Source organism: Bactrocera neohumeralis, chromosome 4, assembly GCF_024586455.1.
Source record: "Bactrocera neohumeralis isolate Rockhampton chromosome 4, APGP_CSIRO_Bneo_wtdbg2-racon-allhic-juicebox.fasta_v2, whole genome shotgun sequence".
In the NCBI taxonomy this organism is placed as follows: domain Eukaryota; kingdom Metazoa; phylum Arthropoda; class Insecta; order Diptera; family Tephritidae; genus Bactrocera; species Bactrocera neohumeralis.
Genome location: NC_065921.1, coordinates 37,685,395 through 37,973,752, shown reverse-complemented (window position 1 = coordinate 37,973,752; position 288,358 = coordinate 37,685,395). Strand labels below are relative to the sequence as shown.

The 288,358-nt window shown below is 37.7% G+C and overlaps 2 protein-coding genes across 7 annotated transcripts; one reads left to right on the top strand and one right to left on the bottom strand.

Moving 5' to 3' along the window:
* Positions 1-8,463: 8,463 nt before the first annotated feature.
* On the bottom strand, positions 8,464-9,349 carry LOC126756021 (ficolin-1-like). Its single transcript, XM_050468810.1, has 2 exons — positions 8,691-9,349; positions 8,464-8,617 (listed from the first exon to the last, which is right to left on the bottom strand). The coding sequence occupies exons 1-2, from the start codon at positions 9,347-9,349 to the stop codon at positions 8,464-8,466; spliced, it is 813 nt and encodes a 270-aa protein (XP_050324767.1).
* Positions 9,350-54,901: 45,552 nt separating this feature from the next.
* LOC126755326 (uncharacterized) lies at positions 54,902-172,306 on the top strand. Of its 6 annotated transcripts, none has more exons than XM_050467818.1 (8): positions 54,902-55,061; positions 75,190-75,911; positions 93,195-93,499; positions 96,963-97,035; positions 101,466-102,637; positions 127,917-128,556; positions 158,773-159,170; positions 166,226-172,306. In XM_050467818.1, the coding sequence occupies exons 2-7, from the start codon at positions 75,824-75,826 to the stop codon at positions 158,937-158,939; spliced, it is 2,445 nt and encodes an 814-aa protein (XP_050323775.1). In that variant the 5' UTR covers positions 54,902-55,061; positions 75,190-75,823; the 3' UTR covers positions 158,940-159,170; positions 166,226-172,306. The 6 variants fall into 6 exon arrangements, with proteins under 6 accessions (XP_050323775.1, XP_050323769.1, XP_050323771.1 ...); XM_050467812.1 differs by having other exon boundaries at positions 75,101-75,911; XM_050467814.1 differs by having other exon boundaries at positions 54,902-55,068; positions 75,107-75,911.
* Positions 172,307-288,358: the final 116,052 nt, after the last annotated feature.

Here is a 288,358-nt window from a genome sequence, read left to right as displayed (position 1 = left end):
TAATATTCATTATAAATTATGCTGTCGTCAGAAAATATGCAACAACTGCAGAAGGCAGTGCCTATGTTGTGTTAGTAAGAATTTTTAATTGAAATTTGGTGGGGAAACCCATTCGTTGAAATTTGTTTTTTCTAGATAATCATACCAATCAGTCAGAGACATCTGTGCAAAATCTCACACCAAAATAATCATTAGTGTTTAGTATACGCTTGACTCTGTGAAGTATGTATGTAAAGAACTTTTGTCAATTTTTACGATGAGTGAAAGATCATTTGGATTTAAGAAAAGTGAAAGCACGATTTGTTCGAAAATCACTAAATATTTTCGAAAACCCGGGTAGCGTTAATGTCTGTAAAACATTGCTTTCCGACTGCTGGAATGATCACGAAATGTTTTATTATTGGTGATGAGTCTGGGATCTATGCTTACGACACGGAAATAGACGAAAAAACCACGTCACCAGGTTGAAAATCAAGGTTGTGTGGACAGTTTTCTTCGCTTATCGTTCATCGTTTGTTGTGCACTCCCAATTCCTTCCGACCGGCCAAACGTGAAAGAGGCCGGAGTTATTCGCCGTGAACTCATGGTTTCTGCAGCGCGATAATGTACCGTCGCATACTGCGTTGATTCTTCCAGAAATTATTCGCCAAATTTCAAGCAATATCGTGACGCAACCACCGTATTCGCGAGTTTTTTCTCCGTGTGACTTCTGACTTTTCTGCAAACTCAAGCGACCGCTTCGTGGAACTGCTACGCGCATTGAAAGCTCTACCGGACATTGACTTTTACAAATGTTTAGAGGGTTGGAAAAACCGTTGGCATAAGTGTATTAGGGCCAAGGAAGATCACTTTGTTGGGGACGGCATATGTAGGCTTTAATTTAATTTAAATTTTGACAAAAATCTTAAAATTGTTTGTTTTGCTTGTTTTGCCGTAAAAGTAGTACGAACGTTGTATAATAAATACTTATCCAAAAGGGAGGGACTTCTGGAGTAGCGAATATTCGATGTAGTTTCCCTTTTAGAAGGGCAACATGCCGGTTTCTGTCCCGTAAATAATACTTTCAGAGTAGGTCCAGGTGTTCTCAGAGGCATTCAATTTCACTTAAGTATATATGTTATATTGGGAAAATGGGTAATGTCGGTTGACAATCATGCCCGATTTCCGCATATCACAACTTAAAATTTTATCTGAATTTTTTCATTCACACTACAAGGTCTGTCGTAAAAGAAACAGGACTGTTAAAAAAAAAACAAAAAAAATTTATATATTTCAAAAGTTATATTTTTTTTATTGAAAGTAGCTTTCTTGTGCTTCGATACAGCGTTTAGCCCGGTCAATTAGCATTTCAAATGAGTGTTTAAGGTCATTTATCGGAATGCTCATGAGAATATCGGTCATCGCCTTTTGGATAGCTGAAATGTCCTGAAACCAGTGTCCTTTCATGGGCAAATGAAGTTTTCCAAATAGGTAAAAATCACAGGGTGCCAGATCAGGTGAATAGGGTGAGTGATAAATGGTTAATATGGAGTTTTTTGTCAAAAAATCAGTGCAACAGGCGCCAGGACCCTGCCTCACGGTATTGAGGTCGAGCCCGACGAATGCGTGACAGAAGACGCTTTATAACACCAAGGTAAAACACAGCATTAATCGTTTGGCCAAGTGGGACGAATTCTTGGTTTAAAATACCCTCGAAATCGAAAAAAAAAAATCAGCATTGTCTTTATTTTTGACTTCTGAAGACGACCGACTTCTGATCGTCACAGAGATCCTCACGACCTTCTTGGAATCGCTTAAACTACTCATGCACATTACTACGGGATAGGCACTGATCACCATAAACTTTTTTCATCATTTGAAATGTTTCAGTAAACGTTTTCCCAAGTTTAAAACAAAATTTAATATTTGCTCTTTGTTCAAAATACATTTTACGACCGATGACCAAAAGCTGCTGTCACTTTTTGATTGATAACATCGATTGTAGTTATCCAATTGTCTTAAAATGTTTACGAAATGTCAACAAGGGATCAAACTTTTTATTTCATATACCCACCAATAGGTGGCGCCACCAGAAACAGTTATATTTAAAAAGTTCTGCTTCTTCTGCGACAGACCTTGTATATACAGATAATATCTGACTTAAACTTTGTACAAATAGGGTCTTTGGAGCAATGCATCTACTGTATAAAAATTGTCGAAATAGAATAGAATAGAAATAGAATAGAGTTAAAACGTCCTATAGCCGCATATATCTCATATCGAAATTCAAAGGACGTTCCAAAGTAAACAGGACTTAAAAAAAACAGAACCAATGGTTTTTTTCGCCAAAATCAATTTATTTTATTTAAAATAGTCTCCTTCTGCTTCAATACAGCTTTTTGCTAAGTTTTAGCTCGTTGGCCGGTATGGTAGCCAGTATGCCGGTGCAAGCCTTTTGAATGGCCTCTAGGTCTGCATAACGCTTTCCTTTCATGGGCAAATGCATTGTTCCGAAAAGGAAGAAGTCAGGAGGAATACGGGTTAAAGGTTAAAATGTGATTTTTGGTCAAATAATCGGTCACAATGGCGTCTTCGAATATTGGATAGTGTTCAATTTTTGGTCGTCAGTCAATTTGTGCGGAACAAACCAAATGTTCGGTCAAAATGCGATAAAGCGATGTTTTGGAGATGTTCAATTTCATTTCCGTGAATTTCAATAATGATTTATTCTGATTTTTGATGAATTCACGCACAGTTCTGATGGAATTTCTGGTGATCACGGATTTCGATTGGCCCACATGTTGATCGTCATTTATGTCCTCGCGATCACTTTGAAAACATAGAAACCACTCGTGCACTCTTTTACGGAATAGACAATCAACAATCATCGCCATAAACTTGTTTCATCAATTGAAACGTTTCGATAAAAGTTTTACCAATTTTAAAACAAAATTTAATATCGGCTATTTGTTCGAAGCTCATTTTCGCACCGATAACACATACATACTGGCACTTAAAACGCAATGACTTCACTGCCAATGTCGTCATGAAATGTCGTGAAATTCTCACTGGACAATCGATAAAGATAGCAGATTCTAACGCACAGTCGACGTATGTATAGATGGCGCCACCAGGGGGCGCTAGATTCAAAAAGTCCTGTTCACTTTAGAACACGCCTTGTACAGATTCACTTTAAACTATACATAGTATATGTTAGCCAATATTAATAATATATATACATACATATGTATAATTTTGCTTTGGTCAACCAAAAGTTCAAAATTAATATTCTATACGGTTTTGGTGAACGACGGCAAAAGTGCTATTGGAAAAAGTGACGCAAAATTGGATCGACAGAGTTTTCAAAAGATGTCAAAAATTATTTTCAACTTCAAATGCAATAAATGTCGCGAACTAATACCTCTAAAGTATTGCCCATTTTATTAATAATTCTGTGTTTTATTGCTCCTAAAAGCACCCTATCTTTCGTTACTTACGACCCTTTTAGTCAAACTTTCACTGATAGCAATTGATTAAAAATTTGTTGCTTATTGACAATTTGTTAAATAAACAACGTTCACACACACACTGGCATACTCATACTCATACATAGGTAGATAAAGATTTTGTTAAATTTAGGCAAAGCTTGTTTACTTATGGGCTGCCCTCTTGATTCAATAAGCAAATCGTAAAGTCCCACATGTCAATAAGCGTTTGACAGTTGACGTACATATGAGCCATTCAAATTTTTATGGAATAATTTGCAATAATATTTCTTTTATGTTTTTTCTCGCGACTTTCATTGAACGCTCACCTGCCTCCGCTTATGACTTTAAGCAGCTATAAAAAATAATAGGTCTTGGGAGTTTATATCGCACGTCGGTATCCAAACAGCTGCCGCAAAATATAAAACTGTCGACACAGATATGTTGGCGGCTTTATTTAAGGGTGAGCCAAAAAGATTTGCATTTAAATATTGCGTAAAATAAATATTTTCCTTAAAAAGATTAGAACTTTTGTAGTGTTTGGGATGAAATTCTTAATCTTCTAAAATATAAAATTGTCTTAAATATCAACCTCAGCCCTTTTTTAATTAAAAATTTCGTTTATTTAAAAGCAGCGGCTCATTTACTAAAAAATATCAATATTCACTCTCTCTCTTGAATTGGCACTAGAAATCAAATTTCATACAAATTTCTTTCCAGAACTCGAGGGTTCTCTAACTCGAATTTTTTATATCGAATGTCTACTTAGGTATATTTATCAATAAAAAATGTTATATTTTTTGCTTTAAAAATAATTTAAACGCTACATATTGAGTTCTGTCTGGCCGTTTTTTTTTTCAATTGCTTGCTAAATATCAGCACTCGTTGACAGTAAAATGTAGAATCAATTGTTCGACCAGACTGGAGCAGCTCATAGTACATGATTCCTTTCCAATCCCACCAAACACTCAGCATAACCTTTCGAGTCGTCAATCCTGGCTTTGCGACCATTTGTTGAGCTTCACCACGCTTGGACCATGACCTTTTTCGCACATTATTGTCGTATTTGTTCCACTTTTCGCCTCCTGTTACCATTCGCTTCAGAAATGGTTCGATTTTATTTCGTTTCAACAAAGAATCGCAGATGTTAATTCGGTCAATTAAATTTCACAGACAATTCATTTGGTATCCAAACTTGGCTTGCGTGGCATTCTTCCATTTTTTATTCAAAAATTTCAAAATATAGCGGATTTATTCATTATTTTCACTTATTTCTGAACAGTTGTAATGTTTTTTCAACTCACCTTTCCAACACTATATGGCATGACACAATGTGATTGGTAGCACTGGAGATATACGACAGGAACAACTTCTATTGACAAAATACGAAACGACTTTTTCGACTATCCAATATTTTTGTTTTTGTAACTTTTCAAAAAGATTAAATGTTTACCGTCACCTTTTAAAATTATCAAATAAATATTATGCCCTGAAGTGGAGTTGCTTTTAAACTATAAATATAAAGGGCTTGCTTTTGGCTCACCCTGCTGTGTATACTAACATATGGTAAAACTTAATATAATTATGTACGCAAGTACATATATACAATACCATTGTGTACTGATGAAGCAGATAAAAAAAGTGATTTAGAGCCGTTTCCGCAGCGAAGAGGAAATTAGGTTTTCAATGGAATCACTTTACCGTTTTTATAGACTTGTTTAGGTAGGAAGCACTCTTCGGAAATGTAGCGGAAAATTTTAAAGAATTTGTGTGAATCGGAACTTATTTTGGAAAACTTCTTAAGATGAAAGAAGTTTCTTAGGAAACAGACTGGCGAAATTTCAAAACCATTAAGTAATCTCACGAAAGCTGTCCGTATAGCCCTTAATTTCTAAAGGAGGTACATGCGAAAATCATAAATTTTTACATTTGTTAAAAAAAAATAATTGTTGCTTTACATACAAAAATGAGTTTAGGCAATTACAACTGTCAACAGTATGTTTTCGGTTCCTTATAACTTATTACTTTATAAGACTATATGAAATCTCTAATTGTAAAAAATTTCTAACTGTTATAGGCAAAAAGAGTAAAACTTTGTTTAAAATTTTAAAATTCTTTTTTTATTCCTTAAAATATATGAAAAGTTTAAAATCTAAGCGGACAGTCCCGCTTCGATTTAAAACTTGGAAACATCAAGTGTGTTATTCGCCTATTACCATTCAAAAAGCTCAGACGAGTCATCGTAAATTTGATCCAATGCATCGACCATCTGAGATGCAGGCGAGCCTAACATTCAAATATAAAGATTTTCAAAAAATTGGCGCTGCCCCGCCCTCTACTTTTTTTAATGTACATATCTCCTAAACCATTTAAGCTACAATAACCAAATACGCTCAGGACAAATTCTTTAGCACCCCTATTGACATTGTAAAAATGGTTGAAATTCGAAGTTAATCCCATCCACTGCCCATATAACCTCACTGTTGAACACTGCTAAAAGTCCGTAAAATAAATAACTAAGTAAGCCTCACAGATGCTACGAGAAGTTTTTGAGGCAGCCGGTATAAAAATTGGACAATGGACGTGGCACAGCCCACTTTTTGGTGAAATCACATATCTCGGGACGCGACTGACCGCTTTCGGCGAAAATAGCGAACTCGGACTACAGCCACGCCAACTTATAATGCCTTTAACGCATGCCTCCTTATAATAAACAATTGTCCAAATCCAACCAAAACTGTTCAAGCCCCTAGGTATATCGGTCAATCTGTGAGGTGTATTATGGAAATTCCGAGAGAATTGTTTATGGCTGTACGAAATTAGCGCGAAAATCAATTTATCGACATTTCTTTTTTTAGGTTGGAATGACTGTCAGTCACATCGAAGTAATTGTTAGGCTTTAGTATAGCTTGTCTTTCTGAAGTACATCAAATGAATTCAGCAATTTTGACAAATTACTCAAAGAGCGTTGAGAACGCGTACACGACGAACCACCTTAATGACGGCCATCAGCATCAACTGATGATCAACTCGTCAATATAGTAAAGGAATTGGGGCTTGGGAATCGACAATTCACAGTCAGAGATATTACTGCCACCGTTGAAATATCGAAAGGATCCGTGAAAAATATTTTGAAAGATTGGCATTAGAAAAATGAGAGCACGTTTTGGTTCCAAAAACAGTCGCGTTAACATCTGTGAAACGATGCCTTTTTACTACTAGAATATTATGAAACGTGCTATTACTGGCGATGAGTCTTAGATCCATGCTTACCACCCGGGAGCAGACGATCAATCGGTTGAATATCATGGCAAAGGTGATCCAAAGTCGAAAAAAACACGTCAAAAAAGGTCAAGTTTCAAGGTTATGTTGACAGAAAAGTCTTGCGGTATTTTCGCTAGTTGGCGCTGAAAGCGCGTAGTTCTAGTTTTATTCGTCGCATCGGGTCATGCTATACCTTTTTGGAAAGCTCATTTCACGCGCTAACACTTGCTTGATTGATTGTCGTTTTAAGTCGTTCGTGAGTTATAGCGTCGCAAACATGGAGCAAAATAAAGAGAAAATACGGCATATTTTATAGTACTACTAGGATAAAGGCAAAAATGCATCTCAAGCCGCCAACAAAATTTGTGCAGTTTATGGACCCGATACAGTTCCATTTCCACCGCACAACGATGGTTTCAACGTTTTCGTTCTGGTGTAGAGGTGGTCGAAGATGCGCCACTCTCCGGAAGGCCTGTCGTCGAAAATTGCGATAAAATCGCTGAATTGGTCGAAAGAGACCGGCATAGTACCAGCCGTAGCATCGGTCAAGAGCTGGACATGAGTCATCAAACCGTTATAAACCATTTGAAGAAGCTTGGAGTCACTAAGAAGCTCGATGTATGGGTGCCACACGAATTGACGCAAAAAAACATCTTTGACCGTATCGACGCATGCGAATCGCTTCTGAATCGCAACAAAATCGACCCGTTTTTGAAGCGTATGGTGACTGGCGATGAAAAGTGGATCACTTACGATAACGTAAGGCGCAAACGGTCGTGGTCGAAAAGCGGTGAAGCGGCCCAGACGGTGGCCAAGCCTGGACTGCCAACAACTGGACCGCTTGAAGGCAGCACTCATGCAGAAGAGGCCATCTTTGATCAACAGAGGCCGAATTGTTTTCCATCAGGACAACGCCAGGCCACACACATTTTTAGTGACGCGCCAGAAGCTCCGGGAGCTCGGATGGGAGGTTCTTTTGCATCCACCGTATAGTCCGGATCTCGCACCAAGTGATTACCACCTGTTTCTGTCCATGGCGAACGCGCTTGGTAGTCTGAAGTTCGCCGCAAGAGAGTCCTGTGAAAATTGGCTCTCCGAGTTTTTTGCCAATAGGGAAGCGAGCTTCTATGAGAGGGGCATTATGAAGTTGGCATCTCGTTGGGAACGCGTCATCAAACAAAACGGCGTATATTTGACTTGAATCGCATTATTGCAACCAATTTTATGAACAATTGAAAATTCAATAAAAATACCGCAAGCCTTTTTTGACAACCGAATATTACAAAGGCGACATATTTGTTGTTTACTTGTTTGAATTGAATGGGCTTTGAAACTATTTTACAGATTTAAAAACAAGTTCAACGTTCAGAATACACCACTTCCGGCGAACATATTGTCACCGACAGTTTGCAAGTGAGAGACATTCGTTCGTTGACGAGCAAGCATAACGGTCCCTAGCTCCAAGAACAACTACAATTTATTTAATCCGAATCATTTCACTTTATTTGACATTTTGCTTTGTATTTTTATTATTATTCGTTTATATTCTATTATAATGTTTACTTATCTAAATATACTAGTAGTTGGGTTGACTTCGTGCTGACGAACAGACCTGCAGCTTGCCGTCATTGTTTGGTTTGGGTTTGGAATGTTGCGGTGATGTAATCCGGGTGCTTGCATCTTATGTCTTCCTAAAGGCTTTGTCACCACGCCATTATTACATATTATTCCAAGTTTAGTTCACCAATTCATTACCGATACGCAGATCTTTCGGTCTAATTGCCATATGCACATATTTCAGAGAATAGTTGAATCCATGCCAATTCGACCAAACTATACCTTCAGCATAAGTATCAAAGTAGCCATTATGGTAGAGTCCATTTAAGTTGCTGTAAGTTGAGAGAAACGCCAGCCAAATTTTTATTTTTATATGTGCTTGTATTAGTAAATATGTAAATTCACCTTTTGTGGCAACCATTCTTTCCATACCACCAAGCGCCTTTATATAAGTCTGCGCAATTGACACCACGCTCGCTATTATTCTGATCGAATGTGCTGAACTTAGCGCCACCGTGTGGCTCAGTTAAGGCGTCACCTGCTGTGCCCGAATATGTGCCTAAAATATTCAATGCATATTTTTGGCTTTCATCGGCAATGGCAATACTGTCGTACATGGCATGCTTCTCCACACCGTCGAAATCCTTCAACTCGATCCATAATTCGTGCAACTGTGATTCCGTTATGGCATGTAATTTATCGAGACCAATAAAGAAATTCGTATTTAAGTTGCCAAAGCCGTTCTTGTACTCTTTCCAGCCACGATAAAAGTCTATAGATTTATCTTGTCGTCGTTGTATTAGCGTCCAGGCTTCTCCACCCAATGGATCCAGCAAACAGTTAACATAGAACTCTTTAACAGCACCTTGTGGCAGTGGCAATCCAATTTTATATATTCCACTTTTAGCTTTGCTCCCCGCCAAATGAACTGCTTCATTGCAGTTCGACGGTAAATATTTCTTACACAGGTCATCGTTTCCCGCAATGCTTGCTGTACTGGCACCGAGACCACAGTAAATTAGCAGCAAAGCTAAAAGCAACGAAAACCATTGTTGTCTGCACATCTTCGCGAATTTACTTTACAAAATAACCTTCCTGAGACATTCAGCTGTGCTATTTATACGATTTCACTTCGTGAGATTGGTACCCAGAGCAAATGTCTTTAGAAGAAGGGTGTATTCGTATAATACGCAAACTTTGTTTGAGTAGCAGTAACTAAGCTTAGGGATATGAAATAGCAACTGTAATAAAGGTTTTGATTGTTGTAGAAATTCCAAAAATTAACATATAATTTACGGGTTCGATATGACATAGCTTTATGTATTCTCCACAGTCATTTTAAATAAATAGAAATTGGACATTATCACATGGTAGATAATAATGGTTATCATAAAGAACTATATTTATGATATACCGACACCATTAAACAACATAAATAACACTTTTGAAATGGTTCAGTTTCATTAAATACCTTCTTTGATAATGAGACAGAGCTGAGCTCACTTGGCACCGTTTGTGTTGGTGAACGGTAAAATTAGTGGGGTACATTTGGTTAGTCGCGAACAAGTATGGATGTGTAGATGGCGATTGGAGCTCTTCATTGGAAATTGGTTTTTGATTTTTTGACGTTTTGGTTTTTCTAAGATTTTTTGAGAGGAGCTGCTGCTTAGGATAATGTGTGAAGCGGAATTTGTAGGTACTGAAAAAAGTTCAGTATGTTTATCAGCAGAGGACATGTAGACCTCAATGTGTGGGTCAAATTCTGAGGACCACAGGAGTCATCTTGTTATCGTGAGAAGAACAGTTTTCTAAACTAATCCTGTTGACTGCACTTGAGAAGACCCTATAAAATATATATGTCCGGCAAATCTATATATGCACGATCTGATAATTTGCACACGTCCTTTTTTATCACGATGCTGCTCGTTTGTCAGATCCGCCGATTTCGGATAAATTTAGCTTGGCTTGCCATACATACATACAAACTGATCGATATAACTAAGGCATCGCAAGATCGCGTCAGACATGAAATTATGTAAAAGAGAAAAGAGAAATTAGGATTAAGCTTTACATTAGATGGTTGAGTGTAATGGAATGAAATACAGTGGGTAGTTCTGTATGTAGCGTTTTACTTTATTGTAAGAACATAAAGCCATATAAAGAAATAGAGCATGCAACTTATGAAGTTGAGACGACTGTTTCAATGTGTCACCAGAGATAAGAATTAACATGTTTCACGCACGAAAAATAAGAGGAATCGATAAGTAACAGTGTGTGACAATTTTCTTCTTCTTAATTGGCGTAGACACCGCTTACGCGATTATAGCCGAGTTAACAACAGCGCGCCAGTCGTTTCTTCTTTTCGCTACGTGGCGCCAATTGGATATTCCAAGCGAAGCCAGGTCCTTCCAACGGAGTGGAGGTCTTCCTCTTCTTCTACTTCCCCCGGCGGGTACTGCGTCGAATGCTTTCAGAGCTGGAGTGTTAAGTCTTTCTCAGAACTTTTCTCTCTCTCTCTTTGTTGTCATCGTCCAAGCCTCTGCACCATACAGCAGGACGGGAATTATGAGCGACTTATAGAGTTTGGCTTTTGTTCGTCGAGAGAGGACTTTACTTTTCAATTGCCTACTCAGTCCGAAGTAGCACTGTTGACAAAAGTTATCCTGCGTTGGATTTCCAGGCCGACATTGCTGGTGGTGTTAATACTGGTTCCTAAATAGACGAAATTATCTACAACTTCAAAGTTATGACTGTCAACAGTGACGTGAGAGCCAAGTCGCGAGTGCGACGACTGTTTGTTTGATGAGAGGAGATATTTCGTCTTGCCCTCGTTCACTGCCAGACAAATTTTCTGTGCTTCCTTGTACAGCCTGGAGAAAGCAGATCTAACGGCGCGGGTGTTGATGCCGATTATATCAATATAATCGGCATACGCCAGCAACTGTACACTCTTATAGAAGATAGAAGAGAAGGTACCACTCTATTTAGTTCTGCAGCTCGAATTATTTTCTCCAGAAGCAGGTTGAAGAAGTCGCACGATATGGAGTCGCCTTGTCTGAAACCAGCTTTGAAATCGACAAAGAGGTGGTGTGTGTCGATTCTCCTTTCACGGGTCTTTTCCAAGATTTGGCGCATGGTGACTATCTGGTCGGTTGTTGATTTGCCAGGTCTAAAGCCACACTGATAAGGTCAATCAGTTTGTTGACGGTGGGCTTTAATCTTTCACACAATACGCTCGATAGAACCTTATATGTGGCTAATCCCACGGTAGTTGGCGCAGATTGTGGGGTCTCCATTTTTATGGATTGGGCATAGCACACTTAAATCCCAATCGTTGGGCATGCTTTCGTCCGACCATATTTTACAAAGAAGCTGATGCATGCTCCTCATCAGTTCTTCGCCGCCGTGTTTGAATAGCTCGGCCGAAGGATGGAGTCTTGTGTAGAAGTTCACGCAAGTGAGGAAAGTTCTCTGATCGCCATTCACTTGGGAGTGGCCAGAAACGATTCTTTTACACATGGTTCAAGCAGCTCACAACTTCCGGTCTTTGACCAAGTATCCTCTGGCCTAAAATCATCCGTTCGAAGGCGAGCTAAAGTGAAAGTCGAAACATCCCCTCATGTTGTGCGCTGTGTTTGGGACCCGCCACGTAAAAAAACACTCCCAATGAAAAGGAACAATAAGCCTCGGAAGTGTGACAATTTTACGAGAGCGTAAATAATCCCGAACATTTTATGAAAGTACTCTCACACATATGAGTTCGCTTAAATATATTTTATCGCCCTATGTTTTGGAGTTTACAATAAAGTGGCAGGAAAGGTTTTTAGAAAGATTTAAAGTAATTGAGAGTTGAGTATATATTGTTTATACTTATGTTTTTAATGAAAATTGTATGCTAATTTGGAAAAATTGTAACTGAAAAAGTAGGATGTGATAAGTTCGGATGTAGCAGAATACTCTCGCAACTTGCAAGGATCAAGGCCGAGCCTTCCTTGTGTTTGTTGATGTGCGTTTTTTGATGCACCTCGGAGTGAACGCACGTCTAAAACACTGAAGACGTGTCTTCCGTCTATCACAACATGATCGATCGATGGTTGGTGGCCGAAAAAATCCAGGTAGCTAAATGAATTTTTCTATCCTGGAAAATAACCATATTTCGGTCTTCGGCGAAGTCGCTCAACCCATTTGATGTTGATTCATTATGGAGGCTAAATTTGCCGATAATTGTGCTAAATATACCTTCTTTGTCCACCCTGTTGCCAAAGCACCATTTTGGCTTCGTGGCGGGGGCAGTGCTCACAGGTGCGCTCCAAGCGCTCATAGAAGACATTTATGGTCACATCGTCTTTCTGTTCCGTCGGGGCGAGGGCGCAAATCAGCGATTTGTTGAAGAACTGCGCATTGTGGCTAAACGTTCATCCACCGGAGTGAATGACAGTTCTCGATGGCGGAGTCTCTCTCCCACATCAAATTTTCTTTCCTTTATATGGCCACTGTAGTAAATGCCACAGGGACCTACTCGTCTCAGTCCTTGTCCCGTCCGGTGATGTCAGCCTTTATTTTCACGAGGACACCTTCCCAATTAAGGGATAGGATATTCCAGGTGCATGCTCTCAAATCGTAATTCTTACTTCGTGTGCATCAAAAGAGGGGTTTCTCTTCCGAGGCTTTTTCTCCTTTTGCGAGCGTTTGGCGGGCCCCAAACCCAGCGCAGAACCCAGTGGAGGGGTTGTTTCGCCTTCTCACTTTAGCTCGTCTTCAAACGGATGTTCTTTGGCTACCCAGAGGATACTTAGTCAAAGACTGCAAGTCGTGAGCTGCTTGAGCCCTATGTAGAAGAATCGTTTCTGGCCACTCCCAAGTGAATGTCAATCAGAGAACTTTCCTCACTTGCGTGAACTTCTACATATGACTCCATCCTCCAAATATTGTTAATATTAAATTAGTCCCTAACGTTTCTTTCTGAGGGTTACAAACTTCCTGAAAACTAAATATATCTTTGTTTAGGGTAAAAAAATATCCCGAAAATATTCGACATTTATTATTCGATGAAATCGTGATGGATGACTGTTTGGAGCACACTGTTCAAAACCAGATGACCGTGAGCATGACTTGGGCTATTCACCTCTATGAGAGCACCGCTTAAGCATATGCACATAAATTCCTATATCCGTATATAGTGGATCGATTTATAGAGAGCCAAAAACCGGAAAAACACGTATGCGAGAGATGTTCTACGGATCATTCTGATAACTTTGCCTCAGAGATTATGGATCTAAAACCGGTTTCGAACTGGCGACTTTTAAGGCGAAGTTTTTTTTAATAAGTATATGCATTTTGACATTCTGTTGACCAATATTTCGGTAAAATGGCATCCCTATGCAATGGAGTCCACCATTTTCGGAACCTTTGTCCTTGAGCAATTATAATACGACCACTTTTAGACTGGCGATGTTACTATTTATGCAAGGTTTTTCCACGATATATTCATTGGCGCTTGAGTTTTATACTGAAAATGATTATATGGGGAGTGGGCGGGATTATCATCAGGTTTCGAAAGGATTTGTACTGGCCAAGTTATTGCTGAAATAAATTAATAGAATTTGGTGGAAATATTTATTAAACCTACTAGTGGGCGGGGACACACCTATCCTGATCATTTATATATGTACACTAAATCTATCTCGATTAGATTGAGGTAATACGCACAACCGTTTTGTGAAAAAACTATTATACTCATGCGAGCTAAATATATTTGTACAAGGAAAAAATAAATTATATTGGAGACCAACAGGTGTGTTGGTACATCAACAACAACTTTTTAGGCCTTGTCTTTGCTTGACCTAACTTTCATGGAAAATGGCGGCCTTGGTGTACATCTTTTTACGAAAATGTAGCGCTGGCAGATTTTCAAAAATATTTCCATTAATATATTTGTTACTGTAGTGGATAATGCGTCCTGCCAGAGACGCCGTTACATCCTCAGAAAGTCGCTTTTTGCTGTGCTCTATGGGCAGAGGGTATGATTGATCCATATTTCTTCAAAAATTAAGCAGGCCATAATGTTCCAGTTAATGGGGATGATTATTATAGCCAAGATTAATGACTTTTCTTCTTCTTGTTTAAATCGAAACATATTGATATGAGCGACATTTGTTTCCAACAAAACGTCGTTATATGCCATACAACCAGGAAACAACCAATTTATTTATTAAGTCTCTTAGTAACTCGCGTCGTGGGCCAGAGGATTGGCTTCTAAGATCGTGCGATTTAACACCGCTGGACCATTATTTAATATCCCTCTGTCAAGAAAGTATCGGTAGTTTATAAATAAAACGAAAATTTTTAAGACAACATCCAAATTTATTTTTTCGCCTTCAAAGTAACATCCATTTGAAGCGATGCACATGTGCCAACGCTTCTTCCAATCGTCAAAACATTTTTTATGGGCACTTTCCCGGATGGTCTTCAGCTCTCGCGTGAAATTTGTTCGGCACATTTTAGCTAACAAACGAAAATCATATGTCTGAAACAAGTCAGAAAGCGCTAAATTCGGGTGCAACCGAACATTTTATACTCTTATAACTTGCAAGAATCAACGCGAGGGAAATACCTTATTATTTAAATGGTCAATGAGAGGATCGGAAACTAAGCAACCATTCCCGAATTCGAGGCGATTGCTGTTGACCAACAATCAACACTGGCGCCAACTAGTCTTGATCCAACTTTTTTTCCTGTCTCAACAAATATGGATGTTGAATCAGAGGTGATGTTTGTCATGCCAACTGCAAGAGAGCCAAGTTCGTCGAAAAAAAAATTAATCCCAAAAGGTACGATATACCTCATTTCGCTATGGCGTGCGATAGGTTTGGAATCGGTAATATGGTTGCTTCTTTTTTGGCCACATCGCTTTTGGTTAAAGAATCACATTTAGTGGTTCTTAAAGAGCCTGCGAGCAGATTGTTGGGCTACGTAAAAGTCGACGCCGAGGACGCTAAAACAAAACAGAGGCAATTGTGCGAGTTCCCTATAGAAAAAAATATGTCCTTTGAGAGACTGATTGGAATTTGCTGTGATGGAGAAGCAACAAACACAAGTTCTGAAAATGGAATTCGAAGATTCGAAGTCAAGTTAAATAGACCATTGCACTGGTTTGTTTGTTTATTACACTTTAATGAACTTCCACTTCTTCACTTGTTCTCCGCATTGGAAAAGTCCACTACAAGCGGGCCGCGCACAGCTAGTGGGATAATAACAAAGCAAATCGAAACATGCGAGCAGATGGCTGTAAGCAAACAATTGTTTTAAAGAGCCTCACATTTATATTTTGATCTGAGCTAAATAAATAAAATCTTTCTGTAGGCTGTACCCGACTTTGAGGCGATTTCGTTGGGAGATATGCCTCCACCCATTCATGAAAAAACGCTCTCGACTGACGTTCAGTACTTGTATCGAATGGCAAATGTAGTTTGTGATGGTTTCTGCCTCGAAAATTTAGCCAGTATGAAACCGGGACAAATTGTGCACTCTCGATGGCAAACAAAGGCAAGCAGACTCTTACGTTTATACGTGATTAACTAGTTGTCATCATCACATCAGCGAATTTAAAAACCTTGGCAACTTACATAATGAAAGTTTACGTTCCGATGTACTTTAACATTAAGTTCTATAACTCAGTTGTATACGGCAGTCTCGTGTTTTTTTAAATTTATACAGTCCACGCGATATTTACCACCAACGCTGCGAGAAATTGTTAACACTGTAATCCAAAATAGTTCATATTTCGCTCATCCTGAAAATGTATGTTCGCGGAAGAGTCATAAAAAAGATACTACATTATCGTGATAAAGTTTGTGATCCGACTAATCAAAGGGTTTATAATAAAAAGCACACAATAAATTTTGAATGCTCAGACAACTTTGATCTGCTTGACCTAGATGATGACAGTGTTTTGTCTGAGCCTCCATTCTCAGCAAACATTCCATACGAACACTTGTTGCAGTTTATTGAATCTGTTGATCCGCCGCTTCCTGACCTAGGGATTTCATGTCATACCCAAGCAACTAAGCGTTGTGTACAGCTTCTGACAACAGTTTCCCGACGCGCTATTGCAAAGAATAGAGACGATATCATGGCCGTAACTATAGAAAGTCGTACTACAACGCCACGCATGGAATCCAAAAAAGACTTTAAAACCTAAAAAAACTAAAACTAGAAAAGATTCCCAGTCATCAGCAAAAAAAACCATTGTCTGTAACTTGCACCACAAAAACATTTATTTTTTTTGAAAACTTAACTACAATCATAAAATTTTATTTTAGATCCACGGTATTTTCCACAATTTTAGAATTTTTTAAAAAAATATGGGAATATCTGTATGCTGCATACATAGAAGCACAAACTTTCGTTATAATCGAAGAAACCAAGCACAATTTTCCGGATCGCTTCTTATGAAAGTATAGGTTTTTGAGTACAATTTAATAAGTGTGACCTCAAAATCTAAAGTCGCTCTGCGTGAACTGGAAATTAATTTTAGACCCATGGTTTCTTGGCAAAACTTTCTTAGAATTTTCTGTAGGCGTGGTTGTAGTCTGATTCCGTCAATTTTGACACTCTGACATAAAAATGTTAATGGAATGACACACACCGTAAATTTGGTTGAAATCGGTCGGGCGGGTCGCGAGACATTTGATTTCACCTAAAATTGGGCGGTGCCGCGCCCATGGTCTAATTCTCACATCTGCTCCCATAAAGCCTTCTCATAGCATTTCGGAAGTAAGACTTATGCCCGGTTTCACAGTCCATACTTATGTTGTACTTAAGATAAAACAGGAAAATATTGTTTTACAGTTCATACTTATGTAATGCTTAAGTACTGAAAAGGGGAGACTTAAGCAGTGCTTAAATAACAGCTGATTTTTGTTTTGAATTTGCTTTGAATTTTCAGCGACATCTTTCGTAGCATAGGGCAAGTGTCCGTTCGTTTGCACTCAATAACAGCTTATACTTTTCCTTCAGTTCCCATAGGTGCTCCGACTCGCTAGTGATGAAATTTGTGGTTCTTTTGTTGTTTTCATCAATTTTTGATATAATTTTCTTCGCAAATTTATGTATTGTCTGTTATAATTTAAATATTTCAAACATATTTTTATGAATGTCATTTGTAAAACATATGTTGCCCATAACGTTGCCATATATCATAATAAAATTTTATAGAAATTGAGCATTGACAGTGAAACGCAAACGACCACTCAGTTTGCAACAATACTTAGCTAAGATTTTATTTAGGCACAACTTAAGTATGGACTGTGAAACCGGGCATTAATGTCTCTGGCGTAATTAGTTATGCATTTAGCGCGCTTTTAATAGTTTTAACAGTATCGTTATATGGGGAGTGAGCGGGTTATCTTCCGATTTCATTTTCATACTGTGAGTAATAGTTCTTATAATATTTGCGCTAGGTAAGTTTGGTTGTTGTAGCTTTAGTGGTTTAGAATCTATGTGCATTAATCTTATTAGAGTGCGGGGAGTGCTTGTTTAAAATGTTTTGCCCACAGCTGCGCGTTGCTACTGTGATCCCCTCTGCTAAATAACCGTTCTGTATCCTAATTTTGTCTTTAGTTATGATATTTTATAGGTTTTCGATTAATGGCGTTTTGTAGGGGTGGCAATGATCCGTTTACGACCATCTACGAACTCGTATTAAGAAACCTTTATACTACTTAAGTTACGGACAGACGGAAGGCCAGACAGAAGGACAGTCAAACGGATGTGAGTTTTTTCGTCATTAGTTTCACATCCCCCTATCACTATCTCGCTTTGGTTTAAGTGATACGTACAACCATTAGGTGAACAAACCTATTATACTTTGTAGACACTGGTTGCAAGACCACTTATATTGCAAGTTAGGTGGTTCGCTATCATCAATTCTATACCATATTCACCCTATGATCCCAGTTAATTTTATATTGGAATACTGGTAGCTGAGGACAATATCCTGTCTCAAGGGATTGAGGACTGGAAATTTGCGAATGTAAATTTTCACCATTCACCACGTAAGCTCTGCGTTTTATCAAGTTTTCGTTTTACCAAGTTTGAGAAGGTGAGATCTGAGGAGAAAGTTCTTTTATTGTGCTCATATACTATATTATTTATATTATTATTTTTTGCTGAATAATAAATAGGTCGGAGAAGAAACCAGCATTCGCATAAATTCTCATTAATCCTTAGTCAGGTTTCGAGCAAATAATGAGCTATCAAAGAAATGTATATGCCAAGGATCTAGTGAGTACACGTGTCAGGATATTAAACGTTTATATTTTTTATCTTGTGGGTGTTTTTTGTGTTGACCACCACTAAATGGAGCAACAAGCTGAACACACCTGCTTATTGGGGTCTCAAAAGTGTGTTAACAAAAATAATTAAAAATTAAATCTGAAAAAACAATAACAGCAAACGTCCGAACGCAATAAAACTGTCAACATTGTTGTGCGGCCAGCCAACGATTAAGATTCGTAATTAAGATTGCGCATCTAATGCCTAATTCAACAATCCAGCGAACATGGTGCCAACAACGCTTCACACGCCACGCTGCCTCTGCGCATCCTTGTAACAGCTGATGGGGATGACAACTTTGCCGCTCGAAAAATGCCTACAAATGGCAGCCGTCATTAAGTCTGGCAACACAAACACCGCGCAGATTAGTGAAGCGGGAACTGCTGTGTGAGCGCAGCGGCGGAACTTGTTTAAATACGGCTCAAGCGCTCAGATACAAATCTTATGCGGCACGCAGAAATAAAGCGAACGAGAAATCAAATAAACTTCAAGCGCTGGAAAGTGACAATGGCCATTAGTGGCCCACTTCCGTGCCGAGAACGCCGCGCAGGAGGCAAATAAACGACGGCGTTTCCACGCGCTTTGTTGGTGTTTGTGTAATGCCATTGTGCGAATATGTTTTGGCGTGTGCCGCATTATGTTTTCTGGCTTAAAATGTGCGATTAACGCCTTTTATTGTCAAACGGTGGCAACCTCCGGCAAATGAGCGGCAAGTGGCGGTATGCGGGCACATGGCCAGTGGGTGTAGCACCGCTGATGCAAATAAATCAGCAAACCACACATATTTTAGCTGCAGTAATAGTGGAAGCGCCACAGAGTGAACACGCTTTGCAACGCCTGGCAAATTTTTCGCAGCTCCCCAGCGGCAGCGCTCAGGCCAAGAGCCAAATTGGGAGTGTTTAGAGTGTTTGGCCTGGGCGCGATGGAGGCGTGCGGTTTCAGCGACAAGCATGAAATTATTTCCGGTGACCTGGGCACTTGTTAGCGACATTTCGTTGCACCCCTTTTGGCACAGTTTTCACTACTTTTTTATCAACGAGAATGGAAATTTCGGTTGCTGTGAAAACGTTTGTTTTAAAGTTTAAGTGAGTGTTTAACAGAAATATACAGAAATTCACGGCGCCTTTAACGAAACTTTAGAAATAAAACACAAATAATAATTTTATGTTAAGACCAAGAATCTAGCTTCATTGTAAAGATACGGGTTTGCCTATAGGTTTGTAAAATGAAGTTTTGCATGTGACAACTGCGACTGAATTTCAGTTTAGAGGCCGTATTTAAGACATTTACACGTAATGCAGCAATTGGGGCGGTATAGCAGCAATAACGCGTCGCAGATTCTCTTCCAAGGCGTCATTCGTCTCGGGCTTAGCCGCGTAGATAAACTAATTTCCATAACCCAACAAAAATAGTCCAGAGGTGTTAATTCGCACGATCTCGGAAGCCACGATACAGACCCATGACACGAGGTAATGCGCTCATGAAAAGTTTCCTTCAATACCTGTAGATTGATTGTTTTATTGGCTGCATGGCATGTAGCGTCGTCATTTTGAACCAGAGGTCATGCGTGTCAACATCCTCCAATTTAGGCATGTAAAATTACCTGGCTCTATAGAATCCATATTGATTTTAACATTAAGGCCTATTTAATTTATGAAGAAATATGTACACATGAATCCCGCTACCCATAGAGCCCATTAAAAAGTGACTCTTTGAGGATGAAATAGGCGTCTTAAGAATAGCTTTTGGATTATCATCAATTGAAAAGCGACAATTTTGTTTATAAAAGTATCCATTCAACCAAGAGTTCGAAAAATTTTTATAAAAACCGATTTCCATCTCGTTGTGTGACTTCAGAGTTCAAAAAATTTGTATAAGAACCGATTGCCATCTCGTTGTGTGATTACTCACCAAACTTGCGACGCATTTGATAGCCCTTCAATTTTTGCACGAGAAGGATTTTGTAAGCCCGTAAACTAAGATACTTTCGCAAAATCTTCCATAAAGTGAATGGATGGTCCAATCTTGAATCGGAAATCAACTTTTGTTACAAAGACACTTAAACGTCGCCTTCAACTTCCTAGCTTTAATTCATTCATTAATTTAATTCTATCAAAGTTTAATATTCTATTAAAACTGTGAAAAGCTTTTCTCTGTCCCTTTGTTTATTAAACGCCACAGAAAAGGCTCTCTTAAGTATTATTAATGTAAATAGGCATATTTTTAAAGGAAATTGTTTTTATATTTTTTTTTTTTTTTTTTAAATTTTTATTTTTTTTTTTGTCGATTGCTGTTTTGTTTTGGGCTCATACGCATAGATCCATGATTCGTCACCTGCGACGATCTTATAAACGTCTTTTGAAGCACCGCGATCGTATTTTTTCAGCATTTCTTTACACCAATCCACACGAGCCTTTTTTTGAGCGATTGTCAAATTGTGCGGGATCCAACGAGAACAAACCTTTTTTACGGCCAGGTGTTCATGCAATATCGAATGTATGCTGGTGGGAGAAATGTATAGGCATGCCTCTATCTGAAGGTATGTTACATGACGGTCTTGCATTATCAGTTCACGTACGGCATCGATGTTTTCTGGCACAACGGCTGTTTTTGGACGACCTTCACGGAATTCGTCTTTGAGCGAGCGTCGGCCACGATTGAATTCGTTGTACCAGTTTTTCACAGTGCTATAGGATGGTGCTTCATAGCCATACAAAGATTTTAGTTCATCGATGCTCTTTTGTCGTGATAATCCACGTCGAAAGTTGTGAAAAATGATCGCACGAAAATGTTCACGAGTTAATTCCATTTTTTGGCTGAGATGAATTTTTTAATTCCTGTAAATAAAACAATTCACGATTAAATGACAAAACGTTCTGAGTGATGTTATGCTAAAAAATTTCAAATTTTCCAATGGAAATGTCAGATTGCACCTGGCAACACTTAGTTTTGCCCTAGGCCAGAATATATATATAGCAGCCCTCGTATGACATAAAACAATCTTACAATATTTTCCGATAGATATATGTATATAGGTGCTTGTATCATTTTACCATATAAAAAAAAATGTAAAATTAGTTGCGCTTAAGCTTTAATAAATCTCACAAACAATAAAGATTTCAATTACGACCTTGATTTTGTTCGGTAGCAGCTATACGCTATAATGGTTCAAACGCAAATAATTCTTCGAAGAATATACCACTGCTTTCTTTTAAAAAAATACTGAAAAACTTTAGAACAGCAATCAGGAAAAGCAAAGCTGATTGCTTTAAAGAACTCTGCGATAAAGCCGATGAAAATCTATGGGATGGAACGTAGAAAGCTGAAATGACAAAAGTTAGAGGTGATAAAGGACAAATGCCGACCTGCCCAATACTACTCAAGGATGTATTAGAAACCTTTTCTCAGAACAACAAATGCAAGCCAAGGGAGAACTATCCTTCGATAACTTAAAGCGCTCCGATTTTCTACCGGATGACATTGAGGCGGTACAAACATCGGAACGTGTAGATAATGCAAAAGCACCTAGTTTGGACGGCATTCCAAATAGGGCTCTAAATGGTGCTGTAAAACTGAAATCCAGTTGGAAACCAGGAGACCCAAGTTCGTACAGGCCACTCTGAATGATCGATACCATTGCTAAAATCTTAAAATGTGTGATCGGCTAGAAAAATATTGAAGAAGTAGAGGGCTTATCTTATAAGCAATACGCTTTTCGCAGAAATTCAATTCTGCTAGTTGGGTTCACATCAAGCAAGCATTAGAGGCTCTCAAAAAGCCAGCATATTTCCCGCGTATTATAAATAGCTATTTGTGGAATATAATAGGTTGTCAAAAAAGTCTTGCGGTATTTTCGCTAGTTGGCGCTGAAAGCGCGTAGTTCTAGTTTTATTCGTCGCATCGGGTCATGCTATACCTTTTTGGAAAGCTCATTTCACGCGCTAACACATGTTTGATTGATTGTCGTTTCTTTTAAGTCGTTAGCGTCGCAAACATGGAGCAAAATAAAGAGAAAATACGGCATATTTTACAGTTTACTACGATAAAGGCAAAAATGCATCTCAAGCCGCCAATAAAATTTGTGCAGTTTATGGACCCGATACAGTTTCCATTTCCACCGCACAACGATGGTTTCAACGTTTTCGTTCTGGTGTAGAGGTGGTCGAAGATGCGTCACAGTTACTGGTGTAGTACCACAAAGATCCTGGCTGGGCCCACTTCTATGCAACATACTTCATGATGGAATCATTTGGCTTCCAACATCGAAGGAAAAAAAATAGTAGAGTGTGCTGATCATGTTGCTCTGAAAATTAAGAGATGGTTAACAACAGCGAAGCTTCAACTGGCAGGACAAAACACAGAAGCAGTGCTAATTTCTAGCAAGAAGAAAGTAAAGACAACACAATGGATATTGATGGGTATAGAATTACACCACTGTCATATCTATATACTTGCGCGTAATATTTGATTCTAGAATGAATTGAAAAAAGAACATTGAGAAAGCCTGCGAAAAAGTGGCGCGAGTTAACACGGCCTTATGCCGAATAATGGCTAACACAGGCGGGGTAAGTCAGAGTCGAAGATTATTATTAGCAAAAGAAACCTCATAAGAATATCAATTGATTCTGAGATTCAATGCCCAAAGGATGATGGACACACATTTTGATTAAAAATGTTGAAACTTGGGTTAGTAGAAAGCATGGCGACGTTGATTTTTACATCTTAGGGAGTACCTTCACAAATATGGTCATGACGAGGTAGAAATGTGTTCATCTTGTGGTTATGGTAAAGAGAATGCTGAACAAGTCGTTTTCCACTGTCTAAAGTATGTGATAGATAGGAAGCATTTAGAAACGCAAATTTCTGAGAGAATAATGGCAGAAAATATAGTGCCACATATGTATGTTTCGGTCAAAGCAAACGGGTGCTCAAAGGTTCTTCAAAAGCAGCAAAGATTAGAGCGGCTGCAATTTTGCGAGGTAAACAGCCACAATCAGTTCGAAAATCCCTGAGGCGTTCTAGCCAAAATGCTTAGCATGCTTTGCGATGTAATACTTTACGGTACTCCCCAAGGCAATTCATATCAAGATTATGAGTCGTTTCTTCAGATGTTTTTTTAGTGGGTTAAAGTCCCACAGTACTGTTGTATGGGCAACAGTGTCGTTCGATGAGTTTTTAGATCTCATCATAAAATAAAAATACAAACACTTGGTTCCAATCGTTCAGTTTGTATGATAAATAGGTGCCATAGTAGTGCGATACGCCGTTCCGGAGAAATGAGCAGCCCCTTGGATAGAAAAAGACATGAGCGAAATTTCATGTCGAAATCTATACTTTAATAAAAATCAATACATTCATATATTATCATATGTATATTTACATACATACGCAACCCCCCCAATTAAGGTGAAACCGATAGCACTGAAAATGAGATAAAACTCACACACGCAGATGAAAGTAATTGTTTTCTTCTCACAAATACTCCAATACTATCAAAAGAGACAATCAAAAGCGAACCAAAACAAACAAAATTCCAATAAAATGTCAATAAATCGCAGAACTTTGGGTCTTTCGGCAACCAACAATGACAGTCGAAGACATGACAGCAACACTTGTTAGGCGAATTGACTACAAATTACATTGTAGTTTTGCTGGCCTGTGATAAATTGAATACCAGGAAAAATGTTTCGTTTTTCAGAACACTCGCGCTTTTGGTACCGGTGCAGAAATATATAAACATAGCTTTACGCTTATGCAATTGACACTAAATTTCTTCAAGTATAATAAAGAGCTTAAACTTTCGGTGGTATTAATATTAATATTATGTAATGATGGTAGGAAACTTTTCGTTAACATTTCGAGCTCTGCCATTGCCTAAGAAAAGAAAAAGCTTTTAAGTTTAAAGAAAGGTGCAGTTCGTTCAAAAATAACTATAGAAAAGGTTAATTATGTTGTAGTTTCCAATCAATAAATGCTCTCTTGATTCATAACAGCCGTACACCGCACACCCATTGTCCATATCAATACCGTTAACAGCCTATCGCCTTGTTGATTGATATTAACTGCAACATGTGTGGCTTTATAGGTGTATACAATACATATGAACATTGCGGTTTTGAAACTTTAAAGCCACTGAGTTGAATTCACAAAAACAGTTATGTTCGGCCAGTACACTTAAATAGCCGCGGTTGTGCGGTCGACAAAGCAGCGTAAAATGCAAAGGAAGCCAAAGCGTGAAGCAGTTGAAGTGTTTCCATGGAAACAGTTTATTAAAATACATCAAGTTAATTCGCACCGTGGTTTTTAGAAAGAAAATTTGATTGTCATGATTCGCAAATATATTATATTTTCTGTACTTTATCGGTCATTACAAACTGGCAGTCTTAGAAGCAACAACAAATCGTTGGCGATAATGAAGCTGACTAACCTCCTTCCGATTCTCCACTATCGAATCCACTTTGCATTAGCTCCTATGTGCGTAGTATACCACTTGTGCGAATATCCGAAACTCACCTAACTTATTCGTCATCGTTTTCTTCTTTGGTACTGCAACCAGGGCTCGGTATGAGCCAAGAACACCAAACTTTGCCAGTTACCTGTATCCTTTACGAGGTCACATCAGTTTTATACTCCTGTGCAGACAGATCACTAACTATCGTTCCTTACATTGGATGAATGGGCGTCCGTTGTCCACCCAAGGGTCTCGAATCCAACGAGCTTTTCGCTTTTGCATCATCTTCCGTATCAACGACCATAACTAGCTACCGTTTTTATGCGCTGAACTATATCCATGTTGTAACGTTCATACAGTTATATATACAGTCTTCGTAATAATCGCTCGCCTGGACGGCTCCAGAAGCCTTGCGGAAAACAGTTCTTCCGAATGCTCCAAGCGCTTTCTCATCTTGGCTCATCATCATTCATGTTTTAGCGTCAAATAACAGGACGAGAATGAGAGAGTTATTCAGCATAATGTTTGTTCGTTGACGAGATTTGCTCAATTGCCAACAGAACCCAAGCAGTACCTGATATTCTGCGCTTGACCTCCAGGTTTTAATTTTTGGTGGAATCTATGCTGCTTTCAAGAGATACAAAGTCCTTTACTTATTCACTATTAGTTGCTAAGACGCGAGGAATATGTAGTTGTGTGTGACCTAATCTAATCAATCTTATTCTGGTATATAGTACTTCAATACGGTCTTCTGATGTTCGACACTTGAGATCACTCTAATTATAAGTTTTCTTAAATTTAGCTTTAAACGCACTTTTTGATTCGAGGAAGTTACACTGTTTCCTAAAATATGTTTGTGAGTTTCGAATTATAGTCAACCCAATTTCCTTACCATGCTTTTCATGAGCTCCATGATTGAGAGCAGTGAACTATGGGAATGCGACGCTCTCAACCGTACCGTACATCTATAATTCAGTGCTCCGATAGCCGACTAAATGAATGCTTTTAGAGAAATCCATTATTTTCGTCAATATATTAATTAGAACATAATTTTCCCGGAATTTTCTATTTTCTACTTCTTTGAGCTCCCATTGTTTTTCAACGCAGAATGTAAACATCCAAACCAAAGAATTATTGCATTAACTCGGGTGATTAAAAGTTAATCTAATAAATTGCTAGCGCTCAAAAATGCATTAATCTACCGCATCAGCTGATTGGACTACGGTGCTAATATAAGCTATTGAACCAGTTAACAAAAGCATTAGGATTGGAGTACTATTTTGCTTTTCGTAGAAAATAGTAATTTTGCGCTAGGTATTCCACCCAAAGAAATATTTATACTCTCGCAACAAAGTTGCTAAAGAGAGTATTATAGTTTTGTTCACATAACGGTTGTTTGTAAGTCCTAAAACTAAAAGAGTCAGATATAGGGTTATATATACCAAAGTGATCAGGATGACGAGTAGAGTTGAAATCCGGATGTCTGTCTGTCCGTCTGTCCGTCCGTCTGTCCGTCCGTCTGTCCGTCCGTCCGTCCGTCTGTCCGTCCGTCCGTGCAAGCTGTAACTTGAGTAAAAATTGAGATATCGTAATGAAACTTGGTATACGTATTTATTGGCTCCATAAGAAGGTTAAGTTCGAAGATGGGCAAAATATTTAAACCACTGCCACGCCCACAAAATGGCGGAAACCGAAAACCTATAAAGTGTCATAACTAATTTCCATAAATAAAGTTATTAAAATGAAATTTGGCACAAAGGATCGCATTAGGGAGGGGCATATTTGGACGTAATTTTTTGGAAAATTGGGCGTGGCCCCGCCCCCTACTAAGTTTTTTTGTACATATCTCGGAAACCACTATAGCTATATCAACCAAACTCTATAGAGTCGTTTCCTTCAGGCATTTCAATATACAGTTTAAAAATGGAAGAAATCGGATAATAACCACGCCCACCTCCCATACAAAGGTTATGTTGAAAATCACTAAAAGTGCGTTAACCGACTAACAAAAAACGATAGAAACACTAAATTTTACGGAAGAAATGACAGAAGGAAGCTGCACCCAGGATTTTTTTAAAAATTGAAAATGGGCGTGGCCTCGCCCACTTATGGACCAAAAACCATATCTCAGGAACTACTCGACGGATTTCAATGAAATTCGGTATATAATATTTTCTTAACACCCTGATGACATGTACGAAATATGGGTGAAATCGGTTCACAACCACGCCTTCTTCCAATATAACGCTATTTTGAATTCCATCTCATGCCTTCTCTATATAATATATACATTAGAAACCAATGATGATAGCGGAATAAAACTTTACACAAATACGGTATTTGAAAAATATGTAAATGCGAGAGTATAAAATGTTCGGTGACACCCGAACTTAGCCCTTCCTTACTTGTTTTGATTGAATTTATGCTAAGTTGTCCTGAATAACACAGATGGGATAGATAAACGGACGTGTTGCAGACCGAAACATTAACAGTTAGCCGGTCTCGATTCCATAGGAAACCACTGCGAGTATTAATTCAAGTAATCTACAATTTAAGTTATATTTGGTGGGTCTAGATTAACACCAGACAGCTAACTAATAGGTAACTGTGTAAATACTATTAATGTCCAACCGCCTTAAATTGCCGCAAATTCAATATTGCCTTTACCTGCGTATTTAAAAATATTCAACTAAATTGTATCAACTTTGAAATAATTAATTTTAATACGCATAAATATATTTAGAGCTTACCTTGCCATTTTACGTTTATTTCCATAATATATTTGTAAATTAACTATGCACAATTTACCTTCAAAATAATCAGCCATAATTAATAGTAGTCTTATGTGTGCACAATGATTATATTACTCGCCATTAATTATGCATGATAATTGAAAGGTTTGCAACAATCGATGAACACTGACCCAATTTGATGAATTTGATGCCGCAATTAGCATACAAATATACATTACAATACGAAGGGCCTAGAGACGCACTTACTAGTAGATGTTCGATATGTGCTTGTTCACTGTAAAGTCTTCGCTTTTTGATACAATTATGGCGAAACTTGATATGATGTGTAAATATTTGAATTACAACTGCTCTGTCATAGGTGGTTTATCAATACAGACTTTTATCTCGAAGCTCCCTACAGCAAAATACATATGTACAAATAGCTTAAAAGAGCCAATAATGTGAGCCTAGCAGACTATCAACATGACTTTCGTACTGTTTACAGCACTTATCGTCATAAACGCTCAGGTAGTGCATGACCTAAATCAAAACCCATCCTTCGAGAGAACGATCTTAATGGCGTTGGACTAGAGGCAATTGTTGGCATGTGTTCAAAAAACAAAAAAAAAAACAGCAATATCACGATATCTTTCCCTTCTCCTCTGCAAAGGAGTTTAATAAAGAACACTAACTAATATGATCGCTGTGGATTTAGTATGGAGAATCTAAATCCACAGCGACCATATTTACGAACTGAACGAAGGAGTGCAGACCAGATATTTATATAACAGCATTGAAATTTCGGCTGTCAACAACCATAATACACTCGGCAGCCTGTGCTCTTTAACTCCACTAACGATCGTGATTACTACCAAAGTACAGAGCCACAACAAAATTTACAAGTCGCTCAGAAGCTTCTGGGGAATAGACAAAGAAGCGGAGTCAAACCACGTCAAGTGGTGCATGAAAATTCTCAAAAATCTTCGATTTTGAAAATTAGTAGTTCATTAAAAAGGGGGCCAGACGCATACCCCGTGATATAAATATTTCGTAAAAATTCTTTTTTTTTGTTAAAGTTATTGAAGGTTGAAATTTAAAGGACGATGAAATTGAAAAGTTATTTTCTCATAAACTACTTAAGATAAATCGATGAAATATTGTGAAGTCAAAGAAAAATGTTCGTGCTATATTATAAATATTTTTTCATGATCCATTTGTTTAAATAATAATATTTTACATAATTTTTTTTTTTAACAATTGGAATTTTTAAGTGCTCTTCACGCTAAAAAAAATTGAAAAGTATATAACGTAACGCGGAAAATATTCACCTTTAATAATCTGCAAAAGAAATTTTTTTTATTCATACCATTCCAAAGATATTGAACTTTTTGTCCTCCTACCGCTCTTAAAACGTATGACACAACCATCGTTGCGCAATGCGCTAATGCTTTTCTTGCAGCACAGATGTCGGGAGCGAAATATTTATATCACAAGGTATGCGTCTGGTCCCCTTTTTAATGAACTGCTAATTTTCGAAATCGGAGATTTTTCGAAATTTTTATGGACCACTTGACGTGATTTGATCCAGCGTTAGCGTGATTGGCCGGTTTTTAACCGCACCAATATCGTCGCCTGGATGTCGTGAAACAGATACGAATGTGCTCAGACCTTCACATCACTTCTGGGCAAATGCATCATTTAGACAGTCCAATTATTGGCAGAAGGAAAGTTTATAGTCGATGAGATCGATCGTTTTTATACTCTTGAAACATTTTCCTACAGAGTATAATAGATTCGGAACAAAACTTTGCACAAATACCATCTCAAGTCTAACAATTGTCAATATCGCCTCGATACGGCCAAATAAAACTCTTTGTTTACAGTCTGTCCCTCTGGAACTAATTCATAATGTATAAACCACAAATATGTACATCAAACAATGAAATCAAAGTGATTTTTGAGCAGCTTTAGCGTGGTTGTTTTGGTTTCGTTTCGTTTTTTTTTCTTCCATTCCGATGATTGTTGACTTGTTTACATCTCATATACCCATGCCTCATCGGCAGTTATATTGCTCTCCATAAATGTGAGAACGGAATTCGCAAGATCAAGCATGTCCAAGGAAACCTGTTTAAGATACTCGTTTTGAAAAAAATTAAGCTTTGCCGGGACTAGTCGAGCAAGAACGCGTTTCACTCCCAAAATATCCTCCAGAATCATTCCAGAGAAGTCGAGCTCTTTTACCATCTCACTAACACTTGGCACGTTTTTCAAGCACCATACAGCACCGCAAGAAATTCAGTTAGAAATATACATAGAATTTGAGACATTTCTTTGTTCGATATATTTATCCATTGTAAAAATCACAGGGCACCTCCAAATGTTTACCGACTTAAGCAGCTGCTGCAAACACACTGGGGGACAGTCGCCCAATACGCGAGGAATTTCATTACAATTTCCGGGTGCTTTTTATGTTTATTATCATTCGAAATAACGTTGTCATTTATTCTTTTAGTATTATCCTTTTCAAATGTTTGCCGCAGCTACGTCTCAAACGGTCCATCCTTGGAGTTCAATTTTCAATGATTCATTCGAGAATTTTGACTGGTAACTGGCCAATGACACGCGTGATGTTTTTTCCCCAAGCCTCCATACTTTAGACTTTACATATCTCCACACGCATGATTTTGGTGGCCCATCGACCAGCGCAAAGCGTGGAATTATTTGTTCATCGAAGTCTTCTTTCAATCTATTGATTGATGCGATGTGCGGGAAGTGGCGTCGTGTTGTTGGAACCAAATGTCGCTGAGATCACGAGCTTTTATTTCAGGCATCCAATAGTCGATTATAATGGCGCGGTAACGGTCGACTCTACACAACCTTCGTGTACACTGTCAGCTAGGGGTCAGTTATCTCTATTTGGATCACCCGTTAAAACTATACAGTGGAGAAAAAGAGATCTAATATATACGAATTCACTTTTTTTAAGGCAAAGGTTAATTTTCATATTAATTTGACAAATGCTTCATTTGGAATTGCTTTACGAACTCAAGGAAAACATAAAGTTCTATAATTTTATTAAGAATTAACTGATAGTTTTGCCAGATTAATCTCGTGAAATTGTAACATCTGCAGACTTTGGATTAACAACTTCTGAATATATTCTCGAATCTAGTATGACTCACAGGTATCTGCATCAATAGTGGCATATGTATATGCTGGAATATTTACCCTACTTTCAGCTACAGCAAACACAAGTAACTACTCAGTAATGGTATTCCAGTCGAACGCTTCAAATTTCATTCACTTTACGAGGCTTGCGTCGAAGGTGATGTGAAAAATACATACTCTTCGTTCAATTCCGCTATCGCGGTATATTTAACGGAACAACAATATTTTGGCAGCTTATTAAGGTAAACCGTGCCAAAGCCACACTTTACCAGTTGAACTGAAAGAACCTTATCGCAAAGCGATTCAGGCGTAACCCAGTAGTACTCTCACACAGCAACAAAACAAGCGGCGGTGAGAATGTTTTGGTGTGGACTAAATTGTGTGAGGCGCTGAAGTTCACACTTCAAGCCGATTGTTAGCTGAGTGATGAGGCGTTTCATTGTGCTTGGAGGCTCACAAAAGCGCTAAACAAATATACGGCAGCGCCAAAAATTCACAACAATGCTCAGCAAATAAACACACAACTACACAATGGCTCGTGAACAACTTAAAATTGATTAAAATCGATCGCAAGCGCGCCAAGAAATTACATACGTAGTTTTGATTAAGACCCAATAGGAAATGAAGCTGCACTCAATTTAAGATAGTTGATATAATATTACAAATTTTTCGGTGAATACCGCAGTCGACGAAACGATGAGCTATACCAGATATAAGGCGGCATTGACATATTTCAGCGTCAGCATCATGTTGTTCCGATAGATGGGGACACTCGAGCTTTGAGGTTTTCAATTCAGTATACGCCAGTGGATGCAGAGGAAGAGGAAGACCTTCACCACTTTGAAGAGATCCTAAGGAAAAGGACCTTCTTACACTTGGTATCTTTAATTGGTGCCAAATGATGAAAGTAGAAACAAGTATTTTTGGCTGAAAAAGTATGTAACTTGCTAAAATTTCTTGTATCAAGTCTCCAAGCTAATACACCCTAAGCTAAATCCTTCGAAAATTGATCTCCTGGAATCAAGAGGAAAGCAAACTAAGCATCTTCTAGTTATAGCAAGAACATAACTAACTAATACTGAAGTCAAACAGGAAGAGTATTTGGGTATAGTTAAATTAAAAAGAGCCCTTGATATATAAATTGAAAACATTTTCAGCTCATTCTTGGGCCCCAAATAATTTCAAACTCTGATTTTCGTGAGGACACTACTTCCACAGAGATGCAATCAGGATGCAGTTATTGGTATAAATGTACCTTAAGTAACTAGTCCATCTTTAAGACAGCTTTCCTTGATCACTTTAATACTGGAGAAACTCTAAGCAAATGCTAAACGTGTGCGATGCGATTTAGAGCGCTAATTCTCACTGCTCCTAGAAGGATGGTAATCGAGGTAATGCCCTTACTTTGGCGGACTCATATGTATGGTATATATGTATGTTGGTAATAACAACTTCTATGGTATGTGTTTTTGCTTCATCTCAAAAATATTCCTACATCTAAGTTTAGGCGCCACTAAGTCGCAACTGGCGGCGTGTCTTTTGTTTGAGCATAAAAGATGCCTATTTTCCGTGCACCTCTCCGCGCGGCTTGCATAATTTAAATTCAATTATCGAAAAGCAGCTGTGAAGTGCCGTTATTCACCTGGAAGTTTTACTTTAATATTCTGTCTTCAATATCAGCGCATCGCTTTATCTGGCACTTCCTGTCATTTCTTGGCACTCTTCAATTCATTTCATTTCGTTTCACTTCATTTGCATAAATTATGTATGACAAACAGTTAATTTAACTCATTGTTGAAGCAGAAAATGCGACTAAGTGCGGAAGTGCAGGTTAGGTATTTTGTATTTGTTTATCTTATTTAAGTAACAAAGACATGCCTCAATTTGTTAATCGAATTTTCAATCCCAATTTTGCCAATCGATGCTGAGTTTAAGTGATTTCAATTTGTAGGCATGTGCTTTTATAAGGTATTTCAAGACAATAGAGATTTGCTTAGCTTCGTTCCAGTGACTTTTATAGATTATGTAATTGAAATTTCAATCTCATAATTGGAACATGAAACAGCATACTAATCTGGAAATGGCCTTACAAACAAAAATACCGCTGACATCTACAATATGTAGTAACGACTCGATTTTTCTTCAGAGAGAATGAAAAAGAGAATGAAATAGAGAGAGAAAGAGAAGTAGAGATTTGAATCAAACAACATTAGAGGTTATAGCCGTTGCACGTTTCTCAAACTAGTAATGACAGAGACTTGGTTCCAACACTTAATCCATTTCGAGGGTTCCTACTTTTTTAAGGCAAAAACACAGAACGCTGCTATATCTCTGATGGACCATCCGTTGAGTCTATTTTCGATGACTAGTTCGAACATTTCGACTGGTATATGGCGCGTGATCTTTTGCTCTATGGGTTGAATCGAAGCGGTATTGTCCGCGTGACTTTTTATATGGTCTTGGTGGTCAATCGGCCGGCCCAAAACGTGAAATTATCTGCTCATTGTTCTCTCAATAAATCCATTGATTGATGCAATATGTGGGAAGTGGCGCCGTCTTGTTGAAAACAAATGTCACCGAGATAACAAGCTCAATTTCAGGCATTAAATAGTCGGTTATTATAGCGCGATAACGGTCGAGATTGAAGGTTACGTTCTCACCGGCATCATTTTTTAAGAAATACAAGTATGAACCGATGATTCCACCGGCTCAAAAACCATACTAAACCGTTGTTTTTTCTTGATAAAATGGCACCCCTTGAATTTTTTCAGATTGCTCTTCGCTTCAAATGCAGTAATTTTGCTTGTTACGTGTCCACTGAGCCAGAAATGAGTCTCATCACAGAACAAATCTTGGTTCGAAAACGTCGGATCTTTTTTTCAAGAGTCCATAGAGCTTGGGAATGTCGAGTGGTTTCAGCTCTTGTACAAGTTGCACTTTGTACGCTTTCAATTTAAGATCTCGGCATAAAATGCGCTTAGTTGTTCCATACGTCTGCCGGAGTTGCTGCGAACAGCGCCATGGTCTTCATGTGCATTCTCAGCTACGGCTGCGATATTTTCTTCACTGCGTGCTGGACGTGTGCTCCGTGATGGGAATGCATCCATCGAATATTATCCAGTAATGAATATTGGATCTCAAAATGGGTGATAGTGTTGCGAATAGTACGCCGTGAATAGTAGACCGTTTATGTTGACCCTAAATTAAACTAAGCGCGTGAAAAACATTCTTTACATAACGTGAATTTTCGTATTAAAGTTGAACGATGTGTAAACGTTGTTCAGGCGTATGTCTTATTAGATTATATAATTATAATTTCAGTCTCATAATTGAACATGAAAAGGCATACTAATACGGTAATGATCTTATTTAAGAAAATACATGTGAGACCCACTGTATATATTACCGTCTTGATTTTCTATGAGCGAGAGAGAGAGAGAGAGAGAGAGAGAGAGATAGAGAGAGAAAGAAAAAGAAGAGAGCGAGTGAAAGAGAAGAAAGGTTTTGAGTCACTTCATTCTGTATTCTCGTTTTCCTAAAAATATAAACTTTATGGTATCCCATGTTGCGAGTTTTAGAGAGAAAAGTTCTGCGAAAGATTTATGGTCCTTTGCGCATTGGGCACGGCGAATATCGCATTCGATGGAACGATGAGCTGTAAGGGTTATACGACGACATTGATATAGTTTAACGAATAAAAAGACAACGGTTACGCTGGCTACGTCGCATCCGCATGGACGAAAACTCTCCAGCTCAGATGAAGAGGAAGACCTCCACTCCGTCGGAAGGACCAAGTGGAGAAGGACCTGGCTTCGCTTGGAATATCCAATTGGCGCCACGTAGCGAAAAGAAGAAACGACTGGCGCGCTGTTGTTAACTCGGCTATAATCGCGTAAGCGGTGTCTACTTTTAGGAAGAAGAAGGTATCCCATGTGCTGCTGGTGGTCTTGAACCTGATTTGTTCCTCTAGGGCATCTGGGAATCTAATAATTACTCATAACCTAATGCTGTGAGACTTCGTATAGACGCTATGTTGTTGGATTGGGATGGGGAAAAAGATATCTTCCTCATCGCATATGGCTTGCCAGTTATTTAGCATATGACTTAACCAGGCCAGCTTATTCTGATTAATTTTAAAGGAAGCGATAGCCAATATCAGTGTAGCTAAACTAGCGTTGTTGAATGTACATTGCCTTGTAACCTTGTCAATGAATGTCGCTAGGGTGAGTTCTCGTTTTTCTAAGAACTTTTAATTGTCCCAACTACCTTGTGTAGAACGGTATCAATCGATTTTTCACGTACGCATGCGGTTTCGGTGGGATTTGTCGTTTGATGAGACGCTAAACGGACCCGATATCAATTTGGAAGTCGGTGTCGGTCGACCTGTGGCCGGAAAAGAAGTGTTCTGCTCGAAGGAAACTTGCCAATCGGGTACTAGGATATCGGATACTTTTTTCGTGTACTCTGATTAGCGTCAGCCACAGCAGCCGAGCACGGGGAACCACAGAGCAAGTACAGAGCCTCCCCAAGCAGTGAATTATTTGCCATCTTCACCACTGCAGTGTTCTTTGTCTACATATTTTTTTTAAAAAGAGAGGCTGTACTGTTTTTTCTCATCCTATGCGAGCACTTGGTCCGCCTTGCCGTTGACATAAAATATTCTTATTGAAACATACAGTTGATATACGGAGCGTATACTTTAATGCCAACAGACCTTTGGAAATGATAGAAGCAAAGACGATTTCCATCGGAAAAAAAGTTTTTCAGATACGGTCTATTTCTGGCTAATGGCTTCGTCAACAAAAAAATTGTCGCTATTGGGGTGACTCAACTCCTCGTATGGTTCAGGAAATGCAGTAGCTTTTAACTTTTGGTGCGGATTGTGGTATGGCACCATTATCGGGCCTTTTTTCTTTCAAAGTGAGACAGGAAGTTCCATTTCCGTCATTTCCGTCGCCAGTCAAAAAACTAACCTGTGGTACTCAGTCTTGTTGAAATTTTTAGAGTTTTAGCTCTTTTAAACTATAAGGCACGTTTATGTGTTCTCAGATAAAAAATAAAAATCTCATCGTTTTCGCTAATCCCATTTCTAAACCTTTCCTTGCAGAATACACAACTCGACTTCATAAAACCCCCGACAACTATTACCCACAACAATTTTCAGCAAAATTTGCATAAATATTTATTCACACAACATTGCCGAGCTGAACCAGGTGAGCTGTCGCATTACCATAAAGTACACACTTGGTAGGCGCATGACAAGATTATTCACACAAAAATGTATATGAAGCGCACACTCCCACTCATACACATGCGCTTGCGTGGCAAAAAACACAACAAGGTGCGAAAATTAACACACAATTCAAGCTAACTGCCGTCGCCGTGAGGTGAACACAAAGGCCGTGAGGGTCGAAATAATGCATAATTTTGCCAAATGAAATGAACTCTTGACCCACAGCGTTGGCGACCTTATTAACATTGCATGTTGAATGCAAGATTTAGCCTGAACTTGTTGCTGCGGTTGGCGCGCTTACAACAAAGTGGAAATGTGAACGCATACGTTTGGGAAAATTTAAGAAAACAAATGCGAACAATTTTCAAAAATTTAATATGAGGTTTCCAAGAATGGTTGATCAGTTTGAAATTGTAGTTTTTAAGTGAAAAAAAAAACAAAAAATTTTATATTCAGATTGTGGAAAACGCAGATCAATTAAAATTTTCATGGAATTTGGTTTTTAAATCAAACTTTTAAAGCTTTTTGAAATCATAATAGTTTTCATTTTAAATTACTCATACGCACTGACACACTTGATAAATCTGTATTGTTCTCTGCCCGCTTTATGAAAAACCGCAAATCAAAATTTCATTTTAAAATGAAAAATCATACCTCACTTCTGCTGTTTGTCCGTCCGTCCGTGGAAGCATTCATAAGTCGTATTGCTATGATTTTTTCCAAAATTCTCTCAATATACTTCAGTCAATTGTTTGCAAATTTGTTGCTAACGAGGAGAAAAATTGTAAATGCTTTTATGTATTAGCACATGCCAAGTATGTATAGTATTAGAGTATTCGTTATTTTCCGAATTTTTTTGAGCTGAGCATTTATAAAGTAATTTTTACATTTTTTGTTGCTCATACGACATGGTGTACTATATGAATACAGTACATGTGATGTACAATTTTAGCTTCGGATAACTTCCAATTCAATGCTGGCATGAAAAAAATTATTATAACCTTTGTTGAGCCGAAAACTCCAAGTTCCAATTCCCACGGAATAATTGAGGCGATTTAGTAATCGTTTACACTAACTGTTATTCCATATACACACCTATTAGTGAGACAGTGAGGATGGTTCGGTTTTCTTATCTGGTATCCAATTAGAGACAAAACCATTCGATACAGATATTTAATTATTTTTGAAAGTTCTTTTTGCAAAATAAGTACTTTTTCAACAAAATATGGAGCACCTGATACAAATTAAACTTGAAGTGGTCAGTTCTGTGCCTTTAGCTTTAAATAGACTGATATATGTTAGACCAAACTTTAACAACTGACATCGATGGGCATCAAAACCAATATATAGTTGTTGGGCTGTCAAGTTGAGTTTGCGATCCGTTCTAGCTGTGAAGTGGTGAGTAACAAGTCGATTTCATTGCTGCGTGTACTCACATAGAGCAGAAAGAGCCGGTACTTGTTTGATGGATGTATTTTGTAATACAAATAAACACTGCTTACTTGCGAATACCCCTCTCATATATATAATTTTAGGAATGTTGTCAAATTGTTGACAAATATCCTTCTTTTCCCAAATAATTCTTGAAACTTTTAGTTTTCCAAATATCTTAATGAAGTCCTTGACAGACTGTGCATTCAGGTATTATTAACCATTTTTCTCCTGTAGTGATGAAAGTTTTTCTCAGCATTCTCATAAATATTTTAATATTTGGTCAAACTCATAAGAATTGGTGAAACGATGAAAAGATGAAACAAATCTGGAATTTTGTAAAAAGGAATATATTTTGTGAACAACGTACGGTGTCCTCAGGCGTTTTTCCGTGGCAATCAACAAGGAAATGATTATATGTACCAATAAAGCACCAAAACAAGCCTCCGAAGCTGTCAGCGAAGTAGAGAGCCTTAAAAAAATCAATATGAATATCGATATTCTTCACTCAGTCTAGCAGTTGGTGGTACAGCTTTTGCCAGATTGTTTCTCAACAGACCTGAAGTTCAGTCTTCACCCTCTGTCAATACGGAGTGAAAAGGTGTAAATGTTGATATAACAACTTACACAAATTACTTAGTATTGCATTACTTAGAATGTCAATTTAAATATCAACTCCTCGAAGACAAACATCGCCACGCTTACGAGTCGTAGGTTTATGGCCGGCCTCAGGAAGCTAACCCTTGCAAACATAAAGGTAGAGATGACTAATATGATCAAACATCTTGGTCTCATGCTGAATTCCACTCTGCGGTGCAAGCAGCATGTTGATCTGACTGGTCAAAGCAACTAAAACACTAATGGTGTGCAGTCGATTAGCTGATAAATCATGAGGCTACAGGCCAAGGATTGTCAGGTGGTTGCACACCATGATCGTGCGACCGATTATCACGTATGGGGCATCAGAGACTTCGGTAGAGCTCCAACTATCAAAACTGGCACAACTTGTATGCATCCGCATGTCGGGTGTCATGTGTACATGTACGACAGCAGCACTTGAAGTCATGCTTGAGTTTACACCACTTCACCTAGTAATCGGTCACTTCACAAGGAAATTCAAAGTTATTCTTAGCAGTAAGGCAGAATGAAATGATTCCACTCTCAACCTACTGCTTAGGGATAGTATAATCAAATGGTATATCGAATGCTCGACAACGTCGGAGGGAATTTGTGCAGGAGTTGCATGACCACGCACCAAGCTCTCCATACCTTTGGGAATTTTTTCAAGCCGATGTCTTTGCTATAAGTCGGTGTGTAAAGATAAGCCTCCAACGGAACTATTGTAACTAGCGGCAGTTAAAGCAATCTCTGCCTACGAAATCAAATCGCTACTGGTGTAGGAGTGTAGAAAACGGCTGAAGAGTCTATCGAAATTTAGCCAAGCGCATCTTTTCTGGATGCCCGGGACCAAGGGTTTAGCCGGGAATGAACTATTTCATGATTTTGTCCGCTCCACAGCATCCACTAACATGGTAAGACCGGAAGCCTTCATCGCGGTGGGTCTTCATATCATAAAGGAGCTGCTCCGCAAGGAAGAAGGCAATAACTCCAAGGCATGCATCATGACAGGTTGCTAATGGGGGTTATAATCTTAGCAGGTTTAATATGTAATCAACATCCCTACGGACAAATTCAGGCTACTTATCGCATTCTATACCGATCACTATAAGCTCTAGAAGTACTTACATACCATGGGCCTAGCGTCTTGTGCAAATTGCCGATTCCGCGACAAAGAGTCTTAAACTCACCCTCTAATTGACTGCAGTGCACTCTACAAACGCAAGATAAAGGCTCTCGGATTCATGTCTCCAAATAGGGATCACAAGGCCTCATTAGCACCTAGCAGGATATTAAATTTATCAACATACTGTGGATATGGGGACAGGTGGGTCGTTGTGACTTAGAAGAGGGCATAATAAACCTTAGGTCACGGTGCAATTATCCAATGACTAAAAACTACCATAGATAATGAGCAGAGACGAAGCAGAACTTTATACAAAACCCAGGATATGAACTAATCAATTCGATTTCTAGGGAAAATGCAAGAAGGGGCCCCATTTTTATATAGTCTCGCATCTTGTACTTGAACGAATTTAATATTTAGGGACACAGGGAGCAATGGTAATGTTGTCTCTACTCTTTTTTTTTAATATAACTATAGTTGCTTTAAACTTTTCTCCGTTTGACCAGACTATTGACCACTTTGGAAACAAATTCTTTCCTGGTGTTGAATAATGACAAAAACACCTAGTACTCTCTCTAATACCAAAAACAGAGCACTTTTGAACTGCATTTAAAACAAATCCTTGATATGAAAATTGAGTTGGCGAGCCAACTTATTGGCCGTACGACCTCACGAAATAACCAAATGTTTTTGATTTTGCTATTTCTAAAGGACTATAACGCACATCCACCATTTCGGACATACTATCTGACCACAGTGCAGTTTAGCTTGAGGTAAATACACCAAATTAACAATCCAAAAAGAAACTAGTAAAGGTACCGTATATCGCTAGGGTGTTCATGTAAAAGGGTGGAGCCATGTGTAGAAGTTCACGCAAATTTGGAAAGTTCTCTGACCGCCATTCACTTGGGAGTGGCCAGAAACAATTCTTTTATATATGGCTCAAGCAGCTCACGACCTCCGGCCTTAGACCAATTATCGTCTGGTTAGGGAAAAAACATCCATTTAAAGGCAAGCTAAAGTGAGAAGGCGAAACATCTCCTCCACAGGGTTGTGCGCTGATTTGCGTCCACTCCCTGACGGAAGAGAAGGACGATATGACCAAGAATGCCTTCTATGTGCGGCCGAGGCCCGAAATATTGTTATCTGTAGTACTAGAATCTGGCATTAGAGAATTCATCAAGATACCAGGCTATCTCCGGCTCGGAAAGCCACCAACCAGATCGATGATGTTGTGATAGACAAAAGACACGTCACCAGTGTTTTAGACATGCGTATTGACTCGGACTACCATCTTGTTGTAGCCTAGATAAGCAACCGCCTCTGTGCAGTAAAAAACGCATTGCAACAAGTGTGACATTAGGCCTGGAAAATCAACAACTGACCAAATATTCACCAACCGCTAAATCTTGGAAAAGACCAGTGAAGAAAGAATCGACACACTCCACCTCTTCGTCGATTTCAAAGCTGCTTTTGACAGCGCGAAAAGGAGCTGCCTTTATGCCGCTATATCTGTATTTTTGGTATCCCTCTAAAGTAATACGGCTGTGTCAGGATCGGGAAGGACTTCTCCGAGTCGTTCGATACCAAACGAGTTTTCAGACAAGGCGAATCCCTATCGTGCGACTTCTTCAATCTACTGCTTTAGAAAATAGTTTGAGCAGCCGAGTTGAATCGAGCAAGGAGAATCTTCTATACGAGCTTGCGGACTGCTGTTGCACGCCGATGATATTGATATCATTGGTCTTAAGAACCGCGCCGATAGTTCTGCTTTATTTCAGACCAGATAAGACAGCGAAGCAAATGGGTCCGGAAGTGAACGAAGGCAAGCAAAATATCTCCTGTCATCAAACAAACAGTCGTCGCACTCGCGGCTTGGCTCCCACGTCACTGTTGCCAGTCATAACTTGGAAGTTGTAGATATCGTCTATCTTGGAACCAGCATTATTCCCAACAAACACGTCCTCCTCGAAATCTAACGCAAAATATTTCTTACCAACAGGTGCTACTTCGGTCTAAGTAGGCAATTGAGAAGTAAAGTCCTCTCTCATTGAACAAAAACCAAACTCTAACTATAAGCTCATTATGTCCGTCCTGCAATATGGTGCAAAGGCATGGCCGATGACAACATCTGATGAGTCGACGTTATGAGGTTTTGAGAGAAAGGTTCTGCGGAAGATTTATGGTACTTTGCGCTTAGGCAACGGCGATTGGTACATTCCATGGAACAATGAGCTGTAAGAGTTATACGACGACAGCGGCTGCGCTGGCTAAATCATGTCGTGCCTATGGATGAAAACACTTCGACACAATACCCTCCGGGGGAAGCAGAGGAAGAAGAAGTATATGGCTGGAGATTGAGGTGGACCCCAGCATCACCAGCTGCGCGATATTGACTATGCCGCAAAAGCCCTGACTACAAGCATACACAATACTGCTCATGTGAGCACGTCTGTTGCTAAATCAACATAGAGCAACCACTAGAGGGACAGGTAGTTCTAGTCCTATGAAGTATTGACAAAGCTGAGAGAGGATATGCATTTTTGCCACGCATGGCAAGTCAATAGAAAACCGTAGTACAGAACATTACTGTAACGTGCTTCAAAGAAGCTGAAGGAAATCATCTGCGCAACAAGTCGCTGGAAGTGTATCTGCTTGCTTCTGGGATCTATAAAAGAGTCTAGCGAACGCCGATATCCTGATGACCTCCACTTATTAACAGCAGAGAACCAATGCAGAAAAAGCCGTGTGGCCGTGTGGCAATTTCAGAAATATCTTTGTTTCTATTCGAAATGGCTGTCACGCATTTGAAAACGTCTGGCGCCTAAGTCTACTACAAATTAAAGGAACCACTATCAACGCCTTACTACTTGATAAAAATTGCATAATCTACGTCAAGTAGCTCTACATTCCCTACACAGCTGGACTCCAGTGATTAACTGAAATGTAATTACCGCAACCGATGTGAATCTCTTTATAATCGACAAGAGGTTTGCTTGGAGAGATAATGTTGAAAAGTAAGCCTACATCCACTTGTTCCCTGTAAAAGAAAACTGGATTATTTTCTCTCAGCGATTGCAATAAAACTATGGATAAAGAAAACTTCCTTTTGATATCCATTTGTCATTTTTTTTATAAAACACTTGAACTTTTCTGCCACAAAGAAACTGCTTTGTAAAAAACTTCATTTCCAGAAGTTTACATTTGAACTTATCACTAATTCGGTTTCAGAAAATAAATATACAAGTAAAACCCTAACGGTATTTGTTTATTTGAACAATTTAGGGTGACAGAGAAAAACGATGTCTTCCGGTCAGCTGGATTGGCGCACCGCATACTCAACTTTTGACCGGGCCACTCAAGCGAACTAATGTCACACTTACGCATTCGAATCACACCGGCTGCCGCAAAGTCAACACACCTTTTCCAACCGCACGGTAACCCGATCACCTAAGTACACATATCCATTACAAAAACACTTCTCACAAAATTCCAAACCGAACAAATAATCAATCCCACACACCCGCAACTCCACGAGTGCCCCTCAGCAGCAGCACCGAACTTCGGTACCACCGTCCCCCCCCCCGCCAAAGGCGCCGCCTTACCTGTACACATTTTGTTTACTCACCATTAGCACAATTTATGCAAATTTGTACGTGCTCTCGCACTTGTTTGCCAGCAACCACATGAGGGCGTGTGTGTATCGTACTCACACCAATACATACCAATAACAAAAAACCCCAAAAAACACAAACAAAATATTGAAAATCTAAATTCGTTTGATTACCCCAAGTTAACTGCGAAATTTGCATTTGTTTGTTTTAAACTCATCGGCAGACGTATCAGTTGGGCTCGCACCAGAGCAGAGAAGAGCGAGCTGGAGGAGGTAGTGGGAGCACACTGTGTACATGAGTGCGTGCGTTCGTTTTTCTGAAGGAATGGCTTCCACCTAAGTTGGATGTAGTTGTTGTCTTTTCAGTTGTTGTTTTTATGTATATGTTGTTTCTGACTTAAGTTTGCTATCGGTTGGTTTTGCTTCTTTAAAGTAACGGAAATGCTTGATTTCATGCAAATTGAGCGACAGCAAAACTTTGCGGTGATTACTCAGAGCAAAAATCACCCACACTCTCATGTAAATGAGCTGGGCACACACATATACATACATGCGCATATGTTCGGCAGTAGCATTGCAGCCAATGCTATTTGACTAAGTACTTGAGGTCTGCGAAAACTTTTACTTGCTGTTGTTGTTATACACTTTCCATTTAATTTCGTTTATGGGCCGTAGACCGTTGCTGATTGTAGTGCTAACTGCCTGAGGCGCAGTTCTAAAATCATATATGTACATGCGTGCATAAATTTCCTTCGCAATTTGTGACTGTCCAAGCTGGTGATTTTTTATCAATTTTCCTTTACTTGCTTTGATTGTTTTGTTTTCGCATATACTTGTACAACCTCAAATATTAATGAGGATTTCAGAGAGTTCTAAGTAATTGAATTTATACAGCAAAACTTAATGCCTCAGGATTAATAATAAGAACGGTCTTTAGGTCATCGAATAGTTGACATTTATCAACTTGTTTCTAAACGAATTTTCTTGCGGTATAATGCATATGAATCTAGCATTCAAAGTTTCGTTTTGCCTTTGGTGTTTCCTACCAAATACATGGAGTGTGAAGAGTGACGCAATTTAAGTTAAGGGTTTACATGGGTTCCCTAGGGTAAAAGACAGCCTTTTTCAAAATTTTTTTTGAAATATCTCATTAGAATTTTTATTGTACACTATTAACAAAGAAATTCTGAAATGTTTGGTAAAAAATATTTTAAACTCTGGAAAGGGGCAGGATAACTTCTTTCAGGATCATCCAAAGTGAAAAACACGTGTTGTAGTTAAATGCTTAACTCAGAACATGAAGGAAGAAAATAAAAAAAAACTGAAAATTAGATTTTTGATAGACATTTTTAGAAAAAATTGAAAATTGCGCGAAATTTTTTTCAAATAGGATTGTATCTCAAAGATTTTTATAAAATTTCATGAAGATCGGAAATCTTGCCAAATGACTTCAAAAACACATTTTCGAGAAAAACGCGTTTAAAGACGGCGCTTTTAGCCTAGCTAGCCTCGAGCGTCTAAGTTCTCAAAGCCATATCTCCGAAACCGTAAACCCATGTAACCCCTTAACTGCTAAGCAAACGCCGAGAAAGCCGAAACAATTCATGCATGCTGAATCTAGCTTGAACTGCTGTTGTAAGAAGCAAATGAAATTCAAAGAAAAACAATAAAAACATTAACTTCTGTTGCGCCGAAGCTATAATAGACTTCATATGTTCAATTTTACTTACAAGCACTTGGTTCCAGTCGTTCGACTTTTATGTCAACTGTATTCAAAGTGATCCGATCTGTGCGATTTCTTCGTGCGAAATTTCGTGAAGATATCTTGATATGATAGAGTTGTCCCTACAAACACTTGAACTCGATCGTTCGATTTTTTTAGCAGCTCTACGCTGCAGAGCGATATGGTACCGACATTTCCAACAAATAAACAGCTTCTTGAGGACAAAATGGGGTGTGAAAAATTTCAGATCGATATGCCAAAACCTGAGGGACTAGTTCGCGTATCGACTCAGCTCGTCACTCTAATCATTTATATACTTGGTTCTTTATAGTAACTTCCACGTTTCCTTATTGGTGCCCAAACCTCGTGGCACACTAAATAAACCCTGCTCAAGGTATACAAATATATGTGCAAGTAATTTGTTTGCAAGTTAAGGTCTGCTACAATGTGTGGTTTTTGTAGAAATAATAATTATATTTTACAGAGAATTTTTAGTAAAACAAAATCCAAAATTTCATTTTGGTTTACTCATACCCACTGCCACAGGTCAAAATACTAAGAAAAATTGCTTGCCATTCATTTCAAGGTAGACCGCAAATCAATTTTCCACTAGAAATAGTAAATTATATACATAATATCTGTTTTTCTCTGCAAAAGCTTGCGATAATTGAAATAAGAACTTTTCAAACTGAACTAAACTTCATTGTTCACACTTATTTTGCACATAAAGGAAGCTTCGGTTTAGTTATGGTGTTCGCTATGGTCTTATTACGTAAATGGAGACACTTTCAAAATTTTATGATGCAATTTTAATTTCTGAAATCTGTACACAGCTTTTGTATTAGCTGCTTTGTTAAGGATTCAGATGAAATTCATCATTTTTGATATTCAAAATAAAAATAAAAATATTTTTCAACAACAGCGCTTTTGCAGGGCTCTGAAATTATCAAAATTTTTTTATTGCTTATAAACTGCTTAAACTAACTAATTGGTCTGTTTTCGTAAAGCCAAAATAAGAAATTAAGATATTTAGTCATTTCAGTAGCACCAAGTTTTAATCTACGAGGAGCACACCTTATTTATTTTATATGAAAGACACACTAGAGTAAGGAAGTTATGTTTAAAACCCCGCTTTTTGTAAGTTTTTATTTAAAATAAGTTTGCAATGAAAAATATATTTTCTCTGAGGGCACTTATCAGCAACTCGCTATAAGGGAACTGTGGGACGACATTTCAAGCTCCTTACGCACAGCCACAAGCGAAACCGAAGGCTTTTGTAAAGAGCAAAAAAACAGCGGGTAAGATGGGGACTGTTGTTTAGCAGTGGAGAGAAAGCGGAAAGACAACCTCGGAATTTTTATCGACCACCATGCGATCGGGGTGAGATAGATACCGAGAGTTAAAGAGGGAAGTGAGACGCGTATGTAGAAAAAAGAAAGAGACCAAACTGCGTGAGTACGAAGAAAGTGAGAAGCTGGCCCAGGGGGGTTATGCTCGAAATTTCTACGAAATGATGCGGTCTCAAAATCGAAACATACTCTTGTAGGTTACAAAGCGTTCATCTAGTGGCTGATGGTGATGATGATATGGAGGAAACACTTCTGCAACTTGCTGAATGGCAGTGAAAGTGTAACACCAGGAGATGATGATTCCCATTCCGCAATCGCTGATGATGGAATAGATGTTCCATTACGCGGCTATGATGAGATTCGAACAGCAATTACCCGCTTGAAGAGCTCAACAATCTGCGCCAATTACCGTATTATTGCATATAAGGTTCTATCGAGCATACTATGTGAAAGGCTGAAGCCCACCACTTGAAAAATCAACAACTGACCAGATATTCACCATGCGCCAAATCTTGGAAAAGACCCTTGAAAGAAAGATCACTGTGTAAGCTGACATTGAGCAACACCAAAAGCTTAGTCGGGATCGCAAAGGACGTCTCCAGACCGTTCGATTCCAAGCGAGTTTTCAGAGAAAGCGACTCCCTATCGTGTCACTTCTTCAATCCACTGTTGGAGTAAATATTACGAGCTGAAGAGCTCAATCGATAAGATACAATCTTCTATAAGAGTGTACAGCTATTGTGTACCCCTATGATATTCATATATTTTGGACTTAACTACCGTGCCGTTAGTTCTGCTTTCTCCAGACTTAATCAGAAGGAGAAGACTATGAGTACAGTCAGTGTTGACAGTCGTAACTTTGAAGTCGTACATAATTTCCACTACCCTGGAACCAGCATCAACACCAGCAACAATATCAGCCTAGAAATCCAACGTAGAATGACTATCGGACGGATTCGGGGATTGAAACTCTACAAGTCCTTCATCATTCTTGTCCCGCTATATGGTGCGGAGGCATGGACAATTACATTATCTGAAGAGTCGGCTTCAGGAGTGTTCGAGAGAAAGGTTTTACGGAGGATTTTTGATCTTTTGCGCATTGGCAACGGCGAGTATCACATTCAAGGGAACGATGAGCTATACGAGATATACAGCAACATGGATAAAGTACAGTGAATTAAGAGACAGGAACTGCGCTCGCTAGGCCTTGTTGCCCGCATAGATGAGAACACTCCATCTTTCATGGTATTCGATTCAATTTCCTATGGTGGAAGAGGTGGTAGAGGAAGACCTCCACTCCGTTGGAATAATCAGGTGAAAAAGGACCTGCCTGCACTTGGTATTATGAATTGACTCCAAATATCGATAAGAGAAGAACGCGCTGTTGTTTACGCAGCTAAAACCGCGAAAGCGGTGCCTAGGCCAGTAAAGAAGAAGATTGAAAGTGATATGATTAAATAGCAAATATGACTGAACACACTGACGACATTTAGCACAAACAAATATAGCCGCCAGGAGCTGTCACACTCATCCGATTTCAATTCTTTGGGTATCAGAAATGGTATTGGAATTTTTGACCTGTTTTAAAGTTCGTAAATTTTAATCCTGCAACTTTTCATCAACAAGCGTAATCAACAGAAAAAACCTGCAAAAATCTGTTAACTACTGTAATGTTTATTCGAGAGCCGTTAGTGCAAGTGATATCTCAACATGGTGACAATGAAAGAATACCCGCTTACAGTTCTATCATTTTTCTATACCAAGTTATTGCAATATTTAGTGTTTCAAAATTTATTCCATATCTCATATACCAGTGGCCGTTGATTGATCGTAGTATACTCCAAAAGGCTGAGTATTTGAAATTCTTATTGAACATATCTGTCGAATTGATTTAAGTTTTCATTTTTTTTCTCTGCCTTATCAGCAAACCGCAAAACCATAGAACAAGTAAGGAAGGAAAAAGTTCGGATAAAACACATTTCATTTCTGGTACATAAGACTTGTTTGCTAAGTATATGAGGTCTAGGGCCAGTTTCCACCCGCTTTTATTCATCCTAAGCACCATTAAGCTCTCTCATTTTCATTTAGATAACTCACATGTTGGCCGTTATAGGCGGTATAAAGTGACCTGGAAGTTCGAAAATCTGCATATGGTACGGGCGCTGAACAACAACTTATCCTGATCATTTATATGTACATAATCCTATATCTGTCTCGATTAGTTTTAGATGATGCATACAACCGTTAGGTGGACAACATTATTATACTTTGTAGCAACATGCTGCAAGAGTTTAAAAATATTCATCAGAGTATCTTAGAGTTCACACAAATCACTGCTTATGCAGGCATCCCAACATTTTTGTTGTTTTCGCATCGAAAGCATTCGTTATTGCTTTTCCGAATTGTTTATAAAAACAGCTGCCGTTATGAATATTAAGTTAGCACATCGGTTGCGGGATAATACAACAGCAACACTACCCTGCTACCCGCACTTGACATGCTATGATATCCGACGCGCTTGCAAGCGGAAGGAAAAACTGCGATTATGAAGGGAAGCTGTGGAGCAAATCAAAACAGCAAATGTGATGCTGGCAAGTGACTCAGCTGAAAGCTTTAACTGATACATAATGCCGCTGAAAGTGCAACTGCAGCACTTGTTATTGCCATTGTTGTTGTTGCTGTTGCTGCCATCATCTTTAGCTGCACATTTGCCAAGCGAAAAGTGCAAATGTCAACAACGCTTTCCGTCACGTGCGCGTCGTTACGGCACGGCACGGCAGCTTGCCAAGTACTCCATGGCGACGGCGTTGAAGAAATGATTTAAGACAAAAAAACCAGATAAGCGCAGGAAAAAATGAAATAACAGAAAATGGCAGTTTCGATGGCAGCCAGCACCGGCAACAGACGGCAGCCACCGAATACGCAACACATAACCTCTGCGGCGGTGCTGGCGGCGGCAAGGGCAGATGCAGTCGTGGAAAGGTCAGAATTAGCGGCGGCAGTTGGAAGTGATATGGTGCAGCCCGTCGGTGATGGAATTGCTGCTGCATGCGATAAGACAGCACATCAAAGATCAACATTGTCCCGTCGGTGGTTTGGCAAGCTGCGCGCCAACAGCAGATGTCAAAACAGTGACATCAGGCGCAATAACAGTTAGAATTCAGTGACAACAGTAGCGGTAGTGACAGTGCCTGCCGATGGTTGATGGTTGGAAAGTTGAGCGCTAAGCGCTACTGCATTTGAGTATTTGAGCTGCCACTCCGGAAATTGCTATCAAAATATTTGATTAAGAAAATGCAACGAATACAAATTGCAACAAAGCGGCATTTCGGCATTTCGGCGTCGAGCTGTTAGAGGAGCGTGTAGCGCGCACAATTGCGCTGAAAAGTGTTGCTAAAGTAGCAGTCGAATTCAGTCTGTCATTCGCCAGAGTCGGTCGCTCGGCTATGCCAGTAAGTCATGCTTCAATACACCACCATGCATCCTTGATGCGTCTGCCACAAATATAGTTATACTCGTACTTCTGTCGGAATTTGTAGGTAAGTCTTAATGTGTATGTGCTTTGGCGCTCATTTGCCACCTCCAGCTGGCACGCTTTGTTTGCCGAGCAATCGGGGCGTTTGAAATTGATAGATGAATTTGGGAATTGCAATACTGTGACAATTGACTTCAATAATATCCGAAACGTGTTCGATATAGTAATGTGTTTATAGCATTTCACAGCAACGCCTTAAGTCACAAGTACTTTTATCTGTGCAAATAACCTAAGATATGAAACTATATGTATTTCATTTAAACTTCAACGGCATAACTGAAACTTTTTAATGGAATTAGAGATCGTCACTATGATGATACAGCTGTAGCATGTATAAAATCGCTATACAACTAGCACTTGCATCTTGCCACGCTTTAAGTATACGCTTTTTTGCTTTAGGGTTTAGTACTATTTTATAATGCTTGGTGAATCCAATTCGAGGTTCTTTAATTAAAAAAAAAAATAACAATGAAATTTCAAATTGAATGGGACGTGTTTATTATTATTATTATGCGAAAGAAAACTTCTAGTTATTTATTATTGTTGATTATCTCTTTCAAATTATGGGCGCAGCTACGTCTCAGATAGTTCATCCGTTGAATCTAACTCACGATGACACGTTCGAGCCTTTCGGCTCGTAACAAGCGAATGACACACGCGATGGTCTGAAACGAAGCAGGATTCTCTACATAAACTTTATACTTCACATATCCCCTCAAGAAAAAGTCTAAAAGTGTGATATCACACGAACTTGGTGGCCAATCGACCGGCCCAAAACGTGAAATTATCTGCCCACTAAAGTCTTTTCTCAATAAATTAATGCGATGTGTGGGAAATAGCGCCGTCATGTTAATATCAACTGCTTTAATTTCATCCATCAAATAGTCGGTTATAATGGCGCAAATACGGTCGCCATTAACGGTAACGTTTTCATGGGCATCATTTTAGAAGAAATATGGACCGATGATTCCAACGGGACACAAACCAACCCCGACCGTTGTTTTCTCTGGATAGAAATTCAGCCCTTGAATCTCTTCGGGCGGCTCTTCATTCCAAATGTTGCAATTTGCTATTTTACATATATTGAGAGGTAGAAATGGGCCTCATCGTTGAACAAAATTTGGCTCCAAAACGTCGGATCTTCTTGGAATTTTCTAAGAGCCCATAAAGCGAAGCGATGTCGGCTTCAGTTCTTGCACAAGCCTTATGTTGTACGCTGTCAATTTAAGATAAGAAGTCCGAGTTGATGCGAGCGGCGCCGAATCGACTGTCTACTGTCTTCGTGTACACTTTCCGTTACGGCTGCTATATTTTCATCACTGCGTGCTATTCGGTCTAATATTATCGAATATCGAATGGTGAAGATGTGTAATGGCGTTGCGAATAGTGCGATCAGTGGCCCGATTATGTTGACCATAAGCTGTGCGTAGCGCGCGAAACAAATTCTTTACAGAATGTGGATTTTCGTAAGAAAGTGTAACGATTTGTAAACAATGTTCTTATGGACTTACGCCTTTCAGTGATGAAATGCCAAACAATACTGAACAAAAATAACACGACAGCTTGACACGACTCGGCGGGATCTGTCAAATAAAGGCTTTTGAAAAAAGTACCTCTACTTGGATCACCCCTTACATTAACTTTCCACACACTGGTAAAATATGACTTGAGTTTCATTATAAGGAGTAAAGTCAGCCGGGTGTTTGGAAATCCTGATATTAATAATATTTAGTAGGGTGTAAGGCCTTAAATATATGAGATTTTATTATATTATAATTATTATGGTTATTCTAGTAAATCTTAAGCCGAATCTATAGTCAGTGTGTAATTTATTTGCTTAAAGGTTGGATATTCTCGAGTATTCCTAGCAATGTCAAAGGTTAATGCCACAAGCTCAGACCGTTCTCTACCCACAATAACCATATATACTGATTTCCGAATTTCCAACTGAATTTAAACCATTGTAACCCGTTCTCGTAAATGTGTGATATTTTAGTGAAATTGAGCGGACAAATTTTCTTAAAAATTATGTGGTTTAGCGCTGAATATGTAAGGAGTGGGTGCAAACCTTGGTCTAAAAGTCATATCTCCAATACAGGGTCCAGCACTCGATGTGTGACCAATTAAAAAAGCCATAAATTCGGTTTGGAAAATTACACAGTACAACAGCTAATCTGGGGGTGAGAAATTCCAAGTCAGGGTGATGGTACTAAGGTCATAAAAGGTTTTACTATACTGACCTAGTACCATCACCCTGACTTGGAATTTCTCACCCCCCAGACAATAATCCCAAAAATTTTCCACAGTGTTATTTTTATTTATTTTAAAGTACAAAATGTGTAAAAATAATCATAAATTCACGACCAATTCACTTCTGCTTGATATGACCACATTTTGCATTAACTATGGCCTTGAGACTGTAAAAAAACGAATCGCAACTGCCCGAATGTGACTTGCCGGTATTTTGGCCCACTCACGGACAATGGCTTTTTTCAGCATCTCGAGACTGGTGTATTTTTTACTTCGGACCTTGCTCTCCAAAATGGCTCAGAGAGAATAATCCATTGGATTCGCATCTGGTGAATTCGAGAGCCATTGTGTGGTCGTAATGAAATTCGGAACATTGTTTTTCAGCCATTCTTGGTTCACTCGCGCTTTGTGAGACGGTGCCGAGTCTTGTTGAAACGTCCATGGTTTGCTACCGAAATATTTGTTTGCCCACGGCTTCAAAGCAGCCTCCAGAACACTCTCCCGATAATATGTCACATTTACTTTGACGCCAGGCTCGATGAAAGCAATTGGAGAGCGCCCATCTGTGGTGACAGCGGCCCAAACCATTATTTGGGGCGGATGCTGCCCCAATGACTTAGATTCTCGTAGGAACGGTCGGTCAAGTAAACCTTATCGTTTTGAGAGTTTACGAATTGCTCAATTGGAAAAATTTGTTCGTCAGAAAACACAATGTTCGGAATTTGACCGCTTTCGGCCAAGCGAAGCAACTGCTTCGCTCTCTCAAGTCTTACTTGTTGCTGCTTCGGTGTGAGATCATGGGCCTTTTGGAACTTGTAAGGCTTGACCTTGAGCTCATTTTTCAATATGTGTCAGATGCTGCGGTCGGTTATTTTCAGTTCTTTAGCCATTTGATTGGCACTTCGTCGGGGATTTCGCTCAAGTCGCTTCTTCACTTTCCGAAGCATCTCACGTGATGTTGCAGTCTTTTGATGACCACCTCCATGGCGTTTTACGATGGCACCAGTAACATTGTAACGAGTGATGTTGCGATAAACAGAAACTTTATTCACATTAAGGTGTTTGAGCTCAGGAACAATTGCTGGCTGTGATTTTCCAGCTAAATATCAAGCAATCACACTATTACGTTTGAATTCCATCCCTGATCACTTTTTTTTGCCTTCACTTTTGGCAAAACGCTTTTGTATACTTGTGAACAATACTCCGAACTGTTATTCAACAAATTTATAAACCGCTGATTCCAGTGCGACAGTAGCGCGAACGGTCTGAAGTAGGTTACACTTCGAGTGCCCCTGTATAATGAATTTCTTTCTTCTGGTTGACGTTTTCATATAACCTCGTTATACTAAATTTAGAGATTTTCGGTTGAGTTTATATCTCATTTGAGAATGATTTTGATGTAATAAGAATATTATTTATAAAATAAAATGCTCGGTTACGTCCTAACTTAGCCCTTCCCTACTTGTGTATTTTTAATTTATTTAACGAAATTTTTGCTAAAACAAGTGATTAAATTAGTTTGTAACCGAAGGCTTTAGCACTCAAGCCACTTATTGTTATTGTGATTCCTCCATTAATCGCGCATTACACATTCGTCGCAGTTTGGGAGCAAAAAGTCTTGACTTGCGGTATTTATGGCACCTTCAACTTACTGATTCAGCCCACCACACACGCAACCAAATGTAATACGTTAGTGGGCACAACGTTTCGCTGCTTTTCGGTCATAATATTTACATTTAACAGAAGTGTGTCAGCTGGGGTATTTACATAGCCAATGATGTTCACGAGCATTTTTATGTTAATTAATGGAGTGAAGCAAACTCAAAATGACAACGTTGCATTTTGGTCTGAAACCGAGTGTAGAAATTACTATTTTACACAAGCACAGGTGTCTGAAGTCTGAAAGGTGCACCCTACAATTGAAGGTATTTTATCAATTTTGTTCTTTGATGAAACTCACTTTTGATTGAATGGGTACGTTAATAAACAAAATTGTCGCATTTAGAATAAAGATTGTCAACAAGCCGCGATTGAGACTGTTAAGACGGCAAACAAACAACTTTAGCGATTTTTAATAAGCTTGGGTTTCTCGGAATATAAATATTTTCTTGCTATAAACATCGTCTTTACAGAGCAATCCATCTTTCTTTAAACGCTGTGATATCCGCTTGGAAGACTCTGCTGTGATCTAGTAATCGAAGACCGATTCTGATCGTTTATGCAGTTTGCAATCATAGAATCAAGAACTTATTCCTGTGTTAGTTGCTTACAGAACAAATACCAGCATCAGACCAATACAACGTATATCATAATCGATCTGCTATGTAGAGCCAAGGAGTCCCACTACTATGCTGATTTCTCAACCGCCACATATATATGGGCTTAAGGCAGTAATAAAGTCGACCTTCTATCAAAAAGATTGTTATCTAACTATCCATTCGCTTAGTTTACACTTTTCTTCTTATCAGACCCTTTTTCTGGTGCCTGTATAAATATTTATTTTCAACTAAAAGCACCGCTTCTGAAGTCCAATAAATATCGACGTGTACTAAGCGATAAGTCAAGGTAAAATGTGATTGAAAATCAGCAACATGTTGCTAAACAAAATTTGCGACTGAGCGGCGTGATTCTCTCGTCAGTAGCAGTATCAAACTCTCTCTCGCATACTCCAAATTGCTCTAATACGCTCCCTACAAGCACAGCATACGGAAATCATTTAAAACGCTGCGAGCACCAAGCTCGAGTGCTCACTAAACACAGCTGAGAAAGTGCCGCCGAACTAACGAGACTCTAACGAAGTGATGCTGGCTGCTGCGTATACGTGCTGTCGCCGATAACCACGCGTTGCATCTCATGAGAACCAAACAGCCGACAGACAAACACACACACACGCACAAGGCATAGAGCCCGCAATCTGCGAGACACTACTCAAATATTCACCGGTCATTCGGCAAACGGCTGTTGCTACCACAAAAGTGCCAAGCATTGCCAGCATTTAGGCGCACAAACCGACTGCCTGCGAGTTCAGCTGTGTGTGAAAGATGCTGTGTGTTATCAGTGAACGTGCAACTGTCAACGGCGTCAGACGTCAGCAACGGAAGCTGGACAAGTGTAAAAGTGAATAAGTGAAGCAGTAAAATTGTGTTGAATCACAGAAATTCATTGATTTTCAGAGGTCAATTTAAGGAAAAATAAAAACAAAGAAACGAAAAGTAAGCTGTGCATTTCCCATAATAAAAAGATTGTGTATAAAGGTGCATGTATCCAGCATACCGAGTGAAAGATTTAAGTGTGAAAAGTTAGACGGCATCACTTCTTGGTGTAGACAACGCAAACAGCTGTGTATGTAAATGTGGAAAGTGTAAAAGTGCATGAGGGCAACCGAAAACACGACTTAAATGGAAGTTGGTGACATGCTACGGAAATTAATAACGCCCACAAAGCATATAAAAAACAAAACATCCAAGCATTTGAGTACAATAAAGTAGCTTCGCAAATGCTTTCTTCAAACAAAAAACAAAAATATTGCAGGACAACAGCTGTCAGCTTCCCACTCCACTTTGGCCACCGCTGCCTGTTGGTTGCTTAATCTCAAGCCACCCACACAAAAACAACAGTATGGGTTCACAGCTGTCGGTATTAAAATGTAAAAGTCCATGCGTCGGTAGAGACAAAGCCCGGCCAGGCCGGCTGTTGTGGTCTCCAAGTGAAACTTTTGCATGTTGCTCATACGCCCCGTCGCGCGACTTTCAGAACTCATTTGACCATTTCCCATCGGTGACATGCAAATGTTCTACACAGATTCGTTTTAGAATTGTATAAATATTTTTACCGTTATTAGTGAGCGCATAAAAGCAAGGAAAACAAAAACAACCAGAAATGAAAACTTTGGGTTGACGTTGCTGCGAAATTGAAATCGAAATGGTCCGGAACAAGTGGTGGCAAATAAACCAGAATGTCACGGAAAAGCGGGCGAAATCTTGCATGTTCTCTCTTCCTTCACTTTGTTGTGAATTCTATGCTTTTTCGCTTTTTTGCTGTGCTCTGCGGCAATGGACAAGTTTATTTGACACTTGACAAGTTGGCTTACTCAGGGATATGTAAATAATTTTGCATTTTCATTTGGATTAAAAATAACTGTGTCACTTCAGATTAATGAGCAAACGGTATGCGGGAAATCTATTATGTGTCAAGCTGTGTTCTTGCTTTAATTATAACGGAAGCATGTTTGAAAGAAATAGGTATTTTCGATATGCTACGCTGCTCCTTCAGCTTCTAACGAAAAACTTTTGTTTCTTTGGTAATTTATTTATTCTTTTTTAATAATATTTGTTGCTGGAATGAACATTTAATTGAAGCAGAACTTTATTATTTTCAGCGCAAGTACTTTCTCAAACATTTTACATTCTTTTGTTGATTATTTTTAATTTTTCAATTCGAGTCGAAACACCGTTTCGTTGAGAATTACATCCTTATGTTTTCAGTTTGACCAAAATGTTAATAGATGTACATACAAATGTACAAATTTCACAGCTGTCGGACAATTCGTTTCTGAATTTTGGATTTTGAGTAACACAAAACTTGTTATTTTGAAGAAATAGACAAAAATTGCAAGTTCAGTATCGTCTCCGAAAACAACAATTTGATGTTATTCTATCGTCTTAAAACAGAATCCTGAAATTCTGAAATCAGAATTCATGGGTACAAAACATGATTCCGTCATGATTATATTGAGGGTGGAATTGGTTATGGGAATTTTATTTTATCAATGGAAAAATTTAAGATGGCCTTAACTGGATATACCTGTATCAATATCGGTTATTAAATTTTCTGTTATTATACATATTAATTAGGACGCCACTTATTGGAAAAATGTAAATAATATTGTATAACTCAATCTCAATTAGTTTAATGAACCCAAATTTGGTATTGAGGCAGAAATTTAAAGTAGTCTGCCATATAAATTATGGGAGTAATTGAACTAGAGGGTCTACTACCTTATACCACAATCTAAGAATCTATAACATTTATATAATTTTTTCTCAGAAAAGTGTTCAAAACGGGTAAAATAAAAAGCACGATTTCTCTCCATGGTGACATACATTCCGTAGTTAACTTAATATCATGTATAGGACTTTTCAATAGGACACTGCAAAAGTTTCCCGATGGGACAGCAAGCGACGCCATATTTTTCCCGGCTCTTTTGACATTTCTCTTCAGTAAGGTTTGTCCTGTCTTCATGGAAAGATATGCGGTCCAGAAACAAGTCGAAATTATTAAAACTTACTACCGAATTCGGAGTCAGTGGCCTCAACTTTAAGAGCGGGTTTTTCAATAAGAGCGCTACAAAAGTTTTTTTTTAATAAAACAAAACCGTTTTTAATATCAATGAAAGTCCTTATTCCTGTGAATTCCTGTCCCGATCAGGTTGTAAGAAATATGAAACTAATAAAATATCACTTGATTTCCAAAATGGTTAGCGTGTATACATATACTTGTATGTGTATCTTTCCATACCCTTATTATGATGGGTTCATTGATTTCTGTCCTTTACGTTGAGTGAAATGGAAATATATCTACAATTAATAAAAAATGTTTTAAAACAAGATGTTTTTATAACGAAAATGGTTCCGAAAATATTTATAAAAAGAATTCAGTTTTTTCATTATGGTTTTATACTCTAACCATAGGATTTCCAGTTCTGTTTGAATGTTATCTTCGCCGAGGTATTAATCAACGATTATATTAACGGTAAAACTGAAATCGCAGAGAGAGCTAAAGGCTATCCCAAGAATCTGATTTGAGAAGTATTTCAACAATTGAAAGAAGTCCTCGCATAACTGCCTAATATCGGGACTCTTTTGAAGACTACAGCATTACTACAATATTCATGGTAGACTAAACAATGGTAAGAGTGTTGCCGTGACTGTAACCACCTCCAGAAGTTTATGGTATGCTGATAAAAACACATTAAGGTCTCCAATATTGTGCAAGGTGTTATTATTTTTTTAATTAAAGTGTTTTCATCCATTCGGATGACATGACCTAGCCAGCCTAGCCGCTGTCTTTTAATTCGCTGAACTATTTCAATGTCGTCGTATATCTCGTACAACTCACCGTTCCATCGACTGCGATATTCGCCGAGGCCAATGCGCAAAAGACCATAATCTTACGCGGAACCGTTCTCTCGAAAACTCGTAACGTCGACTCATACGATGTTGACATCGTCCGTGCCTCTGCACCATAATGCAATATGGAGACGGTTAGTGCCTAAAAGGATTTGGTCTTTATTCGTCGATAGATGACTTTACTCCCAACCTACTCAGTCCGAAGTAGCATCTGTTGGCAAGAGTTATTCTGCGTTGGATTTCGAGGCTGACATTGTTGTTCGTATTAATGCTGGTTCCAAGATAGACGAAATTATTTACGACTTCGAAGTTATGACTGTCAACAGTGACGTGGGAGCCAAGTCGCGAATGCGCGAATAATATGCCTTAATGACGTTTGGAAGCCGGAAAAGCGGTCCCTGTACTAAAGCCTGGCTTTCGTACAGTTCACAGCACTTAGCGCCATAAACGCTTCCCCCATAATTTTTGTTCAGACCAGCACTGTTGTGTACATATATTCATATGAATGTGGAATAGGATACTCGAAAAGACTTACTCTAATAGATCTTACGGACCAAAAGCTTGCAGCCACACTGCTATCTTTCATAATAAAATCCAAAATTGATCTGTTATAAAAGTATTTGCTTGAGTAGCAAAACAGAATATTGAAATGTTATACGAGTATATAATTTATGGTTCTTATATATACAAAAATAGTATTCTGCGAAGTAGACCGTGCTAGGCCGAATACACCCAAGTGCGGGAAAGTTCTTTTTATGAAGACTCGTTTGTCGAAAGTGAATTTCTTCTTTTATTTGTCTTCTCTCAAAATACTTCCAGGAGGATCGTAACTCACGAAAATTGATTACAGTTTCTCAAACAAAATAAAAGTAGTCAATTTAATTTTCACCTGTCCTTTTTATTGGCAGCTCATGAAAGCAATTGTAATCTCAGTAAGCCAGCTGATCCACAACAACAAACAATGCGCGCTACAACTGTTCTCTTCAGTTATATACATACATAAATATTATAGACTTTCATAATTTATCTTTTGTCGCTTTATTTTAATCAACACTCGCTAACTACTAAAGTAAGCAATAAAATGGCGAATAAAGAAAGCACGAATAGAGCCAGCCACCGAGCACAACGCTGAGCGGTAGCGCCACAATGCACGGCAGCTGAAATGGTGAACGAAATCAACAACAAAGAGCGGAAGAAGAATGCAATAAAAGGAGACTTAAAACGAAATTAAACTCGAGAAGTAGCAGCGGTGACAAAGATGGCGGTTATTGTTATCGTTGTTGTTATTGTTGTTGCTTGTTATTGTTTTTTGTTTGTTGTTTCTATTTGTGTTTTCATTTGTATTTGGCTGCTTGCTCTTCTTATTAGTTGTACTTGCATTTGTTTGTTTTAGTTGTTGTCTTTGCCCGGGTACTCGCCGTTGTCTGTGAAGATGAGCGTGTGTTCAACGAAACTTTTGCAACATTTTGCGGAATCTTTGCTAGGAATCAACAACAAAAATGAATTGTATGTAAGATTATGTAGTAACCATAGTTTCGCAATTACTTTGAGCTACGATAAGCAGAGTGTCGGCCAACGACTGGCGGGTGGATAGCAAGAGAAACAAATACCGTTATATATTTACAGTTTTTTTATTTATGGTCTTTAGGTTGGTGCTTAGAATTAAAAGTTTTATGTTTCTTAATATCACCATAGGATTTTGTAATGCCTCACTGATATTGATTGATATTCATTCGCCAAGCGTTAGAGAGTACCGAATCGAACACATTATACATATCAGCTGTGCAAGGCGACTGACAACACTTGCGGAGCAATCGCAAAGGACGTCAGATGTATGTGACATTGTGTCGCTTCTCCATTTAAAATTAACAAAAAAAACTATTTTTGTTTTTGACTGCCTCTTGTCCTTTGGTCCATTAACAATAGCGAAAGGGGTCTAAAATCTACATAACAAAACTTGGAAGTATTGAAGAAAGCACTTACTCCATTTTAACGAGATAACGGCTTTTTATTTTTAACGAATTCAACTTGCCAACTTTGCTGTTTTTCCAAGAGATATTGAGCGGAAAAATTGAGAACCGAAGTCTGCTAATATTTGGTGTCGATTTGAGGTGGTTAAAAGATATTGCGAAGGGGTTTTTGTTGAGACTTTGAACATTTAGTTGAATATTTTCACGATCAAGCTTACTTTCATCAAACTAGACCGAATTTTTCGTCAAATAAACTCTCAGAGCATAACTATATATCGTCACCTAAAATGCAAAATAAAACAACAGCAATTTTTATAAGTTAAGGTGAAGGAAAAACGATATAATGGAAAAACTTAGGAAACCTTAATTTTGATTTCTTTGATGATACGTTGCTTTGCATTTTAGGAGACGATATGTACGTATATCAAAACTAACTAATAGGATCATCAGCCCTATGATGGAATTGAAAGGAAACTAACTGTTATGATGGCAATAAATATCAGGTCAGACTTAGATAGAGGCTTAAATATACACACACCTTTTTTATAGCTTTCATCTTAGGGAAGCTTTAAAGACACTTTAATAGACAAAAACTGATAACACTAAAATCAAAGGTAATAATTTTTGGTAGCGATTGCAGAGTTTTCTTGTTTAAATATTATTCTAGAATCACCCTAATGCACATATTCATTGAAGAATAATCTATATAAATGGCAATACAGATGCTCTAAGCATGACAAGACAAACGCTGGAAAGGACAATCAATGCGAAAAGCGCTGTAGAAAAGCTATTAATGCTTCGTCTATCCTAAAAGCGTCCGCATAAAAGCTAATGGGGTAGGACGTTGTAACAAGGCTTAGTAGCAAAGAGGAAAACGTGAGCACAACGTAAGCCAGCGAAACAGTAAAAGCCACTTTTTGTCAGCAGGTATTCCCAACGACTTTCCCCACCTGCACCGCACACCCGCTCTGCGCAAAATCTTGCCGAAAATCCATTAAATCCGCCAAAAAGCGCGCAGTAAGCAAACTGAGTAGTTACGAGTGCCCACACTTAGATGAGTGCTGCGAGTGACTAGTTAAAGAGTTTCGCGACTCTTGAGCGGGAAACAATGAACGCAAATTACAGGCGGAAAGTGGCGAGTGAAACACAAAAACTAAGCAACAACAAAGCCGGCTGGTAAAGGAAACTGTTCGGCGCTGTCATTAAAAGTCGGCCAAATGGATGATTATCAGTTGAGGAGTAGCGCAGCGACGAGCGGAAAGACAGCCTTTTAGTGCACGAGTAGGCATGAGTTGGTGAAGAAATATGAAGCATCACTGAGATACAAGCAAGTGAGCTACGGTGAAAGCATGAAATGGCGATAGTATTCGGTTGGCATAAGTGCCTTGTGGGGCAATAGCAGCGCGGAGAAGAGGACACACAATGATGACTTGCCAATTTCTCATGTGTTGTGTTTATTGCTTTGTTCTTGGCGGACAACAAAATACCACAACTGTCGGCGAATGGGTTGCGACGCTTCGAAGGCGCTGATCCATTTTGATTTATGTGTCGAACGACGAATGAAATAAATGTTTGGGATTTGCGATTTTTGGTATTTATTTCGATTGTCTTTCTATGAGAAATGACGCCGTGGCCACAGCAGACAAAAAGCATACACTCATTCATACAAATATTGTATTATCGCAAGCAATAAACAATGTCTAGCAGTCTTTCTACAGCCGCCTTTTATCCTCTCCGAATCTACTTAAGACAGACAGCCATATAACATGTTGTAGTTGTGTGTGGCCGCAAAAAGTTATTAAAAACACCAAAAAATAACTGCAATCAAATAACCTCGAAGGCGAGACGCCTCACCAACGATAACACGAACAACTACAGGAGCGTCAGTAATGGCTGTCTTGAGACATGTGAATGAAAAACTAGAAAACTGAGTGGGGGTTCTCATTCTGTTAGCAAGCCGATGAGTTGCCAAAATAAAAACCCACATAGACCATAAAAACAATAAAAGCAATCTAATATACGACTTTTATGTATGTGTATATCCTATATCCAATATCCTATTGTGTATACTTATTTGAAAGTCACTCCATACAAGTCACTTTCGAAAAGTTGTTGGACTTTATACAAAGCTTTTTGAAACAATTCTCTATAGAACGTGAAAAGGTAACTTATGTCGTATCGAAGCACCCGCAGGCATACAAAATATATTAAAGGGAAGCCAATATAAAGAGTTCAGCGGCCGCTGCTCTGTGTATAAAGGGAGCTGTAAGAACCAGCTCGACAACAGTTCGGCACTAAACCTGCCACCTAGACCTCTTCGCTGAAATTTACGTATAGAATATTTCGGCAAAGCTCGGGGGTTTAGGGGTTTGACATTACCCTACATTTCAATTGAGAAAGAAGATTCAGAGTAAACATGAAAAGAGACGATTGACGTAAAAGTATGGTAGCTACACGCAATACAATAAAAATATATACGTATAGTCCCAAAATGGCGAGCGAAATTGGTTCGCGATACAGTATGCTGAGTTACGCATAAGACAGCCTTTTAAGTTGCTAGACCACTGCATTATATTTCAAGCAGATATTTTCTGGCCATTAAGAAAGTCGCGGTGCAGTCCTCTAATATATCAGCAGGCAACTTCAGAGTTAACATCTGCGTGGACGAGCACCTCGTTTCACTTATCAACCAAAAGTGTCATGTTAAGCAGGGCAGCAATGAAGAATATCATCAGGAACAAGCACCTTAACTTCTACTGTGTGCATAAACAAAATAGCATCGAGGGTAATGAGATGGTGAACGAGATCACGAAGAGTGGTGCACGGCTGAAATTCTAAAACAGGACCGACGTTGGTAAACACATACATTGTCCATACGACGATCAGGATAGAAGTATGGCAAGGAAAATCAAAATGCAATGAAACGATTTATCAAGGTACCAAACTGCAAAACTAAGGCGTTAAATCAGATATGCACAAAGTAACTACTGGTACTGGATAGAAGGTACTGTGGGAACATGATTGGAATGATCACTCGTCACAGTATAGTGACGGCGCATGCCTGCAGACAGTTGGCTGACAGTTCGAGAAGATACCAGAAAATGGCATAAACAAAGCACCAGCAAAACAATGGCACTTCATCTGTTATCACTTAGGACGAAAACTGGTCTATGCGTGGCTCATTAACCTACATGACAAATCAGTGTCGTGTTGGATTCGATAGAACTGTTATTATCGAATTGTCATTACTTTTATTAGTTTTTTTGCTAATCAGTTACTCCCAATTATTGTTATGTTGAATTAATTTACTCGTCTTTGTTTTCACTCCTTTAATGAGCTTTCTCTACTGCACGGCTTATTGTAATAACAGATTGTTACATTGCATATTAAGGAGAACAAAAGTAAAGCAGAAAGTATATCAAATAACATTTCACAACTTGGCCGCTGTATATCTCGGGCATCTGAAGAGTTTCTCTTATTATTTTATGATCAACAATTAGTGAAATAGGTTATGAAGTTTAAAAGCTTTGTTTAAGATTCAAATAAATGTTTAAACTTAACTCAACTTCGGTTTAGTTGACACTTTACGAGTAAGATTTACTATTTGAGTTTCTTGTTAGATCGTGGAAAACATCAAGAAAACAAAAATGGTTTTAATATTACTAATAATATTAATTAATATTATTGTTAGACTTTTACTTAAAGACCATAGTCGAACAAATTGTTTTGTATGGAGCTCCATATAGCCTACTCTTTGCCAAACTCTAATGACTGATAAAGCCTGTTTGGAAGTTAGAACCCACTTACCTTTGAAGTTCCTTTCATGGTACAAAAACTCTCGAACCGATAGGTTATGTTCGGTAAATAGACTGTTTTGGCGTAAGACCACCAATAATTCCATACTCAATTTTATTAAGGTGGTTAATATCAATTCCACCCAATTTGCTGGGTTCGTGGAAAGTATGATAATCGAGTTACTTCAGTCTTGGGCTGGAGAATACCGGACAGTAGAGAACAAATTGTCGGAATGTTTTCATCTCATCTTCCTCATGGAAGTTGCATTCTCCATAATCTCTGGCCTCAGAGTGTTAGTACCATTGGGATAGTGCCCAGTTAGAACGCCTAACCTTTACCTTTTAAAAATGCTGGTTACCGATCTAAGCTTGATAAGCTCCCTCGAGCCTACAGATACACCACCCGAATGCAAGAAAACGGGTATGCTCTGCTTGTTCCCATCGCGATGGAATATGCGTAACAGTGACGTTTCTTGCAAGCTCACTGGTTTCATATTTTCCGAAAATTCCAGTATGGCCAAGACAAATTCAATATGGATGCACTCCGTTACTATATTCGAGTGTACTGCTAGCGAACTCAATGTCTGTACAGCAGCTATGCTATGGGAAACCTCGCTAAAAGAAGCCGCACTTCGGAGAAAGCAGATGTATTTCTCCCTTAACTTCTGCCATTTCCACTTGAAAAACACTAAAGTGGTCTGGTAGTCTGAAACAAGAGTTGTCTGAGAGTTCTTGCCAAAAAAAGAACTTTTTCGTTATAAAAATTTTACACTGTAAGTTTTTTAATTAAGGCATATAATTCAAAGAAACATCTGTCGCGTCGCTCTTAGATTAATTTTATTCCCAGATCTTTGCATATATGTAAGAGTTCCATAAAGGGATTTGGAATCATCTATTATATTAAAAGCCAAAAGAAGTCCAGTAAAAAGCGGCTTATTTCTAAAGATAAATTTATTTAACAGGTCCCAACTTTTACTATTATTAAATAAATATTTTCTTTCTTAGTCGCAGCCATGGCGTAATTAGCCTTGGCGAAATGTGTTGACCTATAATTCAAAACACTTTCACTTTTCGCTAACTTTTTTATATTGCCATAGTAAAGGTGGTTGGAAGAGAATAATAAAACGGCCTAGTACAAGAGCATAAAGCACTTAGGAACACTTCATCAACCATTCACCGCTACTCGAAAACGCAAATTAGAATCAACTAGAGTGTAAACTGCGACTGAAAGGGTCAGTGGTACACAAACTAAATACAAATAACAAAAGTAAAGGGGAAATTACACAAAAAAAGCATAAATTAAATTAAAACGAAAAATTAAGCAGAAATGAAATGAAATGTGGCTGAAAAAAATGCGGAGAATTATTCACTTTTCTTCCAGTAAATTAGAAGAGTAAACTTTTCATAAATGTCCGTTGGGAATGAATGACCGAGCAAGGAAGTGAGTTAGCGAATGAATGAGTGGAGGAAAAAACTTTATGCGAAAGCTCGAAAAAGATTTCGAGGAATATGAACACAAACGCCTACTGACGAACTTTGTAGTCAACAGTAAGCCGCAAGACCTTACAACCACATAAGTCAGCGGCTTTTTTGGTGTAAATATTTGCGCCACTAATACTAGCGCGAATGCAGGGTATTCATATTTGGGGCACTACTGCGCACAAATCCGCTGCTGATGGAACTTTGCCACATTTTTTTGAATTTTTGCATGTTGACAGGAAAAAAATGTCTTCAAGAAGATTTTCTCAATCATAAAAATGGGTTTGGTTTTGATATATGTGTTCAAAAAGTATCGCGATTGCTGACAGCTTTCTTCGATTGAGGGGAAGAACGGTCAATAATATTACCTGCAAGTTATGCGCAATTTGCGCGAAGCAATCCGCCAGAAAATTGTGGATGAACAAAAATTGCCTTTTGCACCACGATAACGCCCTGCTCACACATCGTTGCTTTCGACTTTTTGAGGAAAACAACACACTAATGATGCCGCAGCCACCGTATTCCCCAGATCTGGCCCCTGTGACTTTTTCTTGTTCCCTAAAGGACGACGTTACGCTTCTCTTGACGAGATAAAGACGGCATCGAAGGAGGAGCTGAAGAAGATAAAAAATGATTTTTAAGTGCTATTCATGAATATAAATGGAAAAACATCTTATATTATAGTGTCATACAAACTGAACGATCAAAATCAAGTTCTTGAATGGAACATTTTTCGTTTGAGGAGATGTCTCGAAATTAGATTATTTACAAGGCCATGTTACAATCTCCGAAAGACATTGTTAACATCGCGTCACTATAGCATCTATTTGTCATACAAACTGACCTATCAAAATCAAGTTCTTTTATGGAATCTATTTTATTTTTGAAGCGTATGATAGCTGGATGAAATCGAAGTTAAGGTTTCTTTCTTTTCGAGTATATATCGTCACTTAAAATACATAATATGATATAATAGAACCCATATTGAAACCAAATTTGAGTTTTGGTTATCAACTGGTTATATATTGGTTATAAATTGGTTATATCTAACATCGGGAGTTGAAAATTTTATGCTATTATATGAAATATGATGTAGTGAATCGTAAGCAATAAAAAACACAATTTTGATTTTTTTGGTGATACGTTTTTTGCATTTTAGGTGACGATATGTAAGCCTTGACTTTCTTTTTGTGGTGTTCACCTTTAATTTATCGCTCAGTTTGAAGTGCTTATCAGTTCTTGAGAAACTTTTCAGATCATAAACTGACTCGAGGACTTGCCATGTTCTTTCAAAAAGTTTTTCTAAAGTTTAAGATTATTTTTGGACTGAAAATTTGAATATAACACCTTTTTATGTTAATCATGCTCTATATGATCCTTAGAAAATACACGCTGCGTATGATTTCATCAAAACAAAAAATTATTTTGCTCTATTTCAATCTAATCATTTTTATTTAGAAGCTAAAAACATTACAAATTATAGCTATTTGTGTGAATAAAAGCAGGGTTGCCTCAAACTTTGTAATTTCACAGCTGAAACATTACTTTGACAATATTCCTGTGCGTACATACATATGTTAACCAAAATGTTAGAAAACATTCAGAAATTAATTAAGAGCCTTCGGGCGACAGTCCACTCAAATTTCCAAATGAAACGTTAACTATGTGGCAACACTGTGCCATTTGTAGCATATGAATATTGAATGACGCCCGCACTGTCACTGTACTTGGCAGTACATCAAATTCAAATGCAACGCCAAAGCGCAAGAAACCGCTCCACCTCCACCTCCACCTCCCCCTACACCCACACACACATACATGCCACAAAGAGTTGTAGCTGTAGCTATAGTGCATACGCTCGGGACGGAAATATGCGCAAAAGCGGCAGCAAAGTTGCAAAAATCACTGCCGTTATGCATCCATCAGCAACACAAGGCAAAAAAGTAAAAGCGCAATTTAAATTGAGCAATTTGCGTATGCCGCTTTGTAACTGCACTTGCGTGGGTGTGCGAGTGTATGACTGCAATCACTTGCAATTGTGTGGGTGCGTGTGTGTGTGCACGCTGCTCCTTTGGCAGTTTGGCCAGTTTGTACTCAACTCATAACTCACCGATAACTTGCTGCGGCAGCGTGCGGGCGTCCGGACGTGCGGTGGTGAGGTTGAGCTGGGCTTATAACTCTTTGCAAGTGCGTGTGTGTGTGCGTGCGCGCAATTTTGTTATTCGGCGCACTCATTCACTGGTTTGAAATTGCTTGAAATTCGAAAGTTCCCTTTTTCTTTTCATAACTCTTCTCTTCTGTTCGCTTGTTGTTGTCTGTTTTTTTTTTTGGTTGCTTGCTGAAAATTTATCTACTTCAACCGCTTTTCCTCTGCACCGCTTCCGCCTTCATCGAAACTGACTCACTGACAATTGCCGACACAATGCCCTGGGAAGTTTGCAACTTTCACTGTATTTGTGTAACAACGTGTGGCTGTGTATGCGTGTGTGTGTGTGGAAAGTCTCGGCAAAGTTATGCCAAAGTATACAATGAAACATGCAGAAGAATAGACTGGAATTGAATAGTTGGAGAGGAAACTGCATTCGCAAAGTTTCGTCTTGGTTCCGACAATATATCAAATCTCTTAAGCAGCCAACTACAAATAACGCTCACTAATAATGCACATAACAATGCAAGTATCCGATATTGCTTTGCAATAATCCATAAAAGTTAAATATGCATAGCAGAACGGCTAATGATGGCTTGGAACAAAATATCTCACAAAATGTGTGAATAAAGTGGGGTGCGCTCGGTAGCGAAAGACTCGCTCCTATAAGTCTACTAATAGAACCGTTCTATTTTTACCGTGATCTTGTAGTAAAACGGTTGATATATATCTATCTTAATTTTTTAGGGCCAATGTAAATGAAATGTTATATGATTTTGGAGTCTCCTAAGTTTCCCTTCGAATGACATAACTTTCTCATTTCAATTTTACAGTGACGCAATCTCAGCAAATCAGGTAGTGACTGATACTTTAGCCTTTTTTCGGAATTCTATTGAACTATGAGAATGTTTCACCAAGCATGAAGGATAGTATGCTCACGACATATCAAACTCTTGTAAAGAAGAGTAATTTGATTTCATTTTCTATAGCACTAGACAAAATTTTTAAAATTGAAGTTGTTTGACGGCTCAAAACAACTTTAGTATGCTACACATAAAAATATTATTCTGACTTTTCGAAGAACTTGTTCAGATGTCTATTTACTCGGGAACCATGCCGATATATACATACGTATAAGACATCACCAAAATAAATGAAAATTGCATCTATAAATAAGTTTTAGACAATAGGTTGCATAAGATTCAGCTTTCAGCTATTTACATATATACTTTTCAGAAATCATAAGAGATAGGGAAATATAATTTTCCACCGGATGAGAATATACGACAAAGAAGTACCTGGAAATTTTAACTAAATTCTCCGGGTAAATGATATTTCAAAACAAGTAAGGAAGTGCTAAGTTCGGGTGTCACCGAACATTTTATACTCTCGCATGATAAAGTGATAATCGAGATTTCATTATCCGTCATTTACATATTTTTCAAATACCGTATTTGTGTAAAGTTTTGTTCCGCTATCATCATTGGTTCCTAATGTATATATTATACAGAGAAGGCATCAGATGGAATTCAAAATAGCGTTATATTGGAAGAAGGCGTGGTTGTGAACCGATTTCACCCATATTTCGTACACGTCATCAGGGTATTAAGAAAATATTGTACACCGAATTTCATTGAAATTGGTTCAGTAGTTCCTGAGATATGGTTTTTGGTCCATAAGTGGGCGACGCCACGCCCATTTTCAACTTTTAAAAAAAACCTGGGTGCAGCTTCCTTCTGCCATTTCTTCCGCAAAATTTAGTGTTTCTGACGTTTTTAGTTAGTCGGTTAACGCACTTTTAGTGATTTTCAACATAACCTTTGTATGGGAGGTGGGCGTGGTTATTATCCGATTTCTTCCATTTTTGAACTGTATATGGAAATGCCTTAAAAAAACGGCTCTGTAGAGTTTGGTTGACATAGCTATAGTAGTTTCCGAGATATGTACAAAAAACTTAGTAGGGGGCGGGGCCACGCCCACTTTTCCAAAACAATTGGGTCCAAATATGCCCCTCCCTAATGCGATCCTTTGTGTCAAATTTCACTTTAATATCTTTATTTATGGCTTAGTTATGACACTTTATAGTTTTTCGGTTTTCGCCATTTTAGGGCGTGACAGTTGGCTGATTTTGCCCATCTTCGAATGGAGCCAAGAAATACGTGTACCAAGTTTCATCATGATATCTCAATTTTTACTCAAGTTACAGCTTGCACGGACGGACGGACGGACAGACAGACATCCGGATTTCAACTCTACTCGTCACCCTGATCACTTTGGTATACATAACCCTATATCTGACTCTTTTAGTATTAGGACTTACAAACAACCGTTATGTGAACAAAACTATAATACTCTCCCTTTAGCAACTTTGTTACGAGAGTATAAAAATGTAATTTTCTAAGTTGGTAGGACTGTCCTCAATTACATACTATGTCAAATATGAGGGCGATATGTCAACCAGTTTATTTACAGCCGCTGCTTAAGTGAGTACACCTCAGTAGGGGGTTTCGATTTTTACAATGGATAAAAATATTGAACAAAGATTTTCTCTCAAGGTCTGTATTTCTAACCAAATTTTGTGTGCGCAATTGTTCAAAATGTGTGAAAATACTTAGGCTGATTGGGTTTTATTAAAAACACAAAGTCTACGAGTGGTACAGTCTTCAAAGACGATCAAGAGATCGTTGAAGACAAGTGAAGATTATCGTGCTTGAAAATCGTCAGAAAAGTGTTACAAAAATGGTAAGAGAACTCGAGTCGTGTCTCTCGCAAGTCCGTCGGAATGATTTTGTGGTATTACAACCGCCGATGAGACATGGGTTTATGAGTTTGACATGAAAACAAGGCAACAATCATCGGAAGGGAGTGAAAAACGATGCTTTGTGAATTTATTCCACAGGGACAGCCGGTCAAAATGGAATACTATTTGTCCGTAATGAGGCGTTTGCTTGAGAACATCCGTCGAAAAAGGCCGGAATTGTGGAAGAACAATTCATGCATTTTACACCAGGACAATGCATCATCGCATTGAGCCACGATTGTGACCGAATTTGAAGGCAAAAGCGCTATGAATAATATCGATCAATTACCGTGTTTCGTAATCCGTAAAATTTTTTCTTGTTCCCCAAACTGAAATGCCACTCCGTGGAACACGTTTTCAGTCGATCGAAGAGATAAAACAAAATTCGCTGAAAGAGCTGAAGACCTTCCCAAAAGGTGCTTATGAAGAGTATTTTGTAGACTAGAAAAATCGTTGGCATAAGGGTTTTACATTTGGAGGGAGAATTAGTCTGAAGGCGACAAAACAAATATTGGTCAATAATTAAATATTTTGCGTTGAATTTACCATTTTTTCACATTTCAATAATCGATATTTCTATGTTAGATATAAAGACCATTAGTTTAGACATCTATCGGTTCGTAACCATAAAATAAAATATTTTGCAAATACTTGTATAATTAAGGGGTTATATGCACTAGTACGTTCGAAAGTTCGTTTTTTCTTAATTTTTTCTGGAGAGGCTTTTTATTGACTATACATACATAAAATATATGAACATTTAGCGAATTTAACGTATTCTAAGAATTCATATTTTATTAATAAAAATATTGTGTTCCGTCGTTCCTGTAGAAGATCTCCTGAAAGTCCTTCACAAAAAGATGTTTGGCGGTGAGGAAGATATCTCTGATCCAAACTATCTGAAATAAAAAACCAAAAGGATTACTTGTATGATAGATAAATACAGAAAATGATCGAAGAAATAGTCAAAATTTTTATTATAGACAAAATGGCGACTTCCCAACAAAAAAAATTGTTTTTGCTTGAAAATTTACACTTTAAAGTGACTTAAAAAATCGAAGTCTTACCAGAAACTTTATTACTTCGATCATTACTAATCCAGTCATTTAAGCTTAAATTAGGTAAGAATCTCGGAATTCGATATACCCATTTATATGTAGGGTGTACCTACCATATATATGTAGGTTTTGAGACAACTTTAGGGTGTCAAATATACAAGTATTTACAGACAAATAAATGGGTATATCGAGTTCCGAGGTGAACTTAGTATAATGACTGGACTATACCTGGCAAATGTATCTAAGAAAATTCTGTATAAATTTCAAATCAATCGGTCAGCCGTTTCGGCGAAATATTTCTCACCGACATTGATAACATCGTTTCGAGAAGAACGCATTTAAAGTACACTGCTACTCCGGGTTATGGTTCCGCCTACTTTCAAACGCTCGGAGACGTCTTTTTAAATACGCTCATTACTCCGAAACTATTTACCGGATTACTTTGAAATTTACAGACAATATTCTCGAATGTATACATTCAAAATATGTAAAAAAAAAAATATTTCGATTTTATTCAAAATTACAAGTGGATATAACCGCTAATTGCAAAAGTAAATCATCTTTGGAACAAAGATTCAGATGAAGGCAATCAATTATTTACCAAAACCAAAACACGACAATTAAGATTTCATTAACTGTAATTTTCTGGAATTATCAAATTGAGCTCACACTGGACTAGATTAAATTGAGCTTCTGACCGTTCTGTTGCTTAAGGTTCATATGAAATATTTCTTACAATTTTATATATCGATATTCGTTCATTGAAGAGAAACTTCTTTAAAATTACTGTAATCTACATAATATTCGACTATACTGGGCATTTGCTCGATTGTTTGAAGAATCACAAAAACAGACGCAGGTTTTTTAAAACAAAATTATTAATTAATGCCAAGTTTACCAAAATATTGCTAGATACTATGTTCAAATTAGCAATATACTATGTACCATGCAACGTTGCGAAAAGATACATGTCCTTCATTGAGTTTTAGTTGCTCTCCAAGCAAGCAACAACACAGTAATGCATGCTCACACAAAATTGTTGAAAACTATTCAAATGTTTGAATATTGTTTCGTTCTACTGAATTTCATTGTTCATAGTTCACTAGTCGCCTGATTGGAAAGACGCTTTGAGCAAAATGGAAAGCAACAAAAAATGCGAAAAAATGTGACACAATAATGAATCGAGTTCAGTTTTGGTTTCCATCGTTTGGGTATTTAAATTGAAAGTAACAGAATTTTATTGAAAGTGCAAAACTTAAAACTCATATATCTCACCATCGGATTAAGTACTACTTATTCGGTCTGACTGACGCTTAATACATATACTGCATACATCTGGCTTACTTTCCTCATAATTAGAGCTGTCGCTTCGCTGACAGCTTTTCATTTAACGGAGGACTGACACATGAGTGCTGTCAAATTTTCCACCGAAAAACTACCGCCAAGTGAAGTTTTAACTTTTCCTTTACATTTGAAAAACGAGGGCATTGAAAAAATATGTGCTCAAAGTCATCAATGTACATGTCGGACAGCAGGGACTAAGGCCGTAATGACATCGGAACAGATATCTTCTAAAGCAACCATGTCCTTCCAGTATTTGGGTTAAGTGGAAGTCTAGATCCACATGTTGTCTATTTACCCACAAATGTATGTCTGGAATTAGCCTGTGAGTTGAGGTTTCTCACCGTTGCTGCCACAATGTGATTCTTTGGGTTCTCTTCTTTTTTATGCCTACAGACGGCTCAGATAGCTGGTCCAATCACGCGAGTTTCGTTTCCCTGGATGTCAATGGGCGGCATACTAACAAGGACTTCAACAGCGACGCTTAATATCCTTCGGAAGGCATATGATAATCGTAAACCAATGAGCTTTTGTTTAGCACATGGTTTTTTGTATATTGCCTGTATTCATATTGGTGCTGCATACAATGTTACGGAACTCATTGCTTTTGGAATCAAAGCTCGCCAGCTATGACGCACGTAGCCCCTACTAGCTATCATTCTAGATTGACCATAATAAATTTGGTTTGTTTTGCCCGAAGTATACGCCATGTGTTCCTTAAATTTTATTTTGGAGATCAATATTACTCGAAGATACTTCAGCTCCAGCTGTTAAGTAATGTCGCCTTCCCCTATAGTGAGTGATACCCTTTTTTCCACCTTCCTTGTACATATGAGCAAGACTTCCGTTTTCTGCTCAGCCAACTCTAAACTCATTGTAGCAAACCATTGACGCAGGCCATTTATGAGCCAGAGGTCATCTATCATTATCTGGAAGTAGAAGTAGTCGACGACTTTCCTCATAAACGATGAGTTTTTTAGCTGCGGAGAATAATTTTTGAACTTCGACATACATATTTTGTATAAAGTTAGTATGGATCTTTGTTTACTTCTTCAAAAAATGTTTCAATGCAGGATATTTTGCTACGACCAGTGGCTGTTTTCAAGAACTTTTGATAATTTCTCTGAGGCGACCTTCGTTCACAGCAATCTGGTTGCGCCTGATAGTAGGCGATTTCTAGCTAATTGGCAAGCTTCCTCAGCGTGATGATTTCTTCATTCCAAGAGTATATGGATTTTCACTTGTTAATTTATAATGTACGTACTGTTTTATATATGTGTGCGTAACTTGGACGATCTGAGTCAAATCTGGTGCAAAACATCTTTTATATATCACTCAAGCTTGATTCAGATATGTTAAATTTTATTGGAAGTTTGCGGTTTTTTTAAAAAAAAAATTGTTTCATGATTCTTGTCATGAAAAAAATCTTTTTTTCACGAACAAGTAAAGGTCTTGAGATCAAAGATAATTATGACAATTCGATGCGAGTCGTTCATCGGTACCCGTTAACGACCATAACACCGAAAAAGTTAAAGAAACACTGCTTTAAGATTTGCGAATCAAGTGATTCAGGCCTATTTTGAACATCCCTTATGGATCGATTGAGAACCTTTTTTCTGATTGTTTGGGGTAAGAAACAGATGGTATGCTAACATTGTAAAAGTCGCATTTGTAGAACAATTTTAGAGTATAGAGTTTTCGAGAGGATATCTGTTGAGCCAGCTTTCAAAGTAAACAGATATACTGTTGAACTTTCAGAACCCGAAGCTCTCCATAACTGGAACTCTTGTATTGGCAATCGAAGTCAAAATCCATACAAATTTTTTCAATAACTTTTGTTTGTGGATTATGGTGATCACGAAAGTAAACTGTATTTAAAAATGGAAGATACTTATTTTGATATTTTGGTGGAAGTATTTTTTCAGTCTGGTTATCTCAAGAACAAACATCAGTTACAACAAATACATATTTAACTAAATGGAGGGAATGATAAAAGAAAACTTGGTCCATCCTAGTCTAAGCGCGATGATAAACTTGGTATGCTATTCGAGTTAATATATATCAAAAGTTTATTTCTTCTTTTTTGAGAATACCGTATTGTTGTCAAGGACGTTGTTCTTTGTAATATTCTGGTCCATCCTAGTCTAAGATAAAATTGGATACTATTCGAGTTAAGGTATATTCAAATTTCCTCTTTCAATACCGTAGCTGTCAAGGACGTGCTTTGTAGCGGTCTTTCGAAGGAGGAGCATTTCGAGCTGTACCCAACGCAAACAAATTCTTTCTCCTTTATTTTATGTTACGTATTCACTACTCGCTTGAATAATCCTGCATTTGATGTTATGTAATGGCAGTGAAATTTCACGAAATTATAAAAAAGTGGGAGTTCCGCACAAAGAAATGTCAGTGAACTTCAAAAAGGCACCAACAACACACACACATGTTTGTTTGTGCAAAAACTTTTGAGTAACCAAACAAGGGAAGGAACGTGCGATTTCGTAATTTTCACAAACTCATACGTGTGTATATTTTTAGGTGCAGCACAGTACAAGTGGCAACAAAAATAACTGTAAACACAAAGAGCAGGCATACAATAAAATAAGCAAAAAAGTTTACTCTTTCAGGAGAAGTGATAACAAAAAGCGGCAGCCAACGAGCGAATGCGAGCAGCAAGAATAGAAAAATAAATAATGTCTGAAGTGATGCTGGTGTAAAAACATAAACAATAAACAAAAAAAGAAATCTCTTTTCGGAAAAAAAGTTAAATGAAAAGCGTAAAGTGTAAAGTGGAAGAGCCATTGAGAGCGCTGGTGTGAAAAAGTGTGAAAATTCATTCTAAACACACACATGTGAAAGCGTCACTCGCCACCTACTTCGCCATCTTAACGAAGTGGCAACAAAAACCCAAGCAACAATAACAATAAAGAAATAACTACAGTTACAAAACGGGCAATGCCACGAAAAGCACCGGCGACGCACATTCACACGCATGCACAATCAACAAAAGAGCTGTCAGTTTAAGACCCGAATACATGTGTTACAACAACAACAATAGCAATAACAGCAACCATAATAGAAGCAGCCACGGCAAGCGCCGCTGAGACAGCAACCAAAGCCGCCACACAGAGCAGAGCCAGCAAAAGCTATAATAATAACCAGGAAATATAGCGAGCGAGTAGCGGGAAAAACACAAGTTTTTGTCTGGAATTTGCCGTCTTGTCTTCCTGTGACGTTAAGTGAACCTCGAGCATTAGCAACATGTTGAAGTTTCTGCGGATTATTTGCATTTGGATCTGCTGCGCGTTCTGTCTGCTGGAGCGCATACAATTGCCCGCCGCCACAGCCGGTAAGTAGAGGCTTTTTACATACATGAAGACATAGCCATATTCCCGAGATATATGTACATACATACAAGTGTATGCATATAAGTAAATGAAAAGATATGTGCAGTTGCAAGTTCTGATGAAAGCTCACATGTATTTGAAGCACTAAAATTTAAAAGTTTGGTAAACTTTTTCATATTTCAAATATCGAGAATTATGTACAATACTATGTATTAGGGTACTCGTTATTTTCCCAGTTAATTTGAAGCAAAAGCATCCTGAAATTTTGATTTTAGTTTAAAACTAAAGATTCAATGTGAATAAGTTCTTCATTTTCAATTTCAACCGAGTATAAATCATAATTGATTTCCCATTTATGTAGCATGGGATTTTTTTATATTTCACATTAAGCAAATAAATTTACAACTTTGATAAAGAAATATTCTAATACAAAACTTTCCGCCCTACAAAAAAGGTTTTAATGATTTTTTTTTTGACAAAAACATTAATTTAAAAGTTATACTCAATTTAAAATATACATCAAAGGACCTGCTCAGGTCAGAGTTGATTTTCTACATTATATGTTGCTCATACGACACGGTGTACTACTAGAGTACAGTATATTTGATGCATAATTTTAACTGCTACGTATAACTTTAGTAAATAATGATATAGGGTTATATATAAAAACCGAAATTTTTTTTTAGAATGTCTGTCTCTTCAAATTTGTTAATTTATTTTCTTTCCGGAGACTTGATATACTATATACGCAAAAGATCTAAACATTCCATACATAAATATATATAGTATATAGGAAACTTAAAATCAAACCAAAATCAAAGCAGTTTAAATTAAAAATAAATCGCTTTTTTAGGGTCAAAATTGGAACTTCTAGTGCCCACTTTATAAAAAAAAACTGCACTTGGAATGAATCGGAGACCCTAATATGTACATACATAATTAAGTTTAATTTTTGCATAATTCTCACATTTTATTTTATAGTTGTTTCAATCATTTCACTCGATTCTTGCAATCAACAAAAAGTTATTTTGTTAGACCAGTCTAAGGTCTTCAATTTATTCTAAAGGTAAGGAAAATAGAAAGGAAATTCGAATGTCCAAAAAATTAAGGTCGACAAATGGTGGCTACTGGTACAATCTTCGTAGTTTCCTTCCCCAAGAGGCCTCCAAGGGCTATGGGAATTTCCATATGCCTAACACAAATTATAAAACGCGATCATAATTCTGCAATTCTAGTAAAAAACGTATGTTCTTAAAGTAGTATAAATTTTCACGGCCGCGAATTCTTCAAGAGATTTTTATACTCTTGCAACCAGTTGCTAGAGAGTATGATAGTTTCAGAGACATATAAATAAATGATCAGGATGAAAAAGACGAGTTGAAATTCGGGTTACCATCTGTCAGTCCGTCCGTCCATCCATGCAAGCAATAACTTGTGTAAAAATTTAGATATCTTGATGAAACTTGATATGCAGGTTTCTTAGTACAAAAAAAATTTCGAGTTCGTAGATGGGCGTAATCGGATCACTGCCACGCCCATAAATCGCCATTAACCGAAAACCTATAAAGTGCCATAACTAAGCAGTATACAAACCAACTTGGCACAGTGGATCTCAGTAGCAAGGGGTACCTGTGGACAAAAATTTAAAAAAGTGTGAGTTTAATGCACACACCTCCTACAGCTGCTACAACCAAACTTACAGGTACTGAGTGCAAATATTATATCCTACAGAGTGTGTGAAAATAAGTAAAATTGCAAGACAATTCCGCTCACTCCCCATCTAACGGTAATGCCAGAGAGATTAAATTTTACCTCCGAGATGGTATGAGAGGGATTTAAGGGAGCCGATATGAAAATTTGGCGATAGGTTTGGCATCGCTTACATTTTCATGATATCACGCATCTCGAGACCCGACAATTCGTTTCGTATTATTATCTTTTGAATTTAATTCGTAGTATTCTTATATTCCGATGTCACATTGTGAAAATGGGCGGAACCGGACTACAAGGATTTCATAATTATAACAACGGAATAAAAGTTCTTTAAAGTATGCATTCTTTTTACCCAAAATTGCCCAAATCCAGCTAAAACGGTACAAGACTCTACTTACCGAATACGTGGACCCCAGTTCCTACAGTTGACTTTTGACCGAAAATATCGGTCAATGTGTGAGTTATGCATTTCAAATTGAGAGAGAATCCTTTCCTGACAATAGTAATTTTGTGTATCGAAAATGGGCTGAATCAGGTCAATACTTCCCTGAGCCCCCATATACCTAATATAAAGATTTTCGAACTTCCAGGTGACTTTATGCTAGATATATCGGCCAATATTTGAGTTATCTCAATGAAAGTTACAGAATATGTTTTACACATAACAGTACATCTTTGATAGTTACAATTGGGCAAAAACTTGACTTAGCGCCTTATAACTAATATCAGGATTTTCAAACATCCGCCGGAATTTACTCCATATGATTGATGATTGTAAGTGAGGTGCATCTAACAAATCTTATGCTGAATAGAGTATACGTATATATAAAATTGCTTAGATTCCGATCCACTAGTCTACGTTTTACACCTTAAAGTATTTCTCTGGCTTTGATTCATGTTGCAAGTGTATAAAATGTTCGATTGCACACGAGCTTAGCTCTTTCCAACATGTTTTTTAAATATCTAAATTCTGCAATTATACAAATCAATATATACATATACAAGTACATATATTGGAATACTAGGTATATGGACGGAAAAAGCTTCGGTGGTAGATAATTTCATGAAACCAGTTTTCAGGCATTTAGTATAGTGAAGAGCATCGTGTTGCTTTGCTGGACAAGCGCTAAGTACTGATCACGTTTTTCGAAAATGTGGCACTAAATTCTAAATTGGAAGTCTGGCAGCGTGCTTTCAAAAGTCATATTTTTTTATTCAAAGTAGTTTTCTTGTGCTTCGATACAGCGTTTAGCCCGGTCAATTAGCATTTTAAATGAGTGTTTAAGGTCATTTTTCGGAATGCTCTTGAGAATATCGGTCGTCGCCTTTTGGATAGCTGAAATGTCCTGAAACCAGTGTCCTTTCATGGGCAAATGAAGTTTTCCAAATAGGTAAAAATCACAGGGTGCCAGGTCAGGTGAGTAGGGTGAGTGATTAATGGTTAATATGGAGTTTTTTGTCAAAAAATCAGTGACAAGCGTCGACCGATGACACGGCGCATTATCGTGCAACAGGCGCCAGGACCCTGCCTCACGGTATTGTGGTCGAGCACGACGAGTGCGTGACAGAAGACGCTTCATAACACCAAGGTAAAACACAGCATTAATCGTTTGGCCAGGTGGGACGAACTCTCGGTGAACAATACCTTCGGAATCGTAAAAACAAATCAGCATTGTCTTTATTTTTGACTTCTGAAGACGGCCGACTTCTGATCGTCACAGAGGTCCTCACAACCTTCTTGGAATCGCTTAAACCACTCATGCACATTACTACGGGATAGGCACTGATCACCATAAACTTTTTTCATCATTTGAAATGTTTCAGTAAACGTTTTCCCAAGTTTAAAACAAAATTTAGTATTTGCTCTTTGCATTTTACGACCGATGACCAAAAGCTGCTGTCACTTTTTGATCGATAACATCGATTGTAGTTATCCAATTGTCTTAAAATTTTTACGGAATGTCAATAAGAGATCAAACTTTTTATTTCATATACCCACCGATAGGTGGCGTCACCAGAAACATTTATATTTAAAAAGTTCTGTTTCTTGTATAACTGATGAATTAGTTCGGCACAAACACATCAATTTCTTTAAATATGTGGCAAAAGTCTAGAGAAAGGCGGAAGTTGACTTTCAAACAATTTAGCGACCCAATTGATTGATTTTTGGAATAAATAAAACTTGTAGTAAATGAAATTTTAGCGAAGGTTGTAGATTCCTGCATTCAACGGGACTACGCTCGGCTCAGTTAAGCCACTAGAAGTATAAATTATATAAGTGCTAACACAACCTTCCGAAAAATATGAGGTAATACAAAATATCTGCTTTGCGAAACTAACTTTATTAATGATTAACATTTGCAATGCTTACGAATAAAGAGGATAATTTTTTTGTTGTAGCTGCCATGTTATAGAGTGAGAGAGATATTCGATTAGAGAATGTAATTGACAAATTTTGAGTTAATGGAACTTCGTTTGGTGACACACGAACTTTTCTACATTTTCTTTCATATCACATTCTCAAATTCTTGTGCACTTCATGTATACCGCTCCGAACAAAACTTCAAAGCGTTGCACTCTTCGTCTTTACTCGTCTACAAAACCCGGTTTGGACGACAGGGGACTCTTTGTGAGAACGAAGCCAATGTGAGCATCTTCATAAATATACAGAAGAGAAAGAAAATAACTAAAAGCAAGGTGAGAAATAACCTTACTGTAGTTAGTTGGTTGCTTAGAATAGAAAAGTTTATTCTCAGAATGTAGATTATCGGTATGCAACAGTGTATATTTACTTTAATCCATTTTAACCACATAAATCGTGTATGCATTAACCATAACAATTTTTGCTCAGCTAACGCACTCTGCAACTGCTCAAGGTTCAAATAAATATTTCTTTAAATATGATAAATTATCCTAGAAGGCTAAGCTGTACGGCGGCACCATCAAAAAGGACAATAAAAATTTATGCTTTTTGATGAGCCAAATGTGATTCGTGATTTATGATGATACCCTTTTCATTTTTCGCCCTAGCACAGTCCTTGACTTACCGCCTTCCCGCCGCTGGTTTGTTGGTGTTTCATTAAAGTGATTCCCAGCGGCAAAGTTTTCATTTGTGCGGTTGAATAAAAATTTATTTGTGTTCAACAAATTATAACAATGATAAATTGCTTTAACGGTAATGTTAAACTATTACAATGAATTTATTCGTACAGAGTTGCAAAAATGCGAAAAGATCATTTTTCAAAATTCGCTGTTCAAGTTCGAAGTGTTTCGCCGATGACAGTGGCTTTTAGACTACCACGAAGTAATAGCACATAAACGCTGTTGCTGTTAAAAGGAGAGCGAAACTATGATTTCTGAAATATAATAAATCATTTTTCCTTAGTTAAATTTCAAATTACATGCTTACTTTAAAATAAACTTGGTTGTGCATTCTGTTATGTTAGTTTGCAAATGTTTAATACTTTCAGTTTTACTAACAGTTAAAAATGGTTATAAATGTCTTGGAAGCCTCTGTTCACTACAATTTCAGTAAAACCGTCCACGTTGTTTAAGAAATGGTCGCTGGATTAGCTGAAGAAAGATGTGTGAATATTTGGCAAAAAAAATTACAATACTTGGAAATGTTAAATCCATTCCAAATTAACGACTTAAACCCTAAACCAATAACCAGACCATAACTGGACCATATATTTTCAAACGAACTGTCGACAGAACTCGAAGTCGATAGATATGTGGCTCAATTTGCCTTGACGGTAACACACTACGAATAAAAACATTCAGTTTCTCCAACAAAATCTTTATTGACTAGTCTATAATTCTGACCAGTTCAAACAACACATTCTTTTAGGCTTTGAAATTAGTATTAGTATCCATTTCTATCGTTAGACTAGTAGTAGTTCACTGCTAAATTATCTAAATCATAAAGCACGAAAACATTTTCTCGTAACTGTAGAACTACAACTTAGTAAAGAGAGCTCAGAGCACAATCAAAACAATTGACATCTCTGGGTGAAAATTCATCGGTATTTTGCAATTATTCAGCCACAGATCACTTTCTGTTTCATTGAGGTTAATAATGGCTACCCCACCGAAATACGAAGATGGCCCAATAATCATTAAGTCAACAAAATAAAAATTAAAAAAAAAATACAATTTATTTCTCAGTGTACATATCTCGATATATTTGACCCAGTGATTTTCCAACATTATTAAGGGGTCACATGGGTTACTTTGGGTAAAAAACAGCATTTCTCCAAAAAGATTTTTTTCATATAAAATTAAGTATTTTATTATACTTTTTTATTGTTACACACATACATTAACAAAGAAATTTTGAAATTTTTGGAAAAAATATTTTAAAATCGACCATTGCGACGCCCTTTCCCATGACCCCTCGGAAAAAATATGCGCCGCGTTGACTAGATAACTCTTCAAAGTATTGTCTACAGTAGAAAATACGTGCTTAAGTTAAAACCTTAACTTAGATCTGGGACGAAGGAAAAAACTGAAAATTGGATTTTTAGCAGACATTCTTACAAAAAAATTAAAATTTTAGTAAAAATTTCGCAACATTAATTTTTTTTTATATAGTTGAAGTCGAAAAAAAGTTCGTACAAGTCCAAGAATTATATCGCAAAGGCCTGTGGAAATTTCACGAAGATCGATTGAGTAGTTCTCGAATTTTCTTTTCCAATTGACTCCAAAACAACTGTTTCGAGAAAAACGCGTTTAAAGACGGCGCACTTAGCCTATCTAGCCTCGAGCGCACAAGTTCCCAAGGCGATATCTCCGAAACTATTACTCGGACTCAACTTGAAAATTTAGGACATTTTGTTAGAGGTGTTGTAAAATTTAATAAGACTATAAAAATTAGGATTTTTTGAAACCCGTAAACCCATGTAACCCATTAAGTTGTTTGAAAAGTATGGTCTCTGACTAAGTACTTTTCCACCTCAAATTTCCTTCCGAAAAGTGGCGCTTTCGCGGTTGCCAAAAAAGACATCATAAGCAGCTAAACTCGGGGTGATGGTTGGGACAGCAGTTTGTAATCTCGAGATCTCGTTCCCTCGATTTCATAACTTTTTTTTTGGTAGCAACAGCTAAGGTATGAGCCGATGTGTTCTTATGGAGAGGTAACCCTTTTCAAATAAAGTAGAGTGAATTTTAATTGGTAAAGTGAGGCGGCCGAGTTTATATTGGATCATCTTCGGATAATTAAAATGTACTTAGTCTTGACATAAGTTCTGTTAAAAGTTCAGGCCATTATAAAGATTAAAATATTATACTTTTCATTTTAAAATATTAGATGAGCAATACACAAATTTTTATTTGTATTCATTTCAAGCAAGCCCTCAAATGATTCGGTCATTGATCAATAGAAGCACGCACAGTTTCTATTAGTATTAACGACGCTCCTGAAATCAAAAATTCTTTTTGATTATCCAAACTGCTTCGGGTTTATGCGACAGGCCATGTTCTAAAACTCTGGCCACTGTAGTCCTATGCATTTAAATCTGGACTTTCACGCGGCCAATCATCTGCAGCTATGAAAAGCCGAATATTGCTTTTAGTCACTGCTGAGTGATGTTTGTCTTATTGCAGAATCTTGCTGTAAGATATAACACTTTTCATCGAAAAGAGTCTTGCTTAAATTCTTTACCACGACTTCTAGAATACGAAAACACTAAGAAAAACGCCCCACTAAAAAATTACAGCATCTAGATCGTGATCATGTGAAATTCCAGAACTAATATTTTTTGCGTCTTCAGAGGTTCTTTGCGTAGAAATTGATGTTTTGTTTATTAAAACCTTGGTCTTGACATTGATCTGCCCAATGTATTTACTTCCCTTAATATAATTTTCTGTTTTCTAAGGGTTTGAAATTCGTTCTCAAATAGTTTTTACGGCTGAATTGGTTTGAAAACCGCGAAGATGACTATTTTTAAGGGGTTATATATAGTTAGAAGGCAGACTTTTTCTGAGAAAACTTTTAAATTTATTCATCCAAAAATTGGTATACATACTATGGTATTTTTTAACTGTATTTTAAGACTTATTATTAGCAAAAATATGTACTTGGAAGGGAACTATAGCTGCTCTGCGGGAGCTCCTCTCAAATAACACGTTTTGCGGTGACCACTATTTCTCTGGATTGGATCCTCTGAAATTAAAAACCAAACACATCTCGTTAAAGTAAAGTTAGTTCTAGTAATTTATCGAAGGAGTAAGCAAAATAAATTTTTTTAACAAAATGGCGGATTCTAAAAAAAACCATTTTTAACAAAAATTTCGGCCTTAAATCGTTTATAAAAAATTTTATTGGGTGAGAAAAGATCTTCGTTATTTCCAAAAATTATATTTAAGAAGCTCGTGTTAAAATTTGAGACTAATCGGTTAAGCCGTTTTCGAGTAATGTTGATCACCCACTTTGAAAACACTATTTTGAGAAAAACGCGTTTAAAGTTTGAGATGCGCTTTCAAGCACTCTGAAACGCCTTTTCATATTTCCAGAATATTCACGGAAACGATATAAAACATTTCTTTGTGTATTTTTGAATATATGCGCCTTTAGAAAATAAAATAAAATAAATAGATTTTTTGAAAAGTCTACAAATAATCCCTTAACTTAACCGTTATCTATTTGAATAGTCGATTTCAATGAATAAATCGTCGGAAAATTAAGTACGTAATTTGAATTTTTTCTGATATCATCAATCGTTAACCTCAATGGTATATATAACATAAAAAAACCCATTTGCTTGCAGTGAGATGATTAAAAAGTTAGGTGGGAAAAGGAAAAATAGGTAAACTTCCAAGTCTGGATCAAAATAGGATTGTACTCATTCTCACATAACCATTCAGTATCTGATGACATGAGGCTTAATAGGCAATAAAACTGCTGGACGTTTGTCGTAATTGCTTAAAGATTTTATTCTTCCTCTCCCCCAGTCCGAGAAGATATATACATATATCGTACGTAAAGTTTTATAAGACAACTACTTTGTGGTAGTAAGCCACTTCAGCTTCTTCATAGAATGCCAAAATATATAATAGAAACAACATAAATAAGCATATTGGACTGTACTGTAAAGGAATACCTCAAAAGGAATTGCTCTTAAAGAAGAAACATCGTCAATATCTTGTTTAAATAAGAAAAATATATTCCAGAAATAAAGTTCATACAATTCTTCGTTCAATCGCCTTGCAAAGCACAAATAAGCATGGCTTTGAGAAAATATTTTGCAAAAAGCGCAAAACTCAAAAACATATGCCACTTAAGAGCATCTGCATACATACACACAAATGGATGGATCTGTAACACTAAGCAAGCGTGTAACATGGAGACTGTAGCATTTGAAGCATCACACATACAGGGTTGTAAGTAAATATGTACTTATGAATATATAAATCACTTCAGCTTGTACCGGGCACTTGAGTCCCGCATGCAAAACATGCAAAGCTCCTTGCTTTTATTTCTTATTTACAAGCGCTACTTTGCAGCAAAGCAAGCAAACAGAAGAAAATGGGTTTCCTTTGCCATGAGTTCGCTAAAAAAGAGAAGTAAAAATCACGAAAAACTTACATAACAATTTCAGCGTGCTTTGGCTATTGTTGAATTTTACAGCTCAATACGAGAAATATCAAACGGAATTATTTATATGCAAATACTCGTACAATTCACGATTTATTTCAATGACAAATGCTCAATATAATAACAATAACAATTCATATGCAAGGCGAATAACATGGCAACTGTATAAAAAAGCAATAAAACACATGACTTCAACACACAGACGCACACGGATAACCGGTAGTCACATGTACTAGTTAGGAACTACTTGACAACTAATTGAAAGATAATATACTTTACAACTAGTTCAAAACGCAGTTCGAACTAGTCAACTGAGACTACCTTGGAAACAAACGAGGCCCTGGGTCACAAGTATACCGATTTCATATTGGTTCAAAAAAGGTATATAAGGGACTAGTTTAATGATTAATTACATCATCAATTATAAGTTATGTTTAGTTAAGGTTCTCTGAATTCGATGTGAAAACTACTGATTAACTGCTATAAATAAAGTTTGCTTCTTTTCCACAACTTGTTCTAAGTCCGATGCTGTTCAAACTGGTCCGATTTTAAGCGAATCCTCTTTTAGAAACAATTTTAAACTGAGTTCAGTTCAGATTATCTATTAGATTAATTATTATTTCTGAACCAACTCATCTGAAATTTGTTTCCAGTCTGATGCTTTCCTATCTCAATTAATTTTAGTTTGTTAGACTAGTTCTTAACCAGTCATTTTTGAGATAAGTTTGACGTTACACTGCGGGTTGGGTGATTGTACTGTTAAATAGAAGGCCATGACCACATAACATAGCCACACTTGGTCGCATATGCATATACTTTATTGTTTATCTGTCGCATTTTTCATATTTTTTTCGCCTTTGTTTGTATGCACAGCAGCTTTTTGATTTATGTGCCTCCACAGTTTGAAGGAATGTGAACGAGGTATTACATATTTTCATTACTATGCTGTATAGAGGTGTCTGCATATAGTTGACTTTAAGAAGAGTTTTGAATAATGAAAAGTAATGTCTGGAAAATTATAAAAGTGAGTTGGTGCTGCCAATGTATTGCAAATTTATGTTCTACTAGCTTTTACACTGGTTAATAAATTTTTAGAAATACCTTAGTTCGCAATATTCGTCATCCAGAAAGGTCACTTCATTTGATCTCAAAATAGTCTGCTGATTATAGACTTCTTGGCATAATAGTTATAAAGCAGCGCTTTAATATAAAACATGTCTATAATATTTATGATCTACACTTATTGCCCTTCCCAAGTAGTCTTCTATTTTATAGCAAGGCATCACGGTTTATAGTTTCAAGCAGACTCTTTTTACACTAAAAATACATACTGAGTTTTATTTTGTTCAGGCTAAATAAGAACACACGGCTACCAAAACAAAACGGATTACAACTTTTTTATAAATTATAGCGTTTTAATGAACTTTAACTACTAAACTAAAAATAAATTAAATAAAATCGCCAATTGACTGCATGATTGAATTAATCGCCAGTAGTCCGTGCCCTTGGAACTGTAGAGCTGTGGCCTCTAATTACATTTGAATTTCACATTCTCAGGTCGTCACTTTTTATGAGTATGTTGAGTCAGTTCGTTTGAAACCTTTCCTGTTCACAAACTAACAGCCCAAGAACAAACAAGTTCTTGGTAAGTGACGTCTCTAATCGTGTGTTGGGAGAGGCATTTCCGAAACACCATTTTAACAATCTCTTCATAAGGTCAATGTCTGTGAAAATGTCTATTACATCTTTGTATATAACAGATCATGTGTATATTTGTAGCATACTCGTATTGACATAACTAAAATAAAGTTCACCAGTAGGCATTCGCAATGTCTATAGCAATAGGTATTTAGTCCAGCAGTGAATCCTTCTAAATGGTGTTTCTTTTAGTCCAAGAATTTAGTTTTATTATAAAGATAAGGGTTTGCCAATATTCTCTTCCAAAGCGCCAATCGTCTTGGGCTTAATTGCGTAGACAAGCGACTTCACATAACACCACAAAAAGTAGTCGGCGTCTTGTAACCAGAAGTCATGCACAACAATTGCCTCCAATTCCGGCATGAAAAAGTCATTAGTCATGACTCTGTAGAGTTCCCCATTAACTGTAACATTATGATCTACTTCATTTTTAAAGAAATATGGACCATTGATATCCTCTGCTAAATCACATCAAACAGTGAGTTATTGGAGATGTAACGGCGTCTCAACAATGGCTTTTGGATTACAAACACTTCAAATCGGAGGATTTTGTTTGTGAACATACCCATTTAACAAAAAGTAAGTTCAATCGTTGAACAAAATTTTGAGTGGCCATCTCGTTTTGGGCCCATTCACAGAACAGGCGATGCACTTAACAGTCGTTCGGCAATATTTATGCACGAAAGCGGATGAACTCATTCGAGTCTTTTTTGATACTCTGCTCTATAGCAGTAATAGCGTTTTCGAAGCGCACTGTACTGTGTCTCCGAGGATGCATATTATCCAATATGATCCAACGTGCTCGAATAAGTTAGTTCATTATGGATTTCAAACCAAACAGAGTATAAATCAAGTAACAACTGTCAAAAATACCCACTTCTAAAAAAGTATTGTTTCAGAGAAGCTCACAAGTCTAAAAAACACCCGTTATGTGAAGCACGATTCATACAATCAATATGGTAAACCAATTGTAATATACCTCTTAATAATATTCTTATCAAAAATCCAGGTTAAGCTTCTTATTTTTAGTTTTAAAAATACTTCTTTAAACAGACTGTAAAATTCACTAATATTTAACCGGAGAGCTTCAGAAAAATATTAAGAATATATTTGAATTAGTTAGCCTCAGAAAACATGGCCTTCTCTTCAAAAAACAGGAATATAAATTTCAGTCATATTTAAACAGTATCGATTTGCATAAGCAACTATGCAAGTACTTCGACTTTAACTGAACTTTTGCATACAGAAAATGCCGAACAACTTCAAACTGACATTAATACAATAAAATAAACATCCTCCGCAAAAGCTGTCAGCGTCCGCCATGACCATTAGAATGATTTATTGCTAAGTCATCGCCATTACCAGTATTGCCAATGCCCGGCCTTTTCTATTGTTTCAACCTCTGTGCCTTGCGTTTTGCATGCCGCGCATTTTCCAGCAGCCAACGATGATGACAATCCCGAACTGTCATCTTGTGTGCTTTTTGCCTGTTTCGGCGACATTTGTTACCCACAAAAAGAATACAACAAACGCAATAAAACATAAAAGCAACCATGAAAAGGGTAATAATATTTGGCGAAAGATTCAGCGCCAAATAAAAAGTCAAAAAAGCATGCAAAATGCCGCGCCGCTATGCCCACGTGCTGAAAGATTGCCAACCAGCGAAGCAGTTAACCCATTCAAAAAGTTCGAGCGCACAAAAAATCGACGAAAGTTGGCAAAGCATTAAAATAGATAGAAAGTATTCGATAGAGCTTCGCTCCAGCTGAATGCCAGTAAATTGTAAAGAAATAAAACAAAATGAAATACTACAAGCACTGCAGGCGATGCGGAGGGGGTGGAAAAAAAATGTTTGCGCAAATACTTTTTTGGGCGCTTTGCGACGTGACTTTCTTGCGTTTTATGTCCTTTGAATGCGCACACACACGTGCATACACATATACTCAGGGATGTCGCTTCAAATGGCGTATTGATGCGGTTGGCTGACGACGCGCGTTTGGAATGGAAATCAGACACACTTTTTATTGCGCCTTTTTATTTTACGCTCATTATTTTATTGTGTTGGCAAAGCGGTTTAAATATATTTATTTAAGAAGTTCCTTTATTTTATTTCTTTATCAGAGGCCATACGACGCACGTAATTCAATTGCAGTGATTGTTGTTGTCGTTGTCGTTGCCGGTGGCATGTTCTATGCAAGGCCCGAGGGAGTATGCTAAGCAACTAATTCTTGGAAAATAATGCAGAGAGAACACACTTATACACTTATAAGCATTCAATTTTTATTGCTTGCTTTAGTCATAATTAAATACGTTACTCATACGCCCTGGCAACCAAATTAAGACAATCAAAATAATACATTAATTTATATTTTTATTCAGCTTTTTACAATAACATGTAAAAAAATTATACGTTTTGAATTATTTTTGCCTTAAAAATCGTTTCTAATACAGTTTTAGGGCGATTGATATTTTTCATTGACGATGGTTCTACCCCGGTGTTATGAAAAATTTCTTAAACTTAGATTTGGGTTCAATCAACTCGGCACTATATGCCAGTTCCAATTTCATATATTCGTCGTAAGTTCGTACCAACAAAGTCATACCAGCAGAACAGGCTCTCCTATCGTAAAACTACAACAAGCAAAGTCTTCCAAGAACTGGCATCTATGTTATGCTAGTGGTATACCTTCTATTTTATGTTGTCATACTTTTCGTTGCCCAAAAAAATTCCATTGAAGCAGATACGAAATGGTAAAGGGATATTTGACCAGTAGATATCATTCTCCAATGACATAATATCTGGAGAGTTTTTCCATAGATTCTTCGAAGTTTTGGCTGAAAGTTCTTAAATTAAATTGGGCGAAGGCAACATATTAATTACCACAGATAATACGAACAACGGTGATCAATATAATAAAATGAAGAAGTTACATTATTGTTAATTTACTCGGAAATTCAACACGACATTTTTTACAATTCATGGAATTCAGTGCCGAAATGTAACACCCTATGTTTTATTGATATTTTTTTTTAAATAAGCAATGATGCTGCTGTTGCTGATGCTGATGAAATAGGCTACTATCTTCTGTCGTCTTTGGTGTGAGATCTGTTAGGTGTAGTGTGTCAATTGGGATAATTCTGCAAACTGAAAGTCGTTTTGGATAGTAAGTTTTATCGTTAATAAGCGAGGATCCTGTTGCATCAGCCAGTTTTGACATAGTCTAAAGCTAAAGATGCGTCTCACGGAAAAGCTCTTTATAAAATTGACTGGAAATGTTTCTGCCAATAAAATATTTTCGCATCGATTATCGATTCCGCTGAAAACCGCTACTCTTTGCATAACTTTAAGACCTTTCGAGCGTATCACCCTTATTCGTTAAAAGGAGTGTCAGCGTAAAGACTGCTTTCAGTTTACTAAGATATCATATATTGCTACTGGGCGATGAAGCCTCGTTTTCATATACAATTTCAGTGAATTTGGTTTTATTTGGTCTATGGCACCCTCTTTCCTCATCGTCCAAAGAATGTTTGAAGGCTAAGGGGTTGCGAATGGGTGGGGCCTCTTAAATTACTTAGTGTACATATCTTTCAAATCGTTGAAGCTAATACCATGTTCCCACTAAAATGTTTAAGTGATTAGATTACATTTAATATATTCATATATTTAGACTACTGAAACTGAAGTTTAAGATTTTTAAACAGCTTTTTTTGATCTTGCAAAGTCTAGTAGCTATTTAAATGTGGCGGCGTAGAACTGATTACCGACAGTTGGAACTTAAGTTTGTTCTGCCTAATCCACAAAAAGGAAGACTCTACAATCTGTCCCAATTTATGTGGGATAAGCCTCCTTAACATCGCGTATAAGGTTCTATCGAGCGTATTATGTGAAAGATTAAAGCCCACCGTCAACAAATTGATTGGACCTTATCAGTGTGGTTTTAGGCCTAGAAAATCAACAACCGACCAGATATTCACCATGCGCCAAATCTTGGAAAAGACCCGTGAAAGGAGAATCGACACACACCACCTCTTTGTCGATTTCAAAGCTGCGTTCGACAGCACGAAAAGGAGCTGCCTTTATGCCGCGATGTCTGAATTTGGTATCCCTGCAAAACTAATACGGCTGTGTAAACTGACGTTGAGCAACACGAAAAGCTCCGTCAGGATCGGGAAGGACCTCTCCGAGGTACGAGGTTCCAGACAAGGCAACTCCCTATCGTGCGACGTCTTCAACCTGCTGCTGGAGAAAATAGTTCGAGCTGCAGAACTTAATAGAGAAGGTACCATCTTCTATAAGAGTGTACAGCTACTGGCATATGCCGATGATATTGATATCATCGGCCTCAACACCCGCGCCGTTAGTTCTGCTTTCTCCAGACTGGACAACGAAGCAAAGGAAATGGGTCTATCAGTTAACAAGGGCAAGACGAAATATCTCCTGTGATCAAACAGTCACTCGCGACTTGGCACTCACGTCACTGTTGACAGTCATAACTTTGAAGTGGTGGATAATTTCGACTATCCTGGAACCAGCGTAAACACCACTAACAATGTCAGCCAGGTAATCCAACGCAGGATAACTCTTGCCAACAGGTGCTACTTCGGACTGAGTAGGCAATCGGGAAGTAAAATCTTCTCTCGACGAACAAAAACCGAACTCTACAAGTCACTCATTATTCCCGTTCTGCTATACGGTGCAGAGGCCTGGACGATGACAACAACTGATGAGTCGACGGTGCGAGTTTTCGAGAGAAAGGTTCTGCGAAAGATTTATGGTCCTTTGCGCATTGGCCACGGCGAATATCGCATTCGATGGAACGATGAGCTGTACGAGATATACAACGACATCGACATAGTTCAGCGAATTAAAAGACAGCGGCTGCGCTGGCTAGGTCATGTTGTCCGGATGGACGAAAACACTCCAGCTCTGAAAGTATTCGACGCAGTACCCGCTGGGGGAAGCAGAGGAAGAGGAAGACCTCCACTCCGTTGGAAGGACCAAGTGGAGAAGGACCTGGCCTCGCTTGGAATATCCAATTGGCACCACGTAGCGAAAAGAAGAAACGATTGGCGCGCTGTTGTTAACTCGGCTATAATCGCGTAAGCGGTGTCTACGCCAATTAAGAAGAAGAAGAGTATAACTTAGCGTCTTATCCTCGAACCAGCATTAATTACTTTATCACTTTAGCTCGCTTTCAGATGGATGTGTTTTGGCTATAGATACTTAGTGTAAGACTGGAAGTCGTGAGCTGCTTGCGTCATTTGTGGAAGGATCGTTTCTGGCCACTCCCAAGTGAATGGTGATCAGAAAACTTGCCTCTCTTACGCAAGCGTCTTCACATCGCTTCACCCTTCACCACCGGGGGAAGCAGAGGAAAAGGAAGGCCACCGCTCCATTAGAAAGACTAGGTGGAAAGGATCTGGATACGATTACAATCTCCAATTCACGCCAAACTGGGAAAAGAAAGAACGACTGGCGCACTGTTTTAAACTCGGCTATAACCGCGTAAGCGGTATCTACGCCAATAAAGAAGAAGTGCAAAAACGGCCACCTAGTTTCCATCAAACATAATTTTAAAATCTAATTGATTCCTTCATTTAATAGTATTCAAACCAAACTTCAACTAAATTATCGGAATAAAATTATGCAAAAATAGATCTCGGAACGTATTTAATCTTACGCCTATTTTCGAAATAGGATTATAACTTTTCAATCAGCCAGACCAGACCGAATATTTGTGTGGTTAATATGTGAACATTCGAGACTTTTCCTGTTAATATTGCACCCTCGTTTCCAAAAATTTGCGTAAAATCCCTTATGAAGGAGTATATGTTTGGCGCTTTTGAAAATCGAACTTACAGCTGAGCGGTAGCGTGCAGGAATGTTAAATTAAAGTAAACGATGGAGGAATATGAATTCCAAATTTTCGGTAAAAGGTTCTGTACCCTAGTACTTTGGCAGGCGTACCGTAGCTTTCCATCGTTCTGTTCGACTTTGTGTTCTCTTCAGACAAATTCATTTCCTTATTATTTAATAATTTTGGTTATCATTTACTTATATTAGTAAAATAACCCAGAATTATAAATAAAATAAAACTGTGGCAGAATTTTTTGTATGAGAATGTAAAATAAGCACGTCCGAAATTCCTAACATGTCTGCTTAGCTTTGAAAACCCTCATAAAGGAATATACCTCACAAACATAAATACGGTTAAATTTCTTCCCACACACCCACCGTTCACATACGTGCCACTTATTCATTTTTTCTTCTTTTCATCAGCCATTGCAGCACCCTTCGAGTATTTCGAGGATCACGACCAACTCTCCTACGACTTGGATACCGAACAGTCAAAAGCCAAATATGATACACGTCTGCTGTCCGAGCAAATGTTGAAGTTGGAAAAATCCACTGAACGGTACGAAAGTGCTGACAGCCACGCTAACGGCATAGGCAACAGTGCGACCAATTCCGAACTGGACGAAGACACCGAGTCGGAAGCAGATGCGGATGTGGATGATTTGCAACCGCATGAACGTGCGGCTTCGTGTCACAACAATGGCCATAAATACACACACGGTCAAAAGGTAAGTCACATTGGAGTACATAAGTCTAAGCCAGCGCCCAGACATGCACAAGCAGGCTTTGTCAAACACTTGGGTAATGGACCAGTAGGGATAATCAAAGACGAGAAAACCACTATAAGTTGGCTATTTTAAAGATTTGTTCTCAACATAGATTATAACTGTTTGTATGTATAGTAAGTATCATTCTTATAATATTTTAGAAACTTGCCCTAAGCGAAAACGATCACTTGTCAGAAATGCTTTGGCTTTCATTCACTTCAAAACTAGAAACAAATTCTGTTGCGAAATTTTCCTACAAGGTTCTTATACAAATGTGTAACGGGTAAACTCGAACAAAGCGAAGGAAAAAGTCAAAGCACAGGTGTGTTGTACCTTTTCACTGTTGACGTGCTGCTGTGGCATATGTCGGCTTGCGCATAACAGCCCTATAATTCATTGTTCTGCTTTCTCTAATCCCATACTACCAAGAGCGCACCGAATACTCAGGTGATTATACCCTCACACACACATGTTAGATGCTGATGTATGCACGGCAATTGGGCTTTATTGTGACTACTTCCATTTGCGGTACTTAACTCTGTTGCGATAGTTCCTTTAGTGAGACTGAGATCGAGTATTTATGAAATGAAAACTAAAAGTGTTAACCGAGTAAACTAGCACAGCCGATCCCACTTCTTTAGATTAAAAGAAGAGAAGCTTAAAGTCTATAGTAGTGCAATTGTTTTATAACAATTAAGACAGTCGGGTTCACCCAGATCTATTTGAGATATCCAGTATCAATAAAAATTTAGTAGCCAATCTTTCTTACACATGGTGGTTAAAAAGTCATCGACCAGCCAGTGAAAGAAGTAATACTGATCAGACAAATCAATAAGCAAGCTTTGAATTTTTATTTCAACTCGACACAAAGTACACTCTATACATACATATACGACTGAAAGACCTAAATCTTTATGCTCCCCATGATTTTTAATGTGATTATTGTTAAATAATAGAGACTAAGAGATTAGAGAAAGGGAGTAGCTATTATGATTGCTATACTCAATAACCAACTTTTGTGTTTGCTCATTGAATAAGGTCGACGCAACGAAGAGAGTCCAAAGACCAGAGAGTCAACAAATAAAAATTAAAATTATTCGGCGCGGAAAATATAAAGGTATACTTTTTTTGACAACACTAGTGCTGTAATCTGACAACTGGCAACTTTATCTTAACGTCAGGCATTTTTGATGTTACACAAAGCCAGAACGTTTTAACATACGACCGCTGTTTGTGTTGTTTACAGTAACTTAAAATAGTCTTCTCGGTAAAAAAAATTAAATTAAATAGTAAACATTTTCGCGCGATTATTTTTTATCACACTCGTCACGGATTAACTCAGCACCAGTGTATCAATGAACTCAATGAAATTTTTAGCTGTGAAACTCCAACTGGTATGATGAACTCACGATGAACGATGGTATGATGAACTCACTCGGGGTCGAAGATCACTCTAAGACGAATGTCGTGAAGGTCGTTCAAAATCAGTTATTGCTCGGAATCTATTGACGCTGTGCACAAACTAATATTTTAAGGTCGTCATGTGACCTATCGTGATATTTAGACAACTATACCTGCAGACATTAGTGGGACATACATTAAATATTACATAAACATTTCATTGGAGAAAAACTTTTTACTCGTTGGATCAGATAATTTGTCAATCCCTCAAAAAGAGGCTCATTTTGATTGGTTTTTTGAATGTTAAAAGAATACGATAATGGTCCTTGATAAGCGTCTGTAACAACGTGACAGACGAGAATCGTGAATATATACATACTATACGTACGAGATCGCAAGAAAACAGCAGACGACTGTATGGGGTTTTCAAAATTATTCAAATCCAAAAAAAATAGTGCCCAAAGCAACTGATTGCCCTTTTTTAGATAAACTGAACATATCGCAATAACGCCGCTAGAAAAGTACAGAGCATTCTGAGGGTACACAACTATTTGTTTGCCTGTTCTTTCCAAAAATTGGGAAAATCAACCACCGAAGACAAATCTCTCTTGACCACGATAATGCGAGTTCTCAAACATCGACTGAAACAATCGAATTTTTGAGCACTGAAATCATCATTTTGATGAATCATCAACCGTATAGTCCTGACTTAGGATCGAATGGCTTCCTTTTCCTCCAGTACAAAAAATAAAAAATAAACTCAGATTTCAACGTTTTTCCACACCTGAAGAGGTGGTTGATACCTTCAGAACGCAAGTTTCAATCCGAGTGGCAAAGTGGCTCGACTCATGCAAAATTATATAAATCTTAATGGGGAATACTTTGAAAAACCATAAAGCGAATTTCGATTATTAAATTTTTTATTAGTTCTCTAATCCCAAATATAAAATGCACTATTTGTAGTGCATATTTGTGTCGTTGAAGAGACAAGAGACGTTCTTTCCTTTCAGCTTGCAACTAGTTATTTGTAAGATGCAAGTTCATTTTCAGCGCATATTATTGATTATTGATTTCCAATTGTTCTGAGATACTAGTTTATATGTGTTATTTGATCGTTCTCAGCGATCATGATATTAATACCAAATCGGACTCGTTCAAAAAATCCGAAAATATTCCTTTGATCAGGAACCCAAATTATAGAGAAATGGGGTTAATCTTCCAGTGAGCTTAAAGCCTTATTCCTAGGCTGGAAGTAATATTAGACGCCGACAAGGCCATCAATGCCGCCATCTGTGTATGGTTACTTTCTGTAACCTCCAGTAGGCCTTCTCTATGCCTAATACTTCCCCTTGGAAGAATATTACTAAAATATGCATACGTACCGGGCACACCGCATTTCAATTTATTTATTACCGTCGTTATAGATAGAAATAGTATCCTTCTCTCTTTCTAGAGTAGAACCTCGCCCCATAGTGATTATTGAAATCTAATCATGGGAGGATATGGTCTAATTTATTTAAGTTAATCTGATTCAGAATAACGTTATGTCCATATTTCTTCCTATTCCAACCTCCTAATTTCTTTACTTTAGCTGAGGAACAATTGTATGCTTCTTTATGAAGCTTAAGCTGTATTAAAGATAGACATTTTTGGTTTGTAGTGAATCATTGGTCACGTCGATAATTTTTCCATTCACGTTAATTGCGTTTTAGTTTCCTGCATCGTCAGCAGATATGAAATTTGCCTGTTCTCCTGGAGATAACTCTCATATGAGGCCTTAAAATCAAAGTATGGCAGTCTCCGGTGAAAAATAAATTTAAAAATTAAATAAAAAACTTCTAAGTTAATAATTGTAAGCTGAAGCATTGTTTGCTAATATTTCCCTTCATAATATAAGTTAAGGGTTCGAAAACTTAAGCCTAATATCCGAGAAGTCAACTATAAGTTTGTGCCGAGAAAATTTTAGAATTTTTCCATTTAATTACTATTTACCAATTATAGTATTTTTTTTAATATTTTACAGGTACCGCGAATTGATCCTTGTGAAGTTTGTCTGTGCATGGATGGCGAGATATTTTGCTGGTGGGAACTATGTTGTAAGTACACACCAAGTATTATTATTTTTGCGCAAATTGCGATTTTTTTTTATAAAACAAGGAGAATTTAATGGTTTTTTACTTTTCAATTAAAAGTGTTTGTATTAATTATTTTGTGACTGCATATCCACCCAAAAGCCCACGCGTTTTTAACTTTTCGCTTTGACGGCCTTAAGTACACAAGCATACACCCACGCACACAAGCAATCGGAAAGAACTCATAGTAATTTACTGGTATTCTATGCCTGCCGGACATGTTGACGTTGACAGTGACAGCTGACAAGTTAACAGCACAAAAAGCAGCGCGAAATGTACGAAAGAAATACAGTTACAGCTCAACAAGTGAACATTCTTCTGTGCCTTTATTCATTCTTTTCCCACTTTATGTGAGTTATGAAAAACTTTATGCGACGAAAATAAAATTTAATCCTCGACGCACTTAAATTATTGACTGACCGTTTTCGTATTCGCGTATGCACTGGGCCTAGAAACTGTTGGAATGGAGTCGTTCAAGTGGAGAAAATAATTTCGTCACTGGTGTTGCATGTCTCCGCATTTTTCTAGATATTTATTTATTTTCAGTGTTACTTATAAATTTAGCTACATTTTGTGTTATATTCTTGATTTACGCACTTTCGCTTTGTCGATGTTGCCCTTTGTATTTTTGCTTACATTTGAGTTTTTATGCGAGAGCGCTCAAGCGGCTAACTTGATTAGGCACACTTCATTGGACTAAGCTTTCAAAGGCAGCCTATTTTTGGCGAATCAGTTAGCAGTTAGGAGAGCAGCATATGTCATATATTCTTAAAATTAATATATCATGCGCTTTACAATCGACAGTAAGAAATTTAATAGAGTGAGGGATATGAAAAGTTTAAGGGTAACCCAAAAAGAGAAAACACTGTGAGAAAACGTGTCAAGTGATGTCGTATAAGAAGTCTAAATGGGCGACATATAAGTAGCAAGGCTAATTGGTTTTCAACTTTCTAAAGATATTACAATGTTTTTTTTTTTAATAATTTGAGAAATACTGCCCAGTTGATCGTCCTTAGTGGGAAAATATCCCTTCCGTATCCGTTTCGGTTATGTAGATCTAACTGATATTGGAACGAACGTATGATTTCATTTAATAACTCATAGTTCATTCAATATACTTACTAAAAAGCATACACTGAATAAATATTTAAAACACAAAAATTCTCAAGGAGTTTGAAATCCGATTATTCTAAATTTTTAAGTATATAGCTAACGTTTCCAAAGCATGGAAAATTTGTCAGCTTCAAAACCAATCTCTATGTCAAGCTCTATATACAGGATTTTCCAATACGAGTGACATAAATTAAAATACTAATAATTAACTAATAGGAGTCAATACCATCAATACAATTAAAATTTATAACATCATTTAAATGGCATCCACGACTTCTTTTGCAGGAAAGAGTTCGTTGAAAAAAAATTTCGAGTACTTTTGCTACTAAAGAAGTATCGCTAAAGACCTCTGATTTATTGTTAACCTCACAAGAAGTAGTCTAATGGTGTTAAATCATAACTTCTTAGAAGACATTCATTGTCACAATTTCTTCAAATAATCGAATCTCCTAACTTTTCGCGCAAAAAATAAGTTGTGGGGTGGGCACGTATCCCGTTTTGTTGGAGCCAGATTTTGTCGAGATTCTTCCGGTTGCGCCCATAAAAAGTTGGTTATCATCGATCTGTACTGCTCTCCAATGATAGTAAAGGTATCACCAGCTTCATTTAGAAAGAAGTACGAACCTATGATTCTACCAGACCGAAAACCACACCAAACTGTCAATTTAGGTGAATGTAATGCTTGTTCATAAATAGTTTGTAGACAGTTTTGTTTATTTACCGCACCAATCAGATTTAAGTGAGCCTAATCGGCTTTCTTAAAAAGTCGTTATCATTTTCCAGTTATTCCAAGGCAAATTCAGCAAATTCAAGACGTTTACAGTGGTTCAACTGCTTCAGTTCTTGAGTGGAAACAATTTTATATGGATGCAAACCCAACTCCTTTCTCCAAATCCGCCTGATTGTGGTTTGAGATAGTCTCAGTTCTTGAGAACGTCTTGGAATCGACAAATTGCGGTCTTCAGCAACACTCTCCTGCACGGCGGCAATACTGTCATTACTTCGAGATGTTCTTTGTCTCATTGGCACTTCAATAATTTGTAAAGAAAATGTACGCTCGAAATTGTCAATAATTCGAAGAATAGCGAGCACAGGTGGATGATTATTAGGATCATAAAATAGCGAAAGCGCACGAAAAAATGCGATAGGAGAAAGATTATTTTGATAATAATATCGAATAATTTGTAAACGTTGTTCTGATAAAAAAATGTAAACATTATTGAATACAATGAAAAAAATACATCCATGAAGTGATTAAAGTCCTCGTTTGAGGTGGAATCGAAACTCAAGCACTTCATACGATGACTATATATCTTTGCGGCAGGATGGTCGCAGCTGAGTGAGGTACTAATGTTCAAAACATCCCAAAAGATTAACGATATTTACCTCCAAGATAAGAAAAGATCTGCTGATCTAGATGCCATAAACAAAATCCAGGTGGATGCTAACTGTCAAAGTTTAATGGAGGAAGGTGAGGTGGAAACTTCCAAGCCCCCCTCCCTGCATTACTCAGCTTATGAAAAACAGAGTTTGGAACATATCGACAGTCATACCTTCGGCGAGCCGGGAGACTTTGCCGAACTTGACTTTAGCCGTTTCAACAAATTTTTTATCTGCTCAAAGTGCTTCGTCGACTTACATATGATCAATTCTATGGGAGTTCTAGTGACCACAATGTACCGGATACAAAGTGCGCAATTGAAATCCCCTGTTAGGATCGAGCTTTCAACTTAACCTAACCTAACCTTGGCAAATAGAAACTTTAAGGAACGGTTACGTTAAAAATGAAGGAGTTTATTTCAAAGTGCTCAACCGATAATACACTACTGCCCATTAGATTAGACACACGTTTAATTTTATTACAATTATTTTAATATTTATTATTTGAATGATGTTTGAAAAAAGTTGACATGCAAAAACATTGACTTTTTAATATTTTAAAATTTCAAACTTAACAAAATTGTGTTTTTCAGACATTTTCTTAAAACTACTCAAAATTTTGAATTTTCTTGGTCATTGGAATAGACGCACTCAGGCTTTTAAATTTTTTAAAAGAAAAGTATGTTTTTTTAAATTAAAGTTTCAGTTCGTGTTGTTATTTGATTTATTAGAAATAAAAAAAAATAATTTCGATAATGAGTACTGCCTCCTTTGTTAGTAATAACTTCATATATCCGGTCCTTCATATAATGATACAGGGAATCTATGTAGGTCAAGGAAATCTCGTTCCAAGCACGTTTAATAGCTACAGTTAATGTTTCCTTACTTTTGTATTGCTCTCCACCTTCGTATACCTTCTGTGCTAGCTAGCCCCAAACATTTTCATTTACGTTAAGATCGGGAGGGAATGGTGGCCAGGTCATGACATTAACGTTTTAACTCAGAATAAACTACTTTACTACTCGAGCGTTATGAATGGGAGCATTGTCTCGTTGAAAGATCGAAGGAACTGGTCCAAAAAACACTTAATTTTGGAAATACGGATTCCAACAATGTTCTGAAGCAATCGCCGTTCATTTTCTGATAGATAAAAATCAAGCTAATTGTTCCATAATTCAGCAAATTGTGATAAAGATATTGAAAGTCATCAGGGTCATCTAAATTAAAACGTTTTTCATGAGTAAAGACAAGTGAACTTCAATCATTAAGTCGGGTGTCAGATTGCTCTACGGTTCTGGAGCTGCGTTTTATCTGTTTTGGCAATGTTTCGATTGAATGGTCCTTGGGAGTGAAAGAAGTATATTTTTTCACGTTCCAATAAGCTCATAATAGTAGCTTTTCCCATTTTTACAGTACATTCTCAATAGAAAAAACTGCACTTGCTTAGAACAAGCAAGACAAAGAAATGTCTGCAGATATTTCAATGATCAACCGAAAGCGCTCGTGATTGCCACAGAAACGAATTTTGTGCTTCTCGCCCCTCAAGTTTCGAATACTAAATTTGCAGTTATCTATTTTCTCCTTTGTCTTTTGTTCCGTAATTTTTTGTTTACCCAAAACTGGAACAATATTTAAAAAAAAATTTTCAAGAAGTTACTAATTGGAGTAAGAGATTTGGTAACAAACATTCTTTTATTTTTCCCAGACGAGTAACGCCTTTTCTGCGACACAAAGCCGAAAGCTGTACGCTCTTTCCTTGTAAGAATCTATCAAGACAAAGCCTAAACCATCTGAGAAATAAAGCAAATTTCTAATATTTATTTATAAACTGTGAAATTGATGGCTTCAGCATTACTAATCCTCTTTTACTTTCAACTCTTTCCCTCTTTTGTCATTTAAAGCCAAAAAGCCTGGAAGCCAAATCCCAGCCGAATATCACGCAAACCCACAATACGACACTTCCACTGTCAGATTGAATGCGCTGAGCAGTACTTCAGGCACGACAGTCCCACCCACCGTTGACACAGTGAAGCTGCAACAACAATACCCGGATCCACGCCCCTACGGCAACACCTTCGATGTAAGCGCACCGAAACATGAACACCTCACTGAGAGCAGTAAAAGCAAGCAACAACAACAAACACAGGACACAACCATCTCCAGCTCCACCGTCAACGGTGGCACTAAGCCGTACGCGCACGCCACCAAATCCTGGCAGAAGAAGAAGACCTACCAACAGCAGCAGAAACAAAAACACGAACAGCAAAAACAGCACCAACACAAACATGCACACGAGCACGCCGCATACTATGCCTACCCGCCGCCATCGTCGGTGTCGGCCAGCAAAATTCTCAGTTTCCCGGAGAACTTGCCATCTGTGTTGTATCACGACTACCGCACCGAGGAGCATCAGCACCATCAACATCAACATCACCAGCAGCACTTGAAGCATCAGCAGAAAAAGCTACAGCTGCTAATGCAACAGCAACAACAAAAACGCAAACAACAAATGCTACAGCACACACACGGCACGCGGAAGGGTGGCGAGCACCAGCCACCACAATATCAACACGACATTTTTGCGGGAAAACCGGCACCGGCGAGTGCATATGGCTCATCGCCACCAGTGTACACGGGCAGAGACAGCAGCAACTTGGAGCTGAGCGCCGACTGGGGGCTGGTTGGCGGCAATGAAAACATCTACGATGATGCCGAGGCCGACAGCGATATACTCCCCGAGCCGCCGACAAAGAAACCGAAAATGTCAGCCGCAGCAACAGCGGAAGCAACAACAAGTGCTGCTGAGCTGGTAACAACAACTGCTACCGGCAATATTACTGCCAGCCAAATACAGCTGGCCGTTGCTGTTGGCGCACAAGCGGCCGGACACGTGGGTGTGCAGCAGAGTGACAGCTTCGTCGGCGGCAACGAGAAGTCATTAAAAATGAATGCTGCTGATGCGTCGTCGCTTTCGCTATCCGCATCGTCCCCCACTTACTTCACGTCAACAACAACATCATCAGCTGTGGTTAACGCGGCCACACCAGCGAATCCAGCGTCCAACAAAATAACGGTAAGTGCAACTTGTATGTACAACTCTATTGCGTTGGCGACCCGACCGGCACGTGGAAGAGGCGACGGATGGCTCCATCCGCAGTGAAGTGAGTGACTGTGTGGGCGCTTGGGTTTGGTATTCATGTAATGCGACTGCGAATTATCACGGGGACAGCTCATAAATTCTTCGCATTTGAAGTGAAGTGGCTAAACTTTGTGGCAATTGCGCTCGTCGGTGCAGTTTGGCGAGTTAAGCGCTTTAATAGATAATGTCAATTGCCCTTCGCTTGAGCACCGACCTGGGAGTATTCGTTCTGAATTTTGCGAAAGTTCATGGTTGATCACCTTAAGGTGCATTGACGCATAGCGATAACCCTTTTCGTTCATTAAGGTGATTTGAGTAGATAAAAGTGACGCAAATATGAAATCTTTTGACCTCAGTTTAATTTTGAACACTCGCTGAACCCTTTGAAGTTACATAGATATTTAGCAAATTAGTTATATCCTTGTTCGTCTGTCCTTCTGTATATACGCGAAGTAGTCCCAAGTTTTTGAGATATAGATCTTAAATGTGGAAAACTTTTACTTTGATTTATAACTGGACTTAAGCCCATAGAAGCAAAGAACATAGATCTCTAGATCTCCGGGAGTTATAAAACCACATAGTAAGTGGTAATTTCCGTCCAATGCAAGAATGAGCACCTGCAGATCTCCACCTCACTTTCTTCCACACGAACGAACTCAATCTGATAATTAAGTAGTTTCTAGTGAGGATAGACAGTACTTGACTAACTTCGAGCGCACATTTAGAGTGCCTAGCACTAGAACTGCCGCTGTTGTTGTAGTTAATGCTCAAGTCCCTATAAGGGCCTACACTTCGAAGCAGTATATCTACTGCTACCTCAATGGCTGCCGCTTGTGTCTGTAATACAGTGGTCCGGTAGACTAAAGCTAAGCTTAAGGGCGAGCTCCTTAGAGAAAACTCCTTCTCTAATTTCTGTCCATTCTCCAACGACTTTTCGTCTTCCACGTATCTCCCGTCAGTATGTAAGCAAAAAAAAAACACAAAGAGTAGCCGCCGCGACACAATGGTTCAAAACTTGGACGGATTCAGTTTCAATAGCGTTTCGGACAAGGGATCCACACACAAATTCATTGAACAACTGTCTGTGCAAAGAGGAAGAAATCGTTTAGGTGCGTCAAAAAGAAACTCTAACTAATTCAGCTAGAAGAGAGAGGTGTAACTGACCTTAATCTTAAAAGATAGCTTTGTTTAACCTACAAATAACGCGTATGCTATGAGGACAAAACTGGATGAAGCCAAGTATTTAATCCATTGGCTGTATCGATCTTACTTCATTTGAAAAAGATAAAGAAGCTGTCGTACGTTTGGTTCTGTCGCTCAGAAATAAAACTTCTTGAGTTGGATATTAAATCTTGACAAGGCGTCTTGAATATATCAAATCTTTTGAATATCCATACATATGTGTGAGGTCCAAAGAATTTTCTTCTTGATTTCGCAATGGCGGGACACTTAGGAAAGAAGTGTTCATATGATTCGACATCATATTTTTCCAAGCAATATGCCTACCACGTGAACCCCAATGGGACAACTAGGAAAAATGTGAATGGTGCTGAGGGCGAAGAGCTAAGGACCTTTTACTATTTAACGTTGAACAGAAATATCTTAGGATTGTACAAATGCTAATAGCTGATCAGAACTCGCTATCTGAAGTGTAACCTGTTAAACAAGCTACATTATGTATGTGAACTGGTCCCTCAACTTTTAGGGTATCGTTCTCAAATTTTACATTTTTTGAAGCTGTTCATTTCCTGGAATAGCACTATAGCATATTCCTGTCATACAAACTGAACGATCAAATCCTTGTATGGAATCTTTTGCACTTCTGAAGTGTATTTTAGCTTCGGAACATCCACCCAGATGGAAGCGTCGGAGAGTCTATAAAGTATATACATATATAAATGATCAGTATGTTGAGCTGAGTCGATTTAGCCATGTCTATCTGTCTGTCTGTCCGTAAGTCAGTCCGTTCTTCCGTCTGTCTGTCTGTATATATACGAACTAGTCCCTCAGTTTTTAAGATATCCTTTCGAAATGTTGCAAACGTCATTTTCTCTTCAAGAAGCTGCTCATTTGTCGGAACTGCCAATATCGAACAACTATAACATACAGCTGCCATACAAACTGAACGATCGGAAAAAAGTTCTTGTATGGAAAACTTTTGCATTTGACAAGATATGTTCACGAAATTTGGTATAGATTATTTCCTAAGGCAACAATGTAATCTCCGAAAAAATTGTTCAGATCGGATTACTATAGCATATAGCTTCCATATAAACTGAACACATAGTTACTAAAAGTAATGCACCTGTGAAGGATATATCAGCTTCGGTGCAGCCAAAGTTAACATTTTTTCTTTTTTTTTTATTTTATATAAAAAAAATTGTAAATATCTAAAGACACAACAAATGAAGTTATCTGTCTGAACTGTCTAGCGGCTGATATGCATACATACATATGTATATAAAAAAATTTCGTTACCTACATCGTTGTGAAGTAATTTGGCATAAAAATTTTTATATTTTTGACAATAATAATTAGAAATTTAATCGTTTTCACCAAGCGTGTAGCTGAAATAGCAATTGCCCTTTGCAAAAACTCGCAAACGAACACACACACTCTCGGTACATGCCCAGCTGCCAGGCTTCATCAATTTCATTTACGCTAGATTGACAATAATGATAACGGCAAGCCATAATACACGTTTAGCAGACGGACGGAAGGAAGAAAAACGTCAGCCTTCATTTCCTTTTTTGGCTGGTGCCGCCGCTGCCTTTGCACAACCAACTCATAACCATTGGCTTAACATCACAACTAGCCACACACACATATACACGTTCGTCAGAAGCGAGCGCAAAAACATGACCAGCAACAGTGTCGGCATTTCAGCGGTAAACGGCGGAAAAGTGTAATGAAAATGGTGAAAATGAGGCTTGAATTCTGCCGGCGCAGCGACGTGTTGGTGCGAAGATCACAATCTGTGATGGCACTAAAAATAAACATTACACTTGGCTTCTGATTAATTGAATGAATACGACAGCGCGACTGACAACGTCAGCAAAGTTTGGCGAAGACGAATTAAGAGTTTCCCTTTGGGTTGGTTCAGGGTTAGTAAGCAGTTACATAAGTAAGTAGTATTGTTGAAAAGAGGAAAGATATGAAATTATTGTATGTTATGATTTAACTCACAACCTCAAATATAAGAACCTGTATATCATTCAGCTAACATTTATTTGAATTTATGTGAACAGTAACTTAATTAAAGATATCAATTAATTGATAAAAGGTTTTTCATTAAAAATTGAATTTCAACCCAAATTAAGGAAATTTTACGCCATAAGATTTTGGTACTATATGGTCGCTACTACCTACGCGGACCGTAGAAGCACCGCTTCTTTGTAATACCAAACCCCTTAGTATGGTCCAAGAATTCTTCATACATTAATAAAGCGCTTTGAGTCTATCACATATTTGTTGAGGCAGGGATTATTGATTCGAGCTAGTTATATTGACTTTCCGAAGGTGTGACAAAAAGGTGCTTCGACTTCAGTCTAGCAAAAGCTGGACAGTCGATTAGAATGTTTCCACCAGGCCTCGAGACGATTTGACAATTAACATCATTTTCAACTTCTAACCTCAACTCCAAAGGATAAAATGCCCAATTCATAACCAGTCTTGTATATAAAGTCAGCGAGGTCAAAGGTAATATTGCTGCTCTGCTATCGAAGTGGATTCTCAGGTTTCTGATGGCAGATATACTTTTGAGCAGTATATATACTGATACCCAACTAAGTCAAGAAGCTTACTGCTCCCTCTCTTTCACCCCGCCCGAGCAGTGGTAGGCTCGGACCAAATTATCAAAGATGCACTCGAAGTAACGAATGATTTCAACGCGTTCATCAGAGGGACTATGCATGTGAACAGTTTTCCTGAGTCTAACAGTAACCTTCGCAGCAAATTTAAAGTGTTTATATATAGTATATTTCGACATCATGATAATGGCACTTAGAGCAGGATTATGACAAAATGGATAAATTTTACCCATTCTCACTATTTGAAAATCAATAAAAAAGTGGATGCAACCACGTTATCTTCCTTAAGAAGATCTTTTATGGTACATTCCGTAAGCTTCTTTTGCTTTAGAATATGAAATAATAATGGAGGAAGGGTTGATACGGTGCAACTCTGAGCCAAAAGTAGTGGCAATCGAAAGCTTAGCGTCCATATATATCGAATACGATATGATAATATCGTTCCTGTCCACTTCTTACAAAATGTATCTTTCAATAGAGATATTAAAGGTAGATTAGATTTGTTCATAGGGCTGATTTCTCACAAAAAAGGAAACGAAGGAGTCCACTTTGAACATTAGTCCTCTGTGAACACCAAAACTGCCAGAGGGATCGCCTGACTTTTATAGATCAACGAAGAACATTCATCCTACTACAAATCTTTAAAAGATTCCAACCACTTTGCCAGGTTCGCCGATAGTGTGACTGCAGGGATATTATTATTTCAGTCTGACAAAAGTGCAGCTGATAAGAAAGTGTCTAGATTATTACACCTCGTCGTCTTCCATACTGCTTTACTGATGTGTAATACACCGTTTGTAAGCCTATTGGACAGTGCCCATTCAGAAACCTATGATGCGAAATGAATCTTACTAAGGAGTTCAGAGAACCTCTTGAGTTACTTATTGGCCCGAAGTATCTCTCAGCCGTACAAGTTTCGGTTAATAACCAGCGCTTGCCAAGCATATGAAAGGTCCAACTCTAGAACACAAAGTGACAGCAGAGTACCAGCATGATGTTAATCAGAAGAAATTAACAATAATCTTAACAGCTCTAATAAAATTACTCAACACTTTGCTATATTGTTTAGGTATATTGGGTATCATTGTTAGACTTGCATTAAATCTTTTGCAAAAACGACATTGAGTAAAAGTTGCAAAGTACATAGATGTTTGACAGCGTAATTGAGAACCCTACATATGTACGTCAACCACATCATTACCAGTTGAGACACTATAGGCTTACAAATATAATATTTGGTTACAATGGTGCGGTCCTCCATGAAATCGTTTCACAAGGTTAAATAACACTGTTCAACAGCATTTTTGGAACAGAATAGCGACCCTATAATTCTGAAAGAGTATTTTGAGTAGATCATTTTTGTAGAACAAACTTATGGTCCAGCACGTCTGAGTTTTTTTACAGTGGGTCAACAACTTTGGTCGAACAACTATATGAAAAAATATTGTAAGTTAATGTCTGAGAGAATTCTTATGGTCAGAGTTGTATTGTGGAATTGTATGAAGATTATTTTTGGGGAAGATCTTAACCCTCTAACTGGTTTCTTTTATAAATCAAACCCTTGAGAAAAAATCAAAAATATCTATTAAAAAAGGACATTTAAGGATTAAAATATTCTACTGTTTGGCGGAAAATTTCTGGGGTCCCCAAAGACAATAATCCCAAAAATGTTCCAACAGTGTAACCAGTAGGTTGCGTCAAGTTCATATGAAAGGTTCCGTCTAGTCAGCTGTGACACAAATCGGGTGTGATAAAATTAAGCATAATTGACTTACTAAGCAGTACATATGATGTGATTTTTACTAAAATTAATATAAAAAAGAACAATTAAATTAAATAAGCATGGCGGATTCTGTTTGCAAATTAAGAGATTGGTTTTGTTTTATTTGTGGACATTTTACGCACCTTCAAAGCAGAAGAAAGATATTCCCTACAATTGAAGAACCATATTTTCTTTTTTTTGGAATACGATTTTTATGTGAAGCTTGGATACCAAAAACTGTATGTACTACTTGCGAAAGTGGTCTTTTGACAAAGGCGGTACTAAGGCGCTGCCATTTTCTGCGCCTATTGTATGGAGTGAACCTGAAAATCACAAATCAGATACATGCTATTTCTGCGTAAATTACAAATTTGGTAGAAGCCAAAGGCATTTTTGTTCTACAAAAATGATCTACTCAACATACTCTTTCAGAATTATGGGGTCGCTATTCTGTTCCATTCAAAAAGTCTTCATTTGTTGGACAGTGTAATTTTTAAAGTGAAATTTATTATTTCATATCAACACTAAAACAATGGCTTAACAATGCTAGAAGAAAAACTAATGTTATTTGGTCACAATCTAAAAAATTCTGCTATTGAGAAAATTTCGCAATATAATATCGACTTCATTTAAAAATTCCGGATTAGAGTAACTGCTCAAATTTGTTTACCTTTGACAGCAAAAAAGTTGCCTTCAACCTGTTGATAAAAGCAAATAGGTATTTATTAGCCAGTTTCAAGTGTCAGCTAGCCCATACAATTGGAATGCTTCGTTAAATTTGCATATTTACTTAACTGCTTGTATTATTGCTTCATTAACACGTCTCCACCATTAGCACACTCACACTCGCTTTCGGGTACTATTCCAAATAGTATAACACCATTTAAACATTTAGATGTACAAGTATATTAGCACGCCTCCCTCGGCTCTATTCGCATTCAATTGCCGCCGAGCGTCTTTCAAGTTGTTCGGCTCATTGTCGGCACCCGCTGCCCCTCGTCGATTAATTCCAACAGCCATTTGACCTTAATTAAGCGAGAAATGGACATTGGCCGCAAACGTTTGCGATGAGCTCAATTGCTCGCTCGGCTGGCTTCAAGTGTTTCGGCTTGCTTAGCTTCAAGGCCGTTTTGCTCATTCTGCTCTGCTTTCGGCTTATTTCTTGTAATTTATTTTTATTTTTTGTGGAATTTGTTGTGGATATTGTGCAAGAATTATTAACGTTTATTGTGACACTTTCACGAAACATTAGGCGACTTTATGAGAAAAAAATTTTTGTTCATTCTAAATTAACTCGACCGACTTAGGTTCTTTGATGCTGGAATGAGAATAAAAATATTAATATTGTAATAGAGGGAAATTATTAGTTGCAGAAAGGAAGGACAAATTGAAAACGGCGAAATGGAATATGTATGTATATGTATTAGCCGACAATCTCTTTTTAAAAATGATCTTTGGGAAATGCTATTGCTTCTATCGCTTCTATCAATCAATCTGAAGACATATTTATAGCTGTGTATTTGGTTTAATGGTAGTGATTTTTTTCCTGCATAAAATACCAGCTTCGATTCGTCAGTCTACACATTTTTTGTGAATTACTTACTTAAATGGAAGTGAAAACTTCACTTGCTATTATCATCCCCACGTGGGAACGCTGTACTTTCTACGGCTTATAGAGTCAAGCGTAAAAGTATTCTATTTTTTTAGTCCTTGATTGAAAGTATAAAAGGACTCTTATTAACCAAGATCACATTATAAACCATGACATACTATGGAATTTGATTATCTCTCTTCAACAAGATGTTCGCATTTGTCAGAGATAACATTTACCAAATTTAAATTTAAATTTTATTCCATTGATGAACTATCCACCATCTGTCCACTAAACTGAAGAAGTCTGGAAGGGCTAAGTTCGTGTGTAACCAAACATTTTTTGACAACACGACATATTATTTGTAGAAAACGATACTCTCTGACTTTCATTAAGATACCTCACAGATTGATCTATATTAAATATGCAGCCGTCGGCACTGAAGTCCACATAATAAGTACATGGCAACTTTAAAAGTTATGGCCCGATTGTGAAAATTTTTAGACGTGCGACTTCATTTCACCCCAAGATGGGCACTCATAGTCCAATTTTGACATCACCTCCCACAGCTTTCAATACCAAACCCTCTTGGGAGCAAAGAACATGTTTACTAAATTTCTTCAAGATATTTTAGTTTCTACTTAGAGGCGGACACACAGACAATCACTCAGAGCTCAACTTGTTTTGTCATCCCGATTAGTTTTAGGTGATATAAACAACCGTTGGGTGAACAACACTATTAATACATAATCTATAGCAACATGTTGCCAGAGTATAAATATTTCCATTCGTCACCATATTGAATTCATCAAAGTCAGATATGAAAGCGAAAAAAAGTTGAGTAAAGTAAAGGAAGTGTAGGGATGGTTATTCTATTATATGTATTACCCATATTTATCGGAAAATAACCAGAATTATAAATACCTATATATTAACCCTTTTGTCGATTTCTGTGTGCAGGATTCTAGATTATATCCATTGAAAAGACAATTTAGGTATGCAAGGATTCTGGTCGCTTTAAGCGAATAAATAATTCCCTGCTCATTTTTGGAAATGACACTTCTTAAAAATTTAAAACATTAAATAAAAAATTAAAAAATATTTTAAAATCCCATATGTCCCTTATACAAGGTAAATTCCAAAGTAAACAGGACTTTTTAAAACTAGCGCCCCCTTGTGGCGCCATCTATATGTCGGCTGGTGCGTTAGAATCTGCTATCTTTATCGATTGCCCAGTGAGAATTTCATGACATTTCATTATGACATTGGAACTGAAGTTATTGCTTTTTAAGTGTCAGTGTGTTTGTATTATCGGTGCGAAAATGAGCTCCGAACAAAGATCCAACATTAAATTTTGTTTTAAAATTGGTAAAACTTCTACCGAAACGTTTCAATTGATGAAACATGCTTATGAAATCCGCGATCATGTCAAACCTGGGCCAAAATCAGAATCAAAATTATGTTCACGGAAATGGAATGATCATCTTCAAAACATCAACAAAACATTTGGTTTGTTCCGCACAAATTGACTGACGACCAAAAATTGCTCAGAATCCAATATTCGAAGGACATCATTGTGACCGATTATTTGACCGAAAATCACATTTTAACCATTAACCACTCACCGTATTCACCTGATATGGCACCGTGCGACTTTTTCCTTTTCGGAAAAATGCATTTGCCCATGAAAGGAAAGCGTTGTATGTCTCTGCCCAGTTGTATGTCTCTGCCCTCGTTGACTGCTGATGCACTTGGCGTTTTAACATGCTCGCTCTGCTTCACTACTACGTACGTACATGTGTGTCGTTGCTAACCGCTAACCTATTGGTGCACACTGTATGCCGACGACGCTATTCCGCTTGCTCGCTGCTTTGCTGACCGTTGTAGTTGCCGTTATATTCTGGCGTTCCAACGGTATCACTTAACGCCATCTAGGACTGCAGGTACAGTTCCACGAATTTTAGGAAGCCGTACCCCTGACGTGTACTTTGTGCCTTGCCGCACGTATGCCCGTTGGTTTTTCTATTACCAATCACTTTTTGGAACCGCACGACTTTTCCTTTCTTTTTCGATTTTAGTTTGTGCAACGACTCACTGCTTCTTTACTGTCACAATTTCCAACTTTTAAACGAAATTTCTACCGCGGCTCAACTTTTGGTCATATACTGTATTCGTTTATTTGATATTTTCCACACAACTTGTATTTAACCTAGTTTTTTCGCATCTCACTTCTTTGCACAGTTCTTTTATAAACACTACGCCAAACCGCTTTATGCAATCACACACAAAACCACTTATGTATTTGTTTCTACGCATATAAAATGCGTCTCTTCTTTTAGTCTTCTCAACAATTTGTGCGACCAAAAAGGAAAAAACCGCAGGCACTCACTGTTCACTTTTCCCGGGGTAATCGCACTCGGGCGATCCCGGTTGAGCCCCCACTTGTAGGATTTTTTAAAAAAATGAAATACGACGCACTTATTTTCGACTTTTGTTTATTGAATCCACTGTTTTTTCCTATTTAGGAATTGTACTTATATAGTATTTTACGCTAATACAATTTCACTTTATACTCTATACTTGATATATGTAATTAAACTCGAACATTGAAATTTACTCTACACTGTACTTAAATTGTCTTTTAACTGAACTCGATGACCTTTAGTGGGGCGAGGCACTTCCTCACTCAACGGCGTTGTAATCAGGAATGATCGAATAATATAAAAATGATGGACGCTAAGCTTTACCGCCCGCAGTTTTTCGTAATCCACAGTTGGCATCCACTATTTGACATTCGGATAAGCGGTTGCCACTTATCTGTCAATTTGGATAAACTATGGAATACCATCTCAATTTTAATCCCACATACATATATACATATTTAAAGTTGCTATAATGGGTCATCAGCCTATAACAATACATGTCAAGTTTGAAAATTTTGTATTGAAAGTAAAAGCTTTGGCCTTCAATTCCGAATTTTTGAAATCACGATTTATGGGCTCTGACGCCTGAAACTGTCACACAATATAACCTTTGAGCTCAGATACAAATAAAGACGTACTATTAACTTATATACTTGTATGTAGTAAAATACAAGGAAAGTAAACAACGGTAAACCATATATGATTTAAATAAAACTCAGAAGAGCGTGATCGTAATCGCTAAGCTCATTTCACGCTGCCATGCTTATCAGCAAAAACACAAATATTATGAACATTTGCATGTATACGAGTATATGCCCGAACATCATGAGGCTATTAATGCGGAAAATAAAGAACACACATATCTCATCCACACACACACACACACATGCATACATACGCAATCGTTTGTTAAAGCCCTGACGAAAGTAAACAGCAGCAGCCGTCAATTATATTTGTATGTGTGCGCGATTTCTGGCGCTTAGGCCGCATTTCTGCTCATCAATTTTCTCGCACACATGACATTACTCCCTAAAGTATGCTTAAACCACGAGCACTTTCCATATCGGCGCCTCTCGTGCAGTAAATTGCCGTAAAGCAGCTTCGACGCAGTTCAACTCACGAACGCGGAAAACTTTTAGCTCAGCTATAGGCAATATGTCAGTGTTTGCATGTATATGTAAGTTTGCTAATTTGTTTGTGTATGTGTGTGTATTATGCGCGATCTGGCAGTGGTGTTGCAATCTCATCTGCAATTTCATTGAAATCAGGCAGCAAAGGACATTAAGTGCTCCCTCACACACACACACACACTCATAGCCACTCGCAGTTACGCTCATGCGAACTTGCATTCACACCCGCTCACCCGTCCGACACAATTAGCACGATTGCGCGTACAACAAACCAAATTAGTCAATCGACGTATGCCGCTGCGGTTGGCGGTTTGATGGCGGCTGTTGTTGGTGTTGCATGGCATTGTTGTTTTTGTCGCTTTAGTTAAGAGTGATGCAACAGCGACTAAAAGTAATGCTATGAGTAACGGAATTTAATTACAAGCGTGTTGTGTACGTGGAAATCTGGTATTCGCCGTGATTGCCAGAAGTTTTGGTTGCTCTTGTGTATGTGCCCTTGTGTATGTGCCTGTTTTTCGAGTAATTGGCAACGCTGTCTGCCTGTATTTGGTGTTAATAGCTCGCTATTTGACGCGAAAAAATATAAGATCGATCGCATTCAATAAGAAAAATCGCAACATCGACGAGATTTGTCAACTAAAAGCTGTTGGATCCATCCAGCTCATTGTATCGTTGTATTAACAGAACTGAGAAGATAACGCTCGTCTCACACAAGTAGTAAATGGCCATGGATGTCTCTAAAGTAGTATTACTAGCCGTATACTGGAGGTATAGCACTTAACCTTCTGAGGAAATAAAAACTCTATGCTTCAAGAAGAATTTTCGTATAGTTTGAAGCAAATAATGAAATGGTTTGGGATGTTTTATACCTCGTCAGAAAGTCGATCGAGTTGTTGAACGTTTTATGAGTTCCGTAAAAAGGCAGACAAAGCAGCTGAAGAATTAATTGTGATAAAAATATGGCGATTTTCTATTTAATAAGATTTATTTATTATAATTTTCTCGTAAAGTCTAAAATATTGGTATCATCAAAATATTTAAATTATAATCCCTTATCCAAAATAAAGTTACCGGAAAATTATAACTTAAATTAAGAGCTATCCGGAGCTTGACAAAACAGTCAAGCTTCAATGATAATCGTAAACAAAAGCTTTCCATTTAATTTGTTAATATCAAAGGTATATTTCTGTCAAAAAATTTCAAGACAAAAAAAGGAACAAATCTAGTCTACCTTTCCCTCATTATCCCCAGTAAGTATAAAAAATATATTATGCTTTATCAATAAATTAGTGTAGAGACTATCTGTCGGAGTAGTGTTATAACTCTGTCATTATTAAAGTCAAAAATATTTCACTTTTGGCTAAGATTTTTCCTGTCTTCGAAATACTTTGCATAAACACTTTTTGTGATGGCCTTCAGCTTCTTCGGTGAATTTTGTTTTATCTCTTTGATCGACTGAAAACGGGTTCCACGGGGCAGCAATTTCGGTTTGGGGAACCAGAAAAAATCACACGGAGTCAATTCTGGTGAATAGGGTGGTTGGTCGTTGATATTCATTGGGCTTTTGGCTCCAAATTCGGTCACAATCGTGGCTCGATGCGATGGTGCATTACCATTGTGTAAAATGTATGAATTGTTCTTCCACATTTCCGGCCATTTACGATGGATGTTCTCACGCAAACGCCTCAATAGGGCCAAATAGAACCCCTTATTTACCGTCTGTCCTTCCGGAACAAATTCATGATACACCAAACCACGAATATTGAAAAAAAACCATGAGCATCACCTTGATTTTTAAGCGGCTTTGGCGTGGGTTTTTTGAATTCAGCTCGTTTTGTTTCTTCCATTCTGATAATTGATTGTTGACTTGCTTGCTTGTCACACTCATAAGCCCATGTCTCATCGGCAGTTATAATGCTCTCTCCATGAACCTGGGATTGGAATTCGCACTATCACACATCCCAAAACGACCTGTTTAAAGTACTACTTTTTGAAAAGAATTCACCTTTATTGGGACGAGTCGAGTGAGAACGCTTTTCATATCCAAAATAGCCACCAAAACCATTCAAACGAGAGATGTCGATGCTCTCTTGCCATCTCTCTGTCGCTTGCTTGACTATTTTCAAGCACCATATCCTTCACCAGTTGAAGAGGTCGAAGGTCGTCCAGAACGGGGCATGTCTTCAACGATCTCTCGACCGTCTTTCTACCGCTCTTGGGCTTATGTTTTTGATAAAACTGAATCACCGTAAGCCTTTTCCCAATTCGCAACATAATCTTCTATATATTATTCTAAGACAAGGCGCTTATTTCCAGAGATCTACAAAACGTACAGAGACAAATAATACATCAAATTAAAGTGTGCGATCTGAAACTTTGCACAAATTTTACAGCTTTTAAATTCATTGAACCACTTTTGATATATTTGCGTTTAAAGTTCTTCAATTTTTACATTAAGAAGCGCTGCTTACTACAGAAAAGAGCATATATGTAAGAGAATGAATAACTAAAAATGCTTCTGTAATTTGCTTTCGTTACACACATACCCACATACGCGAAGGCGCAAGTGCGAAATCTAACAACAACAATGTTGTCTGCTCGGTAGCAAAATGACAATAAGCATAGATAACTTGATACGAGACTCTTTGGTTCGAGAGAGAGCTGTCAAAACTCGCATTTTTTATAACATTTGCCAATGATGCCACTGCTGAAAAGTATTAACTTGGGTATTTAATAAATTATACAAAACACTAAATTAAACACTTTGAAAATGCATACATACATATATATGTAAATGCTAAAATGCAAAATCATTAATTAATTTACATAAACATTTATTTTGCCAAAATATGTTCGCACAGTTTCATTTCACACTAATTTCGTCAAGTAATTATAGCGCTGCTTTTCTGGCATCCCGCCTTTTTCACTAACTGCTGGTTGACGGCACCCTGATTGTGTTTTGTTGCCAGCTCAGAAAACAGATCAGCTGCAAGCGAGAGAGCAAGAAAAGAGATTCTAATCAAGTTATCTATGACAATAAGAGAATGACGAATATTACAAATTACAAATGTTTGATTTGGCATGTGCACTGGTACATATGTATGTACATATATATGCACGCGCTAAGGCGCTATCTACGATTTGACATGCGCTCTCTTCTATGTTGCACGAACATGTATGTACGAGCTAAGGAACACTGCGCTTTGACATGCGCACTCTACTTTGTTTTATATTCACACATACATACTTACAAACATGTGTATGTATGTAAGTATAAACATACTTACAAACATGTATATACATTAGGGTGATTCAAAAAAATTTTTTTTTTTTTTTTCAATTGGTACTCGCAAAAATAGGTTCCTAGACACCTCTAAGAAAGCCTCTCCAAATATGAGTTTTTAATTGTAACGGGAAGGTCCTCCGCCTAACGGTTTTCTATTTTTTCTTATTATCAGATAGAAAAATTTATATCTCGCTTCCAACTACTTGAAAAAATATCTTGTTAATTAGGTTTTGTAGGAAATTGAATGCTCTAAAATATGGTCTCTTATGATTTTTTCGTAAACCCAACCGTTTAAAAGATATTAACGGTTGAAATTTGACTATTTTTTGGAAAAATTCTTTATTTCTTATTAATTTTATAACTCAATGAAAAAAAATTATTATGAATGATAAAACACATAGTTTTGTAGGAAATTTACTGCTCTATAAAAATGGTCTACTATGATTTTTCGATTAAGTTAAACGTTTACGAGATATTCATCGTCAAACATCAATGCATATTAAGGTGGATCAAAAAAAAAAATTTTTAATATCTTTTAAACGGTTGGGTTTACGAAAAAATCATAAGAGACCATATTTTAGAGCATTCAATTTCCTACAAAACCTAATTAACAAGATATTTTTTCAAGTAGTTGGAAGCGAGATATAAATTTTTCTATCTGATAATAAGAAAAAATAGAAAACCGTTAGGCGGAGGACCTTCCCGTTACAATTAAAAACTCATATTTGGAGAGGCTTTCTTAGAGGTGTCTAGGAACCTATTTTTGCGAGTACCAATTGAAAAAAAAAAAAAAATTTTTTTGAATCACCCTAATATACATACATACAGCTGTGTTCAAAATAATAGGAGTGCCCCTGAGAAAAATATTTAACCCAAAAAATTTATCATGTCAGACCATGAACGTCAAGCATTTTTTATGAAATACTTCTAACGGTATTCCGCGAGTAAAACACAAAGCACAAACTTCAGCTGTTTACATTATTTCCAATGTTATGAGTTCAAATCTGTGTAGGTCACTGAATTGCGCTGTTCATAAAAATAGGAGTGTGAGCTACCAAGCGGTATAATACATTTTTTTTAAACCAAATCTGTAAAAAACTTAAAAGTAAGTACAAAAGAATAAAAAGGATGGGATTTTTTAAAGGATAAGTCATTTATTTTAATTAATGGGTAGAGAAAAACATCGCAGCGACAAAAAGCGTGAAATCATTAAAAATCTTAGAAAACAAGTAAGGAAGGGCTAAGTTCGGGTGTCACCGAACATTTTATACTCTCGCATGATAAAGTGATAATCGAGATTTCATTATACGTCATTTACATATTTTTTCAAATACCGTATTTTTGTAAAGTTTTATTCCGCTCTCATCATTGGTTCCTAATGTACTCGTATATATTATACAGAAAAGGCATCAGATGGAATTCAAAATAGCGTTATATTGGAAGAAGGCGTGGTTGTGAACCGATTTCACCTATATTTTGTACATGTCATCAGGGTGTTAAGAAAATATTATATACCGAATTTCATTGAAATCGGTCTAGTAGTTCCTGAGATATGGTTTTTGGTCCATAAGTGGGCGAGGCCACGCCCATTTTCAATTTTTAAAAAACGCCTGGGTGCAGCTTCCTTCTGCAATTTCTTCCGTAAAATTTTGTGTTTCTGACGTTTTTTGTTAGTCCGTTAACGCACTTTTAGTGATTTTCAACATAACCTTTGTATGGGAGGTGGGCGTGGTTATTATCCGATTTCTTCCATTTTTTAAATGTATATGGAAATGCCTGAATAAAACGACTCTGTAGAGTTTGGTTGATATAGCTATAGTAGTTTCCGAGATATGTACAAAAAACTTAGTAGGGGGCGGGGCCACGCCCACTTTTCAAAAAAATTACGTCCAAATATGACCCTCCCTAATGCGATCCTTTGTGCCAAATTTTACTTTAATATCTTTATTTATGGCTTAGTTATGACACTTTATAGGTTTTCGGTTTCCGCCATTTTGTGGGCGTGGCAGTGGGCCGATTTTGCCCATCTTCGAACTTAACCTTCTTATGGAGCCAAGAAATACGTGTACCAAGTTTCATCAAGATATTTCAATTTTTACTCAAGTTACAGCTTGCACGGACGGACGGGCGGACAGACGGACGGACAGACGGACGGACGGACAGACGAGACAGACATCCGGATTTCAACTCTACTCGTCACCCTGATCACTTTGGTATATATAACCCTATATCTGACTCTTTTAGTTTTAGGACTTACAAACAACCGTTATGTGAACAAAGTTATAATACTCTCCTTAGCAACTTTGTTGCGAGAGTATAAAAACGGGAAAACTTATAAAGAAATTAAAGAAATACTCGGGTGCTCTGATCAAATGATGTCAAATTCCATGTCCTACAAAAATAAACCCGAAACACGTGGACGAAAACGCAAAACTACTTAGGTAATCGATCGACGCATACTCCAGTCGTCTAAAAAAGATCCCAAAGCGGCGTCTTGAGTAATAAAAAAGCGTCTAGAACTTGATGTTACTGCCGTAACAGTTCGTAGGCGTTTTTTGGAATATAATTTATTTGCGCGGATTCCGCGAAAAAACTCTTTGTTGACAAAGAAACATAATTAGAGCACGGCTTCTATTCGCCAAGGAACATGGCAACTGGCAACCGGAGAAATGGAAAAATATTTTGCGGACAGAGGAATGTAAGGTAGCTTTATTTGGTGGCCCAGGGTATAGGCAGTATATCCGTCGTCCACCAAATACGGAATATAATCCGCAAACCACTCTTAAGACCGTCAAACATGGTAGTGCATGGTGGGAAAGTTTCTCGTGCAACGGCGTGGTACCAATCCATCTGATAAAAGAAACCATGGATCAATACGTGTATGTGGATATATTGAAAAAAGTTATACTGCCATTCACGGAATGAAATATACCATTAAAGTGGTTGTTTCAGCAAGATAAAGACCCGAAACATGCAAGCAAATCTGCGAAGGAATAGCTTCGGGTCAATAAAGTTGAGGTTATATCGTGGTCTGCTCAGTCGCCTGACCTTAATTCCATAGAAAACTTTTGGGCAGATATTAAAAAAGGTGTTGCTGACTGTAGATTATCAAATACAAGGAAATTATGGAGCACAGTCCACGAGGTATGGCAGCAAATCCCGATGAAAAGGTGTCGGGATCTGATCGATCCCATGTTCCGCAAATCTACAGCAGTAATAAAAAAATGGCGTTTACTCTACTAAATATTAACTAAACTTACTTATATACTAGTGATAATTTCCAATTTTTTAATTTTTTTTTAGTTTTATTGCATTTTGTGATGCACTCCTATTATTTTGAACACCGAATTTTTGAGGTTGTTATTTAAATAATTAATTTTTTTTTTATTTACTGTGTATTACTAAAAATTTAAAAGTGCATACAAAGACTACATAAAATGAACAATTCGTGGATAAAAAAATAAATTAATAAAATTCATGTTTTTGTTGAAAAACATCACTTTGTATTTTATGTTGTGATGCACTCCTATTATTTTGAACACAACTGTATGTATGGGCGAAGACGCAAGTGCAAAATCTAACAGAAATATTGTTGTCGGCGTTATTTTGATTAGAAGTGTTATTGCTTTGAGTCAGTTCAGTTTTCTTCCAAAAGTCAAGGCGGCTATTACCAGCGAATACACACATACTACATCGAATTTCAGTTCAGATTCAGATTAATTATTAAAAATAAAATGCCAAACCAAAGGCGAATTAGACGAAAAAGGAGTTTAACAGGTCGAAGAGAAGAGGTAAATGTTATAGATAACAAGTAAGGAAGGGCTAAGTTCGGGTGTCACCGAACATTTTATACTCTCGCATGATAAAGTGATAATCGAGATTTCATAATACGTCATTTACATATTTTTCAAATACCGTATTTTTGTAAAGTTTTATTCCGCTATCATCATTGGTTCCTAATGCATGTACTCGTATTATACAGAAAAGGCATCAGTTGGAATTCAAAATAGCGTTATATTGGAAGAAGACGTGGTTGTGAACCGATTTCACCCATATTTCGTACATGTCATCAGGGTGTTAAGAAAATATTATATACCAAATTTCATTGAAATCGGTCAAATAGTTCCTGAGATATGGTTTTTGTCCATAAGTGGGCGACGCCACGCCCATTTTCAATTTTTAAATAAAAGCCTGGATGCAGCTTCCTTCTGCAATTTCTTCCGTAAAATTTAGTGTTTCTGACGTTTTTTGTTAGTCGGTTAACGCACTTTTAGTGATTTTCAACATAACCTTTGTATGGGAGGTGGGCGTGGTTATTATCCGATTTCTTCCATTTTTGAACTGTATATGGAAATGCCTGAAGAAAACGACTCTGTAGACTTTGGTTGACATAGCTATAGTCGTTTCCGAGATATGTACAAAAAGCTTAGTAGGGGCGGGGCCACCCCCACTTTTCCAAAAAATTGCGTCCACATATGCCCCTCCCTAATGCGATCCTTTGTGTCAAATTTCACTTTAGTATCTTTATTTATGGCTTAGTTATGACACTTTATAGGTTTTCGGTTTCCGCCATTTTGTGGGCGTGGCAGTGGACCGATTTTGCCCATCTTCGAACTGAACCTTCTTATCGAGCCAAGGAATACGTGTACCAAGTTTCATCATGATATCTCAATTTTTACTCAAGTTACAGCTTGCACGGACGGACGGACAGACGGACGGACGGACAGACAGACATCCGGATTTCGACTCTACTCGTCACCCTGATCACTTTGGTATATATAACCCTATATCTGACTCTTTTAGTTTTAGGACTTACAAACAACCGTTATGTGAACAAAACTATAATACTCTCCTTAGCAACATTGTTGCGAGAGTATAAAAAGGAATTTTTAATTGTTAATGTATGTATGTATATGAATGGACCTGTTTTAGTAGAGCCGTAGTCATGCAGGATCTATGGCAAGTTATTTCAAAGCTTCCCTAAACTCCGTAGTTCTTCCGGAGTATAGTTCGCTTGGGGGTTTGACTAATATATGTTTTCACTGTAAAGCAAAAAATTTCGGAAGTGAAAAGGTACCTGTACTTCTCACTGTTTTATATTCGTAATATATGTATATACATACTTATTGTCTTAATATTTGGTTGAAATTGTTACTAGGTAAGAAATGGCTTTACGACATGTTGTCATGGCGGAAAAGTTAAACTTCAAGAATTACGTGTACCTGAGTTTTTGAAAGCTGTGTTAGAAAATGATTTGAGCTCTTGGCGGGGACACTATTTGGAGAATATTCGGCAGCTAAATAGTTCGTTTGCTTTTGCATCATTCGAAGCGAAAATTGCGGAGCCTACAGGGCGCGGACCATATTGCTTCCGAATACATGAATCAATATATCATAGGGTAGGTCCATTGCATGCAGATCATCCTTCAGAATCCTCCTACGCCCAGCTGATTATTCTTGACACGGATCAAGCAACTGATATAAGGGCACAACATAATTCAAACTGCGATAGGTATTTGCTGAGAGAAATCCACGAAATGCTTTCAAATATTAACCCCTTGGCAATTGAGTATAAGCACATGGCGCAGGTTGAACGCGAAGAGGAACAGAGGGCCAGAGAAGAAAATCGCAATGCTCGCCGAATTAGCATGCTACTTTTGCTTAGATCGATTATTACGTGATATTCACCAAAATGAAATACCGTTTGGTGGAAAGGTTATTTTATTAGGTGGTGATTTCAGGCAAGTTCTTCCTGTGGTGCCCAATAGCTCACGCGCCGCTATAGTTGGTAATTGTTTGAAACGGTGCTCACTTTGGAAATTTTTTAGGTGTCTCAAACTCTCAACGAATATGCGTTCTAAAGAATCCTTATACAACAATTTTCTTTTGCATGTTGGAGAAGGTCGAGAGCTCTCTCCAGAGTCGAAAATCAATATACCAGAAGAGATAATTTTGCTAAATGAAAATTTAGTGGATTGGGTATTTCAGCCTCAGTCTGGTGTTATTAGTCAAAACCATTTGAAGGATCGGGCAATTTTGTGTCCAAAAAATGATCACTGTACGATAATAAATAGCGAAATAGTAAATATGTTGCCCGGTGAAGAAAGGCTATATTATAGCGTGGATACTGTCGTTTCTGAAGATCCTCAAGAGCATGTCGGATTCCCTACAGAATTTCTAAACTCCCTTAATTTCAGTGGAGTAGCGCCTCATGAGTTAAGGCTTAAGGTTGGAACAGTTGTGATGTTAATCCGCAATCTTAATACATATGAAGGGTTGGTCAATGGGACTCGCTTGATAGTAAAAGCACTACATTGTAATTGTTTGGAGGTCGAAATTTTAACCGGTGAATCACAAGGGAAACAAATTTTATTGCCCCGTATAAATTTACAGCCCAGCGAATCAACACTTCTTTTATTTTAAAGCGTCGCCAATTTCCAATAATTGTAGCATTCGCAATAACAATAAACAAATCTCAAGGGCAGACTCTAGCAAGAGTTGGTGTTTTCCTCAAGGAGGACTGTTTTACGCATGGCCAGCTGTATGTCGCATTGAGTCGAGTACGATCTTCTCAAGATATCAAAGTTAAGACTTACGACCAAAATAAAACCACTACGAATGTAGTTTTCCATGAAGTACTTGAATAAATTGAGTTTTTATAAAAATTTTTTTTTTTTTACTTTTTTCATTTTAAATAACGGAGTCTCCCGATTATCGGGGGTTATTACTAGTAATTATTATAATATCACCTTCATAATTTTTTAATAAAAATTATATTGTTTTACCCTTTTCTCACCTAACCTAAGATATTTTTGCTTTGATCTGAAAACGTTTGCAATTTAATATGATTATTTTATATGATATATGTATTTCAAAAATATATGCATATATTATAGTAGAGAATTCTAATTCAATTGATATCTTCACATAAGCACATATCTCTTCTTTTGAAAACATTGGCTGTCAAAATTATAACAGTGAATTTAGTAGAACTTGCGCCCTCCAACAATTGCAACACACTTTCTTTTTAACTAAATTTTTTATTGAGCTTCCTCCTCTGCTCTTCACAAATTCGCTCTGGTAATTCAATCAGCAATCTAGTAAATTTGCTTTGGTCACACGATTTCCAATAAAAATGGTTTAGAATCACCTAGGTGAGGTGCACTCATTCATATAAAAGTAGTTGTATGTAGCCAAAAGGTGTAAACGTGTACTTCACTTTAATCGCTTCGTTCGCATTTTACTCACTCAATGCAGTTTTTTATTGGCCTCTCAGCGTCAATTTTGTGGAGTTGTGATAGTCGAGTACGCTACCGTTGGCCTCTCCATCCAAGCAGCTATAATTTTTAAAACGCTTTTCTGCTGACAACACAATTTGAATGAGTACAAATTGAATTTTGTGTTTTTTCGTTTTATTGTGCAATTTTTCTCCCATAAAATGGAGTCAACAGGAGATTATTGCATTGAGTTTAAAGCTTACAAGCAATGGAAATTTTAAAATTTATACTTTCACTAAGCTGCCAGATAAAATATAGCGCCGTATTGTCAATATGTGGGCTTACTTACTATATGTATAAGCAATTTTAGTACTGAGGCTCTGGGGAGGGCATAATACTAACAATTTCAGAAATGTTATAACCGTTGTTGACGATGACGCTTCACAACCGATAAATATGAGATGCAATTCAAAAATCAAAGCAGCTCTTAAGTTTCTGTAAAATAAACTATTTATAACTATATTTTTTGGCACGACGATGACTCACAAAACAATTGATGGTGAGCAGCTCCATTCGCCTTTCCGAGCTTTAGATAATATCGAATAGAACAAATTACACCAGCTGTTCAAACGGTGGAACAGTACTAAAGGTTCAACCGGTCGCTAAGTCATCTAACAAATATGAATATCCGTTCCCTTCAACCATTGTTTAAATGAGTTAAGCATCCAGCCACTCTAACCGGAAAAACTGGGACACCTTAATAAAACACAGCTCAATTCAGCACAACTGATGGCACCACAACACAGCACCAACCCACCCATCATAAAGGATGGACAACGGAAAAGACACAATTCGTTCTACATAATTCACACATCAACATTCGTTTCATACTTATATATCCATATATTATACTCATATTCCACACTGGGCCGCGAAAAGCTTTTTTGCTTCGATCGTTGCGCCCCGTCCGCACCGACTTACAGCGATCCAACACCTTGAACATTAAATCGATAAATTATTATTAGTTTAAATAAAGGATAATAATAAATAAATTGTACTCTCCTTAAATACACTGGCTTTTCTTATTTTAAACACTCGCGCGAGTTTAAGTGCATATTGAAGCAGCTAAGTCCAGTGGTTTGTATTCCCCACTAAACTGAGTCTATAAAAGGAGCTTTCCAAAGTAAACACGACTTAAAAAAAAAACAAAAACAAATGGTTTTTTTCGTCAAAATCAATTTATTTTATTCAAAATAGTCTCCTTCTGCTTCAATACAGCTTTTTGCACGGCCCAAAAGCATGTTGAACGAGTGTTTAGCTCGTTGGCCGGTATGGCCGCCAGTATACCGGTGTAAGCCTTATTTCTTGGATTTCGGCTCGTCCGGTACCTCCCATTCAGCACTTTCCTTTAGGGATCATATTGGAAACACAACGTTTCGTCACCAGTCACAATATTGTAAAAGAAGTTTTTGTCCTTTTTAACCTCTTTAATGATGTTCTTCGAATGTTGGATACCGTACAATTTTTGGTCGTCAGTCAATTTGTTCGGAACAAACCGTGCCCACACCTTTCGTAAGCCCAAATGTTCGGTCAAAATGCGATAAATCGATGTTTTGGAGATGTTCAATTCCATTTCCATGAATTTCAATGGTGATTTCAGCTGATTTTTGATGAATTCACGCAAGGTTTTGATAGAATTTCTGGGGATCACGGATTTTGATTGGCCCACATGTTGATCGTCATTTATGTCCTCGCGACCACTTTGAAAACGTTGAAACCGTGCACACTGCTACGGGATAGGCAATTTTCGTCATAAACTTGTTTCATCAATTGAAACGTTTCCGTAAAAGTTTTACCAATTTTAAAACAAAACAAGAAAACGTTAACTTCGGCTGCACTGAAGCTAATATACCATTCACAGGTGCATTTCTTTTAGTAACTATGTGTTCAGTTTGTATGGTAGCTATATGCTATAGTAATCCGATCTGAACAATTTTTTCGGTTTTTTCTTTGTTGCCTTAGAAAATAATCTGTACCAAATTTGGTGAAGATACATCGTCAAATGTGAGAGTTTTCCATACAAGAACTTGATTCCGATCGTTCAGTTTATATGGCAGCTATATGTTATAGTGGTCTGATATCGGCCGTTCCGACAAATGAAAATTCTTCTTGAAGAGAAAATGACGTTTGCAAAATTTCGAAACGATATCTTAAAAACTGAGGGACTAGTTCGTATATATACAGACAGACTGACGGACAGACGGACATGGTTAAATCGACTCAGCTCAACATACTGATCATTTATATATATACTTTATAGGGTATCCGACGCTTCTTTTTGGGTGTTACAAACTTCGTGACAAACTTAATATACCCTGTTCAGGGTATAATTTAATGTTGGCTCTTTGTTCGAAGCTCATTTTCGCACCGATAACACAAACATACTGACACTTAAAACGCAATAACTTCACTTCCAATTTCATTATGAAATGTCATGAAATTCTCACTGGACAATCGATAAAGATAGCAGATTCTAACGCATCAGTCGACATATAGATGTCGCCACCAGGCGGCCCTTGTAAATAAACAATAAGTGGGTTAAAAACGGTGGGCTAGGTCCCGAGACATTGATTTCACCTGAAAACGCTGCTATAAAGCCTTTCTGTATTTAAATTTTTTGTTTCTTCTACATCTGGTTAAAGATTTATAGCACTTTAAGTAGTTTTTAACAAACGGTTAAAGGGGCAGGAGGCGGGGTAATAATCCTTTATGTGAAAGGCAGGCAGGCTTAAAATCCGAGTTCAGCCACTTGCACAAAATTGGTATTGATAACAAAAGATATAATCAGAGCAAAGTTGGTTATTATTAGGATATATATATACACGCCCACTTTTCCAACCGTAGATGTTCTAAGCAGTTCGTTTCACTAAATAAGAGCTTTGTATCCTATTGCGGAGCTTAGTTATGACACTTTATAAATTTCCGATTAATGGAGTTTTTTGGCCGTGGCCGTGTAATTTGAACGCTTTTTGGGTGCCAAGAAACATGTGTACCAAGATATATCAGTTTTTACTCAAGTTATCCCTTAAGCGGACAGACAGACATACGGAAAAAGCAAACAGCCACTCGGATTTCAACTCGTTTCGTCATCCGTCTCATTTAAATATATCTATCTATATCTATCTCGATTAGTTTTAGGTTATACAAAGAACCGTTAGGTGAATAAAAGTTTTATACTCTGTAGCAAGAATGTAAAAGTAGGTATTTCTCCTCACTTTTTTATGGTGATGATTTTATCATAAAAATTGATAAAGTAAGTATCTCAATGATTAGCTTACACTTTGCTCAAGTTCGATTTGAAATAATTTGTTTGACAAGATGGATTGTGATTAACGAGTTTTTTGATTTTCCTTCCTTTCTTCCTTTTAGGACTGCAGGAGTAGTCTCATTCGGCGAAATATGACAAAATAATAATGATTCTTTGTTTAGATTCTTCGTGCGCATTTCTTCCTTATTTTGGCTTCAGAGAATCTACTGTTTTCCACCTAATATTGTAATTTTATTAAAAACTAAGCATTCGTAGCCTTTGTTTTATATAAGCATCACTTGTAATTACTCCTTATGTCCTTTTCATTCGCCTCGAATAATTAATAGCACTCCGAGTGAAATCCTGCTGCAAAAGGCTTTAGAAACGCTTAATACTCAAAGCATCCTATTTCATTAGATTTCAATTTAAATGCATTAAGATTTAATTTCCAATAAGCGACAAATAAATTCAGGCAACCAAACAACGCCGCACAAATACGCCCACTCTTCCGTTGACCCAGCCTCTGCATGCGCTCGAGGGTCAAAAAGCACTTAATGTCTACAATCGTCATGCCACAGCGTCGTCGACGCACAAAAGTTTTCGCAAAACTTTCCCGAGCACTTAACACAAATACGAAAATCCCCGCCATTTACTCAACACTCACTTCTCCTTTCTTTCTCCCACTGCAGGACAACACGGCGGAACTCCGGCAGCAGGATGTGTTTAATCGCGAAAGCAGCGAAGAAGACCAGGATGACGCCTTCCATCGCTGGCTCACGTCCACCGAAATTAATGCCAACAACAATAAGAACAACAGCGGCAGCTTTACTGATTATAACAACAATTCGTTGGAGTTAGAGAGCGCGACATCAGCACGTCGCACAGATTTGTCGGGTCTCGCCGGGACACAAACTATTAACGCAACGACCGCAGCAAAAACAATAAACGACACGAACGCTCCAAGGGGCGCGGACGGTGGCGGTGGCGTCGGCGTCGGCATCGGCAGAAATAATAACAATAGCAAAATTGATAACGTTTACTTTCGCAGTTCCTACAATGATTACAGTAGTGAGTACAATGGCAGCGTGGTGAATATCGATATATTGCTCACCACCGCGGATGAGCAACAACAAGCCCAACAGCAACAGCAACAGCATAAGGCCGATTTGATTACGCAGTCAAGCAGCAATTCACAGCAGGCGGCAAGAGGCGGCGGCACGGCGGCAGCAAGCAGCAATTCCAGCGCAACGGTGGCAATAAATGCAACAACAACGCTACCAATTGCTGGCGTTCAAACGAGCAGTCCGGAGCGACAGTGCAATGTTATGGGTAAGTCTAGTCTCATATAATGTATATAATATATGTATTAGGGTAGTTCGCAAAATGTTAATATATCGCAGCTGTCAAGGAAGAAAAGAGTTGGAATTTAGAAAATCCGACAAAAACATTTTCATCTTACGTTTAGGATTCACCCTAATGTTTCTGTATAAGCTCCTTCGTTCACAAATGCTCAATTGAATTTCAATCTAGTTTCCATGCTCCTGTTCTCATATGTGGCGGCTATCGTAGCCAAGCACGAGTATCGGAGCCATTTGTCAAGTCAGCTGCCGCTGCAATAAATTTATACGCACAAAATAGCACAACTAGTCGGTTGCTGACTCTAAATAAAGCTACGCACATTTATATATTACTTACATTGTCTTAATTTAATTTGCATTGAGGCTCTCGCGAAGCCAAAATGAATAGCGTTATGATTAAATTAAAATGAAAATTTCATAGATAAATTTGCTACTTTATAATTAATTGATATTTGAAAAAACTTATATGAAGAGCAACAGTTTGTGAAAAAGAATGAGTCACTAGTAAAATTCTCTGAAAAAACTGAGCGAGTAATTTTCAAATATAGTTAATTCATGTTGCTGTCACTGGGATAGAATTCGTTGTATAACTAGATATTGATTACTAACGCATCTTAATTAGGACAGCGTAGAAGCCTCTGAAAATGGTTAAAAGTGTAAAAAATTATTATAAAACCAACTTCATCACGAGTCTGTTGATGAAGTAGCTTGATAATATTTCTAGTGAAAAAGCTTACTACACCACTTCTTCAGCGACATCTTCCCATCCACATAACCCTTGTCGTTTTGTGAGCAGAGAAGAAGCAGCCTACAAGTGGCCTTTATGATCCAAGTTTCTCAGGATGCAGTTAAAGAGGGATAGAATTTCAGCGACATCTTCATGTATCCAGCTTGCATAAGTCTTAGAGAACACCTCGCATCCACACACTTACTAGCATCGTCCACAATATTCGGCATCCATGAAAGATTTTTATCAAGGATAAGCCGTAGATATTTCATCTTAACAATAAAACCATTTCAGTTTTGCTTGCGTTGACGGCTGCTGCTTCTTCTATTCGCCTATTAGGGAGTCTTCCTCCAGACGAATACACCACTTTTGCTGAGAATCCCCACCTTTTCCCTATAGCCTCTCTAAATCAATATAAAGCCGCAGATGCCTGTCGGGCTCTCGCTTCAATATTTTGCCTCCCTAGGTATTTCATATTGTCAACAGGTTCAAGAAGTGAACCCCCGAAATATGGCAGAGGCACATTTGGGATCTTATACCTCCTAGTCAATAAAACGATTTCAATTAGACTTGGGTTGACGGCCAACCCGCTTCTATCCGCCCGGTTCGATACCACGTTGAGGTACTCTACATTTTACTCGTAGACGATATTTAGGTATTTTCCTCTTACCATAAGCATAACATCGTCAGCGTAGGCTATCACCCGACAGCCTCGCTCGTCGAGTTCTTTTAGTAGGTCGCTAACAAATTAGAGCCAAAGCAGGGGGAAAAGTATACCGCCTTGTGGGGTTGCCTATTAACCTCACTCGACCGTTCAGTCGCTAACAACGCCATATGTTATATTCTAGAGGACCGATTCCACCTCAAACTTTCGAGGATTTAAGGATTTTGTTGAAAGTCCCCTCGATGTCGAAAAAGGTGCCTACAGGGAAATTCTTGTGCATAAGGGCTTCTTCCAGGCATCTTACTCCATTGTGCCAAGCAGTATCGATGATATAGGCATGCTGGGACTTTAACAATTTACCTCTCGATTTTCTGTTTTTAATATACAGTACAGTTAAAAATTGTCACATTTTGAGTGATGATAATCCACAAGCCATTGTTGAGACGCCGTTATATTATCAAAAACTCAATGTTTGGTAGCTCTATGGGCAGAGGGAATCATTGGTCATAATTAATGATTAGAAAATGTTGATGTGGACGGCCTCTGGGTCAAACAAGACGGTGGTACATGTCATACAGCCAACGAAAAAATCAATTTATGGAAGGAAACTTTTTGGATTGTGGCCTGTCTTCCAAGATCATGCTGCCTTATCGTTATAATAAAGGTAAATTCTTGGTCATAACATTAAATTTTATTGATTTTATTTCTTTATTTATTGTTGTTATAATTTTCTATAATATTAACCATCTATCGTATAAAAGACAGATAAAAAATTAGCCTCAGAGTTAAGTAGGTTAGGTTAAGGGCCACTTCAAGCCATGACTCGGTGGTATGCAGGGCAGGATCCATTGACCTACCCTTACAATAAGCATGTTGCACTCCAGATAAATCACCACTCGGAATGAGTGAGAATGAGAAGTATTTATTGGCACTTGATGTAAAGAATCTCTCAGATTTAAAAAAAAAAGTTGTGAATTCTTTTCATGATTTTCATAGTGACAATAGCATTTTAATTAAATTGTTTTCAGTAGAGTTAAAAATTTTTAATAAAGTTCCAAGGAAATGATGAGTAAAAACCAAGTAAACATCAACATGAAATTGTGTTAAATGCACAGTGTCTTTCAAAGCTTTTGCCTGAAAATACCGAAATCAGAAATTTTCTAAAAACATCAACAACAGCAGCAACAATTTATTGCAGAACAACGTAAACACTTGCCTTTGGTGAGACCACGGTGGAAATACTTTATTCAGCGGTCTCATTTTGTGGTCTTACACGTGATACCGAGAAAATTTAATGAAACTTATACTTACATACCTAAATACATACTCCTGCTTATTGGGTTGTGGAATAAATGTAAGAATGTATGTCCGTACGTATATTTAGTTTGAGCTTAAAAGAGTGGAGCAGGCAGTAAATGAGCTTTTGGCGCTGAAAAGGTGGGAACAAGCGAAACACACTTTAAAAGCAAACAACAGCGACCTTGAACTGCGAGCAGTGCCAAATTAATGTTAGCCGCAATTCAATAGCGCTCGCCGGTACTTGGCATGCTTATGCTTCTTCGTGGTAGTAACTTAAGCTCACTCCTTTTAAGTGCTCGGAACATTTGGGGCGTCCACTTGAATTTCACAGCACTAACTACTAAACGCTTCAGGAGTGAGATTTAAAAACCAAAAGCATTCTGAAAGAGCAGGTTTTCTGTTGCGGCAGCTTATTAAATTGCCTCAAATAATTTGAGCGAAATAAAACTAATTTTTATTTGATTGTATTTATTGCTTTCGTGCGTTAACTCATGGTCGCACTTCGTTCTAATTTTATTAAATTACTTATAATCAGTTAAAATTTGCTCTCTCTGCTTTACCATGAGAAAAATGATGGCGGTAAAATATGGGCTTAAAACCACTTTCAATTTCAATGAATTCAGAAGTATTTAAATTATATCAAAAGCATTTGTAATGCTGCTGAAATATCATTATTATATATTTGATAAATTATTTTCAGTCATCCTTAACCTTTTACTGCATCTCCCAGCATCTCGGATGATACCATTTTGAAGCTAATGCTCTTTACCACATTAAAAATATATATTTTTATCGATGTCATGTAATAGTTTACACTGGAAAGAACTTGTATGGACGGAACTGAGTCAAGGAAAATATTATCCATCTAGTAAGTTAGTTCAGGGTTAAATCCAGGCAGATACGATATTAATTTATGTCCAGGCTAACATTTATGGATGGTTGATTGCTCTTGTGGGAATAATTTGAACAATGTCTGCTATGTAGTTAAGTGGTATATTTACGATGTTATGAAGTTCCTACTTGTTCTATTGGCAGTCGGTTTAGCATCAATGTAGACAGAGGAGATTTCTATGGAAATTGTCTGAAGAATAACTAACAAAAAGTGTATATATCTTGCCATATGTGTAGTTTTCAGAAGATCCTTGCTGCTTCTAATCGATGTTTGAAATATAGTTGTTAATGGAAAGTTTTTGTACTTGTATACGTAAGAATTATGTCTATTTGAATTTTTCTCTTTATGAGAGTCATAATATTTCTGTGATTTTGGAATGTATTGGGTAGCTAATACTGTGAAGGACTTTTGATTGATGAAGTGCTATAGGAATTATTCTCAACCATGAGAATTCTATTTACTTTGAAACAAGAACTCAACACTTCTCCTCTACTGTGGAAAGAGAGCTGCCGAGTAATATTAATTTCTTCTGTTGCCTAGTTTTTTATCACATAACATTCTTAATTTAGAAATTGGGGAAACATTTTCTCATTTTAGTTGACCGCGGCTGCGTTCATGAAAGCTTAAACGTTTAAATTTTTGGAAAAGTTTCTTGAAACTTCGGAAATAATTTCCACGGGCAGCAATTTGTTTTTAACTTGCGACAAATTATCAAAGAGGGTCGAAATATCTTTCGTTTTTTCTTTGACGCGCACCACGTCCAGTTCGGCCAATCATGGCCATAACTGTGTGTGGCATGTGTTTACGTCTTGTTTTTCTAAATAAAGAAATTAGTTCTTGATTTTGAAAAATACGATTAACAGCATCGAAATGTTGCTGAATCAAATTTCGTTGTAACGTTGCGTCCAATATCGAAAAAATACGGATCGGTGAAAATTTTTTTTTTCGAGATCAATGATAGCTTAAGAAAAGTGAATCACGATTGGTTCCAAAATCACGCGTACAATTACATTTTCTAAAAGCAGCGTCGCGATCGGAAGGACGCCTTAGAAACACGATGCAGCGTTGCGTTAACGCCGTTCGAAACAATGCCTTCCGGAATGATCATGAAATGTATTATTACCGGCGATGAGTCTTGGATCTATGTTTACGACCCGGAAACAGACGATAAATCGGTCGAATAAAGTACATCAAAAATCAAGGTTGTGTTGGCAGTTTTCTTTGATTAACGAGGTGTAATGCATTTCGAATCCCTTCCGACCTGCCAAACTGCCAACAAAGGAATACTAGTTGAGTGCTTGGCCTCCATGATAATCCACTGTCGCATACTGCTTTGATTCTTAGTGAGTTTTTCGCAAATTTTCAACCAATATCGACCGCAACCACCGTATTCGTCTCATTTAGCCCCGTGTGAGTCGAACTATTCAGCAAACTCAAACGACCGCACCGGGGAAACCGTTTTGAGTCAATCACTAATTTCAGGATTGGAAAACAAGTTGGTATAAGTTTATTGAGGCTAAAAAAGATTACTTTGAAGGGCCTATATAGATTTGGAAGAATAAATTATGAATAAAGTCACTATTTCTTGCTCAGAGTTGTATTTAGTTTTTAACTGCAAAATAGGCTAGGTCTGAGAAGAGAAAAGTTTAGCTGGGTCAGCGAGCGTGATGTAAGGGGAAGCAATTCGAATCCAACAGAGTTCTGACACTAAGAAACGGTGAAATGCGAGCTGACGTAGTACTCAAATAGTCATGACGAACAAATTCTTTTGATTTTTTTAGATTTCTTAATATCAAACCTCCTAAGGAGTTACCGTTTTCTGTACTCCAATCTCCAGTACCGAATTCAAGGTGTTATATACAGTAGGAAGGCGAAAAAAATCCAATTTTCCATCATTTTTCTGAGAAAACTTTTAAATTTATTGTTCCAAAAATTTGTACACAAATCATTGTATCTTTTAACTGTATTTTAAGAGTTAGTATTAGTAAAATTATTTATTTGGAAAGGAAGTACAGCTGTACAGCGGGAGCTTCTCTAAAAAAAAAGTTTTTTACCAAACTTCAACCCTAAATCTCCTATTAAAAATTGAGTGTTTTATTAACACACTAAATTCTTTATTATACAGATTTTTTTCAAATAACTGAACCTTGTCCCTCATTACTGTGAAACTTTATATTTCTGGGTTTTCTAACTAACTAGAAAATGTAACAATTCATTCATATTCTCTTCTTCTCATAGATATATAATCGGTTCGGAATTTATTGTCGATCAAAAAATAAAAAAGGGCCTCACCTTAAGGTTTGTCTCTGCCAAAGAATATTTAAGAAGGTTAAGAATTATTACTAAATATCGCAGGATAAGGATAATGTGATAGAAATCGCGAACAAACGTATTAAAGTCAAAACCGTTAAGTTAAAGTTTTATAATCTAAACAAGCCATGTTTCAAGACGTTTCGTCAGTTTTCGTATTTGTAAAATCACAATGGGACCACCCAATTAAGGCAATATCTGTCATAAAGGCAGTATGAAGAACTGCTATGCTGTATGAAAACATGTATTGTATGTACAAAAGTTTTTTCTGCAATGCGGTCAGCTACCAATTCAATGGTACAGCTCTTTTGAAACCCAGAAAACCGTGGCCATTTTCCGACTGTTACTTGTTCCCTGGTCTTTTAGTAGATCCATCTTTCGTCGACGGTCACTAAATGACGCAGAAGCATTTTCGATTTACGCTTAAACAAGGTCAAACACTGTTGTGATGTGGCTTACCGAATACACTGATTTGTCCGGAGAGGGCACACATCTACTTCAGTTAGGCACACGCTGTTTTTTGAGATACCTACTGTTTCAGCTTCATTCGACGGTCTGCCAATACGAGATTGTGGGCTTTTGTAACGCGCTTTCAGAGCACCTGGCTGTGACTTTATCACCGAGCGATGTTGCTTTTTTTCATTTTTTAAATCATTGGGCATAACCTCTTCCTCACGCAGTCGAAACATATCTATGGGTCCGATTCAACTGAAATTCGGATAGTATAGAGCATGATAATTTAGATAGTAGTTTTCCGTGCTATAATGTGGTTAAGAGGCGAGTTAGTACCTATCGAACAGCTCTTGTGTAACAAAGTAAAAAAAGTATACAAACGTTATTTTAGAAAGTAATACAAGTAATTACGAACATATCAAAATTAACACATAATACATTTCCTGCGAAAATGTTATATTCTACAAGATGCTTAACGTCTTAAAAAGTTGGTATTGATTAGCTTTTACAGTTACTATGGTTGCTTTGACGCAACTTCCACATATGGGATCATATGTAGTTACATACATACACTTGCACTCGCATATTTAATATGTTAGCAGTTGTTGTTGTACAGTGCTGTTGTTGCTAATACTGCTGCTATTTCAGGTTACACCTTGAGGGCAAATAAAATTTAATGCGAAAACTTCCGAACGCATTAAACTTGTGTAATTTCTTTCAACTTCTCTAATAACATTTAATTTTTCCATATTGGATTGCGTGCTGCGGTGCAGTGAAGCTGCGGCGTGACGTAAGGCCGCTCTATATATGTATATACAAATATGCATATGTATGAGAGTATGTGTGCTTGAGCTCGTCGCGATGTAAAATTTAGCTGGCTTAAAAGTTCAACCCACACTCTCAACGCTGGCCGACATACGCTGTAAGAAGGTTCGCTCACTCGCTTCGACCTAACGGAACTTAGGCAAAATAAATAGGCTCTTCGCGCAAAACTTTTGTCATTAACGTGCGCATTTAATTATTAAAATCGCGCTACAAAGAATAAAACAAAAAATGAGAAAGGAAGAAAATAAAATTTCCCTACCTTTGAGAGGTACCAGAGGTGAGGGCGAAGTGTAAGTGCTCGGCTGTGAGTGATTAATTTGCTTGAGGCATTTGTTGTTGTTTTTAGTATAATGCAGCAACATATGTGTTAACTTAAGATGTAAGCTTCAACTTAAGTTCGGCTGTAAGCTTTATGTATGGTTTTATTTCAATTATTTTTGAGCCAGAGAAACAACAAGTGTGCGGTTTGCTATACAAAACAACAACAATTTGTGCAGTGAACAGCAAACAACTTCTCACAGTATCAATTCTAGAACACATACACCCATACTAAGATACTCATACGTGAGTCCGTGTTTTTGCATTAATTTGTCTGCTGTTTTAGACATGCTTGTCCTCAGGTTTTGCCACACCCCGCAGCCGCACGAAGTTAGTTCGGTCAGAACAATGCGGCGTTGCAGTTCTTGCATTACTTAGCAAACTTCATTGATACGTGTGTGTTTGTCATTCGCACCAGCAACATATGCAGATATTAATGTGCGTGTGAGCTCGGCCGATGTTATTTGCTATCTAAATTTACAACTTTGCCAAACTCGGCAAACACGTAGCGACTTGGTGAAATATGTTTTCGAACTTCGTTTGCGTTATAAATCCAAATGTTTGGGAAAGTTTGTTTTTTTCGCTTGTAGCAAGAAACAGCTGTCGGTATTTTCTAATTACTATGTGTGTAGCATAGAACTTAATATTTTAATTAGAATGAAGTTTGGCTTTTTCCATTACGAATCACCAATAAATATTATAAAGTTCCAAGGTAAAAATATTACGGTTCATTTAGCGCTTTATAAAATATAAATTCAATGTTGAACATTTGTCATTTAATTAAAAACTTTATTTATTTTATTTGCCCCTTCCTGTTTCTTCTTCTTAATCTTCTTCTTCTTCGAACTTAACAATGACGTTATTTGAAAAATGTACTATTTTTCACTTCTTCTCATGGAAACGTTTCGTACTGTGGTCAAACTATATATATGTATGTATGTATGTATTTCCTCCGGATTGAAATCTCCCGCAACAGAGTATAGTTTTGTTCACCTAACGGTTTTACGTATCATCCACATCTAACCGAGACAGATATAGGGTTATATACATATATTACATATAAATGATCAGGCAGACGAAGAAAGTTAAAATCCGGTTGACTGTCTTTCTGTCCATCCGTACAAGCTATCACTTGAGTAAAAATTGAGATGTCTCGATATGGTATGGGGATTCCTTAGTATAAAAAAATTCGAGTTAGTAGATGGGCGTAATCGGACCACTGCCACGCCCACCAACCGCAAAAACCAAAATCATATAAAGTGTCATAACTAAGAACTAAATTAAGATATAAAACTGAACTATGTATATTTCGGCACACACGAACGTAGTAGCCAGGGGCACTTGTGAGTAAAAATTTTTGAAAAAGTGGACGTGGTTTAATTTAACTGCAATAACCAAATTCGCTTGGCTCACACGAGTATATTATAAGAATTTCTACCGACACTCAGTGGACGGTCCTGCATGGAATCAGCGGCCAAAAATACTTCCACTGCCTATATAAAAGTGGAACTTTTGCCAAAGCTTTTTAAAATATCTCTCTCCCGTTTCCCACTGTGCCACCCCCCGATCGTAACGAATTTTAATTAATTATATTAATAATTAACGAAAATTAAAGGAAAAAGGAATTATTCGAATATTATTCAACTAAATCAAAATCATTGATTTACTTTTGAATGATAGTTTTCTTTGACCAGTGATGAAAGGATCTAAGCTAAAAAGCAATCGGATTAGCAAGTCCTGATTTGTAGAGATCCGTTAGTTCTTTCGTGTATGATGGAGTCGATACATCTTAACGTCCTTATTGCTTGACTCAGCAGATTCTTATGAGAGCTCTCCAATTGAAACTGGTGCATATTGAACAACATTGGGAGCGCTGTTATGACTGACGAAAGAAGGTAATACCAGGAATAATTTGAATTTAATTCCTAGTGCATTGAGGGTTTATTAAACTAATTCCTTTTGAAATTGAATTCGAACAGGACGGCAATAGTGGGTGGATGAAGGTCTGCAGTTTTTCCAAATTTGTTTGTGCTCTTCATCATTTTGCGATTTTATTACCACTTATACAGGGACATATGTCGTGGCAAATAAATTATTGTCTTCCGAATTTTTATTTTTTATATGTATGATGAAAAAAAGAAAACAAAAAAAAAACAATAAAATATTCACGAATATATGTACATACAGGTAAATACTAAAAAATTATAAAAAATAACACACAAAACATCGCATGCCTGGTAGAATATCATGAATAACAAAGAAAGATGCAAAAATTTGCAGCTGAAATCAAAAGCATAGACTTAGAAAACATTAACTAATATAAAACAAACTTGATTCATTTCAAGGCGACAGGGATCACAACTTTTTGTATGCCTTAAATCGATGTATAAGGAAAAACAAACCACTCAAAAGGGTACTTATAAAACAATTGTTTTAAAATAATAAAACAACATATTATTATATAAAACTACTTTGTTATATAACATAAACCTTTATTATTAATACACATTTCGACTCATGGGGATTAAACACGATTCTATAATGAAATTTAATTTATTATAAGAGCTAATTTGTAAGCTATTTTCACTGCACAGTCCATGTGTTTCTATTGTCTCACTTCTCTTGCCTTTCGTAGCCCTTACGATTGGGATAGAGCAAAAATGTATTTACCGTTAGTTTTATTGGTGTTTTAAGAAATAGCCTTGATACAAACAGTGGTAAATTTCAAACTTTTATTTTTTTATTTTTGGCCTATGAAATCGACCAGTGTGAAAATGGATGAAATCGAGATATAACCCCGCTCACTCCCCGTATAACGGTACTGTTCTAAACTACTAAAAGCGCAACAAATCAATAACTAAATACGACAGAGACATTAAATGTTTCACATTAAATTACCGCCGCGATTTCATACTCAAAGATCCATGACTCGTAACCTGTGATTACGTCACTTTCACACATGTTCAAACTTTCTTGGCACACTTCCACTCGCCGCAATTTCTGGTCGTCAGTGAGCACTTTTAGGACCATCTTCGCACACACCTTGCGCATGATCAAGTGCTCCGTCACAATGTCATGAACCAGAGATTTTGATAAATTGAACATCTGGGCTAATTAAACAAATATTTAGTCGACGGTCTGAGTTCAAAACTTTGCGCACACGAGTCACATTGTCGGTGTTTGTTGAAGTCGCAGGTCTCCCAGCACGGTCTTCACCAGCGACCTCTTCCCGGCTCTCCAAAAAGGCCTAGTGCCGCCGAAACACACCACTTCTTTTTAAAGCAACATTTGAGCCTTCTTGATCATATCAAAGTTCTCTGCCGCAGATTTACCGAGTTTCGCACAGAATTTAATCGCATACCTCTGCTCTAACTAAAGCTGCATTTTCGGCTGGCACCACAGAAACACTTCGCGCGAAAATGTTTGTCCTGACTCACCTGTAAGTAATTTAAAGATTTTCGAATTTCTAGATGACCTTATGCTTCATATATCCCCCAATATTCGAGTTATCTCAATAAAAATAAGGAGAGTGTTTTACTCATAAAATTGTATCTTTGTGCTTAAAATAGATACAATTGGGCGAAAACTTGACCTACCCTCCCATATAACTAATATCAGTATTTTCGAACATCTGTATGATTTCACTCCATGTGATTAGTGAATGTATGTAAGGTACCTTATTAAAGCCCAGAAAGCATTTTCTTATTTTGCGGCATGATAATAGTTAATAGATAAAATCGTGTTGATACTAGCTCCCACTCCCAAATGCTGCATATAATTTCGTTTTTCTAACAAATTTTAAGCCGACTATGTCGGTTAGTATATGGAACGAGTTGTATATAGTACATTCATATGTATATAAGACTCTTGATTTCCGGTCCTCTGGTTAACATTATACACCTTAAGGTATTTCCCTGGCTTTGATTCCTGCAAGTTGCAAGAGTAGAATATATTCGGTTGCTCCCGAACTTAGCCTTCCTTACTTCAACCTTATTGAGTTTGTCCTTAACTTTGATACATAGGGTAATATTTAGAGTTTTTCGGCTGGAAAATTATTGAAACCGCAGCGAGTTTGATTCCAGTGGGGCTGTCTGGATCTTCCTTTCCTTTACTAATACTTTACTTTCCTTTACTAATTTAAACGATCTTTGAAGAAGATGTAAAACAATTTTAGGATTTTTGGGCGGTTTTCGGCTATTACATTTAGTACCTCTGCTGTTATGTCTAGGTGAATTGTTTGGTTTAAATTTTCTTGCCGTCAGGTACAGGTTGTTAAAGGGCAGCATTTCGATGAAGGTTTTGCCGGTCTTGTTTCCTCAACTCTTATTTCAAGTGCTAAAAATAAAACATAAGTAATGTTGTCCATTTTAAGTGCATTCAATTGGGGGGTTGTCATGCCATGCCATCTACCCTACCCTAGATCAACGCTATTATACTTACGTTTCGAATTACTTGCCATCTTTTTACAGCTTTTGCCCTCTTTAGTTTTTTCTTCGTACCGTAAAAATAATCTATTTCTGTTGCTACATTACTTCTGCATCTGTTTCTTATTTTAAATGAAAGGACGCTCTTCTTGGGCGCGTAATGATATTCTTCCACCAATAAAAAACGCATTCTTGTATCCTGCTTTTGGTCTGGGCATTCTTTAATTGAGTGCTGATTAGGCGTATTGACTTCCTTACGTTTTCCCTTACGCCTCTGTCCAGTTCTCCAGGTCTCCAACGCATCAAATATATTTTCTAGAAGTGGAAAGAATAGAAAACCCTTTAATTTAATTAAAAACATAATTGTATAAACTTTTCTACTTCTAGTAGTTTTTGGTTCAGTGATTTCGAAATTCAAATTTTCGGTTTGGTATTAAACTCAAGACCACACAAGTAGTATGTAGTAGTTATTCATTACATATGGATGAAAGTGTAGGTATTGAAATATTTCCATGGAAAAACTTTAAATTTTTCATTTCCCTATTATGCTCACAATTAACTTCCTAATTAATTAAAATCCCAAGTATTTTAGAAAAGGGGAAATGTTGAAAAGCGCTTGCATATGTGAAAGAGAGTGGATTACCCTTAATTCCACATATATACAGACGCATCTTACATCACCATTTATTAGTGCAGTAGCTTTTCAATCTACCTGAAAACCATCATACATATTATATTATATATTAAACCGTTATATATTTATATAACTGTATGCAAGTGCCTGAGTACAAATTAGCTCAATGGTCGCCTGCTCCAGTTAAGGCAGAACGCACAAATAACAAGTTGCCGAGCTGGATTACACGCTTTGTTGCACACATAAATTACGAAGGCGCTTAACAGTACCTGCCCTCACACATTTACATTTTTTTAATATACTAGCAAGTGCAAAAATCAAGTAAGATAATACGCTTATGTGCACATCCCTGTAATGAGTGCTGAAACAAAATTGTAGTTGCATGCCTCCTGCCGCAGGCATTCGGGGGCAAGGCAGAGCGGGAAGAAACGACATGTGACATTTGCAAAAATCGTTATAAATATGGATGAATAACCGAACTACATATGTATAAGGAAGGGCAAAAATCCTTTCCCACATATAACGAACGTTCAAATCTAAAGTCTCAATCTGAGCATGCAAGAAATGCAAAAACTGACTCTGTGATTATGCTTTTGTGTGAACCTAAGCCGCTTCCATGCCTGTTTCAGTGCATATGTGTGTGTATTTGTTCTCAGCTTGCCTCACCCGAATACAATTCAAAAGGGGGTCAGCTTAGTGCATATGCATGTAAGCATACATATAGGCGCTTTCGTGCGAACTCATCAAGTGCGCTTTGGTTTGATTGTTGTCATCTTGAAAGTTCCACATTTGCCATACACTAAGCGATTGCAGCAGCTTCACTCAATCACAAGTACACATATGAGCGAGTTTTTAAGGCTTAGTAATGTTTTGCGCCTAAATGTATGCTTCACTTTTAATATGTAAGTGGGAAAGTGACTGAAACCTCAGCACCAAGCGAGGCACAGCAAATGCACAGTCTTTTATGTGAATCAATATATAAGCATACATATGTGTATATACACAAATATTTATAAATATGTATTTATAGGCGTATCTGTGGCACTTGTTAGCGTCGACACTATTTATTTGCCAGCTCGTTGGCACACTGTGCGCAAGATTCCCAATTCTCAATTGGGACACTAAGCGTGCAAGGCATTTAGTCACACATACTAACACCCACATCCATATACTTTTATGCTTATGTGTGGGTAGATGTGGGCCAAAATGCTTTGCTGCTTGTAAATTCCCGCGGCGTAAGTTGGTGCTTTGGTTGCTGTCGCACCCATGGGAGGGCTGTCAGTGATACCGTTATACACGTAGCTGGCGCATAATTGAAATTATGCAAAACGACAATGGTCATTACTTAACTGCCGCTCATGTTCTTCTCTAACGATTTCATTTGCTGTTGGCATGAAATCTACATGAAGTGCGTTTAATTATTAAAATAGTGGTGTGTGTGTATGTTTGCCAACACCTCATGTAAAACAGGTGTATGCAAATATATAGATATGTTCGTATACACACACATACTCCTAAAGAACATACAGTAGGAAAAACTCGCTCTTAAACGGATCCATTACATGCCATCTTTTCAAGAACCAGACAATAAGACTAAGACTAAAGCTGCCCAGCTTAAGAGGATTGGCCATTAAAGCAAAAAAAGGACTAACTTCTTAACTTATTCTGGGAGTAAAGTTGAGGTTTGGTTTGAGAAGCCATAAAGCAGAACTCGTGTGTTCGATCCTATAAGTCGTCAAATCGCCTTGAGGCGATATAAATCTGTTTTGGCGTTTAATTTGTATTATAAATAAAGAAGGTTGTGTTTAGATCGCCTTCCTCAACATAGCTTCTGCAGTTCAAATTAGGCAATGGAACATCTGTAACTAAGGAGAGGCTAGCCTTGGGCCTTTGGTCCAATAAAAAAAGTGCGAGGATATCGGCGCACCAACCAGTTCCCACTCTACTGTTGGCGATGCGTTCTTCAGTTAGGACGCCTTTTCTTGCCAACTCGTCAGCTTGGCAGTTACGAGCGATACCGCTATGGTCTGGCATCCGTAGTTGGCCTATCACATAGTGACTCGATGCCACTAATTGCAAAGATAGACATTTCGTATACCCTGACATATCTGCAGAAAGAGTTGCTTTCCATCTGTGGCAGTTCTGCCTTCGAGATTTTTTAGATCCTAGTAAACAAAGCCAACCGAACAATTATTTACAACGCAGAGATATCCTTGCGTCAACTCGTATACAGAACTCAAGAATTTCGCGGTGGCTATGAGTGCTACAACGCGTGTCCAGGCAATTAATTAGCCCCCCGAACGTTTACAGTATGAAAGAGGACAGACTGATGGCCTTGCAGTCCTTAGCCGTTACGTGGGCGCCCATACTAATCTTTGGAATATACGTAACTATGACCATTCTCCAGGCTTCCGAAATATATCGCAGTTTTACGCAGTTTGCCATCCGACCTCTTGGACTTAGTCATCCATGTCATATGCCAGAAGTTCGGCGAACCCTGCACAACCTTCTTTCAGTACTCTGACTGGTACCTCTTAATGGAATGTGACATGTCAATTGAAAAGTCCGTTCTGACGCTATTAGAACAAAGGCGATATGATTTTTAGTTAGTCCTAACCTTATACATTTGACAGTTTGTGAATTATGTATATCATTTTGAATGTAGTAAATTTTCTTAGTGTGAAAAAATGGAATAAAAAGAATTTCGCTTGTTGATAAAATATTGCTCTTTGAAGGGAAAAAATACAGTTGAAGCGAAAACAGGAAAAAACATTAAGGATTGTATGCTAAGTTTAGACGTGGTGAAATGAGCACCGAAAACAGTGAACGCAGAAATTCCCCAAAGAGTTTATTACCAACGAAAACATCGAAAAAGTCCACAAAATTATTTTGGATGACCGTACTCGAGTCAACTGAATTCATGAATATGTGGGTACAAGAAAGCTCTGTGTGGATGACGCGCGAGCTCACTTTAACCAACAACTACGACGAGTTTATGATCCTGATTAGTGTTTGGAGATGTGCAGGTGTAATAAACCTGAGTTTTTGCGTCGATATGTAACAACATATGTAACACGGCTCCTTCATTTCACTACGAAGTTCAGTCGATTGCCATTGGAGTGAACTGCACTTGACGACCCGCTTCAAAACTTAAAGACCTCAACAGTCGGGTGGTAAAGTTAGTGCGTCTGTATATTGGGAAGTGCATACTGCACCGCATTCTCCTGATTTACCTTCGTGTAACTTCTGGCTATTGCGAAAACACCGTTTTGAAGAAGTTCGAAGAAGGCTCTGATGGCCATCACGGCGGAGGATTTTCCAAGTGCTATGATGACTGACATAAGTGTATTGCATCGGGAAGGGACTTTGAAGGAGATGAAATAGACAAGATTCACCTTTTGATCAGTAGACTACAGTCAAAATTTAGAGCATCAAGTAGATGGTCAGTTAGTATGTTAATACTGGCTCTTCTAATGGTAGCGATAAACCAAAGAATTTTGGAGAATTATCCGACTGGAAGAAGAGAAGAATAAGCTCTTCGGTCGAATTTTTAAACACATACATTTGATCTCATTTGGGATAATCATGAAAACATGAATAATGACAAAGTTTGAATACTGAACTTGAAGAAATCTTGCATTGTTAAATCATTTTATGGAGACCAGTGCAAACTCAATTGTCGGAACAACGAACTGAGAACCCAAATGATAAATATGAAATTGCCATTGAATGCATTTCGGAAGTTTTTTTAAATAGATGACATTTCATTGGACTTGATGCTTTTAGAGTTATCCTACAGAAAGCTCCATTTTCCTTGTTTATTTGAAGGCTACAAATCCGTTTGTTCATGCACATTCATTAAGGCTTCATTAATTAAACACCTTCCTGCCAGGAAATTGCGCCACAAAAACGCAGCCTCCCCGCGCCCCCCGCCATAAAACACAAACATCATAAGCGCTCAGCCCGTGAAAGGTGTGAACTTGTTGACGCAGCTGTACACGCGCTCTGCATGGTGACCCCGGGCGTATGAGCAACTAAACCAGTGCGACTGTTGTTGCTGCTGCTAAAAGCGCGGCGCAGAGCGAAATTAAAATCAACAAAATAAATTAGAAACAACACGCACTTTTGTACAACAACAAATGCAAATACACACTTGCACCTTTGTATGTGTGTCGTGTGTAGATGTGTTGATGTGCTACGCGCTAAACAAATAAAAATTAAACAAAGCGACTGCCACTCACACACACACACACAGGGGCGCAGTGGGACCGCCCTAAACCAAAATGGCGCACGGCAAACGACAAATAAATTGTTGAATAAACAAAAAGTAATGCCTCGGTGATTGCGTAATGTCATGGGGTTTGCAGGTACACACACACACATACATCCGTAGACATCCGCTGCAAATGCTTATTTATTTACACACCGACGCAAGTGTTAATGTCTGTTGCATAGAGCCGGGAAGCGCATGGAAAATGAGGAAGAAAAATCTGTTGTATGCTAAACATTTCGACGCGTGTGTTTTGCCTGTTCGGTGTCAATGTGTTGACAGCTTCATACACACACTTGTCGCTGGTGAATTTGGCACGCCAACACTTGGAATTATGAATGTTGATTTGAACGGTGTGCAAACAAGGCCGCCTGTTAACATTTATTTGTGTTAACATGCCTGTATTCATATGTATATGCTTGTTTATGTGGACATCTAATCACAGGTATATGTCACTGCCCCGACACTTAACGGAACACATTTAGCCTGGTTAATCTGTGGCTAAATCCATCATGCGACAGCTGCTACTTTATTTTGCTTTAATGTAGGAAAATTTTTGTTTATGCGCACATGAGTATATACTCGTACTACCTTGTGAGGAATACAAGTATATCGAAAACAAAATCTTTTGCCAAAATTATCAAATAAAATAGAAGTTTTTCTTTTGAAGTTTTTATTAAGCGTAATATTTGCAAATTATTTAAAAAAATCAATGATAAAGTTCACGAATTATTTTTTTTTTATAGAAAGTCCTTAAGTTTCCGTCGAATAACAATCTTAGTCTGCCCTTCCAAATTTTACATATATAGCTACATTTAACTTTGGCTACTCTGAAGCTATCACACCCTTCGCAGGCGCAATTCTTTTAGTATTATAAATTTTATATAGTAATAGTACCATATATGTACAAGGTCTGTCGCAAAAGAGACAGGACTGTTAAAAAAAAAACAAAAAAAAAATTAATATTTTTCAAAAGTTATATTTTTTGTTCAAAGTACATAGTTTCCTTGTGCTTCGATTCAGCGTTTAGCCCGGTCAATTAGCATTTCAAATGAGTGTTTAAGGTCATTTTTCGGAATGCTCTTGAGAATATCGGTCGTCGCCTTTTGGATAGCTGAAATGTCCTGAAACCAGTGTCCTTTCATGGGCAAATGAAGTTTTCCAAATAGGTAAAAATCACAGGTTGCCAGATCAGGTGAGTAGGGTGAGTGATTAATGGTTAATATGGAGTTCTTTGTCAAAAAATCAGTGGCAATCGTTGACCGATGACACGGCGTATTATCGTGCAACAGGCGCCAGGACCCTGCCTCACGGTATTGTGGTCGAGCACGACGAATGCGTGACAAAAGACGCTTCATAACACCAAGGTAAAACACAGCATTAATCGTTTGGCCAGGTGGGACGAACTCTTAGTGTACAATACCCTCGTAATCGTAAAAATAAATCAGCATTGTCTTTATTTTTGACTTTTGAAGACGACCGACTTCTGATCGTCACAGAGGTCCTCACAACCTTCTTGGAATCACTTAAACCACTCATGCACATTACTACGGGATAGGCACTGATCACCATAAACTTTTTTATCATTTGAAATGTTTCGGTAAACGTTTTCCCAAGTTTAAAACAAAATTTAGTATTTGCTCTTTGCATTTTACGACCGATGCCCAAAAGCTGCTGTCACTTTATGATTTAAAATTTGGTGGCGCCACCAGAAACAGTTATATTTAAAAAGTTCTGTTTCTTTTGCGACAGACCTTGTATATTACAAAATCATCCATCTTGATTAACAATTGGATAATATTCGACCGAATAGATCACGTCCAGCACACAGTGAAAAAGAAATGCAGCCGTAGCTGAAATTGTAGACGAAGACCGTGGCACATAGGTCGATTAATCAAAATTAGCTGACCAAAAGTCCATTTTTTTAATAAAAGGTTATCAAGAATTAGTACCTACAATAGATAGAGAAATAGCCCAGTAAGAAGAATATACCGCCTCCACCCACTTGCTTGCGCTCGCACCACTTGATCTTCGCATTATTTGTCTGATATTGTTTTTTGTGATCTCAGTTAACGAAGTTAAAGAATCATTATTTTTGTGCTTTATAATTATTATTTCGCAAATCTTGTAATGGATTTGAATAATTCCGGTAAGATTTGTTACATTCTATGGTATCTCAAGTGTGTTAACTTCATTTCACAGTAACGGTTCAATTTTGAGGCAGGGTACGTAGCAAAATATTTTTTTTAAATTTTCTTGTTCAAATATTATTTTTATGGTTTTTAATAGTAGACATATTAGACCAGCTTAAGACAAATATTTTAGCTGTGGATGTGCAGAAAAGCTTTCCAAATAGCAAAATCAGATCGAACAGAAGTTTCTTGTCTTACACCACTGCAAGGCCTATCAATGTTTGTTGAAGCCGATTTAACAAAGCGACAGTATAAAATCATTAAAAGCACAAATAAATCACTTTACCCCTACTATGATCTGTTAATCAAGGCAAAAAAGAGTGTTACCCACCAAGGATTGTACAAAGATCACAAGCACCTGTGCGGAAAGCAGTTTACAAAGCCTAATTGATAACACAACAAGAAAATACCTTAATTCCGGCTGCACCAAAGCTAATATACCCTGCACATGTGCATTTCTTTTAGTAACTATATGTTTCAGTAAATCTCAAGACGTAACCGGCCAGTGATATTCATCCAAAGGAAAACATTTTATTAGTTCTTTTTTAGCCAGGTTGTTTGCTAGAAACATTAAGATTATTTAATAAAGAAAATCGATCTTTTAGACGTTTACAGTTTTTTTTTTAATTTTAAGAAGATTTATTTTTAACACAAACTTAATGGAAAAGTCTCCGAAGCATTTGACTCATATCGCTCAGTTTGTATGGAAGCTATATGCTATAGTCAGAGATTATATTATTACCTTAAGCAGCAAACCATGTCAAATTTCGTGAAGATACCACGTCAAATGTGAAAGTTTTCCATACAAGAACTTGATTCCGATCGTTCAGTTTGTATGGCAGCTATATGCTCTAGTGGTCTGATATCGATAAAATGATATCTTAAAAACTAAAGGACTAGTTCGTATATATACAACATCAGTTACTGTCTTTTTTTAAGAATCGAAATATTAATGATTTTTAATAGTAGACAGACTTGACGTAGCCAAAAACTTGGCCAACTGCCCATGCAAAAAATGCACTGTTTGGTGTGGTTTGTACAAATCATTATTTTTTCAAAGATGCTGTTGGACAACGTTACGGTGAATGGCGATCGCTATCGTTCGATGCTAACAAACTTTTTGTTGCCAACTGGAAGAACTGAACTTGGTTGAGTTTTCAACATACATGCAAAATCAGAACTTGAATTTTGGCCATTGCCTTTAGACTATTTTTTGGGGGCTACTGCAAAGTCTACCTATCCATGTTTGTTGAAGCCGATTTAACAAAGCGACAATATCATGAAATCTATTTCAAATAAAGAACCGCAAATTTTATGCGTTTTTTTTAAAAAAAAAGTTATCAAGCTCTTAAAAAATCACCCCCTATATATTATAGTTTAAGGGTCCGACGCTTCCTTCTGGGTTTTACAAAAAAAGGAATGTTTCCCACCGGTTGTGAAGATTGCATACACAGACTCCAATATGTTTCTGAGCTCGTTTGTTCCTATTAGGAAAACTTGTGGAAAGGTAGGAAAAAAAACCTATCTGTACTATACGCCAATATTCAATTTTTCGAAAGCATTTTACATCTGGCATACAAGTTACCCGTAAAAAGTATTAACAAAACAGATCGAAAGAAGAAAAAGAGGTAGAAGCACAAACATAGAGAAATATTCAAGAAAGATTTCGCATAGAAACTGAATTGTTCGTAGACATGCCGAAAGCTAATTTCAGCAATACCAATGATGACAATACAAGTAGTAGATTTTTTGAAAACCCGCAATGTGCTGCTGATATACACAATAGGTGATTTAATTCTCATCTATAGATTAAAAGTTATATTGGAAATTCATGTTGTTGTTAGTACAGTTGTTGGAGGAGGTGACCGCGGCAACAAATAAGCATTTTCGATTATATCGAGAAAATTATGCAAGAAAATTTTCTAGGGAGCAATGCAACCTTGACATTTACAATATACAACGCGCTTTCCAAAGTAAACAGGACTTAAAAAAAAACGCAGAACAAATGGTGTTTTTATGCCGGTGCAAGCCTTTTTAATGGCCTCTTCGTCTACATAACGCTTTCCTTTCATGGGAAAATGCATTTTTCCGAAAGGAAGAAGTCGCACGGTGCCATATCAGGTGAATACGAGAAGTGGTTAATGTTTAAAATGTGATTTTTGGTTAAATAATCGGTCACAAGCGTCGATCGATGAGGCGGCGCATTATCGTACAACAATCGCCAACTTTCATCTTCGCGATATTCGGGCCGAACACGTCGAATACGGCGCACTAAACGTTTTGGCCGGGCGGAACAAATTCTTTGTGGACAACACCCTTGGAATCATAAAAACAAATCAGCATTGTCTTCACTTTTAAGTTTCGGCGCGTCCGGTACCTTCGTTTCGTTTCGGAATCATATTGGCAACACCACGTTTCGTCACCAGTCACAATATTGTAAAGGAAGTTTATGTTCTTTTTGACCTCTTTAATGATCTCCTTCGAATGTTGGATTCTGAGCAATTTTTGGTCGTCAGTGAAAAGCGATAAATCGATGTTTTGGAGATGTTCAATTCCATTTCCATGATTTTCAATGATGATTTCGGCTGATTTTTGATGAATTCACGCACAGTTCCGATGGAATTTCCGGTGATCACGGATTTCGATTGGCCCACATGTTGATCGTCATTTATGTTCTCGCGATCACTTTGAAAACTTTGAAACCACTCGTGCACTCTGCTACGGGATAGGCAATCATGGCCATTAAATTGTTTAATCAATTGGAACGTTTCGGTAAAATTTTTACCAATTTTAAAACAAAATTTAATGTTGGATCTTTGTTCGTTTTCGTGTTCCTTTTCGCACCGATAATATAAACATACTGACACTTAAAACGCAATAACTTCACTTCCAATGATATGATGAAATGTCATGCAATTCTCACTGGACAATCGATAAAGATGGCAGATCCGAACGCACCAGTCGACATATATTCAGATTCAAAAAGTCCTGTTTAGTTTGGACCTTGTAGAACTCATAGGAACCACTGACCACTCGCCTTGGTTTCATCATGGAGGCAAGTTTTGGAGCATGAAAGGCGACTACTTTTCTACGAGGTTGATAACGGCTTTAAATGGTGATATATTCAAACATGGATTACATTTACGTACAACAAAAATCAAAACGAGAGTGGTAGTATGTCTGAATCGATATCCCTTAAATCAAATCATTTGTCACCAGTAGAGAAACCTCTACTAAGTACATGGAGGCTCAGATGCCCCTACATTTACTAAGGATACCGGAAAAAGCTCGTAACGGCAGCGAAAAAGCTGAAATTTAATCTCTTAGAAACTAAAATCTAAGAGCGCTACGGTAACAAGAATGCTGGACAGCAAAGAGGTTACGCAGCTGGTTGGCCGCAATTGAAGGGAGCTATCTTGGATTATTGAAAGTGGTTCACATGGTTAAAGAAAATTCCTTACCTCTTACGAGTGAACGCACGAGGTCCCTTAATGTAGTAGATAAGCTGGGAAAACAGAAGAGGCTTAGCTGTCAATCCACACTTACTTCATTAGGAACTCTCAACTTCACCTTATCGAAAATATTAAGCACTTGAGTCTCGTTTTATTCTATATATAGAACACGTGAACCCAGCAAGGACACTGCTACGAAGGTTGTTATCGGACTCCAGGAAATTGGGCACATTGAACGTACCAGAGCACCGTGTAGGTACATACCGTCGAGAGATATGTGGGTGGGGCGGAGCTGCTGGAAATGAGACGCAGTGAGCTATTTATTTAAATTTAAATATGAAAAGAATCAGGCGAGCTCTTTGTCGAGCATATGTGAACATAATTAATGGATTTCTATAGCTCTGTGAATTAATTTGGTGACAACGAGTGAAATTAGACATAATATGATATAGTATTTTTCAGCTTTTTATTTCTAGTAAAGAGAAGGTGTCAATGTCAAGCAATCCCCGGCATAGAATTAGTATAATTTCAATATTGGAATTTACTTTTTATTCAAAGCAATAAATTTTTTAATGTAAGGCACAAAATTTTACCTACAAATTTATAAAAAAAACAGTTTCAAATACTGGTTTTGGCATCTGATATTGTTTGTCAGCAGGAAGGGGGATTTGTGCATATTTGCTTATATGTATATACATACCATAAGTATATATGTAAATATTTTATGTTCATTGTACGTGTTGAAGTTTGAAATACAAGTATATTTGTAGTTGTTTAAGTGCATACAGTTTTATGTATAGTATGTATGTATGTATATGAAAATCACCTCATGTGACATGTGGCAGAAATAATATTGGCAATGCCAGTGTATATCATATCCGTTTACACTGCAAATAGCTCCCGTTTGCAGCTTTTGCTACTTCAACATAAAACTGAAAACATTTTCTCATATTATAGATCCGTGTACATATGTACATTTAATCCCGCTGGAGCACAAAGTTCCGCTTCACTCATTGCAACACTGTCAAATTGTCACATTCGGCTCTCAACCGGAAATTTAAGCGTCTGCAGCTGTTTTCTGCCGCTATGTTTGAGTTTAAACGACAGCAAAACAATTGTAGCTGCCATTCGACAGAAAAAAATCAGCAAATAAGCACAAATTAATATTTACACAGGCAACACATGCAGCAAATACAACACACGATATGGTTTTGAATATATGAGGAATTTCGGTGGTGTTAGTTCAATGGAGCATCAAATAAAAAGTATTTCAATATTCATGAAATTATTGATTCGCACACGATATCAGTATAAAATATATCGTATATATTTTTTCTTTTTATAATAACTCTTCCCAATGCTCAGAATGTAGAGGCGGTTTAATTTATCTTCTTATCAATCTGTTCATTCATACTTACAGTTACAGTTATTTGTGTAAGAAATTCGAAAACTCATGTTAAATGTCTCTATCTTTTTATTTATTGTGGAGTAATGTTCCAAATTGGAAACTGAAAAAGTGTGACTCAGAATCTAATTAAAACATCCTGCTGGCATATATATATATGGTCGATATATATATCCGTTTCCCTTGAATTAATTTTCTGTCTCTAAAGCTATTTCTGTGAATACATCAATAATTCCAACAACTGAAAAAGAACTTTTACAGCTAGTTTGTCTAGAAGATGGCACCTTGAAGCTCCTTTAAATAATTGATCCACGCCTCAGCAAATGATCAGCGAACCGGAAGTTCATGGGTATAAGTGGATCTATAAATGCAGCACCAACGATCAATAGTAATTTGTTTTCGTATCGAAACTGTTAAATGGCATGAGTTTGATTTGTCTATTGAAGATCACGCAAACTTTAACTAGAGCTTGATAAAGGCTTTCTAAAATATTGATATGCTAAGTTATGACGTGGTGAAATAAGCAGCGAAGACGGTGAACGCAGTGAACGCCACAAAAAAGTTGTTACCGACGAGAACATCAAAAAAACCCAAAAAATAGTTTTGGATGACAGTAGAGTAAATATTTTTTAGAAAGCAGACAACTTAAAAATATCATTTTTCGAAAAAAAATTAGTGACTTTGGAACCAATCGTGATTTCACTCCTTTGAGGCTGAAATAATCTTTTCAAATGGTTTTCACTGATTCTTCTGATTCTTTCGGTATTCCAGCTATGCCAGTGAGATTTCAGATCGTCGATTTTCAAGCACCAATTCCTTTATTATATTGAAGTTTTGAACATCAATTGATGTTGATGGCCGTCCTGCACGTCGTTTGTCGTCAACGCGTTTTACGATCCTCTTTAAAAAATTTGTCAAAAAATCAAAAACACTTGCTCGCGACAAGCAATTATCCCCGAAGGCCCTTTCCAACAATCTGAATATTTTGGGACCCGAAATTTGATTCCACAAACAAAACTTAATTGAACTTCTTTGTTGAATCATTTCACTCACTATAAAAATCGCCGAACGCACTTTATGTGCTTTTGAAAAACAAGCGTATACTAGATACTAATAGCATAATTTTTATTGACTACCTTGAAAAAGGAAGGATCATCAATAGCAATAGTAATTATTTCATAGCATTTCTAAGCCGTTTAAAGACGAAATTGCCGAAAAAGGTCTCATTTGAAGGAAAAAAAATCTCAGTTTCAGAGCGGAGACTAACTGCGTGTCGATAAATGAGTGAAACCATTGCCAAAAATCTCTTTGTTTGATCCATGAATTGTTAGAAAATATAATCAACTGCTTCCACATCATCGTACTCTCCAGATCTGACCCCCAGGAATTATTTCCTGCTCTCAGATCTCTAAAGAGTGCTCGTTGGGAAGAAATGGTATCGAAGGGTTGCAGGATCGCTATAGTCATCACAGATCATCCTTCAATGTAACTATGTTGAATGAATAAAAAACGAATTTTCAATTTCACTGTTACCTTTAAGAAATTTGAAATAGATTAGTTTGCTAAACATCGCCTCAATCTCCGTACATATTGTGCAATTCAGACCACTATAGCATAGAGCTATCTGACCGATTAAAAAAGCTCTTTACATTCCATAAACTCCATGATTGGCTCTATAGATTCGGTGAAGCCGCAGTTAAAGATTTTTTATATATTTTATATTATATTTACCTAGTCATTACCGAAATATACTGCCCTCGAGTTTTGGTAGTTTTATCTAAATTATCAGAAACGTATACAAATAAGTTAAATATATTTTTCTGGTTCCTCAAATTTTAGGCCAATTCGTTCAAGTATTCCCGAGCTTATATTGGAAATAAAATTTGTTATATTTTTATATTTTAAAATACTTTCTTAAATAAAATACTTTGTGGCCACCACTTTGGCTCCCCATTCGCAGATTTGCAATAACTGCGAACAATTCACGAAACAAAAACAATTTTCGATAACAATGAATTAATATTTATTAAGTGAAACTCACAGTCCACCGCGCTCAACCAACGGAAAAATTCGAATGGTGACCAATAAAACACACAAAGCCATTGAGCAACTTGCAACGCTCTATGAATTGAATGCCCGTTTGCATGTGCTTGTGTATTCTATTTATATGGATGTGTGTCTGTGTACTATGGTGAGCCCTAAGGTGCTTTCACTTCCATAAACGAACTCATAGTCATGCACACACTCGCATGTGTTAATTTGTATTTATGAGTGAGTTTCTGTGAATGCGTGTGTGTGCTGTGCGTAAGGTAGTCATTGTGCACGCATAGCGGCAACCAGGCGTTTAAGCGTTAACATTTCACTTTTCATTCGTTTTCTAGTTTCTTCCTCCATGACGGCTCTGAGTTGTTATGGCCAATGATGTTGTTGTGGCACCGCCACTCCTTGCCCCTGTCAAATCAACGAACTGGTACTTAACCCACATGGCAGTTACTCCGCTAGCAGGCCGGTGGGCCGTTATTGACTGCTGGCAGCGTTTCATTTGTAGGCACAATGTGCCGCTCACTCAATCACCGAGCGGATGTGCGCCACTGATGCGCGCATTTAAATTATTCGAATTATGCGGAAAGCAGTCGCGCGTCAAGCCATGGCACAGCACAGCCACCTGCAGCAAGCTCACACATATGCGAGCACTGCTGTGTGTGTGCGATGGCAGCGCTTTCCCGCGCTTGCAGGAAGCACATCAAGCGAACCCGTGCGGCAGCAGTTGTGCGTACTTCCTGGCGTGAAGTGTGAAGGACTTGTGGTGGCTCAAAGCATTTTCGTTTTTATTAAATATTTTCCCTTTTTTGCTCTTCAACGCTTCCACTTTCATCCACTCCTCTGCCTCTGTGCTTACTGCTCTCATCTAGTTTTGCATTGATTGTTCAATGCGCTGCGTAATTTATGGATCATTGGCAATTTGTCGGCAGCGAGATTGATTTTTTCCATTTTTTATCGCCCTTCCAGTTTTATTCGCTTGCTTTTGTTGGTTGAAATGCTGATGGATAGATGAGATAGAGTATATAATACGGTAGTCTATATTATCATTTAGTGAAACGAAGTTAATTCCAGGTACGGCAGAGCTTCGGGAATTCCTTCGGCTAGTCTGTGGGAGTGTAGGTACTTTATTTGTTTCAATTTTTTTAAGTACGCTGGTTAGTTAAAAAAGTTGACAGATTCAATTAGGCAGTTATTAGGAGTCTATCGAGGCTATCGCCGGGCCGAAAACGACCCTTGTCTATATTTTGACTTTCTAAGCTTAGAACTTATTGCTACACCGTCTTCGTCTTTTAAAAATCTTCTTGTCGGTACAACTTTGAGACACTTTTTAACACATAACAGACCTTATCGGAAAAAATGCCAGACATTCAGAAAAGCAACATAGACCTCTGATTTCTAAACCATATACTGGATAAATTTATTTGCTAATCCTGGCAATGTAGGTCACAAGAATTCCACCTGAATGACTGAAGCATTCCCAAAAACAAACTATTTGGAACACAAAACCTTTCGCTGCTGAAGAAGTTCCAAACAGAAATTAACTCAGGCGTCAGGCGACTGTTATTATGTTATCCGAAATGTTTCAAACACAGCGTTATCAGTCCAACATATAGCATAATATTTTCCGTTTCCAGATTATCTCTTTCAAAAGTTAGCCGCGGTTACGTCTCAGATGTTCCATCTGTTTAGTGAGTCCAATTTTCGATGACTTGTTCGAGCATTTCGACTTGTAACTAGCGAATGACACGCTTTTCATTTTGCTCCAAGGCCTGAATTGAAGCGGGGTTGTCCGCATAGACTTTAGACTTTGCACATACCCACAGGAAAAAGTCTAACGGTGCGATATCACAGGATCTAGGTGGCCAATCGAGAGTCCCTAAACGTGAAATTATCTGCTGACTAAAGTGTTCTCTCAATAAATCCATGGATTGATGCGATTTGTGGGAAGTGACGTTGTCTTTTTGAAAACAAGTGTCGTCGAGATCCCGAGCTTCAATTTCGGGCATCAAATAGTCGGTTATCATGACGCGATAACGATATCCATTGACACCGGCATTATTTTTAAAGAAATATGAACCGATGGTGTCACCGGCCCTCAAACCACAGCAAACCTTTGCCTTTTTTAGATGAAACGGCAGCTATTATGTCTTTTCAGGTTCCTCTTCATTCCAAAGGTGGCAATTTTGCTTATTTACATACCCATTCAGCTATAAATGGGTCTAATCGCTGAACAAAATTTGGTTCGAAAACGTCGAATCATCTTGGAACTTTTCAAGAGCCCATAGAGCGAAGCGATGCCGCTTGAGACGGTCGATCGGCTTCAATTTCTTGCACAAGCTTTATTTTGTACACTGTTAGTTTAAGATCTTGCCGTTAAATGCGTCAAGTCGTTCCATTCATCAGTCCGAGTTGCTGCGAACGCGCCGAATCGGCTCTCCACGCTCTTCGTGTACACTATCATCTACGGCTGCTAGACTTTCTTCACTGCGAGCTTGACATATTCTGTGTGGTCGAGTATTATCCAATAATGAATGCTGGGTCTCCAGATAGGTGATGATGTTGCGAATAGTATGCTCAGTAGGCCGATTATCTGGACCAAAAGTTGAGCGAAGGGAGTGAAACACTTTCCTTAAAAAACGTGAATATTAGTAATACAGTTGAACGATTTGTAAACGCTGTTCAGGCGTAAGGCTTTCCATGATGATATGCCACGCAATACTAAACTAAAATAACATAACAGTTGGACACAGCTCATACATGATCTGTCAAAAAAGAGCTATTGAAAAAATTACATATCCCTATCAATTCACCTATCAATGTACCTCTTTTTGAAAGATACCCTAACTCTTTCCAATTGCCTTCCCAAAGTTTTCTCTTACCATAAGGGACTGTGTATAGGAGTCACCCGGAAACCACTTTTCTTGAATTTCTTTATTAGATCTTTATCTACCAAAATCCAGAAAAATTTCCTTTTACAAAAACTTGCAGAGCACTACTAACCGAACTCCCTTTGCAGGAGACCAGGAAGGATTCTGAATATAAAATACTTGGCGATGACATGACATCTTTTCAGCCTTCGTAACAAACTTTAAGCCTCAAGGATACGTTAAAATCGAACACAGTTGGCAACTGTAAATATGTATATATACTGCAATCTCAAAATGCGCAGGTGTGCTGACGTTTGGTTCCGGGGACTTCGAATGTATAAACAAGTTACAGGCTGCCTTAAAACGATGGTCGTTCAGAGAATCTGCAAAAACTCTATAGCCTTGCTATCAGCCGACATTCTTTAAGTACCCTCTAACGATACAATTCTGAAACCAACGCCTCCCTGCCAAATGAAGTTTTAGCAAGTATCCTTGATCGGATACAAATCTGAGTACGAACGTTCTACTATCGTAGGAAAGGGGGTTTTTTCTCCGAACTTGACCTTTTCTCGATGGTTAAGCCAAGCGGTAATCCCATATTGAAAACATTATACTCATTTCATTTCGTTAAGGTTATTCGAGATATTCATACTCACAGAAATTTTACTGAATACGAATAAAAAAACTAAAACGAATAAAAACTAGTACAATGTTAAATTATAAGCCACACAAGACTATACTTTAACTCAAATCAGGGGTCGAGTTTCGTTGAACTTTGCCTCGCTACTGAATGGGTTTCAAATTAGAGTATACTATGAGTAAGAGAGCAAGCATCTATTTCGAGTTAAGCATTTGCACTATACACTAATTATATTAGAAAAGTGAGCGGTATCTCGCTGCTTGTCAGATTCGTTTTGAAGCCATTCAGATCGCTCCTTAGCATCGAAACAATTGCTTTCTAACTGTCATAAGCTCCAGGAAATACATGTAGATGTTAATCACACACAGTTTTCAGTCCTTCCACTTCATGAACGCCTACCGTAATGTATTCATATAGTCTACTTACTCTAAAAGTAGCACTGTAATACCCGATGGACATACTCGTATAGCAGTGCACAATATTTATATTACCTGCATGTTTTCTGTTCATTTGTATTCGGTTGGCCTGCCTGAGTGAGTGTGAATTTTCCGCTCTACTTAACAGACATTCGTTTACTATTTGCACCGAGCGTTAAAATGCATGACTACACTAACACAAATATACGTTGGGGGCATACACACAGAAAATACATTAACACTTGCCGATCAGCCGCCATCAATCCCGGCAGCCGGGGACTCAGCATACTCGTACCAATCCCACAACTTCGCTATTCGTTGCACTCATTTATATTTTCTATTTGTGTACTTTGCAGGCACGCTATACAAAATCGGCGATGTACTGCCACAGGATACCGGAAATTGCCTGCAATGTGTGTGCATAGATGGGTCGACGAGCGATGACACGCCGCGCGTCACCTGTAGTCCGCACAACTGTCCGCCCCTGGTGCTGCCCGATCTGTTCGATGCCACAGGATATTAAACGGCGCTACAACAACACACATGGGCCAACTCACACTGCGGCCGACAGCGTATCCAACTTCATGCACCCACACACAAACTCACACCTACAAGGCAACAGCGATATAATAAAAAATAAGAAAACGGTAAAACTAAAGCATCACTCCAGGTGGCAACAGTAATAAGAGTAATAATGATGCATTGCGCTCGCAGTTCATCAACTAGAGCCACCGATGTCGCTGAAAGTTAAAAGGTAAATTGCTTATAATATCAGACCACGTGATTTATTGACATTCCACCCACGCTGTGGGGTAAGGTATTAGCTCTAAACAACCAGAGCAACCAGCTCTAGTACGAGTATACGAGTATTATATACTATAGGCGCCATTTTACTTTCTGCACCAACAGATGCTTAAATTATTAAACATTATGCACGACAAATTTATAAATATATATCTATATACATATATGTATATAGTCCTGGTTAAAAATTATGCACTCTGATCAAAAATAAAATATAAAAGATAAGAGCAAGGCAAAAGGCTGGCGACACAAGGCGAGGTTAAGTTAGCAAGTTAGGTAATGAGAGACACATAGCATTCCACTTGAACAGTTAACAATGCCAGTCAGTTGTGATTTCAAAAAGTCTTAGGTATAGATCGAAAAGACCGTCTCATATCAACAATGAGCTGGAGACTGTCACAAATTTGTACAGGTGGCTAGTGACTTCCAATCGATTCGGCTACTTCGCAGAAGGTATGACTACCGAGATGCTTCAACCTGAGCTCAAAGTCTAAGTTGTGATAGTCTTGGATTAGCTCATAGACGATATCTACGAATTATATATTTGTCATAAAAGCATTGTCGTTATTACAGACCGACAGCTTTGTCCTTTAAAGACCTACAGCCTTGTCCTTCCAGTTTTTTAATAGATCATCCATTACTATTCAACAAACAATAAAGAAAACACCATACTTTATAAAATACACCTAACAGTTCTGCCGCAAACAAGATCATAAGTGAGGTGTTTAAGGTTCGAAGAGACTTCAAAGCCATCAAGTGGTCCTAAAACTGTATCCGTACGTACGCTTTTGAATGCACCTTCAATATCGAGAACACAACAATGTGCAAAGCAGTGTTACCGAATGTCCTATTAAATAATTTTTAGAGCTTTCAATATCTGATTCGTCCGTAATCCACCAACAATTATAATTCCATACGCTAAAAGACCAGATGAGCATCAATCCGCTTTCAGGTTAAACGTCGCCTTCACTTGGCTCTAAGCTTTGGAAACATGATCTAATCTAATACAGTTAAAGACGACGAAGACTATACGACAACTGTTCGCTGAAGTTTCCCAGATTTAACGTTATCAGGTCCCAAGGACTTGAATACTTTGAACAAATTCATGGCCCATACAAGAAGCTTTCGAATGGGCTTATCTTGCGTGCCATGAAGTATTTCTAAAGTTCACAAATCGAAGAGAAAATGTCGTTATTAAAACTCTCAATTTTTAGATGAAGAGTGCAATTTTTCTTCAGCCTGCAATCAGAAAATTGCAAATTACAATCTGTTAGAAATTAACTTATTTCTAAGCTTCTTCAGACAGACAGTCTCGAGTTCGCATCCGAACGAAAATAGTGGCTTTTGTTCTCTGGCCTCTGCCACAATTTATCTCCTCTTCATGATGGGTCATGTATGCCGCGATCTGCCCGAGTTCTCCGAGAGGATCTCTATCAAGTTATTAGAACAGAACGGATACAACTGTAATCTTCTTTAAACCTTTCTACTAGAACACTATCTTTCGGAAGAAATTCTTGAAAAATTAGTTCCCTAATACTTGATATTGATTATGATCCTTCTTGGAGTTTTCGAAAAGCATTAGTGAAAATTTATGTAGAGTTAGTGTAAAATATAAACTGTAGTCATTTCCAATATCATTATGTCAACAAGTCTACGAAGCTTTTTCTTAAAGAACGAATGCCATTATTCCCAGCACAACTGTATGCGAGTGTCATAGCTGTCGCTTGGGATGCGTATCCGTTATGCAACTGCATCCATACAACTAGCGAGAGGAGCTTCACTGCACACTGCTAATTCCTTTCTATATGCAGCAGCACACATTTATATGCGATATTTATTTATAACGGCTCTCCTAGTTTCTGTTTTTATTTTCTTTTTCCGCTTTCTGCTTGCATTTGGCGGGATGCTGTGTGATTTTATGCTTTCACGCTTTGTTGATTTCGAAAATTACCGACTCGACGTTAACTAACTGCACTGTGACCGCCCGCCAACCGCACCGTCACGTGTGTGTGCCTGCGTGGCGCAGCTCGTGTGAAGGAGTGTGTTCGTTTAATATTCTTATGTGATTTCATATTGCATTTGATAACCATAAATTGTGTGCACGGCATAATTAAGGAAAGAGGTTAGGCCACAAAATAGATGAGTTTGTAAATCATAGGGAGTTGTGTGCCCTCTGGCGGCAAACAGTTGAATAATTTAGCAAAACATATTGTATATTGTTCAGTACGAGTAAAAATAATCAAAAAGTGACAAAGATCAATGATTCAGATATCAGAAAATAATTTAAACTTTCACATTGTGTGATTGTTCCACAGTTGAGGAAGTCTGCAATTAAGCCGATGTTTAATATTCAGCAAATATTGGAAAAATAAAAGGCTTTTTTCTCCCAAGTGAGCAAAGAGATCAATTGAATGGATTAAATGAAGTCAGTCTGTGTACATAGGTCTCAGCTTACACACAGATACGGAGAATCATAGAATGAAAATAAATTATCCAATTTAATTTTAAAGTTTCTTTATGGTATAGCATCTAACAGATTATCATCTCATTTGTATAGCTGTGATAAGCTGGTCATTTGTGTTGTCAAAAGCCACATATGGATCAAAAGACCTTTTTTTTTCTTTAATAACATAGACACTGCTTATCCTGATTATTTATATACAATTTGTGCCAATTTGTGCGGAACAAATCTTGCATACACCTTTCGTAAGCCCAAATGTTCGGTCAAAATGCCGTAAATCGATGTTTTGGAGATGTCTAATTCCATTTCCATTAATATCAATGATGATTTCGGCTGATTTTTATGAATTCACGCACAGTTTCAATGGAATTTCTGGTGATCACGGATTTTGATTGGCCCACATATTGATCATCATTTATGTTCTCACCACCACTTTGAAAACATTGAAACCACTCGTGCATTCTGATACGGGCAGCCAATCATTGCCATAAATTTGTTTCATCAATTGAAACGTTTCGGTAAAAGTTTTATCAATTTTAAAACAAAATTTAATGTTGGCTCTTTGTTCGAAGCTCATTTTCGCAACGATAACACATACATACTGACACTTAAAACGCAATAACTTCACTTCCAATGTCATGATGAAATGTCATGAAATTCTCACTGAACAATCGATAAAGAGAGCGGTCTTGTTTACTTTGGAACGCACCTTGTGCATATACATAACCCTATATCTATGTCGATTAGTTTTAGGTAATACGTACAACCGTTAGCTGAACAAAACTGTAATACTCTGTAGCAACTGGTTGCAAGAGTATTAAAGTAATATGGTGGACGTAAGCTGTTAAAATTATTTGGAAGAAGGAGGGGATATTTCAATCTATAAATGATATTAGCCGCCTCAACAAACTTCTAAGAGGCTCAAACGCTAACCAACCTAACTAATTAACCTAACTACTTTATCAAAAGAATATTTCTTGTGGAAAATATGAAATATATGCACAGTGCAGTACAGTTTTTAAGACAAGTAGCGCCCTTTCAAAAAGTTTCGCTGAAGACGAGATAGGTTAAGAAATAAGAAAATTAATATACATACATATTGAGGAATGTGGTGGTTTGAAATATGAAATGAATATTATTCTGAAAATTTTACTTAACTACTTTACTAAAATTTCTTTTTTCCAAGAATCTGTCAGGAGAATATTCGACATTTTAATCTAAGAGTCGTTGTCTCAGTGCATTTTTAGCATGTCCATTTAAAAGGTATTTTCAACAATTTTTTTTTTATCGAAAATGGGCGTGGCTCATTTATCGGACCAAGGTCATACATACTGACCGATTTCAATGTTCGGTATATAATTTCAATTTTGAAATTTTCCCTGTTAAGATCGGTTATGCCTAAGTATTTGTAAAACTGAACACTTCTAAGATTAGATACTGCATACTTTGAAAGCACTATTTGAGCAAAGTTTTATTCCGTTGGTTTTAGGGAGGAGAGGAGTGGTTAGGTCTTCATATACAGGTGTCAAAATTATTTTATCTATGAATTACATGTATATATATATATAGAAGATTTACGGTCCTTTGCGCGTTGGCCACGGCGAATATCGCATTCGATGGAACGATGAGCCGTACGAGATATACGACGACATTGATATAGTTCAGCGAATTAAAAGACAGCGGCTACGCTGCCTTGGTGATGTTGTCCGAATGGACGAAAACACTCCAGCTCTGAAAGTATTCGACACCGTACCCACCGGGGAAAGCAGAGGAAGAGGAAGACCTCCACTCGGTTGGAAGGACCAGGGGAAGGAGGACTTGGCTACGCTTGGAATATCGACTGGCGCGATGTTGTTAACCCAGCTATAATCGCGTAAGCGGGGTCTACGCCAATTAAGAGAATAATATGAAATACATATGGTAGAAATTGCAGATGTGGAAGTTCACATAAAGGTGGTTGGCCCCTATATTGTGTACCATCTCGGGTCAAAAATTTAACGTATCTAATGTATTATTTTAGAGGTTTTTAATATAAGCGTTATAGAACGATTGAGCGCCTTTATTATTCAATTGCACCCATTTTAACGTAATTACGGGGTCCGCCACTCAAAGTGTAACCAACTTCAGATCATTCGCGCAGCTGTCGCACTGGGATCAGTTGTTCATAAATTTGCTGAATGACAGTCCGGAGTATTGTTCACAAGTGTACAAAAGCGTTTTGCCAAAAGTGAACGCAAAAAAAGTGATCAACGATGGAATTCAAGCGTAATAGTGTGATTGCTTTATATAATATTTAGCTGGAAAATCACAGCTAGCAATTGTTCGTGAGCTCAAACACCGTAATGCGAATACAATTTTTATTTATCGCACCATCACTCGTTACAATGATACTGGTAGCATCGCAAAACGCCATGGAGGTGGTCATCAAAAGACTGCAACGTCACGTGAGATGGTTCGGAAAGTGAAGAAGCGACTTGAGCGAAATCCACGACAAAGTACCAATCAGATGGCTAAAGAGCTGAAAATATCCGACCGCAGCATCCGACCCATATTGAAAAATGAGCTCACGGTCAAGCCTTACAAGTTCCAAAAGGCCCATGATCTCACACCGAAGCACCAACAAGTAAGACTTGAGAGAGCGAAGCAGTTGCTTCGCTTGGCCGAAAGCGGTCCAATCCAATTGTGTTTTCTGACGAAAAAATTTTTCCAATTGAGCAATTCGTAAACTCTCAAAACGATAGGGTTTACTTGACCGATCGTTCATACGAGAATCTAAGTCATCGGTTGGCCACCAGGAGGCAGCACCCGCCACAAATAATGGTTTGGGCCGCTGTCACCGCAAATGGGCGCTCTCCAATTGTTTTCATCGAGCTTGGCGTCAATATTATCGGGAAAGTGTTCTGGAGGCTGCTTTGAAGCCGTGGGCTAACAAACATTTCGGTCGCAAACCATGGACGTTTCAACAAGACTCAGCACCGTCTCACAAAGCGCGAGTGAACCAAGAAAGGCTGAAAAACAACGCTCCGACTTCATTACGCCCATACAAAGGCTCTCGAATGGAGCAGATGCGAATCCAATGGATTATTCTCTCTGGGCCATTTTGGAGAGCAAGGTCCGAACTAAAAAATACACCAGTCTCGAGATGCTGAAGAAAGCCATTGTCCGTGAGTGGGCCAAAATACCGGCAAGTCACATTCGGGCAGCTTGCGATTCGTTTTTTGACCATCTCAAGGTCATAGTTAAGACAAAAAGTGGTCATATCGAGCAAAAGTGAATTGGTCCTGAATTTATGCTTATCTTCACACATTTTGTACTTTCAAATAAATAAAAATAATTTTCCAATCCGAATTTAAGGCTGTTTTAATTGGTTACACTTCGAGTAAGGTTCTTCGAGTCCTGTAAAGGAAGTACAAAAACTAGTCATCAGCAGGTTTGTTCGATTTAGCTATAGGGGTTGTGAGATATATATTTTAAACCACAGATGCCCTTCTATATTTTTTTGAGCTGTACCAAATTACAGTATTATATTTTGATTTGCGGCTTAGTTTTAGTACTTTACAGGTTTTCGTTCGCTTAACGGTCCATCTTGAACATCTGATATAACAATTTCCTTATGGAGCTAGAGAACACTTTCATTAAGTTATCTTAATTGGACGGACGGGCATAGGAGTGGGCACGGCATTGAGCTTGTCTGGTGACTCTAATCATTCATCATCTATCTTGATTAGTTTTCGGAAAGATAAGCAACCGTTATACCGGAATCAATTTGTATCCGTTTGCAGGCTTATTCGAGCGATAACTTCAGCAAAAGTTTAGATATCTTGAGAAAACATGACATTCTGAGAATATTAGTATTATATTTGGGCGGATAGTAATTATTCTCAAGCCGGTTTTCAAAAAACATTTGAATTAATATAATTCAATCAGAAAATAATATACAAATACCACAGATTGTGCAAGTGTGGAGAAGAATATGTTACTTAGACTCATGATCGGTATATATATTGAACTTCTCCGGACGAACTTGCTCTGTAGAAAGCACGCACTGGCCCATCAGCTGAAGCTAGAGCTCACAAGTTGTGATCTGTATCGTCTTCCTGGCGAAGAAAGGTGGTCGCGTACATACAGACAAATGGACAGACTCACATATCAACTCAGCTCATCACTTTGATCTTTTACGTATATTTTTATGCGATTTCCTTGTGAGCATTACAAATTTAATGGCAAGGTTAATATACCCTATTTAGGATATAAAAAGTATTCCATTTGGCAAAGATAAAGAGTTATGGGACACTCAGCCGTCGTTGTAGCCGAATTCGTCCCATTAGACTAGGATTCAAATGATACAATCTCACATCAAATCTCAGCTTAAACTCCAAAAAAAAATACTTTGTGATTGTGAAAACCTGACTGAGTTTTTGACATTTGATTTTATGAAAATTCGTAATTTACACATCAGTATATCCAGACAACATTTTTTTTCACAAACATGCTTTACGCCGTCAATTCTCAAATTCTATTTCTATTTACTTCTATTTTTGCAGCCAATGGATCGCCAACATTCGGTCGATGTAAAATGCAACGCCTAGGCATATCCTGCAACAAATCAAACTTCCAAAGAACCAACAACGTCAAACGTACACAGATATCCACAACGTTACACGAACATATTCATAAGCTTAGTCAAATAGAAACTGCATAGACCATAGTCCTTCCATACACACATACATATATAAAAACCTGCACATCAACACATTCAGAAAAGAGTTGAAAATATGAAATAAATGAAACACACAAATTTAGTGCTAAGTCGAAAGCTAGAAACTCACAACTGGAAAAAGCCAATAGGAAGCTTTCAATAACTGTATGATAAAATTTAAAATTCAATATTTATTTTTGAGTTTTGAGTTTCGAGCTTGCATAAATTATTATTTGGCGCCACTTTATTGCAGAATGGTGAAGCGCAAAGCATAATGAGGCTACCGACTATAGAAATCTTTGCAGATAAGTGTTAGTATATCAACTGATATGCATGTATAGGATAAATGTATACATATTTAGCGGTACTTATATGCGATATAAAGCAAATTATACCGTTTATTTATATTTGAAGCAGTATTGTATCAATAATTAATTACTACTAAGACGATAATGAAACACTGGCAACTGGAGAACTAGGTGAAAATTACAACAAAAAATCATATGAAAGTATATTTGCATATATTTAAGTATATATATAATAAACGATTGAAACTGAGTACAGACAAATAATTTAATTTCATGAGAAGTAACGTTAAATAAACTAGGCTTATAACCGTAATTCATAGCAAACAACAAACACATAGAAAAAATTATAAACAAATTACAAACACACACGATTTATTGCTTTATTTGAAATGTTTAAATTATGCAGCGAAAGTGCAGCCAATTCATTATGTAACAAATGCTGAAATTGCGCATTCATAGCTGGCAATACACGCGAATTGCAAAGCGTTGATACAAACAGACAAAAATGCATGTGAAATAATTTATTAAAAAATATGCATAAATGCGCTTTTCCAGTTGCATACAGGCCTTTGCACAGACATTAGTGTGAGTGTGTGTGTGAGCATATTTGCATATTTAAATATATATCGTTACTTAAAATGCAAAACAGCGTATCATGAAATATTCCAAATTGAATTTTTTATTGCTTACATGTAGCATAAACGTTTAAGCTTCCGCTGCCCAATATATCCAATATATCCGGTATATAACCAAATAACCATTTTATAACCAAAACACACATTTTTTTTCAATATGCGTGGTTTCTGTTATATCGTTTTTCCTTCGCTAGCAAACTTATGAAAAGTGATGTTACGTTATTTTGCATTTTAGGTGACGATATGCATATACGAACGCGGCAAAGTATGCGCTCGCTTGTGGCAGTGCAAAAAAGTTGCGTATACGCCACGGCGCAAATGCGGCGGCTCGCTGTTAATCACTTCAACAACTTAATTAAAAGTAATCAAAAGTATATAAACTATTTTCACAACAACAACAACGACAACAATTAATTTATTTGCCTCGCATTTTAGCGCACTGATTTATTGCCTTTAAATTATGAAATCTGCTTTTTTTTGTTCAACGCATATAATCACTTTGTTTGCATTAGTTGCTTAATACACAAAGCTTTTCCACACAAAAACTGACTCGTAGGTGACGCCGAAAAGCATGCTAAGCGCGGAAAATCCCTAACCACCGTTGGATATGCCAGCAATAACTATTTTAATTTTATTTTCATCAATTTCGAATTTTCGAAATTTGTTGTTGCTTTGCCATTTTAATTAATTGTTTAATTTAAAAAGATTATAATTTGCAGAATTATTCAAAAGCACGAAAGAGCTGCATATATCACTTCCATATTTGCATGTGGTAAGCTTCAATTGGTTTTTGGTAAGGCAAGCCTCGATATTTTATTTATTTAAGGCGATAAATTAATTATATTTGTCTCTATGTGATTTTGATTTCAGGTTATTGGCATGCATTTCGTAAATTATGAATATTTCTGCTAAAATTATTAAATATTTATTTAATAAATATTAGCTTTTAATAACTGGTTTCCATTTTTTTTTGCAGCGTTGCCTCATTTCCAGCTTTGTTAAACATTTATAGCGCTGTTCGCGACATATTCGATATGCGGAAATTATGCTTATTGGGTCGGCAAGTTAATTAAATGTGTTATCACTTAATGCGCCACACTTTTCAATTTAAACTGGGAATTTTAAAGTTTATTCAAATAATTTCAACAACTTTTTACTTTTAAATATTTTTAATACGTACTCAATCGAAAGCTTATTACTTTCACATCTCCTACTATTTTAAAATGTGTATAGTTTAATAATAAACTCTGATATGTCTCCTTTAAATATACCAACGAATTTTACTTCTTTAACTAAACAACTGGGGACTAAATATTGGTTAAACGATTAAGAAGTTTTTGAGTTGTTATGGGCTGATAAATAATTTCAACCTAAGGAACTCTGTTCTGTGTGAATAGTTCAAGAATGTAGTGTTTTTTTCTCGTTAAAAGGTGTGCAAATTCGGAACAGCATTTTCGGTCGTCTGAATTCAGATCCTTAACTGGCCTCCCCAAGCTGGGGAATAGTCTAACAACTGGTATATGTATAATCGTGTATTGATTTTAAAGCACCTTACGAGGATATCGACACCAGATGGAGCTCAGTTACTAGATTCATGAGGAGCAGTTTTCCTTTGGATTTTTGTGCTTGACGCGAATTTAAGCAGAATCTGTGGCCTCACTATCGATACCTCTTCCAGTCTATCATACCGTGGGGATCCCAGATGCTTACAGCGTAGTCTTGCCAATGCGAGACAAGTGCACAAGAGATGCTCCATGGTTTCCTTGCTTCCTTGCTCTAGACATTTTCTATAGTCTTCTTGATTTCTTACAGAAGTTATCGGTTTTTTTTTACTTATTTTTGACTGATTTATGTTCAATGTTATTTTTAACGCCGCAAACGTTTTTTTAATAATGTCAATAATATTTTTCTTGAAATAATATTAGAAAATAATAATCAAAAATTGGGTTCTTTGGTACTTTCTTAGATCTTTTCTCTTCGTTTTTAAGTCGATATCCTAAATATAACTTCATAAAATGTAGAAAAGAAAGCTGTAATTGCGGTATTTGGTAGATATTAGGTAATTATCTTACCAGTCAAATGAAGATTGCATCTGCAGAAATACTCTCTACCCCGCAATCGGACCGTCTCACAACTTCTTCTTGCGGGCCCGCTGAAATCGCCATTTGTTTCTCTGAATGAAAATAAATATATTGCAAAATTAATATTAGTAGCCAACCTTCTGCTCAAAAAGCACAATAATTTTGAGATCGAAATAGACGACAAACAGTTGTCTTTCGACACTCTCGGAAAACGTCTTCTTTGGATTCCTGAAAAACATTGAAGAAACTTGCTTTTATGCTAAGCGGGCTTACGTTAAGTTAGATTAGTTCGTAGGGTTGTTCCTAATCGATAGATCTGACTTGGATAGTTTTTGTCTTTTGTGTTACCCATAAGCTCCTAAAAATGGATCACCAAATCCTCATAGATCGGCGAAGCGGTTTTAGTTATCACAAGTTTGTTAAGGCGGTTAGTATCAATCCCAGCCACTTCGCTACATTCACCGAGATATGTCAGTCTCAGTCTGCTAAAAGCCAGACAATAGAGGAGAAAGTTACAAAATAATTCTATCCCGCCTTCTTCCTTATAGCTTTGGCAAAGGGCGTCCAACAAAATATTTTGAAAATATATAGAATTGTGACCGGGTTCTTTATGTTAAAAGCAAGTACTTTAGAGTACCTCTTACGGTTCACTTTGGGGTAGAAGGATATCAAAGTGGTATTGGTACAACGCTAGAACTCAAGACGACATCGGAAAACCGACTCGCTTCCAATTGGATGAAAGTGGGGAAATGGTGAATCCTTAGCAAGCTCATTGTGCACCCAAGCAAGTCTTATACGGAGGAAGCTTGATTTTGTTGGTAAGGAGGTCAAACGAACAGTCAGCGAGCTCGCAGCCAGTATAGTCGCTCGGCTATCGGGGTGAATGCCTAAATGTCTGGAAACCTCCACCTCGAAAATTATATATACTGCTTCCTTGATGGCAACCACCTCCGCTAAAAAAACGCTACTAAAACTAAAGTTGATGGAGGGCTCATGTCAGAAGACTCCACCTCCTACCCTCCATCTTAAATTCGATCCATACGTGGAACAACTAACTGCGCATGTTCTCCAATGGTTCTTTCCTCGACATGTGAGCAGAGAAAGAACCGCCAGGAAAAGATTCTGAGATGCGGTGTTCCAGATTATAAGGAATGCAATCGACATAGCCCCTGCCTTAGGCCCCTCATATTCCTATAATCCCGCAAAGCACTTACCAGCTATTTCCACTTCACGTCTTTCGAATTGCTACTCTACAGCAGTATAAGCCAAGTTCTTCACCCTGTACTCTGGTTGAAGAAAAGAGCCTCCGAAGGATAGGAGAGTAACATCAGAAGTATCTCCTAGCAAATGAAAATAGCTCTTTACACAGAAATCTCTACTACACCAAATTTCCAATTTGGACCTATCGTAATTCCACTCCCAAATCATAAACCTTCAGTATTTTTTGTTGTAGTCGGAGATACTAAAAAGTTATCTTCCCAAGTATTGTAATATCTTTCTACGTAAATCGTTCCAAGTCTCCATCGCTTCAGCAACCACACAATACGTATAGACTAGACCCTACCTCTTCACGGCCAATCGATATCCACTTTGCTCTCCAGTAGACTTTCAAATTTTCTTTTGCAACTCTTTTCTCTTTGGCTTAGATCTGCAAACGGATTAGTTACCGCAGAATTACCGGTTTTACTTTGAACTATGACTCTTTTTCTGAAACACCACATCATAAATATTTTAAACACCACGTGAAACTATGAGGAACCATGCAATATCGTGCTTCTTTTCCTTAGAATTCAGAAGTTCTCTTTTGCAGAGAATCTACCCTGAGTATAAGCCACAAATCGGATTTGTCTGACCAATGCAATTGTTAGGGGAATAATCTGCCGTTACGTTACACACACACACCCACAGCCAATTCTCAGAGTTGTTTTTAAAGCGTGAAAAAATATGTTAATGAAAATTAAATAAATAAACAATTTGCGCTGGCAATAAATGCGCAACGAACGGTTATTTGGCTAGCGGTAAAAACTGCAATAAAAACATTGAAATGAAGACCGCATTTGATGGCTGAAAAAATTGCCACCAAAACGATGAAAGCTCGCGCAAAAAACGAAAGCGTAAAAAAGCACAAACATTTAATTACGAAATTTTCATTCATTTACAACAATAAAAACAAGAAATTTAATTATTTTTAATGAACTGCTGTAATAACTGTAATAATCAGTGACACGCCAGGCATTTTAAGTACATTTCAAAAAATGCGAGAGAGAGAGAGAGAGAAAGGGCGAGGGAGAGCAATTAAAAAACAATAAGTTTACACAGATGACGAGCAAAAAAGCAGCAAAACCAATAACAAATACAAAATCGTATAATGGAAAAAATTGAGGTTAATATATTAAAAAAAATTTAAAAAAATAGCGAATAAACTAATAGACTTGCATTTATCGGCATTGTATCTTGACCTAATTATAACTGTATATGAATATCATAGAGAGCAGATAAAGTAAGTTTCCGTAATGTAAATGTAGTTTTGCATATAAACAATAATTGTAATTGTAATTGTAACTGTATATTATTACTTCAAAGTAGGCAAAAGTGAAAATTATACGAAATTTAAACTAAGAAGTACTCGTATATGTATATGAACCAGTTGGTATGTATGAGTGCATGTAATTGAAATATTTTAATGCAATGAACTTCTTGCATTACATAAATACCTATAATGATATATAATTAAGATTATTTACTCTGTATTTATAGGCGACAAGGTATTGAAGAGAAGAGTAGTGAAAACTTTTACGTTGAAAACGATTTAAATATATTTAATTATGTAACACAAGAAACAATAAGAAATTAAATCATTATTGCATGTAATGAATCCGAATAAATTACGATTTGAAGAATATTCAAATATCTTTTGTAATTCGTGTAGAGTGGTGAGTATTTTCTACAAAGTTCAGCTGAAATTACACATCAACTTTCGGGGATTTTAGTCGAGAACACTATTATCGAATGTCGAATGTCTGGAGTCAAGCAGACCTTCAGCACCAGTATCATGCCATAATAAGAAGATTATTTGCATATTAAGCCATAATCAGATCCCTATATATGTCCACGTGAAACCCACACTCGTGGCCATGCAAACCTTACCATTCAAAATTTACAAATATTGTGCATATTTGACTACACTTTATAGCGGTACTTTTTACGGTATAGAAATTTTTTATTTAGAAATAAGTTATTGACATGTTATTAATCAAAAATATTAAAAATTAAAAACAAAATATATTCACCTATAGATAATTCAATTGAAAGATAGTGAGCTTTACAATTTGAGCTCGAAATGTAAGAGACTGTCATGCGATAAAAAAATTATATTTTTTTATTTATTTTTTTTTTTTTAATAATTGAAATTAATATTTTATTATTTTTTGTTTTTAATTGAAACACGAAGTTTAGTCGGTGTATCACTTTAAAAACAATAAAATAAAAACAAAAATACAAATATAATTTTGTATAAGCACAGAAAAACTTATTTGTGTTTTACTCATTAAACGTAATAAATTAAAAACTATAATTATAATTATATAATATAATTAAGTTTCCTTTGTAAACATAAAAAAAAATTTAAGAAAATCCCGAACGAAAAAAAAAGTCCAAGAAAAAATTTTAGAAAGTATAGTGGTGAGTTTTGCGTGGCCACGAGTGTAACTAAGCCGCATTTAACCAGCCAGTGATTTTTTTGAAATATCTGTCTAAGTTTATCCTTTGTTTTTTTTCAAATTTATTTTTTTTTTAATTGAAACATTGGTTGTCGTAGAAGATATCTCGTCTCGGCCGGCTAAAAATTGGATATTCGCAAAAATAAGATTCAAGCGGCTCATCATTTTCCGCGCACCCTGCATAATGCCGATTTTATATAACCGTGTTAAAAAAGTCGGGCCGTTTGATATCAAACGACGCTTGAAAAAAGGCGAATCCCTATCGTGCCACTTCTTTAATCCACTCCTGGAAAAAATAATTCGAGCTGCAGAGCCTAATCACGCAGGTACAATCTTCCATAAGAATGTACATCAGCTGGCGTATGCCGATCATATTGATAACATTGGCCTTAACAACCACGCCGTTAGTTTTGCTTTCTCTAGACAGGATATGGAAGCGAAGCAAATGAGTCTGGTAGTGAACGAAGGAACGATGAAATATCTCCTGTCATCAAACAAACAGTTGTCGCACTCGCGACTGTCACAGTTGACAGTTATAACTTTGAAGTCGTGAATAATTTCGTCTATCTTGGAACCAGGAATAACACCAACAACAACATCAGAGTCGAATACCAACGCAGAATAACTGTTGCCAACAAGTCCTACTTCGGACTGAGTAGGCAATTGAAAAGTAAAGTCTTCTCTCGTCGAACAAAGACCAAGCTCTCTATCAGAGGCATGGAAGATGACAACACCTGATTAGTCGACTTTACGAGTATTCGAGAGAAAAGTTCTTCGGAAGATTTCTTGTCCTTTGCGCATTCTCAATGTGTTTTTACGCATTCGATAGAATGACTACGTTAATAAAGAAGCAATAAAAAAGAAGAAGAAGAAGTTACAATAGTACGCTCTTAGACGTTGTTTAATTCCCTTCTTCTTAAAAAAGAAAGCCTGTCTTTTCATCATCAACACTTTTTTCTTATTGCAAAATTTTAGAGTAAAACTACATACGTACTAACGCTGATTAGATTAAAAGAACTCTTTGTTTGCTAGAGAAATAGCCAGCTGGTATTCCTGTTTAGATCCATCGGTGAATACAACGATTTCACCTCTAGTACTGTAATTTACTTACTATGTACTAGAAAAGAGTTGTGTTTAGTTGTTCTCTCCAGATCGTATTGCTAATCTAGCCCGAGTTATGTAAAAAGATCGACAACGATATCAACCCTGCACTAACGCTGAACTTGTACCTAAAACCTAAAGCTGGCTTGTCAAAAGCAAAAAGGTTGTTACAGGTTATAATGTACCAAGTTTTTCAATAAGACTGAAAAGATTTTCTTTCAAGAAGCATCACCCCAATTGTTAAAGAAATTCATTTTTTTTATTTAATGTGAAGTATAATTGATAAAATTGTTCTATAACATCACTCACACGTCCTTCCCGACTTCTTCATGAACCTAATTTTCAAGTACTCTTTACACTAAATCAAGTCGTATATCATGAATACTATGTCCGATATTGTTTTCTAAAGCTTGAAAAGAGTCTACCTTATTCCTAGAAACCCATTACTTCGAATAACCCCACAAGTAGTAGTCTAATGACATAAATATCAACATCTTACAGGCCATTCAGTGTCGCAATTTTTTTGAAAAATCGAACTTCCAAACTTTTCTCGCAATAATTCAGTTAGTGCACGTGCTATGTGGCACGTAGGCCCATCGTGTTGGAACCAGAATTTATAACCATCAATTTCTTCTTTTCCGTCATAAAAAGTTAATTATCATCGATCTATACCGCTCTCCATTGACAGTAACGGTGTGACCAGCTTCATTTTGAGAGTAGTACGGACCGATGATTCCACCAAACCAAAAACCACACCAAAGTATCAATTGGGAATGTTATGGTTTTTCATGAATAATTTCTGGATTTTCTTCGTACCGGAATCGATAGCGTTGTTTAGTTACAGCATCACTCAGATGAAAGTCAGCTTCATCGGAAAATGTGGTTACCAACTTGAAAATGTGATCTGAGGCACAATCAGCAGATTCACTACGTTTACGGTAGTCCAATGGCTTCAGTTCTTAAATTGAAACATTTTCATATATATACAAGTACAAGCCGAAATCCTTTCTCAAAATCCGCCAGCTTGCTGTTTGAGACAGTCCCAATGCTTGAGAAAGTCATGGAGTCGGCAAACTGCGGTCTTCAGCAACACTCTCCCGAACGGCAGCAATATTTTCATTCCTTCGAGATGTTCTTCATCTTATTGGTACTTGAACATTTTGTAAAGAAAATGTACTCTCGAAATTTTCAACAATTCGAAGATTGGCGAGCACAGGTGGAAAATTATTGCGACCATAATATGGCAAAAGCGCAGGAAAAGTTGCAATTGGAGAACGATGATTTTGATATTAAATTGAATAATTTCTAAACTTCGTTCTTGTACATATCTTACTATGACCAAAGTGTAAATATTACTGAAGACAATGAAAAAATATACAGATCATGGCATATTAAAAATAGCCGAAACGACTCTTAAAACTCATATCATCCCTATAGGAAAACCGGGTATAATAAAAACCAATGATTTGTATAATGCAAATAGAAATATATAAGGTATGCGATTTCGCGTCCAAACTAGTCAAAACCTAATTTCGATCGAAATTCGCACGATCAAGCATGTCCAAAGAGACGTGTTTATGGAACCCTCTTCAAAAAAAAATAGCTTTTTTTGGGACAAGCCGATCAAGAACGCGTTTCATACCCAAAATATTCACCAAAATCTTTCAATATTTTCAAACATCATATCCTTTTTTAAGGTTTTCCAGAACAAGGCATGACTTCAACGATCTCTCGACCGTCGTTGAAGGCTTTGTACCACTCGTAGGCTTGTGTTTTTGATAAAACTGAATCACTGTAAGCCTTTTCCAACACTCACAAAGATTTCGCACACGAAATTTGGTTAGAAATACAAAATTGGAGACAAATTCTTTATTCGATATTTTTATCCATTGTAAAAATCGTGAAGCACTGCAGAGTGGTTAACATATCGTTCTCATATTTGGCATAGTAATCAAAGATAGTCCCAGATTGTCCTACCAAATTAGCAGAAAACATTTTTTTGAAATACCATTTACCTGGGGAATTTAAATAAAAATTTCGGGCTACTTTTTTGTCACAATATATGCCGGTGAGAGATCGATGGCATTTGTATGCAGCAAATATTCAATTTGGGGTAATAACACTCACTAAGCGGAAATAGCTCATCTACAGGAGTTTGAAATTGGAAGAGCTCTGCAAGTGCTTCAGCGTGACAGAATGTTTAATTTTTAATAAGAATTGCCTCAGGATATCTGACAGGACAGTAAATTCAAGTTCAATCTGCGGATAGTAATATAAATTCGCGGACAGTTCTTTGCGAGGTGCCGCTAGAGATCTGATGACAGATCTTCATGAATTTACCAGGACAGTAGGATCTGGACAAAATGAAATGAATCGATACACGATGTCAGATCAACAATTCAGATTTTACAAATTATTATCTACCGATTTCCTCTTATGTCATTTCCAACACATATAGCTATACCTCTCTTTAAAACAGACTTTATGCCATCCTAAAATCCTGCCACTTCAACAATCGCGAAAGTGCCGATCTATGTTAGAGTTCGTTTGTACATACGAATTTAGCGCGTAATCAAAGCTTTAATCAACAATATGGCAGCACCCAGCTGTCGTAAACCGCAAAGCATTATTATTTTGTGTAAAAGTGTATTATGACCGCATATCCGAAAACGAGTATCCACGCTGTAGGCATCCACATAGCCACACATACTCGTATGGCGTATTGCTTTTAATTCGAACACGGGCGAACAAGTGGCTGCGCGGCGCTGTCGAAAATCCGTAAATCCACAATGCCACTCAAAGTGACGCCACGTCGAGAGGGCAAATGAAACCGTTTACACTCGCTCGTGCACGCTTTGGCAAACGATTTCCGCTTGTGGTGCTCGTGGTCGTTCGAAAACATCGTTAGTATTGTGCGGTTTGAGCTGAAATCGATTTTGGCATAAAAAAAGCGACAAAAAAAATTAAAAAAATATTTAGTTGATTGAAATTTTAATGCTTTTAGCTGTTTTATGTTAATTTTGCAAAACACTTAGTGAGCGGTAAATAGTCTCCCATTAATTAATACATATTTTCTGAGCTGGAGGGGTAATCAGCAACGTTTAGAGTTCACAGATTGTTGCATTAAACACTTCTAACAAAATGTTATCAAATGTTGAATCGTGCTTATTTGTATGCCATCAAATGATATCTAGGCTTTTAATATTCTACTGTGCCCAAAAAATAAGGTGACATTGTATTTATTTTGAAAATTATTTCAAAGTAATCCCCTCCCGATGAAATGCACTTATGCCAACGGATTTTCCAATCTTCGAAACACTGGTTGTAGTCACTTTCCGGGATGGCCTTCAGTTCCGTCTTCGCTGCGGCTTGAATCTCCTCTATCGTATAAAAACGGTGTCCTCGGAGCGGTCTTTTGAGCTTGGTGAACAGCCAGAAGTCGCACGGCGCCAGATCAAGTGAATACGGTGGTTGCGGAACGATATGGGTTGAGTTTTTGGCGAAATGATCACGAATTACGAGGGCAGTATGGGATGGTGCATTATCGTGGAGTAAAAACCAAGAATTGTCTTTCCACAATTCCGGCCTTTTTAGCCCGATAGCGTTACGCAAACGACGCATAATGTTCAAATAATATTCCTTGTTGACTTTTTGACCGGTTGGAAGGAATTCGTAATGGACAACTCCACGATAATCGAAGAAAACAGTCAACATGACGTTGATTTTTGAGCGACTTTGGCGCGATTTTTTTGTTCTCGGCTCTCTTTCGCACAATATTCACTCGATTGATCGGTTGTTTCGGGGTCGTAAGCATAGATCCAAGTCTCATCGCCAGTTATAATGCGTTTCATGACACCCTGGTAGTCGGAAAGCATCGTTTCACGCACTTCAACGCGACGCCTTTTTTCCAAAAAATTCAATGTTTTCGGTACCAGTCGAGATTTGACGCGCTTGAGGCCCAAAACATCCTTCGAAATGGTATTGGCTGAGCCTATCGATTTTCCAACTTCATCAGCAAGGTCTCTAATTGTTAATCGACGGTTGTTCAACACCAAATCTTTGATTTGTTGAACGTGAGCTTCGTCGGTTGAGGTTGATGGTCGCCCTGGACGCTCTTCGTCTTCGACACGTTCACGGCCGGCTTGGAACTCATTATACCACTTGTAAAAATTTTTTTTAGACATAGCTTCATCACCAAAGGCTTTCTGCACCATCCTCAACGTATCCGCAGCAGAAAATTGTTTCCGTAAACAAAATTTAATGCAAATTCTTGCTCAACAAATTTCGACATCGCAAAAAACGAAAACTCACTTTTAGCAGCTCACAAAACGACACGTATCTCAAACACTAATGAATATTTTGACATGAAATTTGACATAAGTGTGACTGAGAGTACTACCAACCTAAAAAAGAAAATAATTCTCCAAATCCTTTGACGCGCAGATTAAATTCACACTTTATTTTTTGGGCACAGTAGTACAACAATTTCGTACTCTCACCAATTTCTATCAATCTCTGGCCCATATTAACTTTCTTTAGTGAATTTTCGCTAAAACGTACTTAGCTGAAGGGATCGTTATGTTTCAAATATTGGAGAAAGTTTGCATGAAGTAAATCTGGTGAAGTTGATAGCAAATATAGCATTTCATTTATGTTTTTATGGTATCCATAAAAGTTACGACCTTAAGTCAATTTTTACCAGCAAGAACACTTAAAATAATAATGCATTGATTCTTCGTGAGTTTTTCGCCATCTTTCAACAAATATCGTTCCGCAGCCTAATAATTTTGTGTCTATTGAAGACATTGGAAGGCTATTCGGAAATTGACTTTTAAGAACTGTCTCAGGAATTTAAAATAACGTTGGCACAAGTGTATTGAGCCAAGGGACGACATAGATTATGAATTTTAAAATTTTGAACAAAGTCGTAATATTTTTTGCTCATAGTCGTATAAGAAGAAATTCCCTTCATTTATGCATACACTTTCATATTTTGACACGATTTCGCGATCTCATGGAATTCTTTGTGCTACTCAAATACTCGTGTTCTGAATCAAGCTCTGGAAATCGACAGCATAACCGTAAAACTAAGCCATCTAGCGAAATGAAATTTACAAAAATGATTGATCTTTCAATAGAAATTTTAATCTTATTCTCATTTTGCACCGAGCAGACACTTTAGTTAGGCAACTAATGTCAAGTAGTGCTTAGTTATCCTCCGATTCCACCATAAGGAAAGACATGAACCAGATGAATATCAAAGAACTTTTATATATCATACAGCCAGCAATATATATAGGTTTTTACTACAATAAAAGCAACTCTTGCTTACTGTTGTTTGCTTATTTTAAATGCATGCTATTGCCAGATGATGTCTGCTGTGGGCTATGGTCTTGATCTTCCTGTCTTGTACTTTGCTTTCAACTCGTCTATTTTCTACTCTCCGACTCTGCTCCTAACGCAGTGTCGATTTTTAGTATTATGGTGCATATATACGTTCCCACATATACTAATTATATGGCGGAAAATCTACTGTATAGCATATTCGCTTGACTTTTTTTTTTTAGTTTTTTGAAGTAAAAATTCACACTGGTTTCAACGGTACTCCAACATTGCGATACCGGACAATAGCGTAAAGCTGTGAAGCCTTCGAAATAATATTTTTTCCATCATAACCTAGTGAAATCTTTCTACCGCGAGTCACCTTCCGAGTCTGAGAAAGGGGAAAAGGTCGCTGGCAGTCAAATCTGACGAATATTGTAGGTTGGAGAAAAGATCAAAGCGTAATTCCTTTAATATATGGTCGTATCGCAAGCTCAATCTAACAAAGCTCGTGGAGCAAGAGCAACGCAACACTATCGCTCACAACATTTCTTCATTTGTAAAGCTTCGTGATATCGTCACTTTGAGTTCAACAACTTCAAAACGATTGTTATTCTCGTTAAGATTAGTACTCTTCCTTCAGTTCCCATAGGTGCTCCGACTCGCTAGTGATGAATTAATATTTCAAACATTGTTATAATTTAAATATTTCAAACATATTTTTATGAAAGACATTTGTAAAACATATGTTGCCCATAACGTTGCCATATATCATAATAAAATTTTATAGAAATTGAGCATTGACTGTGAAACGCAAACGACCACTCAGTTTGCAACAATACTTAGCTAAGATTTTATTTAGGTACAACTTAAGTATGGACTGTGAAACCGGGCATAAGTGTTCGTCCATTTCGTAATTAACTAAGACAGCGAATTCTTGAAGGTGTGGTAGACTGTAAATATAAATACTGGAAACTGACCATGAAATCGATTTGTGTTAATAATATGTATATCTATGTACATATATACCATAAATCGTTCGATAAGTACCCTAAGTTGTATACCTTTGATCCGTGTGATTTCTTCATATTAGTGCTTAACTTACCTTAACTTAAAAAAATCGTAATTTATAACATAAACAATTGAATTAATAATTTAAGGATGCTCGAAAGTGAATTGAAAATGTTTATTGACCTTCAATCATCTAACGAAGATAGAATTCGTAGCTTTCCAAACTTCGAGAACATGTTCGAGAACATCTTTTAATAATTTTTAGTCATATAATTAGAGAGACACTGAAATGAGTTGAATCCTGCAAACCGCCTTAATTGCCATTTTTCCTGGAACACACAAATAGACACGACGTTTTAAACTTCCTTATGCTGCTAAGCCATCGCACCAATTAATGGCAAAGTATTTTATAACTTGACTACGGTATTAAGTTTTAAAATATTTGCTTTTGCTTTATCGTATATTTTCTTTAACTTCTTTCTTCTGATAAATCAACTTGCTAACTGCCTTTGTTGCACCTTTCCTCTATAACGTCTAATTGGATGGATAAAATTGTTGAAGTTCTTCGCGCATCTATACACACACACACTCCATGCACACTCAAAATACATAAATACTACAGTGAAGTGAAGATGGTACATAACGGTGCAATATCGTGTTTCTTTTAATGAATTTTTTGTTCCACTTTCGCTGCTGCGCAAAATATTTTGCACCAGTTGACAGTTGACAAACTTTGGCGCGCCGGCAAAAACGCTGGAAAAAGTGGAAAAATAAAGTTGAAAATGAAAATAAGTTTTTTGTGCCACGTCAAATACTTTAGCACGCTCACTTACATTGTACAGCGGGAAAACTAGGTGCTCGTTATGAAAAAAAATACGGTACAACAACAAGAAGAAAAACAACAAATTATTTATGAGTGTGAGTAGAAAAACGCAGCATTGCTATCAATGCGCCTTTACACAGTTGTCGAGTTCGGCAGGCGCTTCCGTGCAACTTGTACAAGCTGCCAAGATGTAAGTACTTATTTGTTGCTGACACACTTTTAAAACAACCAGAGTTTTTCTGCAGGCAGCTGACAAGTAATGACACGACTAAAAGATAATTGAAGTTTAATATTTAGAATGAGGGCTTGTGATATGTACAAAGCGATTAATTAATTACACATATTACTGCGAAGTGATCCACGTCTTTCCCTCCGTACGACTGTAGATCAAAGCGGACATATTGCAGAGCGATACTCCAGAGATAATAGATGCATACTGATCATTACAGAAGTTATAATATGCTTCACAAATACGCAAGATACCTTACAAGAACCTGATTTTGAACGGGTAATATGACAGCTACATATATGTTATAGTGGTCCGAAATCGCCGGTTCCGACAAACAAGCAGTTTGATGAGAAAAGGCGTGTGCAAAGTTTTAGGTCAGTATCTCAAAAACTGGAAGACTTGTTAAGCTATACATTGATAGACGGACAGACATACGGACATGGCTAAATCGAATCAGCTCGTCAGGCTGATCAGTTAAATACTATATGCTTTATTATTATTTAGTGCTATAGTTTATAGCTTGAAGGGAATGTTGGTGGGGAGATATATTGTCAGAAACTCTCCACCAACTTCCGCATCAGACTTCCTGACTATTGCAGTGTTTTTCAAATCGAGAGCTGCTGCAACTGAGACAATAATAGCCCTGAGCTCACTAACCATGCGTAGAGAATTGGTTAAGGCATGCCTAACCTCGTTATCATTGCCATCGAATCACTATTGATAAGACTAGTATGGCTTCCGGGCCACAACGGAATCGCAAGTAACTGTAAAGCTAATGATCTGACAAGGAAAGAAACCCAAGCCGCGCTATTGGTGGAATGGCAAATACTCCAATCTTCGTATTTTCTATTACTGGTTAGCCGATGAAACTTGGCCAGCGTTGGTCTACCATCGGTTCATGTGCTATCGGAAGATCCTTTTGGCCCAAGATCGTTCGTAAGGTCGAGTGAGCTCTTTGCCTTCAGTAAGGTTAGCATCTTCCTTTTATAAAGTTGAGAATCTTAAAGAACGTCGGCAGCAGAACAAGACAAGGAGGAAACACCTTCCATCTTAATTGACCATCCGTTGCGAGATCAAGCCTCAAACACGTGAAAGCTCACAAATTCAGACAGCTCCTCATTCTCTTCTTCAAACTAGTGGAATAAAAATTATATGCCTAAGCAAATTTGTATTGGCTATGAGTAGATGCTTTGCTGATCTGTAAGATCTAGCATAGGAGTTCTATTCCTAGTGCGATCTCTGGATCTTCTGGGGCAAATAAGGAGGGATATTGTGTTACAATTTCTAGAGTTAGTAAAAATTAGAAGAATGATTTCGAAGACATGCTGGAAGCAAAGCAAATTTGCCTTGCGTATATGTTCTCACGAATTAAGCATCTACTCAAAACATCAATCTCAAACCGAAGATCTTCGCTTGTTCAAAAATGTTTCACTGCTGTTAGAAAAAAACAGTGAGGAAAAGGTGAAGCACTTTTGGGACTGTCCAGGTCTAGCAGCTAAGAAACATAGAGTAATGGAAAAGTTCGAATTTAAAGAACTTTACGATGTTCATGGGAGAAATTTATATAGACGCGTCGTCGAATCTTCTTGGAACTTTTCAAGAGCCCATAAAGCGAAGCGGTTTTGATTGAAGGTCGAGCGGCTTCAGTTCTTGCAAAAGCTTATTATTTAGACGTCAACATCATCAACTGGCTGTCGGATTTCTATATTCAAAATATCTATCCGTCATTTGGTGCCAATTTAAAACTCGTAGTTTGCTCATTTCGGATCGAGTAACATCAAGCCACTTTCCACAAGCTCGGCCAGGCATCGTGCAGGGGTTTAAATATCAATTATGGTAATAATTGTTCGTCCTAGTCGATGCAAGGAATATTTATTATATACTATGACATCTGTAAAAGACTTTTCTTGAAGTCTCCGGTTTAAAAAATATTGGACAATATATGTTAAAATTTATATAACTTTTATCGGTAATAATTCTCAAAATTTAACAAATGTTTTCAAACCGATTTCAAAGACACTTGCAGTTGGGCTTAGAAAAATTACTAACAAAAAGTCCCGGTAAAAAATATCCATGGTATCTATGCGCACAGTCTGTGCATGCAGCTACTACTAACCTAATTTTTGCAGACAACGAAATTATCATTAAATGAAATAAACGTATTCCTGAAAGTGTGTGCTATGTTTGTATGTCTTATTATTCAGCGTAATTGATGTGTGGAAATGCACTTGCTATTATATACTGCATAACGGTATATTCGTAGTACATACTCTGTTACGAATAATAATATTAGAGCACTGTGAGCTCATAAGCATAATAAGCCACGACTGCTTTGATTCGCTTATCGCACGCCGACAGCTTCGTCCGTTACACATGCGGAACTTCGTGCACTAGAGCTTACACATATTTCCTTCCTCATATAGTACAAGTATATGCATACACATACATACATATTTCGTAAATTTAGTGACATTTATGCTTGTGCGGTGAATTTCTTAAATATCTAATGCATTCCTTCATTTAATCTCTAGAGAAGCCTTGAAGTCTTCATTTAATTTATTTATTCCCCAAAGTGGCCATCAGTGTATCCCGGAGAATATATTTATCGTGTTTTTTTCTTAGACGTATGATTTTCAATGAAGGAATGCGTCTTTCGGACTTGGTCCTTTTGACAGCTGTTACTTGAATAATAGTCAATTTGGGTTGCCACTTCATAAGGCCACCGAACGCAACAATTGGAGCTGTATTTTGTGGAAGATTTTGCGGGAGGATCTTGGTTTGCGGGCTTACAAAACCCAACTTGTGTAAGAATTGAAGCAAAAAACGCGATGGCCACCGATCACGATTTTCACAAGAAAATTTTGTTCAGCGTTCAAGCTTACTTTTGTTTGTATGGGTACGTCATAATAAAGACAAGTAAGGAAGGGCTAAGTTCGGGTGTCACCGAACATTTTATACTCTCGCATGATAAAGTGATAATCAGATTTCATCATCCGTCATTTACATATTTTTCAAATACCGTATTTGTGTAAAGTTTTATTCCGCTATCATCATTGGTTCCTAATGTATATATATATATATACAGAGAAGGCATCAGATGGAATTCAAAATAGCGTTATATTGGAAAAAGGCGTGGTTAATAACCGATTTCACCCATATTTCGTACATGTCATCAGGGTGTTAAGAAAATATTATATACCGAATTTCATTGAAATCGGTGTAGTAGTTCCTGAGATATGGTTTTTGGTCCCTAAGTGGGCGAGGCCACGCCCATTTTCAATTTTTAAAAAAAGCCTGGGTGCAGCTTCCTTCTGCAATTTGTTCCGTAAAATTTAGTGTTTCTGACGTTTTTTGTTAGTCGGTTAACGCACCTTTAGTGATTTTCAACATAACCTTTGTATGGGAGGTGGGCGTGGTTATTATCCGATTTCTTCCATTTTTGAACTGTATATGGAAATGCCTGAAGAAAACGACTCTGTAGAGTTTGGTTGACATAGCTAAAGTAGTTTCCGAGATATGTACAAAAAACTTAGTGAGGGGCGGGGCCACGCCCACTTTTCCAAAAAAATTACGTCCAAATATGCCCCCCCCGTAATGCGATCCTTTGTGTCAAATTTCACTTTAATATCTTTATTTATGGCTTAGTAATGACACTTTATAGGTTTTCGGTTTTCGCCATTTTGTGGGCGTGGCAGTGTGCCGATTTTGCCCATCTTAGAACTTAACCTTCTTATGAAGCCAAGAAATACGTGTACCAAGTTTCATTATGATATCTCAATTTTTACTCAAGTTACAGCTTGCACGGACGGACGGACGGACAGACAGACATCCGGATTTCAACTTTACTCGTCACCCTGATCACTTTGGTATATATATCCCTATATCTGACTCTTTTAGTTTTAGGACTTACAAACAACCGTTATGTGAACAAAACTATAATACTCTCCTTAGCATTGTCGCATTTGGAGTATTGATAACCCAAAAGTCATTATTATGTACTCTATGAGCAGAGTGGGAGACGCTATAATGCCGTTTTTGTGTCTCAATTAGTGGATTTTGATGTGTACGACCTTTGGTTCTAACAAGACTACAATAAATTTTTTTGTGAAGTAAAGAAAGACCGACCCTTTGTACTAATAAATACAACTCTGTAATTTCATATGTTTCTTCTTCTTCTTTATTTGCCAATTCGTATTCGAATATTGGTGATCATATAACATTTAATAATATGTACAATATTAATAAGCTTAATATTAATATAATAATGTATTGTTTACATGTTAAATATATACATACTATATATTGTATATTGAAAGAGAAAAAAATAAAAAATATCACAGATTTTGAATTATCTCAGCATATTTCTCTCTATCTCTCGCCACATCTATAAGGTTGCCAATGTTCTGGATTCCTGCCCATTGTCGAATGTTTCGAAGCCACGATAGTTGTTTACGGCCAATACCCCGTTTTCCTTCAATTTTTCCTTGGATAACTATTTGTAGGAGCTCATACTTAGAGTGCCTCATAATATGTCCTAGGTAGGCTGCTCTTCTTTGTTTCATAGTCCTTAACAACTCTCTATTGCGGTTCACTCTTCTCAAAACTTCACTGTTTGTAACTCGATCTGTCCATGGAATTTTTAGGATTCTTCTAATAAGCCATAGCTCGAAGGACTCTAGCTTGTTCATATCTGTGATTTTTAGAGTTTTTTTTTAGAGTCCAAGTTTCCATTGCATTCATATGTTTATGTTGAATTAATGAATAAATATGTCCTCTCTCTTCCGGTTTGTATTTCACGCTAAGCAGGTTGTTTTATTCCAGTGTGTAAAAATATACCCGCGAAACAGGCCGAGCGTAAATGTTTTCAGGATTTATTCATCCGAACACACTAATCAATGTTGTCAGAGCTTTGCTAACTTCAAAAATAGATTATGGGCTCCCCATCTATGGCAATTGCTCCAAAAGCAGTATCAACCTTTTAAATGCACCATACCATTGCGCAATACGGCGAAGTCTCCGGGCCTTTCCAACCTCGCCAATAAAAACGATAATGGCTGAATCTGGTTTACCAACTATTCAAAATAAAATTATATATTCTTCGCTCCAAATTCTTGCGAAAACGGCTGAGAACACCAACCATTACTAAATACAACTATCACGCATGCCACGAAAAAAAGAAAAATTCCAAGAATACAATCGGCTATTTCGAGATTCTTAAGTTTCGCTGCAGAAAATAATATTTTACGTAACGCAACACGCAAATTCACCACTCGACATCCTCCCTGTCTGATCAATGATAAAATCCTACAGAATAAGCTTATGTTTTTGTCCAAGCAAAACACACCAAACGAAGTCTTTCAACAAACCTTTGCTGAACTGGAATCTAATTACACAAATAATGGCTGGAAGTTATTGTTTACGGATGGGTCCAAGTCCATCGATTCCACTTCGTTAGCAGTTGTCACTGTCACAGGAGAAATCATTTGCAATTGGCTTCTTCCCTCAACGAGCTCTGTATTTACCGCTGAAGGATCTGCTATCCTTCATGCAGTTAATTACGCAAAAAAGACTAAAGGAAAGTTCCTCATCTGTACCGACAGCAAATCGTGTATGTCTGCAATAACGTCTCCTTCCAATCGCAATCCCATAATAGAAGTTATCAGGGACGCGGTCATTGGTGCCCCTCAGAAAATCCAAGTAATGTGGATCCCTGGCCATGCTGGTATTACAGGCAACCACTTTGCAGACCTCGCTGCGAAAAATGTAGCCAGGACTCCTGCCTTAACATACTACGTCTCATCCAAGCAAGACATTCTTAACCTTATTAAGCACAAAAGGCATCAAAAAAACGCAAGCGAATGGAAAACATTTAAACATCACTACGCGGTCATAAACCCAGCCAAAAATCGAATAATCTACTCGTCAGCAGTTCCAACTAGCGCAATGAAGACATATACTCGATTAAGGATTGGACACACTATCATAACACACGCCCACTTACTATCGGGTAAAAGCCCATCCATTTGCCCCTTTTGCGATGACACCGCTTCTATCAAACACTTACTCACACTCTGTCCGATGCTTCACTCAACAGCCCACATCTCTGGCAAAATTGATCTCATAAAACTACTAAGTGAACCTTCAGAAAAAAACGTTATGATTGTATATAGATTCTTAAAAACCAACGATTGTTAAAACATATTTAAGCAACTTACATCTTTACTAACCCTTAGCAAATAGAATTTTTCACCTAGTTATAATTACAAGACGGCTGAAGGCCTCGTAGCCAGTGCTGCGTTTATGTATTTATATAATAAAACTCTTTTTGTTATATGAATTATTATAAATAAATAAAATAAATATTACAGCTCCGACAAATTTATTGAAGGAAACTTTTGGTGAGCTAATTATCTCGCGTCGTGAGTCTCTGGCGGGGTCTCCTAAGATAGTATGATTCAACATTGATTTTTGTCGTCTTGTGTGAAGTCGCTTGTCTACGCAAATAAGCCGGAGACGATTAATCCTTTGAAAGAGAATATTCGGCTCTAAAGTCAAACGATTGCGACACGTTTAATACATGGTCACTTATCAACATAAATATTCAGGTTGATTACGATCGAACAGTTTCATATAGCCTTCTTAATCCATTGTTATTTTTAAATCAACGTGAGCTCGCGATGCACCAATTTTGTGTAAATCATTTGCAGGCCCAAATACTCGTGAACGATGTGTCAGCTGCCAACTTAATTCTTGGTCAGCCAAAATAAATTTGAAGATGTTTTGGTGTTTTAATTCGGATGGAAAGAGTTCAATTTTAGTTCAACTTAGTACTTAACTATCCTCTACCAAGTACCTCTACTTGGATCACCCGTTATTATTTACATTTCGTTATTACAAATTAATCATAGTTTGGGATTAGAGCAATATTAGCTACTTAGAACATGGGAAACTTAAAATATCAAGCTTCAATTTAAACTTATTCACCTATCACATTCATATAGTCCCTTGTCAAACCCTTTCGAACACTAATTGTCAAAGTTGCATGGAGTAGGGTAAGTAGGAAATATCCTGCACTTTCATTTGTCCAGCCTTTGAAAGACTGAGGTTGAAACGCCTCGGCAATTTTACCTTCTACCAACCATAAAACAGATGTTAGCCTCCTTTATAAACTTATACTTAATAGGCTTAAAACCGGGGTATATCAACAAATCGGCGGCGCTATGAACTGTCCAAGTAAGATCGCTGTTAGAATCGACTTCTACCGAACTCTAACCTAATCTAACCCTTGCCATTTCCAATTTGAATGATATTGAATGATATTTGAATTTACATATATTCACTGTCATCTTATGGAAAGTTATTAGCAGAATAACTTTGAAACCCCCAAGTTCGTTTTGAGCGGAACCAAAATATTTTTCAACCTGCGTATGTGTAGCTCGTGTGTTAATGTTAACCGATGAAAGGCGTTAAGGCATGAAGGAATTTTCTTAGATGCTTTCGAAGTCAGAAACATACTTTGTCTAATTGTCACAATCGAAAGCTCGACCGACGTGAGAGAAAAATATTTTAAATTTTAGGCTTTGTCCCGGTTGTGATTTGAAAGCACAAAATTCCGAGTGGTAGTCAGGAACCCTGCCTTCTCAAATACGGATGTCTACTCAGTTTATTTCCAACATTATGGACTCTGTTGCATTCAGATCAATGAGGATTTATATTCAGAAGATGTCGAATATTTTATCACAGAGTCAACAAATATGCTTCACATACACACACACTGAAACTAACGGATTCTCAAACCTAAATGTATATTTTGCATAATTTTGTAGCGGCAACGACGAGTTCATCACACATTCATCATAATTTATATGCTTTTGGAGCAATCGTATTCATGGAGCTCATGACTTTTTCATGGATTGTCCCACACATTCTATTAACTAGCTTTATTTAGTGAGCTTCAGCAGTTTTCTTTCACGCCCACAAACACCACGCCATATTCAATGGCGCATTTATCCATTTTGAGAGCCCACAGTCAGTTGCAACCACGATGCCACAAATTATCAGCATCCAAGCTGCCAAGACCACGCACACACATAAGCCGGCGAACAATCCTGCTACACAAAGCCTGAGTATTTGACAGTCAAGCAGCGAACTGCGCGGTTATCGCACACACGCACACAGCCACACATACGCACAAACAGATAAGTTGTAGAACGCCACCAGCGCCACAAATTTTAAATTGATGTCAAGTTTTACAGTAAAGTGGCAGCGCCATTGAGCGTGCCGAGCATCAGTGAACAAATGTATGTTAATGTATGTGCCTCCATTCGGTGGGGATCGGGAGCACGAGCTTGGACCGTAGCTTTGTTAGAGGCCCGCCTCCACTTCAGTGAACGGTGTGGAGCGTGTGAAGAGTTTAGTGTGAGGCGTAATGCAAAGCGCAGGCAAACCCGGCAAACCGGATGTCGGATGTTGAATGCTGAACAGCTATTCAGCCTGGCTGAATATTGAATGGCCGGCCAGGCGTGTTGAGCGTCTGCCGGATGCTGTAAGCTCTGAATGCCGGATGCGCGCATAAAAGGCGAAAGAACACACAAAACACACAACTTTCGACACCTGCACAAAGGCACTTCACATTCTCGCATGTTCACACAAATGCTTATGTAAATAAATTTGTGTAAAATGTTTGTACTTATCTGCGGCGATAAGGGGGAAAAAAGTAAAAGTAGGTAAAATATAAACAAAAGGCGAAAATGTGCACCCAAGCAGAGTTATTGCCCTGTAAGTGCGACTGAGTGGATCGGTCAAAACCCGATCAACTGAAGTCAAGCTGGCATATTAGCGCTGGAAACAAGAGCTGTAATTTTTAACACTTTTGAATGATTTTGTATTTTTTAAATAGAAGTAGCAAGTCGTCGTCTTTGGATGAGATCTTAGCACTTAACTCAAGACTTTCTTCAATGGCCGCTTCTCTAACACTTAAAGTTATGCTACACATACAGAGGTGGTCAAAAGTACTTACACAACGAACTTTTTTTGCACATTCCACAGAAAACGTGTTCTCTTGTTGTCATTGTTGTTGCTGTGCAAAAAGATGATACGTTCTTGTAAACCTTGATCTATGCGCTAGCGACTGAAGTGTAGCATCACGGATTTTCTTTAAATAAGTTGATTTGATACTGCGACAAACCTAACGGGACTTATTGTATGATTTTGTATGACTGCTCCTATTAATTTTAGACATTATCTCTCAGTCATCGCTAGTTTATGCTCTGTTCTCTTTTAATTGTCCAAGCAATTATTATTCTCGTTTCTTTAACTAAATTATAAATCGTTTTCCTTGACATTTTGTAGCAATTCACTAACTCCTAAGCTGAAACAGCACTTATAAATTTGGTAACAATCTCCGAGTTTCAATCGACAATTCCTTTGTTTTCGTCATTTTATTTATAATTCTTTAATTCTGTTGCACTTTTAGTTTATTACGAACACAATATACTATATGAACCACTTCTTTGAAATTACATGATATTCGCGAGGGATCTACTGGTATTAGTACTTATTGGTAAATTTTAATATACCAACCATTTCAAATAGTGTTCAATTCGAAGAATATCTCGAAACGTGCTCACGCCATAGTTCACTTGGCTCCGTTTAGAACGCAAGAACATCATTTGACGCAGTTTTGCTTTTGGTCTTGTTATCTATCGATTCAGTGGAAATGAAGTTTCGAGTTGAATTTCCTTTTGCCATTCTGAGAAATGTTATATGTTGCTGCCGGGTGGCTCCGGAGTGAAATTTTTTGGGCAACCCTGTCCTAAACACATATCTACGGTTATTATTGGATTGCGACACTCAAAAATTAATCTAATACATTCGCTGAGGATTTGGCTTAAAAGAATTTCAAAAATTAATTCTTTTTTTTTGATACTAAAGTCTTAAAAACAAGACACTACGTTATCCAATGGTAACAAGTAAGGGAGGGCTAAGTTCGGGTGTAAACGCACATTTTATACTCTTGCAACTTGTCAGGATCAAAGCTGGCGAAATGCTTTTAAATAGGTGTTGGCAAAACTAGCTTGGCCGATATGTGTGATACAAGGACTACTTGAAATTCCCAAATCTTTTTATTAAGTTAGTTGGGTATATGGTGCAAAGCGAGGTATTTATACAATTTAACCCATTCTCCACACACTTTGTGTTATATGGAAAGTAAAGTAGTTTTTGTCTGATTTCGCCCATTAGGGAATATATTAAGTACCGAAATTAGTTGAAATGGGTCGCCCTTGCAATTAACAGACAGTCTCTCGGAATTCAACTCGTCTCGTCATCCTAATGATATATACTACATATAACCCTATATCTATTTTGATTAGCTTTAGGGGATACAAACAATCTTCAGGTAAACAGAACTATTATTTTCTCTAGCAAGATGTTGCAAGAATATGAAAATGCATTTAAATTTCCTACTTTTTCCGATCTAGTCTATTGAATATGAATTAAAATAAACTCGATCAGTCCTGCTTCTCTTTTGTGTGCTCCTTATATTTTGTTAAAAGAATAATTAGAAGAGAGCTCGTCAAATGTTTGTATTTTCCAGTAAGAAAGTCGAGAGAGTATAACGACATCGAACTTATTTGATATCAGTCAAACAAATGAAATAGTTGATAAAACTCAAATTACTAAAAGGTTCACCTCTATAATTTGTATCTTCTGATAAAACAAAAATTTTCGAGGCAATCTGATCTACTATGAGCGTCAAAAGTGAGTCAACACCTGTGGAAAGTTTGGTTTTCGTATAATTACAAGCTCAAATTAAAAACACATCAATTCTAATTATACAAGCATAAAGGTTTATTCAATATTAAAAGAACAAGAGCAAAAAAACAACAACAAATAAACGGTGTGATTTTCTAAACACACTTAAACCAAAACATGTCATATTTTACGCGTCAAAAGTGAGTCAACACTTTTGTTTAAAATTAAAATAAAAGAATAAATGTACATTTTTATGCAAATTAGTATTTGGTTTGGCCACCTTTAGCATTAATTACTTCTTCTAGTCTTCGTGGCATCGACTCTATCAGCTTTTTTGTGTACTCCACTGGTATTTTTCTCCACTCCTCCAGCAATACGGCTTTAAGGGACTCTTTACTCGAGATGTTTTTGTTTTTTCGTATTTGCCGGTCCAGATAGTCCCATATATGCTCAATTGGGTTTAGGTCTGGGGATTGAAGGGGATGGTCCAGCTGTTTTGGTGTTCGATATAGTAGCCATTCCTTCGCCAAGCGTGAGGTATGCTTGGGGTCATTGTCTTGTTGGAAGATCCAATAACTAGGCAAGTCCAATTTAACAACGCTTGGAGCAACATTGCTTTTTAATACCTCCAAGTAACCTCGCGCATTCATTGTAGATTCAATAAAAGCAAGTTCACCAACTCCGGAAGCTGCAAAACATCCCCAGACCATTACCGAGCCTCCACCATGTTTTACCGTAGTTTGTAGATTTGGTTCATTGTATTCTGCATTCCTTTTTCGCCAGACTTTTCTGTGCTTTTGTGAACCAAAAATCTCAAATTTACTTTCGTCAGTAAAAAGGACAGAGCTCCAGAAAGAAAAATCTTTGTTTTTGTATTTGTGGGCATAATTTAATCGTTTGGCTTTGTTAACTTTTGAAATAAATGGCTTCTTTCGCGGTCGGCGACCATGAAACCCATTTTTATGCAAAATTCTTCTAATTGTGCTGGCACTTACGGTCTTTTCGGATTCCGTTGTGATGTCTTTCGCAATCTCTACTGCACTACTACCAGGTTTCTGTTTAACTGTAGAGATTATTTTCCTTACTTCCCTTTCATTCAGCCGTTTTGGTCGGCCTGATCGGTTAAAATTTTCTAATTGCTTATGGTTATTAAATTTATCCACAATTTTTTTTTTAGATGTGGGATGTCTTCCAACAATTTTAGAAATTTGTCGCAAAGATTTCCCATTTTTCTTTAAATCAATAATGATTTTCCTGGTTTCCAAGGATATTTCGGTTCTCATGATTTTATGTATATTAATTTGTTTACCTCACTGACTGTTTCACTTTAAATAACAACTACGAATGAAGAAGGAAAATGCCGAATTTACTTTGCCAACCAATGTGCATGCAAAAACTTCTTGAAATATAACGGTATCTCCAAGCAATGAATTTTAAACAGAAATGTTGACTCACTTTTGACGCGTAAAATATGGCATGTTTTAGTTTAACTGTATTTAAAAAATCACACCGTTTATTTATTGTTGTTTTTTTGCTCTCGTTCTTTTAGTATTGAATTAACCTTTATGCTTGTATAATTAGAATTGATGTGACTTTCGATTTGAGCTTGTAATTATACGAAAACCAAAATTTCCATAGGTGTTGACTCACTTTTGACGCTCACAATATATAATATCATTAAAGCATTAAACATTTGACCTGGTGATGCTTGAACTTTAGCCCGTCAAACCAAATATGTTTTCGATAATCCTCTTGTACGTAGGTTGCTTTTCATTTGATGGAATTTGTTAACACTAGAGTTGTAATCTGGTATCTCACAACTTAATAGTAAAATTTAAAACTCTTGATCTTAAACATAACCACAACTCTGCAAAAAATAGAAAGGCTTTGTTCATAATTTTAAAATTCTTCGCCTCCTCAAAATTAAAGTTTATTTTCGGAATAGCCTTCATTGCCCATAGTGATTCACGTTTAATGTTTTAATTGAGTCAAAACGGTTTCTCCGGAGCAGTCGTTCGCTGAAAAGCTAGAAGTCACACGGAGCCAAGTCAGGCGAATACAGTAGCTGCGGCACGGATTTCACTTATTTTAGGCCCAAATAACACTGGTAAACACTGTTTTTCTCACATGAACTTTGTTATGATTTTTATTTATGTTGGTTGGTGTACCCTCATTAAAAATATATAACAGTTTTGTTTCTCTCACATCCAGTTTTCTTGTGACAGCTTCATTTTCATTTCTGGCCTCATATACGTTTCTTTGTTTACATAACTGCATTTAGTCGACTGTGCAACTATTGTGTTTGCTAAATTACATTTTATTTACATTAGTTAGATCGTAAATATGCCACGAAAGTGTTTGAACTACCCAAACAATTTTTGTTATGTGTGTGGAGAATTAACTTTTAGATCTCAGCGTCGAAATTTCACATCACTAATTGAACAGTGCTAGACTATTTTGGTTTTCCTTTGAGGAATCAAGACAAATCCTGGGTTCCACATAAATGTTGTGTAACCTGTGTGAGGCTCCTTTTAGGTTGAGCTAAACAAGAAGCTAGACATTTCTCATATGCTATACCAATGATTTGAACGGAACCAAAGGATCATGTAAGTGATTGTTATTTTTATTTGACTCAAACAAAAGGTATTACTACCAAATCCAAACACATTATCCAATATCCAAACTTGTCCTTGGCCAAGAGATCCATCCTACATAGTGCCGAACTGCCTGTGGCGATGCTTCCAAATCTATCAAAAAGTGAGAATTCTAGTCCGAAAGTTGGAGATGGATTTTTAGATTTAAAAGAGAAATTCCCTAAACTCAGCGAGGCGAAAATCAAAGAGAGAATATTTGTAGGCCCACAAATACGGCAATTGATGAAGGATAAGAGCTTTGAAGAAAAACTGAATGATCAGGAAAAAACTCGCCTGGTAATGTTTTGTGAATGTTGTTCAAAATGTTCTAGGTAACCATAAAGCGGCAAATTAGAAAGATTTAATAAATGAACTTATGATATCATTTAAAGCTTTGGGGTGTAATATGTCCTTGAAAATACATATGCTGGACTCTCATCTGGATTTCTTTCCGGCAAATTTGGGTGCTGTGAGCGACGAACAAGGTGAGAGGTTCCATCAAGACATTTCCTTATTGGAGAAGCGTTATCAAGGGAAATGGAGTCCAGTAATGCTAGCAGACTATTGCTGGAGACTTAAAAGGGACCTACCGGAAGCCAAATATTCAAGAAAATCAAAAGTATCTTTTAGATATTTGGAAATAATTCTGTAAGAGTGGCTGAATTTTGTACTTTTTACGAAAATATATGTTTTGATGTCACAAGAAAACATGATGTGTACATTTTTTTTTTCATTGATATATTATTATTTGGTGGCCCTAGTATATTCAAAATTTGATATACATTTTCATGTGACAAAAAAATTACAAATTTGTTGACCAGTGTAATTTTACAAAATGGCTTACACGACAATACTTGCTCTCACACATAGACTAGAACAGTTCGAGTACTTAAAACATCGATTTTATGAATCATCTTTATAGAATAATCCTGACTTGGCGCCGAATGACTTTCTTTTATTCCCTTAGGGTTGGTGCGCTCAGAACGTGTGTTTTGGAGACAACTCAATCAGAGTGGCAAAAGTATTTCGACGATTAGTGGAAACATATGCAAATCTTAATTGAATTATGAAAAACAATAAAACGTCTTCGATGATTAAAATTTGATTATCTTTTCTCACATATTCAGTCATCTAGGCGTACAACGATGAGCAACCATTGAATGTGGAGAGTCGGATCACCCCCGTGTAACAGATTACAGTTCAAGAACAACGTGCAAAGCTAATCGAAAAGTCTTTGTTAAGTTACTAGAATTAAACTTCTAAAAACTATAACATTTTCTTCTTCTTCATTCATTTGACTTCCAGACAATGAAATAAAAATATAATAATATTATATAATAGATATTTTAATAGTTTCAAGCAATACGTTGGTGACGTAAAAGTAGAATTATTTTAAGGTTTAACGTTAAATCAGAAATGTAAGCTAGGAAGTTGTACTATTTAAGAATCCTCAAACCATTCGGCATAATTAATACAAACACATATGGTTATAGGGAAGAAAGGAATATAGATTATATTATACTACCATATCACTCCATTTGGCATTCTACTTTGGGGAAAGAGGATCTCATATAGATAATGAGATGTGAATATCAAACTTTCAGTTTTTTAGTATTTATATTAAATTCCACACACGACCGCTTTTTTAAGAGCCAACTGGGCGAGTGAATTTTTTTGTACTTTATTACATAAAATTGACTCTCCTCCCGTAGCCCAATGACGCCTACACCCCGTCGATCACCACGCATCTTTTTTTTAATACTCACATATTTAAATTTGCAGTAGATTTTCAATCGAATTTTCAATTCGAATAATACAAAATATTATAAATTATAAAAGTATTGAATCAATCAAGTATCAAGTAACTAATTTTTATAAGTATTAATGCCAAGGTACCAATAAAGAGCTTTTACAGCGACGGCATTTTAAATATTGTTTAGTTTTTTTTAATAAAATATTAACATTTTTTATAGATAATTATATGTTCTGCAATGTTATGGAACATTATTTCGGTTTATAATCAATAATATTCGCAGCGCACGTATTGTGAGGAAATTTTAGGTCGATTTCTTGCACCTTGGCTTACATTATTGGTGTTTTAGTAAGGATCCAAAACTTTCTTAAGTATAGAGAGAACATTTGAACAGTGAACACATTTTTCAAACCCTACAATTGGTTTCGGAATTTATTTAATTCAAACAAATAATAAAATTTTTCCTTTTTATAACTGTCATATTAAGTATACTACACGAAGACAACATACAAAATATCAAAAGCTAGTTCTTAGTTTTTAAAAGTGGATGCGTGGATTTAATCTTCATTATTATCAGCAGAGCGTACACACCTACATGATACATGACTTCCACAAAGGTCCCTGGACAACGCATCTAAAGTGTAATCAATTACCGTCATACCAAAGTAACGACGGTGACGAAGGCTTACTTGTGAGAAAATAAGTATGATGACTCTTCAAATATTTGGAAAAGCAATTTAGAAATCAAAAGTTAAATTTTAACTAAGGAAGAATACAGTTAATATATAAAACTCGAAGGAAAGTATTATATCTGAAAGCATTACACAAATATATCACGGAATGCTACGAAATATATTAAAGGCGTTAGCATTCTGACACTGCTTTTCTAAACCACCTTATTCCTTTCTCGTTCATCACGTATACATATTTGTATGCATTTAAAGGTTCTTAAAGGTGCACTCGCGCACAATGGCGAAGAAAAAGCGACGAAACAAAAGCGCGTTGAATCGTTCATGCATATTTTATATGAAAAGTAAACATATGCGGCCCTTAGCCTTTCTTTCTTCAACACCAAATATATATCTACGTTGACAAACAAATAAGAAAATGCCGTGTATGCTTTGTACGTTTTCATAGGCACTCGCAGTAACGCTGCACTCACCGGCTTGCCGGTGTGAGAACTGAAGAAGGGAGGCCGAACAGTTTTCACAGTTTCACACACACTTTTATTAATCTAAAGGGTCCGCTTAAAAGCCCACATCGATACTTTTCCGATATTTAACAAATATATTTGTAAATATGCATATGGGCCGTGCGGAGTATGTGAAAAGAGTTACTCATACGCCACGGTGCACAGCAGTGAATTGAGCTGACAGCGGCGGCTACTGGCGCTGACAGCACACGACACCGTGCAATATTTGTCCATTTTCGATTTCTGCACACAAAAGAGTCGCACTCGAAATGCGGCCGCGTATTGAAACGATGCAGAAAGTGGAGGCGAAAAATATGTTGAATGCTGAAAGTAATAAATAAATATCGAATTAAATTATTGATAGTTTTAAAGTACTACTTCAAAGTGAACTTATGCGAACTGAGATATTTTATTTATAATTTTGATGAAAATATTCTGAAAATATTCTGAAAATTATTTGTTAAAAATGAAGTGTGTTACTTAAGCGGTTTAATATTTTGCAATATTGCTGTGTACTTCAAATAACTTCATACTCTGAACAATGTTTTGCCCCGAAGGAAAGTTTGAAAACCCTGCTAGGTGCTAGTGAGGCGATGTGATCGCTATTTGAAAACATGGATCCCAAGGCCTTTACCTTGCGTCTGCAGACTGTCATTAGCAGGTGTTTTGGAGTTTCAGGCAAGAAGCTAGGTCCATGTTGTATAAGTGCTTCTTCAGCATGCAGTGGCCAGTGTAGAAAGCGACAAGTAGCCTGAATTTGGCACTAGGAAGGTTCACAACATATTTAGCAACTTGGCATACCTCTGTCTACCGATTCTTTAGCGATTTAATCTCATATTCAAAAATTGCCTTAAGTGCCACTTTGGCTGTCACTAAGTATGATTGTACTCATTACGATAGTTGCGTTGAAAGTTTATTTCTATGCACCGACTTATGACAAAGCCTTCTGACTGAAAAATGTTCGGAAAACTCATACCATTCTCAAAGGTATAGAGAGTTTGGTGCCTAGTCCTGCGATTTCTGTACCAATTCCCTTCGAAGTTTTCAAGCCGTTGGTAAACCACTTGATTGTACTATTCCTGTGCAGTAGCTCGAGAGTGAAATCATTGCATTAAGCCTTGCTGCTAAAGGTAACCTTGAACTTGTTGGTGAAGTTTGCTCCTTTAGTAATGCTGTCCCTTGGAAGAAGAGCCAATTACATTATTATTTTCCACACCCTTCTGCTATCATTTGCAGCTAAATGTGTTTGGCTCCCTGACCGATTACGTGGTGAAGTGGTGTGAGCTGAAGCATGACTCCAAGAGCGCACTGCAGTCGATATTCAGATGCATGCAAGTCGTTGCAGCTTCGATAGTTGAAGCCCCACCTAAGTCTGCGAAGCCTTTGAGGTCCAATCCGCCGCCCTATACAGGTTTATCGGTCGCACGATCATGGTGTATAACCACCTACCACCTAATCGATTGCACGGCATTAGTGCTTCAGTCAGTAAACATGTTGGTCAACTTTACCTCTCTGCCCCCTAAGGGTAAGATTCCAAAAGCCGGACAGTTACCTACGTCTCGTGAACGGGACGATGGCCGTCTTAGAAGGGTTGATGTTCAGCTCAACCTGACAGCACCATCCTTTACCGAGGATTAAACCCCTTTGTATTAAGACGCTGAGAGTGTCCTCGAGCTCGCGTCGGGCTATAATAACAAAATCATCCACGTATTCTTGACAGCGTCAAGTCAAAACCTTAAAACTGATAAAAACTAAGACGGCGATATCCTTCTTGCTGGAACATGTGTACAGTAGGACAAAACATTTGTTTACTGTGGTAATTTTGCAGAGAAAAAGGCAGTTGAGATGTAGGAATACTCCTACTACTGGTAAATGGTAAAACTTCCGAAACCACAAAGACAATGCTGGCGAGCCACATTCCTGCATTTGCTGCTTACCTTTACGGCCAAAATGTATATCTTTTTAAGTGAAAACACAAGCGACATGCACTGATGTCCGTGGCAGCGGTAACAGTAACATCAACTACGACAGTTTAAAGGAAAGGATTCTTGTTTAATCCGATGAGGAATCTGTTTCTATAACTGTCTATTCTCTGCTTCAGTTGACGAAAGAGAATTTTGTATAATATATTATTAGAAAGAATTTTTTTTTTCATATTTTCTGTGTCATCTATGCTTTGCTTCTTTTCTTTGCTTCATTTCTTTTAAATTTTCTCAGCACACTTCACACGCAAATGACATTTTTTCTTGTTTGCTTAGCCGCTTTGCATACAAGTCACTTTTGATTTTAGCCGCAGTCAGCTGCACTCACACACACACACACACAAGCGCGCTCGTATGCACACACTATCAAACACGGAATGCAAACATTTTTACGACACATGCGTTGGTGCTGTGAAATAGTTAGACCTTCGCCCAAACACTTTCGTTGATTGAGTCGAGCTGCGAGTTGAGCCGCGGCGCAGCCGAGAGGCAAATTTCATAGCAACCGACATTGATGATGTGCCCAGTGGTTGGCGGTTCGCAATTGACGCTTGCCGTTTGGCTTGCAGCTGATATGCTAAGGACGCGTAGAAAATAAACGACAGTTTGTAAAGAAAGGATAAGCGATAAAATGAAAGGCAAACATCCCTCTAACCAGTGGAGCCACTCTACACTTGTGTGAAAATTATGTGCTCCCACATATGGCCGTGATATTAGTGTGAATGTGAATGTGTGTCAAAGTCCTTCAAATATGACAAAATATGGTGAACGTAAATGTATTGTAAGAGTAAATGCCTTTAAGTACATATATATACACTTTGTCAAATGACGGCCTTAAAGATTGTGTTTGCGGTTACGGAATAAATGAGGTATGTTTGTATGTATATATTATAAAGTTAGTATACGAAGAAAGTATTATTTGCGTGAGTATATAGAGGGTGATCCATTTCGAGGTTCCCCACCTTTGCATAGAAAAACACAGAAACTTTAAATTTAATTGGGAATGTTTACTATCATTCGAAAGAACAGTCTTTGACATTTACTGTTTGCATATTATATCTTTCAAACGTTGGCTGCGGCCTCGTTTCAGATGGTACAATAGTGAAGTCCAATTTTTGATGATTTGTTCGAGACTTTTGACAGGTAACTGGCGAATGACACGCGTGATGTTTTACTTCAAGGCCTGAATAAAAGCGTCCGCATAGACTTTAGACTTTACATATCCCCTCAGGAAAAAGCCTAACGGTGTGATAACATACGATCTTGGTGACCAATCCACCGGCTCAGAACGTTAAATTATCATTCTTGGGAAGGTCGAGCAGCTTCAGTTCTTGCACAAGCTGTATTTTATGTGGTTATCTGTTTATGCTTAACAAGACTCACGCGTGATCTGTCAAAACAGGATATTCAAAATAGTACCTCTACTTGGATCCCCCGTTATTTACATTTTGGTGAAAGTTTTTTCATAAAATCTCTCTTTAAGTTCTCTTTACTTGTTTTCATCAAAATACTCGTTTTAAATAGGAACTCTGACGGAAGTTAAAAGTGGTAAAATTTTTTCATACTAACAGAAAACTCAGTGACTAACTTAAATACCATAACTTAGCCATATATAATATTTTTTGCAATTGTTGAAGCTCGAAGCTTTGTCTGTGAAGAGTAGACAATATAATCGAACAAATATACCATATGGGTATTTATATTCCGTATTTTGATGATATGGATAGCTTTTAAAGCACTTCTTCGGGACTATATCACACCAAAATTACGAGCTTTCAATAAATCAATGATCATTACCCACCATGTTATAAAAGGAAAGGAGAATCGACACACACCACCTCTTCGTCGATTTCAAAGCTACTTTCGACAGCACGAAAAGGAGTTGCCTTTATGCCGCGATGTCTGAATTTGGTATCCCCGCAAAACTAATACGGCTGTGTAAACAGACGTTGAGCAATACCAAAAGCTCCGTCAGAATCGGGAAGGACCTCTCCGAGCCGTTCGATACCAAACGAGGTTTCAGACAAAGCGACTCCCTATCGTGCGACTTCTTCAACCTGCTTCTGGAGAAAATAGTTCGAGCTGCAGAACTAAATAGAGAAGGTATGTAATGTATATTGATATCATCGGCCTCAACACCCGCGCCGTTAGTTCTGCTTTCTCCAGACTGGACAAGGAAGCAAAGCAAATGGGTCTGGCAGTGAACGAGGGCAAGACGAAATGTCTCCTGCTATCAAACAAACAGTCGTCGCACTCGCGACTTGGCTCTCACGTCACTGTTGACAGTCACAACTTTCGTCTATCTTGGAACCAGCGTAAACACCACCAACAATGTCAGCCAGGAAATCCAACGCAGGATTCCTCTTGCCAACAGGTGCTACTCCGGACTGAGTAGGCAATTGAAAAGTAAAGTCCTCTCTCGACGAACAAAAGCTAAACTCTATAAGTCGCTCATAATTCCCGTCCTGCAGTATGGTGCAGAGGCTTGGGCGATGACAACAACCGATGAGTCGACGTTGCGAAAGTTTATGGTGCTTTGCGCGTTGGCCATGGCGAATATCGCATTCGATGGAACGAAGAGCTGTACGAGATATATGACGATATTGACATAGTTCAGTGAATTAAAAGACAGCGGCTACGCTGGCTAGGTCATGTTGTCCGAATGGATGAAAACACTCCAGCTCTGAAAGTATTCGACGCAGTACCCGCCGGGGGAAACAGAGGAAGAGGAGGACCTCCACTCCGTTGGAAGTACCAGGTGGAGAAGGACATGGCTTGGCTTGGAATATCCAATTGGCGCCACGCAGCGAAAAGAAGAAACGACTGGCGCGCTGTTGTTAACTCGGTTATAATCGCGTAAGCGGTGTCTACGCCAATTAAGAAGAAGAAGAATAAGTGTGTTTCACCATTCTTACGCTGATTCTACTTAATTCCGCCCTATTTCTCACAGATACTTTAAAACCTTTTGGTCTCATCTTTACCCACGTTACCCCAATATATTGGTGGTACTATAAAATCTGCGGTGGCCATGGCTTCCAGCAACCATTACAAGAGTTGAAAGTTGAGATCATGGAAAGTAGGCTTATGAGTTTGCCACTAAAGGGATACCGATTGTTTTGATCCTGAAGCTGTACTGTTCTTACAGAAGAAACCTTTCACTCATCCTTGCCCACGTAATTCTAACACTGTAACTTTAATTACTGGTAGAATCTTTTTTATAATTTTTTTTATAACACCATCATCTCTTACTTTCCTGGTCTTATTGTCCAGCGTGCACAATTCCGTCACCGAATCCGCTATGATGTCATGTCCGCAGTTTCTGAGCCGAAAGGCTTAAGACGTTCCGCCGACATGGTGCAAGCGCTTCCTCATGCTTTAGTACTGAAGGCTACTATTGATCTGAGAAGGTTCAGAGGGTGTACCCTACAAAAACCTTCAAATTTGCAATTTAAATGAACGGTTACGGCTCGGAAGAAATGATGGCACGCACGCATTTTTTGCAATGAAGGTAAGCACCAACTAAGCATTGAAAAATGAACAACATATACACTTATACGCATATGTGTGTTAGTAGATAAGTGTGGCACCATTAAGCCACTGGAGTTAAAAAACATCCACTGAAAAATGTTTCAAAAAAATATTGGAGAAGGCGAAAGTGTTGAAGAGCAGTCAAATGTCAAAGTCGCGCGTGTATGTGTGTATGTGACGTTTGACGCAAATAAGGAAAACAGTGAAAGGAACGCGCTGAAATGCGTAGCAAAGCTTAATGGAAAGGTGCAAGTGCTTACGCAAACCCGCAAACAACACACATACACATACACATCGCCACATAAACACAGGGTTACGTGTAAGCGCGCCTGGTTTTACAAAAAAATGGCCAACACACCAAACAATATAACGGAGGAAAGTTGAAAAACTGCCATTTGCTAAAAGCTAAGAGCCATGAAGCATGCAGCCAAGCAAAAACACAATTGAAAATACAACATTTTCTGAGAGGAAACTGCGATGTACTCCTGCTGGCGGGAAGAGGGAAAAACGCGGCAAACAGAGGTCGGAAGGACAATCTAGCACGCCTAGAGCTTGCCAAAGGTAGAGCAATGGGCGTCGCCACGCGTCTGGCCTTTAAGCGACGCAGCGTGACGCGAAGTTGGCACAGTTTCTAATAATGTGCCGCTATTTGGAGTAGCCGTGCCTTTAGGCTTTTTTGCACGACCTGTGCAACTTTTGCAAGCTTTTATTCTTTAAGGCTAAATTGGAGCAAAAAACGTAATGTCAGCTGAGTTGATGAAATTTAGACCAACGCGCGAGCATTTGTTGAGTTCAAGGTCGGCTTATCGCATAACTTCTAACAGAACTTAAAGCTGTAACAATTTTAGTGAAGCTTTATAATTTATTATTTCGTAAATAATTTCAGAGCAAGCATGGCTTCGTCTGATTATGATAAGATTTTAGACTCTTAACTGCTATTGAATACGTTCACATCTGAAATTTGAAGGATCCTAAGGCAATTTAAGAACCTATAAAAATGAAGTATGATTTCTTATACCATAAATTCAAATTACCAACAACTACGTTTAGACACATAAAAAGCCAAGATCGCTATAGAGCCTCAAATAAAGGTTTTGGTAAAGAGGCTTGATATTGAGGATGGTATACCCCAACTACACTTTCGAGTATTTCAAGATATCCTTTATCATGAAATAAACTATGCCGTACAATAAGCTTTTTAGAATCTGCAGTAAATGTCACTGCAATGACAGTTCGACAACTCTCGTACAAGGTGATAGTGTTTTTGCCCTTATATTATTGAATATCTACCACTTTGTTCGACTACAGCATAAGCTATATCGGTTAATATGTGAGATAGCAATTCAGGGAAGTAATGTAATTTGTCTCCATATAACTAGATGAAATATTGGATTAAGTGGCAACTCTTCAGTATTCAGTAAAGTATTGGTCCACACATGTCGGGTTCATAAATATATTCATGCAGTTTGCCAATAAATAGCTTAACTTGATTAATTTAATTCACTTTCCACCATGACAACGCTCAGCTTCATATTACAAGACCTTTAACCGGTCTATTATACGAGTATAATATTTGGAAACCAGTGACTGAGAAATTTTGCCTCACCCATCTTGTAGCCCAAACCTTGCGCCTTCTGACTCACTGGAAAATGGTTGACATCAAAACAAAGTAAAAAAACTTTACTTCATTAATTCTTGACAGCCCTGGGATGCAATCCACAATTTGCCAGCAAGATGAAAAATGTTATGGCTCCAGATATGGCTCAAATTGAAAGGTGGATTTTGTCCATTTAATCTCCCGTAAAGTAATCGAATCCGAATAGCTAATGCAGTATGAGATGGTGCATTATCGCACTTCTTTGTTCAATAAATTGTGACATAGTAAAAAAAATCACTTTCAGAGCCCCACAAAACGACGCGTATCTCACATACTAATGAATGTTTTGACGTGAAATTTAGCATAGACGTCACTAACAGTACTACCAACTTACAGAAAAAAACATGCGAAGTATAAATTAAAATTCACCTTTCAATTTGATCACAGTAGTACTTTTAATTATACTATTGTACATGTTTTTCCTTTTAAACGTTGAATTTTTTAAAAAATTTATATGAAGTAAGATATTTAAGCAAACTAGTTGAGAAAGACCAATCGTTAGGTGCTTAAATTAATATTATATTGGAAATCGGTTCATGATTTGTTCTAATAAACTTTTATAGAAACCACTTATGATATCATAAAAATATAAGTTCTTTCTTCAACATGGTGTAATATAATATTAATATGTCTTTTACATAAAGCGAACCTCTTTTGTTATAATAATTCAATAAAAATTACGTTTCGGTAACAAAAGAGCCACTTTTCAAGCACTGGTATGCCGATAATGATGGCCGAATGGAGTCAAATCGAATGAAGACGTAATAGCTTGCCGTGAGCGAACAGTTTCGTTGGGAAATATCGACGAGTCGCAACTCTTGCATGACGCGAAGCAGTTATTTTACTGTCTCTACCTCGTTTGAATAAACTTATTGAAAGATAGGACGTCCACTGGTCTGCATTGTAGAAAAAAATCGAAGATTTTATTATGTGGTGCCATCGCTCAATTAAGCCATTGCATTGCGGGTGGTACGGTGTTGTTCGTAAATTAGAAATACCGAGACATTGGAACAGTTGCTAGAAAAACGCGTTCTCAAATTGACGGCCAAAGTCAGACGTGATGTCGATGGGAATGCCAAAACCCGCAATCCAGCCACTAAGCTTAGCAACTACCGGCGACGTCATGATTGGTATTGTTACAGAGTCTGCCATCGGGTGAATCTATAAATTATCGTATGACAATACCTATTGCCTTCCGACAACGGAAACGGGCCCGCTATGTTGATGTGTAGGTAGGAATGCAGCCCTATCGGGCTCAATCAACACTTGATGTGCCATTTTGATGCACTGTTCGTAGAACCTCCTGTATCTGCTATTACGTTTCACCTTCTCTTTCAAACCATTTTGAAGTTTGGATGAAACTACTTATGTCCGATATGCTTTTAGTGGAAATCCATTCAAGGTTTGGTGCTAGATGGATTCCAAGTGTTTTGTGTCGGATCTGTGCTAGAGCTGGGCATTCGCAGAGAAAGTGGAAGATTGTTTCCTTGTTCCCTGCTACTCCGCAGCCACGCAGATGTCGTTTTAGGGCATACCCATTCTGTATGCGTGTTCCCCAATGGTCAGTGCCCTGTTGTGGTAGCTGTTACTCTGTAAATAGTTTTCCTTGACCTATTTACAAATTGATAGTTGCTTCGGTGTAAAGAATAGTGCTATTGTCATTTTTTCTGTTACCCGGGATCATGGCAAAAAGTTGCCCTTGATGTTCCAGCGCGTTTGGCAAGAATCAACGATAAAAGTTCAGCACAGCTAAAATACGCTTAATGTCCTTGGCGACAGCCGGAAGAGGGATCTGCGTTAAGGCTTCTATTAGGCTACGCAGTAGGCGGATCCCATCTTTCGCGATTCCCAAGAATACACGCTCGGTAACTCCAAACTTTGATTTTGAGAGACTAAACGAAGACGAACCTTATGGTCGTCAAGGGACCTTGTTGCAACTCAGATGAAGTTAAGGTCTTTTTGATTTTAGAATGAACTCTAACCTCGAATAACTTTTGAGCTAGTCGACCAAGCAAAAAATTATAAGTGACATTTTTTGTAGATCGTGAAAATTCTTACAAGAATGAGTTTCAGTTCCATTATACATGCAAACAAAAAAGGTATATTGCCGTGTTGTTTATACCGGCAACCAAAAAGCCCAAAGTGTCATCTGTTTCGTAATTTCGTACGATATTTTCAGGGTTTCTAAGAAGAAAGTTTGGTTTTTGTTTTTACCCTCCCTGAATCTAATCCTCCACAAGCAGTGTATTTATATTTTCCAACTTAAAAATTGTATTTTAGATACGATCTAAAAGCGAAAAATAAGAATTTTGCCATTTCAATCTGAAAATGAATGTACACTTGTAGCAGACTACTAATATCCATTAGTGCAACCACAGAAATATCCATTAAAAGCACTATTTCCACCCGCATAGATAGACAAATGTTCACTCGGAGGCTATAAAATGCATGTTCAATAATATGAAAGGCTTGTACAAATAACAGTTATTACATGTTCATGCAATTGCGCAAATTCGGCAGATTCTTTTGTTTATTCTCATGAAATTTTTGTTGTTTCTTTGTTTTGGTTTTTGTCATCGAATTTTATGGCTGAATTCTTTTGCCAACCATTTTGTTCGCCATCGTCGCCGGTAGATTGCCGTTAAACGAACGCACACATATGAATAAAAGCACATATTTACATTGACTGTCTCTTACACACACACACACACATACACACACAGAGGCGATTATATCACAGTTTTCTTTTGCATTGCTTAAATGTCTGTTTGTAGCAGTTTTGCGCTTATCACACAATTCGTTTTTGCTGTGTGTCCTGGTTGTGTTCATTTATTGCTTTGTGTTATTTGCCGTTTGCACTGCCCCGTGTTTGTATTCCATTTACCCACGCGGCTGGTAAAAATATCGATGTATTCATATTGTTATTTGATTTTGGTTTCAATTTGTGTTCTTCTCTACATAATTTTTTCTCTGCATTTTTTTTTGCATTCTTCCAAATGTCAGCAATGAATTTATGCGCAGGAAGTGAATCGTCTGGCAATGAAGCAATTCCGTGCCAATGGAGATGTCATAAATCATCACTATTTGCTTTGCCGCAGGCGTGGAAGGCTTGAGAAATTTCTGCTTGGCGATGGGAACGCAAATTTGTGTGTTTCACTAGAATTTCATGCTAAGTGTTTCAGATGGCAGCAAAAGAGAAACAAGACGAACATAATTCTACCCACATGATTTTTATCGATTTTCTCTGAAAATGTCCCTTGGTTAGTCCCTTTAAGTTTCTCATATTTCTCGACTTTCAATTCTCTTCAAATTTATTTCTTACAATCCACGCACGAAGCCATCAAACCAATCCCGGAAGCTTTAATAATATCAAATCGATAATATTGCTTACTATTCTACTATCCTACACTCCTTGCATTACAAACATTGTGGCCAACTGATTTTCCACTCTTCTATATCATACACATTTCGGTTTATATGTACCATATGTGTATATTTTGTCGATAAATGCCTTAAAAAAGCAGTAGAGTATGAAAGGATAAGAAATTGAGTGAGAATTGTTAATGTTTAAGAATGTCATCTAGAATGGCAAATATTTAACTTTTGACGAATGTCCGACCATTTCTGTATTATTTTTAGGGAAGTGTTTTACAAGTAGATAAAAACTCTTCCATTTATATCTAATTCTTCGTTGGCAATACATACAACCGTGGGTCGGTCTGGGACGAGAACACGAGATTTCGCCAGTTGCCTCTATCCTCCGCGAGGTCACTTGGTTCTTCCACTGAATGCGTGAGCGCCTGTTGGCAATAGTTTATCTGCGCTTGATTTGGAAGCTTACATTATTAGTGAAACTGAGGGTTGCTCTCAAAGTCATTCTGCATAGCCGTATGAGCGAATATATCAAATTTAGACGTCGAATAAGCAGCTCCTATTAGTGCTGTCGAAGGCTCTGAAATCGACAAAAAGGTGATGTGTGTCAATATGTTGCATTTACCAAGTGTTCAGCCAATCAGTTTATTTACAATGAGCTTATATATATTATATTTAGCGCAGACTGCCGGATTTTCCTTCTTGTGAATAGGGTAGATTACACTCATATTCCAATCCGTGGGCATGTATTCATTCGATCAAATCATGCTTAGCTGCAAGAACATGCGTATTTCCATTTCCTTGCCACAGGCGTTAATCAGTTCAGCCGGTAATCCATTGGCCCCTTGGACTTCGTTATTCTTAAGCCGCCTGTTTTCACCTCATCTTGTTCGAATGGACTACACTGCTTCCCCCATTTAGACAGTTGTCACGCTTCCATTTCTGTCTTTACAGAAGCTGGTCCCAGACTTGGCCTTGTACGCCGCATTTTCCTCTACAGTGACGGCGCCGCATTCACCACATACCAAGTATTTCTACGTAAACGGTAGTAACTTACTGCCTCTTCCGCAGCGATAGGAAGAGAACAGAAGATGGTGTGCCACTCTTCTTATAGGTCCTCGAAGAACGGACGTCTGATACACTGGAAGCGCGCCTTTATCTATTTATCACAACGTGATCAATTCGATTGCGGGTGTTTTGATCAGGCGACAACCAGGTAGCTTTATGTTTATTTATATGCTGACACCTAGTGTTACAAACTACCATGTTACGCGCCGCGGCAGAATCAACTAGCCTCTCGCCACAGTCGGAGATGGGGTCCTGAAAGCTAAATATTCTGACCATTGATCCAAAGTTACCTTCTTTGTACACCTTGGCATTGAAGTCGCCGAACACGATCTTAACAGCGTAGCGGAGACATTTTTCATACGCTTCCTCAAAGCGTTCGTAGTGAAACTTAGTGCTCTTCTATTTTTTCATCCTCCTAAATGTAAAGAGACAGTGAAAAATTACCAAAAATAAAATTTTTTCAAAACATTTTTTTTTTTCAATTTTTGTTTGTTTTGTTTTTCAATTATTTGAATCGTTCAATTGCGGTCGCTTGCTTTTTTATTCTGGCTATCCAAAAGAAAATTATTGAAAATTATTCAGTTCTTTTTTGTCAGGATGTGCAGCGCAAAAAAAAAGTATGGTGGATGGTGGATGGTGGTTACACCAGATCAAACTGATGAACTCATTTCTGCGGAAATTCCTGATGCAGAGAAAGATACAGTATTATACCAAATGTTGAAAACCAATATGGTTCATGGACCTTGCGGACTCCACAATCCCACTTCCGGGTTGTATGTCTGACAATAAATGCACGAAAGAATCCCGTCGAACTCCGTTTCGTTATTGAACTCCTCTGAAACCGCTCGACTAGATTTTCGTGATTTAACGATCAGGTTGCTGGCTATCAGCACTCATCAGGGTGAATGAGGGAGGTAAGACGGCAAAAAATCTCCGATCAAATAAATTCTACACCTCAATTTGGAGAATCGGACAGCATCCCATTTAGATATATAATTATATATTTATGTTGTGCAACTAATTTTTTTTTGAAAAATAAAAATATATACAAGTAAATATATCCAGAATATTCGCAAAAATAGAAAATAACTCTGAAACGGCTCGATTTTCAAGATTTCACGTTGCTTGACAGAAATTCATTCCGCAATAGAAGATGGCAATTATTACAATTGTAGTACTTCAACTAACAATTTTAGGACCACCCTTTCGCCAAAAAAAACCAGGACAATCATTTATACTCATGAGGGTGTCATTGATTTGATTCTTCTTTTGAAAACTTCCCTGCTGTTTCAAGTTTTCGACCTAAAAATATACCATATTCACCTCTGGGAAAACATTTCCATTCATGCTTCGGTGAATATCAAAATGTACACCTTTTGCATAAAATCGACCAAATTGGCCGGTATGTCAGTTCCAATTGTCTCTAGTATACATATATATTGTATATAGGGTGTCTATTTTAAGACCAAAAACTATAGAATTTTTGAACTGAGGTGCGGAACCCTTCGCACAAACACTTCTCTACTCATGTAACGGTTTTACAATGTCAAAATTACTTTGTAAACCAACGCATTGGACGTTTATGGCAATTGACTTTTGACAAGTTATTATTATTCTGCAGCAACATTTCGTTTGGTAAACTTGCAGTAGAAATCCTTACTATCCCGTTAACATATAAACATAATTGTTATATTTTGAAGAAAATCCTCCTATCTTTCCTTTTAAAATGGCAAAAGAATTCAGTCAAATGACGAACAAAAATGCGGCCTGGCAGTACTAAATAACAAAACATTATTATTTCGTTACTTTTAAAAAAATGACATCGCATGAAGATGAATGAAGATGAATACCGACAATTATCAGTGTCACAGGCAAATTTTGCGCGACTTTTGTGGTTTTCAATCTTCAAAGTAGAAAATGGAAGAATAGATAGTTATTTTTATTGAACTAAAAAAATGTTTCCTAGAAAGGCAAAACAACGTTTGCCGGGCCAGCAAGTAAAATTATATATTTATGTTGTGCACCTAGTTTTTTTTAAAGAAATAAAAATATATCCAAGTATTAACGCCTCTCCGAAAATTTCAAGATTTTCCTTGTCATTGCGACCGTTAACTTTACAATATTGCGACGACCTTTTGATGAATGATCAAACAAAGAATTGGGCCTGTCAAGTGGTCATCATATTGGTATGATTTGACAACGTTAGACTACCTTTTGTGTGGTACGTCAAGTCAATGGTCTTGGTATATCATAGCGATGGCCTTTGGAAACCAACACTCGGCGGCTATGTTAGAAAATGTGATGCAAAGCTTTATCCGAAAGCGGATTTTTTAGAGAAATTTAAAACTTAATTCCAGAAAGTTTCCAAATAATAAATCAAAACTTTACTTTTTCCTTCATATGTATACCTGTTGTTTTAAATAATACAAACAATACTCTACACCCTGCATTTATAGTGTCTATCAAGTTTCATAATTCCGAAAAATGAAAGAAGCAAACAAAATTGAACATATACTTTCCATTGGTAACGTGAAACTTTCACGTCACATCAATAGTTTCAGGACGCCACATTTTGTCTGCATTGCGGAGCATAGTTGATATAGAATTATTTTATCGAAGCCACGTACATGTTTTTACTGACTCAATTTTCCTTCCACATATATATATTTACATCACAAATATAGAATTTTATTTGTACAAGCCCAAAGTCTTTACACAGCTAAAGATAAATATGTATGTAGATATATACAGAATAGTTTCTACATATTGTCACCAAAATGCAAAATAACGTTACTTCCTCTTTCAAAAAGTTAAAATAAATTCAAACAAGTAAGGAAGAGCTAAGTTCGGGTGTCACTGAACATTTTATACTATCGCATGATAAAGTGATAATCGAGATTTCATTATCCGTAATTTACATATTTTTCAAATACCGTATTTGTGTAAAGTTTTATTCCGCTATCATCATTGGTTCCTAATGTATATATTATACAGAGAAGGCATCAGATGGAACTCAAAATAGCGTTATATTGGAAGAAGGCGTGGTTGAGAACCGATTTCACCCATATTTCGAACATGTCATCAGGGTGTTAAGAAAATAATACATACCGAATTTCATTGAAATCGGTCTAGTAGTTCCTGAGATATGGTTTTTGGTCCATAAGTGGGCGAGGCCACGCCCATTTGAATTTTTAAAAAAGGCCTGGGTGCAGCTTCCTTCTTCCATTTCTTCCGTAAAATTTAGTGTTTCTGACGTTTTTTGTTAGTCGTTTAAGGCACTTTTAGAGATTTTCAACATAACCTTTGTATGGGAGGTGGGCGTGGTTATTATCCGATTTCTTCCATTTTTGAACTGTATATGGAAATGCCTGAAGGAAACGACTATATAGAGTTTGGCTGACATAGCTATAGTAGTTTCCGAGATATGTACAAAAAACTTAGTAGGGGACGGGGCCACGCCCACTTTTCCAAAAAAATTACGTCCAAATATTCCCCTCTCTAATGCGATCCTTTGTGCTAAAGTTCACTTTAATATCTTTATTTATGGCTTAGTTATGACACTTTATGTGGGCGTGGCAGTTGTTCGAACTTAACCTTCTTATGGAGCCAAGAAATACATACGTGTTTCATCATGATATCTCAATATTTACTCAAGTTACAGCTTGCACGGACAGACGGACGGACAGACGGACAGACAGACATCCGGATTTCAACTCTACTCGTCACCCTGATCACTTTGATATATACATATAACCCTATATCTGACTCTTTTAGTTTTAGGACTTACAAACAACCGTTATGTGAACAAAACTATAATGCTCTCCTTAGCAACTTTGTTGCAAGAGTATAAAAATTAAAGATGGTAGGAGGACGAAGAGGACGAAAGTAAATATCTGCTGCTTACATAAGGTTAAAAACAAAAATACACTAATTGTTAAGAAATGTTTTTTATTTAGTCTGAAGTACAACCCTTACAATTAAGTTAAAACATCATTTAATTGACCTCCACAACTTCTTTTGCGGTGTACTTATTCTACTAAATAATAATAATAATAATAATAATACCCAACGATTACCCTCCTCCCGCCCAACCGACGCGAGGGGCGCAATCCGCGAACGAGCGGAATTAGCCGAGTCATATAAGGCAAGAGAGTTTTAAGCGTTGCGATCTTAAACTGCTCAGCTACAAAACTAAAATTTCAACGGCCGAAATTAAGAATTAGATTAAAGTTTATAATTTTTAAATGTTACTTGTTAGGAGTAGATAAAATAATTTTTTTAGTGGTAAAGATTGAGTCTGTTAGATCAAATGTGCTGGAATGAAAATTGAAATCATGACATATACGGCGGAATGGTTCAGTTAACTCAAAAATTGTTCTAGAAAATTTTAAAAGTAAGGGTCTAAACTGCTTGGTAGGGCGAGCGGGAACGTTAAAATTAATATCAGATAAGAGAGATGGGCTACAGGCTGACCCGTTCATGAGTTTGACAAGAAATATTATACCAAGCATCTCCCTACGACTAGCGAGTGTCGGGAGATTTATAAGTTTTAAACGGTTAATGTAAGGGGGAAGATTTAACCTGGAATCCCAACGCAAATGATTTAAGGCAAAAAGTAAAAATTGTTTTTGAACGGACTCTAACTTATCCGAATGGACTTGGTAACTAAGGTTCCAAACCACAGAAGCATACTCCAATATATGCCTCACCAGAGATGTAAAATGAATTTTTGTGGTAAGCGGATCTCTAAATTCTTTAGACCAACGTTTAACAAAACTAAGAGCGCCTTTAGCTTTAAAAACCGTGGAAGATACGTGAAGATTAAAATTGAGTTTGAGGTCCATAGTTACTCCCAGATCAACAAATTTGCATACTTGCTCCAACCTAAAGTTTTGTATTGCGTATGAGGTATGGTCTACAGCTCTACATGAAAAGCACATCGTTTTACATTTTTTAAGGTTCAATGGCATGTCATTTCTATCACACCAAGAAACTAGGTTGTTTAAGTCTGTTTGCAACTGACATCTTTCACTGTTTGAAGTATATGTTTTAAAAAGTTTTACATCGTCAGCATATAATAAAACTTTTGAAAACTTAACAGATGATATGTCGTTAATAAATAACAAGAACAGAATTGGACCAAGATGGCTACCTTGAGGAACGCCTGAAGGAACATTGATTATGTCAGAAAAAGTATCGTTAAATATGACTTGTTGAATTCTATTACTAAGATAAGAAGCAACCCATTTTAGAAATATTGGTTGAAAACCAAGAAGATCAAGTTTATTCAAAAGAATTGAATGGTTTACTTTATCAAAAGCTTTACTAAAATCGGTGTATATAACATCAGTATTCTTATTCTCCCTAAACCAAATTCAAGCAAATTAGTTATTGTAGATTTCCCTTTACGAAAACCGTGCTGAGAACTAGAAATTAGTGGAGAGATCCGGAAGGTCGACTGTTATAATTGCTTCAAAAAGTTTAGGTATTGCAGACAACTTTGCTATTCCCCTATAGATTTCAATAGATGACCTAAAACCACTCTTATGTAAAGAGATTATAAATTACTTTTTCCTTATGGATGGAAATAAACGTTGCATAAGAGATGAATTAAATAGTTTTGTTAGGGGTTGGTATATATATTTGGCACATTTCTTAAGAAAGCATGAGGGAATCATATCTGGGCCATAATTGTATGATTGTTCTAACATATTTAACTGATTTAAGACGTCTGCTTCGGAAACGGTAGGTGCATTAATGACAGAAATCGGACATAACTTGATCTGATGTGGAACATTTTGTGGAGATTTTGGAGAGTAATTGGGCCTAAAGAATTCAGCGAACATATTAGAAATGGTGTGATTGTCACTGGACATACTAGACTTATATTTCATAGCGGTCGGAAAATTAGAAATCCTGCGTTTGGAGTTGACGAAACCATAAAATAATTTTGGATTACATGTAATATAATTTTTTACTTTATTTATATAATTATGATAACATATTTTAGTTAAGTTCAGCAAATTGTCGACGCAGTTTAGAATATTTTGAATAGTTAGCAACTAAACCAGTTTTTTTAAAAAGTTTAAAAGCACGAGATTTTCTATTTTTTAATTTACATAATTCTTTCGAAAACCATAAATTAGAACTAATTTTTTGAGTAACAACACACTTCGGAACATATTTTTCAAATAAGTTTACAATAGTTTCATTAAAGTGGGAAGCACTAAATTCAATACTGCCACTGAAATCTGGCCAAGTTGTTTTAGAAAGTTCGTAATTAATCTTCTTAAAATTAGCTTTCGCAAAGTTGAACCGAAAACAAAGGTCTTGTGTATTATTAAGAGCAAAGTTGGCTATGATTTCGATGTTAATTTCCAAAGCAGGATGATACGTCTCCTCTGGCCGAACCAAAGGATCATCATCAAGGCATATGTCATGAATAGTTTGTTCCATATTGACTAGTATGGCTTGAGAAGGGTTTGGTTTATTGCTTAAGATCAAGAGATTCAAATAACCCCGCAAGAAGTGGTGTTGGTGCTAAATCACAACTTCTTGAAAGCCATTCAATCTCACAATTTCTTGAAATAATAGAACTCCAAACTTTTCTCGCAATAATTCGGTTGTTGCACGTACTTTGTGGCACGAAACCACGTCTTTTTGGAACCAGATGTAAGGTTGGTTACCATTTATCTATACCGTTTTCCATTGACAGTAATGGCATCACCGGCTTCATTATGAAAGAAGTATGAACCGATGATTCCACTAGACTAAAAATTACACCAAACTGTCAATTAAGTCCTAGGTAATGATTATTCATGAATAATTTGTGGACTTTCTTCACACCAGAATCGACGGTTTTGATTATTTACTGCACCACTCAGATGGAAGTTAGCCTCAAAGGAGAAGATGATGCTGATGATTTGAAAATCGTTATCGTTTTCAAGATACTCCAAAGGAAAATCAGCAAATTCACGACGTTTACGGTGAGCCAATGGCCTCAGTTCCTGAGTGAGAACAATTTTATTTGCATGCAAGCCCAAATTCTTTCTCAAAATTCCCCAGGTTATGGTTTGAGATAGTGCCAATTCTTAAGAACGTTTTGGAATCGACAAATTGCGGTCTTCAGAAACACTTGCTTGAACGGCAGCAATACAAGTATATTCATTACTTCGAGCAGTTATTTGTCTTATTGGCACTTGAAGATTATGTAAAGAAAACTTACGCTCGAAATTTTCAACAAATCGACGAATAGCGAGCACAGGTGGACGAATATTACGGCCACAAAATGGCAAAAGCGCACGAAAAGTTGCAATTGCGGAAAGATTATTTAGAAAATAAAATTTAATAATTTGTAAATGTTGTTCTTATGCATATTACATATTCCATGATGAAATTGTAAATATTTTTCGAAACGACACTTAGAAATCATATCGTCCCTATTTGAAAAGCGGATATAAACAGTTCGTTTATTCTCGTTACTCTCCTAAATTCCTTTGTTGAGGGTCACAGTTAAGACAATTTCTTATTTGCTTTTTTTGGTAGATACTCCTTACACACTTACTGCTCGGTTTAACTTTGTATCACCTATCAAAATACTGATTGAGGCCAGTCAATGATACATTTGGTACTTTTTCATTTCTTTTCCGTTTACATTTCAGTAAGAGGTTCTTGAATTTTTAGATATACTTGTACTCATAGATTAGTTTCAATAACTTTAATGATTAATTGAAAATTTGAAGATTTGAGAGAGTCAACAAATGGTACATCTTTAAAATTGATCCAGTTGTAAATACCCGCACTTTCCTTTATTTATGATAATTGATCTCTGCGGTACCGGTTGAAGTTAAACAAAGATGTGCCTTAAATAATTATATTTGTCTATTTTTAAAGCACTCACTCAAATATTAAAATGTTCTAACGATTTTACACAGTTACTATGTTTAACATATATTACATGTATGTGTGCATAAGCACTCTGTGGTAAGAAATATACTGTATATCATATAGCAGCCTTTCTATCGTATTTGCATTTTCTTTCCGCACAGAAGTAGGCTGTAGCATTACAGCTGACATTTTTTTTAAATCATTCTTCAAATATGCACATGTACATACATACATAAATACATAAGATTTAGAAAGCTTATCGGCCCTCCCAAGGAAACAGGAAATATACAAAAAATTGCTCCTCATTCATTCACAGTCGTCAGCGTTTAGATAAGAAATTTAGATTTGTTTAATTTCCCTTAATAGGGTTAACTGTCGCACACGCAAGGCCACATGACACACACAATTGCTCTACATATGTACATACGTACATGTACATACTTGTATAATCATATGTTATTCGCAGAAATAGAAATGTTTCGTGGGATATCATATGGAAAGAGCACAGAACAGTCGCGCCAACGCCGAAAGGAATCTCAACTTCAGTGAGCAAGCAAAATGTAAACAAGCCCTGCTGTTGCGTAACTTAATTTAATTTGTGTTAATTCCTTTGAATGTATTTAATTCGTTTACCGATGTGCGAGAAGGATGTCAAAGATGCCATGAATATCGCGATTTTCCCGCTTCAAAGCGCCGAACAGCGGAATAGATCAAAGGTATAGTTTCATATGTTAAAGTGCTTCAAAAATAATAAGGGTTCGCTTCGCGTGACGAAATTTAATTCAACAATGCAGCCAATTTTTAGTTAAATTTGTACGTTTATAAGCCACATTGTTGCATTTCCAGTGATGATAATCCATAAGCCATTATTGAGGCGCCGTGACATTCTCAAGAAGTCACATTTTGTCGTACTCTATAGGCAAAATGAATCGTAACAAGTAAGATAGGCCTAAGTTCGGGTATAACCGAACATTTTGTACTTTTGCAACTTGTGAGGATTTAAGCCAAGGTAATACCTTCAGATACATAAAGCTTGTTAGTTATATGGGATCTAGGTCAAGTTTTGTTCCGATTTTATTCATTCTAAGCATAAAGATGCACTGTTATTATACAAACACACCTCCTAATTGCATAGAGATAACTCGCATATGTGGTATAAAGTCACCTGGAAATTCGAAAATCTTTACATTAGGTATATTGGGGCTAAGGGAAATATTGTCCCGATTCAACCCATTTTTAACACACAGACATACTATTATCGGGAAGAACACTTTCCAAAATTTCAATAAGATATTTCACACATCGGTCGCTATCTTCGGTAAAAAGTTAACTGAAGGTACTGGGGTCCACACATTCAGCACCTTGGGTCTTAAACAGTTTTGTTTCGATTTGGAAAAATTCTAGTCATAAGGTGGCAGACGTTAAAAGTTCTAGTCAGTTTTATAATGATTATTATGCTGGAAAGTGAAAGAATAAAAATGAATTTAAAATTGTGTTCTATGGGAAGTGGGCGTGGTCATAGTCCATTTTCACACTGTAACATAAAAATCTCCGAGGACTATCACGTACCAAGTTTTATCGAAAACGGTATAGCGGGTCTCGAGATAGGCAAAATCACACTAGGAGTGGGCGGTCGTCCATTTTTCACTCCGACTTCTTTAAAGCCCTCTCATAACATCTCGGTGATAAAATTTAATGTCACTGGCGTATTTAGTTATTGATTTATCGCGCCTTAAGTAACATTACCGTTATATAGAGGGTGGGAACGAATATTGTAGTTTTAATGGTTTAGGGCAGGGCTGCGGCCAGTTATCAAAATGTCTTGCTCACGAATAGCCCATGCTACTACGATCCCCTGTGTCAAATTACAGTACCTAGTGTCTGTTCTGGCTTAGAGGTTTTCTTTTAATAGCGTTTAGTGGGAGTGGCAGTGGTCGATATACGCCCATCTATGAACTCGTCCTTCATGTTTTGCCAAGGGACACGTGTACCAAGTTTCATTAAGAAATCTCAAATTTTATTCAAGTTACAGCTTGTATTTACGGACATACGGACAGACAATCACGCAAATTTCAACTCGCCTCGACATTCTGATCACTTATATATACATATATCCCTGTATCTATCTCGACTAGTTTTAGGTGATACAAACAACCGTTAGGTAAAGAAAGTTATTATACCTTGAACCAACGTGTTGCAAGAGTATAGAAGTGAAGCCCTTCATAATTTTACAGTCAATGCCATACAGCCAACGAAACAATCAACTCATTGAAGGAAACTCTTATTGAGCTCATTATGTCGCTTCATATACCCATGACGTGGTTCCAAGGTCGTGTGCTAGAACGCACCACTGTACTTTCTTTTGTGGATTTATGCCAAGTCGCTTGTCTTGCGTCACTAAAGTAACTGTAGCTCTTAACATAATTTTAATTTTTAAAAATCCTTTGAAGAATATGTTCTTAAGGGTCTATACTTAAAATATATGAAAAATCGAATTTTTCAAAATTCTAGAGTAGAATACCCCCTTAAGAGAATCTTCGTCGTGTTATTGCTGGCATACATTCATGTGCATGCAATATGTTCATGCAATATTGAATGTATGCTAGTCTCAATAATGACCATAAGTGTCTCAATCTCACAAAAGCAAGGCGTCTATAGTTTCCAGAAGAAAACTGATTTTGGACAACCTTCACGAAATCCGCCTCCGACCTCTATTGAATTTATCATACCACCGAAAGTTGTAAAAAATAATATATTACGAAAATGTGCGCTATTCGATTCCATTTTTTGGTCGAGAAGAATATTTTAAGTTACTGTAAAAAACACAAATAGCGTTCAAACTTTACGATAAAGTTGTAAATTGCCAGACAAGAGTCGCTAAATCCCGAAATATGAAAGTCAACCTGCGTAAGCTCTTATAGATAAATACCAGGAGGACCTTTCAAACCAACTTGGATGCTCTTAATAGGCATAACTGAAGAATCTAACTAAAATATTGCCGTTTATATGCATAATACATTTTGTCAGTTCTGTGTCCAGCTTTCAATTTAGCTACGATGTAAAAATTACGTTCCATGGGCAGTAGACCTGTCTTCCAAAATATATTCCAAACCGATTTATATTTTTACCCAATTTCGTAAGACGTACAGAAGGATCCACATCCTACAGTTTTACTTTATATGAAATATGTAAAAGACTATAAGAAATTCTTATAAATATGCAAGTATATTACCCTGAACCCGTTTAAAATTGTACCAATATCCCTAGCTGTTTTTAGTGTGTCTGTATAAAATTTGTGTGGATAAATGAAACAACAAAATCTATAGTTTTCAGCTGCCTTTGACATTTGATACACTCATACAAAAAATAAAAAAAAAATTGGAAACTATTCTCCTAACATACCATACAAAGCTATTTTACAAGGGTTGGTTAGAATAATTGCATTCATTCGCTCTCAGCCAAGGAAATCGCGCATACATATGTATATGTATGTATGTATGTACATATGTATATCCACAAAATATTGCGTGCCCTTTTGTTATCACAAACAGTTTTTGTCAATCCATCTTCGTACACGAAACTAAAACGATTCGAAAACAATTTGGTCCACATCAATTTTCGGAAATTCAATTATAACCAAATTAAATAATTATATTTTCAGGCTGCTAAATGATTTTTGCTCTTCTGGTCATGCTGTGCACCAGCAGCCACTTGCAAATCGAATTAAGGATAAAGCAAAACACAAAACACAAAAAAATATTTAATTGAAAATAAATCAACGAAATGAAGGAATGAGGAAATGAAATGCTTCATTAAATTTAAATATTGCCCTAAACTCCTTGCTTCTAAGTGATTTCCCCCAACTAATTGAATTTCATATTACTTTGCCGGCCCCCACACCGCCACTTGACCTTAATTAAGTGTGAAATAGTCATTAGCAGCGCACAAAAACAACAATAACAGCAATAGCTGAGTGAGTGCGTACAACGAATTGCTGCTAAACTCTTTTGTCTTGTGCATAATTTAATTCTTAATGTTGCAGTGTGTAAAAATATCCATTAAATGTGTCACTTTCACTTGCCGACAACAAATGTGCAGGCCTCAACGCACACACATACATCTATGCAAATAACTTCGGAAATAATTCGAGTAAATGAGAGCACGGCTTTGAAAGCATTGAAAGTGTGTAGTTGACTGCAATCGATTTGTTTGAAGTTTTCGCTATAAAAATATGAGTTGTAATAGTGACTTGGAGGTCCATTCTACGAAAAACTTTTCCAAGCTTTGTCTTTCAGAGCTTTATTTCGTTATGATCCTCTTAAACCGAGTAACTACTGATGCCATAAAGACTTAAAAGCTTATCTCCTTAAGTTGGAGATCCAGCTTTAAAAGTCGACCAACTACGAGCGCAATCAAACCTTGAGACAGATGGACCTTACAACCAAGGTTTCACTAGACACCGCACATATATCTATGTGTTATGAGTTGGTGTGTTCATATAAGACAATTTGATAAGTCAAATCAGCCACAAGATTAACAGTGTCAGTAACATTCTCCACTAGGATTTAGATTATATACCTTCAAGCAATATTTGGAGCTATAAGTCACACTTAAAGAGAATGAATGGCGTAGGATTGCATGCGGAACTTACAACACAGACGCAGACATAAAAAAATGGCTAATGGTGTGATTGCCGGAAATCGCTCAAAGCTGGTTCTTAAGCGACTCATTAAACTTCCAGAATAATGGAGTATATTCCAGGCGGAAGATTTTGCGGTTACAGCATAAAATTGACTACTATACGTCGGCGAACAGCAATCTAACAACAATAATCTAACAAGACATTATGTCAGAGAATTTTCTTAGAAGCAGTGAGGCAGTAAAGACACAAAAATATTCCGGGAAACGAAATACACAGCTGGTAATATTGCCAAAAGTGTCATTCATCTAGGAACTGCACTAGTTTAGGAAATAAACAAATCGCTAAAAACAATACTTAATAAAATCCCGAAAGGACTGCTACACGGATTAGGGTGGGATGGAATGCCTAAAGGACATTCTGGATCAGCAAAATCATGTGCAAGAGCCCCAAAGCAAAAACATGCATCAAAACAAGGTCTCGAAAGGACAGCCGGATGGCTGTTGGCCTCTTGAGAGGTCACAACTGGCTGGCATCACATGCGATCCGAATGGGCATAAGAGTTGGCGATACGTGCAGAAAGTGCAGAGTAGTCGGAACACCGCCTATGTCTGTGTCCAGCACAATCTCGAACTCGTCTTAAGTATCTAGGGGCTTCGGAGTTCAAGGTACTAGACAAAGTCTCAAACGTAGTTATCACAACACTCTTAAAGTTCGCAAAACGCATTTGACATTCTGTATGAAAAATACCTCAGTTCAAATTAATCTGAACCTACATCTGGCTTCACTAAGGAAAGGTGTGTTAGCTAGCCAGTGTAACCTAACTTTAGCTTATTGGCTACATACCTCTAATCACCTTCAGTATTTGGTTGTTTTCAGACATTCTTCTCAAACTAAATCCTTCTCGCCCTATTTTAGGAAATTTTGAATAATAATCAATTATTATCACAATCTTTACTATCTCAACATACTTTGTCCAACGGCGCCTTTACTACCTTACCTTACTTAACGACAACTGTAAAGACTCGCTTTTAACCCGCATCAAAAATTCTGCAAAACATAATTTAAATTGCTAAACGAATTATAGATTTAAGATTTCATAACAAATTTTATTTTTGCTCCAGTAATAGTATTATGCCAAAGTAATCAGCTAACTGCCCGCCTAAGCCCGACTACAACGTACAACATCGTAAAATTAGTTTTTAGCTTTATTTTATTTATTCTTGACTAAAGGTAAGCACAGAATTGTTTGCAACGCATTTTGGCTTTCTGCGTCACTTGGGCGACTTAAACCTTTTTACGATTTCAGCACGAGAGTGGCGGAATGGATTGGAAGTGTTTATTTTCAACCTTTATCCAGCTTAAGACGAACTTTTTATTTTCGCTCTGCTCGGCGTTTGGCCGAAGTGAGTAAACTGCAAAATGAGTAAATCCGTTTATGTGAGAGAATAAACTGACGAAGTAATAAATATTTATGTGTTTGGGAAGCGCTGCAAAAAGGTAGAAATGTGCAAGTCAACTTTTAGTTTCAACAACAACAAAATATACTTTAATGATTTACTACAATGAAGATCGAAAGAAAATAAAGCAAGAGTAGTTTTCATGTTTAGTAAATAATACTGTTAAGAGTAGGAGAATTTCTCCAAAAGTTGGACCGAAGAGGAGTTTATTTTCTGATTTTAAGAAAGCGGCAGAGCTTTGGGATTCTTTAATGGACATTCTCAGATATTGCATTTCCATTGACATTGATTCCATTGCCGTGACGTAAAAAGCGTGCCTCGAAGCGGGTTTTTGAGTCTATCGAACCAAAAATGGAGTTCTTCCTCTTCATCTGCTTCCCCCGGCGGATACTGCGTCGAATACTCTCAGAGCTGGAGTGCTTTCATCCATTCGGACGACATGACATAGCCAGCGTAGCCGCTGTCTCTTACTTCGCTGAACAATGTTCTTCATCTGCGTTATTCGTCGTTGCCAACGCACCAAAGACCATAAATCTTCCATAGAATATATCTTGGCCTTGTTGTCACGGTACATGCCTCTGCACCGTAGAGCAGGACCAGTATGATAAGTGATTTGTACAGTTTGGCCTTTGTTCATCGAGACAGGATTTTACTTTTCACTTTTATTCTGCGTTAGATTTCGATGCTGCCATTGTTGTTTGTGTTAATGCTGGTTCCAGGATAGACGAAATTGTCTATGACTTCGAAGTTATGACTGTTAACAGAGACGTGGGGCGACGACTGTTTGTTTGCAGGCAGCAGATACTACTAGACCCATTTGCTTTACTTCCTTATCCAGAAGGTAGAACTAACGGCGCGAGTGTTGAGGCCAAGGTTATCAATATCATCGGTATTAAGTTCTGTAGTTCAAATTATTTTCTCCTGAAGTAGATTGAAGAAATCGCACGATAGGGAGTTGCCTTGTCTTTAACCTAGTTTGGTAACGAACGACTCAGAGATTTTTCCCGATCCTTACGGGTTTGGTATTGCTCAACGTCAGTTTACACAACAGTTTCAATATTTGTGCTTAGAATGAAGAAAACTCGTCCTAGACCCAATATGACTATCATGAATGTACCTGAAAGTACTTCCCTATCCCCGAACCTAGCTATAATTACGTGTGAGTAGATCGGCGTAATCGGGCAACTGCCATGCTCACAAATCGCCATTATCCGAAAACCTGTAAGAGCCATAACTCAGAATCTATAGTTGACTATAGACGGAAAATATTGGTCAATGATGAGATATTCAATTGAAACGCAGAGAGAATCCTTTTCTGACAATAGTAATTCTGTGTTTCGAAAGTGGGTTAAATCGGGTCTACCTAATATAAAGATTTTCGAAATTCCAGGTGACTTTACGCTGGATATATTACTTGTGTATATTTGAGTTATCTCAATGAAATATACAGAACTTATTTTACTCATAATTATCCTTGCACGTACTATCATTGTGCCTGAAATCTTTGCGTAAATAAAAATTTTAAAAAGTGGACGTGGCCCCGCCCTCTAATAAGTTTAATGTACATTTTTCCTAAACTGGTAAAGCTACAAAAACCAAATTAGCTGAGCGCAAATATCATAAGATCTATTAGCTGTGAAATGAATGAAATCGGAAGATAACCCGCTTACTCCCCATGTAGCGGTACTGTTCAAAACTACAATAGGGCAATAAATCAATAACTAATTACGGCAGAGACATTAATTTTTACATCTGAGATGGTTTTACGAGAGCCGATGTGAAAATTGGACAATGTACGTGGCACCCGACCTACCGATTTCGATTTTCTCCTATGTCGCAGTGTGAAAACGGACGAAATCACACTGAATAACTGACTTTTGATCGAAAATGTCGGCCAATGTGTGATATATACATATAACTGAAATTAAGGGATAATCCTTCGCTTAAAATTGTATGTCTGTATGTCAAAAATGGGTTGCATCGAACCAGTACTCCATATACTTAATATAAAGATTTAAAAACTTCCGGGTGACTTTGTACCGCATATATCGGTCACTATATGAGTTACCTCAATGAAAATTTGAAAGCGTGTTTTACTTATAACAGTGTATCTTTGAACCCAAAATAAATACATTTGAGCGACAACTAATATCAGGATTTTCGAACATCTGGCTTACTTTATTCTATTTGATTGGTTCCACACCTTAAAGTACATATTTCCCTGGCTTTGATTCTTGCAAGTTGCGGAATATAAAATGTTCGGTTGCACCCGAACTTAGCCCTTCCTTACTTATTTTACTTTATTAATGTTAATACGTTTCGATGTGATGGCGGATGTGTTTCTCGTCCTCCACAGACCAGAGATTAATATATACTAGAGATTCGTTAATAGTCCGATTAGTATTTTCATAAATTTTGTATGCCAATTTTGTACTGATTTTTAGGGCATATTTAAGAATATAGTTCAAGTACATTATAGGTGTTTGGGATCTTTAACAACATCTTAAAAAAATAGTCTTTAATTTCTTTCCTTTAGTACTCAAAAGAAAGTTGTCCAACAAATATTGTGCCTAATACTTACTCTGATATTATATATGCAGATGATTTTTTTCAATGGCGATCTCCAGTAATAAAAATCGATTTTTGATGAGTCGTTAGTGAGTTCCACCATTTTGTTCGACGACCCAGAGCAATTACGTAGTTCTACTCTACCGAATTATTAAGCCAATTCGACGCCAAAATGTAACGATCTCATTCGGTGAAGAAAATAATGCTTTCCGACAAAGACAAAACATGGTTTTAACTCCAGGGTTAGTACCAACCCTTCCACTTAGATCAAGCATAGCTTCTGTCCTTAAGCTCGTTACTTTCGAACTCGTCGTTTCTCGAACGTTACCCTCTTCACGGAACTAGCAGTTCCTTTTGGAGTTTTTTCAGGAGAGACTCCTTTAATATTTTCTTTTTTTTATTATTGCTGATTTCATTCATATTCTGAACCCACGAGCGTAAGAGAAAGTAACCGCCGCTACGCAAATAAAGCTATCGTACTGCAGAGGGCGTCAGGTTATCCGTAATATCCGCTCGAGGATATGCTATTTGACGCCTCCAGCAAGATTAATCCAGCCCTTTTTGTAAAACTTTGTCTTTGAATGCTACTCAAATGAGAAGCAACGTACACATAACTATACCTCCCAACTACAATGAGGGCGAGCTGTTGACTTCAAAAGTCACTCATCGGACAGAAATTTGAGGTGATTGAAGAGGTTATGGCAGACCCTACATGAACTTATCAAGCCAAAAGAAAGCTTTATTGTTGTCGTCACTCTTATGCGATCTTAATTTTATTGTTGCAAGCGGCTTTCGTAAATTAAGTTTTCGTCCCTTCTATTGACTTTAAAAGATATTGTTTTGGAGAAAATATGAATTTTTTCTATGGTGTACTATGTAATTACACTCCCCTTCAAATTGCTTAAGGTATTTTCCTACACTTTTGCCACGTTTATTTCCGCCTCAAATTAAATTTCAACGAATTGCTCTGCAGAGGCTTAAGCACAAAACTGTTAATTTCACAAATAAACTGAACTCCAGTGGAGGTGGTCGAAATGCTGCTAGAAATGCTGCACAAAGTGTTAAATTGCAAATTTGTGCAGCGAGGCATAAGAAACGCACCGTGGCTATCACTGCGTATACGTAACACGAATTACTACGAACTCTTTGTAGACCGTTAAGATATAAACTCAATACAGCACCCCCAAAGACTCAACTGGATGGGTGTGTTTGTTATTCAAACATGATTTCTACGAATTCATAAGATGGTTGCATTACCAAGAAGATTCTTCACTGTTAATAAGAGCACCAGTTTCAAGGTCTTATTTGGGGTGTTTGTGTTTCGCATAATTTCCAAGAAAAGGTGCATGTTAGTAGGGGAATCAGTTTCAAAGATAGCCAATTCGTACAAATATACATAAATATAATTCATGAAGATTTTCTCTTGGCGGTAAATTCCAGCTAATTGCGCAAGAATTATTTATGGAAAATCAAGTATGGAATACAGCAGTTGAAATTATTGAATAATTATAATAACAATTATTCAACATGACTTTTTAGCTTAATAAAAGATATAGGGTTGCCACCTGCTTAAAAAATATAATTCAATAAATTCTTTAGTGAAAGAAGTGCTATATACGCTAGAGTATTTAAGAAAGCTTGCAGGTGAAAATACTTTTAGAAGAGTTGCCACCTTTTTAAAATTTGGTATTAAAATAACTTTAATTAAAGTGATGAAAGAATAAATAACGCAAAGTGGTGAACATCAACCCAAGTATGTTTAAGAAATCATTCCAACAGTCGAAATTTTTTTGGTGAGAGCTGCCACCCGTTTTAACAATAAATTTAATAAAATATAAAAGGTTATTTAATTGGAATGAAAAAATAGAGATCCTACAAATTAATTACAGAAAATATTTTTTATAAGCCTTGCCACCATATCATTTTGTATGGCATTAAATTGATGAAATATTGCAATAAGTACAATCGCCAGTAAACTAACCCGGTTGAATAAAAGGTTATGTCGTTATGTATTAAAAATTTATATTTGATAAGCATAACGAATGATTTTCGAGGAGTATTGCCACCTGTTCGAAAATTAGAATTCATACAAAATAATAATAACTTTTACAAAGTAAAGCTACAGGCGTTGAAGATGGCTTGGATTGGGAATTCATTTTTACAAGAGTTGCCACCTGTTCAAAATTTTCGTATAAATAATTAGTTATGAACGTCAAACCACAGGCGTTAAAAATAGCTTCGATTTGCAGATATTTTTATAAAGAGTTGCCACCTAATTCAAAAATTTATTATTTTAAAATGATTAAATATTCAACTTTTATACATTCGATTATATTGCTTGAAAATGCCCGACGAGTACTGAAGACGATGGAACCACAAATTGTATGAACTCTACGGCAACATTGATATAGTTAAGCGCAAAAAAATCTACGAATGCGCTGTTAGCGAAAAGCTCCTTCAATTCGCGACTTATGGGTACCCACGCATCCAATGGAAGAACTAAGTCCATAAGGATCTGTCTGCACTTGGAATGTATAACTGGCGTGACCTCGCAAAAAAGCCATAGCCAATCGGCGAAGTTTTGTACTCTCTGCCAGACCCACTCACGCTTGTAGTGTACTTTGTACAACAAGCATACAATAAACATATAAACCTCAAATCTATACTGGCCTTGTGTTGTGAGAATTAACCACTAGTCTTTCTGAAAGCCACAAAAGTGTCATGCAAGAAAAGTACTTTATATCAAAAAGAAGCATTGACTGTCTCCACTTTGCCCTCTGTGAAATAATTCTTCAAACCAGAAAACGTATTTGCGTTCATTCAATTTCCGGCACACCTACTCTCCTACCCCAAAAACGCTATACTGCTGATATACATATGTAAATACTTCCTCTTTTATATAAGGAAGGTATTGATTATATATGTTGACTTACGGCAACCACGTGAGATGCCAAGCTTAAACGCTACACGGTTCATAAGAGTGCGTAAGTGCATTCCCTGCGGGCAGCTGTGCATGTTGCATGTTGCAACACTTTTTAAGGGATTTATTTCCAATTGAAAGTAACACAAGGCAAGGTAGGCAAATGCAGACTGGATTTCAAGAGCATATGCATTGAGCACTTCTAACTGGCCTCGAGCAGTTCGAGTGGCAACCACTCCAACACGCCTGCCCCGGCAGTCGGTAATCGAAAATGTATAAGAAGAATGCACTCATGTAAATATGTATGTATATAGCACCGTTACATTGCTCACATGCAAACACGCTGACGTTGCATTCGGCAAGCAGATTTGTTAACACTTAGGCGAAAGGTCAAAGTGCTTGCAACGTGCAACCGAGTAAGGGCAGACTCGCATTTAGTGTGAAATCCTCAAGTCCCAAGTCACACACACACTCGCCGCAGTGCTTGTGTGTGTTTTGAACTTTGACTCTGACACGTTGCTGCCAACAGTGGTGGCTTGTTTTTGTTTTTACTTCAGCTGAGTTTCGACTTGTTTTCTCCCCACAGCCTAGCAATTCCTTTTAAGGCATCGACATGCTATGATCAAGCACTATTATACTCGTATTGTTGTGTGCAGTTGTGAGAGCCATTATAGCATTGTTGTTGCACATCTCCTTCCGGGTCCATTCACTAAATGTACAACGGCCTTGGTGGGTCGTTCGGCTTAAAGTTTTGCAAATAGCTGACAAAATTGGTTATAAAACAAGTAACAGCTGTCAAAGAGACTAACTCCGAGAAAAGCAAGTAAAACAATACAAATGCTGGAAACCCTGGTCTACCCATTGAAGCATGATTTCTGCTATTTTTGATAATAATTAAAAACCTTGATTTTCGGGACTTTATTAGATACTGTTCCCTGATGGGAACTAGCACCGTGATACAGAACAGTGACTTGATAAGTATTACGACTGATCAAACTCCACAGTTTTGTACTGATTTACCTTACCAGCATCGGTACGATACTTCTAGCACAAAAGGACCACAAGAGAGAGTAATCTCAGAAAATATTACAAAATGAAATTGTGTTGAGTGGCCATGTAATTAAATTAAGTGAACTAAGAACAATTCATAGATCAAATCATTCACGAATACTTTCAAATGAAAGGGATTAGTAAAGTAAACATTTGCCAGATTTTTAGCCAGATTTTGGGCTCCTATTTTAGCTCTCCAACTTCAAAAAGTGTCTCCTGAAAAAAATTTAATTCTATTGGGGAGCAAAATATGGAAATAAGTGTTTATTTGAAGACCATGACAACAAACACATTATTCTGGATGGAGGTTACTTCAAAGGGTATTTTTGTTAAAAGGGTAATTTTTTACTTTCTAAACAAAAAATGTTATATTATAGAAAGAGCTGTTCATAATTCAGAAACTATTTTAACTTACTTTTTTTCAAAATATTGAAAATAAATTTGACTTTCCTCAAAATAAGTATATAAAAAAATATATACTTTTGTGTTACTGCTATTACTTTCATCACTTATGTACATAAACTGTTTTGTTTTCGAATTTCTACTAAAATAGAATTTTACTTTTGAAGCAATTACGAACTTCCAAAACTCACGTGTGCATTTCACAAAATCTTTGGAGCAAGCACAAGGAATTCGTTAGCCTTGAATCCGGAAGCGCTTAATGCAATTCCGTAAAAGCATGCGTAATAATCATATTAGGGAGTGTGTCCTTCTGGTGTCCATGAGAGTGCATGACTAGATATGCGTGTGAGTTAAAGGGTTCGTTTAGGTATTTCCATCATTTAGTTCTGCTCAAGAAGTTTTTGGGCAGAACATTTACTTGTATTTCGTAAATTGTGGTGATCCGTTTTCGGCGGTTGGCTTTCTTGATTTCTTATAAGACACCTGTAAAAAAGTGGTTGTGTTCAACTTATTTGTAAAACTTAATTGCGGGAAAATGTTAACTATTTATTCCATTTCTTGGCCGAGATCAATACTTTATGTTATTGAAAACAATACAAATAGAGATCGTTTTCCAAACGTAATGGGCGTGTATAAAATCACAAATGTCAAAGTTTGTGATAAAGTTGTGAGTTGCTAAATTTCAACACTAATACTTTCCGAAATTAAAAAGGTTAAATTAAAGGTCTACGTCCCACTATAGAACCATAATTTCCAGTATCCATAGTTATACCAGGAGGGTTCCAAAGTAAACCGGACTTTAAAAAAAACAGAACAAATGGTTTTTTTCGGCAAGACCAACTTATTTTATTCAAAATAGTCTCCTTCTGCTTCAATACAGCTTTTTGCACGCTCCAAAAGCATGTCGAACGAGTGTTTTAGCTCGTTGGCCGGTATGGCTGGTGCAAGCCTTTTGGATGGCCTCTACATCTGCACAACGCTTTCATTTCCTTTTCATGGGCAAATGCATTTTTCTCTAAGGAAGAAGTCGCACTGTGCCATATGAGGTAAATACGGGAAATGGCAGTGGTCGAATGTTGGATTCTGAGCAATTTTTGGTCGTCAGTGAATTTGTGCGGAACAAACCGTACACACACCTTTCGTAAGCCCAAATGTTCAGTCAAAATGCGATAAATCGATGTTTTGGAGATGTTCAATTCCATTTCCTTGAATTTAAATGATGATTTCGTCTGATTTTAGGTGAATTCACTCATGGTTTTAATGGAATTTCTGGTGATCACGGATTTTGATTGGCCCACATGTTGATCGTCATTTATGTCCTCGCGATCACTTTGAAAACGTTGAAACCACTGGTGCACTCTGCTATAGGCAATCATCGCCATAAACTTGTTTCATCAATTGAAACGTTTCGGTAAAAGTTTTACCAATTTTAAAACAACATTTAATGTTGGCTCTTTGTTCGAAACTCATTTTCGAAACGATAACACATACATACTGACACTTAAAACGCAAAAATTTCACTACCAATGTCATGATGAAATGTCATGAAATTCTCACTGGGCAATCGATAAAGATAGCAGATTCTAACGCACCAGTCGACATATAGATGTCGCCAACAGGTGGCGCTAGATTCAAACGCACCTTGTATTTTAAACTCTTTGTTAGTCTGATTGGGCCAGAGCAGAAACCTTCGAGGCTTAAAAACACTTACCGTAATTTCCAGCAAAACTATGACCCCTATAGAAACAAGTAAGGAAGGGCTAAGTTCGGGTGTCACCGAGCATTTTATACTCTCGATAAAGTGATAATCGAGATTCCATTATACGTCATTTACGTATTTTTGTAAAGTTTTATTCCGCTATCATCATTGGTTCCTAATGTATATACTCGTATTACACAGAAAAGGCATCAGATGGAATTCAAAATAGTTATATTGGAAGAAGGCGTGGTTGTGAACCGATTTCACCCATATTTCGTACATGTCATCAAGGTGTTAAGAAAATATTATATACCGAATTTCATTGAAATCGGTGTAGTAGTTCCTGAGATATGGTTTTTAGTCCATAAGTGGGCGAGGCCACGCCCATTTTCAATTTTTAAAAAACGCCTGGGTGCAGCTTCCTTATGCAATTTCTTCCGTAAAATTTAGTGTTTCTGACGTTTTTTGTTAGTCGGTTAACGCACTTTTAGTGATTTTCAACATAACCTTTGTATGGGAGGTGGGCGTGGTTATTATCCGATTTCTTCCATTTTTAAACTGTATATGGAAATGCCTGAAGAAAACGACTCTATAGAGTTTGGTTGACATAGCTATAGTAGTTTCTGAGATATGTACAAAAAACTTAGTAGAGGGCGGGGCCACTCCCACTTTTCCAAAAAAATTGCTTCCAAATATGCTCCTCTCTAATGCGATCCTTTGTGCCAAAGTTCACTTTAATATCTTTATTTATGGCTTAGTTATGACACTTTATAGCTTTTCGGTTTCCGCCATTTTGTGGGCGTGGCAGTTGGCCGATTTTGCCCATCTTCGAACTTAACCTTCTCATGGAGCCAAGAAATACTTGTACCAAGTTTCATCATGATATCTCAATTTTTACTCAAGTTACAGCTTGCACGGACGGACGGACAGACGGACGGACGGACGGAGGACAGACATCCGGATTTCGACTCTACTCGTCGCACTGATCACTTTGGTATACATAACCCTATCCTCTTTTAGTTTTGGACTTACAAACAACCGTTATGTGAACAAAACTATAATACTCTCCTTAGCAACATTGTTGCGAGAGTATAAAAACCATGCTGTATGTAAAGAAAAGGCGTATCACTTTTAAATATAAACTTCTGAAAATAACCTCAACCTTATACAAAAAATTCAAATAATCACTTTTTTTGGGTTTTCTATTTTTATCTTGTGCATGATATTTTTCTCTTTCACGAAATTTTCCGGAAAACTACATTTTTATGTCCCAAACATATTGTTATTTTTATTCAAAATATTGATTACCACCGAATTTAATACACTAATGCCAAAGATTTTTCCAGTCCTCGAAACACTTTTCATAAGCCTTTTTTCGGAAAGCCCTCCGCCATCGACTGAAAACGGATTTCACGGAGCAGCAATTTCAGTTTGGCGAACAAGATCAAATCACACGGAGCCAAATTTCGTGAATACGGTGGTTGATTGAATACTATCGAGTAAGCTTTGAATTCGGTAACAATCATACTCTCTTTGAAAACAATTCAGCTTTATCGGCTCAAATCGAGCAAGAACGCGTTTCATACCCAAATTATCAATCAAAATCATTCGAACAGACTAGTGGGGGATGTCGTGGTCTCTTGCCATCTCTCTAACACATTTCTGACGATTTTTAAGCTCCATATCCTACACTGTTTTAATATTTTGATCAGCTGATGAGGTTAAAGGTCGTCCAGAACGAGGTATCTCTTCAATGATCTCTCGAGCGTTTTTGAAGACTTTGTATTAATCGTAAGTTTGTGTTTTTGATAAAACTAAATTACCGTAAGCCTTTTTCAGTACTAAGGTGTACCGACTTGAGCAGGTACTGTAAACCAATTGGTTGACTGATCGCGCTCATATTTGACATGGTAATTAAGCACAGTCTTACCAACAATAACAATTTCGAGTATTTTTTTGTCTCAGAGTAAATTCTCTCAGAAACCGCAAAAAAACACCGGACTAAACTATTCAAAACTACTTTTTTACCATGCCTATTACGGAATAATAGTTACAATCTGCATCAAAACGAATTTCTTCAATATATCGCTGATTTGCGCCCACGCTCCGACGGAAGAGAAAGACAATGGGATCAAAAACGCCTTCTATAAATGCTTGGGTGCACCTTTGAGAACTGCCACCGGCACGATATCAAAATCATGCTTGGCGACTTTACCGCCAGGGTGCTCAAAGTATCTTTAGCACAACGGTCGGTAAATTCAGCCTCCATGATGAAACATCCCCAAACGGGTTGAGGCTAATCGATTTCGTCGAGGCCTGAAACATGGCTATCTGTAGGATTAGTTTCCAGCAAAGAAACACTCATCAGGCTACCTGGATCTCTCCGGATCGAAAAGCTATCAACCAGATCAATCATGTTGTGATGACAGAAGACACGTCTCCAGTGATTTAGATGTGCGTGCTAAACATCGACTCGGACCACAATCTTGTTGCAACCAAGATTCGCACTCGTCTCTGTGCAGCAAAAAACTCACATCAACAAACTCAAAGAAGGCTCGACGTCGAGAGCTGCAATCACAACAGACATCGGCTTGCACTCCTTCTCTCTGAGAGCACTCGTCAACAACTCGGTATAAGGGAACTGTGGGACGGCATTTCAAACTCCTTACGCACAACTGTAAGCGAAACCATAGGTTTTCGGAAAATGCAAAAGACCAGCTGGTACGACGAGGAGTGCCGTGTCGCAGCGAAGAGAAACAAGACTGCCTACCTCCGAACGTTACGATCGACCACAACACGTGCGGGATGGGATAGAACCGAGAGTTAAAGAAGGAAGCGAGACGTATTTGCAGACAGAAAAAGAAAGTGGCCGAAATGAGTGAGTATGAAGAGCTTGACAAGCTGACCGACAGGGGTGATGCTCGAAAATTCATCGAAAAGATACGGCGACTAACCGAAGGTTTCAAGACCGGATCATACTCTGGCAGAACCCCAAAGGTGATCTAGTGACCGATGCACAGAGCATACTAATATTAAAATTAAAGGGAGCACTTTTCCAGCCTGCTGAATGACAGTGGAAGAATAACGCCAGGAAAAGGCGAACCCGATTCCTCAATCGATGACGATGGAACAGATGTTCCATTGCCCGACCATGAAAAAGCTCGAATCGAAATTACCCGTCTGAAGACTAACAAAGTGACGGGGGTGGATGGATTGCCGGTCGAGCTATTTAAACACGGCGGCGCAGAAGATAAGGAGCATGCATCAGCTTTGTAAAATATGGTCGAACGAAAGAATACTCAACGATCGGAATTTAAGTGTACTCTACCAATCCACAAAAAGAGAGACCCCACAATCTTCGCCAACTACCTTGGGATAAGTCTCCTAAACATCGCATATAAGGTTCTATCGAGCGTATTGTGTGAAAGATTAAAGCCCACCGACAACAAACTGATTGGACCATATCAATGTAGCTTTAGATATGGAAAATCAATAACCGACCAATTATTCCATGCGCCAAATCAAAAAGAGAATCGACACACACCGCCTCTTCGTCGATTTCAACAGCTATTTAAAAGTAAAGTCCTCTCTCGACGAACAAAAACAAAACTTTATAATTCACTCATTCTTCCCGTCCTGCTATATGATGCAGAGGCATGGACGATGACAACAAGTGATGAGTCGACGTTACGAGTTTTCGAGAGAAAGGTTCTGCGAAAGATTTATGGTCCTTTACGGCGAATATCACATTCGATGGAACGATGGCGATGGAACGATAAAAACAGCGGCCACACTGGCTAGGTCATGTCGTCAGAATCGACGAAAACAATCCAGCTCTGAAGGTATTAGACTCAATACACGCCGGGGAAAGCAGAGGAAGAGGAAGACCTCCACTCAATTGAAAATACCAGGTGGAGTAGAACATGGCTTCGCTTGGCATCTCCAATTGGCGCCACATAGTTAGACGGAGAAAGACTGGCGCGCTGTTTTTAAGTCGGCTATAACCGCATAAGCTCCTAAGCCACTAAAGAATATGAAGAATTGTATATTTTTATACTCTCGCAACAAAGTTGCTAAGGAGAGTATTATAGTTTTGTTCACATAACGGTTGTTTGTAAGTCCTAAAACTAAAAGAGTCAGATATAGGGTTATATATACCAAAGTGATCAGGGTGACGAGTAGAGTTGAAACCCGGATGCCTGTTTGTTCGTCCGTCCGTGCAAGCTGTAACTTGAGTAAAAATTGAGATATCATGATGAAACTTGGTACACGTATTTCTTGGCTCCATGAGAAGGTTAAGTTCGAAGATGGGCAAAATCGGCCTACTGCCACGCCCACAAAATGGCGAAAACCGAAAACCTATAAAGTGTCATAACTAAGCCATAAATAAAGATATTAAAAAGAAATTTGGCACCAAGGATCGCATTAGGGAGGGGCATATTTGGACGTAATTTTTTTGGAAAAGTGGGCGTGGCCCCGCCCCCTACTAAGTTTTTTGTACATATCTCGGAAACTACTATAGCTATGTTAACCAAACTCTACAGAGTCGCTTCTTTCAGGCATTTCCATTTCAAAAATGAAAGAAATCGGATAATAACCACGCCCACCTTCCATACAAAGGTTATGTTGAAAATCACTAAAAGTGCGTTAACCGACTAACAAAAAACGTCAGAAACACTAAATTTTACGGAAGAAATGGCAGAAGGAAGCTGCACCCAGGTTTTTTTTTTTTTAAATTGAAAATGGGCGTGGCGTCGCCCACTTATGGACCAAAAACCATATCTCAGGAACTACTAAACCGATTTCAATGAAATTCGGTACATAATATTTTCTTTACACCCTGATGACATGTACGAAATATGGGTGAGATCGGTTCACAACCACGACTTCTTCCAATATAACGCTATTTTGAATTCCATCTGATGCCTTCTTTGTGTAATATCTACATTAGGAACCAATGATGATAGCGGAATAAAACTTTACACAAATACGGTATTTGAAAAATATGTAAATGACGGATAATGAAATCTCGATTATCACTTTATCATGCGAGGGTATAAAATATTCGGTGACACCTGAACTTAGCCCTTCCTTACTTGTTAAACATATGGTTGAGTGCATTCAGACGCAGGGTGAACTTGATGTATAAAATCGATCCGTTGACCCTGTATCTGTACTGAATCTTTCTTTTAGAACAGTCAGATTGATTATGGTATTTGCGGATACATTGGAATGATGGACGCATTCCGGCTAACTTTCAAATGGCTAAGTGAGATTGTTAGCATTAAAAACTTCACCTGAGCCATTGTATTCATTAATTTCTGGGTTATCTCAAACGTTGAAGCCTTTTTGGAATCATGTTTAACAATATAATTCGACATTTCAAATGACATCTTTTGGTGCTACAAAAAAATAGTAGGCTTATAGTATTGCAACCTGTTGCTGTTGGCAATGAAAAAGTTGTTGCCAAATTTGACTGTAGCAACGGTCTTATCTGCTTAATCAAAAAGAGAAGGTTTTTGATACAATGTAACCGTATGATTCCAACTGATATGCCATTTCAATACAAAATATTATAATTAAAATATTTTTTGTTTGAATAAATGCTTTTTTTTTATTACAAACATTTTTAAAACTAAAACAAGGTTTAATATCACTACAACTACATATTTTCAAAAACTAACGAGCAGTTTGATTTGAATAACTTAGAAAAAAATTACTTAGAAATCTATAATGATTTTCGAACATAAATGGTATATAATTAGTTCCTTTATATTTTAGCTTCCAACAAAATATGTGGTTTTTTTTTTACATAGAGGCATATTTGTATGTCTAAGAGAAGATTTTTTGCCTCCTCGTTCACATGAGCATTAAGCCGTTTGTAGTGGGCATCTGCCTCACTACTTATTTCTTCGGCGACTGCATTCGCCCTAAGGTCTCGATGAACATCTGCATTTCTGCAGTACCAAGGAGCCTTTACAATGCCTCTTAGCACCTTGTTTTGAAAACGTTGTATAATATTAATACTGCTCTCATTGGCATATCCCCACACTTGCGCACCATATGACCATACCGGCTTTATTATTTGTTTATAAAGAAGTATTTTGTTGTGTATGGACGGGTTTAGCCTTCGCCCAATTAGCCATTTCATTTTTGACAGTTTCAGATTGAATGTAATCCTTTTTATTTTAATATGCTCTTTCTAACGTGACTTAACCTCGAGCGTGATGCCAAGATATTTGGCAGTATTTGCAAAAGGCGTGCAGACATCTAGAATACTGACAAGGTATAGGTTGATAAGTGAACAATTGAATTTGAAGTTAAAATATATATAGTTTTTTTATTATTTCACTATGTGCGTAGCGAAGCGGCCTGCTAGTACTCTATATTTATCCGTGAAATGTCTCTTCGGTAGTCATTAATTTTTTTAAACAGTTATAATTTGTTTTTTCACTTCTTTTGAGGCCACTTTCTTTTTGTTTGGCTTTCAAGTACTTCTCTTAAGCCACCTTTTGCTTCTGTTTTAACTTACTATTTGTCTCTTGCCAACATCAACTCTACCATACTACTGTTTGCGTTCATCTTGCGTGCTTCATTTTATTCTCGTTTGTGTTACATGTCTCCACTTTTTCCGTTAGCATTTATTAACTTTTTTCGGTTCTTTTACCAATTTAGTGCTTTTCCAGCTTACATTCTTCATAACTATTTGCAACGCTCCAGCACCATAGCCATGTAAATACTTCCAAAGCAAAATGATGACAACGAAATGAAACGCGTAAACTTCGTGAACTTTTTCCCCAAATACATTGTGTCGGATTTAGTAGCGAATTCAGAATTTTTTGCATTTCCGGACAGTTGCAGCTTTCTACTGTAAGTAGGTGAACACTGGGAACGCTTGTTGCAAAGATAAAATATGTTTTACGTCAATGAACACTTACTTTAGCGGAAATGCAATTTAGACGCGATTTTGTGTTACGGTTTATTGGTACAGTTATGTCAAGCAAGTATTGGTAAATACTGAAGTCATATGAATTACAGAGGGAGTTGTTTTTAGACAGGTGTTTTCAAGCAGAAATAAAAATCAAATAATTGATTATTATGGCCAAGAATTTAGCTTCATTATAAAGAGAAAATGGTTTGTATTTAAAAAATGATTATGGCCAAGTAACCGCCATGGCTGGTTGGGCCATTTTGTCAACAATGACATGCCGAATATTCTCTTCCATGGCGTTAACCGTCTCACTTAAAGCTTCCCTCAATAAATGTATTGTTTCGTTGGCTGTATGACACGTAGCGTCTCCTTGTTATAACCAAAGGTCGTCAAAATCAACGTTCTCCAATTCAGATTCGAAAAAGTCAATAATCATGTCTTTGTAGCGTTCCTCATTGACTGTGACATTATGGCCGGCCCTTTGCCTATACAACACTCCAAAGATCACACCACATGTGGGATTGGTGACGATCTTATTTCACCGCACATGCGATTCGCTTGATGGTCGTTCGGCTTCAGTTCTTGCAGGGGTTGGATTTTGTAAGCTCGCAAATCACGATCCTTCCGAAAAATCTTCCGTAAAGCTCCAACTTTTGTCCGAATGGACTTATTCGGGTCTTCTTCGATACTCTGCTGTGATTATATTCGGTGCGCAAATCGTTTGTTTAGCAAAGGACCATAAATCTTTCGCAGAACTTTTCTCTTTAAAACTCGCAACGTCGACTCATCAGTTGTTGATATCGTCCAAGCCACTGCACCATATAGCAGGACGGGAATTATGAGTGACTTATAGAGTTTTGTTTTTGTTCGTCGAGAGAGGACTTTACTTCTAAATTGCTGTTGAAATCGACGAAGAGGTGGTGTGTGTCGATTCTTCTTTCACGGGTCTTTTCCAAGATTTGGCGCACGGTGAATATCTGGTCGGTTATTGATTTTCCATATCTAAAGCTACATTGATATGGTCCAATCAGTTGACGGTGAGCTTTAATCTTTCACACAATACGCTCGATAGAACCCCATATGCGATGTTTAGGAGACTTATCCCACGGTAGTTGGCGCAGATTGTGGGGTCTCTCTTTTTGTTTACCCACCCTAGAATATATACTTATGGCAGTGTAAACAAATAGACTATTTGTTGCTCAAAACTAAATTCACACACACCCCCAAATGCAAACAACGGGAATTCTGCTTTGAAACTAGCAGAGAACATTTAAATATTTTAACGGCTCAACAATTCATATTCATAAAATAAAATGTTTCTCTTTCGTGTTGCGTTTGCGTTCCATTATTTGCAGTTGCTTTTTACGCCAGCAAAATTTCATAAACGAAGGGACATTAAATATGCATGCATCACATATTCACAACTATTTAAGTATGTATGCATGTATGTATGTGTGTATGTGCAGGTGTATTTGCACCTTTCAGAGTAGAACTTCCATAAATATGCAACCGAAAGTGAATGGGCGTATAAATATTCATTAATAGCCAGCTCAGACTTCGTTTGTGGTTGTGATTTTGAACAAAATGCGAAATTTTGAAATGTAGAGCTTGCTCAGCTCAATTTAAAATAAATTTGTAAATTCAATTGTGCGATGTTAAAATCAGTCAGGCCACGTTAAACCACAGTTATTTTTGAAATATACATTTTGTGGAATAAAAATTGGTTTTGCTTTTAATATTGCAAAGCAACAGTAAAGGGTGATTGACGAATTTCACTCAGAATCTGGAACTACTATCTTAAACAATTGAACTTTTTCATACCACGAATGAAGCAGAAGCAACGAACACGCTTCGCACACCTTTCCAACAACCAAAAATATGAGTGTCAGAACGTTATTGTTTGTAAAAGTATAATTTTAGTTTATGCATTAAGGACGTAACAATCTAGAAAATGCAAAAGATTCGTATACAGTGACGAGCAATACTGTAATACGTTAAAGACGCTTTCATTTCAACTGAGTATATTCCATCAGTTAGAACTGTAACTTAATTTTTTTTTTATGGGAGCGGACTCAAAAAATTTGGAACGCAATACCCACCGATTTAATATCGTGGGTGATGGGGTTGTGGAACTGAGGGAGAGTTCTCCCCCAAAAGTAAAAAGTTATACATTATTTCCACTGAGCCACAAATGTCATAAAAAATCACAATCATTTAATCTTATTTTCAAGTTTTTAAAATTTATTTCTTGCGCATAGACCGACTTGCAAAATAAACCAATGCTTACACAGGACAAACATACATATGTATGGACATATACATATTCTTTCTATGGTACATTTGAAAAATACGAGCCACATATTTATGTTTTTATAAGGAATTACTACAGCATCAAATTGAAAGGCGAATTTTGTCCATTTCATCTCCTACAAAGTAATCCACTCCCGCTGCAATACACCAACGAATTTTCCAGTCATCATAGCACTTGGAAAAATCCTCCGTCGTTATGGTCATCAGAGACTTCTTCGATTCAGCTTTTATATCTTCAATTGAGTCAAAACGGTGTCTTCGGAGTGGCAATGTAGATTTGCTGAATAGCCAGAAGTTACACGAAAGGAAATCAGGCGAATGCGGTGGTTGGTCACGATTTTAGTATGAGATTGTCATTATCGCACTTGTTTGTTCAATAAATTGTGACATAGTAAAAATTGAAGAATTCACTTTTAGAGCCTCACAAAACGACGCGTATCTCAAATACTAATGATGTCATTAACCCTATCGACCCTGTAAGCGTTGTCTTTGTTTTGGTCGGCTCATACTTAGTTATTACGGTCTTTTATGTGTATTCTTGGAATTGAATTAAGCAAATTCACTTTTGAAGATCATTTAGCAGTTATTTCAAAGAGAGTGAGTGTGCTTCACCAAAAATTGTGTTGTATAATTCGGAAGAGGCATTCAAGTTGTTAATATCTTTGATAAAAAATAAGTAAAATAAAAAAGTATAAACTGAATATAATTAAGCTTAGTTTATGCTTAACTGTACTAGAGGTTAATTTCATTTGTATTAGCTAATAACCAGGTGAGTAATTTTCAAAGTTCTAATGTTGCTTGTGGGCAACCTTGGGCCATTGTAGCAATAAATAATATATATTTGTACTTAGATATGAGACCGGAAGAGAAAGGATTGACAAATGAAGAAATTGAAACGATCGTAAACTTTGAATGGGATGTTTCAACTGATGAAGAAGTGAAAATGAGATGGGAGACACATCCACAGTGTTAGAGAACAATTTGGATGGGCTAATGGAAAAAGGAGAAAGCATAGAGATTGGCCTTTTTGAAAATATGAACAAAGATGAACGTGAGAAGGAATCTTGTAATGTTGTAGACTTGTGCTTTGAAAAAGTTGACCCCAAGGCACTTAAGTAGAGAAAAAGGCCATTTCAATCTCCAGAGAGTATTTGGGAAGAATACAAAGCATGGAGAAGCGACAAATTGATGACGCCGATAGAATATTTTTGCACCTTTTTTGATAGCCGAGTAATTGATTTGCTGACATTGCAAACTGAATTGTAGGGCTGCAAGAACACGGCATTGAGCTAAAATGTACTAGAGAGGATATTAAACGTTACATTGGTATTTTGTTGTACTTGGGTGTTCTAAAATTACCACAACTCAAAATTACATGGTCAAACGACTTAAAGCTTACAGCTATAACAGATTCAATGCCACGCGGAAGATTTGAAAAAATTAAGAAATGTTTACATTTTAACGCTAACTCTAAGCAACCCAAAAAAGGAGAGTCTAACTATGATAAGCTGTACAAGATACGCCCTTCACCATAGATTCTCAAAGAAAATTTTGGTAAACTACCCCAGGAAGAACATCAAAGCGTTGATGAACAAATCATCGCGTTCAAAGGTATACCTTCCGTAATGTCATAAAAAACATACACTCTAGCCTAATTTATTTTTACAGGACGATCGACATATAAACAATACAACCCAGCTAAGCCTCACAAATGGGGTCTGAAAATGTTTACGCGTGCTGGAAACTCTGGGTTAGTTTACGACTTTACGCTGTATGTTGGTGAAGGCACCTGCCCTGATTATGGATTGGGAATATCTACGGATGTTGTACTATTTTTGGCAAAAGGGGTTCCACAAAGAATTTTAAGATTTTTTTTTTATAATTGGTTCCCGTCAGTAAGCCTTCTTATTTCGTTGAAGGAAATGGGTATCTTTGCAACTGGTACTGTACGTAAGAGCCGCATAAGCAACTGCGATCCGCTTTCAGATGCTGATTTAAAAAAGCTTGGAAGAGGATCGTTTGATGTAAAATGTGAGATCAACAATAATATTGTATGTGTGAAATGGTTTGACAATAAGCCAGTTCAACTTATATCCTCATATCAAAGCCATGAACCCGTTGGGATATGCAAACGTTGGAATCCAAAAGAAAAAAAATATATTGATATTTCAAGACCTGCGATTGTTGCTTCTTACAACAATGCTATGGGAGGAGTTGATTTGGCCGACATGCTTATGGAACTCTACAAGGTTAACCACCGTTGAAAGAAGTGGTACATAAGGATATTTTATTGGTGCCTGGGAACATCGGCTACAAATGCCCGGCTTTTGTATAGAAAACATTTATATTTCATCAACCCAACGAACAAAATATATGCCCCTTATTAAATTCCAAACAGAAGTTGCAATAGAGCTTTTACAGAGTACTACCTCTACTACATTCGAAAAGAAGAGAGGACGACCATCGAATGTTGAAAGGGCTAGCTCTATAGTATCCCTAGATTCTATGTCCCCAATAAGTAGTCTGTCTATCCCTCAGTCAAAAAAGTACAGGTTCCAGCCGAATACATCAAACTCTCAGCATTATGATAAAATGGAACATTGGGTTGTATTTGGTGAAAAAGGATGTTGCAGAATGTGTAAAACAGGAACACCAATATCCAAATGCCTTAAATGCAAAGTCCATCTTTGCTATAACAACAACAAAAACTGCTTTTTGCCATACCACACCTAATTTTCAAAATAATATAGAAATAATTGTAAGCTCTCCAAAGAACATTTTTGTTTATTTTGTATATGGCCCACCACCATGGCCCAACGTTGCCCACAAGCAACTTCCGGTAGCGCCCAAACCGATGGGCGTGGCGACTCAAAATTTTTACCAAATACTTGTTAAATGAATACAAAACCACCAATATTAAAAAAAAAATTTCAGTTCACGTGGAAAAAGCAGGGGTCGAAAGGGTTAACAGTACTACCAACTTACAGAAAAAAAATTACCGATTCGAAAAACACCCGAAGTATAAATTAAAAATTCACCTTTCAATTTGATCACGGTAGTATAAGTATTGAAGTATATAAGTGTTAAAGTATATAAGTATTGGAGTATATAAGTATTGAAGAAAACAACCACGAGGAGATTTCACTCACGGGAGCTGCGTTAGGACAGTTGGTTCTCAAAGACATGAAAGATATGGGGCTGGATGTTCAGAAATGCGTTGCAATAGGTACTGATGGTTGTATTGCTGTGTTGGGAGATCGCGGAGCTGATCTCCATGTTTTTCCCATAAATTGACCAAATTGCTTTGATTGGAAAGATTTCTGAAAATATTCAGAGAAGTTACAACATTTTTCCAAGATTCAAGACCGAAACGTAACACTGTTTTAGCTCAATTCTTGGGCAGAAAAATTGTGCAGCTTTGTGAGACCAGGTGGGTACAAAGACATGACATGGGTGCCGTTCATCAATTCACAGTCACCCTTCCAGAATTCGTTCAAGTACTGACAAAAATAAGCGAGTGGAAGAATATAATGAAATTGAAAATTAGATGTTGAAATGGAAAAACCAGGAACATGTGGTCGTCAGAGTCATCGAAACAATCACTCATCTCAAAGCTGTGAAGACTTTTACAGGGTTTCTGCATACATTCCACTCGACACGGTCATGCAGGATTTAAAAACTCGGTTTTCCGATGAAGTTCTTGAAAGTTGCAATTTGAGTTAGCTGTTACCAAAATTTAACCTAAATTTGGAAGAAAAGGATTTAACTTCACTCATTGAATGCCTAATTTGACGTTTTGGGAAAATCTTGCCCGTAAACAAAGAACTGCAAAAAGTGAAGCTTGAACCATGGAAAATGAAAATGACTACAAGAACACAAGTGCTCTTTGCCTTAGAAAGCCTCAGCACTTACGATAAGGATATATGTATATCCGTCGACTCCCTTCACGTACTTGGCACTTTGCCAGCCAAAATGCTCATTTCACGATTTTTCTTCTTTGCGCCGAATCAACACATGGCTAGAACAATGTTTTATTCATTTCAATTTTAAATAGTATTATGTTTTAATATTACATCGAGAGCAAAACTGTAACAGTTTGAGTTTATTTTATGTTTTTATTTTTAAAAATGGAAAAATGGAATCGTAAAAATGGTTGACTATTTTCATTTGCGTCGTTATTTAATAATGGATCACTGTGGAGTATTGCAGTATTACCCGTCATTGTAGATTGCATTGAAAACACCATGCTAAACATTACGGTCGTTTAATGTAAATTTAAACTTAAATCTCAGCATAAAAAAATCTACAACTCAAGATATCTATTAATTTAAGGTTTCTAATTTGAGGATTTCTAGTAGGAACTTTAATGAGAAATATAATACTCAGGCCATTCTTTCAGTATCTATGCCTCCGAAATCTGTACTAAATAAACTAGTCCAGTTTAACTGGCCTTGAAACGTAAAACCCAGACAGTGATCATAAAATTCGCTCCTTTATTAAGCTGAAAACGCTTATGAGGTAAATACAGATAAGCTGAACAGGGTGTCAGGATATGTTGAGTTTGCCACGCAGTTGCCTATAAAATATTGTATACTATGGGCAAAATTGAATAAATAAGACATTTTAATTTAAATTAAAGCAGAAACACGTTCGTTGAAATACTATCTGTCTACGTTGATATGACTGTCAGTGACGTCTCCAAATAATCATTTGTATTTAGTATAGCTTTATCTTTCTGAAGTACATAAAGTGCAATCGGCGATTTTTACAATGAGAGAAATTATACAAAAAACAAACACAAAATTTTGTGTGCGGAATCAAATTTCAGGTACCAAAACGTCCAGAATGTTGGAAAGGAAAAGACTTTCGGTGATAATTGTTTGTCGCAAGCAAGTGTTTTTGATTGGTACAAAGTATTCAAAGAGGATCCAGAACGCGTTGACGACGCACCACGTCAATAAAATAAAGAAATTGGTACTTGAGAATCGACGATTAACAGTCAGACATCTTACTGGCATAGTTGGAATGTCGAAAAGATCAATAAAAACTATTTTGAAAGATCATTTGGGCTCAGAAGAGTGTAAGCACGATTAAAATACAATTAATCAACGGAATATCGTGGCAATGGTGCGCCGAAACCGAAAATGACACATCAAAGCAGGTCAGTTTTCTTCGATTATCGAGGTGTGGTGTACTTTGAGTTCCTTCCAACCAGCGAAACAGTCAACAAAGAATACCATTTCAATAATATACACCGTTTTCGCGAAGGTATCCGTACAAAGAGATCCGAATTATGGGCGGAGAATTCTAGGTTTTTGCACCACGATAATGCACCGTCACATACTGCATTGATTTTTCGTGAGTTTTTCGCCTAAATTTCAACGAATATCGTGCCGCAACCACCGTGTTCGCCTAATTGTGCTCCGTGTGACTTCTGGCTAACTCAAACCACCGATTCAGGGAAACATTTTTGAGTCTATGAAATACATTATACGTGAATCACTGTGCGCATTAAAGGCTATTTCGGAAATTGACTTTAACAACTGTTTCGAGGATTTGAAAACCCGTTGGCACAAGAGTATTGGGACCCAGGGAGATTTCTTTGAGAAGGACGTCATATTTAAAGATATTTAAAATTATGAACAAAGTCATACTATTTATTTATTTTATTATAAGATATTTAAAATTATGAACAAAGTCATACTATTTTTTTGCTCACAGTATATATAAATGATCAAGATGACGTGACGAGTTGAAATCCGGGTGACTGTCTGTCTATCTGTCCGTCCATTTTTCTGTGCAAGCTGTAAATTGAATACAAATTGAGATACTCGTATCTCTGGAATATAAGGGTAAATCATTTTGATATCCCTTTTGAGAATATGAAAATGGGTAAAATTGAACGATAACCCCATAGAAGAATGCTGAGGTAAAAACTACAAAAGATACTCCAACACACTAACTAAATATTTCAGAAGCATTAAATTTTACATACACCATGATATAGAAGGGTCTCATAGGAGCCAGTGTCAAAATTGAACAATCGGCTTGGCATCATCCATCGTTAGATGAAATTCTAACCACAGTGACTACTCCACTAATTTCATTCAAACTTGGTGCGTTAAATTATTTCAACGTTTCTTGATGAATAAAGTAGATAAAGTGGAGTAAATACTTAACCTAGACCTCATATTGTAATACAAGAATTTTCAACGACGTTATTCCTTATACATACTCGCTTATTATTTAACATGTAAAATCTCTTAGCAAAATTATGTGAATATATTGAATACGTACGGGTTACACTAAGGTATATTTTAATGCAAAAAATTTGTGAAGTCGGTCCTCGAACTAGATCCTATAAACCATCTCACATATTAGATAAGACGATGTTCGTTATTATTGTAGATTTTATGCCGACTTTTTTGGTTAGTATCCAAAAAATAGTACACTAAGTACAGATCTCGTTGATGTTTTCCTCATATACACAATGGGTCTAATTATGTTTTCGATCGAAAAACTTGACAATTCGATCGAAAATTATTACATTGAAATCATTGAAACCGTATCGAAGATTAAGTTTCCATTGCAGTTGAACTTACTTGCCGACTCGATAAAATACATTCCGTGGCTAATAGATGGCGCTAATTTCGAAATCATTGAAACCTCGAAGTCGAAAATATTCATCGAAATCTATCCGTTGATGAGTGAACTGCGTAAATTGGGAAAAATGGAGCATTTGTAAGTATTTATGTAAAAAAAATACCTGAGAACGCATTAAATTATGTTTTAAATATGTCATTTAGAGAGAAGAAACAAAAACACACCAACAAAAATCAATTTGAAGTACTAGTGGATATTATGAAGTTGCACCCAGACAAAGCTAAAGGATTTTCTCAAAGAGCACCCGCGGATACATGTATAAATGCTTTTTGGGAAGGCACTTCAGAAAAGTTAAACGCCATGGGCCCTCCAGTCAAGAACAGGACTGGATGGAAAAAGGTATAAAAAAATATCACGCGTTTATATTATCGGTTAATATTGGTTCATTTATAGGTTCGGACTGATTTTAAATTTGCAGTTAAAAGGAAAATGATTAAAAATAAGAAGCAAATATCTGGAACAGGATTTAAGTTCTCTCGAAGAGGATGTCAGCGCTATACTTTCCCTAAATACATCAGTATAGGGATCGAAAGGTATACAAACTTTTGGAACATCAACAAACGTTTCAGATGACATCCCTAGTACAAGTAGAAAAAGACCAATTGACGACATTTCTTCCCAGCCCCAAATGCAAAATGAAATATTATGACCAGCATATGGAAGCAAATCGAGATACTGATCACCTGACCCAAAGTACACCGCAAAAGAAACATAAGATAAACAAAATGGGTCTACTTAGGAGCAAATAAATATCCAAACAAGATGGAGAACAATGTTTCAAAGGTTCTAAACACGCTTATGAAGCAATGCTTGCACGTTCGTTCTGCACAAGAACAGTCTGAAATAAATAGATGGATTAGAAAACTCTATGAAATTAAAAGGGATAAATTGAAGGAAATGTAGCGACATAAAGCTGTGATTGAAAAAATATCCATTGATAAATTAGAAACCCAAAAAAAAGTTTTAGAACTTGAACTAAAACATTTAATGTAGCCATTAGTTTTTATTTTTAATGTCTGATAATTCGTTTACTGAATTTTTATGTTTATTTAAATAATTTTGATATTAATACATAATAATGGGTCGTCAAAAAAGTCTTGCGGTATTTTTATTGAATTTTTTTTTTGATGATTGAAATTGAAATGAATTTTTGATGACTCATGCCCAGAACTCTTGACCGATGCTATCGAAATGGAAATGGAAACTGTATCGGGCCCATAAACTACACAAATTTTATTGGCGGCTTGAGATGCATTTTTGCCTTTATCGTAGTAGTACTGTAAAATATGCCGTAAATTCTCTTTATTTTGCTCCATGTTTGCGACGCTATAACTCACGAACGACTTAAAAGAAACGACAACCAATCAAATACGCGTTAGCGCGTGAAATGAGCTTTCCAAAAAGGTATAGCATGACCCGATGCGACGAATAAAACTAGAACTACGCGCTTTCAGTGCCAACTAGCGCAAATACCGCAAAACTTTTTTGACAACCATATATAATGCAATTGTATTCATTTTAAATATTTGTAAAAACGAACCAAAAAGCTTAGACAATTTATTTCATTTTTCAAACTTGTCGAATTTGTTGATAACACAGTTTATTTATGGTACGGTAAAGCAGGTTATCGACGGTATCAATGATCGCATGAACATTTTCGATCGAAAATTCTTTCCGCAACGAATTCGATTTCGATTCGGATTCAATAATTAGACCCAATATATTAAATTTTATTTATTTGAGCAAAAATAGTATGTATGTTTTGTGCATCGTTCTTATTTACAACCATATTAAGACTTCCATGCGAAAGCCTTGGTTCAATTTCCGCTTTCAGCTCCGATCAAAATCTGTAATATTTCGAGCTCGATAGTGGGATAAATATTTTAGTTCTCTTTGAAACTTGTTAGAGATCGAAAAGATATTTATTTCTTAAAAGAATCTTTCAACGCTTTATATTACCACACCTTTACTAATGGCGCACTTTTACAGCCCCTGACAGCTTACTTCCATCTAACGTACACAGCTTTCACTTGATTGTATTAAACATTCGCTGTACCACAAAGTGCCAGCAATTAAGTCACACTTCTGAAATCAAGAGCATCGAGGCAACCATGTAACCAGCAACTCGACAAGCAATGCTGCTGATTAGCACGCTCTTCAAAGCTGCTCACTTGGCAGTCATACTTTCGCTATACTTATTATGGCACGACTAAAATAAATGTTGCGTGAAATGCCACAAATTCCACCTAATTACAAATACCCGTGCACGCAACGCGCAGCTAAGAAAAATCGCTACACTTAAGCTGCAGCCGCAGCGCCAGCGATTGCTGCACATTCCGTGGCATTGTTTATTAGCAAAATGCAGCAGGGCATGCCAACAGCAACAGCAGGAACAACAACAGCGATGGCTAAGTAGGTGTGTAACGTTGTACTTTTGCACTGCCACTTGCCTCTTATGCAACAAAACAATTTGCTGTTGCACTTGAGTTGCACGCTCTTGCATTTCATAAAGCAGCAAAGTTGCGCCACGTTGCAAGCTCCGCATTCGTCCCGTTGGATTACTTGTCGGCACTTCTATCTCGCTCAAAGCGAGCGAAACTTTGCACATTTTTCTTCGACTGCAATGCATCAGGGTCTGGGCAACTTATTGCAATGAAGGGTCACATGTTCCCCTCTCACACATCCACCCACCCACTCACCGTCGCACACACTCACATTTCCCGGCACTTTATTGCATCTGGAATATTGTGCTGATGTTCTGGTTTGCGTAATTTATCCACAAGACTTTAATTCCATTATTTGCTGCTGCAAATTCTAAGCCATTAGTGCTTACGGTCCCCTTGGTGGCCCCCGGACTATGTGCCAATAAAGGCAGAACTTGTGTTGGAAATGTAGCAAACTAATTGTCATGCATTTCAACCATATATAACTGCGCATCAGGAGCTGGAGCGATGTGAGATGACAAAAATATTGTACACATATACTACCGTTACTATCTAACTGCACTTCTGTTTCTCTTTTTTCAAAGATCAGTGTGGCTTTGTAATACTTCCGAAAGGCATTTCATTCACGAAACTCTAAATAAGGAAGCTCGAACCCAAATAATACTTATTTGGGAATATCTTTCGAGTAAGCTTGGTGTTCCTTTTACCATTGAGTTTTATAAAGCTCAGTTAACTGAATTTACAAGCAATTTTAGAAGAAACGAACACTTGTGAATAACATAAAGGAATATAATCTAATCATCTAACCTAGTCCCAGAAGCGACAGGAGACCTAAATGAGCTGACAGATGTACATGCGATCTCAGTGGATACATCACTCTCATCATTGCCTCTTGCGATTGCAGGATAAGTATAGCTCAAGTCCAGGAATTTTCAGCCAGCCCTGTTTAAGTTTTCATTCTTTAAAACTTTTATCTAATGGTGTGTGGATCCACTGAAAAGAAAAGCTCAGGTCGTCTCGGTTGCAACCACTTCCGTGTTTGACCACCTCATTATGCTCAATATCTTGATGATCAAACTTCCTTGTTAGCAGTTCTTCTTGTCTAAGCTTCTAAACTTTCCTATGCACTCCAGTATCGTTACTTTTTTAATTTCATTGTGTGTAATTTCCGACTGCCGATTCATTATTATCTTTTGTGCCACCTTTTTTTAACGATATCGGCAAAGTTACAGTTTTGGCAACTGTTTCTCAACTATTACGACATCGTGGCCAAAGCTTATAGTAAATTGCAACCGAGGGAGTGTTCGACAACCCAGGAAAAACGGTAAATCATGCTGAGATAAATGGTACGACTACTAAACTTATATATCAGTAGCACAAACCTCGAAGTCTTCTTTAAAGGAGCATATACCAAAGAAGACCAGCATGGAGCGAAGATGATATATTATGATAATATATGCCGTTAGCTCTTTATTCCAGGACCTGCTGTGGCCTGATTTTGGGGGAAAAAAGCTTTCTCTTGGAAAACGAACTGTGGCCGCTAAAGCACCAACTAAAAACATAAAAATATTATATAAAACCAAGAAACAGAAGTTAATATAGAAGTATCAAAAGAATTAATCAATAGAAAATCTGCAAGCAATTTTAAAACTCAAAGTTCTTATAAAGTTATAGTATCAATTTCGTACTAGGCATTTGGTTACCATTTCCAATACTTATACCTGCATTGCGTTCAAATATTTATGAGTATATTAAATGTTGTGGAAAGTTAAGACTTTCTGATTAAATTGCAAAACTGTCAGCAAGCGTTGGAGAAAGTTAAATATAACTGCACATATTGCAGTGAACTGTAACTCAGAAATAGTGCACTAAATACACTTATTCCTTTCTAGTATTGCCACTTTTTCAATCAGCATTTTAATATGTGATGAACTATCTCATTTGCATTTCTAATTTCACAGGTGACTTATATTTTTGATTTCTTCAGACATTCTCGAATTATTGTTGGGTGAATATTAAAAGCTTACGCATTACTAAAATTTCATTTTAACTCTATTATAAAACATAATGTTTAGGAACCCAAAAACACCATATTTGTAATAGGATCCCATTCGTGTGAGAAAAACAATCAACAGTTTTCAAGAAGGTATGCGCTCACAAGTGTTTAAGTCTTAACCTACCAAACGCCGGATAGTCAAAAAGGAAGTATTGAGATGTTTCCACCATGTTTTCTTCCATACAGCTTCCGCAGATGGCGTCTGGTAAGATTCCTAGGTTTACAGGATGGACGCCAATAGAACAATGGCCAAAAGAACTTTACGACAGCGCATATACCGATAGTGGCCCAGCGCTAGCTAAGCTCCCACCAAGCCCAGTTATCTAGCAGCAGAACACAAGAGGATAAGTTAGCACCGACGCGCTCCGATTGTATTGATAGTTGTTCTAGGGTGTCTTTCCTTGCTAGCTTTGCAATGACCTGCCATTCCGCTGTGGCCCGGCACCCATACCAGTCTAAGGGCAAATACACTTGCTGCTAGAGATAGCGACGTTAGACACTTTTCGACCAACCCTAAACGCACTGTAAATGAGTTCAAGGCTAGTATCGCCTCCCTGCTATGTGGGTGCATGGTCACTTCTCCGAAGGAGGACGCACTCCGAAACAGCAAATATGCTGCTACCTCGATGGCTGCAACCTCAGCCTGGACACTGCAATTATCAGGAAGTCTGAAACTGGAGTTGATAAAAAGCTCCCGACAATAAGTAAACACCTCCACCAGTCTTCCCTCCAAGCTTTGAACCATCCGTAAGGAAGCTTACTGCCCCTCTCCTCTAATGGCTTCTTCCACTACCTCGTCGGTATATGGGCAGAGAAGGAGCCGCCAGAGTTCGATCTGGCGACTCCATGATCCAGATGATCCGGTATGCAGACAAAGTTTGTGAGGATATCCGAGTGTTCAGATACGCGTTCCTTTAAGAACCCAGATTCTCTGAGTCTAATAGCCACCTTCGCTGCTATACACCTTCCGGCGATGTCCACGGGTATTATGTTCAAAATTGCATTAAGTGCCATGGTTGAAGTGGACCTTAGTGCACCGCACATGCTGATGAGCGCAACCCGTTGAACGCTCTCGAGTTTCTCTGCAAGTGTGGTCTTATCTAAAGCTCTCTACAACATAAAGACTCCATAGAACATAATGGACTTGACTATGGTGTCATAGAGCCAAAGGACCACACTCGGTGAGAGGCCCCATCTCTTGCCAATAGCTCTTCTACAGCAGTATAGGGCAATCGATGCCTTTTTTGCACCGTCTTCGATATTTGGCTTCCATGAAAGCTTTCTATCTAGGATGAGCCCTAGATATTTCACTGTATCCGCCGGTTGCAGGCGAATACCTCCCATTTGCGGCAACGGTGCCACCCTGGATGTCTCTTACCATGTTTCCATTCCTGTCTGCACAAAAGCCGCTCCGAGCTTTATAATGAAGAGATGTGTTAAATAGATAGCGTTATAAAATATTGATATAAGGTTTAGTATGCATGTATGTGTATGTAAGGGATTATTCAAACAACTTTCAAACATTTTGATTTTATGAAAGTCTCCCAAGAAACTATATTAGAAAAGCTTTCCTCTGAGTGCATAATATCTACAAAAGAATGAAAAACTTTCAAGTGCTCCTCTTCAACATCCAGCGTGGGAAAGTTAATCAAAATTTAAGTTTTCCTATTGAAAACGCACAAAACTAATAGCTATTTAAGCTCGTCGTCAAACCGCACTCGTGCGTTGAGAGATGACTTACTCGCCTGCATTGCACTCAAGAGGAAGAACGCGATAATAAAATGGCATTCTCGTTGTCACTCGCAGGCACAAAATATAGATAATAATGTTAAATATGTGTGCACAGTTATTTGAAGTGCACTCTAAGTCGCCGGAAGTGCATTTTCGCAGCCAACAATAATTTATTATCATTTTTTACACCAACCTTCACGCCTTTCAGTACTTTTCTAGGTCATTGCTTCTTGCGTACCTCGTTGGTGGCATAGAAAGAGAGGCGCAATCTACAGTAAGTAAATCTAACCTAACTAGTTTTGAAGTGGAAGTGGTGCACCAGCCAAGTGTCACAAAAGTTATGTATAGAATAATTGATTAGCTATTAGTTTTTTTATGTAATGTAAACGAGAGCACCCACTTTTGCTTTAAATGATGAATGTGAAATAAGAAATAACTCTTTAGGGGACCGACCCATTATCTCGTCCCTGTGATATTTCTTGAACGTAATGTTCAACATGCTTCACGATATCTTGCTAGGTCCACAAAATCCAAATTGGAATTTGGTAGAGCACTTTTAAATAATCGCTTTGACCAATACATTAGCATTAGGCTTATGTTAGGGTAAATTATTCGTGGGGTTCGTCCTAGGATGGATCTCAAGCTTGAACATCGTGAACTTTAGTCCTTTGTAATATCCAAGAAAGTCCTCAAATGGATCGCCAAATTCTCAGAGGTGGACATAGTGTTTTTACCTTACCACAAATTTGTTAAGGCGGGCTTTACTAAGAATAAGTAGTGCAGAGGATATCATACGGTTCAAACTCAAGAGAGATAGACAGGTCCGGCGCTACAACGGACCGCTAGCAATAGTCCAATGATCAACAAACCACCCAAGCAAGTCTAATACAGAAGAAACTTGATTCTATTGCTAATGATGTAAAGCGCACATATTACAACCTCAAAGGCAGTATAGCCGCTGAAAAGTTTTCTCCAATGCCTTCTCACAAATCCCTCGCAGGTGTATAAGCAGAGGAGGAACCGCCGGTAAGAGCTTTCGCAATGCACTGATCCACATTGTCAGGAATGCAATCGGAAATGTCCCGCTTCTCTGAGTCTAATAGCAGTCTTCGCTGCAAAAAAACATGCCTTCTACTTGTATATATGTCTACGAGTGCAAAATGTAGAATGTCATGGACTGCCATAGTTGGTATTGTTCTTCGAGCACCAAAGCAGCAGTATAAGGTAACCGACCCCCCCTCTTCACTCTCTTCTCAATATTTGGCCTGCATGAAAGCTGCCAAGCCTATTCGTATGCCTTCTTCTAACCCCAAGTATTTTATCCTGTCCACCGGTTGAAGAATAAAACCCCAAACGAGAAAATTATTGTACTTCGCAGTAAACAAAACTAGATCAGTTTTATTTGGATTCATAACTAATCCATTTCTATCTACCCACTTGGCTGTCTCATTTAAGTACTCTTGGGTAAGCACTAACTATTTCTTGGGTCCGCACATCAACTGAAATATACACGACGAGTCAAGTGGTTCGATCGGTACCTGCTGTTAGATTTTTATATAAATCTTCCAATAAATGTCGGTTTAATATCATCATGGAGGTATTTTTTAGAAATACTGTGGGGAACTTATTAGATTAGAATGTACTGATGTTTATAAAGATAAGCGGTAAATATTCGAAAAGAGCCTACTTTTTACAGTCGGAGGTATTTGATGCCACTTAAACTAATCACAAATAACTCTTCGTATACAACCTGATAATTTACCAGGGAAAATGGATTAGATTTAAATTCGAACCACTAACCAGAATATCTAATCCTAAATGGCCATCTAAAAAAAACAACACACACACGCTTTAGAAAGATACAGACATATGGATTGGGAATACATATTTCAAAGTCATGCGCGAGAAAAATATTAATTTTAAAGTAAATATGAAAACCCAAGATATTTTAGAAGATAAATTTCAGACATTTATTAAAACTATTTAAGAATTGGTTTAAAAAGAACTTCTGTTCCAAAATAAAAGATGTTTTATACAAAATATCCATCAGATATTTTAAATCTCATACAAATAAAAAGAAAACTACGTAAATCCTGGCAAATCACGCGATTTGCTCAATAAAAAGAAACTAAACAATTTACTAAATAAATTAGCTTCTCAGCTCCAATATAAAAATATTTACAAAACAAAACATTCCTAATTATAGCTTATTATATTATGAAATTAACGTTAAACAAAAATATAGATTATTTCCTTTGGAAAGCTGTAAAAAATTAGGAAACCAATATTGTCGAATACACTCCTCAGAAAGCCAAGCGGGTCCTGGCGAAAAGCGATGAAGGAAAAGAGGAAATTTTTTATGAGGGACCAACAAAAATATTTTGTCCTTTTTGTTCCATGATACTTTACAGCAGCTGGCAGCATTGCAATATGTAGGTGAAATCCAACCAGCAACAAATAAACAAAAATATTATCAAAGCTAGATTTAAACAAAAAAAGGCCCCCAGCTCCGACATAATCAATAATAAACGCTTGCTTATATCTCAGATACGCCTCATTGTCATGGAAAGTATCTAAAATCATTATGGTACAAAAATTTGGGAAAAGCGTAGCGTAGGCCTCGTCATATCGTTCAATCTCGCTGTTGCCTTATTTTCTCTAACTACTTGAAACTGCAATTATAAGAAAACTTCAGAACATAATTGAAGAAAAGACACTTATACCATTACAACTATATGGATTTAGATCTCAAAATTTCACAATGGATCAAGTTCATCGAATAACAAGCATAAAAAAAGTTGCTGTGGAAGAAAAGTTCATTTGGACAGCTGTTTTTCTTGACGTATCCAAGGCGTTCGATCCAAGACTTTTCTTTCCATAGTATCTAACTGACTGTTGTTGCTTCTTACCAGAATAATCGTTAATTAAGGGGGGTCAATCATATACTATATTACAGCCCATAAAAATTGATGTACCCCAAGGAAGTGTTCTGGGATCACTATTATACATATTGTTTACTAGCGACATGCCTACATCACCAAACTGCACACATTTGCAGATGAAATCACCGGCAAAAATGCAGCTGAGTCGTTGAACAGAATGCATTCAATCAATCTAATTGTAGAATGGACACAGAAATTGTATATTTTTCAATTTTTTCGCCTTCAAAGTAATCCCCACCAGATGTTTCCAGTCCTCGAAACACTTTTCATAAGCACTTTTTGGAATAGCCTTCAGCGAATTTTGTTTTACCTCTTTGACCGACAAAAATGAGTTCAACGAAGCGGCAATTTCAGTCTGGGAACAAGAAAAAATCATTACGTTTTTAGCTATAAATTCGATAACAATCATGGCTCGATGTGTGCTGTATTATCATCATGAAAACTCATATCGTTCACTTTATTAATACTTTCAGCAGTCGAAGGTCGTCCAGAATGAGGCATGTTTTCAACGATCTCTCAATCGTCCTTGAAGGCTTTCTTCCAGTTGTTGGCTTGTGTTCTGTAATTCTGTAAAGTTAAAAGAGCTGCTCTTATTTACTTTCATAACTGGCTGGTTGACATCACTAAGCATTGTTTTGTACCTGTGTACATACACCCGCGGCCAAGCGTAACTTACCATTAAGAAATTTCTAGCGAAAACGTGTTCTATCACTCATTGTAACGGTACTTGTTGCGGTAATGGAATTTTTCCGTTAAGTTTTAACGAAGTGATCTCTGACTTACACAAATATAAAATATTAAAAAAAAAATAAGTTCTGTCAAAAAAGTAAAAGTAAACCAGAACTAAAAAAAATGTTAAAAAGTGTTTGGGAGGAGGAAATTTCAAGCAGTGTTTTGGAGAAACTTGTTGGGTCAATGCTTGCTCGTATCGAAGCTGTAATATCCGCTAGAGGTGGACCGACGCCATATTAGATTTCCCGTTATTCTTTTTGAATATGTTGTAATTCCATTTTCAATTGAAACAAGGTTTTTGAATATGTTGTAATTCCATTTTCAATTGAAACAAAAAATGTTGTTAAGTTCTTCTATTTTCAAACTAATATTTTCATTTCCTTGCTTTTGTTCGTATTGGCGCCGCTGATTTCCTATACTCCCTTCCCTATCACATTTTCCTATCTTCATTACAATCTTTTTCACTTCTAGCAGCTTTGCACCTGTATTTTTCACCTTTTCATTGATTTTTTTCCCAAGCCTAAATTATCCAAATTGTGAGTTGATTGAATGGTTATGCATGTTGTTGTTGTTGTCCATTCATCAATTTCGCTGTGCCTTGTGGCAGGGTCCAGTGTAGCACGTTAACTAAGCACTCATTAGAGTCGCTTGCAATATCGGTATTTGCGAGTACGATTTTGACTTGGCATTACACCAACTGACTACGCGTTTCATTCATTCATTTGGCTGTATTTACTTACAACCAGCAGTCAGGCGGAAGTTTGTTTTTGCACAGCTGTGCGACCCTCAAAGGTCTGAAAAACAACCCACCACTTTAGTATGGCAAAGAAGCTGAAATACCGATAGTGCTTTCAGATTTCCCGACCACAGCATGCGTTGCGCGTTGGAACTTGATTTACTCAAATACTCTACCGAACTCTTACTCTCAACGAATGAAAAGAGAGAAGAGAACATGCGAAACACAGCAACAGCCAGTGCAGCAATTTAGCAACATTTCACTGGCAACATGTTGCTAAGCAATCAGAAAATGATAAATTCTGATTATGAGCGTTTTAAACGTTCTGTTGGAAATCATGAGCGAATACGGTTAATGGCCAAAGCCTAATCAAATATCGGGCATACAAAATGTAAGTGGAAAAAACCAGTAGTTAAAACCCACAATTAGACTTCGAGGTTATTAAAATGCATTTCCAACTATATAACTATAGTGAAGCCACTAATGTTCCACAGAATCTTTGTATGGTGAAAACCGCTGGAAAAGACCACGTTTGAGAAAAAATTGGCTCATCAGTCTATGTGGTGCACTCAAAACTACACGAACTATGATGCTCAATGCTTTACTGTATATATCACCGGTGGATATAGCCGGAATGTGAATTGAGGTGAAAGCTCTTTTCAGACTCTGATAATCTGGATACTCATATGACTGTGAGGCTAGGTAATCTGAAATTTTCACACACTTTAATTGCAATCCCAAATGCTTGGATTGCCAGGTTGCCGAGCCTGGCCCCGGCCGTCGCTTGTCTGCTCACATTCCGTCTAGGGAGGCGTGCAAGGAAAGGACTCGCTGGAGGAGAGAGGCGGGGAGCTTTTCTCAGAATGTATAAAAGGCTTGCGGCAAGGGTTGGTGGAAACAACATTCTTTGAAACTATCACCTAACCACAACGACGCCTTCGAAGTGGAAGTAGTTGCAATAAAGGAGCAGTAGATCTATTACTCCGGAGTTACCTCCCTTAGAGTGGTGACTATATACTAGAGCAGCTATATTAACTGAACTCGTTGACAATTTGACAAAACTAGTGACAGGATGTCTCGACTCCTTATCGCAAGCACCGAGTTTCTATACTATTAGACTAGTTTGAGTGCCTGTCCACAGCGCTATTGCGAGAAACTGCAAGATGAATAAGCTTGCTCGGACAGTTACTGCAGTTTCGAAGATCCTTCGGACCCGAAGTAAATTTTAAGAAGTCTAGGAAACACTTCGCTTCCAACACATCCACCTTTCAGTGGATATAAGAGTCCTAATTGGACAACTTGCGATCGGGATTCATGCAGCGAGAAACTATTGGATTAGCGTCGAACTTAAACGAAAAAGAACAAAAACCAAATCGCTCGAGCACTCACAACCCTTTCCTCGCCACTTTCTTTCACACAGAGTTGCCGCAACAAAAGTTGTCGTGTTACTATTCTCAAATATTTAATTTAACATTTCCTATTAAAAAAAACAGTGAGAGACAATAAAAAGGATTTAAGAACAAAGCAAGAAAACACCGAAGCTGGTATACCCTTCACAGGTGAATTTCTTTTAGTAACTATGTGTTGAGTTTATATGGCAACTATATGCTATAGTAATCCTATATGAACAATTTTTTCGGAGATTACATTGTTGCCTTAAAAAATAATCTATACCAAATTTCGTAAATATATATTGTCAAATGCAAAAGTTTTATATACAAGAACTTTTTTCCGATCGTTCAGTTTGTATGGCAGCTATATGCTATAGTTAACCGCTCTGAACAATTTCTTCGGAGATAACATTGCTGCCTTAAAAAATAACCTGTGCCAACTTTTGTGAAGATACATTGTCAAATGTGAAAGCTCTCCATATAAGAACTTGATTCCGATCGTTCAGTTTGTATGGCAGCTATATGTTATACTGGTCCGATATCGGCAGTTCCGACAAATGAGCAGCTTCTTAAAGAGAAAATGACATTTGCAAAATTTCAAAACGATATCTTAAAAACTGAGGGACTAGTTCGTATATATACGGACAGACGGACGGACAGACAGACAGACGGACATGGCTAAATCGACTCAGCTCAACATACTGATCATTTATACATATATATAGTTTATAGGGTCTCCGACGCTTCCTTCTGGGTGTTACAAACTTCGTGATAAACTTAATATACCCTGTTCAGGGTATAAAAACGTTCTAACAGTTTTCAGTGGGAATTATAGAACAGTAGGGGTGGTATACCTTTCATACTATCATTCATGTAATAAACTATTCAATACAGTGACAATTTTGTTTTCGAATAAAGGCGAACACGTTTTTATCGGTATAAGAATTCAAGGGATTGTACTTGAGGTTTAATTTTGAATATGTTCATACAAATAAATTTCATTTTATGAAATAACGAATTTAAGGCTGCTTTCTCAATGTCCTTTCTGTCCAGTTAATGAAGGTATCCGCTTAATAGAGCGTCCATTTAACAGAGCTTTCACCGTATTTTTTTTATTTATAAATAGATTATACTATCCTATCTTTTAAGTTGGTCCAAACTGAACACAGTGTGCTAAATTTCACTAAAATCGGTTCAGTAGTTTAGGAGTACATCGCGGACAAATAACGTGACACGTACTTTTTATACTTGTACTAGCTGACCCCGCAGCCGTTGTGCTGCGTGAAATTATGTGTTCTGAAATGAAACTAAAGTTGAATTTATCATTTCATTTTTTTCAATGTAACGCACCTTGATAAGCAACATTTTTTGGTTTCTGTTCCGATGTACAGAAAGGATGGGTTTCCAACTCGTGAGCACGCCACGTATATCTGACCGTGTAAAAAACATCGCATTTTCAAATTTATGGCACACACTATGCGACTATCCTTGTGTCTTCTCGATTGTCATCTCAAATGCAATTTTCACTGGAAATGGAATACGTTTGAACTGAAATGGCAAATCGATAGAACTCAAAAGAATTCGTCGAATCAAGCATTCTCCCCCCTCTTGTATTCGATAGGTGCGTCGCAATCAGTCGGGTTCCATTACACAGCTTCGGCGCATGCAAACTGCGTAACGTAATAACGACAGATCCAACTTCGAGACGCAAATGAGCGGTGGCATACCACCAAGTCTCTCCAAAGAATTAAGAAACTCCATTGGATAATTCACGGCGTCGTCTTAATTGTGAAGACGATCGGTCGATTTGCATGAGCGCAAGTCTCCCGGAATTTGACTTTGAATATTCCAGTTTAAGTCATTAACATCGGTCTTTTTGGCAGCTAACATTGCGCGTGCACTTAATGAATCGTAGTTACGATAATTTGGCCAATGTCCGAACATTCGTGATGAGTTCATCTCTCGTGAATTAATAAACGACGGATGGAAATGATATCAAACCACCGGAAGTATCAACTGAAATTGTACCATTTCCAATTTTTAGCGAGGGCGATCTAAAATGTCTTCGGCAATGTCATTTTTGTTCGTATCCCATAATTGACGCGGATTTGAAGCCTGATATGTCAACATGATCATCGCGAAAAGTGTGCGAACTTCTTTTTCATTCCAGAGATTAACGTGTTCCTGCAATTGTAATTGCTGGCTTACTTCTCCAACACACCGTACCATTCACAGTACCCAATGACTCAAATGAAGTTGAACCGCGTTCATTAATCAATAGCAACCGAAGGTAGAAGCAATCGTTGTTTTTCGGGTGGATTGTGTAAATTCGTCTTAATGCATTAGTTGAGAACACACCTGGATGTCCACTTACTACGTGGCCTTCATTTCTGCGTAACCATTTCTTCGATGATGCATTTCATGTATAATATCAGGGTATTTCAGAATAGAGCAATGCTCTCATAAACGGATCACTGACGAAAGTTGAGAAAAAACTCGTCAATGTCAATTTTGTTACTGGCGGTGTTTGCAAACTGTAATTGAAACACAAATGAACAAAAAAAAAAATTGAAATTTTTGAATGTCAATTAGATAATGGAGGAATATAGTACGAAAACTTCGATATTCACTATTCCAAATTGAATGCTGAATGTTCTGCCATTATTTGGAACGCCGATGGAGTATCCATCATTTTCCGACTTTTGCATTTAAAAAAAACCGAAGTGGTACAGTTTTTTTTCATCACTTCGTATAATAATGGCATCTTCTCTGCATCAGAATTTCACAATCATCTTTGATCTGGATTTCATCAAGAATGGTTCAGCAGTTCTCGAGTATTAGTGTTACTAACAAACCATCAACATTCATTTTTACATATCGGACGATCGCCTGATATATACAAATAAAAAACGTTTGTAAACGTTGATGGAAAAAGAAAAGCGCGACCTCTTCGTCTTAACTGGGAAACTCACATTTCCGGCAATTTTTTCTTTTGAATAGCCGGATTAAAAAATCAAGCGACCGAAATTGAACGATTCAAATAATTTACAAATCAAAATATTGAAAAACAAAACAAACAAAAATTTAAAAAAATTTGTAAAAACTTTTTGAATTTTCTTTTCCGACTTTTCCTGATGACCTCATTCACGAACATTTAGAAAAAGATTGTGCAGCCGTTCTCTTAACCAAATTGGTCCAGGCGATGTTGAATTATTTTTTGCTTTTAGCAAAGAACACATTTTGCGATTCATTTTTATATATATATGTATGTATAAGTATGAATGATATGTATATGTACTTCGATTTCAGGAAATACACAAAAATTTGTGACTTTAACTGAAATTTTTTTCATCCAGAATATTGAAAAGCGCTTAATGTAATATTTTTGGAACACCAAAACATATCAAAGAGATTTTTCGGAGACATATGCGAACGTGTTTGTGCGTGGTTCCATATTCTTTACAACTTATTTTCATTATCAAGTATTCTATACGGTTTCGCAACATTCTTGCAATCAACCCAATAAATATTCGGATATACCAAAAGATAACACGTGAGTAACGACAGTGCAAATTTTGGCCTCACCGGCATCATGTAAGAAAAATTAAAAAAATATACATACATACGAGGACGGTCCAATAAGAATTATACCCAACGGAAAAAACGAAAGCTTTGGAATAATTGTGCATAACATTTTCACTAACATAGTCACCTTCAGCTCGCTAGGCCTAGCGACTTTCCTCTATCTTTGATTTTAGTACATTTTCTACGAAATTCTTTGTCATGAAGAGCCATTTCTTCGTCGCCATAGGGCCATTTTTTCTGAAATTCGTAGTTGAGTCAGTCCAATAATTCTGCACAATAGAGCCTTGTAGTTGATTTCTTCTACTCCACCTAGTCAATATAACTTACATGTTTTAAGTTCCGTCCTATAAGGTAGTGTTTGTCTTCACTGGCGAGCAGGTGGTCGTGATCCCTGTTCAGATTGTTTCTCAGTTTCTTATACGAGTAGACCATCCCGAAATAATACGTAAACTTCTTCCAGTTGCGGTTAGCAAAATCAATCACTGATATGAGATTGTCTCACGGTTATAATTTTTTGCCAGATTGAGCAATTGTGACACCGACTGCATCGACAACTTTCTCATACTCAATATTTGTTGCAGCGTAAGACCCGAAGTTCTTTGGAAATGACTTACTGTCTCAGTTATCTCTCTCGTGGTCTTTTTAAACGTTTGCTTTTATGGTGATCACTTTCAGGGTTCATGCAGTTAAACCATACTTGAGAATGTACCTCACTTGCAATAATGGCTACTACGAGCAGTGAGTCTGTATATGAAGTTATCGAACCACCCTCATATGCAAGTACTCATAATAGTTGAGGCTCGCAATCGGTGAGCAAATGTGTGCATACATAAATATTTCCATTAGCAAAATGTGTGCTAGCCTTGACGGTGAGACCAGAACAAAGCCCCATTTATATTCAATTATTGTATGGCATTTGTGTGTGAATGCAAAAAATGTTGAATACATCCAAGGACACATATATGTATGTATACGTTACATTTATCGACATTTTCACACAATCATAAATGTAAGCTTTTGTTTCGAGCTGGCTGCCTTTCACTTGAGTTCGTGCAACTGTCATTTCCTTTTGACATCATTGAATTCGAGTTTAAGTTCCATTTGATCGATGTCAATATTGGCTACAATACAAAAACGCCAAACACATACAAGTACATACATATACACTTTTATATATGTATTTATATCCATATTATGTGAGTGTCATATTGTTTCTGGCATGATTACGCATGATTTCACACAAATCGAGCTTCAACTGTCGTTTCGAGAGTCGGGAAGACATCGACTCACACATGTGGAAATATTGAAATCACATTTATGTACAACCAAACACATGCATAAGTACGTACATGTTTACATACATACATATTTGCCGATTGATTAGCGACTGAAATGGCATCTCCAATTTGAGTAGTGTGATTGGTGAATTGTGAAAATCGATTTGAGTGAATGATATGTTGTGATGTGCTAACGGGCTCATTATAATCTATAGAGATTTTGCTATAAGTTGGAAGAATTTTTGTCTGTGATGCATACCTTTATGAGACATGACAAACGATACTACAATCCCATGAAATATATTATATATCTAAGACAAAGTTGAATTGACCTCAAATATATCCACTAATTAATTATGCAAAAAGAAGTGACGTTCATTCTGAAGGCTCCAAAGGATGTGCAATATATCTCAGGCACTCCCAGAGATTCTAATCCAGCGCAAGGGAATCTTGAAAATTCATGACAAGAGAAAAACTTTTGGTTCGTTTCGTACTAGCACGGACGTTGTCGTCCTACCTGCGTCACTGGCCGCTATGGCCTTTCGGCTTCTACCCATAAACACAACAGCTGTGCAGCCACGGCTTCTGAGTCAGGAAGACATCTACTCTGTTTCATTCCAGATGAAGAAGTGGGTTTGCAGTTGCCGCTCTTGCACTTTTGTAGGTTAACCTGAAAAAACTTCATTATCCATGAATATCGCTCTTCTCCAACAGCGATAGTTTAGAGCCATTTTACTTAGCGTCCCGCTCATTCTTGAACAACTGTTTCAAACTGAAGACGGATTCCCCAATTGGCGATCCCAAAGCCAAAACAATAGCTTATGGCTTTAAGATGGTTCCTTGGTTTCAGTCGTATAAGCCCGCAATCGTATCAATTTATCCTTCGAGTCCGTCAGCGCAGTAGAAGATCCACTATGTCCACGGTCTCCAATCTGGCCCTTTTCCACACTTTTCACCTTTTGCTTGACGCTTGAAGCACGTCTGAAAAGAAGCTTTTATCAGAATTAGAGTGTGTACAAAACGATCCATCAAACTTCTCGCAAAAGGCGCTGAGGTGGGGCTAATTTGTCTGATGTCTTATTAATTTAGGTATATTTATATATGGGGGAGGATGAAGTGATGTGTAGACGTTTGCGTAAAAGAGGAAAGTTCTCTTATCGCCATTCACTTGGGAGTGGCCAGAAATGATTCTTGTACATAAGGCTCAAGCAGCTCACGACCTTCGGTCATTGACCAAGTATCCTCTGGGTAGCCTCAAAACATCCGCTTGAAGACGATCTAAATTGAGATGGCGAAACAACCCCTACACGGGGTTTTGCGCTGGGTTTGGGACCCGACACGTTAAAATCGCCCCCCAATGAAAAATAACAACCAGCCTCGAATGAGAAACCCCCCTTTTGATGACCTCTGCGAATGGTAGGCACCTTGCCGCGGTGCAGGGGCTTAGGCGTAAGGCATACTCGGCATCCCCCAACCGGTGTGGGTGGTGCCGACTGGCACTGCCCAGGCAGGTTGTCGGGTGCCGCATGCGTGCGCCAACCAAGAGCTGCGACTTCCGTGCCCATTGGATGATTTGCAGCCAGGAGGTTAATTCGGCTGTAGTATAACGGAGCCTCCCCAACACCGGGCCAAATTGGGGAGTAACTGTGGCCTTACCGCGTCAAGGGGCTCTGGCGTGGCGGACCTTCTAGTTCCCCATTAAAATAATAGACCCGACAGCTCACCCTGTTGAGCCAAGGGTCGTAAGGAAAAGATGAGCCCAATAAAACCTAAACAAACAAACCCGGAAAAAAGGCAACAAACGCGGAAAACGGACTCGGTCAACGATAAAGAAACTGGTGCAGCAGCGAGCAAAGGAGGTCAAGGAGCTGGGCGGAAGTTCAGCTTCCTTGACGCTCTCTCGCCGGAGGAGCGGGCGCTGTTTGAGGAGCATGCCAGGGAGGATGACGACGACATGCCCTCATGCAGCGGCGCTCGCCTGGCGAGGGGACCTGATGACGCGGTAGCAGCAAAGAGCGCCGCGGGTCGGACTCGTGTGAGTCACATCGGGCAGAGCCCGACGGCGCTCGTAGTGGACGGAGGAGGTGGCGCAGAAGAGGTGGGCAACGCCCTCTTCCAGAAGCTGGCAAACCTGGCGGATGTGACGACCCGCACAGGAAAGGTTTGAGTGGTGCCAGTATGAAATGGTACCTGCGCTACCTCCGAGAAGGAAGGACCCCCGAGGAAGCGGAGGCTATGGCAAAAAGCAGGAGCAAAGGGAGCAACGCATCCCCAAGTAAGGTGCGTGGCAGGACCGCGACAGCTCGCGCGCAAGACGGCAGAGCCAGCAATCGTGGCCCGGACAGTGCTGCACGGCCAGCAGGGCGTGGCGGTGGTAGGGCAGCGCCCTCGGACACGTACGCTCAAGCTGCAAAGCGTAAGAGCGGCCAAATCACGCCGCAGGAGCCCCCCAACTCCAAAAGACAGAGGGGAAGCAACACAAAGGCAGCCGGAGGCCAACCTTCCGAATCGGCACCCCACCGTGTGGAGGAGGGGCGGCGCAGATATGCGGATGCTGTCAAAGGCATCCGCATGGCTGTACTGCCTCAAACCTACCCGGCTGAGATGCTAACACCGGAGGAGCTTACCGCGCTCCAGGACCTCCTTATGGAAGAGGTGTTCAGGGGAGCTGAATACGCGGCATCCTTCCTGGGAGTAGATTTTAAAGGAGGGATGATACAAGTGGACTGCAACAACGAGGGGTCCGCAAACTGGCTGCGGGAGTTCGCTCCAAAGCTGGGGGACTGGAAGGGTCCTGTCCTCTGCGTGAAGAGGGCGGAAGATGTGCCAATCATGCACAGCATGACTATGTTCCTCCCTCGATGCGGGGACAAACCCTATGAGTTCGCCTTAGGTCTGGTGAAAAACCAGAACCTGGGCCTCAGCATATCGTCCTGGCGCATCGTTAGCAGCAAGGTGGAAAAAGTAGGCGATATGATAGGTTGGAGACTGAAACTGTATATCGATGACGAATCGTACAAATACGTTCGGGCAGCGAGCTTCCGCCTGTTTTACAGGTTTAGCACGGTGGTCATGCGGCCCCAACCTGCAACCACTGGCAGCAAGGGAGCAGAGAAGGCTGAAACGGAAAAAAGCGGGGGTGTCGAAAAACAGGCAGAGACTGTGGAACCCCCGGATGCAGCAGCAATGCAGGTCGACGAGGTGGCGTCCCAGCATAGTGGAAGCCGGACTGGACAGGCAATGCCAGCAGCGTCCATCGACGTCCCGGATGCTAGTTCCTGCGGTCAGGGAGCAGAGCTACCCTCCACGCAGGAACTCCTTGAAGGGTTAGGAGACCCACCGGACGGCAGCGTGATTGACGGCGGGGAAGAGGTTATACCCTTCCTCGAACCAAAATTATAATGGCCGTGAACACGGAAATTGCCCAGGTGAACCTGCACCACGCGGCGGCAGCCTCGGCTGTCATAGCGAACAGGTTCACAGTGGAGAAGCTGGGCATACTGCTGATCCAAGAGCCTTGGGTCCATAGAGGAGAGGTTAAAGGCCTCAAAACGGAGTCAAACAAGGTAATCTGGGATCTCTCTAGCGATAGACCCAGAACATGCATAGTTGTCAGGAATAACATTGAAGTCTTTTGTATTTCAGAGTTCCTGACGCAGGATCTGGTGGCGGTGCAAGCCAGGGACTTCGAAGGCAAGGACTTCGTCCTGGCTTCAGCCTACTTCCCAGGGGAGGTACCCACGGCACCCCCGGAGATGGTGGAAAGGCTGGTGGAGCATTGCAGAAGACACAGGCTTGCCCTCATAATTGGGTGCGATGCAAACGCCCACCATGTGGAATGGGGCAGTACAAACTGCAACTCAAGAGGTGAGTCCCTTTTAGAATACATAATAGGAAGCAACTTAGTGATAGAGAATGTGGGGTGTGAACCCACTTTCATTACTTATAAACAGGAGGGAGGTACTGGACCTCACCTTGAGCAATGAGCCTGCAAATGGGTTGGTCTCGCAATGGAGGGTCTCTACGGAGCCCTCCATGTCAGACCACAGAATTTTAAGGTTCACGCTAAGGGTAGAGGTCAGATAACTTCCCCCCAGACGCAACCCTCGGAAGGCGAACTGGGATGCCTTCAGGGATATACTAAGTGTGGAATTGAGCAGGGGGGGGCAGACTGATAGCAGCGTGTCAGGCCCAGGCTTAGAGATTAGGCTATCTAAGCTAAACGAGTCTGTCATTAACGCTTATCATGGCAGCTGCCCCCTTAAAGTGACCACTGACAGGCGAAATAGTCCCTGGTGGTCAAGGAAACTATCAGACCTCCGGAAAAAAGTACGCAGCCTATTCAACAAAACGAAACGTACGGGGGTCTGGGAAGAATATAGGAGCTATCTCACTTTATACAATAAGGAGATCAGGTCTGCAAAGCAGGCTAGCTTCAGGAGATTCTGCGAGAACGTTAGCTCAACGCCAGAGGCGGCCCGGCTGCATAAAGCTCTGGCCAGAGGCACAAACGACGCAGTAGTTGCAATAAAAAGAGGAGATGGGACATTCACGACCAGCGCAGAGGACAGAGCGACGGAGCTTCTGCGGGCGCACTTCCCGGAGACGGTTCAGGTGGACCAGTGTCTACCTGTGATCGAACACAGGCCATCCCGCGAGGATTGGAGTATCGCAAAACAGCTCTTTACGGCGGACTCGATCCGGTGGGCAATGGCCTCGTTTGAGAGATTCAAGTCTCCGGGAGTGGATGGTATTATTCCAGCGCTGTTGCAACAGGGGGAGCAGTATTTACTGCCCCACCTGATTCGGCTGCTGAGGGAAAGCCTCGCAATGTCGTACATCCCTGAAGTATGGAGGACATCGAAGGTGATCTTCATACCCAAGGTGGGTAGGAAGGACTACTCATTGGCGAAATCCTTCAGGCCAATCAGTCTAACGTCCTTCCTACTAAAAACCATGGAGAAGATCGTGGACCATGAAATAAGGTCGACAGTGCTAAAGAGAGCACCCCTGCATGCGGCTCAGCATGCCTACAGAGCGGGTAGATCCACCAACACTGCTCTGTACCAGATGACCTCTGAAATAGAGAGTTCACTGGAGCATGGAGAGGTGATGCTTTGCGCGTTCTTGGATATCGAAGGTGCCTTTGACAACACGTCTCATAAAAGTGTAGCCAAGGCACTGGAGAAAAGGAATGTGGCAGCACCGGTGCGCAGATGGATTGAAGCTGTATTGCGTACCAGAGTTGCTGACACCACAGTAGGTGATAAGAGGATTCGTCTTGGCACAACAAGAGGCTGCCCACAGGGAGGTGTGGTATCACCCCTGCTATGGAGTCTAGTCGTAGACGACCTATTAGTAATGCTAACTAACCATGGGATCCGCTGCCAAAGGTATGCGGACGACATTGTAATTATAGCAAGAGGCAAATACGAGGACACTCTCTGTGACCTAATACAAAGAGGTTTAAACCTGGCGAAGATGTGGTGTAAGGAGGTTGAATTAAACATCAATCCCTCCAAGACGACCGTAGTCCCGTTTACGAGACGTAGGTCCTTACCCGGTCTCAGGAATCTCACACTTGGGGGCAGAGAGATAGGAATGACCAGCAGTGTCAAATACCTAGGTTTGATGCTAGACTCTACCTTGCGGTGGAAGCAGCATGTGAACCTGCCCCTGGTCAAGGCAACAAAAGCTTTAATGGTGTGCAACCGGCTGGCGGGCAAGTCCTGGGGCTGCAAGCCAAGGATCCTCAGATGGTTGTACACCATAATAGTGCGACCAATAATCACTTACGGGGCGGTGGCCTGGGCCTCAATAGCGTCGCAGACTTCGGTTATGACCAAGCTATCGAAGCTGCAGCGGCTAGCCTGTGTCTGCATGACGGGCGCAATGCGCACTTGTCCAACGGCAGCACTGGAGGTTCTGATGGAGCTTACTCCGCTTCATTTGGTTATTGGTCAGGTAGCCAAGCACACAATTCTGCAAATAACGGCAGAGGGGTGGAGCAAAGGTAAGGTAATCTCGTCCCAGAGGATGGAAAAGATAAGATACCATCAGCCCTCCTCCCGAGGGACGGCACTACGAAAACAGTTAACTTCAAGAAGAAGTTCAAGGTCACCCTCGGCAGCAAAGACGAGTGGAATGATTCCAATCTCGAACTGTTGCTGAGGAATAGTACGCTGAGGTGGTACACCGACGGCTCGAAAATGTCAGAGGGAATCGGTGCGGGGATTGCGGGTCCACGCACTAGGCCCATGGGAGGGTTCCCAAGCATTTTCCAGGCAGAAGTCTTTGCCATAAGTCGGTGTATAGAAATAAACCTCCATCGCAACTATCGCAATGAGAGAATAGCCATTCTCAGCGATAGTCAAGCGGCGCTAAAAGCGATCTCTTCTTACGAAATCAAATCGCTATTAGTGCAGGAGTGCAGGGAAAGGCTGAACAGCCTTGCAGAACGTAACCAGGTACACCTAATCTGGGTGCCTGGTCACAGAGGTATAGCCGGTAATGAACTGGCGGATGAGCTAGCCCGCTCCGCAGCCTCCACCAAGATGGTGGGACCAGAACCTTTTATTGGGGTAGGTCCACATACCATAAAGGAGCTACTTCGCAAGGAAGAAGGAGTGGGCAGAGAGGAGCATTGGCGGCAAACGCGTGGCATGAGACATGCAAAGTTGCTGATAGGAGGATACAATCTGAACAGGTTCAAGGTTATAATAAACCTCCCCAGGAACAAACTCAGGCTACTGGTCGCATGGTACACCGGCCACTGTAAATTGAATAGGCACATGTACAACATGGGCCTATCCTCTTGCGTTAACTGCCGGTTCTGCGACATGGAGCCTGAAAACCCGGAGCACCTGCTGATTGACTGCACAGCAGTCTGCAGACGCAGGGCTAAGGCCCTAGGATCAATGATTCCGGATAGGGATCGCATAGCCTCACTAGCGCCCAGTAGTCTATTGAACTTCATCAATGCGCTGGGGCTAGGTGAGTCTATGTAAGCCAGGAGAGGGCACAATAGACCAAAGGTCGCGGTGCATTCCTCATGTATTAATCAATCAATCAATCAATGACGACCATGGCAAACGAATAAAGAATTACAATTTAAGGGCTTGCACCTGAAATGTCTGTTTCCTTAATTGGGAAGGTACCGCTGCCCAACTGGTTGATGTCCTCGTGAAAATAAAGGCTGACATCACCGCCGTCCAAGGAATGCGATGGACGGGACAAGGACTGAGGCGAGTAGGTCCTTGTGGCATTTACCACAGTGGCACTCCTTTAGCCAGTTTTGTGTGGGATTCCTTTGATAGTGATGAAAATATATGGATTTAAACATTTAGTTTTGAAGACTAATACTACTTACCGATTCAAAAAACACGCGAAGTATAAATTAAAAAAACACCGTTCAATTTGATCACAGTAGTATATACATATAAGGCATAGGGAAGAGTAATCCAAATCGATTTTTTAGATACATTAGATGATGATTTTTAAAGATGTTGCTGATATTTATTTTTACAACAATTAAATCTTAATTTTAAAGCCAATAGTACATAGGCATTCCAATTCTATCACCTCACATGAAACTGTGTTGCGATAAATTTGAAAAGTATTTTTTTACTAGGAATATGATCAAATATACAGTACTTTCCGGAAACTATGCAACTAAACGACTTAGTGAGAATACTCTCAAGCACCCTTGGTACACATACTCACATACACATGCGAAGCACCAAACAATCCTACTTTTAATCCACTTTCAGTATTCGAAATAGATCTGCGAAGCACTTAATTGAATTCACCTGCCATCGCTTGTGCCCTAGAAGTAAAAAAAGCAACAACAATAACACAAACACGGCGACAATGCAAGCATCAAATGCCACTCACAGTCGAACCACCGGGGCGTATGAGTAACAATTTCAAATTCAAATCGATTGCAATTCAGACAACAACACAAACAACGCAGCATGCAGCTGCACATTGCTTCGATTTACTTAATCAAATCGAGCACCCGGCGCTTGAACACAAATAGAAGAAACGTTCGCGCGTCAAAGGTCAAAGCATTGTTTTGCATACTCTTCCCTAACGAATGAATAACTTTTCAAAGAATTTCTCTTTCAGCGCTTTCTAGTCTCGCATTCACTTTCACTTTCTTATCATACTAAGAGCACTATACATGTGTGTGTACACATGCTTATACCCGGCAACAATAACAACGCCGGCAATACGATTATAGCCGATGGCATTTCAACTCTGGTCCTCAAGCCGACACTTTTGTTGTAGTTGCATTTTATTATGCAACTCAGCTGTGACATTTGTCGGATTGTTGATATTTACACTTACCATTGAGATGGAAGGAAAACAAGTATTTTTCTATAATTTTATTCCGTTTGCATGTGTATGTGTGTGTATGTGTGCATATGTAAATACGAGACTTTGTGTATTTAAGAGTATTATGTGCTTCAGTCACTAGACTCTGAGTGCCTAAATCAGTGCGACGTGTTCGATGTTTGCCCACTGGGGAGTATTTATACACCAAACGTAAACATGGCAACATAACCGTCTACACACCAACGTAAGTAAAACATACACATGCACGCTGGAGAACATATATAATTATGTAACAAAGGTACAGAGACTTAGCATATATGTACAGCTATGCACAGAGCAATAGCACACTTGCTGATGCAAATAGTTTCATATTGTAGCCGTTCAAAGAAATAGCACGCTTGGCAACGCTCCATTTACGCGGTCATAGCCGAGTTCGTAACAGCGCCCCAGTCGTTCTTCGTTTTCGCAGTTTGGCACCAATTGGAGATTTCAAACGTAGCCAGATTCTCCTCCACCTGGTCTTTCCAATGGACTGGAGGCCTTCCTCTTTCTCTGCTGCTCCCGGCGGATACTGCGTCGAATACTCTTAGAGCTGGAGCGTTGTCATGCATTCGGACGACGTGATCTAGCCATCGTAGCCGTTGTCTCTTAATTCGCTGAACTACGTCAATGTCGTCTTATATATTGTACATCATCGTTCCAACGACTGCGCTATTCGCCGTTGCCAATGCACAAAGGACCAAAAATCTTCCGCAAAACCTTTATCATGAACATTTTTAAGGCCGACTCATCAGAGTACGTCATTGTGCATGCCTCCGCATGTTGTTCGCCGAGAGAGTGGACTTTACCTTTCAATTGCAACTCAGTCCAAAGTAGCGCCTATTGACAAGACTGATTTTGCGTTGGATTTCAAAGTTGATGCTATTTCCAAGATGGAGGAAATTATCTACGCCTGGAAAGTTTTGACGTTCAACAGTGACGTGTCGCTTGGCTTCCTTATCCAGCCTGGAGAAAGCAGAAGTAAGGGTGCGACTGTTATGACCGCTCTTGTAAACAATGGTACCTTATCTATGAATTATTCTCTCCAGCAGTACATAAATTAAAAAAGTCACACGATAAGGAGACGCCTTGTCTGAAACCTCGTTTGGTATCAAAAAGCTCGAAGAGGTCCTTTGCGATGCTGATGGAGCTGTTGGTATTCCTCAACGTCAGCTCACACAACCGCCAAAAGATGATGAGGTCCAATCAGTTTGCTGACGGTGGGCTTCAGCCTTTCACACAATACGCTCAATAAAACTTTATTTGCGATCTTAAGGAGGCTTATTTCACGGTAGTTTTCACAAATTGTGTGGTCTCTATTTTTGTGGATTATACAGAGCACACTTAAGTTTCAAGCGTTGGACATGCTTTCGGCCGACCATACTATAAAAGGAAGCTGATGCATGCTCTTTATCGGCCGGCAATCCATTGGTCCCCGGAACTTTGTTGTTCTTCAGACAGGTAATTGCTATTCGAACTTCTTCATGGTCGAGCAATGGAACGTCCGATCCATTGTTATCGATTAGGGAGTCCCCATCCCCTGGCGTTAATTCATTAATTCACTATCATTCAACGGGCTGGGGAAGTTCCATTTCAGCATGCTCAGAGTATCAGTCTCTACATCACCTCTGAAGGTTCTACAATATTATGCTTCGAGCATTAGCCCTGTCAGCCAGCTTGTTAAGTTCATCGTACTCACGCATTTCGGCCGTTTTCTTTTTCTTTTTTTGTATGCAAATTCGTCTCGCTTCCCTCTTGAACTCACGGTATGTCCCGCACTTCTTGTGGTCGATAAAGTTGCGAGGTAGGCAGTCTGTTTTCTCTCCGCCGCGATACGTCGTACCAGCTGTTCTTTTGCCTTTTCCGAAAATCAATTTTTGGTTACATTGTTGCTCTAAAAGATAGACAGACTGACATGGCTAAATCGACTCAGCTCAACATACTGATCATTTATATATATATACTTTATTGGGTCTCCGACGATTCCTTCTGGGTGTTACAAACTTCGTGACAGACTTAATATACCCTGTTCAGGGTATAAAAACAAAATATATAAAAGCGCAGATTATTTTCTCTAAGACTCATGAAGAGAGTGATAAAAGTTTTGGAAAGAGTATTATGGAGCGACGAAACTAAAGTAAATCGAATTGGGCTCCATAGTAAAACGTATGTTTATTGTCCGAAAGCCCAATCCTCAATTTCAAGATACACCAAAAAGACTGTAAGACATGGTTGAGTCAATTCCATGGTGTAGGGTGCCATATCATGTTATGGAGTACATAATAATGATTCGAAATATGCCTAGTATTCCACTCCATGGAGCAGATGCAAAAAAACTGGTGGAGAGCTTACCTCGCAGTTGTCAAACGGTCTTGGAAAATTGGACCATACAACAAAGCACTAACAGGGTGGTGAGTATAAAAGATATATACAGAATTCTGGAAGTGTGTAGCCAAAAGTGTTGGACATTGAACAAAAAAGATTTCAAACAAAAAGAAGTTGATTTAGTTTAGTGTTTGTTCTTTTTTATGTACATACCATAATATCACATCTAAAACAAGTTTCGAAAAAATAAATACAAAATACTATATGTTGACAAAAAAATAGCAAACACAGTAGGGTTTCAAAAAAATGCTTGTATGGTAAGTGTGCTACTTCTCTGTGCATAGCTGTATATTTACCTGCATATGGTAGCCACATTCTGAGAGTTTCGTACACTTAGAGCATATCTATAAAGGGATATGCATTTCTTTCCATATTTGCTGTGATGTTTATTTAAGTGTTGTTGGTTTTTTTACGTAAATTTCAACTATTTTTCTAACTCTGGTGGAACTTGATAGCGCAAGTTCAGCGCTTTAATTGGTTTTAAAATTTTTCGATATTTCTTTACTCAAGAGACTTTTATGCATCGCATAATTAATTTTTTATATGAGTTTCCGCTGCTAAACTCATCTATTTATACAGACAAAACAAAAATGTAATAAAATACTTAAAACACGAGGTCGTACTTTATAAGGACGCACTGACAACTTGCAGCGACCATAGCTTGGAAAACATTTTCAGGGGGTTAACAGAACTTTATGTCAAACTAAGGAAAGTATGGCATCAATACCATCCATTACAGGCAAATGAATACGATGTTGTTATTAGAATGAGTTTCTCGCTGAATTTCTGTAATAATGCCTTTAGTGTAGGCCACCTTATACCCAAAAATTGTGCAAATCCAAAGAAAATGTTCAAGTCCATAGGTACCAAATATTTGGACCCCGGTACTTATAGTTGACTTTTGATCAAAAATATGGTTCAATGTGTGAGATATGCAATAGAAATTCAGACAGAATTCTCTTCCTACAGTAGTATTTCTATGTATCCAAAATGGGTTTAATCGGGTCAATACTTCCCTTAGCCCTCATATACTTAACATAAAGATTTTCGAACTTCCCGTTGACTTTATGCTGGATATATCCCCCAAAATATTAGTGTTATCTCAATGAGAATTTCAGAACGTATTTGACTCATAATAGTGTATTTTTTTGCCTAAAATGAATACAATTGGGCGAAACTTCACTTAACCCGATTGATTCTCTATAATGACTACGTATAATGATTTTGTTTTTCTAACAAATCTTATGCCGAATATATACGTATGTCAGTGTATAAGTTATATATGAAGTATGTATATATAAAACTGCTTAGATTCCGATCCTCTGGTTGACGTTTCACATCGTAAGACATTTCCCTGGCTTTGATTCCAGCAAGTTGGAAGAGTATAAAATGTTCGGTTGCACCCGAACTTAGCCCTTTCTTTCTTGCTTATCACCTGTGCTTAGAAGCATTTAATATTGCACGCTATTACAATCCCAACAAATAGAGAGCATTACCGTGGCGTTATGGAAGCCAAATGGCTTTGCCTTGTTGGTTGTCCAAGTTTCACATATGATTTTTTGCATGCAAAAAGCTTTCTTTTTTAGCCTTCAAGACACATTTCTGACACGCACAATCCTCTTTCAACGTCTCTTGGCTTCAAGTCATACGACATCCCATTTACTATTTACCCAGAATTTACTCCGCCTTCCAAGCCAAAATCATAACTTTCAAATAGTACAAAGCATTTTGGGCAAGTACGCTTAACTGGAGCATTATCCCCTTAAGCTTCCACCAATATACGATGACTTTTGACTAGGGTTTTCTTTTTCAGGCAGAAAGATCGACATACTGCATAAAAAAATAAATAATTCACAATACAAAAATGTGTACCGCTTTGTCTCTCACTCACTATATAATTTTTAACTTAATTTTAATAACCAGCAAAGTCAGAAAGTATTGAATTTTGGCGTGTTTGAGTAAACACTCTATATACGACCTACCTAGATAAGCTGAACGTGACGCTAGAAAAAAAATAAAAATATAAACTTGGTCGTAATATTTAACCAGCGGAATAAACCGCAATTTCAATAAGACACATAAACCCCAATATATATATACATATATATATATAAGGAATTTATTTGTGTGTGACTTGTTAAGAGCAACAAAAGTCTATCGGACGCACCAGGCCGCAATATTTGCCTTCGCATGAGCGCCTCAGCAAACGAGTATAAAAGAAAGGCCACAAAATGACCGTCCATTTAGCTGGGATTAGCTGCTTGGCGGCACATAACAAATCCTTTAGACGCACACAAATATATAAATGTATATATTGCAAATAATCTGGATATGTGTAGTAACCATAAAACCAAGCCAACTTGCTCAGCAAACAGGATGACGCCCATGATCGGAAAGAGACAATTTTTTGGTAGGCAATTGTTCGCTTAACGCTTTCAGCGCAGTGCTTTCTTTTAAACTTTCTTCTTTACGTATTTTTGTGGCAGCCTTGAACCAGTGAAGCCGTCACTTTGGTGGCGTTTCGTTGTGCTCCATTTATTGTTTATTTAATCATTAAAATGCATCTTGCATTGTATATTGGCTCAGCGTTATTTTTTTATGCACATGGCTAACAGGTATATATGTATATTAGGGTAATTCAAATTTTTTTTTTTTTTCAATTGGTACTTCCAAAAATAGGTTCCTAGACACCTCTAAGAAAGCCTCTCCAAATATGAGTTTTTAATTGTAACGGGAAGGTCCTCCGCCTAACGGTTTTCTATTTTTTCTTATTATCAGATAGAAAAATTTATATCTCGCTTCCAACTACTTGAAAAAATATCTTGTTAATTAGGTTTTGTAGGAAATTGAATGCTCTAAAATATGGTCTCTTATGATTTTTTCGTAAACCCAACAGCTTAAAAGATATTAACGGTTGAAATTTGACTATTTTTGGGAAAATTTTTCATTTCTTACGAATTTTATAACTCAATGAAAAAAAAATTATTATGAATGATGAAACTTATAGGCTTTCTTAAGAGGTGTCTAGGAACCTATTTTTCAGAGTACCAAACGAAAAAAAAAATTTTTTTTTGATCCACAATATGCATTGATGTTTGACGATGATTCGTAAACGCTTAACTTAATCGAAATATCGTAGTAGACCATTTTTATAGAGCAGTAAATTTCCTACAAAACTATGTGTATCATCATTCATAATAATTTTTTTTCATTGAGTTATAAAATTAAATTCAAATTCAAATTCTTTTAAACGGTTGGGTTTACGAAAAAATCATAAGAGACCATATTTTAGAGCATTCAATTTCCTACAAAACCTAATTAACAAGATATTTTTTCAAGTAGTTGGAAGCGAGATATAAATTTTTCTATCTGATAATAAGAAAAAATAGAAAACCGTTAGGCGGAGGACCTTCCCGTTACAATTAAAACTCATATTTGGAGAGGCTTTCTTAGAGGTGTCTAGGAACCTATTTTTGCGAGTACCAATTGAAAAAAAAAATTTTTTTTTGAATCACCCTAATGTATATACCATATACAAAGAGATGAGTTTTTCCAATTGTCAAACATGTTCCTACATTTCAATCCGACAAACAAGCAAGCTGACTGCTAATATAAATTCTCGGTGGCCCTGCGTTTGTTGTGAAACGTTTTTTGTGGTTTTTCCCAACCGCTACTGAACCGTTCATTGCCATTATGACGTACAGCTATTTCCGTTTCCTTTACCAATTTCATGCGGTTTTGACACTCCTGTTCATTGCGCTTCAACATGATTCTGCAGTTAACTGACGATTACACAACGCACACACACACACACTAAAACCGAATACTAATTTATTTGCAGCTGCTCCCTCTGACTTAGTTCTCTTTTTTACTTAGGATCTGATGATGGGGTCTTGTCTGTGTCGTTCACTGCAGCTAAGCACATTCTTTTTCTACTAGACAGCTGATTTATTACGTACACTAGCTCATATAGAACATGTATATAGTTCAGATATATTCTGAATATATCCGAATTTGATATACAAGGTCTGTCGCAAAAGAAACAGGACTGTTAAAAAAAAAAACAAAAAAAATTAATATTTTTCAAAAGTTAAATTTTTTTATTCAAAGTAGTTTCCTTGTGCTTCGATACAGCGTTTAGCCCGGTCAATTAGCATTTCAAATGAGTGTTTAAGGTCATTTTTCGGAATGCTCTTGAGAATATCGGTCGTCGCGTCGCAAATAGGTAAAACTCACAGGGTGCCGGCTCAGGTGAGTAGGGTGAGTGATTAATGGTCAATATGGAGTTTTTTGTCAAAAAATCAGTGACAAGCGTCGACCGATGACACGCCGCATTATCGTGCAACAGGCGCCAGGACCCTGCCTCACGGTACTGAGGTCGAGCACGACGAATGCGTGACAAAAGACGCTTCATAACACCAAGGAAAAACACAGCATTAATGGTGTGGCCAGGTGGGACGAACTCTCGGTGTGCAATACCCTCGGAATCGTAAAAATAAATCAGCATTGTCTTTATTTTTGACTTCTGAAGACGACCGACTTCTGATCGTCACAGAGGTCCTCACGACCTTCTTGGAATCGCTTAAACCACTCATGCACATTACTACGGGATAGGCACTGATCACCATCAACTTTTTTCATCATTTGAAATGTTTCAGTAAACGTTTTTCCAAGTTTAAAACAAAATTTTATATTTGCTCTTTGCATTTTACGACCGATGACCAAAAGCTGCTGTCACTTTTTGATCGATAACATCGATTGTAGTTATCCAATTGTCTTAAAATTTTTACGAAACGTCAACAAGAGATCAAACTTTTTATTTCATATACCCACCAATAGGTGGCGCCACCAGAAACAGTTATATTTAAAAAGTTCTGTTTCTTTTGCGACAGACCTTGTATGCCTACTTTCAAAACATGATAATAGTTGCAGTGATCTGAACCACATACTTGTATTGAAGTTGATCGATTCGAAAAGTTATATGACTTAGTATCAGTGCCATATGTGCCAAATGTCATGTCAAAATAATCATTAGTGTTTATTATACACTTGTCTTTCTGAATTATATAAAGTGCATTCGGCGATTTTTACGATGAGTGAAATTATTCAATAAAGAAGTTTCATTAAATTTTGTGCGCGGAATCAAATTTCCGGCACCGAAACGTGAAAGTAACGATTGGTTCCGAAATCACTATTTTTTTCGAAAAACATAGTCGCTTTAACGTCTATGAAACAATGCTTTCCGACTACCAGAATATCATGAAATGTATTATTACTGGCCATGAGTCTTGGATCTATACTTACGACCCGGAAACAGACGATCAATCGGCCAATTATCGTGGCAAAGGTGAGCCGAGGCCGAAAAACCCACGTCAAAGCAAGTCAAATATCAAGGCTATGTTGACAGTTCTCTTCGATTATCGAGGTGTGGTGTACTCCAAATACCCATTGATCAGCCAAACTGTCAACAAGGAATACTATTTGATTGTTATGCGTCATTTGCTCGAAGCTATTTCTAAAAAAGGTCGGAATTCCTTTTAAATTTCAATAGGCGGCTAATATGCGTCTACTATATCTATAATATTTTTGTCATTTAAATAGTTCGTTAGTTCCACTAACGGATGAAAGCATTGTATTCCTGAGGGACTTTAGTAATTTCACTGCAGTAATCTGGTGGTCGAAAGGCGATTCTGATATCTAATTTTGTGGAAAAGACACGCCTATCAATTATAGTTTGGACCCGTTCATATAAAAACTTGACGCTGCATATTTGCCATCATCACAAATCAAAATCGTGAACGATAATTTTGGGCCTATACCATCTATCATCCGAATATCAAAAACTTGTATCTTAAAGAAGAATTTACGTCCAAATGGCCGAAGTAGATCGACTGCACTCTAGCAGGAAGTATACATAGTTATCTCAAGACGTCACAAAAAGGATACATATAGCCGTCTCTAAAACACAAGGCGCAGTGCTAGATCGATCGAGTTGTCTCAAGAATAAACACAAATATTTTGCAACTGTTTTGTAATTTATTGTCAGAGCAATTGAACAGATATTTTGGGAAATGGTGAGGTGTTGTCTTTTAGTTATTATGCTACTAGCCTCTCACTAAAGAAATATCAATTTGTTTTTATGAGTGATAAATTTGTATAAATACTATGTATAATAAGTTTTCGACAGTTTTGCTACTGAGTATTGTTTGAGCACGCGTCAAAGATGCACAGAAGTAAGAAGAAAATCCAGTCGATGTTGAATCGTTAAGCCGGCTAATGGCGGCAAACCAGGATTGATGGTTTGGAAGATTTCGCTATATGTTTGGTGGAATTGACAGGAAAACATTTACTATGAGCTGCTCTCCTTCCTTAATTCCGATCTGTACTGTCAGAAGTTGAACCATTTGAAAAAAGCAGTTCCAGAAACAGTCAGATGTGGTCATGAGAAAAGGATTTGTATTCCATCATAACCATACTAGACCATACCTATAGATAGTGACCATGAGCTTTAGTTCGAAGCTTCTTATGCAACCACCTTACAGAGCGGCCCTTGAAACAAGTACATACTACCTGTTGCTAATCTATAGAGAATAATTTTGCTGATAAAAATTCAGGAGAAATTTGTGATAATCGACTGACCCAATTTTTCTTTAAGGTTTTGTATGAAAGAGGCTGTCTGAAATTACTTTTAAAATGTCAAGTAGTTATGCTAAATAAAATCTTCATTATATTCTTAAAATATTGGATTTCTTTTTTCTAGACCTAATACATTTATGCTCGTATATGGTATATATTATACTACTATTGCAGCCCAACTGCAATCAGAGACTCTATCCATTTATCGCTGAGCATAAAAACTGACTTTCATCATATGAAATAGCTTTAAAGAATTGTGTTGCCCTCAAGCCCAGGTTAACCAACACACAAGCGAAATATTTTCGTGCCCAAATTATTCCGATATTAAATATATTAAAATGGTGGTCATAAATTTTTCGCAACCGGTGGTAAAAAACAATTTAACACATATTAAAATTTTTATGGATTCTTTATGATTTGTTACACTTTCCAGCGAAGTCGAAGTTTTTATTGTGTTTTTATTGTATGCAACGTAGGTATATACTATAACAACAACAAAACCTAAAAAAGCCATAAATTACTTTTTATAAAACTATGCCTTTCGCCGGCGAATGCATTTAATGCGTTTGCGCGATTTCCATTTAAAAGCGAATTTCGCACGAAAAAGTGCGACAGAAGGTAAAAAAAGGTAGAAAATCCGTTATCTAAAAACTCGCTGGACTTGTAAATAAATTTAAAAAAGGTCGCACTTCGGGGGATAGTAATACGTGCAGGACGGGCGAGTAGAGCCAACCGAAGCGGCTGCGCGAAAATTATCGAATAATAAATAATCAAATTTGCTTATATTTACGTTCTACCGTTCTAAGCGTTGGCTTTGTGTAAATAACAAAGATTTTTTTGTAGTACTTGATGGTTTCCTCTTTCACTTTGTCGGCCCAGCCGTGCGAGTCAACAAAAGACACTCGCCACTTGTTGCGGTTTCGGCGCACACAGAGGCCATTTCAGTCAACGAAATTCAATTTGCCATGCAAAATATGAAATTAATTCAATTCAGGATTTTTTCGAGAGCATAGCACACAATTTATCTAACAAAAGTGAAGAAAATTTATGTAATTTACAGAATACTTTTATTAAATTTAAAATTTAGCAAAATAGTTATTATAGCAAATATTAAGTGGTTCAGGTATAACACCGTATGTATGTAGCATTGTATTAACATAATTTTTACGCCGACGTTCTGAGAATTATATTTGCTTGACTAAGTTGCATGATGAGTGATAATAACAAAATAAAAAGTGAAAGACAAAGGTAAGAATTTTATTGTTCCAAACCCTAACCTAACGAAAATATTCATTGAAGAGTGTATTTGCAAATTAATCTTTCCGCAAAGAAAACAAGAAAAACTGTTCACATTCGCTGCAACGAAGCTACAATACCCTTCACAAAAGCATTTTTATAAAAGGATATAGGAAGTATTTTTTTTGTTTGAATCAGCCAGTTTGCATAAAAACTACAAGTATAACCAAAAGTCATCGTCTCGTCATACTGATCGTACTTACTGTTATATATGGTCCCTATATCTATCTCGATTAATTTTGGGTGAACAAAACTTTTATAATCTCTGTTACAACAAATTACATATATAAAGTATGATAAACGGGTCTAAGAAATTTTTATCTGCTCGTATATGCCACCTTAAAGGAAATTAGTTAGAAACCCATTACTCGTTGAAGCTACCGAATCAGATATCCGAAATTTCAAACTCTTCGTACGAATTTCATATATAAAAATACGACAAGTCAGGAAGGGCTAAGTTCGGGTGTAACCGAACATTTCATACTCTTGCAACCAACATGAATAAAAGCCAGGGAAATACTTTAAGGTGTAAAACGAATCATATAAAGTATTGGATTTGAACAATTTTTGGTCATAAGATGGCACTCACAAATTACATTATTCGTGCAAAGTTTTAACCCGTTATATTAGTGGCTTCTTGATTTGTGAAAAAAGTGGAAAGTGAAAGAATCAAAATTTAAAATCGTTTTGAGAAAAATTTTTTTTTGGTCCGATTTTTCTATTTTTACACAATGTGACATATATAAAGTTTTAATAATAATGCCATATACTAAATTTTGACGAAATTTTCGGGTATCGAATATTTGATTTCTGCAATATAAAAGAAACACGTCCATTGTCTAATTTAAAAGTAAAATTTTTTTTTGTTTGATTCAATTTATCGTTCCTTTAGTAGTTTTTAAAACATATGGAGTGAACTTTTATCCTCCGATTTCAAATTTTCACACCGTAGGTATTCTTAAGATTTGTAGTCAAATTTTGTATTGTAGATTTTTTCTTGTGGATTAGGAGATATGTGCATTAAACCGGATTTCAACTTTTCTCGGCATCCTGAACATTTATATATATAACCCTATGTCTATCTCGATTAGGTGATACGTACAACCGTTAGGTGAACAAAACGATAATACTCTGTAGCAACTGGTTGCAAGAGTTTAAATTTCGTAAGACTTTATTCATAATTAAAAAAAAAAAAATCAATAATTTCGGTCTCTTTTTACCACTAGCTTCGCGTTAGCGACGCAGACCACTCAAATAGTAGTCCTTGTTGACAGTTTGCCCGGTCGGAAGGAATTCGGAGTGCGATAAACGAAGAAATCTATCAACATAACCTTGATTTTTAACCTGTTTTGACGTGGTTTTTTCTGCCACGATATTCGGCCGATTGATCGTCTGTTTCCGGGTTTTAGGCACAAGTCTAAGATCCGTCGTCAGTATTAATACGTTTCGTGAAATCTTCTTAGTCGGAAAGCATTGCTTCACAGTCGTTAACGCGACGCTGTTTTTGAAAAAAATTGAGAGATTTTGGAACCAATCGTGCTTCCACTTTGTTAGGCCAAAATAATCTTTCAAAACTGGTTTTCACTGATCCTTGTGATATTCCAACGATGCTAGTAAGATCTCAGACTCATAATCGTCGATTTTCAACCATCAATTTCTTTATTGTTGATCATCAATTGATGTTGATTGCCGTCCTTGGTGTTATTCGTCGTCAATGCGTTTTGGACTCTCTTCGAATAATTTGTACCAATCAGAAACACATGCTCGCGACAAACAATTATCACGAAAGACCTTTTTCTACATTCTGAACATTTCGACACAAAAAATTTGACTCCGCAAACAAACTTTAATGGAACTTCTTTGTTGAATAATTTCACTCATCGTAAAAACCGCCGTCTTATGTACTTCAGAAGGACAAACGCAAACGAAATACTAATGATTAGTTTGTTGTGACTGACAGTCATACCAGTAGAGAAACAAAATATGTCGACCAATGGGTTTTCGAAATTAAAAGGGCTTACTATTTACCCTTTCGTAATTTAAGGTTCAGCGTTCAATATGTTAATTATCATCATAGAATTTCATTAAAGGCAACTAATAACAAAGAGAACTTTCAAAGACGCTTCAACAAATTTAGTTTTTCTGAGAATGCAGATAAAATACAGTGTGCTCCAATTTGACTGCTCGTATTTCTTGTCGCTTTAAATGTATCCGTGTAGAAAACTATTCTCTTCACTTTTTTGATGGACCGACTCACCTTGGCTTTTTCTTGTACATCACCTGTTCATCGGTCCTGGTTGGGTATAAATCGTCAAATCGCTGCCGTTTACGAGGCCCAGCATCTTGCAAACATAATATGAAACAATGCCTTTGCAACATCAAATGGTCCCTCCATGTGGTTCCTCCACTATACTACTTATAGTATACTATATATTTTCGTTATGCAAATATTTATGCCTATCCAAATTAATATTGTATTCAAAAAATTTCATTCAATTTCAATTTCAAAGCGAGTGAATTCTCCGAAACTTACACATACATACAAATATATGTGTTTTTGCAGGTATTGACCGTGATAATCACAAAGCAAGTGTTTGCATATGACATTTGCGTTCAATAGACTGCCTCCTGACCTTTCATCAATTTTGCACGGCGCTACGGCCAAATATCGAATTCCTTTTAAAAGGCTCTCAAAATGTTGAGCTTTTCAGCTGCCAGATGCAGACTCATGGCGTAAAACAAAAACAAATACACAGATATTTATAGTTGACTCATACATGCACATACTCGTGTATGGCAACTATAAATATCTGTGTATTTGTTTTTGTTTTACGCCATGGGAAGAACCTTTGTTTCGCAAAGGCGGATGTGTGAGTAACTTTTTTGAGTTCCTAAATCGAGTAGTTATTTTAGTAACAGTACTCGTATCAGCAAGTGATTTTTACTGCATTGCTTCTTATTTATAATCACACTTCTCAAAAAATCTGAAGGAAAATTTAGGACTGATGTGCTAAGAGGTCTGTGGGGTATTTGAGGTATACTAATTACGACTTTGAGTTCACAAATTTTCTACCACGCACAGCTTTTTTTGTCATTTAGTCAATGGTGTTGCTTTGACCCCTACCCGCCTTGAATGCGATACAAAAATCATAAGTGTTTGGAAACTTTAACCATCACTTTCGGTTTAAGCAACCCAAAATTAACAAGCAACACCCCTTAACATCACAAGTTATATAATATATATAGTTAAAATACCTTTGCTAATTCAGCAATAAAGTTACAAAATTGAAACTTGAATCAGGGTGAAGAAGTTTAATAAATCTTCCATGTCTCCGCCATCCATTAAGAACAATCATCCTAAACTACCACAACCTTATAAACCTATGTAACTTAAAAAATCTTTGATCTTGTTAAGACCTTATATTTCTCTTTCGTTCTGTCCTTATCAATCAATAAATCTCTAAAGACAAACCACCTTCCAAATAGAGTTCTTTCCTTATAGAAGACTTTATACTAATCCCCTCTTGTGTGGTAAGGTTCAATTTGCTTTTCATTGAAGTTGAACGGCATTAGACGAGTAGGATTCATTAATCAAAGAAAGAGGTAGTTAAAATTATACGATGATTCATTATACGTAGGACATATACTTGAAATGTTGGACCCAATTCTAAATAAGTAGGAGTTTAGCCTGCTACAATATCCGAAACGAAGGTTCGTAAGGATCACTCTAGTTTCTCGCGGCAACTCGAACCCGTCATCTACAATGGCTGGTAGTACAAATACGATATTCACTGCGAGGAGTGAAGATGTTAATGGTCTCACTCTGATTGGCTCTCAGTACGTGTCTGAAGTTAGTTGCGTTTGAAGTGTGATCGGCGTATTGTTCAAGGAATCCTCTTGATGCTGTTAAGAGGCGGTTCCGCTTCTGCGATAACATCCCAGCAGTAACTACTTGGAGAAGAAGTTTCTTAACCGGAAGCACGCAGACCTCACTATCTAGGTGTTCGACGGGTGACATCAGGAGCTATCATGTTATCGTACATAGTGCCGTATTCTAGCAAGTCTGAAGCGACTAAAGGATTTCGTTGCGGCTCTGTACTTTGGAAATAAACGCAGTCGTACGAGTGAAAGAGCACAGAATGTCAAGTGCAACCCCAAAATCTTAGGGTTGTTGACAGTCGGAATTTTGATGCCATCGACTGTGATTCTAACAGCCAGTCTGTACTCCTTCATCCAGTTTATGGACTTAGTAGGCACTGCAGTGGTCCGAAAAGTAGGAAAGCGATTCTAAAGTGTGATTTTGCTGAAAAGACACAAATTCCCACTCAATTATCTAGTTTGAATCTATCCATTTAGATGCTTATCCCTCTGTCAACCTCACCACTGTCCCATTTTTCTCTGAAAGGGAGGGTCCGAATTTAAGTTTAATTCAAACGGATTTCAAAAATCCATGGTATTAGATAGAAAAGGGAACTTGCTAAATATCTTAGAATCCCTTTTCTTATTCCAGTCGAACAATAGGGATGTTTCCCTCAGTCTAAGAGCTGCGTTCGTTACCAGTTGCTCACAGAAGAAGTATGTGGGCAGTACATTTAAAATAACTTTTAGTGTCTCTTCCCTTTTTATACTCTCGCAACAAAGTTGCTAAGGAGAGAATTATAGTTTTGTTCACATAACAGTTGTTTGTAAGTCC

Excerpts from the sequence above, each read along its gene's own strand:
- LOC126756021 (XM_050468810.1), bottom strand. The coding sequence starts at position 9,349 with ATGTGCAGACAACAATGGTTTTCGTTGCTTTTAGCTTTGCTGCTAATT. Across the intron at positions 8,618-8,690 it reads AAGAATGGTTGCCACAAAAG|CAACTTAAATGGACTCTACC; the intron begins GTGAATTTACAT and ends CTCAACTTACAG.
- LOC126755326 (XM_050467818.1), top strand. The coding sequence starts at position 75,824 with ATGTTGAAGTTTCTGCGGATTATTTGCATTTGGATCTGCTGCGCGTTC. Across the intron at positions 93,500-96,962 it reads AATACACACACGGTCAAAAG|GTACCGCGAATTGATCCTTG; the intron begins GTAAGTCACATT and ends AATATTTTACAG. Across the intron at positions 128,557-158,772 it reads GCGACAGTGCAATGTTATGG|GCACGCTATACAAAATCGGC; the intron begins GTAAGTCTAGTC and ends TGTACTTTGCAG.